The 276,552-nt window shown below is 41.6% G+C and overlaps 7 protein-coding genes and 2 long non-coding RNA genes across 18 annotated transcripts; 5 read left to right on the top strand and 4 right to left on the bottom strand.

The window, feature by feature from the left end:
• Positions 1 to 87,345: 87,345 nt before the first annotated feature.
• kif26ab (kinesin family member 26Ab) lies at positions 87,346 to 160,286 on the bottom strand. 3 transcript variants are annotated; one of them, XM_051950362.1, is made up of 16 exons: positions 159,824 to 160,286; positions 157,625 to 157,843; positions 129,547 to 130,017; positions 122,240 to 122,457; positions 104,265 to 104,448; positions 101,302 to 101,514; positions 100,172 to 100,265; positions 99,294 to 99,556; positions 98,251 to 98,434; positions 97,324 to 97,483; positions 96,805 to 96,967; positions 92,649 to 95,919; positions 91,932 to 92,125; positions 90,998 to 91,021; positions 89,480 to 89,630; positions 87,346 to 89,402 (listed from the first exon to the last, which is right to left on the bottom strand). In XM_051950362.1, exons 1-16 carry the CDS (start codon positions 159,956 to 159,958, stop codon positions 89,221 to 89,223), a joined length of 6,126 nt encoding a protein of 2,041 aa, XP_051806322.1. In that variant the 5' UTR covers positions 159,959 to 160,286; the 3' UTR covers positions 87,346 to 89,220. The 3 variants fall into 3 exon arrangements, with proteins under 3 accessions (XP_051806322.1, XP_022045061.1, XP_022045062.1); XM_022189369.2 differs by lacking the exon at positions 159,824 to 160,286 and adding an exon at positions 158,107 to 158,342; XM_022189370.2 differs by lacking the exons at positions 122,240 to 122,457; positions 129,547 to 130,017; positions 157,625 to 157,843; positions 159,824 to 160,286 and adding an exon at positions 106,924 to 107,854.
• Positions 160,287 to 164,229: 3,943 nt separating this feature from the next.
• Positions 164,230 to 183,705, bottom strand: aspg (asparaginase homolog (S. cerevisiae)). Of its 2 annotated transcripts, XM_022189372.2 has the most exons (17): positions 183,290 to 183,704; positions 181,251 to 181,374; positions 176,078 to 176,192; positions 175,748 to 175,873; positions 175,558 to 175,641; positions 174,402 to 174,528; positions 174,163 to 174,275; positions 172,858 to 173,043; positions 172,654 to 172,767; positions 172,423 to 172,542; positions 172,125 to 172,220; positions 170,386 to 170,549; positions 168,954 to 169,040; positions 168,395 to 168,494; positions 168,248 to 168,313; positions 168,069 to 168,113; positions 164,230 to 165,321 (listed from the first exon to the last, which is right to left on the bottom strand). In XM_022189372.2, exons 1-17 carry the CDS (start codon positions 183,537 to 183,539, stop codon positions 165,280 to 165,282), a joined length of 1,959 nt encoding a protein of 652 aa, XP_022045064.1. In that variant the 5' UTR covers positions 183,540 to 183,704; the 3' UTR covers positions 164,230 to 165,279. The 2 variants fall into 2 exon arrangements, with proteins under 2 accessions (XP_022045064.1, XP_022045065.1); XM_022189373.2 differs by lacking the exon at positions 168,069 to 168,113 and having other exon boundaries at positions 183,290 to 183,705.
• Positions 183,706 to 199,014: 15,309 nt separating this feature from the next.
• On the top strand, positions 199,015 to 201,623 carry arf6b (ADP-ribosylation factor 6b). The gene is made up of 2 exons (XM_022189374.2): positions 199,015 to 199,158; positions 199,380 to 201,623. The coding sequence occupies exon 2, from the start codon at positions 200,040 to 200,042 to the stop codon at positions 200,565 to 200,567; it is 528 nt and encodes a 175-aa protein (XP_022045066.1). The 5' UTR covers positions 199,015 to 199,158; positions 199,380 to 200,039; the 3' UTR covers positions 200,568 to 201,623.
• An 8,084-nt stretch (positions 201,624 to 209,707) lies between these two features.
• Positions 209,708 to 214,286, bottom strand: vcpkmt (valosin containing protein lysine (K) methyltransferase). Of its 2 annotated transcripts, XM_022189375.2 has the most exons (6): positions 213,993 to 214,286; positions 212,436 to 212,462; positions 212,058 to 212,171; positions 210,312 to 210,384; positions 210,054 to 210,173; positions 209,708 to 209,975 (listed from the first exon to the last, which is right to left on the bottom strand). In XM_022189375.2, exons 1-6 carry the CDS (start codon positions 214,268 to 214,270, stop codon positions 209,868 to 209,870), a joined length of 720 nt encoding a protein of 239 aa, XP_022045067.1. In that variant the 5' UTR covers positions 214,271 to 214,286; the 3' UTR covers positions 209,708 to 209,867. The 2 variants fall into 2 exon arrangements, with proteins under 2 accessions (XP_022045067.1, XP_022045068.1); XM_022189376.2 differs by lacking the exon at positions 212,436 to 212,462.
• Positions 214,287 to 217,041: 2,755 nt separating this feature from the next.
• On the top strand, positions 217,042 to 219,079 carry LOC127536788 (uncharacterized). The gene is made up of 2 exons (XR_007945987.1): positions 217,042 to 217,290; positions 218,036 to 219,079. It is a non-coding gene; the product is annotated as an uncharacterized LOC127536788 (long non-coding RNA).
• On the bottom strand, positions 218,517 to 220,268 carry LOC127536790 (uncharacterized). Its single transcript, XR_007945988.1, has 2 exons — positions 219,986 to 220,268; positions 218,517 to 219,217 (listed from the first exon to the last, which is right to left on the bottom strand). It is a non-coding gene; the product is annotated as an uncharacterized LOC127536790 (long non-coding RNA).
• A 690-nt stretch (positions 220,269 to 220,958) lies between these two features.
• msh4 (mutS homolog 4) lies at positions 220,959 to 229,136 on the top strand. Its single transcript, XM_051945578.1, has 20 exons — positions 220,959 to 221,100; positions 222,271 to 222,408; positions 222,518 to 222,681; positions 222,786 to 222,896; positions 223,102 to 223,217; positions 223,304 to 223,477; positions 223,580 to 223,752; positions 223,848 to 223,915; positions 224,091 to 224,165; positions 224,322 to 224,386; positions 224,481 to 224,650; positions 224,742 to 224,878; positions 225,053 to 225,156; positions 225,638 to 225,762; positions 226,412 to 226,612; positions 226,720 to 226,838; positions 226,934 to 227,062; positions 227,285 to 227,459; positions 227,548 to 227,636; positions 227,914 to 229,136. The coding sequence occupies exons 1-20, from the start codon at positions 220,959 to 220,961 to the stop codon at positions 228,109 to 228,111; spliced, it is 2,673 nt and encodes an 890-aa protein (XP_051801538.1). The 3' UTR covers positions 228,112 to 229,136.
• A 453-nt stretch (positions 229,137 to 229,589) lies between these two features.
• On the top strand, positions 229,590 to 250,076 carry ktn1 (kinectin 1). Of its 4 annotated transcripts, none has more exons than XM_022193284.2 (36): positions 229,590 to 229,762; positions 234,549 to 235,264; positions 235,509 to 235,667; positions 235,785 to 235,901; positions 235,990 to 236,120; positions 236,265 to 236,369; positions 236,506 to 236,646; positions 236,789 to 236,895; positions 237,138 to 237,282; positions 237,965 to 238,061; positions 238,175 to 238,359; positions 238,651 to 238,740; positions 238,833 to 238,870; positions 238,973 to 239,063; positions 239,362 to 239,430; positions 239,535 to 239,572; positions 239,684 to 239,774; positions 239,962 to 240,030; positions 240,127 to 240,164; positions 240,577 to 240,667; positions 240,798 to 240,910; positions 240,995 to 241,091; positions 241,353 to 241,393; positions 241,506 to 241,596; positions 244,263 to 244,349; positions 245,871 to 245,960; positions 246,091 to 246,177; positions 246,266 to 246,355; positions 246,440 to 246,532; positions 246,637 to 246,705; positions 246,803 to 246,886; positions 247,338 to 247,421; positions 248,461 to 248,544; positions 248,639 to 248,734; positions 248,822 to 248,932; positions 249,054 to 250,076. In XM_022193284.2, the coding sequence occupies exons 2-36, from the start codon at positions 234,550 to 234,552 to the stop codon at positions 249,081 to 249,083; spliced, it is 3,864 nt and encodes a 1,287-aa protein (XP_022048976.2). In that variant the 5' UTR covers positions 229,590 to 229,762; position 234,549; the 3' UTR covers positions 249,084 to 250,076. The 4 variants fall into 4 exon arrangements, with proteins under 4 accessions (XP_022048976.2, XP_022048975.2, XP_022048978.2 ...); XM_022193283.2 differs by having other exon boundaries at positions 235,506 to 235,667; XM_051948449.1 differs by having other exon boundaries at positions 229,591 to 229,762; positions 234,646 to 235,264; positions 235,506 to 235,667.
• A 3,272-nt stretch (positions 250,077 to 253,348) lies between these two features.
• Positions 253,349 to 267,068, top strand: peli2 (pellino E3 ubiquitin protein ligase family member 2). Of its 3 annotated transcripts, none has more exons than XM_022193282.2 (6): positions 253,349 to 253,650; positions 259,514 to 259,643; positions 261,875 to 261,976; positions 262,930 to 263,127; positions 263,349 to 263,537; positions 264,106 to 267,068. In XM_022193282.2, the coding sequence occupies exons 1-6, from the start codon at positions 253,574 to 253,576 to the stop codon at positions 264,682 to 264,684; spliced, it is 1,275 nt and encodes a 424-aa protein (XP_022048974.1). In that variant the 5' UTR covers positions 253,349 to 253,573; the 3' UTR covers positions 264,685 to 267,068. The 3 variants fall into 3 exon arrangements, with proteins under 3 accessions (XP_022048974.1, XP_051807353.1, XP_051807354.1); XM_051951393.1 differs by lacking the exon at positions 253,349 to 253,650 and adding an exon at positions 254,176 to 254,335; XM_051951394.1 differs by lacking the exon at positions 253,349 to 253,650 and adding an exon at positions 258,463 to 258,623.
• The last annotated feature ends 9,484 nt before the right edge of the window (positions 267,069 to 276,552 follow it).

Raw genomic sequence — 276,552 nt, 5'->3', positions numbered from 1 at the left:
AGAGCTCGAGGAAGCTGTGAAGCAGAGTACAACCCCATCCCATGGTCAATGCAGCAGCTATACGTCCCAGTAGGTGGTGTCTCCCTTTGGAGCTTTCCAGCTGTATTCTCCACAGATATTTGCAGCAGCAGTGTACATAAACAAACGATGCCAAAGCATAAATCTACCAGAACACAGAGGAATGTAAATATATATTCTGATCCCATGGGTGTCCTCTCAAAATGCAGCAAGAACACACAGATTTTGCTCCCCTCCCCTCCCCTCCCCTCCCCTCACGCGCGCACGCACGCACGCACGCACGCACGCACGCACGCACGCACGCACGCACGCACGCACGCACGCACGCACGCACGCATGCACACACGCTTTCAAACTGGGCGGGAGCTGCTGGTCACATCCTACAAGTAAGTTTGCACAACGTATTAGAAAACCAGAACTCATACATATTTGAAATCTGTGCTTTATAGTGAGAAACTTATTTTGCTATTCACACCAGGGGGATAAAAGGCAGCAATCTCATGCATCGAGCTGTTCCCCTCTGCTTCTCAGTTTGTACGCCGGCTTTTGCTTTTGTGATCAGTGGATGGGCTCCAGCGCTGGCCACAAAGCCCCTCAGATAAAAGAGAGAGAAAACAGAGAGGAATAGGGATTACCTCCTTCAGGTGACCTTCCACGGAGACAGAAAGGGGGGGAAAAAGGAAAGACAGGGAAGAGAAATGGACTCTGAAAAGCTAAGACACATAATCCTACTTTCTCTCAAAGTGAGAGGAAGGCCATCCATGCACGGATACGGATGCCGAGGACATAGACAGACTACAGAACCATACCTATTATCGCCACTCAAAGATACTGCAGGATTGGATTCTGCCAGATTCAATCAGAGCAGATTTCAGGATGTCACACTCCTAACATTCCTGGGAGAGCCTCGCAGTTCTCGTGTTCAACATCATGTGTGTGTATTGGGAGTGGTTTTCATCAAGGAGGCCATTATTTGACACTAGCAAATGCACCAACACACACACAAAGACAAAATATATGCAGAATACATTCCTTACTAAACACAAACGGTCTTACAGGCGTCTGTAGAATGTTATTTACAGAATGAACAAAGCATACACAAGCAAGACCATGTAAGTCAAAGTAATTTATTGCATATCTGACCACCAAGACATGTAGTTGGCATCAAGTCAGTTTTACAAGGCATGCATCAGACTATAGCAGGATGAGTATCAGTGGGATGTGTTAAACCTCACAGAGGGATTTGAATCCACGCTGAAGCATTGTCTTCATTATCTGGGCACGGCACTCCTAGCCTCCAACTCTCAGCTCAATAAATATGGATATGAGGGGAGATTTATGGACAAAAGTTGGTGAATAAAGCTGAGGTGTAGGAAATTGGCTATGAAATATTGCTACTTAGAAGAGCCGTGATGCCCTATTGTGAAAGACGTGATGAAATGATTTGCTTTGCCAAAGCAGGACTGTAGCCTAATTAGCCTGCTAATGCTGCTTTTATTACCTGGCTTTGTCTTTGGCCTGCTCCCACCAGGAAACATGCAAACAGCTCTCAGAAAACACGAATGTAATCACTTACAACACTGAGATGACAGCAAGGAGAGTCAAAACAAATTTGGGAGTCTGTTATGGTGACTCGGCTCTGTCGTTCACATTCATTTGCAAGCCTTATTAGTGGAGAGGGACGGCTAATGTAATTGTGCACACTGTCCATGATCGGAGCAGGTGGGTAATCTGAGGAGTGGGACAGGAGCCAGGGCTTCATCCATCCAACCTCGACTCAGTGGAGCAAGTCTCCTCACTTTGTTCATCAGGCAGCATTGCAGGGTTCAAGATTAAAGTCTGGTCATCCCAGCGAGTGACTGGAAGCGGACTTTTAACCTGACTTAAACACATCCATCCATCACAGAGAGCCAGCCACTACTAAAAGGTTAGTTTGAGGTTATAGGGCTGACACAGAGACCAAAGACAACTCCATGCAGCTGTGCCCTATAAATCTTCAATTCCTGACAGCAGCCCAGAGCTTTTTCTCACTGGTTTCACTTGGTATATATACAAACTGCCCAGTGTGGTACCAGACCCAGCATGTTATTCCAATATATTATGTTCTATAACTCAGAGACAAGATAAAACTCACTCACGATTGAATTCCTGCCTACTGCATTTAGCTAAAACAGCTCAAATTAGGCAACAGCAGCTGTCTCTGCATTGAATTTGTGGTGTTAGTGCTGGAATCTACCGCATGTCTTCTCTGTACCGTGCAATCATCTCCGTCTTAAAAGACACTCCTCCATTCCCAGTAATCCTAAGACCAATGCTTCAACTCCAAAGCAGGCTTACTTGACCAGAGCTCCACCATCCTTATATTTGTTGCCTGCTAATCTCATAATGTCTTCCCACTTCAATGGCCGCCCATACCTGGCAGCATGTTATTCTTCTATCCATCCAAGACAGTGAACCCTCTCGCCTCCTGGTTGCCTGAAGCCTCCGTTGAGTCTTTCATTAATGCTACTGTCAGTTGTGTGGTCCATCTTTTCTCTCAACCTTCTCAGGCTGTGAGGGCACTGCCAAATTGTTTAAGGATGGATGATCTGTCAGGAGGGTCCAGAGGAAATAGAAACATCCCTATCCATCACCAGGAACCCTTGACACACACACACACAGACGCACATATAAAGAAGAACAAATGGAAACATACACCCAAAGAGAACACATACATTCAGACATGCATCCTGTCTGCATCTAGCATCGCTGTTCCTGCTGATTTTCTCAGGCTCTGACCAATCCACCAGGACCTACCTCTATATTCCTTGTATTGACTGGCAGAGGCTCCGCCTTGTAGAGTTCTCCATGGGGGTATCTCAGGCCTTTGTTCCAAGGCGCTACCCCCTCTGGTGTAATCATTAGACAAACTATTCACAGCAATAATGAATGAGCCTGTTGAATAAACAGCATTTCTTGTGGAGAAGAAACAGGGATCTGTGTGATAGTCAATGATGAGCTTCTATTCTAAAACTAAGAAATAAATGATTAATAGGCAGTGCTGGAACACACACAAGATCCTGCATGTAATGGAGATTTTATTATTATTATTATTATTTGGCTTATCTTTGTGATCTAAGATGAAATATTATTCCAGCTGTATTAATATTTTTCCTACAAAGAATGATGACAAGTATATTGGCAATTATTTGATGCAGGAACAAAAAAGGGTCTACAAAATTAGCCATCTGTTGCAGGCTGTCCTATGCTAAAAAAAAAAACAAAAACTCCTTGCTTCCTTAACTTTGATCTCTATTTCCTTTTCAAAATCAGCACAACACCACAGCATGTCTCCAGACCATAACTTATCTTTTTTAAACATCACGCAGCAAGTTTCCATCACCCACTGGATCTTTGTTCTGGTGAAGTCCCTTTGGAAAGGGGAAAGAAATCATTCAAACTAATAACATCTGTCTGTGAGGGAATGTCTGGCTTCATAATTTATTGCCATTTTATAAAGTTTTATTAGTTTAGATGGACAACATCCAACAATAAACTATCAGTTACTAGTGTCAAATGCAAAATAGTGGCAGGACATCTAAACTCTACATATGACATGTAGTTACTCAATCTTTTGAGGTGAGGAATGACTGGGCAGGAGACAGGCATGCCTTTCTGTGTTCCCCAAAGAGCACTGTTATGTCTGAGGCCCAATCCATCGTGACAGGTCAGGCATGACCTTTAGACCTACAAGACATTACTGGAGCATCTGAGCATGTCAGCATGGAGGCTAGGCGAATGTTTGGGAGAGAGGAGGGAGGGGACAGTCAACCTGGCCCTGACACTGAGGTGGGGGATGGCTGAAGGAGGTGCTGCCTTTGGGGGACTCACAGAGGTCAACCGGTTCTAGTGGTTATTAAAGAAGACCCTATAAAACGTTGTCCTGGTCCATGATTACACCTGTCATGCTGCAAGAGAGAGGATGCATGGGGGAGGAGATGCAGAGAGACATCTTGGAGATAAAAAAACACATTTTTCTCTGAAGAGGTTCTCTGAATAACAGTAAAGAGAAATTAGTGATTTAAGTTAAGCCCATAACTCACAAAACTGGATGATATTTAAGGTAGTACATGTGCCTATCCAATATCCATTACGTGGGAGCAGTAGTTAGATGGAAAGGATAACTGTAAAAGCAGCTCTGGCCTGCAGACTTTATTTACTGTACGCCTCCATTTGAAACCTGAAACAACATTCTTCTTGTTCACATTGACAGATGAAAGTGTGACACGTTTCCCTCTCCAACATTTGTGAAGGACGTTGATAGGCAACCAAACCCTCAGGCAACAGACTGCCATTTTTTTTCCCGGCGAAATACAAATACATGCAATCTATTCTCCTGTCAAAGGCCCATGATCCACGGAAGGCTGTTTGACACGGTCACTGGGAAAGGGCTTTAGGCAAATAACTAGTGAGAGAAGCCATATGCACAGGGACTTAAGGAGTTGTTTTACATCGTTGCAATGTGTGTGAATGAGAAAAATAATGGAAATAAATTTAAACCTGAAAAAAATCTATTGACAGAAGCATATATCAACAGATAAAAACAGATCGGAAGAAAGAAAGGTTAGTTTTGTGATCTTATCTCTACGACAACCCTGCAAATAAAACCTGTTGGTACAGTACTAACATGGGACTGTTGAGTATTTTTGTAAGATTTCCACGAGTGCCCAAGTGTCAGAGTTCATGAAGAAGAATATGATATATCAGGTCTGCCTGTATGGTGGCACTGTGGGACAGGCTCGTGTTTCTGCAGATGTGAAGGGCAGTTTGAGGACAGCCAGTCCTCCTCTAGTAGAAAACAAACTATAAATACAGAGAGAGCAAACAGAAACCCAGGCCAAGTCCACTGGGAGTGAGACTCAACCTCTATGTGAGTACTTACAGTCGCAGAGACACTGTGTTAAAGCTCTAAAGCCAAAACTGCTACATTGTTTAACTTCAATAGTTTTTCATTCATCTAAGTGCTCAGAAAATACAGAGATGATGTCATATTCTGTATCTTCTACATTATTTAAAAGCTCTGCTGATGCTACTTTGCAGCTGTGGCTTTCTTCTCACACCACATGTTCTGATTTTAAGTAAGAACAGAATTGCATTTGCTGTAAAATCAATTTAACATCACAGTGGTACACCAGAATAGGTTCAGGAACATTTAAAAGAAAATGCATCAACTCTTGTAGGTGTGGCTGTGGGAGACTAATGGCAACAGCTCAGGCACAAGGAGTTTCAAACCACACGACTTAGAAATTACAATGAAGGCCAACCACTGGTAGTATTTTAATGATTGTACATTTTGAACACCCCAGGGAGATGTGCATGTAGGCTTGCGGGCCAGCATGTAAAGGCTGGGGGAAAGAAGGGTTTGAGCGTTGAATTGACTTTTCACAACACGTTCTCCGAGGTAATCAGTCATTTTGACTGGCAGTGTTTGTGTTAATGTTCACGCCTGTTCAGTGGCCTTCTGCCTCACGCATGTTCCACCAGCATGTTCCTTCCTGCCTGGAAATTATGTTGTGATCTCTCACTCCTCTGACTGCCAAAGGAGACGGTGCCACAGAGTGATATGTATTTCCACCTTCGCCGTGGTGGCAGGAGCCTAACTGTAACTGAATCCTGTGCTGCAGAACAGTAAACAAGCAGCCTTTGTCTTTACACACATATATCATTCAATTTCCCCATATTGCATCCCCACTGGCTCGAGATAAGACAGTAATAGCAGAGAGAACGTCAGTCTTTAGGTGAGTGTTCTTCCTTTTTAGGTGAATGAAAATGTCACCTTGCTTCCATCTATAGACCTTATTAAAAAGCCAGTGTGTCTAGATGCAGGGTATCTTACTCCTCCCTAGATTTCTCGGTTGCAGGTCATTTTATCTGAGGTGCTTGTGCACTCTCACCGACTCTTATCACTGCTCACTCCACTCTAAAACAGGATCCATCAACTAACAATCAGACCAGGAGGAGAGGAGGTCACTACTACCACACACTGATGGCAGCCTGTGCTCCTGCCCCAGTAATGATATCCTAAAGAGAGGAATGGCCACACAAAGAAGATAAAGCAGACATATCAGAGTCTTTCTCTGCTGCATCTACAGCACTGCAAAAACAACATTATTTTGGCTCAGCGCAGACATGAGATAGACGGTAAAGAAACAAAATAGGATTGTGGCGCTAAAACAAAGAACAGCCTTAATGGAGTTACTGAATCCTGCAATGTGATTCTTTACTATTCAGTCACTGTCCCAACAACCTCTTTACTTCTACTGTCTAGTGATGCCATTCAGGAGCTGGACACACGATTCAACTGTATGAGATATTAATCCAATATGCATAGATGAGCAGCTCGTGTTACAAGAGCCCACAGTCATGTGAGACAATGCTCTGAGCTACTGTAACTGTTTATGTCAGCACATGAAAATGCTCACAATACTAAGGCTAACATGTTTCTGTTGAGCAGCTTTATGTTCACCATGTACAGACTGCTAGTATGCTCATGTTTATTAATCAGCATTAAACAGACTGCAACATAGAATTATTTTTTAAGGTATTATTTCAAACCATAAAAAGGAAAAAATTATTAGATAAATTAGAATTTTTTTACCTGATGATGGCACTACATGAAAAGTTATGAGCTTGCCAATTTCTACTAAAGAGTAATGGTTATACATCTTGCTAAAAAAAAAAAATCGAAACCATTTTTAGAAACTTGGAATACAAAAAATAATGTGGAAACAAGAATGAATGTTGAATGAAATGTAAAATTCAAATCTCTCTGTTATACAGAAAAGAAAGGAAAATATCCTTTTGTATTATATTGCATCACCACACACAATCAACAACCCATCAACAGCTGAGCCTTTGCCAGTCTTGTAAATGTGTTCTGTCACCTAGAAAATGGTATCGTGACAGGCTATTACAGAAGAGTCACTTTATTCTGACTGCGTCACTGGCTGATCTATCTCAGTCTGGTTGGGTCAAGCCACTTGACTGACGTGGTCGGCACAATGCTGATCTCCAACAGCTCAAATATCAGGCTGAAACAGCTCTCTCTCAGTCTGTCAAGGACAATTACAGGAGTCCACAGCTGCCACCCAGCAAAATGCTGCTACATGTATCCAATACAAACAAGCCAGGCACACAGAGATGGCAAAACTCTAGGAGAGAAAGAAGATGCTGGAACAACGGAGTGTTTTCTGGCACAAGACATGCTGCTGATTGGTGTCTAAATGACCATTTGGAGGAAAAGGCTGTCAGTGTGCAGATAGAGGGAGGAGTTTCATACAGTTTGTAGAGATGATTTGACACTATTGTGGTCACAGTAACTACCACAAATATTACAATGATCCTTGTCTCTAATTTTTCAATAAAATCTTTGCTTCTTTGTATAATTAAAACTTAGCTGATAAATCTGGAATCCCTTCATGTGAGAGATGAAGCAGGAGAATACAGTAACACATGGAGTTAGCAAATTTCCTGGCTCAGTGGCTATGAAGCTTGAATTGATTTTCAATTTGTGTTCCTTCTTGTTTGGCCGCCTCACAATCTGCAGCTGTATACAAACGTTTGAGCAAAATATACACGTTGCTTTTGGAGATGAAAAGAGGTAAATACAACCCCTGGAGAAAATACACATTAAAAATGAGTTTTTCTACAAACATTAATGCACTGAGAAGAAAAAGCAAAGCAAAAGCCTCATATGACTGCAAAGGAGCTTCAGGATACTGCAGCTCACACAGGAGTGGTGTGTAGTGCTGATGCACAAACAGGATCTATGGTACATAGAAGAGGCATCTGAAGCAAACCTTCCCCATGACCTCTTCACAAAAGTCAAAGTGTGAAGTTTGGCAAGAAACATCAGCATAAGTTTGAGTTGTTTTTGGATCATGAGCAAGTTAAAGCTGAAGTTGAGTTCTTTGGCCACAATGACCAAAGAGACTTTGCCAAATGTTCACCACAGGGGTGGAATTATTCTTGTTTTGGTTGTGTAGCAGCCAGTAGCAGAGGAAACACTGGACATCAGATGTACAGTATATCTATATACCATAGAATGGTTTCCACTAAATAAATCTGTGGGTAGAGCTTTTAGATGTAATGGGTGCTGTGATGTCTGTCAAATGGAGGCTGCTATGCTCAGACGAAGCAGGTTGCCTAAACTTTAGCACGTCACAATTATAGTTAACTTATCACCCATTTTTCTTAGTTCATGGAATAAATAACATATACTAACATGCATTAACATTTTTGCTGCATGGAAATGTATTTAAATCGTTTCCAATTAAAATAACCCAATGTGTAATTTGACCAGCTGTGATCAGTTTTTTGTCTGTAAAATATTGTCAGGTCTCACTTTTCTACAACTTTCGGAACATCAGTTTGCTGCTAAGTGTTCGTTCTGCCAGGGACTCATAATCACAGTATTTTTGATAACCACGATACAGAACTATGATGCAGGTATTTCAGTGACAGGTGATGAAAAGGAAGCACTAAATGATGGAAAATGCACATAAAACTATTCAGCCAGTCAAAATCTGAAATAGCATTCATTTATATCCAGTTGCATTTATTCATGATTGTTTTCACACGTTGGTGCATTCTGTCCTTTACTCCTCCTACACTGTACATACATTCACTACATCAGACTCTGCTTACAGTTTTAGAGGTTCATGGATGGTGTAAATGGGATGGAGAGAAACTATCAGAACATAAAGTACATCAAAATAGAGCCTAAATAGAACAAAAAAATATTGCAAAAAGCTTAAGCTATCAACGTTAATCAACAAAATTCACTTTTTTTGCTTCCGGTACAAACACAGGTCAACCAGTTCACTGCAGGAGGATCTATAGTACAGTTTATTCCTCAATGCCCGCGAGGAAGATTTTATCATTTGTAAAAAGTAGGCCATATAAAAATACCTGCTGGGTAGCAGAAAAAGTGTGATGGTTTGGATGAAAAGCAAGCTCATGCAATAAGTAATGATAGTCATGAATGATAATTACAAATGTGCCACCTTGTTAAGTTGTCATTGCCTGTGCAGCTTGTAACCTCAGATCCTGTTCTATCATGCAGTGCCTCTCCCTCCACAATCAGCGGTGTTGGTACCTGTCCGCTATGAGAGGATCCTTTCACACCAAGCTGGCACGTCCCTCGCAACCTGCATTCAACCCAGACCCAGATAGTTCAAACTGAGGCCCTGTAATCACAAAGTCCCCGCAATGTTTATGGCCCAGTGAATCAGGAGCACGGACAGATTTACCCATGGGCCTCTGGGGGGGCTGTTCCCAGCAGCTCTCTGACAAGAACAGACACAACCCCCTGCTAATGACAGCTGAACCAAGCCTGGGTGATGGATGGCTTTTGCTAACAGCACCACCTTGCCTAACCTAATGGAGTGTTGGCAAATTCTCTTACAATTTTATCAATAATTGAGAAAATCTTTAGCCTTGGAGGCAGAGCGCAAGGTTTAACACAGCATCTACTTGGTATTAGAGGCATCCTCAAGCAGCGGAGACCAGACTTCTTGCCACCTGTTATGAGAGCAGTCCCACATGGTGCATTTTGGCCGGTTGATGTTCACACTCGTCACTGGTGAGACTCTCTTCTCAGAAGCAGCAGACACTTTTGCTGATCGATGCTCATTCCTCGCATCACGAGGGAGTTGAAAGCACTTTCCCTGCTCTTCTCTCTTTTCTACCACCTTCCCTTTTCTCTTCCTCCTCTGTCTTTATCTCAGCCTGAAGTCTCCATGGGTTCTTTCCATTAGCCACTCTGCCTGCTTTCCAGTCTGCAGAAGTCTCCTTTTAAATCACACTGTGGAGTGACTATAGCCTGGGGGCCTTGAGGGACTTCATCATCGCCATATCCATCTTCCACCTGGAAAACGGGAATCAAATGGCCTTGGAAGAAACTCATTAATGTAGTATTCCTCTGTGGTTCTAAATTGTGATTGGAAGGTCTGTGAATTTCTTATCAAGTTTTCAAAAGAGCAAAGAGGCATGGAGAGATGCATACCATGTCTACTAGATTAATCTGGGCTCCGCAGATCCCAGCAAGTAACACAGAAGTGAGCCTCTCCAAGCGCTGCAGCTCAGACAGAATACAACGCACGGAGACTCTCAGTGAGCCACAATATTGCAATGTTTACATTTGCTCCAAGCCATGTAATAGAAATCCTGCCCTGCATAATCAGTGCCTTTCTGAAAGTTTAATTTAATTCCCTCCAGTGTGCATCACCTGAGAAAATTAGGATCCAAACAAGCAGAACAAACGATCGCTGAATTTTGCTGCTCTCAGGAAAGAAATGCTAGTTGAATTTAATATCTGCAATGAATAGAATGATTAATAATGTAGACATAGTTTAATAAGTAAATATTACATTTTTTCAGGGAATTGCAAATTAAACATTCACTAAATGTGTAGTATGGGATAGCGAGTCAATTGTTCTAAATTAATTTTAGGTATATCATGTTTTTTATTTATTTATTATGCAGCTGTTTCATCAAAATGTTCGTGCAGGTGATAAGAGTATGTAAATAAATCTAGCACAAATTGTAGATTATGCATCTGTTCAATGTTCTGGGACATGCGGGATAACTATTTCTGTGTACATATAGTATGTGCATGGAACTAGATGCTCAGTTTCTCAGAATGCCCATTAAAGATCACTGAGGTACCGTGTAGTCCAATCAAAAACCCTAATGAGAGCTGGTTCAACCCTGAATTGTATTCACAAGTGTCAATCAGGGCTACAACAGGAGTGCTTCTTGCCTCTTCCTCCATCAGTATCTGATATGGGCGTCCAGCTTGAAGCAATTTAGCCTTCGATGCTTCTCATTTTCTGCAGGGCGCTTGTACGTCTTGGAGGACAGCCAGTCCTCTCCGTTCCTCATTTACCTGACATTATTCAGTAGTTTGCATTTCCTGTTCCCATGACCCCTGAATGTCTTCGGCTGTGTGTCATCTGACATTATAGCTGCAGAATTTAATTTCTAGAGAACAGAGCATCCTGACAGAGGTGCTCACAGATCCCATGAGGTCATATTGTGGAGATAATATATGGTCTTCATACACAGAGACCAACTGAACGTGCTGATCAACTGTCTTCAATTGAACAGAAAAAGAAGTGAAGTCTGTCTAAAGAATTGTTGCATTTTTACTACTGAAAAAATATTTGACACTACAAAAAAGTAAAGCGAAGGAGAAATTGTGCAGATTTGTTTTACAGATTATCAGTCCTTGCACAGACAGCACACAAACTGTGCTACGATGCTCAACTAATAATATTAGCAATCTAATATATATCTTATCTTACTATAGATCTTGAGTAAATAATCTTAAATGAATATATTTTACCTTCTCTTACCAACTGATGTAAAATTAAATTCTTTGGTCCAGTTAGTCTGGATATGCATTTAGTCACATACTGTATCAGATTTCATTAAACACACCGCAGCCAAATAGAATGCATTTAAAATGAAACTCAAATGGCTGAATACCATTATGTTTTCAGTGCAGTCAGTTTACCTCTCTTGGGAAATCAGCTGGTGGAAAACAAGCACAATAATCTGTCAATAATTGAGCATAATTTACAACTAAACTACAGACGTATCCAAACAATAAAACTATTTGCTCCTATCCATTACCAACTATTTGTTATGTGGAGGCCATCTTCTTAATTGGACCTAGCGTCTAATCGATGTGATTTCCGACCAATTGCCCATGAGTCATCATACAACAACAGTGCCAGCAATCACAGATTTACAGGACTGTCAATACACTTTGCTAAAATGATATATTTACTGTATTTCCATACACATCAATTTCAACTCTCTTGATACAGTGTATTGATTGGTGTAAGCCCTGCGGAATATTAAAAGCCTCTTCCAGGTACGTGGATGTCGTCCTTTTGGCCCCGAGCCCAAATGCTGTATGACATCTGCCTGAGGAGAATACTGTGGTTTGAGATTCAGGGAAGTGCTGCTGCCAAACCATTCATCTGAATCGTATTACTGAAGTCCTTCCCACGAGAACCATGTTGCACGCTGTCATTCAGGATGCTCAGGTGTTGCTCCACTATCATTAGTGGTCAGTGTTTCTGGGAAGAACAGCCCAGGCAGTGAGGGAATGCAGGGATGGAGGAGGTGGTGGTGGTGAACTGACGGCCTGCTGTTTGGAATGGCTCATGTTTTCCACCTCTTGGGTAATAGCTATGGATCGCTATGTAATCAACACTCTTTTTTATGTGCAGCGACTTGGCTGCTGTGCTCTGATATGATGGGGGTTGGAGAGCGATAAGGTTGCCAGTACAAACCTGGACCAGAGTCAGGTTGAAGAAAACCCAAAGGAAAATGCAAGAAGTTAAATGCATATCAAAGCATTGGATGAGGCAGGGGAAAAAAACCCATTCATCTGCATTTCAAGGGTTACAGAGCACATTTTCAAGCAGCAGAAATAAATCTGAGTCACAAATGAGTTGTTTTGAGGTGGCTTCTTTGAAAAACAAGTAGAAAAAGCACAGGTGACCTAGAAATCAGAGTGGAATCTAGAGTAAAACATGTAAAAAAAAAAAAACTAACAGTAATATATAAATAATACAGTTGTAAATTCATGTTGAGGCATCTTCCGCTTCTGTGTCAAATATTATGATCATCATCATTAAAGGAAGAAAAAGCAACTCCACGATCGGGCACTGGGTGCAAATACAACAATCTTCCTCCGACAGATTTATTAGAAGGCATGTGCCCATAATGAAACAGAGAAGCTGCTTTTATTTACCTACACTGTGATTTACAGCTTGGCATTCATCTTTTCCCAAACCGCCTGAAACAATTTCTTTTTTTCCCATTTTTTTCCTTGAGACTGGCCAACTAATGACATGACGACTGACAAATGGCCAGGTCATTATGACAAAGACAACAAGTCCTTCCCACATTCATTTGAATATCCAGGTCATTTCTTTGGAAAGAATTCTGCTGTCATGCATTTAGTGACACAGCTGTTCAGAAAACAGAGAAGAAAATACAGGACAGATTGCAAGAGACTGACCTGAAAGTCTCAGAATACAGTAATTTGCATAATCCTTTGTCTGAAAAACAAGGACAAACAAAGCATCTTAAGAAAATGTAAAGAACTAAGAGTGAGATTTTTGATAACTTTGAGGGACTTAAACCTGACCATCCTGATATTATTTATGCACTCAAACTAAAAAAACAAAAAACAAAACTAAGTTGTATCTGATATAAAAATCACATACTCAGTAAACAGCTGAGCAGGAACACAGATAAACATTCTCATGTCACGTTGCTTCTTCTGTCCAAACAAGTCTGTCCATCAATCTATCCGTTATCTATACACTGATTTATCCTGTGGAGAGCTGCAGAGAGGCAGGAGCCGATCCCAGTTGACATATACTTGATAATGGATGGAGTTCAGCGAGCTCAAATTGGACAGAGATTGGAGGACAAAGAGTTTGAAATGTGAGACAAAAGAGCTAAAAATTCCTTAGCTGCATTATTCAGTATGCACCTCATGCATACATACCAAACCCCAGGAGTAATTTCTGCTTTCAATTCTTTTTAATTTGCATTTTATTAAATGAAGACAAAATAACCGACTAATATGGCAGTTAAAATACAGTGAGGGCATGTAAAAGCTAAAACGCCTGCTATTTGCAGTGTAGTGGCCCACAATAAACAGATGAACATAATATGCAGTATGTTATATTTAAAACCAAGCAACATAGTGATGAACCATTTTAAGAATGCCCTTTTCTAGTAAAAATGCCTTGTTTTCAGAGTGCAAAAAGTCAAATGGAATATGTGTAATACTGATTCACTTAAGGGATTAAACTTACTGTACAAGAATATACTTAGTGCAGTTCAAGAAAACGTAACAGTTTGCCCTAATTTTTCAGATGATGATAATTCCTTAAATATCAGTTTCAGCCTAAGTGCAACTCGCTGGCCAGTTGTTGGTGGAAAAGTGGGCAGAAGATCATCGGAACACTACATGTGGTCTGTAATAACTGGAGAGCTCACTGGCTGCAGTGGTCGGTTCTTGCTATTCTGAACTTTGTACTTCTGAACCCTCTGTGTTCTTTCCTCACCTCTGAATCCGAAATTAAATTATAAATTATGCATAGACACATGCAGAAGTATATATTCCAATTGTGGACACAACTATCAGATTTGATACCAATCTAAAACATCCTAATCAGCAGACAACACAAATAAATGAAAGAAAAGTGTTTCTGCTGAAAATAAAAGTCGTACTATGGACAGCACAGTTATAATCAGCATAATCCATATAAGGTAGCAACAGTACACATACTAACATAGCCTTAAAACGAGTAACCACAGAGCACCTAGCGCTATGGCACATCTCACATAAATGTCACAATCAAATAAAGGACCTTCACCATTTCCCTTCGAGGATTATGGGCAAGCCTGTTCAAATATCCAAATGTCAACTGCGTATAAACACTTTCCAATTACACTCTATGCAAGCAGCAGCTGTTGGCCGGGGGTCACACATGCTTTGTCAAGCCAGTAATCCCCACTGGGAGTCGATCACACCACACACATAAAATTTAGAAGCACATTACAAGGAAGAGAAATCTCATCATGCAACAATTAGTGATCAAAATAGAAAATCAAGGGGGAGACTTTAAGATACCAGTATCAGAAGTAAATAAATAAAAAACAGCAACTCTGAGTTGTTTTAAAATGGGAGATATGCTGAAGATAAAAGCCTCATTTGTGACAGCGGCCAACAGAGTTCAACTACTCTATATTCCCGTAATCGTCTTTTGTGCAGTGATGATGATGATGATGACGACGACTGCTGGCTGCCTGTCATCCCCACTTTCACCACCGCACATGTCATTATTGTAACACCAGATGATGGGTCATTTGTGTCTCACTGGTGCAACAGGCATCACTGGACCTTTTTCGACCCGTCTCCTAATTACACCCACAGGACACAACAAGAGCCAATCAGCAGAGAGCAGTTTGGATCAGTGCTGTCCAACAGGAGATCTCCCGTCTAGTTGCCAGTCAGATATGTAGCTGCTGTTGTTTTCCTCCTTAAAAATCTCAGGAAACACAAGAGAAGCTCTCATGCAGCTTAGAGACACACTTGAGACCTTGAAGGAGCTCGTGTAACACGAGTCTCTGGGCTTCTTCAGAGGTCAGCAGTGTGTTTGTGACTCTGTCTGCTGGTGGGGTGTCTGTGGGGTTAATGCAGATGAGGTCGTTTTAGATGTGTTTCCACAGGCTAATTGCCCAGGTCATTAGCATACACAGAAACCTCTACGCTCCGACTGGGAGGATGAAATCCCTGTCCAATTATTACAGCCACTGCTATGGTGGCGGCATGTACTCCCAGCAGCCTGGTTAATACTAGTGCTGGCTAACAGTTCAGCAGTAGCAACAGCTGATGGTCTGTTGTTTGTGCAGACATGTGAAATTGCAGCAACATATTTACAACTGTTACAGGGTGTGAAAGATAGCGGTTTCTATGATATAGGAACAACTGTCATTTAAGAGAGACCCAATATTATACAAATGTCTTGATTAAATGTTAATTTCAGACTGCCTGACTTCAAGAATTGAGATTATGTCCAAAATCTACTGGAGCGATAATGATATTAAATAATACCATAAATAACAACCATATCTGTGATAAAATATCAAGATACAGTAGATATATATGAGAGTAAGATGTTCAAGATGTAGATATATATTTAAGTCTTTCCAGTTTGATAAAGAAGGCCAAATGCATGCAAAATCACACATAGACTGGTCAAATTTATGTTCAGTGCAAGGAACTGTTTTCCACGTTACTTCTGATAAACCTGTCCTCAATTGCAAAACAAAAACTGTAAAGGCCATGGGCTGTCCAACATAGGTGCATTTTCTTTGACATTTCCTGATTCCTGATGTTGCCGGACAAAGTGCTCACTAATATTCAAAACGTGGGTTTGTTCAAAAATATTCCACATTCACTGAAGTAATGGATGACTGACTGAGGGACCACAGAAAAGTGATGTCTTGTTCATTTCTAGCATGACCCTTCCTACTTTAAATCTAATGAGACATTTAATCACAATAACTAAACACTGATGGTGTGTATTTTATGTTGATGTTATAAAAGTTATATACAACACAACATAAAGTTGCAAACAACATATTTACACAATGTAAGCAGATATACTATATCCCAGGTGTAAACCTACAAAATATGTATATATGTGATCAGTTTGGGTAACAGGTCCTCCAAATGTAGAACATTGGCAGTAAACTAGTCACCATACAATTATCAGAGTAAATCTTATTTATTTGCAGCCACACTACAGCTAAGTGTCTAAGCCTGTAGCAGCATGTTATTCTGCTTTTAAAGGCTCTGCAGGGGCAGATATTTCAGGGCTGTGATCCATAGAATAAACACTTTATTCAGTCCTAGCTTCACATGTTCAGCTGGCTGCACAGAGGGAAAAGAGACAGGGGAGATATGGCAGAATGATGCTCCAAGATATTTCATTACACTGTCAGCGGCAAGGTTAAATGAAGGTTGGCTTAAAATTATTTGTTTGTTGAGAAAAGATATCTGACCTGAGGTTAAATGGGGGGTTTCAGGCACACTATCATAATCTGTACGTGAGTATCTGTCCACTTCATGGTTAAATAATAACAAAAGGTCATCTGGGGGGTAACAAGAACGGAATACACAAATTGACAAAAAAACAGTCATTAGAACTGGAAACCGTGATCTAGGGAGAAAACGCTCTGACCTTTTTGCTTCTTACTCTGTTTTTTCCACTCTCTCAGTCCTGCTATCCTACGGCTGTTCAAGGTTCTGGCCTTGTGCCAGATCAGATATGGGCGAGTGTTTCTCATGTTTCTCCTGAAGACATGCTCAACATACAAATTATTCAGCACCCTTGTCCCCCTACCAACCCACCCCAAAGTCCTTTGTCAGAAGGCTCATTGAGCTGAAGGGCACGGGTAATAATAAGAAGTCTGTGTACAAGCACATTCTTGAGAAGCAACATGGGCCAAGAACAACAGGACAGGCTTGCCTGCATGACTGCTGTCATGTAAACAGCGACTGCATTAAGTGCTTTTTCTGTGCAGAGTCCCATTTGACATCTTAATCCATAGTACATAGAAAACGGGACTTATATACTTGATATCACGGTAGTACAGTCATTAAGGCGTTACTGTGAGGTTTAACCTATGTTGTAAGATATGAACAATGTGATGTTGCACACGTACACGGATTCTTTCAGTAGCAGATTTACAATGCATTTGCCCATAATGAGGCTATATACTGAATTTGACCTTTTGGGTTTCTTTAATTCTGATCGGTACAATTGTGTGTCGTGCAAAACACTTCTCATGTGGGCGAAGGTTACGCCTCACTGAAGTAGTTGTTCATTTAATAGCATCACTTGTTTCATTATTTTGCAGCAAAACCAGTTGACTTAAATCTCTTTCACATTTTGACAAGACTGTCATACAGCAGAACCAATGCACCAGATAAGATCAGTCATTCTACAGCATACTGCTAAGTATCACAATCAGTCAAAGGACAATATAGCTCCATGTCTCCTACTGGAATATTGCATTTGTACGCCTGGACTCTGCATCTAAGACAATCTAGAGCCAACACATCTCTCTATCCTTCAGCTCCTTTTCATTTATCTGTTTCAATATCCTGTATCCTGATGAGTCTGGGAACGAGGTGTTGACCTGACGTTTAAATCCTAGGCAAGTCCATTATGGTAAGACGGCACAGAGTGGCGATAGAGGAGACAGATATAGCTTAAAGGACAAAGAACATACATGACCACCTGGCTTTATGATCGAATTGGACTACCTTTGTTATTGTGTGCAACATTCTTGTATAGTGTGTGTATATCTGTGTGTGTGTGTGTGTGTGTTGCTGTGATTGTACCGTGCTGTCTGTGCCACAGGGGTCACCAGAATGTGCCCCACAGAGAGTTATGGTCAGCTCTACTGTGCTGCCTCCATTCCCCGATGCAGCCAAATCTCTCCCAGCGGACCAAATCCTGTCAGATAAGAGCAGACAGCTATCGGTCCATTTCATCCACACAGACATGCCAGCTCCATGGTGGTGGAGATTACGCCAGAGGAGAGAGGATGACAGCGCTATCTCTTGGCTTTGGGGATCTTTGTGCAAAATGTTTGGTTTATCAGAGCTGCTCTGATGTCTCTTTATCTGAATCATCAACAATGGAAACAGACACGTGGAATATAATATTTATATCTGTATGCATTAGTTCTTCTTCATCAACAGCACACAAAAGTAAATTTCATCATTGTGGCCTTATGATACTTACTGAATTCATTTCACATTTGTTTGTGTGACACCAAACCCCTGCATATCATTTCAGAACAATCCGTGATAACATAAACACTATTCTTAAACAATATATATATATAATCTACATGCAGCATAATTAAAAGTCTGCAAAACAGTAAAATGCCAAAAATCAGTGGAGTGATTTTATATGTACTACTATGCATTAGGGGCCTATTATCAGAATGTACTTCATGTCATGTAAGAACTGGGTAAAAGCAGATGTCGGTCCATTTTAAATAATAAATTAAAGCCTTGTATTCACCCTCATTAACGCTGGGGTTGCTGGAGCTCATAAAAAGACATATAGTGCAGAAGCTTTCTACTCTGTTCTGCATATTCATTAATTTACATTTTCAACAATGGATCTGTCCTTGGAGCCACTGACCTATGAGCTTGTAAACATAAAGCAATTTTGAACATGCTCTTAAAATGAATTGCAAATTAGTAGTAAAAGGCATATAAGCCCATGAAAAATATCCACTGAATATTTGGCCTTTAGCAGGGCTATTTAAAGACACTGTTATAAGGCCCTTCCATACATTCTGTCAAGCACTCCATCATCAAGAGAGGAAAACTAAAAGCAATAAATTACATGAAAAGCTCATGTAATCCTGCATATTATTGCCCCATATAGTTCTGCAGTGAACTAAAATTCCACATTCACTTAGTTTATCAGTATATTACATGCACTTCAGCAATTTAATGTAATCCTACACAACAAACTAGCAACAACAAAGCACTAAGGAGAGGATTTGATGAGAAACAATTTCACTTCACTCACTTCACAACGCACAGAGCTGATACAACAAAAACACTGTGTCACTGGCTATATATTTGTGGACTACACTTTATCGTTGTAGAGCTGTGGGAAATTAACATTCCTGGCTGTCGTGCAACTATCTAGATGTATATCCACACCAAAAAATAATCAAAGTGAAAGACAAAATAGAGAAGAAATCACTTTGACACGAGGTGAGACTTCTTGGAGAACAATAAAAGAAGTCTAGTACTGGAGCTCTTACAATTACCAAGACCTAGACGAATATGAATGCACACAGACATTTCTCTAGATTGAATTTCTTATCTCACATCATGTTCCAACAACACAGAAACCTCCCCTGTTATAAAATAGGAAAGGCTCACACTCTGCCCTGCTTGCATAAAACAACTTCAGGCAATTAAGCGAAGGTCTTCAGACCATATTGAAAAGTCAAAACGAAACAGGTTCGCAATTTTCATTGTCACAGCTGAACTGTCAGTTTCTGTGGAATTATTTCTCATTCATTTTCATTCGTTCCACAGTGGATGCACACAATGTTTACAGGAATCTCTATTACTCGACGGTTTAGAGTCAGTCTGGTACAACATTTTTCTGATGTTATACGAGTTAGTTTACTCATCACTCTGCTGGCTCTATAAAATGTGACAGAAAGTTCCATACTTTGAACAAAACCCAGGAGCTCCTTTTTTCAGAAGCTGCAGACCAATGAACACTCACAACTACAGCACAGCCATTCTCAAACACACACACTGTTGTTTCTATCGCCTCAGAGGACTGACTTTCATTTACGGTAAACTGAAGATAAGCCCAACCTTAGCCTGAAATTACACCAACATTAAACAGGAAGTATTCAAACTAAACTTAATGATTTGTATTACAGAGACTTCTACTTTGTCCTGAAAAATGAGGTATAGATAAATAGATTCATGTCCCCACAATATATTGTAACTAGTACAAGTATACACACACAGTTCCATATAGAAGATGACATATTACTTTTCTTCCTCCAGTTGCTTTTGCATTAAAGAGAACTTTCCTTTATATTGATCATTATAAAGCAGGAGAAAAAAACAGGAAGTTTCTTCTTGTGATACGTTGCCTTTTTAAAGCAAGCAACAACAGCAGCAGCATTCAGTAGAGCCTGAGGGGGTTTCAATAAAATACAGCATTTTCCACACTCAAGCTGATTACTGGAATAAATGTACAGTGTCCTGTCAATCATTATCTTGCTCTCCATTGTATATATTCCATTTACAGAGATAACGACATCTCACTGCTCCAAGAAGCACTGTGAAAGTAGGCTTCCCAGATAAAATCTCTGTGCCACACAGGTATAATTGGAAGCTCTAATCCAACATTAAACCACTCAAAATGTATAATGTAATTGGTCCCCTTTCTTTGAGATCCATTTGACAAAAAAGTGTCATAAAAGCACTTTGCTTCAATACTAGAATGCTTTCACAATGTGCACCTGAAAAAACTAAAAAAACTAAAAACTATAACAACACTAGTTAAAAAAAACATGCTGCGGGATCCCAATTCTAGCAATTTGCAGAAAGTGAATGAATGGTTATCCAAAGATGAAAAAAATCATCGGTTTTAAAATGATGAGAAGAAAAGTCAAAAACATCACACTGTGGCGGTTGAACATTCAACATGAAATTAAATGCACTGCTCACAATTACAGCCAATTACATCACTCCTTATTGCTTGTTTGATTCAAGGAAATGCACCACCCTGTGTTGATCTTTAGATCACTACATGGAACATGGCAAACTATTAGAGGTGCTGATGGAGGGTAGAAAACTACAGAGATCTTACTGAAGGGAAGTGCAGCAAGAGGCGAAAGGAAGCACTCCACTCTCTTGTCTCTTCTGGTCTCTCAATTTTCCTCAGAAAGCCTGGAGGGCAGATCCTATCAGCCATCAGGGAACTCTTTCCTCATAGCTGATGTTTTTTCAGAGCAGAGCCCAGGGAATTGGGGAGAGTAATCTCTACAGAGTACTGTGGCACTCTCTTTATCAGCAGGGGAACCAAAGTACAGCAGTGATCAGCAATCCCAACTATTTAGGACATCACTTAAGAGTAAAAATCTCCTGTTAAGGTCAGTATGCTCCCTTTAAGGGCCGTCCTGACTTTGGATCCTGAACAATATATCTACTGGGTGGGATCCCTTCTGCTCTTATGTGCAATAACAAAGTCTAAGCTGTATAACTTCACCAGTGTTGCTCTCTGAGGTGCAAAATGTTGTACAGAAAAGACGGCAGAGATGTGTTGTACAGTCTATATAATATACCAGCAAAGCATGATACATGAAAAACAAAGATCTCCATACTCTCGATATGATCTAGGCAAACAGTTTACATTTCAGACACTAAGCTGACATAGTTCAGAGAAACTATCTTTTCTGATGTGGGCGGTTGCTTTAAACGTGCATACTGCCTTCTCCAGGGCCAAGTCATCACCTCCAGTAAAGGTCATGGGCGACCATGATGGATGGGCACTGCTGTGGATTTAATTTAAAATAAAGAGCAATAAACACAGGGCCCATGCTAGTGGCACAGTGGATGATGAAGGAGCCATTAGTTAAGCAAAGGTCGCAGACTCCTCCCTTGACAGTGGCTGTCACCAGAGCATCACAAACAGTGACATGGGACACGAGGCCAAAGAGGGTCACAGGGCAACATCGTCTCCCCTGTGTCAGAGCCGTCTTGTTTATCAGCCATGTCAGAGAGATTCAAGCATAAACCTATTAGCTGACAATGGCCTCCAGGAATCTCTGAGGTTTCTAAGAATGTCAGACATTGTTGTTAAGATTCAGAAATTGAGATGCATTTTAAATGTCACTTCATTGGCATGCGCTCGGGGTAACCTGTTAGCACTATATGCAGCATAGACCTGTAATCCTCTCTTCTCATTCAAAACAACAAAATGTATTGGCAGGAAGCGTACCTTGTGATTTTTAAGATCCCCTCCAGACATGCTGGAATGGGGGCCAATGCATTCTGAAAAATAATGTGTTTCTGATATGGTTTTTCCACAAATATGTTCAGCTACCTAATGAGAAATTCTGAAAATGGCATCTGCACTGCAATCTTTGAAACATCCATAATCAGATTTTGTAAAGTAAATGTCAAAACGGATACAAAATGATGTTTCCTACATCAGTGACAGCCAATTTACAATGTGTGTACAACGTTGGATAAAAGGTTCCAAATCAGGCTTGTGAAAGCAGTCAATTAGACCAGGACTGCCTCTCAAACGAGGTGTGATGTTAAGTGACGCTGAAGCTGTGCACCTGCTCACAGGGACACACCTTAGATTTTAGGTGAACTCTCTCCTCAAACATCTGAGAACCATGTCAAACGCTTAAATTTATATCATTCTGCTCACTGAAGATCATAAATCAAAGAGAAACAACAGATTTGATTTGAACTGGAATATCAGAATTCTATTTGGATATATGTGCTGTGTTTATCTTGAGCAAATGCAGCAAAAACTAAAGATGTACAGTGCTCATAGTTCACAGTCTGTGTCAAAACAAACATTTTGAAAACACTAATGCAGAAATCTGTGTAGCACATTGGTAATTTGTTGCCTTCAAATGCTCCTCACTAATGGCATTTAATAGGATCCGTGGGCCAAAATTGTGACAGCATGATGTATTTGGCCAACGAGCCAAGCTAATGACTGCCATCAAATGTGATTTCAGTTTTCAGCCATGGTTATCTCAGTGGAGCACAATTTATTTAGTGCCACCTTTTAACTACAGCGTTTGGCATAGACACATGGCCAATGAAAACATGAGTGAAGGCTACCTCCTATTAGCAGCGCTGGTTGGCTGGTGATGGAGACATCTCAGGTCGGTTCCCAGTTTACAGTGTGAAGCAGAATTGTTCTATCTACCAAAGGGGGCCGTGATAAATGGTGTAAGTGAGGGAGACTAGACACAATGTGACATAAACAACGAAAATCAGAGTTTGGCTGATGGCAAAAAGTTCAAATGTGATACTTTGAAATATTTATTAGAAAATGACCCTTTTCACTATCGTCATACTAAATCAAAATTTATACAAGTTTATTCAGTTTTAACTTTACTAAAGCAGAAACTAAACCAAACTGTTAATAGCATTTTACATAAAATCAGACAAATAATAATTACACTAAAAAGCTAAAACCTTTTCATCACATAGCACGCATTAATTTGCAACATGCAAATACTGGGTTTCATAAGATCTGACAAACAGCCACTTCTCTTTCCAAACATATTCAAACAACATCTGAGCAAACATACACTCTTGTTTTAACACATTCCCAGACCACGGCACATTCATTTTGCTCTTTCCCATTTGACTTTCACTTATCAGATGGCTTTTAAAAGCACACCCTTTTTCCGAACACTCGCTCGCCTTTATCAGCTTTCCATTCATTTACATGTATAATTATTACAGGCGCTTCAGGAGCCGTTTGCTAAAAAGCTTTATGCAAATTGTAATTAACGGTAATTAAAACCCAGGCTGCCTTGAATGAGGGCTGCGGTACCCGTGCATCATTTACAAAACCAAATTGAATTTAATGACTTTACTGTGTGAAATCCATGGGAAGGAGGGTTTAAGATGGGGCTAAGAATGTCCTGTCTGACATTAAGACCAAAGAACACAGTGGTGATGGCGCATTGCTATATCTGAACATGAGCCAACTGCTGATGCTAATCTTTAAAGAATTTTAAAGTCCAATAATTACAAATCCATATATGCAATATGTGAAGATATGAAACTAAATGTCATGATTTGGGGAGCTGCTGAGAAAGCCCCATAAATGAAATTGATTAAGGAAATGCATTATCTAGACTTTTGCTTCCTCACTAACATCCAGAAGAACTACACAGATATCAAATGCTCCTTAATGGCATATTAAAAGACAAAAAATGATGTGCAAAGAGAGGAAAAATAGTAATAAACAAATATGTAAACCAATTGATGCAACTGACTGGTGAAGACATTTTTCTCTAAAAGGATACAAAATGTAAACTCTTACAGATCATACAGCACTCACAAGTAGACTTGTGACATTAAAATGAAGAAACAGCGGCTTCACTAACAGTAGCTTGGGGAGAAAGCAACTGCACTGTACAATAAAGTTTACTGTACCTTCTCCCCCATGGGAAGAAAGGAATAAAGCGAGTTACAAAGCCAATAAACTTCAAAAGGAATTCTTTGCAAACACTATGGCCCTCCCGTCGTGCCTGTTAAAGAGGACACACTTTCAAATTAGTTACAGATTTGCTGCAGATCAATTTTTCCCAAACCAAAGCACACACTGTATGCCGTAGCGTGAGGCTCTGTTTTATGAAAGTGTCACACAGACATGACCACCCATAGAAATACCCACACAGCCACACACCTGCAAGTATGCGTGAGGCATGAATATCAGGGCAGGAAGCTGAATGTAAACTAAATGTCTGACTGGCATCATCAAACCACAGCCATCTCTATGATTTGGTGTAGTGTGCACTCCTTATCTTGTGGTGACGTGCACATGCAGCATAACTGAGATTAGACGAATATGTCGGGCTAAAGCCGTCACTCAGCATATATGAGGCCAAAGTGAGATGCTGAGTGAGAATCTTAAACTATGCAAATCCCTGTTAAAACCCTGGATTTCTATTCATTGACAGTTTGCGGCTGCATTTTGTGGCATTAATAGAAAGCATATTACTATTTGAAAAAAATGTCACATCTTTCTTCAACTTCTCAGTTTTTATTGGCACATGTAATGCTCTAAAGAAATATGTTGACCTTTTGGGAAATATGCTTATTTGGTTTCTTTGCTGAAAGTTAGATTGGAAACACACCTGGATAGCTTAGCATAAAGACCGAAGGCAGGGAGAAACAGCTGACTGTGTAAAGGCAACAAAATTGGTACAAGCTCCTTCAAATAGGTTGGACCCTAATTATTCAGAGCTTTGACTGTTGCCAGGGTAATCCTGCATCCACATCAATATTGGAATGCTTTTCTTCATTACATATGTAGCTCCACAAAGATCCCAAACAGCCCCTGAAATGGTAATCCAGCATTATTTTACATTACATATCAGGACAGTTAATCTTAATGCATCAAACATTCTATGAAAATGACTCTCATGTAACATTTGACACCACAATGGTAGCATGTGATAGAGAAAAACCTTACAACTCTGCCAGCAAGATGTTGAAGAAGTCAAGCATCTGGTCTGGAATTACTTTCCAGACCAGATGAATAGAAATCTATGATGATGTAGAAATCATGTTTTCACCTGAAAAATGTCTGGCTATCCCTTTAAGAGAGACATGATAAATAGATGAAGATCCTCCACAAACCACAAAAACAAACATCCCTGACACACTGTAAGGAAGATTGCGTTGTATACATTATATTTTGTTCTCCTCTCTCCGTTCTCGTCTGTGTCCTGTGGTGAACTTGTCTCCAGGCTTACAGAGGACCTCGATGCACCTCACACATTTCAGACACATTATCTCCTATGCTTTTCAATTGCTCATCCGTCAGTCAGCTGGGTATAGATTTCAGCCCTCTCTCTATAGACTCTACACCCACATGTCTTAGGGCCATTAAAGTGTCATCCAGGATTTACTCAAGATGGGCGGAGAGAAAAGCCAAGAAATTATCTACTCGTGCACATGGAAGAGGACAAAGAGTGAAGAAAGGGAGTGACGTGGAGGCATGAGTGTGAAGAAAAACGGTCGAGGGTAAATACTGTGGATAGCAGCACGTGGCAAGTACCTCTTCATGGCCAAGCTCACAGCAGGAGATGATGACTGCACAATGAATTTCAGCTACAAGGAGAGTAAGGGTTTTAGAAGAGAAAATGAGGACTGAGATGATGTCATGCTGTTGCTCTTGTCACAAGCACATATAAATGCAACTTAAATCCTTGCTGTTTTTAAAGTAATTCTGCATCACTTTACACCACATTCTGAAAAATTAATTCATGTCTCCTTAAAATTATCATTAAGTTTTAATTAAACTCACAAAAATAAAACTGTGAAACCAATCAGTGAAGGATCTTGAATGTATTTGATTGTACACAGTTTTAGGTGTTAACATATGCATGCTTGCTATTGGGTATCAAACATCAAATACAACTGCCTCTTGAGGGCTAACATAGTGCCAGTCTGTTCTGATCAAGACAAGACAGGTGGTGTGCAGTAGCTGATGCCTAGGTATCCAATTCCAGCAGAAATGCTCACAGATCTTACTCTGTCAACTGGTTCCTAAACCTCTCTCTCATCACTGTGCAAACACGGTGAAAAAATATGATGGACTGAATGAGGCCAAAGATGTGGATATTGATGTCTTTATCAGGATTTTACTACTACTACTCATAAGGCATCATCTGCTCACTTGTGTGTGTAATACTGACAGCTAGAATAATAATAGCTGTCACACATCAGTGCAGAAACTGTTCACCACACAGAATCTATTATACTTGTTTGCCTTGCATATTCCGTTAAAAATGGTGGGTCAGCAGAGCTAGAGGGATATTCATCACACCTGACCCGCTCAGGAAGGTGCCTATGTAGTGACTGATGCTAATGATTCCACATTTGCACACATTATACGTGACTTTGTGGTGGAAGCTAAACATGGATGCTGGACAGGCTTCATATGATTGGATGACGGGGTGGGAGGGGAGAGAAATCAAGGTTACCACTACAGTCAATTAACCTCATAACACATGGTCACAAGATTTAGATTTAAAAGTCTAATGGCTTGTTACAAATGGGCAATTTTATCAGAGTGAAAAAAAATATTTTTTCACAATATGATAACTATCACTTAAAATGAGTGAAGTGCTAATGAGGGTCACTCAGACCACTTCGGGTTTATATGCACTGGTTAAATTTAATGGAAGTTTGCCTTGAAAACAGAATGTAGCACTGAAATGTAATTTTTTTTAATTGAACCATTTCGAGCATTTATTTCTACTTCAGTGAAACTGAATTAGAACTGGTCTTTAAGGTTCTTGAAGAAGTTCTTCTAAGAGGCTTCTTCAATTCTTGTAAGAGTAGTGAAACATCTTCCAGAACCTACACGAGACGTCCAGCTGCTTTTAACTCAAGTTCCCAGGATTATCGTGACCTGGGTGACTGAGAACCTAAAGAGTCAACCTGTAAATAAAAACCTGCTTTTAGTGAGATTCTTTCGCATAAATAAAGGTTTCAGTTCAAAATACCTTATCTCTACTAAGCATTTTTTGGTTTGATCCTCCTGATAATGCTACATTTTTCTGTCTTTTTACACTCAAGCTGGTCTTGCCTGTCAAACCCCACTCTCCACTGCATGCAAACATATTCAGTAACTCAATCTACTTCCTGGTTACGGAGCTTGAAATAGAACAAACAGATACACCTTTAGGCTCCGGATGCATTAGGTCTTACAGTGCTCAGCTTATCATAGGGATAGGTAAGAACAGATAGGCAGATTTAAGGAGATCAACCACTGAGACGATACATGGAAGGAATTATGAAAATCTGTAATTGTCATTCATGAAAAATACATTCTGACAAAGTAGGAACTTCCCATCCACAATAGGTTTGCCAAGAGGTGGTGCAAGAGAACATGTGCTGCTTTATTGACAGCCCAGGGGAACATGATTCCCTTCAATGAATATCATTTGGCATATCCCCATCCCACGCCTTCAATAATTTACAGTATTGATTTGAAACAAAGTCATACACTGTGAAGTGGATAGAGGAGTACAGTGCTTCCATTTAATGCTTTAGTGATCTGGCTTCTAATTTGGCGCACAACAGCCAGCGACAATGAAACATACATCTGAATTTGGCCTGTAGGGAGCGGTGACAAAGGCATCTGTCAAGGTGAAATAGGGACCGAGAGAAGATGATATTCAGCTGATACTTCAAACGTGAAACCTGATACCTCCATCCAGCATGATGAAATGCATTAAGCGCCAAATAAACACAATATAAAAAGAAATCACTTAATCCACAGTTTTGGAAAATCATCCAATTTATTAATGATATTTCCTCTTTTCTTTGACATTTCCAATCAATTACAGATTGTATCCAGGTGATTTAATTCGATTTCGTGTTGCAGTGAAGCGATTTTGGGATGCATGGCATTAATCAAAGAATTATGCAGAGTAAAACACAGGGGAAGCCGGCTGTCACTGTTACAGCCAAATCAATCAGACTGTGCTGGCCCCCCTCTGAACACAACAGGCCATTTTTATTCTCCTGGTATCTGTGTATCACTGTGCATGTCTGTGAAGCACAATCACCAAACGACTTTTCTGTCTCGCAGGGGGTTTATAAAAGAACAATAGATATTTATTCAAATGCTATGTTTGAATTTAAACCAGTTGAGGTATTTTTAGGTAGAATTTGAGCATTTTAAAGACACTAATCAGTGTCTAACATTAGAGCAACTACTGTATTCTTAAATAAGTACAGAGGACTTCTTGTGTCACGGATAAGTTCAAGAGCAAGCTGCCTCTTGTACCCCCTTTACACCCCTGAATAAAAGGATAATGGCATTTTTTCATATTATAGTGGATATCAACATGCTAAATCCTTTCCCATCAGCCCACTACTGAATTAAAACCATCACTCTCATCCTGATGGCTCTCATTCTTCTTTTTCCAGAGAGATTGATGCTGGTGCTTGCCAGGTGAAAGTCATATTCTACCACCCACTATGTGTGTATAGATCTTATTGTGTGTGTGTGGCTCTCTTCCCAGCAGGCAGGGGTCTTTTTATCCAAAATAAAAAACAATTATTTCCCAAGTCCGACCTCCATGTGCTCAATGTTGCATCAGCGTGTAGGTAGTTAAATGTGAGTATGCTCATAATTCACGTCTGGAGCTTTTCCAGGATGCTTATCTAACCGCAGAGCAATTAGCACAGCGCTTCCAGACTGTTTTCACTGTACAGCTTATCTGATCCCACTGCTAATCTAACCTAACGTATTTGAATAAGAGCAAAACAAAAAGGTCACCAATGGGCAATTTCTTTCAGAACTGCACATGATTACCCAATATAAAAGAGCTCAGCCCTTCCCTTGATTACCAGACAGTAGTATCATATGGTACAAATCAGGTGAAGCGGAGTATTTCTCTGTGCTGTCTGTATCTGCATCATAGCAAATCACACGGAAAGTCTTTATTTTCTGGTCCACCAGTAAAAATCCAACTACAACCCCTCTGAGATCTGACTCCATTCACACCTCAGAGTGACACACACTTCACCCACACTGGGATAAGGAATATAAATGATTAAATCCGAGCGTTGTCTGTCTTCCCCACTTCATGAAATGCTGCACTTGCTTCACGAGGAAACCCAAGTGACAGCTTGATGCATTCAGCGTCTTCAATAAGTATCCTATTGAGAGCGATAACATTCTGACAAACAGTTAGCTAATAACCCAAAGTGATCCTTTTTTAATTTAACTGAATTGTAAGGAGTCCCCCTTATCAACAGTGTCATATGTTCTGTGTGATGCCTCTTCAACAACAGACTCCCAGCAGGAGAGCTGAGGATTAGAAAAGGATTCCTCTGACATCTCTGCAAAGCACAGCCAGCTGTCTCCAGTCAACTGGCAGAGGCTGCAGCCCATTCACATCCAAAGCAGGCCAGACGCAGGCCAGACGCAGGCCAGCTGCCCAGTAATTAGCCTATTAAAATGGAGATCCAGGTACAAGTGGAACTGCAGTATGAAGATCAACCACCTTCATATCTTAAGCTCCCAGCAAAGTCAAGAAGGATTTCTGTTTTTTCTTTATGGATGGAGACTGTAGTCACATAGTCCTGTCTTTGTTTGGCTACAGCAAAACTAACTTCAACACAGACTGAAGCAAACAAAGTTAGGCATACATTTACATTTTGCCTGTAAATACAGACCATCTCATTAGAGTCATACCAGGGTATCATTTAAAAAAAAATGTGTTTAGCTTAACATTATCCAGGAATCTGCACATATTGTTATTTTTTAATTTACTGTTGAATTATTTGGTACACACACACACACACACACACACACACACACACACACACACACACACACACACACACACACACACACACACACACACACACACACACACACACACACACACACACACACACACACACGATATAAAAACAAGACTCTACAGTGTTTTTTTTTTACTATTTGGTAAAATGCAGCCCTCTAACATACAAGCTCACAAGCAATCCAAAGCCCTGAAGACATTTACATAAAAAGAAAAACATTTCTTACATATCTTTAATATAAATGATTCTTTTTTAAAACTTGATTATTAAAACTGTTGAAGACTGATGAATCAACAAATTCATTTGAGCACTACATCTGTAGTGATTAAAGGATAAGAAATGTTGATGACCAAAATTAATTACCTTCTCAATGTAATGACTAATCAACAAATTGTGTGCAGCACTAGTACTGTCATGTACCATCTGAACCAGTTTTACGTTGACAATATTAACCAGGGAAAGTACGAAAAAAGAGCCTGATCAACCACCAGCATGACATCATTAACTCCAGCAGGAGAGACCATTCCTCTCCTTGAGGAATTGCTGCCCGTCTGCACATCAGTTACAGAAGAGACATCAGTCTCTGGTATAACAATGTTGAATCACTGGCTGTATCAGCCGCCTGGAATGACAAAATTAAGCTCTTAAATTTCCCTGTCTGATGAGTGATGAATCTCTCTGGCTCCCGGGCACTCTCATCCTTTACCAAAGGCTCGTTGATTGTCTTTAGATGGGCCTCTGTCTGCCACACAGACTGAGGGACAATGCTGTATGCATGGCTGAAACAGAATGAGAGTCGAAAACTGCAAGACTGAAGTGTTATGCAGGTTCCTCTGACTTAAAAGGGTTTTAAAAGCATATTAAGGCAGTCAGACAGTAGTATGTGTGATCAGAATAAATTGAATCACTTGCTGCTCTGTTCACATTTCTGCAAATTAAACCAGGTAGCTCCCGTTAATGAAGAGTGCATTAGACTGTGAATTGCAAAGCGCAAATGAACAGAACAGATACATTAAGCATTGATTTGCACAGAGATGCATACTAAAAAAGCAGCAACGTATGTCTCGTTGACTGGACAAAGGAGGAATGCAATAAATGTATCAAAACTGACTCAATATTATTCAAATGTACATGCAACAGCACAGAGCGAGAATACAGATCAGTTTAACGAGCATCACGCAAATCTGTGTTGAGAGTTGTGCAACTAAATGATTATAGAGGTTAATTTTCTTCGGCCCTAATCTCCGCATGCTTGGGTTACCAGTTGAGTGAGGAGTTGAAAGTGGAACACTAATGATGTACATTTAACACATGACCTGCACAGACATGCCAGCTATTCTGACTCGAGAACACTGGATGAAAAATTTACATTCTAGATCACCTCGATCAATACTCCCATTAAGCCCTAATCAATTGACCATTAACAAGCTGTTTCTGGAGAGCCGAAGAATTGTCTCTGGTTATGCAGAGCAAACCGCACGAGTGGGAAAACCATGGATTCAATTATATGAGACCCAAAACCGAGCTTAACATATGTTTTAAAAATTGCATTGCATTAACGAATACCAATTCAGTTGGATTGTTGAGGATCATCACATCAATTCTCTCTTTCCGACAAACATGTCAGATATAACATGAATACTTAATGACATAGAGAGGAGGCCGGCAGTGGAGACATCTTGTTTGTACCTCTCAAACACTTTCAAAGTGATGTGCTAAAGTCAAATGTACAAGGACAAACAGAAATGTAGACTGTCTACTTTAAGAAAGTTACATTAAGTAGCTTCCTGACAGTACAGCACCTCCCACCAGCATGAACAGCTTAGGATAACTGACAGATGGAAATTTTCCAGTTATTTTGTTTCTCACAAGCAGTTAAATGGCTTGTGAAGTTTACTTTGAGCCTGTCATGTAACTACAGTTAGGCGCGAGCTTTTACCGTTTCACTTTACTGAATGTGTTAAAGTTATTGTGAGGGGACATGGGGCCAGAAAAGAGGGAGGGCGCTGCAATTTTTTGGAATTTATATTTAAATTATTGCTACATAAACAATTACATCAAGAGGAAGAATATTCTTGTGCAAAATCGTGCATACAGATACATTTTGCCATGTCCAGTTTACAGCTCTGTCCCTGCATAAGGACTTTATTCGTGTGTATATCTGCGGTACACAGAACAAACAAAATGAGGACCCGCTCATAAAAAAATAAAAATAAATCCTCACAGCAATACTAGGTCATAAAAGCCCCCATCACCAACCGAGTCATTTTTGCACAGTCCCTAATCAAAGCCTACAATAACAGAGGTGTTAAGACAGATTGCAGTAAAACACACTCTCCTAGTATGGCATTTAAATGGAATAAGCGGGCTTATGTCATATAAATGGCGACTCTAATCTCCATATTGAAGACAAATACACAAAGTGAACAGTGAGATGGTTTTATCCATGGATTCACTCTTCCACTGTCTGAGCTCCAGAGGTGTGGGTGCAGAGATAAACGGGGTGAAAGAGGGATTAAAATGTCCCAAACATTCAGGCTGTTTAATTGAAACCTCCCCTGGGACAATGCAGAGGGGGCAAGGGGGCAGGAGGGTTGTCTAGGGAGCTACCGCTGGGGACCCCATAGGTGAATCCATTCCCTCATCGCCTCTCAATAGGAGATGATGAATAGTGTGACATCAGTGTCTTGCAGAGGACGGGGGTGTGCCACTGTGGGCTGGAAAAGCGACCAGTATGTGGGCTTTATGTCAGATGGAGCACGGGGGGTGGAGCTCTAGTGTGATCAATAATTAATCTAAACATTAAAAGCATTTTTTTTCTTTTTTGACAGGCCAATTGACGCATCTGTATTCTACAAAAGGAAGGAGAACATTTCTCTCACTATGACCTGACTGGAAACTGCTCGCACGCATCTCGCAATTCATTGTAACACATTGCTTTTGGTAACTGAACAATTTAACACATGAATGGTTTACTTGTCATTAGATGTTCTTTTTCAGTAGAACAGCTGTTTAATCTTCTGTGGCTCTGGAGGAGCTTCCTGAAGTCTGAGCAAATGGAAAAAGTCAATGTTCATCAGTGGTATCCTAGTTTAGACATGAAGATGATTCAGAAAGCCCAAATCTATTGTATAAACCAATTCTGTAATGTACACACTTGGCTTTCTTTGTTTTTTACTGTATACCAGCCCAAAAATGTGTATTATTTTATCCTATGCATTTTTGGTGCTATTTGAGCATCATTCACAATGTAATCATTTTCTAGCCAACTATAGATTGTCATTTTGCAGTGTGAACATATTACATAGAATAAAGCTGCTCAGAATTAGAAATCAAGGTGAATTTGGGACCAACCTATAGACCTTCATGAAGCCAGACATCTTGGACAAAAGATGTGCTCCACTGTTTACTGGGCTTGATAGGAAATACAAGTTCAAGCATTTTGCTGTCTGCTGCAACAGTGTTGATATTTTTTTTATCATCTGCTTCTTCCAAGTCTAAAAATGTTATTGAATATACGAACATAACAGTTATGTCCGTGATATAAACAATGGAAATTCAAAACACAACGTGCGTCTTCAATGATCTGTTATGGACAACAACAGGTCTGTTAGTCACATTTTCAAACATTTGTAAGTACAAAATCAATTATGAGAACAAGATTTTTATATTATTAATCTTTAAATGGCATGTGTGCACAAAATAAGAATGTACAATATAGCCATCCATCTGTTTTCTTCTACTTTTTCAGATTGTAGTTGTGTTGGCAGGAGCAGGGCATTTCAGCTGGATCTCTCCTCAGCAACTTTTTCCAGCTCCTGCAGGGGGATCCCAAGGTGTTTCCAGGCCAGACGAGACATATAATCCCTCCAGCAAATCCTGTGTTTGCCCTGGGGTCTCCTTACAATTCAACACGCCTGGAAAACCTCCAAGGAAAAGGCACCCATGAGGCATGACTCTTTAGATGACAATATTTCACAATTAAAATCAAATTTTCTTAAATAAATGTAATGGTTTGGACAACTGGATTTGAGAGGTGATGATTCAGGGTAATTTTTCATTTTCAAGGGCAGATTTTGTACAGTATTTCTTTTGAAATGTTTTAAGTGTTTTGGACCAATGTGACTTTCATAAGCATTTATGGGGATTTTGGACTGACAGAAATGGTTACAAATTCTCTCACTGAGACCTCTAGAATATCTGATCTTTTGTGCCTCCCCATTCTTCCCATAACAGTGCACTGAACCGTGTGACTGACACAGCTGAGTGATGGCTTTTGTCAAATCAATGAGATGTGAACAAGTGCTGTGATAATGTTGTTAGCCAGCATCATTGTCCCTTGTTCTTGGTTGAGCTGGTGATTGATAGAGGCGGTGTCCATTTTGTCCAAGGTCAATAGCACTGAGAGTGTTGGACATAAACTTGCTGTGCACTATGTGTCCTTGAAAGAGCACAGCAAGAAAACGGCACAAATGGCAATCGAGCTGCTCGCTGACACATCAGTTTGAAAGGGACCCCTGAAACTCTCAGGTTAAATGACAATTTCTCATTTCAGAAAAGAAATACGGCATGATCGGTTAAATTTACCTTTCAGTTAGCGTAAAAGGCTGTAAAAATCAAAGATGTTGCACCGTGAGATATTTCTGTGATATTACTATGTTCACTGACACACAAGAGCCTTTGAATGAACCCAACTCTGACTTGTGAAAAGCCAGAAGATGAATAAAGAAAAGCCTGGAAACAAAGACGTAAAGGGTTCCACCGATTGAAGTTCATTAAATGCTGAGAAAATGACACTTCACAATAGATGCGATGTCCATTAAGATGGGAGTCACAAAGCCTCCATTTGATAAAAAGAAGCTTCCTCTTCTTTAGTTAATGTAATTTCTCTTTCACCGCAAGCTAATGTGGTTATAGTGATCCGAGATACAGGTGTCAAAAGCACATTAAAGTGAAAGGTTTATTCAAATCTCTGCAGCAGTTTTTGTCTGACTTTTGGTAATATCCTTGAGAGGTTATTCTCATGGAAATCCAAAAATAGCTTTAAACACAGGCTTTAAATGACTGGAGCTTTAACATTCATAATATCCCAGCAGTTCTCCTGGTTACTTTCCACATGGCTCTGGGCAGTGTGATTATGTGGGCGCTAAACTCCTGTCAGTCTTCCTTCACACTAAATTCACTAGTGTATAGCCTTGTTTGGATTTTAATTAGCTAAACTGAGAGTATTAATTAGTTCAGAAAATACTATTTATTTTTCTTAAACAGATTAGAGATGCTTACTCGATTCTCAATTAGCTGCTTAAATAGAGCTGTATTCGTTTGTTTGTGTGAAGCCCAGCTTGTTCCAAAGCTAATACCCAGTATGCAAATTTTGTTGAATACAGCAGCACAGGGTAATTCAACAAGAGGGATGGAAAACAAATGAATCAGCCTGGGTTTAGTTCCTTTGATCAACAGAGAAGCAATGCATGGCGGTCATTTTCAAAGAGAAAGTTTGACAAATCGTGGCTGTACAATCAGGGGTGTGTTTTCCATGGGGAGATCCTTGCTAAGCTACTATAACAACAGATTTCATGGAATTCTAGTGAGACGTGATGGGCTGTTACAGTACATCAGACATGGTTTTCTCAAAATTCCTTCCCTGAAAACAGTTGTTTACATTCAAAAGAAAAATGTGTTCTCAGGGTGCAGATAAAGTTGAAAGTAGTCCATCTTCTGAAAAAATGTGGCGCTTAAACTGTTCAATTTGTTTTTATTGTTATACAGATAATTAAACAATGTGTATGCACTATAGGTCATAATTCTAATGCTAAAACTGCCAGAATGAGGCATAGTACATTGTAAAGAATCATTAAAGATGAAGGGTGTAAAATGACATCTTCACTTCTGCTCTTAACCATCTGGTGGCACTCTTCCAGCTTTTCAAGGCCGAGGACTGAGCTACATGAACAGTCCCATAATGAGACCAAAGCTGCTGCACCCACTGAACAAAGGCTTTTGTGCTGGAGATCACATTCACTGTGTCCTTACAGTAACACAGTCAGATAAAACATCTATGTACAGTTCAGATTTACAGCACTGATCCTTCTTTGTTATGCGTTGAATCCTACTCAGTTTGCATTTTGATTCCGAAAAAAACAATTCAGAGGAGCTTGAATGCAAAAATGCACGATCTGTGACATCCACAGAAGATTATGATTAATGAGATGCATCATCTAATGATTATATCAGTGATCAAGAGCCACTCAGTAATAGACACTTCCACATTACAAATCATTAAGCATGTCTCATGAGTGGTTTTATTATTGTCAGATGGTCTAAGATATACAATTATCGTTAATTTCAATCAAATTATAATACCTTTCTTTATAAATCATTTGAATGCTATTTTTTTCCTCAGATGGTTTAAGCTAATTTTCTGGAAACTCACAAATTTTAAAAACAGTGGTGGCCAGAGAGTATTGGCTACCAACAGTAAAAATGCATACAATTACACAATATACGCACAAGATTTGAGATTTAACTCTGAACAAAACTCAGTAAAAGGAGATGTAGAATACAAATCAGCACACTACAAAGGAGGAGCGCTGATGAGGCAATGTTTTGGCATTAAAGTTAATGCAGCCCTTATGGCAGCTGTCCTTTGAGTGACATGATGATTTAGCAGCAGTAAGTCGCACCATGAGCTAATGTCTTGCACAGACTCAGAATGGCCCTTGTTGTGAAAGGACTCTAGCCGAGCCCCTCTTCTCCCTGAGTGGCAGCGACCCCCTCTCTCCACGCCCACTGTTTTGACTGTCAGCAGCCCCTCCTCTCCTTCCCTCTCAGCCCTAATGAGCCATCTCCTGGGGCAGGGCTTTACCCCCGCTAGGGGTAAAGAGGCCATCATGTTGCTCATCTAAAGACGACACATAGCCATGACTTCCCCCTAATTGTGTGCCTGTGTTGGCTCATTTGTTTTCGTCGTTAAAAATTCACCCTCATATTTTCCCCTCCCCACTGATAGACCGGCTGTAAGCAATTTGGGGGAGCAGATCGTTTCTACTGGCTTGGGAGGGCTTTGAGGCCTCTCTCTCTCTCTCTCTATGATGTATGGAAACACCCACAGACACACAAACAAAGACAGACTTGCAAAGTACAATAAAAATACTAAACACATAAACACTCTTCATTTTGCATACACCCAGACAAACACATAGAAGTACACACACACACACACATATGAGTGAAAGCCCCTGGGACTGTTTGCATCTGTGGCAAATTTCAAAGTAGTAAACATCAAACCCAGACCGACTGCGACCTGTAGGAGAGAAGACCTTTAGCTGGGACATTAAATATTGATGTTGTAAAGTTATGCAGATTGTTTATTGACTGGCTTCACAGAAGAAAATGGGGGAAGGGGAAAAAAGTCACATCTGTCCAACCAACTCCATCTCTGGTGTAATTAGTGTGATTTCTGAATACCGTTTAAATGCACTTCCTCTTCACAACAGTTGGGCGGCAATTCCAGAAACAAACAAGCAATTGAGGGAATAATTTAAAAATGTGCTGCCTTGCTTAAGTGCTCCTCTAGAGTAACGCTTCAGTTTGCACAGAATGGATCCCATGAATGTAGACACAATTAGTGTGTAATACCTCAATCACACACTATTACGGCTGATTCAATGTAAACACAGCCCTCCCCTCTGTCATTTGACTTGGCTGTGACATTTGCCAGGCGGTGTTTGCCTTCACCATGTGAGGCTATTATTAGTCTAATGCCCAAGAAGCATCCTGTTTATGTGAGTGGAGGAAATTAGGAGACAAGTACACTATTCAACAGATAGCGAATTTTGTACAGACCTAAATGTTACTGGTTTCAGAAAGTGATGCGAGTATATCAATTGCTCTTCATCTCAAATGTCTAGACCATTTTACATTCAAATTTCTATGAACCTAAAGCAAAAATAAGCAATCAAGAGAAAGGATTATTGTGTCTGATTAACAGTCAAAAACCACCAATTAATCCAATTAGAGAAGCTGGAACCAGAGTTCACAGAATATAAATCCTGTAGTCATAATTTCTTTCTGAAAAATGTCACACAATGTTGACATATTTCTTAATGTTTCCATATTGAAACAAGTTGACATTCAGCACTGCACTCTTTATGTACGCTGACTATTATTATGATCTAATTTTACACCACAGAACACAAAGCACAGAAATGCTAATATTGAATGTAAGATTAAAGTGTGTAAACAGACAATGTGTGTCTTAGATGGCTGCTTACATGGATTTGGATCATTATGTCACTATCTGTACAGTTTTGAAAAGGTTTTCACTGCATCGCTAACTCATGACTATCTGATCTTGAGAAGAGCTATCTTTGGTTTGACTGATTATTGTGGCTTTATCTCTTCTAATGATGGGGTAATTAATTAGCAACTTGTAAATATTAGATTACCCAACATCCCTGAAGCCACAGGCGGAGGGAAATAAAAGATGGTGTTTTGACTCAAAAAAAATGAGAAGATGGAGAAATACAACATTGAAAAGCATGTTGGGGCTGCTCTGTATGTCGATGGTATTTTAATGTTAAATAGTACAGGCTGTTGTTGATTTTGTGATAACTTGAATTACTTTTTGAGTACAGTAAAATGATTCATCTGGGGTAAAGTAATGCCTGATTCCTGTGAAAGACACATTTGTCTGTCAAACAGCACTGAGATGTAAATTAATCTCAGTGTGTCACTGAGGCAGCAAGGCTCTCAAAGTCAATGTACCCACTTCAGAAAACAGGAATGTGAAGGAGAGAAGAAGGGATAGAGAGGTAAAAGGGCAAGCAGAGACATAACTTCGTGACTCCTGTGGTGCACAATGCAAACAGAGCGAGGAGGTGATGCATTTCTGTCACAATTTCCTTAGAAATAATCCATGACTCTGCTTCCTTATCTCATTTTCATGTTAATGCTACATTCCACAATGTAATTTCCAGTCATTGTGAAATCTCACCTCTACCATTAGGCATGCTAGATGATATTACAGATCAAATCCAATTTGCAATAAAGATGCACAGGCTCACTGTGTGATACTTTGATGAATAAAATCTATTTAAAAAAAAAATCACTAAACACACCCAGGTGAGTCACCTAAATCAGACACGAGACTGGTGCCTGGTAAGGTCTCCGTTGGCTGATGCTGTCTGGGTGCTGTCGCCAGCCCAACATTACAGTGTTATGGCATGTCCTGACCTTCTGTTCATGCAGCCAGCCCAGCACGGGTGTATTGCTGGGAATGAGTCCAAACCAGGCGGCACCATGTGGTTAATCCCTTGATGAAACTATACTGCCAAACATACCTACAAGGTTGGCAGTGTGGAGATGCATGACAGAGACGTAGCGCAGGCACCAAAATTCACTACGATGTTCCCACTTTATCCCAGAGAGCTGCAACAATAGATAAATACAATGAGATAAAGAGGGAGACAGTGATACAGTGTTTTTGCCTTAGGTGAGACACCTGTTACTGTCTTGACATGACAGAGAAAACAGATCAGAGGAGATGCTCAAGAGAATGGGCTTGTGCTTTGTGTGTGCATAACCGAGCTCCTATTGCTGACACAGTTGCTCATACCCCCTTTTTTGAGGCTTTTGTTATTTCACATACACAGAGAAGCAGTCACGTAGACGCATGTGAGCATGCTTGTCTGATCGCACATATACACACACTCTCACTCCTCCAACAAGTACAACATCACATGTGGTACCACAGATGATCATAAGCTTGGGCAAAGGTCCTTTTCACATCCCCGCTCGAATGAATCGATAGCTTTAAAAACAAAACACAGAACATTCCTCATTTTCACTCCTTTCCCTTTCAGTGATTTCTATGGAAATCAGGTACTGTAAATAACACAAAAACTAAATCCTGTAAGACACACAGTCTACACTTTGAGAGCGGGTAAATCAATGCTGGCAGCCATGCTAGAATGAGCAGACATTAAATAGCGTCAGTGTCAGTTTATCTCCATGTTTAGGTAAGATGATCCGTCTGACAAAACAACCGATATCTGCTGTGCCGAGTGCAAAGTACACACAGATAAAATTTAATTAGTCCCTGTTTTCAAGCGTTGTCAGTGCATGAATGGCTGTTGTGATGGGCACATGTGTCCATACCTACGGGGGATGTGCTGTGAAAGAGGAGGAGAGCAAGCATTTGTGTGTGAGTGTATGTAGGTGGAGGGGATTAGCCTGACAGCCTGATTGGCATGCAGGTGGAGTACTGCTTCTACTGAATGCAGCAATATTTTGCAGCAACCCTCTGACAAGCAGGTGCCACTCAATCATGTGAGCCCTATTCAAACCCTTTTCCTCAAAGCACAGATGGTGCAGGGTTGAATAATGATTCCACTGCTGTTATCCTTCCAAAGTCCAAACAAACACACACAGGTGAAACCCAATAACCCTTTTAATAAAGAACAGCTCACACAGACTTGGTAAAACAGCAAACTGCTCTGCCGCAATTGATAGTACCACTAAATAGGAAGAAAAGGCAAGTCCACATGACATTGTGCATGTGAGAAAGACCTATCAGCACTTTATGCTAACTTGACGCTGCAATACGCTATGCGCCAGCAGCTGATCTCTATGCTACTGTTGTACGATGCCTTCAGGGGAGGCTTTTGCAAGGTATCTTCCATTCCCACCCTGCACTCACACTCAATAGAGTGACAGAACGTGTCAAAGTCAGACTCTGCTATCAAGCTCTAGATAATTGTGTGGCTTCATGGAGTGCCAGTGCATGGGGTTTAAACTTGCCTTGAGCTGTAAGTACCCCACAGTACTATCACAACCAAAATGACAGAAAAGAAGAGAAAAAGAGTGAAGACACTGTGTGTTGCCTTGAGGGAATAATATAACCTTTCTTAACGGGTCCCTTGTTGAAGAGTATTTGAGGGATTTAATGTGGGATACAGCAGGTAATTCAGTGAATAAAACAACTCTGGTTTGACAATAGAGGATGTTTTTTTGCTGAAGAGGTCTGTAACACATTTCAGTGATACATACACCATTTAACAGTGACTTATGTTCAAGATCTTCACTTTATATTTTAAATGGCTTCATATATGAGTGGAAACCAATTGTGGTGACAACTGCAAGCACAGCAAGCTAGATTGCAAACTGACACCTCTATAGCCGATCTGACAGAAGCGTCCACCTTTAGACATTCTGGCCTCTATCCAGTTTATCATTATCACTCCTCTCTCCTTTCTTTCACTTGTTTCTTCATCGGTGCTCAGCCCATGCAGTGACATCTGGCCTTGTTGGTCTCTGAGGTTAACACAACATTTAATGACAGAAAGTTTATCAACACCTCAGCAACCTGCACTATCACAGCACTTGTGTAACTGAAAAAGCTGTGGTCAAAGACGATACAAAACCAGCTTTCTGCTCCCAAAAAAAACAAAGTATAATGTTTCAATAAAATCATTTTGCATTTACTATTTATAACTGTAGCTTTACTGATACACCCTAATGCACTGTCTACAAAAAGTATTCACTCCCCTTGGAAGGTTGCCCCTTTAATTGATTTTTTTTTTTAACATTCAATCATAAAGCCAAATGTAATTAAACATAGTATAACTAGTGAATGTATAAGTGCCCTTAAGTCAGTATGTAGTTGATGGTATTTAATAGACATGATTTTGTCTACAATTATAGCAGTCAGCCTGTGTGGACAGGTCTCGTTCAGTCTTGGGCACCTGGACACTGCAGTCTTACCCCATTCTTCTTTGTTAAACTGAACATTTATCATTAATAAACAGCTCTTTTGTAGTCAAGAAACAAATTCTTAATTGGACTTTGGGACCAGAATCTGACTCACTCACTCCAGAACATTCACGTTGCTGTCTTTAAACCATTTTTGCTTTGGTTGTATGTTTTGAGCCATTGTCTTGCTGGAGACAAATCCTGTCCCACTTGTCTTGCAGGCTGTATCAGGCTGCACTCCAGGAATTCCCCTATTTTTTGTTGCTTTCATATTACCCTCCACCATTACAAGCCTTCCAGGGTCTGCTGTCGTGAAGCATCCCCACATTATAATGCTGCCCCCATCATGCTTCACGGTGGGGATGGAGAGTTTATGGTGATGTATAGTGTGATGGCCAAAAGCTAAATTTTTATCTTATCAGACCAAACAGACTTCTTCCAGCCGACTTCAGACTCCCACATACTTTCTAGTAAATACTGGCAGAGACTTGATATGAGCTACTTTAACACTGACTTTATGTTTGCCACTCTCCCATAATGCTTTGACAGGTGAAGGACCTGCACAACAGCTGTTGTATGCACAACATGTTACATGTCTCCTCTCTTGTCTCAGCGGTTGAAGCTTGTATTTCCTTTGGAGGAGTTATAGGTGTCTTGCTGGCCTCCCTCACTTGTCTCTTTCTTGCACTCAGTTTTTGAGAACAGTCTGATTGAGGCAGATTTATGCATGTGCCATATTCCTTCCAGTTCCTAATGATGGACTGAACTGTACTCCAAGGAATATTAAGTGAATTTCATGTATCCATCCTCTGACTTATGCTTTTCAATAACATTTTCATGGTATTGCTTGGAGTGTTGTTTTGTCGTCATTGTGTAGTTGTAGCGAGAAGTACTGTTCCACGGCCCCCCCCCCCCTTGTAACTCAGCAGGTTGAGTGGGAAACCCATGAACAGGGGCTGTAGTCCCTATAGTTTGCTACATCTCTTTCCCTCACTCTTCTATACACATTTTGGTAGCACTTTATAATAACTATACACTATTAAGCATTAGTTAAGCATTGGTTAAGCATAATTTCAGCATTAGTTAATCCTTAAATCCTCATGAACTCATCACAAATTCACCATTAGTAATGCATTACAAAGCATGAGTAAAGACAGTTTTAAATGTTCAACCAACACATTATTAAGCATTAGTTAAACATTAGTAAAGTGCTTAATTCATCGTTAACTCATCATTTGTAACTAATTAGTTATACGTGCATAATTAATCATGAATTCATGATCTGTATGACATTTATTATGCATTACTAAGCACTTAATAAATCCGGTTAAAAATGTTTTGTTGCTCATTGATAATCTCAGATGTTAATACTTTATAAAGGGTTAGCAACTGTGTTAGTATATGATTTACAAACACATATTCATACTCAATGAATAACTTATTAATGCGGTTACTACTCATTAGTTAAGTATATTCCGTGAGCCCATCTAAAGTGAGGACTATCTATGCTTTATAAAGCATTTATAAAGGACACAGAAGCAAAGATATACAAAGTGTCAGTTTTATTGGTCCCAAACAATACAAGCTCTTTTAAATACACACTTTAAACAAATACAATCTATAAAATTTCAAGTAAACTTGACAAACATCTTCAAATAACAACAGTCTGTGATCGTATAAAATAGAAAAATAAAATACAAGCTCTTTTAAATACACACTTTGCAATCCTTAACATTTCAAGTAAACTGGTGAACTATCCCTTTAGGACACACACACCAGAGGTAAGTGGCTAACTGATTCTGGGATTCCGCCAGTGCATTTCAATGGTGTGCCCTTGAAGTGCACAAAGTGCTTTACAGTAAAACAAATATACCGTTTTCAAATATTGCAAGATAACACTAGATAATTTCTGCAACCTGTTTGCCTCTACGATCAGCTGCCATCTCCCCAGCGTGATATGGCTCTCTCTCCGACTTCCGCATTTCAGAAAAATTAAAAAAAAAACCCGCGCGGTCTCGCTCTCCAGAACCGCGGAGGAGGCTGGGACTTGTAGGACTCTGGGACGTGTAGGACGCTACTGCGCATGCTCTTACCGTCAAAAATGCTAGTGCGCATGCTCCAAAATCCCAGAGTCCCAGAGTCCTACAAGTCCCAGCCTCCTCCGCGGTTCTGGAGAGCGAGACCGCGCGGGTTTTTTTTTAATTTTTCTGAAATGCGGAAGTCGGAGAGAGAGCCATATCACGCTGGGGAGATGGCAGCTGATCGTAGAGGCAAACAGGTTGCAGAAATTATCTAGTGTTATCTTGCAATATTTGAAAACGGTATATTTGTTTTACTGTAAAGCACTTTGTGCACTTCAAGGGCACACCATTGAAATGCACTGGCGGAATCCCAGAATCAGGCAGCCACTTACCTCTGGTGTGTGTGTGCCCTGAAGAGATAGTTCACCAGTTTACTTGAAATGTTAAGGATTGCAAAGTGTGTATTTAAAAGAGCTTGTATTTTATTTTTCTATTTTATACGATCACAGACTGTTGTTATTTGAAGATGTTTGTCAAGTTTACTTGAAATTTTATAGATTGTATTTGTTTAAAGTGTGTATTTAAAAGAGCTTGTATTGTTTGGGACCAATAAAACTGACACTTTGTATATCTTTGCTTCTGTGTCCTTTATAAATGCTTTATAAAGCATAGATAGTCCTCACTTTAGATGGGCTCACGGAATATACTTAACTAATGAGTAGTAACCGCATTAATAAGTTATTCATTGAGGATGAATATGTGTTTGTAAATCATATACTAACACAGTTGCTAACCCTTTATAAAGTATTAACATCTGAGATTATCAATGAGCAACAAAACATTTTTAACCGGATTTATTAAGTGCTTAGTAATGCATAATAAATGTCATACAGATCATGAATTCATGATTAATTATGCACGTATAACTAATTAGTTACAAATGATGAGTTAACGATGAATTAAGCACTTTACTAATGTTTAACTAATGCTTAATAATGTGTTGGTTGAACATTTAAAACTGTCTTTACTAATGCTTTGTAATGCATTGCTAATGGTGAATTCATGATGAGTTCATGAGGATTTAAGGATTAACTAATGCTGAAATTATGCTTAACCAATGCTTAACTAATGCTTAATAGTGTATAGTTATTATAAAGTGCTACCCACATTTTCTGTCTCTCTCTGTGTACTAGAATAAAGGCAAAAAGGTCAAAAAATGAGTTATAAAAGAAGTACTGTTTCTCCAGGGACTGGGCCTTCCAGATGCTGGTGTCTTTTTACTACAGTCACTGGAGATGCATTCACTGCACTCAGACAATCTCCATTTCACTAATGGTGCAACTTCTAGCACTAATTGAATGCACCTGTGTTGAAGTAGGGCAGTCATTTTAATTATTTGGCATTATTTTGTAGAAATGTTTTCCCTCTGACATGGAGGAGATATTCTGTAAATTCTCATCAACAATGCAAAATTAAACTGACAATGATTCAATGCTGAACAGCAAAAAAAGGAGGAAAACTTCCAAGAAGCATGAATACTTATTTATAGGCACTGTCTGTGTTTCATGATACAAGATTTGATATCTTTTGGGATTTTGTATTAATACCATGATCAGGCTTTAATATGTGTGTTTTTGGTTTTTGAAGCATGTTTTAAAAGCCGAGTGGTAAAATGGTAAATGGTTGTATTTATATAGTGCTTTTATCCAAAGCGCTTTACACGATGATATGTCACATTCACCCATTCACACACACATGGCAGGAGCTGCCATGCAAGGCGCTAACCACAACCCATCAGGAGCAATTAGGGGTTCGGTGTCTTGCTCAGGGACACCTCGACATGAGCACGACGGGCCGAGGATCAAACCGGCAACCTTCCAGTTACAAGACGGCCACTCTACCCACTGAGCCTCTTGTCTGTTTTTTATACACATGCCAATCAGAGATTTGTTTCCTAAATGTTTTTGTGTGTAATTTACTTTTTACTTGTACCAAAAGCTGCTTTTTAAAAGAAAAAAAAATACGGAGTTACTGTGATATGTTACTGACCTGAAAATTCCTACGGTCTAAATAAAATATTTTTGTCAGTGTTTCCCAGCTCTGCTTTATTCTCCTGATATTTTTTCTAATATCTACACTATTTCAAAAGGAAATCTTTCTTGATGGGAAAGGATTCAGTGTCTTGTCGTAGAGTAACTGCTTTAGTTTATAGCCCTGCCAGTATTTTAGATCCTGAGGGGCTCGCAGTAACATGCTGACACCATTTTATCCATTTAGTTGAAAATGAGAGGAGAGTACCTTGCAGTTTTACGATCTTATCCCACTTGGCGAGATTTCTGTCGCTCCTGGTATGTCTTACGCCCAGGGCATGGAAACTAGAAAATATGCTCTTGTGCTCTGCCTCCCTCTCTCTCCGTCTATGCATGTGTGTTACAGCTACAAACACCTACACAAAAATATTTGTCTGCACACTAAAATATTTGTGTGTGGGCGTTGCAACCCCTGAGTGCTTGCTCTTTGCTTTAAAATATAGCAGAATTGCTGTATCTGTCATCTCCAAGCCTCTCAGCAAACGCTGTTTACCTGTTCCTGGTATCTTTCCCTCCTGGACTGAATGGTCCACTATGTGCAGAGTGAGTCAGCAGATCACAGAGGAAGGCAGGCTTCAGGTTGAGTGCTGGCTGTGTTTAGAGACAGAACCAAAGCTTGGCTCTGTGATGAGTGACCTGTAAAGAGGTGGCGACAGTCGGAGCCACATACCTCCTACAGCAGTCGGCTACAGTCAGATGCAGACCAATAGTTTTGTCTTTCATGTACCACCATGACTCCAGTGGCATTAAATACAGAAACAGTTGTGGATAAGTCACTCCTAAAGTTAGTGCATTCTTACTTATATCTATGGCTATATAGCAAAAAAAACTACACTTGCTATAATTAACTAGACATCTATTAAACACGCTTGATAAAGAAAACACAGAAAATATATCAAAGTCTTTAACTTCATTGTAAAATTCAATAATACCTAAATATAATGTAAAAGATGGACAAATGAATAGATGAAGACAAGCCCGTAGGAATAATATTTCCAATATAGAAGACTTAAACACTGACTATACACCACTAGCTTATCGAGATATTTAAATCCAGCAATTATACAGGTTCCATATATTTTACGAGTTTGAAGAAAAAAAAGCTGTGGCCAGGATTGCCAGCTGTTCAAGTCTCACCAGTTAACTAAATGTGCTACCTCTGGGTAGGAGATACATTATATACATACATACAATTGGGATGCAAACGGTAGATAAATCTGTGCAGGTGCAATGTATTCATAGCTCAAAACAAAAGGCCTCCAGAAGTTTCAAATAAACCTATAAACATGGGGTTGGAAGGTGAGAGATGGGGTGTTGTGCTAAGAAAAATGCTGTGAGACAAAGACAGGCGCAACACCAAAAGTCTATGTGTGTACATGTCATGACACACTGAGCTGAGGACAGTGGGTGTTCTGCCAGACTGTAAATCTCTACCTGAGCTCCCTCGGGCTCTCTCAGTGGGTGACAGCTCTAGACCTTGTCTAACCTACTCCACACATCCTCCTCTATGCACACAAGTGGACAAAAAATAAACAGTCATGCATAATAAATGCAGAGGCAGGATGACAGTTACTGTAATCTCATATCCGCGCTGGCAGTTAATCAAAACTTCCTGCATATAATCATCGCAGTAACGGAGAGAAAAGTGTCTGAGGTGAAATTGTTAATTATTTGGTGCCTGTAGTCATAAGACTTTTTCATATGAACAAATTGTGTAATTGTGTTGATGAGAGAAGAGATATTTGAGACTGACATTTAATTAATACAGTGATTATGATCCATGACCTTTAACATTATGCACTACCTGCATTAGAAAGTCTAAGATAAAAATGACAACAAAGCTCTCCAAAAAGATTAACAGAAATAGCAGTATTTCTACCAGTTATTCCTGATAAATTGTATCTTTTGTTGTAATAATCAGGAAGAATTAAAGCTACTGAATGCTCTGGTGCAGAGCAACACTGTGTAACTGCTGGCGAATCCAAGGTTTGATTCAGCCAGACAAAAGGGCACAAAGAATTTCTGCTTTCTGCTGTCAATGGACTAAATCAAAGGCTATGGTGAAGATTTGCTTTTTCCCCAAGCGAAACAGATGTAGAGAACACCATGAAACCCACAAGACAACAGACTCTGATTTTCTTCTTCACCACAAATGCAATAATCATTTACTGCTGCAAGTGACAGGTCGGCTTTGTAACAGAAATGTATGCGCCCGTTTATCCTCCATCTGTGGTGGCATCTGTTTCATATTGTTCTCACTGTCTGTTTGCCAGTGTTTGACATCAACACATTCAAATGTTATTTTTGTCTGAATACACAAGAGTGAGGGAGAGAGCCTGTGTCTGCGTGTAAGGTTTGTTTGGTTGTGCCTACCAATTTTCGATGACATTTTTTAATTACATTTATTGAAATGCCTGTCGAGTAAGTGGCATGTTTTTGTAAGCGCCAAGAAAAAAAATGACCACCCTTTTACTCTCATTATTGTGTTTTTCTCAAAAGAAAGGAAAACGAAAATCTTCATTTGTCAGTGTCAGGTGGAATTGCATTTTTTTTTAAAAATCACTTCTGCTAAAAGCCAGGGTCACTGTGAAACCTTATGTCTTCCATGTTCAATCTTCCGCAAGGTTGGGATCCTGTCAAGTTCAGTGACCCTGGTCAAGAGTCAAGACTATGGTCACAGGACATAGTGTGTTTTGGATGCATCTCCATCTGTGAACTGGGTCTGAGGGTCATGGACAAGACACTTCAAAATTTATTTGATAGCAACAGTGTACTATACTCATTCAACTACTTGCCTTGGATTGCTGTGTGGTAGGTCATGCAGTCATAAATTTCAATCCAAGACATAAAACTGTCCAATCAAGACCACACAGCTACTGTGCAGAGGTGATTTTCCTCTTTTCTGCTTTTAAATGCACCATAATTATATCTTAAAAAGACATAACTAGTTTTTTTTATGATTTATGTTTTTTGTTAGAAGTGCTAAACAACATTTCAGTGAAACCATAAGCACGGCGGCCTGAAACATAATCAAAGTATCATTTTCTCTGATATGCTAGGAGTCCTTCACATACATTTTGCCGTTAAGCATGGTTCAGATTGAAGAGTAATGAAGCCTATGAAATCAAAAGGGGTGCTAGCCACGCCAAAAGAATAAGAAGTGGGATTCACCACACACCATTTCACACATTCTGGACTCGGAGCAGTCGGAGAATGAATGTCAAAGGTATGTGCTGTTGAAGAAACCTATGCATTTATACGGGCTTAACCCTCACTCAATAAAGAGGGGGATGGTGCACTGTGCCAAGCATGAAATTAACTATTTCAGAGACATTTGAGCCTGAAGAAACCCATGCTGCTCCACAAACCTGTAAGGCTACAAATTCCAGCTGAATTAAACCCAATGCAGACATACAGTCATGGCAACAAAAATAGATTCTATGCAGTAGATACAGCAGGGCATTCTAATTTGATTTGCTTTTTATCACTTCTTGACTTCAAAAAAAAAGTGCACCTGCCAAAAATGGCATGACTTTGTACATCTATTTCTCTACTGACAGACTAACTACCCAATATCATGTCTAGACTTTCTGGTAAGACCACCTTTTCATTTTCATGCCCAGAGTTAGGTGAGAAGATTAGGAGTCAGCAGCTGCTTATCTCAGCTTAGTGTAAAGACTGGAAATAGGGAGAAATCATGCGTATGACTGCATTTACATGTAAGAAAATTTTATTTATTAAAACCTCTAAAGCTCACTTCAGAACATGAAATTTCTTGTTTGTTGATAAGTTTCTATTTTACATCGTATGCACCTGAATATTTCTAGGTCAGGACAAGTAACTATCAGTTGTTTCAGACTGTTGTGTGTTAGACACATTTTCCACCATACAGACATGAATGGAATCAATTTCATCTAACTCTAAGAAAGAAAGCAAATATGTACACTCAATTTTCAAATTATTCGTTTATAGAAACATCTAGTACATTTATTTGTGTGCAGCTGTAACCAGTCTTATCTAAAATTTCTCTTTCCTGTAGCCCATGATGTCCCTCACAGTCCTTTGACACTAGAAATTAATTGTGACATGTTGAAAGTCTGGCAAAAGGATTAGAGTAGTTTAAATCTGTGCTGTGGGTCAAACAAAGGCTACATCACTGCAAACTCAGTAACGAATGCTGTGATTTAAAGAGTCATGGCACCAATTAACCAGAAAGTTTTCCTGTAAAACAGAGGAAGTGACAGGAATGAGCTGGGCTTAGTCATATCAGCCAGGCGGAGCTGTTCAGCCTTCCTGTCATCTGTTCTCATCTAGTGCTGGTGTGCATTTTCATTGTAGCACTTGGTGTCATTACGCTGCAGACAGAGTAAAGAGATGTGAAGGGGCCAGTTTTACTATGCAAAGCTGTAAACCTCTTTTATGGCGACTTTCATAAAGCTCTTGCTAGTCTGTCACTCTTTATCCTCTTAGCGGCCAACAGACCTCAGTTCGACCACGACCTCTGATCTCACTCGTACTTGCTATTTGCAGCTTCTGTCTTTGAATTCTTGAGTCCAGCTGGAGTCCAGGAAGTTGAAAGCTCAGCCTTTGAAGCTGGGTGTGATTAACACATAATAACTACTTTCTTTTTAACTAACTATGCTAAAAAATGATCCAGCTCTCCAACAGCATAAAACAATTGTTGTATGGTTATACTCACACAGACCGAGCTGATTTTATGTGACAGCTTTTTGAGGGGTAAAAAAATGCTGCTCATTTATGTGGCTATGCCCCTGTGAATTTATAGACCCTGCTGCAGTGGTGTTATTGCTTACAAAGGTGACTAATGAGCATGAGGTGAGAAGTGAAACTTGTCATTAGAGTGAAGAATATGAGGAACAAGCTGAGAGGGTCAAGCCTTGTGTGAAAGGAAACAGGGATTGTGATTGAAAGTGCCGAGTAAAACTTGAGCTATGGGGTTGTGATTATACTGAAAGGACAGACATTATGGCCCTGCTATCATTTAACACCTTGATTGCATGTCTGTCACTTCCCTGTCAGACTGACTGCTTCATCAGGGGTCTTTGTCTGGCACAAGTGCCCCATTTGGTCGTGGGTCCCTTCCCTGGGGACCACAGAGGACCACAAAAAAACTGGTCAGTCTAAAATGGACAAAAATGTAACATTTTTGTGAGGTCTTACAGATATCTGTAGGAGCTAAACTGACAGAACGAGTGACGAAATTCCTTAGAGCTCCTCTGACCATTACTACTGCATGACTTACTAATGCAGACATTCAACTAGCTATAAACATGATTTCATAAAACTGTAGCTTAAGTATTTAAATAACATTATTCTTTGCAATACACTAAACTACACGGGCTGCATAGTTACCTGGTCTGTCCTTTGTCCAGACTGAACTTTCTAAATATCTGCTGGACAGACATTCATGCCCTTCTCAAAATGAATTAATAACTCCCCTGACTTTTCATCCAGTGTCACCATAAGGTCAAATTTTCAATTTGTTGAACATTTTGCCTTAAGAACAATTACCTGCAAATGTGACATTTCTATCAGCCAGATGTATCTGTGCTATTTATCAAATGACAGCATGCTGACAAGCTAAATTAAGATAGTGGACATGTCAGCTATTACCATTAAGGGCATGTTAGCATGTTGACGTCAGCATTCAATTCAAATCACTGTTTGCAAAACTTTCTAATTGCTGCGGTTGTTTTCACAACAAACTGAATCTTTGTCGTATTAAATGTAGAAAACTGTATCTCTGAGTAACATTTGATATTTGTCACATTCACTGCTCCACACCCCTGTAAAGTATTTGTCAAAATTCAAAGGATTGTGTCACATCTTTTTTTTTTCAGGTAATCAAAGTGTAAATAGACCAAATAGCACATGCCTTGACATAACACTGTTATAGTTTATGAAGAAGTGCTTGTAATTGACACTTTGACCATTGCACACATGAACTGTGATGTCACCACAGTGCAACAACCTATTCTGCTTGCACTGAACCCATATTACCACTCTACAGAGCATGCCATAAAAATGTAGTGTGTCCCAATACATACCATGTCAAATGCAGTATGCCAAAAATAAAAAGGTTGTCCTTCTAAATTCAGTTGGACTTTGCAGTATGCAAGCCAGCATGCTTTTCTGGCCAATATAGCCTACAATCATCTGCACAGTTGTCACTTAGGTCATGATGCCTCAAACGAGTATAAACAAGCATGAGCAACTGACAGAAAGACCCGCTACAGACTGCAATGAATACACGAGAAAGGTGCATTACAATAAGTGGAATATTACATGCCAGTAGCATGCATATGGAATAAAACAGTACTCTGAAACATAGATATATACAAACACTAGATGTCTCAAGACGGAGTCGGCGGCGTCGTCACTTGGCGGCCATCTTAGGACAGGGGACTGCTCTGGCGCACTGTACTGTAGTCAATGGTAAGGTGGATGATTTCCTCACTTTAACACTCATAACTCGCTCAATTCTTGATTGATTTACAAACGGTTTAGTTTATTACAAACCTTATTAACGTGGCTATGATTCAGGCTCAATTCTGAAATCGCAGCTTTTCGTTTTGAAAAATGCGGCATAGTTGTGTGTCTTTTCTGCCTGGCTACTCACATTGAAGATGGTGTTACTCACAATCTGATTTTCAATTATTAGGTTTTCCTGAGACCAACGTTTTTTGAGAACCTAATCTTTAGGCGAAATTACATTCTTTGTGGTTGTGGTTGTATTTATTTGCGTGTTAAGAGACTTTGATTGAGACCTTAGACTTATTGTTTGTATACATCTATGCCTGGATTAGTTAGCCTGCAGCCGAAATGCATTGTGGGTAATGTAGGCACCAGGTTCATGAAAAGAAAAGACATCATCTCTTTTTGTTGTGCATTGATTTTGGTGGAGCTTTGTTTTTATCTGTGCATTAGAAAGCTGAGAGTAATAAAAAAGTGCAATGCTAAATAATAAAATTACATTTACATCCATTTATGCTGAAAAAAGCTGATATCTGTGTTCATTATTATATGAATTCAATGGTTTTAATTATTCTTATGTAAGCAGTAAAAGAATTACATCTCTGACGTTTATAACAAACCAAGCTGTTCTAAAATCGGTTGAAAATTGAGCAATCTACAGTGATTTTAAAATCCATGCTCCATTGACTTTAATGTTATGAGTGATCGAGCAGCCCTGTCCCAAGATGGCCGCCATGTGGCGACGTCGCTCCCCATAGGCTGACAGCGCTCATGAGCCATCTAGTGTTTGTATATATCTATGCTCTGAAAGGGCAACTGTAGAATGCAATAAAAGCAAAAACCCAAACTATGCGATTTAAAATGCAGCTGGTGGGACCCTCTAGTGTGATTTGTAGTTAACGTTAGAGTAGGTTCTACAATTAGTTGATAGGGTTTGGTTGGGTTTCCAGCTGTTGCAGTAATATCCATTCACAAGTTCTGTGTTGGTGAAGAATACTCATGGTACCACATTAACGGACTGTAGAGATGCCTGTAATAACCAACTCACTTTTCCACCTCATCTAGTCTGTATATGCCCCAAGTCTGAAACACAAACCAGGTTACAAAAACTGTCTGGTTTGTAACCAGCACTAACAACACTAAAACGCGCCATTCTGATGGTCCATGGAGAAGAGTGAAAAATGTGAAATTTTTTTTTTTTTTTTTTTTCTTTATTTATTTGATTGGGACAATGCATGTTAATGAACAGACATGAAAAAAAAAAACATGAAAGTAAACATGCCAGATTATAGCCTTCAGGCTAATTTCCATCTGTAGTCCCACGGGACAGGGTCAGGGAAGAAGACCCTGTCTTGTTAACTTCAACTTAACAAGCACACCCGTCTAAAAAGTGCCCTGGTTAGGCAAGTCATTTTTCTAACCGTTACTATTTTCTTGGAAATGTGTTGCATATCCTGCCAGGTGGTCGTATGTCATAGTGGTCATGTTTTCGCTTTCCATGCAGTATGTGCAAATAACCGCTCTGTATCTGGTTTCCTGAAGCCAAAGTGTGCCCACATGACTGACAGCTTCTTTATTCTGAACTAGCTCTTCTTCTGCATTCATGTTTGCTACAGTTTCTCCAACACTGGGCTGATTTCCCCTGTTCTTATTATCACTCACAGTTTAGCTACTTGGTTAGCTAGTAGTAAGCATGACAATGGTATTCATGTATGGCCATGTACCAGTGAACACAGAAACTGCTGGCATACACTGACTGTTTGCTAGAAGCGCACGCTTTGATTTGCTATTAAGGTTACAGGTAAGTAAACAACAGCAGAGCATCAAGATTAAGCTGAGTAAAAGACTGAATTTACTTATATCAACATAAGAACAACTCTGTCAGTTAGAAAGTAGCAGTGAGTTCTTTGATTAACTTACTGCAGTGTTTGAGGCTCATCTAAGAGTGTACATCAATTTTTCTAATCTTGTATTTCGGTACCTTTTAAGTATTCACTCACCTTTAAGAAGTAGAAGTGTTTGTCCACTAGCATTGTAGGCCAGAACAGAACTGGGGGTGAACCGATATAAAAAATACAGTTTTTGGTTAAATCTTTTAATAACATGCAGATTAAAACCCCATTTTGAATTGAGTCACAGAGCAAATCATGTTCAAATCGCTTCTCCTCTTAATGCTTTCAATAAAATGCCTCACAAATTGTTAAAGGGTTATGGGGTGCCACATCAAAATGACAGAACAATTACAGCAAGGGCAATTTCAATGGTATAAAAAAGAAATCTGAATATAGAGGCCAAAAAGTGGACACTCAGTATGATGTAGCAGTTCTTATATTTTACGCTGCAGTCTGATAGCAGATAACGGCTTGCTACAACATTTATTTTTAAATTAGGGCATAATTTATGGTACACTTTTGGTCTGCATCTTCATTCTCTTTATCATTAGTGTTCATAATGCTTAGACACAACATTCTGCTCCCCACCCAGGAGGTCTGGCCCTCCCAGTGACCTCAGTGTACTCTGTGGGACTAAACAATGATGCTGGGTCACCTCCTCATGGCCCAAGACAGATGGCTGGCTCCTCTCGGCAGTCGCCACCATGGCCAAGGTCACCTCCCCTGTGCATGGTGCACCTGCACCCCAATACCATCATCTCCATCTTTATTCCTGCTACACCTAGAACACACCAGTGTGCACACCCCCAGAAGAGAAAATGAATCATTTAGATTCTGCTGGTAGATGTCACACCTACAAATAAGTGTGAAAATACAAAAACCTCTTTGGTTTGAGAAAACTTCATAGTAGATCATTTTGAACAGTTAATAAATGCATTGCTAGTCTTTACTAAAGAGCTGCTTTATTTTCAGTTATGAAGGCTTGGTGCAAGCTTAGCAAAATACAACAGAATGGAAAAGGAATGAAAAAAGGTGAATAATGTGTTAAATTACAACCGATGCCACCCCAGCAATACCTTGAATCAATTGGCACCTGTGTCACTAAGAAATGCTTCACAGCAGACCACTGAAGAGGGGGAGAAGTATTGACGAGAGGCTGTGATCCATGAGACAGACTACCTGTCACCGTCACAGGAGTACCTCCCTCAACCATTCAATACAGCAAACCATCAGATCAATGTCCACAGACACAATCCTCCCCCTGCAAAACTAATTATCTGAACATTTTATACTGCCAAGTCCTCTCCACGCTTTGTTTATGCAGGCTGCAATTAGTGAAATAGTCAATAAAAGCTGGGGGAGGTACCAGTGACGGAGGAACAATGGGCACTAGGTGAGAGGTGGAGTCTTAAGAAGGCTTCCACTGCATAGGCAGCTACAACAGGCAGGATGCACAAAGGCAGGGTTGGATGTGTGGCAGCACAGACTGCACATTGGTAATTTTTCATGACACCAACATCTGAAACGAACTGTTCCTGTGAGTTTCTCACAAGCCATGTCCGAGTGAGGTGCCAAAGTGGTCCGTTCTGTAGCATCAATTCCCCAGAAGTGTGGCACTGGTGGGTCTTTATATCACTTCGGCACGCACAATTAAGTTGCTGTGAATATTTATGACAGGTTTAAAGACGTCTCTCTCTCGGTCCCCCAGGTGTCACAAAGTGGCTGTAATCAGGATTCAGGAGAGCCTCCTGCTTTCTGTCGATAGCCTGCTTGTCACCTGAGAGCCGTAAAATCCTGAGCTTCACTCTGCTTCTAAAGATCTGGTTAAGCAGCTGAAAGCTACAGTACAGCTTCTCCTTCTGCTGTTACCATCATTAATTCTGCATATACATGGATGAAGTGTCTCTCTACAACAGTTTAGTGCAGTTTTCTCAAAATCATGAGCTATTAAACAGATGGCAAGAATATAAAAATGTTGATAGGACGGCATCATTAGCATTTTGACATATTAATTATGAGGCTCTAAAATCTACTGCAGAAAACAATGTAACAAACATCAGTGATTGTAAAACATTCAATACAAATCCTATTATACAGTAAGTTCTGCCTGTGTATTTGTGAATGTGTGTTTAATGCATTTCTGCCTGACTGCAACACAGCAGGAGGGAGAGTGCAAAAAGATTTAAATTAGACGTTTTTTTCCACAGGGATATAATGACTTTCTGTTCACGGCGGGTCTAAGGCTTACCATCTGTCAATGGAGCTATTTTGAGGAAGTCTGACGTTTGTCCATGTGGTTGAAATTCTGGAGGCAGATTAGGAGATTTAGTTCTGTAGCAAATTCACTCCAAATCCTTATTGTGATGTTCATCTGATAATTTAAAGACAGCCAGTTTGTCACTGAGCACTTTAATGGTCGTGAATGGTGACGCTGTGACTGTGGCATAGCCCATAGATCTCCATGTTAACAGAGGAGCAGTCAGTGTTTAATTTTCCTCCAGAGAGCTGCTAAGCCTCAGCCACTAGCTTGTAGAGACCTACTCATCGCAATCCGTGTGCAGTCATATCTTTAATTAAATTAAAACCTTGATTTCCCTCAACTGAGAGTTGATTTCCTCCTGGTATAATTACGCTGGTCTAAAGTGCACGCTGGTGTGTTTGGTCACCAGCAGATGATCTATCCAGAGATCATTGATCCCTGACCATCATGGCCAGGAGCATTTATTACCTTGGTTTACATCCTTCTAAAGGGCGTCCAAGACTCTGCCATGCACAGTCACTCTGAAGCTCAATATGCTAATGATAAGAGCATATTGTTATCTATTACTTTGACAGAGTTTACAAATTACAGTTTCAATCAAATCATGACATTAGATTTAGCACTTGAGATTTAACACTGCCGTGGTTAGTGTTTGCTTTCTGTGAAAATAAATAATCTGGACTTGTAATTGAAGATGATGCTTTTTAATGCTGGTTCTGTAGTAAATTTCTATTAAATAGCTTTTTTCTCTGAACTAACATAGGCTTTAGATTCCCTTCTGAAACTTGCCAGTGTGACATGGATCACATCTCCATCGCTGAGTTTTGTAATGATTAGTCTTTATTCAGACAGAGCCATGCATCTGTCCAAGGAGAACTCGCTGAACTTTTCCGATGTCGGCTCACTTCGTCCCATGAAAAATGGGCTAGCAATTACCAATAACCAATATTGGATTATGGTCTATGGTTCCGTTTTGTCCAGACTGATTACTGGTGGTTTTTAATATTCATTTGGATGGAGACTGAGCTTTTTGCAAGGAAATTTACAAACTCTGGAACTTGCTTTTAATTTGCACCTTAACATTGAATCTTTCTGTGCAATTTTTTTTTTTTTACTTCTGCCTTTGCTGTGTCTTATTTAATCTATACTTTTACCTTATGCTCTCCCATGTTGTTACAGTATTACCAGCTCTTGTTAATCAAATTTCTGCATAGAAATGATCTCCTGCACTTAACTTTGTCTTGACCCCACTTTAAAAGCAGCTAGGCTCTGCATTCAAATTACATTTCTTGGATAAATTACAGTATTTACGATTTTAAACACGAATGGCATAAAGTGGACAGTTTGTGGAAACCAACAGGACGTCACATTCAATTTCTCTGGTCACATCTTATAACATCTCTAAACTCCCCTTTAGTGTAGACATTTAGAAAAGGGAGTTGCTGAGCGCCTAACAAATAACATTCTTAATAATGTTCTGTCTTAGAGTCCATCCTCTATTGACAAAGGTCTTCTCAGGGCTCCAAATGACATTTCTAGGGAAGAGAACATTACTTTTTTTCACCTCTCCGTTCATCTTTTGATGCTGTAAATCACCATACAATGGTTGAGAGGCTCAGCCATGCATTGTTGTTCTATTTATTTCATAAGTATAATTGTTTGTAATCATTTTTTAAAAATGGTCACGAGGATCTCACTGCTAAATAAGCCACCAAATATGCAGGTATAAAGGTTAATAAGGTATAAACATAGATTATGCTAAATAATATATGGACCCTGTTTTATTCCATTGCAGCCTCTATTTTTCTGTCATCATCTGTCACCCTTCTGTTGTATTTTAGGGTTCTGACCTGTGCTTCTATAAATAGATTTTACAACTTTGTGACCAAGTCTGTACACGTCTGTCTAGTGGTGTCATGTTTCTTTTTCAAGGAGCCTTCCCAGAGATTCAGTTGTGTCTTAGCACGCTTTCAAACCATGGATTGGATGAGATTTGGATTAAAAATGCTCAGTGACAGAGAGAAAAAAAGCAGTTGTCTTTCTAAGTGCATTTCAGCTCTGGATGAGATTTTATCAATCTCGAGAGCAGCAAAAAAGGCGAAGTAATATACATTTACAAGCAATGCTTGCTCCTAAATGTGGCTACTTTACAAACACTAGATTAGACCTTTAGGTGTTTGAAAACAGTCAGTATTACAGATTTCAAATTGCAAAGCTGACAGTGTGCATAGTAGGCTACATGCGTTTTAGGCTTAAATTCATTCAATAGATTTTTTTTTCTTTTTTAATTGTTTCCTTTCATGCATAGTGGGTAAACAGTGCATGGCTAGCTGACAAAGTTGCACTGCCCTACAGGTATGCAAACAGTTAGGAAAGCTTCTCTGTTTGGTATTATTCCCTCCAGTCTTTCTGCTGAAGGCAGGAGAGTGGTGGTGCCTTTTATCAGCACCAAAGTAGGAAGCTCCCATGTGTGACCCAAACCCCTCAAGACAATCTAAAATTAGTCAAGAAAAATAAGCGTTAGTCCCTTGCTTTTGCCCACACTTCCTCAAAATCACTTGGCTTTGCTTCTTTTGCTTTCTACCATTGCTCCATGGCATTAGGTTGGCAACTCCAGCTTTAGTGTTATCTCCAGACAGCAGCCTTGGCAGTGACAGTGTGAAAAACAAGATCTATCTGAAATACAACACCAGAATGGAGGTTTATCAAATGCCAGGTATACCTTAGATGTCTCAAACACATTCAAAAACATCAAAAATATTGCCATAGAAGTGCTTTAGATATCTGTGAGCAGCCATCTCTTCATCCATCCATTTTTCCAACGGCTTATTCCATTCAGGATCACTGGGGCTAAAGCCTATTTGAGTACAAACTACACAAAAGGCAGGTAGACAACTTGCAGACAACTCGTCTATTGCAGGGACAACAAAACATTTTATATTCTCAGTGCTGTGTGCTTTGTTGTGTTTTTTTTTTGGTTCAGATCCCCAGAACAAATCACAATAACAGTCAGGAGTTTTTTGTATAATTTGCATGGAATCAAAACAAAGGGTTTCCCGACTCAGACAGTTTCCTGAAATTCTCGGCATAACAGAAGGAAGCGTCCTCCTCCCCTTATCTTAGAGGAAGACGCGCTTTGTTCTGAACACGGTGGTGAGAATCTTTGACAACATCAAAGAGTTACAGAGAATTTCTCCAACCGCAGTGCTAATGAGAGACGACCGTCCTGCACGAGTGTGATTACAGCAGCTTCATTAAGGGGTGAACAGATATTGTCTTTTGCTTTGGAACCGCTGCCTTTGGGAGCTCCTCTTCTGCACATAACTCACATCCACTGAAGATCAGGTCTGTCAGTTTGAGTGACTGGGTTAAAGCACTTCTCTGATGACTTCTGATCTTTTAGAAAAACAATAATGAGGGTCTCGTATTGAAAAATCTTCAGAAGATAAGGCAAGCATTTTGAAAAAGGATGACATGTAAAATCAGCATCCCACTAAGACAGAAAATTTCTATCTGGAAAAAATGTCCTCGGGGTGAAAAGATCCAGTGTATGCAGCTGAGCTGTTTATTAGTGCCTTGAGAGCTTCAGAGCTGTTCGTTCAAAACAGAGAGGAAGGGGAAAAACAAAAGGGACTCAGTTAACATTACATGTCACAAAAACATAAACCCAACAAATCACAGGAAACCAACTGAGAGCAAGAAATGAGAACTTGACCCTGAATTTCATTCCTGCACTGAGACACACCAGTAAGAGTTTATTTGCACTACAGGCTTCAGCAGTCACGCATCACAGCATCTAGTCTCTGTATTTACAGCCTGGTCACCTCTCACTGATATTAATATGGATTATTCTGTAAAATTGGTCTTTGTAATTTATCGTGGTTTATGGTTAGATTAATTGCTTGACCTTTTTGGCCATGTGTGTAGGAATCTGTGTGTGTGTGTGTGTGTGTGTGTGTGTGTGTGTGTGTGTGTGTGTGTGTGTGTGTGTGTGTGTGTGTGTGTGTGTGTGTGTGTGTGTGTGTGTGTGTGTGTGCACTTGTCTGCATGTGTGCAAGAAACAAGAAGATTAAAAGAAAAGCAAATCTATTAATTCTGTGTTTTGCACAATTTCTACAAATCTCATCACAGAGAATTATAAAATAGCATCTGCATAATACACAGTTACAGATAGTTATCAGATGAGTGATCACACACTTACTACAGTACAGGCTTTTAGTAGAAACAATTAGTGTCAACAGATCTGTCTCCACCTTTTGATAGACCCACCACTATCTCCTCCCCCTTCTCTCTCTCTAAATTGGGGTGAATGATTCAATCCACCCTCCACCCTCATCCGATCTTGCCATAATTATTTGAGTTGCATTAAATCTCCCATTAAAGTTAGCAATGTTTTATGGTAATTATTTGAAAAAAAAACAAAACTCTTGCTGTGGGAGATAATTATCTTGATTATTCAAGATCTCATATCCAAGATGCACAGGGCACAGCCGCCAGTGTTCTTGGGGTCGTTCACACCCACAAATGGAAATAATTGAAATGTGGTAGTGAAATGTTTAATTATTGCTATTTTAAACACAACAGAACGTAATGTAGAGTACGTCATTCTAACATTACTGAGCATGATAATCACACATTTCATTCAGGCTGAGAGTAATTATTTCTGTAGTAATTTAAATGTATAACGAGTGAAATGTTTATCAAGAACATGATTCATCACACTGAAGAAACCCTTAATTTAATTCCTGCTTGCTGCAGAGCACACAAAGTGATTCTAGTCTCAGTTTTACAAACACAAATCCAAGAACGAAAAACAACATGAAGCAGGGCCGTATCGAAAATCGGCAAACCTAAATACTGTGGATCTGATGATGTATGATATGTGCAATACCCAGGCAGCATGATGGAACAGTGGCTGGTTTTGAAAAAAGTCTTTCCAGTAGGACACCAAAGGAAACATGCTGGCCTGATATCATCTGGAATTCTCTTAATAACAAGTGTAGGCACAAGGGCACTGGTCTCAAAGGACATCATCTATTATTCATCTGAAGATCTCATGAATTAACAATGAGATAATAGAACCATATATGTTTTACATCAAAAACAGGAAAAACACTATTATCACCAACAGAGTCCTATTTTCTTTAACAATTAGAATTGTAAATGCACAAGTAGGTGTTGCAATTTTTGACTCAAATGAAATTAGGTGGCTAACTAGGCAACATAATCAAGTCAGTCTTCACACTTCAAAAATGATAAATTAATTTGTACAGCTGATTGTAATTGACAGCTGTAAGCCTTTCATACTCCCATGAGACAACCGTTTTCAAATGATCCAAAACCATAACACAACTGTAGCCCTCAGAAGCTGCTTAAGAAGAACCAAAATACATCACACTCATAATTTGTTTCCCCTTGACAAAATAACCCATGAAAGGACCTAAACTACCAATGAATTGATCCCATTAACAAGTACCTCCTATATAGCCAAAGCCTGATAGTCTTGTGCTCTTTCCCAGAGACCTGCATTGAGGTCCAAACATTATCAAAAACACATCACTGAGCAACACCAGTAGACACAGTAGTTTACTTTGACTACATCTACCATCCTGCTGTAAATACGCATTAGTTGTGACCGAAATTTATAACCCGAAGGGCTGATAAATGAAAGCCAGCACTAAAATGCAAATTGTCACTTGAGGCTGGTTCCAAAAGTGAGTCGAACCTCAAAGACCTCCATGTTAATACCACTGACTTTACATCAGAAATAAACCTGTTTACAGCCTTGTACAAAAGACAGTTTTGGTCTCCTTTTCCCTGTTCATGACAACTGTATGAGAGATACACATCTATATAACTCACCTGTTGAATTTGAATTAAGGTTTACATTTCTGCATTATTAATGGTGTTGGTGCCTTGAGTGACAGGTTGGTGCAATTATAGTACAGCCCAAATCCCTGAGATGTTTGCGCGGTTGCCTCAGCTTCACCTCTTCGCTCACTTTTGGATTACTTGTGAGTTAGAAGTAGTCAGGATGCAACAACATTAACCACCACACCGAGCTTCATCCACTTCATGCACCATCCACCTTAACATGTTTCCAGACAAAGCACACCCCACCAGACTGCAACAGCACTCCACAGGGGCAGCACTCTCCCCCAGTATGATGATGCACCTGCTACACCATGAAAACTGCTCAAGAACAGGATAACCTAAGGTGTTTACCCCATCTCCAAACTCCCCAGATCCCAATCCGATAAAGCATCCACAGGACATCCAGGATCGAGCCTGATCCACAGAGACCCCACAAGACCCAGTGGATCTAGTGCCAACATTCCCTCGACAGTCACTTGTCAGACACCACAGGACTTCCATAGAGGTCCCATGTCCATAGACCAAGTCAGGGATGTTTTGGTGGCATGAAGAATACCTACTGAATATTAGGCAGGTGGTTTTAATATTGGAGCTGATCAGTGTGCTGATGCATTGTTGGTTTTGATTTGTTGACAATAACTAAAAGATAGAATATATCCAGGCTTACTGCTTAACATAGACAGGATCTGGTCATCACACACTTTCATACTTGGGGTCAATAATAAAACATTCTCATCTTCATATTCATTAGCATTAAAGGACCCCATGAAGTTATCCATCTGTCTTTGTGCTGGTGAGGGCAGATGTCTCTCACCCTATGGTACACCTCTCACCCTCTGAGCCGCTCTCCTCTGAAGCAGGTCTTTTAATTAAAACATTGTACTATACTGTACCATGTGTCTAACACCTCACTTTCCATTAAAGGAGCAGCTAGAGCCCAGCATCAAATTGAACGGGATGCAAAGGACCTGCCGGGACAGAGATGTGATAAGAGTAGACATGATACAAGCAATTCACTGCAGGGTGGAGTGAGGACATGGAGATAAGGCGCACAGTCCAGCTGTCCGTGCCTTAACGCCAAAGTAAACAACTGAACACAAGCAAACACGAAGGAAATTTATCAAAGATGAAATGAGTGAAGAAAAATAAAGTAATTTAGGTGAAATCTAGATTAAAGAAAGACAATTCACCCGTTTTTCTGAAAACAGATTTCTGTAGACCTTGTTAGTGGGTTTCACTTTGCCAGCCCACAAATAAGCAGAAGAAATACAATAACTAATCAAGTTTTATGTACATTCACAGAGTGATGACCACATGTGGAGTCACTTTGACATGCCCTGCGGTTCTCTGCTTCTCTCTGCTTCTCCTTTAGAGCGAAAACACCCAGAATCAGTCACAGAAACAGATTTAGCAGGCATCTGTTTCTTGGTGTGAAAATGTATAATTAATTGTATCGTGTTGCATAATCTTTTTCAATGAACTGACAATGAATCTTAAATAAAGTCCAAGTTAGTTCTGGAGTCTGGTTCAGTTGAGTGTTGAGAGCTATGGCTACATCCACTCAAATATGTTGCTGCTTTCAGACAGAGAACTTTTGCTACAATAATTACTCGGGTCCAAAATGCTCGACTTTTGGAAACACTGTTGAACCTGTTTTTGGATCGGATTGTGCTTTAGTCTGGATGGGCAGAAGAGACTTCTGAGAGACGGAGACATTTGCTTCCTGATTGGGTCTTATGGTCACTACATAGCCCTCTCCAATTAATCATGTCATGACTCCCAATCTAAGTTTACTGCTACCGTGACTGCCTTATGACCATGTATTACTTTCTTGTGTGGTCTTACTTTTCGCCATTGCTGCTCTTCCTTTTTAGTTTTTCTTACATCTACGCAACCAAACCTCTGGGTCCAGGCTACACCAGCATCCATATTCTAAGTGTACATGAACGGTCACATGTTTGGAATTGAAAGATTATTTCAGAAACAGCATTAAAATGCTAGTCTGGACATTTTTCTTCTACAACACCATTTTATAATGAAATCATACTGGTTTGGACAAACCCTATAGCTTTTATTAGGCCTTCAACTAATCTTTCACTCCAAGGTTGTAACTTAACTAGCAAATGCTGTTAAACAACAGGTTTTGACTCTTAGACAGAACAGACACGTCAGCTAAGGCAAAGCAATGCCTCAGAGTTATTATGGCTTCAGCTAAGCAATCTGGGAAAACACCCAATTACCAAGTTGAATGAAATCATAGTGGTATTAGTGTTGGTTACAGACAGACAGTCACACCTAGCATATCCATAACCTCTGAGCAAACTAAAGTTTAGACATAAGATGTCATGTTGTTGTGTAAAATGAAACTGATTTAAGGAGGTGAGAAAAATGAACAGACATTTACAAGAACTTTCCCAAATGCAAATAACTTGTGCATGTGTGTAGGTGTTACATTGGAAGTGCATATTGGACAAGATTTGCGTGCAGGGTTTTCTCCGGAGAATGCAATTATGGAACAATTTACACCCCCTCATGTTTCTATGCTGCATTTATCTTTAGCAAAGTGCACTTGGGTTGAAATGAGGCATGGTGATGGCCCCTGTTTATGAACACTATCAAAACACAGCTGAATTGTCTGCCATATGCTCCACCGTGCTCAGGTTTCCCATCAAAATGGCTTCAAATTAGAAAGATTTCATCCCTTGTGTTTCTATTTGATTTGGGCTTTCACTCCAAGCCCACTTAGTCTCAACATATTGCTGCTAATTGCTGTTTTTCTTTCTTGCCAGGACGGTTGCCATATAGCTTGAGCATCTCTCATGTCTTATTGTTTGAATGTCTACAAGACGAGCTCCTGTTCAGCTGTTAACTGCATGCACAGTACTACATTTAGCACTGCCGACCAAGTAATTGTTTTCCACTAATGCTTCTTCAGATGAGTGACTGAAGAGCAAGGGTAAATCTCCTGCCGGTAGTGTGTAATATGTCTACAAACGCTATTTAACAATGCCTGATGAATATTCAGAGTTCTCTTGCCCAGGCAGGAAATCCCTATCAGCCATTTTACAAAGTATAACACATAATTATGCCACCTCTAAAATGGAGATCTAACGCCCAGTCTTGTCTGATGCCCCCCAGCTTTTAATTAACAAAATTACTGCATACTTCTCCCTCCATTGATTACTGCTATGGGGACTGATTATTTCTACACACATACACACACAGAATTGCTGCAGGTGGGAAAAGTAGTGTTTAAACTGTAGGAAATCATGGAAGTTTTACTCTGACAAAATGAAAGTACAATATAGACATTGAGTAGTGTTTGGGTTTTATTCTACTGCTTGACCCCATTTGCAAATGAAACATTTCAGTTTTGCCAATGAGGGTGAAAATGTTCTCCAAGCAGAGACAGGAGACGGTTGTCTGGCTACAACTGCAGCCACAGATCACAAAAACACAACCTATCCACAACCACAGACTACCGGTTTCTGATTAAAGCCATGAGGTGGAAACCACAGTCACCCTGCCTATACAAGGTTTGTGTGAGGAGACAGGCAGGGGCTGTTGAAGCTGCATCCACAGCCCTTTATAGAGATGGACATTTTGAACCGGAGAGAAATCACAAGGTCAAATTGACTCAGACTTGATGGAAATGTGCAGGCAGTGTTTTGCCTCTCAGTGCTCAGGGAATGTGCTTGGTAGTGTGTGATGTGAACAAGATCATTCAGCAGCACTTGTGAATGTGGAGCTACTGAACAAACTGGTTCTGATTTCAACCTCACCACACCTCAACTGAAATGGACTGAATAAAGGCAGTTAATAAAATATTCAGACTCTTCTTGATGTTACAGATATAGAAAAGGACTGAAATGTCAAAAGAACACACTTTTTTAAAATAATCTATAACAAAGATACGTAAATAAAAAACTATCATTAGAAGGTGTTAATTCTGAGAATAGATCTACTTCTGTTTACTGCATGGTTTACAAATACTCACATCATCATACAATATGAGACCATGCCTGAGGCTTCCTTTAAGCGAGCTGCAGGGCTCGTGCTTTCAGAATTACTGTAACCTCAGAAGCACAATGAAAGGCTGATTTTTAACCTGTTAAGCTTCAGTGTTCCGCCCGCGGAACACTTTGAGATCTACATAAGCATTTCCTTAAATGTCTGAAGCTGCAAACGCGATTATACAAACACTATACACCGATGGAAAGCTTAGATTCTCATGAATCCACCGGTATAAACCACTTTCAGATGTGATTACCACAGCGGGTAATATAAACACATTTGTCCGACAAACAACGAATATCCATCCGTCCGTTCTCTATTCACGGCTTCAACGCACACAGCGCGACTCACATTTGCGGGTTCATTATTACACACAGATGAAAATATTTCACAAAAAACGGCCATAATCCGACCTTGGACATCCAGACGAAACAAGCCAGTAAAATGTTTTGTCCAGAACATGTCTTGAAGTCGGTATATACTCCACGAATAGGTCGTTTTCGAGGAACTGCACCTCGCGATGCGCGTCCAATATTCCCTGTATTTCTCGTCATATTTTTATTTACAAATAAAATATTAGCAATTTTTTTGTACTGAAAATGGCTGGAATTGACTGCACCTTATAGGGCTATATAAGCCCAAATAACAATTACAAACTTGAAGGCCCATTTAAATACATACTGGTGTGCATACCCATTTATAAAACTGTACGTCTCCTGCTGACTGAACTATAAACTTTGCTTTTCTCTAACATCACAAGACAGATCAGCCGGTGACACATCTGTCCAGAAGCTTACTGTCCAATATTTTCATTCAACAGAGCGTAATTTTGCAGCTGTATGCATATGGCACCTTTTGTGACATTCAGAAGAAAGGGTGATTTGCAGTCTCTCCACCACACTGACATTCAACAACACTGGTTCCATGTTATGATAGGATCTGTTCCCTCCCCCTCTCTCCCTGCCCCGCTCCTCCTCTCCTGGGCTCTCAGAGAGATGGTGCAGGCTGCGGCTGCCACAGCCCTGCTGTCAGACTGCCACGGAGGCATCTCTCTCCCTCTCTCAGCCCATGGGGTACAGCTGACAACACATGATCTTCAGAGCCAGAGAGCCAGCTCGAGCACAGCAAGAGAGCCTTCAGCTAGTGCTGACATATTCCAGGGCCCATTTCAACAGATGGAGTTTTTACAGGTACCGTTTGGGGTAAAATACCTCGCTTGAGGGTACAGCATCTGGTCCATCATAAATTGGATGGTGCACCCCGTCTCCTCTCCTCCACCTCACATCTCCAACCCCTATCACCTCACCCTTTCTTGCCTTTCTCCTCCTCCATTATGTAGTAGACAGGCACTGTCCATCAGAATCCCTGTAAATAAAAAAGCCCTGCTGTGAGCGATACACGGTGCTGGTAAAGCATTGCTACATTGATTCATTTCAGATAAAGTTTCAGTCCATTCCTACCAATATAAAGCATTAAGCATCTCATGCATTGCACCAACAAATACAATTCAGCTCCACTCAGACTTTTTTCTCCTTTTCTCAGTTAACGTCTATGGGATGACACAGTGTTAAATCTCATTTCCGCAGCAACTTGAGCCTCGTGGACCACTCCAAGTCTCCATCACTCACAGAGCGTTCAATAACCTTGGACTCATATTTCTTTGGCAGTGATTTAACGACTTGCAAAATTACACTGCGGTTGGTTGAGCCTGTGTTGATGCTGATATCTCTACTCTTTACTGTCCTGTCAGCCTACTCATGTTATTTATCATGACTTACGCCATGACACATGAGCAACACCCAATCGGCCATTCATCTCCCTGCTAAATAATACGTGCCAGGCTGGGTCCAGATCAGAGGAGCAAGGTGAGCTATGAGGTTTTGAAAACTGCAGCACATGAATTACGGCCATCAAAGAGTTCCTCTGAAGTTGTGCCACTGTGTGTCTTGCTAAGGCCTGACAGGCTGTAAAAATAAATTTACACATGCAAGGCATTTACTGTGGCTAGATGAGTGAGCTGTTTAATCCTGTTAGGTGCAATTTGTGTGTGTTTTAATCACAAAATAGCCATTGTGTTATGCAGGAACTAGTGTAAATCCCGAGCTCAAATATGAGACGAAACTGAGAGAAGACTAGACAGCAAACAGACTTCCCTGTTTTACCCTAACTGTCTTTTCACACTCCTCTGTTTAATAGGTTACAGGAAAGGCTAAATCAGAGGTTCTCTGCATAAAACACTATTGGAGAGAGGAAGAAAATCAATATTTGAAGAGTCTGTGCATCTTAAGCAGTCTATGAGAGAAAAGGCATGCATATTCCACTAAATCTGAATTATTAACAATTCTATGGTTTGTCTCACTATTGGAGCATAATGTCAGAAATATGAGAAGACAAAGGCAACATTAGCTAGTGGCAATAACCTGTATTTAAGGCTTCAGCAAGTAGCATTCATTCGGTAGTATTTCATACGAATGTGTAATGAAAACGTAAATAAATTTTAGAACAACTAGGGGCTGTGATTATGTTCAATATTACTTTAAGTAATTTCACATGAGCTTGCAGGCAAAAAAAAAAAAAAATCACTTAAAATATATCAGAGCTCATGTTTATCTTAGGCCAACACCCCAGTTTACTGTAAATGTCAGCTATTCTAGGAGCATTCCTTCCAGTTGATATCCCCCCCCCCACTCTATTTACACACTGATCATAATTCAGTGCACACCACTCCATGGTAATTACTACATACTGCACATTGCTGAAAATGAATCCACTGAAAATGTGGTGGAGCAGCTAGAGCACATGAACATTTCATAAATACTGTATGCATGCAATGATACACATTTGCACTGCAACATGCATGGGCATTGTAAAGAGCTCAACCTGCTGCAGAGCTGCAAAACTCTTCTGCCAGAATTGTGCTCTGCAGTAGTGAGGCTGTAGGGAACAATGTGGAGGCAAAGAACACATTTGCTTGCCTCCATGATGAAGGCTTCATTAGAACCTGAATATCAAATTCCATGGTTATGTTACAAAAATCTAATTTTACTAATGTGACAGGAGACTCGTAGAAAAAATGTGTTAACAATAACACCAACATCACACAGGAATTTGAAAACTGAATTTTGTTTTCAGTGAACACTGCCGACATAACGGAGTTATGTTATTTGCAGGTTTGTAGGTGTGAATTAAATTCTGTAGACAGAGTGAAAAGATGAAGACTGACATGGTAGGCAGAGAATTCAAGTCCCTTATTGAAGGCCTAAGAAAGTAATGGAGATACTGAGGAATGTAAATATTGTATACGGTAGTATATAGCAGTCTTCAAAAAACATAGTGCTTTTTTTATGTTTTTGTCACATCTCATGAAGACATGATGGACAGTGCCTAAAACAAGATTAACACTGATATGACAGCAAGACAATCATGGCAGACAAATGGCCAGTAATTCAATCACTGGTGCAGGACATGTCATGTCAGTCAGTCTATTGACTCTGACAGGCTGCGCGAGGTGCTGGCAGGCTCATATTGACCCGGGGCACACAAACTGCTGATGCATCATTGTGCAAATTGGGATGTGTCTGGTCTCCTTCACCTTTGACCTGCAGCTGAGGAACAGCTAGCCTAAAACTCCAAAGAGAATAACTGTGTGCTTATTCTTAATCATAACAAGTATTTTTCAAATTACCAGTGCCACAGTAATTTATTCCTTTAAAAAAAAACTACAGAGTATAACTAAAAAAAAAAAAAATTACTAATAGTTAATTGATACCAAGAGGAAAATGGTATAAATTAACACCACTTGTAAGTTTCCTCGACAACCAGTGTCAGTGATCTAAATTACCCAGAACAAAAGCTACAGCTATCACAGATACAGCAGCTGATAACTCCTGATAAATGTGGAGAGAAATATTAGCTCAAAATATGAGGAAGACGGACGGACTAATTGCAAATAACATTCTATGTCCTTTCAGCTCTCATTCCCATCACAGCTCGGATGCATACACAGCCACACCAGGTCCAGATGCCATTCATTAAATAATTAACGTCTGGCTGAGATGAACTTTGATTTAATTGATCTGGGCAAGCCTGGTGGAGAAAAATTGATGGACCACGGTGTTTAGATTTGCTTCCAAACTGGGAGAGAATCACTGTGTCTTGAGGATTTATTGAACACATTACAGCAGGAGGCAGAAACAAGGGTCTCTCAGCAGCATGACTAACACCACAACAAAACCATAGTTTGTATTTAGGTGATTACGGTTCACAATGACGGACACAGTAAACACTGTTGATTAATGCCTACGTTCATCTGCATTGATGTGGATGAGACATACAGCCCCCCCATCATGACATTAATTCTGTGGAATATAAGGCCTTTTGGTAACATGTTTTGTCCATTTTTTTCCTCTTTTCCTGGGGCACTAATATACATAGGTGTCCATAAGGGAAGCTCAGCCAACATCAGAGTGTCTGTATATCAAAGGGAGGTGGGAGGGTGGGGCTCTATAATGAAGGACTCGATCCATTTTCTTTTCTTTGTTGAAAGGCACAAACACAGACTTTATCAGAATGAAGACAGAATTGAAACTAAGGCAGGCATGTACTAGTGACAGACTGCACAATAAGCGAGGGCACATGAGGATGGATGAGGGTAAGTGGCAATACCTGCACAGCTTGCATGAGGCAGGTGTTGCTGGACTGTCTTCCACTCTACCGTACTTATTAGTATTCCAACACCCAATACATGCAGAAAAACACTGTACACATACACAAACATGGGCAAACAAGTGCACACACAAAGAACAGAGGTGGATGGGGGTGGAGACTCAGGCAAGACTAGCAAAAGAGACGGCACAAGAAAAGCTGCTGCTGCTTGTGTAAATTGGCTGCTGCTGCCTCCTCTTTGCCAGATTAACTCCACAGGGCAAGGAAGAGAAGGAGGGAGGGAAGGAGTGTGAGTGGGGGGCTGGGTTCTGTCCTTTCATCAAAGGGCCTTTCTTTCCCCCCTTCTTTTTCTTTTTCTGTGTGAGGGAGTGCCAACTCCAGAGTGGGCAATCCATTCTATGATTGCGTGTCAAAAAGTAAAAGCTACATTGTCTATACTGGAAATCACACCTGACAGAAATAACACGCTTTGCCTGAAGTCTTGCAAAACATTAGGCATCAATCTAACACTTTCACAATTTTGCTTAAATTTAGTGCAACAATAACAGGCTATAAAATCTGTATGGAAGTCAGATCTGTGTGTGTGCCTAAAGTAAAGGCTGAGCGCTGGAATAACAATGTATTCTATGCATCATCCTCATGTCCTATTATTCTAATTTCAGCTCCTTTGCAGAGCGTTTGGGTGTGCTGCTTCCAGCCCTACGGCCAGGATGTTTTAATCTCTTGTGCCTGGCCTAAGGCCATGAGGCCGACCCTCACCCTGGGAGACAGGTCTGCTGACACTCCTCTGCTTTCTATTGTGAGGCTGTCACATCCCTTTGTCAAATCCCCAGCCCACTTCTGCCTCCTTCTCTTCCCTGAGTGGGTGTAATTACATTAAGGAGTCAATCCATGCTCAACCTTCCTTTGCCCACATCTCCACCCCATTGCATATCTTGTTGTTAGCTTTTCCATAATCCTGACCTAAGGCAATAATAATGACCTGTGTCCATGGGCCTATCCCCCCTTTATCCCCAACCTATACCTTCATATCCTCTCAAGGTAATGTTATACACTTGAAAAATGAAATTATTAAATACTTAATTATAAAATACTTGACTTTAGTCTTTTGCTTCTTCACTAAATATGATTCCATCAAGGATTTTTGTCAAGAATTTAAGATCTGATTTGCACAGCTTTGGTGGAAAAGAGGCTAACGTGCCAAATTCAGATGTGAAAAAGAGATGCAACATAATTTTCTAGATTATAAATAACCTGTAAGACAAAGTTATGATTAAGTAGGCTTAAGTGGATGTCAATGACTGATCCTTCAGTAACAATCTTAATGTGAAAGACAAGTCAAAGACAAAGAGAGGTGTAGGGATGTTCTTTGTAGATGAATTATGCCTTATTCAATGTGGAGAGGTTGAAGTTCACCGTTCTAATCTGATCAGGGAATATTCACTCAGCGTGATAATTGCTTTAGCACCCAACCTGTAGTTGTAATTACATCATTTGTTTAAAATCAGCATTTGGCAACTGCTAATCTAATTCGATATGAAGTGGGCGAGCACTGCCGTAAAGTTGTCTTAATTACATTACAGGGTATCATTTTCAGCAAATTTGTTGGGATTTCCGCAGCTGTAAATGGACAATTTTCTAGTGTGCAGTGTCTCTGAGGAAATTAGAGCCCGATCAGACATGAAGATATAGCATTAGTCATTGTGGTCTTACAGCTATGTTACAATGAAATACATGGAATAACAAATGAGCTTTTCATTCTAACGTTGAAATGGGGCACATTTGAAGAAACAACACTATTTCACATGGTTTGCAATAAAGCATTTGATGATATTGAGCTAAAAAGAACATGTCACCACAATTATTACTTCCACAACTAAAAATGTGAGAATGCTGCTGTAATTTCCACTTGTATGAACGAAAGATCTAAGTGTTCAGTCATGTACAATCATAATGAATAATTCTTCATAACCGCTGCATTGATCAGGAAGGAGAGATCAGTACAGTGTATTTGGAGAGTAAGAAAGAGAGAAGAAAGACATTCCAGCATAAAGCTAAGGCACCACTCCTCTCTTACTTCTTATACATATGCTTCAAAAATATTTATCCATCCTTTGTGGGGTGAAAACAATGAATTTTGTATGGCTTCTCTCCAAAGACAAAAGTGCCAGGTCTGTGAAGAAGCTTGGCATTGTGGCACCCCCCAGAACCCACTCCAGACCCCCTGCAAGGAACCTCGTCTGAAGTTACTCTGAGAAGAGAGGAGATGCCTGACTGCCTCATCTAGACCCTGCTACTCCATATTCATGTGTGGATGGGGGGGGGGGACTCACTCATCAAACACAGCAAAAAGTCAAACCCAAAGCACATCCTTTTTCAGATTCGGCAGTCTGATGCTTTCTGGGGCGCATTGTCATGGAAAGAAAAAAACAAACAAACACAACATGCCCACCATTGAGTTTTCTTCTGTGGTGCAGAGAATTAGTCCAGATTCACTACAAACTGAAATATAAACCAAGAAGTTCAGCTCAAAGACTTATCAGACAAAAGAACACCATAGAGTGTAAAAAAATGGATTTTATAGCCACACAACACTTGAGAAACAGAAGACAGGTCAAGTCAGTTTTACAGTTTACTATACATCCCAGAACAATAAACTGAGCATCTCACAGTGTAGTCTGGTGAAAGTTTAGCGAGCAGAAACATTTGATGCACAAGACAATGGTCTTGGGATACATATGGAATGTTATCATATATCGCAATCCAAAGTGCTAAATGTTCATATTCAAGAGCAGTATAGATAGCTAGGAGGTATTGTAAGAGTCAATAATACGCACCAAGCCCCTCGGTGTGCTTCATGACCTTGTCAGACAGAATGAAAGAAGAGTCAAATTACCCTCAGTACAGATTTCAGCTGCTGATTGTGCCATTTAATGTATTCTGCTTTAACCTCTCCACATACATCTTGTCAAAGATTTAAAAAAAAAATAAAATGAACAAGCATTCACCATTTTATCACAACTCAGTGTGAAATTAGCAACATAACATGGATACATTTTTCTACATCAAATCATATTGCACACTCTGACCATCAGAGTAAAACATCTTGGGGCAAACCCTGCAAACCAGGCAGTAAACTAATCTAACAAAAGTGGCTACAGAGGGTTTAAGATGTACACACATTTTTCAGAGTGAAAAGATGCAAGAGCTTTTCTTCAACATGCTGAGAATGGAGGGGCTTCTAAAGTTCATGTCTGTTGCAGCTGTGCACTAGTGCCTGTCATCATCTCAGCAAAGAAACTGTTTGCGTGTAACTGCATCCAGCAGTCACATGAGAAGTCTGAGGCTGTTAACACTACTACACAACTGTAGTGTAATATAAAGGATAATCAAAGCATGGAACAAGACCCGAACCAAGAATCTACAGTGGTTTTCTCAAGAATTATTTGTCTTCTTGACTTCAGCCGGTTGTTATCATGTTACCTCCTCTATCAGAGCATTTGGAGGTTTTATGGTGATGTGATTTATATGGGCTTGTGGCACATTAATGATGCCAGGGAGCCTTGCTTGCCATCCATATTCATGAACAACTGTGTTTGGGGAACTGTGGAGAGGGAAGGAGGAGGAGGGACGCCACACGTCCGCCTGAAGTCTCCCGAGCATAAAGTCTGGATGGTGGAGCTGCTGAGGCCTCCAGTTCACATGCCTGTAGGCACGGACCCACCTGTCCACCCAGACTAGTCACATTCCCAGAGAGAAGATCAGTGATTACAAATGAACAAAGAAACAGGATGCTGAGATCTGGATGCTCAATGTCTAACTGCCCAACTTTAGTTTCACATAGTAGCTGCCTGCATAGGCACTTCAGAATATAGGCGGCTCATTATTTTTTTGTGTTGTATAATCAAAATGGGTGAAAAGCGGCTCTCAAAAAAGGCAACACTGTAATCTTTATATTACTATTAAGAGGAGCCCTGTCACTTAAGCAATTCATTTGCATTTTCACACATACTTCTATTATCAGATGCATTTTACTGCTGTCCTTGTCACAAGAATAAATAAAATGTTTGATAGTTTTTTTTTTTTTTCCCAGAAAACTGAGCCATAAATATATAAAATTGTCAAAACAGGACATGATAAATGTGCTGCTACTCAAAGAGATGCAGTTATATGTCATGTGGTCTTTTCATAAAACACACCTCTAAAATGCAAAACCTCACTGAAAGATAGCATTGTAGTTTGCACTTGGAGCAACAGGTTTTAATAGTAAGACTTCCTTTCTGTAAGCTAACAGGAAGGACATCAACTACATATCATGGCAACAGATTGGGAAACTGCTATATCCACAAACAGCATGATAAGCTGACTGCATGATTCAACAGATTCAGTTTTTTGTTATTTTACTGAAGTGACTTTGTTACAACCACTATTTTACATTATCAACATATAATCAAATAAAAACAATGCACTAAAAATGTTTTTACCTTAAATACTGTTAGGCCACAGCCGTCTTTTCAAGTACCTGATTCAAGCATCCAAGTGCTAAAGTGTTTAGATTGGTGTCAATGTAAAACCTCCATCCATTGTTGTCTATTTCAGTAGAGAAGTCAGTGAGATTTCACGTCCTATTAACAACCATGATCTAATCAATGAGCTGTGCTTTAAAACAGCTGACAGCTAATTGTGTGGGCAGCTCTCTGTGTGCCGTGCCTTTCAGGTAACCAGTAGTAATTAAAGAGGAGGAAGAAATATCTGTTGAAGGTTGCTTATAGCACAACAGAACCAGTGCAGAGTGAATTGCATGGCTACTCCCGGGTGAGGCCTAATTTGTTCTTGAGCAAATCAATAAAACCATTTCATCTCGGTTGCTATGGAACAACATATAGTAAAACACAATGAACATTACCTTGGGGAAATTGGCACCAAAAATAATCTTACGGTTGCCGTTTTGAACAATGTCTTGTTCTTTGGGAAAGAAAGAGACTGGGCATCGTCAAGGACATTATGTTTTGTTCTGTCCTCAGGAGTTTCATTATTGTCAGAGAACCAGAGTCAAATTACTTTCTTGTAGCACAGCGCAGAAGGAAAAAAAAAAAAAGCACTTTGTTGTAAAAGTGATCCTCTTTACATAACACCTAACCACACAAATATATTCTATGATACCAATCATAAAAAAAAAAAATCCCTGCTACTCTGGTTTTAATACCTTTGGGAATTTACATAACTTCCATATGAGGATCCACAGAGAAATAAATCACAAAAAAATAATTAGCAGGATACTCCTGTAGAATAAAAGTAATTCACAGTTTTTCTAAAATCCAGAGATCATGATAAATTATTCATCATTTTAGAACAATACACACATGCTTTTGCAGTTTCACAAATTCAGGTTCTTCATGTTAACTCATAATGTGTCTCTGTCATCCAAAACTGTACGCTGTGCTTCAGCCATCCTCATTACTGCAGTGGTCAGAGGTCCTGCACTCAAGGTACCAGGCAAGTCTATGTTCGCACCAGTGACAGGACAAAGAGGTCATGCTCTAAAGTAGATGAAAGCAGCAGTTGAGTTCAGGCAGCAGAAAGATGTTGTTGACATGTAGTGACTGGTGGCAGCAATACTTTTCAAGGTGTGGACGAAGGTCTCCGTGTTGAAGTGTCAGCACACTGACAGAGGCTGGGAAAGAAAGCCATCTCTCAGTGTGTTTGTGTTCAGCTTCAAAGTCTGTCACTCAAACATGACTGAACCTTGGTGTGTTTCTTCTGTTTTTGGTGTAATGCAACCAGCACACAACATCCACAGGTCAGGAAGCAGAACTGAATGCCTCCTGTATAAAGTACATATGAACACATTTCATAAAAGATGAATCATGTTCATTTTGTCGCTTCTTACTTTAGAATATTGTTACAAGCAACACATTTAGTAAAATGCATAACTTTTTGTTTGGAACCAAATATTTATGTCATAAGGTATGTGGTGAGCACAACGATATGCTTTGTTTTTCCCCAAAGTGCTGGGATTAAAAATGAGTCTCGTACAGCTGTATTGTGTATTTGTAGACAAATGATTTCAATTTTTATGATTGCTCGCCTTTCTGAAGCACAAACCAGACATGAGTAAGAATGATCCAGTCTGTCAGTAATTTAGAGAACACATTTATTTTCCACCTTCTTCTGGCTATGAATGAATAGCAGTAAAAGAGAAGGGGGATTGTACCAGCCTGCCAACCAACTCAAATAGGCAAACAGCAGGACATGCGCACCCTGCCAGACAAGTCGCCATCACAGCAACTGTTGCCACGGCGCAGAGCTGCCAGCCTACGTTTGATTAGTGCGTTTCTTGGACTTGATTGGCTACAGCATGAATGGCGAGGCAAAGAAAGGTCTTAAATTTTGTGTAATTAACCCCTTCACTCTCACATATTCCACTTCAGACACTACAACTACTGACAGCCTCCTGTCAGCAACCTGCACCAATCACACTCTAATGTGGGAGACAGAGAGGGAACACAAAGACGATGTTTGGGCTGTCACCGGTGTGGTGCCTCTGAAACTGTCTGATGAGACAATGCACTGTATCTCAGTGTTGACAATGAAGGGGCCCCTCACTGCCACAATGGAAACGCCTGAAGAAAAAAAAAAAAAAAACACCTTGCAGCTATAATCATCATCATCTACATGTGTAAATGAAAACAGCACACATAATCAAAAGGTGTGAGTGAGGGTAAGAGAAAGCACGATGGATAGAATGAGGCTTTGTCTGATTGGTGGATTAACCTGAAGGTTGGACCGTAACTTTTAATTATAATTTTTCATTCATGGTAAACAAGGACAGAAAAGCTATCACAATGAGTTAAACTACAATAGATTCCAAATACAAAAGCAGTGGGTACATCATATTATGCACACCAGATTTAATTTCTTCCCTTTAAAAAAACATATAGAACTACTAATAAATCCAGACAGAATTGCAGCTGTAGCCTATGAGAAGCTTTCCTGAGTCCTACATCATTTTAAGAATGTAGATACACGACCTTGTTCTTCAAAGATGTAATTTTCAGAAAATTAACAATTTTACAAACACAATAGCAGTTATAGCTGCACTTAGTTATCTGCCAATCTGTTACACACGTCTACTGCTGTGTTTGAGGCGTGCGCACAACACTGCAATTTGGTGTTCCAATTCTCAGTGAACAAACAAATCAAAAGAGTATATTGTGGTAAGATTTCTCACACTTGAAGGTTTGTCGGTGCGCATATATTCAGTCTTCACAGAGGCAGAGAGCTTGATTCGATACATAAGGGTTTCTCAGAAAGCAATCAAAGCTCTGAAAAAAAAAAAAAAATCAAATGCCCCCTTCAACAAGATAGACCACAATATGCTTCTCTCATGTAAAAACAGAAACTCTTATCCAATGAGGACAGAAAACTCAATTTGGTTCAACACTACCTGAGACCACGTTAGCCTTGGCAGTTTATGAGTTACAGCTCATCTAGAATAAGAAGGAGAGTGCAATGTTCTTAAAGCTTAAACATGGGCTGATCTACCTATCACAAAGGAACAGGATATAAGATATGGCTTCCCAATCACAGTGAACAGACAGTGAAATCACCCCGGCGGAAAGAAGATACTTAATCACCTTGTAAAATGTGCCCTGCAATCTACTGATGGAAGGATCTCTCACAACCTTTCAAAATGCACTCTGAGGTAGAAATATCCCTGTAAGCTGTCAAATTACATTAAACATACTTTTTTTTTTTTTACTAATAAAGGAACACTGGAAGGGCTGCATGATGGCTCTGAGGTTAGCACTGTTGCCTCACAGCTAGAAGATCCCTGGTTTGCATACAGGGATCTTTGTGTGTGGAATTCTCCCTGTGCGTGCACGGGTTTTCACTGGGTTCTCCAGCATCAAAAACACATGCTGAGGTTAACTGGCGATTGTAAATTGTCTGTAGGTGTGAATGTGACTGTCTATGTTTAGCCCTGTGATAGACTGGTGACCTGTTCAGGGTGTCCTCTGCCTTCACCTCAGCTAGGATAGACTCCAGCCCCCCACAACTCTAATGAGGATTAAGTGGTATATAGATAATGGATGGAACACTGGAAAACCATTTACATGATGTGATCTGAGCACTTAAAGGTTGATAAAAACTTAAATCACTTCAAAAATTAAATTATACATCCCTACCCTGCAGGGATAGATTCAGTTTATCTATAGTAAGAAATATATGCTACATACTTACTACTGGAGCTGCACAATTATGGCCAAAATAGTAATGATTATTTTAATCGATATTGAGAAAATGATTAATTAAAGATTCTTGGGAAAAATCTTTTTAGGCACACACACTTAAATAGAGTACTTTTTAATTCCATATTATGCTACTGTACGAATTATACATCAATTTTGCAGATATGTTAGAGCATCTATTTTAATTAAATTGTACCAAAGGGTTCATGCAAAGTGCATTTCTTTGTTCTGCAGTTGGTGATGTTCTACAATGTGGTTGAACAAGTTACTGCTGCTTTGTGGCATGGACACAAATGTCATGCACTTTTGCATTTGATTTGTTCTTGCTAAACATCACTTGCCATAAACCATAAGTACTTCTGTACAAAAGATGATTGTACGTTCTGAGGGACTAGCTCTTCATTTTCTGCTCCAGACATCTGACTTCTGATCCGCCAGCCTGCTCTATTAAAAGTCCCTCTTCTACTCTTAACTGCAGCTGCAACATCCAAGAAAATTTTGCACAGACCTTAGCTGCAGGGGTTCATGCACAGCAGCATGATGGCTCCCCAAAAATGAAGCCAAAATATCTTGATTGCTCTCTGATGGCTGGCTGGCTGTTAGTTTAGGAGGCACTTCATTTGATATGCAGCAGTTTTCTATGAGCTAAGCACACATTTTAAACCCCAATATCGCAGTCAGTCATGTTCATTTAATTGTCGGAGGCCAACACCAAGATTAATGATGCATTAAGCACTAGTGAACACATTGTAAACGCAATTCTGTTTAGCCATTATCACACCAACAACCATCACATTCAATCTAAAATATCACTACAAGATTACAAATCTTGGTGCAGTTTGACCCCCGATCCCCCCAGAGAGGTACCAGACTGAACAGAGTACAGACCTTTCAGGATGAGGTTCTCGCTTGTGTCCTTGGGCTATGTGACGGCTCAGTGGAGTGGGGAGCCACCCTATAGCCTGGTTCTGCTGTCCACCAGATGGTTACTGCTGGAAGCCAGCTAAGAGTCTGCCTGGTGGCCGCTGAAACTTAAACGTAGAGGAGGCTATCGGTTATGAAGAAATGTCTTCAGACAGACTAATTAAAAAAGGTCTTTTCATCACGCCTGCCCATCTGTTAAGAGCACAACCTGATGGAATGACTGGCTATTCGGTTTCACTGTTCAATTAACAGCAATATATCAGTGAGCATTTTTTCTGGAATCAAATTATTTCACTTCTTCCATGGGAATAATGATTTTTTTTTTTTTTTTTTTTTTTTTTTTTTTTTTACAGCCAGTGATCTCCTGAGTGCAATTTTATCTTTAAAAGAGCTAAAACCTTAAAAAAAAAAAAAAAAAAAAAAAAACTATCACAGCAAAGCAGCTACCCAAGACCTGATGTAATCAAGGGCTTTACACTGCTTATTTAGTTATTTAGTTATTTTGGCTCAACTGTGCCGTTTGTTTTGTTTTTTTAAATAATGAATATTCATTGCACATTAACTCCTCACATCAGTATTCTGAAAGCATTTTAAAGCAGTGTTTCTAAACAAAGCCTTTATGTAAATCAGCAGTTATCTACAAGCAATCTGGACCGAGAGACTATAAGAGTGCAGATAAAACAAGGTTAGTGCATGTGGTGTAGAAAGTAGCTCTCCTTATCATTGACAAGGTCAGTGCATCATGTACTGACCAATCATGATTACGTCTGTTGCATGAATAATTCAATTCTGATTCGCGTACTGTAGTCAATTCTCTCTTCAGTCTCAGTGTAAGGAAAATTACATAAGCACACAACAAAAAATATACAACTATAATACAACCCTCTCTCTATAACAACATATTCCAATTTGCACTGACATAATGAAGAGTACAACACTGCCAGCTCACTGTCAGACAGCATCAGAGTAGCTGTTTGAGTGTGTGTGACACCTGCATCTCGATCACCTAAACACTCATTAACTTGCCAGCTCACAGGCCGTTTGAACTCATGGCCCACATCCTGCTCCTCATTACTGCCCAAACCAGACCGACTAGATGAGGAATCATTCAGTTCAGTGATGGTAACGCAAGGGGGAGGAATCTCAGTTAATTGTCATATCATCTAACACATTATGACTTATAATGGTAATGTTTGTTCATTCCCCAACTCCTGCTTGGCTAAATTACACACAGTAACAAGTTTGAAGTCGTTTCTAAAAGGATAATTCATTTATTTGTGACAGAATGGATTGTGTTAGTTTAATTTACTGCCTGTAGCTTTATCTCAGCTCAGTGGCATGGAGTTGAAACTGTATGGCCACCCATCCCGAAATAATTTACAGTATGTATGGGGGAGAGCTTTCAGGACTATATCTCTTGTAGGTTTTCCGTCTTAGTGCAAAACTCCTCTCACATGCAATCTGTTTTGGGGATGGAGATGTCAATAGTTACGACCCCCCTGAAGCACGACCACAGACTGTGAGCCTTACATCTTGCCCAGCCTCTGATAATTTAAGGACTTTTCTCCACACCAGCTTGTTTTAATTACTGTGAATAAGTGGCAGCATGTGGTCAGGTTTATGGGGCTTCTTCAAAGCGCAGGCTTGGTTTAGACAGACCAATCTGTGGGACTGCAGTGCTGTAAATCCAAAACTGAGCAACTACCACCACTAGCAATGTCGAGGGCACATGCAGGCAACCTAGCCGGGGTGCAGGAGGGAGTGAGGGGTCAAAAGGCCTGATTTTGTAATAATCATACAGATGAAGCCACAGTCCACATTCTCTCTGCAAACATGAGCTCATCAGTATTTTAACTATCCGAATACAATTTTCTCGGAGTTTTACAGCAACATTTATAGGATTTAAGCTTCTTTAATGTGTCAAACTAGCTAAAAAAGCTGAATTACAAAATCTTCTTATTCAGACTGACAGGACAGACCCCTTTGAATAGTGCAGATGCTGGAATGTAACAAGACGATAATCGAAACAAAGACCTAAGACAGAAAGAAAGGATATCAAACTGACTAAGAATTTGAGTGGATTAGCTTTGTGTTTGGATAAAACCTCCGAAGAGAAAAGTCACTAGGGTTCCAACACAGGGTCAGTGCCGGGTTGGGGTGAACGAGGGGGAACTCTTGACTTCTCAGTGAACTCATTTTTATTCTCACACAACACCTAGCTCCCGACTAATGATGAGAGCCCCGAGGCAAGAGAGCTGGGGATATACCGGGCTGGCTGAGCTCAGCGGCCATCAGACGTCTGCAACAGCCTTGGCCAAGTGTTTCCACTCAGACTACCCAAGAGCAACAAGGTACAGAGCCGACAGGTCCTTGAGTGATTTGTCAAAAGGCTTTTACTGTCTGCCAAATCACTGCTGGCTGAAGATTAACTGGATGTTATTCAGAAAAGAAGAACACAATTTCCTATATTTCATTACTCAGTTATGTGCGACCGAGTACAGTTTCATATAGTTCTTTAACGCAGCAAATCATTGTTGGCAAAGTGTGGAAAAGCACAAAACTCACTGAGCCAGCAAGCAAAAAGCACCCAAACAAGTTGATTTGTATCGCAGTGACCAGCTGGCCCTGCCAGTCAACCAAATTAACCCCTTGTGCTTTTGATCAAAACAGAATTAACTAGGAGGAGGCAAGATGTTATCGCACAGCAGGGTTCGGTTTCTAGCCGAACACATCCACACGGCTACAGTATCTGACTCAACAGGCCTTCAGGTGTCACACTGAGCAGAGAGCCCTCCTGATGCAGGAGTAATTAATCACTCTCAATGTGTGCACTCTTTTTTTTTTTTTTTTTTTTTAAACTCACTCCCTATGTATCAAATTCAACACTTGAGTAGTTCCTTTAATTTGGTGCTGTTAATTCATGTTTGCAGAAAAAAAAAACATATTACTATTCATAATGCTGTTTTGACCTTCAGTCAACATACAACCAAACAGCAAAACACAAAAGTGACGGTGACAGATGGTGCAAAGAAGTCATTCACAAACTTCTTTGAGAATTTAACAATGTGCCTCAAAAAATTTTTAAAAAGCAGAACTGGAGAAGCTTTTAGTGGCAAAACTAATAAGTCAAACTTTCTTTTTTATCCCTTGTCTATTTAAGAAGAGACACTAAACATGCCTTTTTCTTATGCGATTTTTGCTTCTATAACATGTTTTCTGTCAGACTACTAGAAAGAAAACATCCAAAGTAGACACTTAAGTGTTTATTTTACCATACTTTGTCTTATTGTTCAATAGATATTAATTATGTTTCAAGGCTTTTTTGTCAAAACAAGCTTTTTATTATACAATGAGGCAGAATCATCCATTTCAGCAGTCCTTTCATACATCAAACTTATTCCCGTCTACAGTCTGAAGGTTTTGTCTGAGAGTTTTGTTCATACATCATTCAAATCTTGATTTATAGAACAATTAGTTCCTAAAAAATGTTTTGTTGACAGAATTATCTGATTTATGGAGTGATAAAAAGATTATTTAAAATCTGGCTTCATCCAATGTTCAGATTTCTGTTCTTGCAAAAATTGCCAACTGTACTCCTAAACAGGACTTACATGTCTTTACTTGTCCAGACTTTTTCCCCCATTATCTAATACTATGTTTGAGATATACAACAGTTTGCTGTACTGGACACAGCTCACCAATGTTTTAAGATGCACTTTTACTAAAAATACTACAGGTGAATGGAGTAAAATTTGCAGCTAATCTCAATGAAAATTCCTCAGTTGATTACTTACATTAAGAAAATTATTTTTATTAGAGGTTTTGTATGCAACTTAGGTACTGAAAACATTTTGAGAATTTTATATCACTCTATAAATCCGAAAACATTATTGCAAGCGGGGGGGGGGGGGGGGGGGGGGGGGCTGAAATGTTGTATAAATAAATCTGTGAATGATACACGAATAAACGTTTCGGAAAAATTTTCAGAATATAAGCAGGACTAAAACTGTAAAGCTCTGTGTATGTAGACTTATGTCTAGATTATCTAATAAATGTCACTTTATGGCATACATTTGTCTGTTGTGTGGTGTGCACAAAAGATAAAGTGCAGTAAAATACAGTTAAATGTGTATTTCCAAAGTTTTCTTTAAACTGATTGTGGGAGCAAAATATCCTAAAATCTCAAAAGTGCATGAAATCTTTGCCTTATATAAATATACATAGACAAACATACATGTTGTAATTCACAATTCAGGGTTTTTTGTTTTAGATAAAAGATAAATATATCACAATACCAACCATTGTTTTTTCACTAAATTGAAACATTGCCATTGGTGACATCTACTGCCATGGACAGTTACAAGTATTGCCCACGCCACAGTTAATCAGAGAATATTTGTGTACCTGTTTGTTTTTTGTAGAATAAAAAGGTTTTAACATACATTCCACCGCCATACACCATTTTCCATAGAATTATTCAGACCAACAAATATAAAGAATGACAGTCCTAGTATCATCCACTTTGGAGTCATTATGTGGTTTCAGTTGGAGGTTTTATCATCTCATTTGCATATTTAATAATACAATTTAAAACACTTGTACAAAAATAATCAGGTCTTATTACAAGTAATCAGCTGGGGGAATCATCACGGTAACATTTCATTTCTGAATTTTTTGGTAATGTCAAATTGTTGACCCTTAAGTGTCTCCACTTATGTGAGCATTACCTGCACAGGTGTTTTCAATTCTGGCTGATTAGACTTCCACTCATGGTAAGCTATCAAAGGAAGTATCCAAACTGCAGTGTACCAATACTGCAAGCTAGCTACATTACTTATGCATATATTGATAAATTGGCTATATTTGCTCTCCTACCTCTCGTGTAGTTGTACTTCGGCTGTGATGTTGAATTCATAAATCCAGTCCATTTGCTGTGAATTGTTAGCCTAGCCACGCTAGACCCATGTTTCTGACGGCACAAGGGTCTAGGGAAGCTCGACAGGGAGGGAGGCGGGCTAAAAGGTTGTCTATCAAATCCCTCTGCAGCAATTGGGTAGGTATACAACCAATCAGTGCAACGAATAGGCTGACGTAGTTCCTAGAGCACCGGCGGATTGTGGCTAAGTCCCATTAGCTTCCCAACCAGCGGAGCCAACTGGTATATTAAGGATTTGCCATATCCCATCGGCATAAGTCCAAATACGTCTTTCTTCTCAATGAAACACTTCAGTGCCATCCTTTGTTTATCTTTCAAGTTGAATTTTAGCTTCAAATCTTTAAGGGCTGTGACCAAAGCCGAGTCGAAAGATAACTGTTTATTGTGCGCTGGTTGTTTCTGTCAGAATCGTCTTGCCTCTGTCGTCACTTCGTTACACCCGCCTTCTGACTCTACACTTCATGGTGATTCGTCCGGCCAGTTTTAGGAGCATCCAGCCTCAAGCCTTATGGAGGGTAACTAGACCCACCCTGGCAGAGAATTAAATTCGTTGTGTGGGTTGTCTAGGGCGGCTAGGCTAGTGAGTTGTGCTTTCCTGTCCCGTGGGCAAAATTCAGCTGCCGAGCAAATTTCTTTTCTGAAAAACGGTCGCTGTTAGTTTGACTAACCCACAAAAACCGCCGTTCACATTACCTAATTTAGCTTAACGCTGATAACATTGGCCGCCATGTGCGCAGCTGTAACAAGGAGTCAATCACGTGACACACCCACAGTCCTCATCAGGTAAACTGACACACCTGCGTGGATGCGTTTCCTTATATGGGCATTGATGGGGAAAAACCCCGGATTCTATTATGAAAAGCTTAACTGTATTTATATATTCAGAATCAGTTAGAAATATTGCTGTGGATAGTTACACAGCATTTTCGAATATGATGCACCAACTTTATATCCTCAACTATTCCATGACTCAATATACAAGGTAATCAATTAATATATAGAGCCTATGGTTTGTATTATACTCCCCCTAATATGATTATGCGCACTGTAAAAAAAAAACAATGCAAAAAAGAAACCTTGAAAACCTCAAAATAGATCAAATCTGTGAGTAAGTGTTGCAGAAAAATAAAAGCTTTGTTAAAAAATGAACAGAAGCTTTGACAAATATCTGTAAAATATTGTTTTGGTTTGGTTTTTGTCGTTAGTTTTTTAAATTTTATTATATTGTGAAAGAACAAATTACTGTGTGAAAATACAGATGCTTGATTTGAATGTTGTTTGCAGTTTGAGCCTCTTTTATTTCTACAGTCAACATGTAAATAAATACTTTTTCTTTGATTTTACCAAATATCTGTGATTTAACAAACCATGAAAGCTATAAGACAATTATTTGCCATTTTTCAATCCTTAATATACATAATTTTCTTTCAAATAATGACAGATATCTGAAAATAATGAATTTTTTATTGACGTTGCTGTAGAAAGTGCAAGCTTGTAGGCAAATGTAAATGAACAAATTGCCATTTGTAGAAATGCAGAGGTTTGATGTAGGCGATATTTATATTTTTTTAAATACTTTCTCTGTGATTTTACAAGTTATCTGTAATTTAACTAAAGCGGAGGGCACTTTAAACTTAAAAGTTTATAAATCATAAAATAATCACTTCATACTGCTCAGTTCTCATTATCAGGTTGTTGTTTGTGGTTTTAGGAACAGAAAAATCCTAATGAAATAAATACACTGGGCATGTGACTGCATTCTTGTGATCCTATGGCAAAGGTTCACTGTGGGTGAGATGCCGTTTTAAATTTCCACTGCAATAAATCTTTAATTCTCTGTAATGGAATGGAAACAAACATTTTCATGATTGTATGAGCTGCAAGAAAATGATTGAACTTTGAATCACCAGTAAGAAGAAACATTTTATTCACAGGTACTGTAAAAGTAAAACACAAGCTGCCATATAATACATTTATACACAGGGTTTGAAAATCCTATACAAAAACAAAGATATTAGAAAATATGGGGTTTGATATGAAATATGACCTTACATATAATAATTTCTTGGAAAAAGGTCTTGGTTTGGTAATAGTTATTTAATTTATGAACCTAACCCCACCTTAGTGAAAACTGAAATTATTGTAAAAAATTAGAATGGTAAAAATGGAGTACAAATCATCCTTAAAAATGATTAAAAAATCTCATGCAGCATCTTCAGAGAGGGCCTGAGAGAGTCCATCTTTGTAAAAGAAAGAAAACAAAGTCATAATTGTCATAGATATAGAAATCGAACACACCAAGATACATCAAAGCCAGTTTGTTTTCCTTAATCATTTTCACCGATCATCTTTGTTCTCTCTGTGTCAGCCGTTTGATTCATAAGCACATTCTGTAGCTACAAAGAGCTGATATCATGATTGATTCTGCTGAACAATGCCACAATCGTTTGCTCTCATTCACTGCATCCTTTCATGGAAAAACTAACAATTCTGTAGCCTTTCTTTGATACACGAAATCTGTGCCGTTAATTTGCCCATTTAAAAAAAGAGTAGGGGACTAAAGAGGCCAGACTGTGTGCCCTTAAGTCTGTATTGAGGTTTTGCAGTAAATGTAGCGGAATGCATAGAGCCGAGGCTTGGTTGTGCTTGGAAAAAGTACTGTATTTAGAGGCTGGCAGACTTGTGCTGTCTCATCTGCGCCCCTTTGTTTTACAGTATCTGAAAGCCACCAGTCCAAGCACATTTGGAGAAAAACTGGGCTCACTGATGAGCATCGCCATCAGTGTAACCGTTCATCATACTATCATTGTAGGCGAGTGTCGGGGAGGTTAAGTCTCTCAGGGTTGCATGAGCACATACTGAGGCACCAGAGAGAATGGCTGAATCAAGAATAATCGCACACTGTCCATCACAGTGCCCCTCTGATTGATATGTTTTGGCTTAATCTCTCATTTTCAGTGAGATAAACACGGGCGAGCACAGCTTGAATGAGCTCTTCGTCCCCAACATAACTGCTGCTCTACCTTAGTGCATCCACTGAGACCCATTTTGATCAAGGCAACTGGAGGGAAAAAACATTCACTCTACCCTGCAAGCTTTCACAGGCCAGCTGGCAGGAGATGAGTGATAACAGCAAATGCAGTCCTTGATGAAATAACAGAGTCCAGTTTGAAAATCTAGAAAACTACAGAACCAGAGAGTTAACATAAGGCGCAAGAGGCTGAATGAACATGGATAAAATGCTGACTGAGGTTTGAAACAAGAGAAAAGGCAAAGTTTGGGAGCGCAATAACATTAGCTTATTGCTTTTTCTTTTTTCTTTATTTTTTCCCGTAAAAGGATGTTTGTACACACCACATATTCATTTAAATACACTATACAATGCAATATAAAATATTTTTCTTAAAAGCAATATGTTCAGGGTTTGTGTCGGTATGCTTAAGATACCTGCACCATATGAAAAATAATGACTACAAACAAAACAATAAAAAGGCACTTCCAGGTGTTGTTCATTGACTCTTGAGTGAGTGATGGCCACTGCCTTGCCACAGAGGCAACAGAATTTGTGCTCACGTTTCATTTCTCCTCCATGTCCTGGACAACGAGGCACTGTAGCAAGGTGGTCAAAATTCCCTCTGTTCTCATGTAAAGATCCACTCTCATCTCTCCTCTGTCTCGTGTTCTTCATTCCAGTGATATTTCTAGACTGACTGCTACATTTCAACTTCCTTTGTCTTCTCACTTCCTCTGCCTTTTCCGCGCCTACTTTCTTTTGTCCTCAGACTTCGACTTCACGCAGTCCCTCCTGAGTGCCAGACGTCGACATGCTGATGTCAAAGCAGGTCACCATCATGACACGGGACTTGCACAGGTTGACACAGAACTCCAGCTCCTCCGTGGCCTGCGCCAAGGCCTCCAGGTATTCTGGAGACTCTTTATCCAAATTCTGGTCCACCTCAACTGTTGAAATGGGAAAATAATGTTCAGTCATGTGCCTTTAAATGGCTCATAATTAAAGGAAATTAGCAGATACTTACACTCTCCTGTCCACTTGCTGGGGTCCATCATCAGTCGCACCTTGGTGTCTTCCAGCTCCTCCAACAACACTTGGTGCTTTACCCTCAGATCCTTCACTTGCTGTTGCCTTCTCTCCAGCATCTTCAGCTTACTATTGAAATACAGCAGACCCTGAGAGAGAAAAAAGTTTATTAAGCACTGCAACTATTTCGGCTCTCACTGAAATTAACCCTCCTGTTGTCCTCATTCACGGGCACCAAAAAATATTGTTCCCTTGTCTGAAAAAAATCCAAAAAAATCAGCAAAAAATTCCCCAAATTTCTGAAAATTTGCAAAATCTTCTAGAAGAAAACTCCAATAATTCCTTAAAAGTTTCCCTTAAAAGTTTTATTTTAAAAAAAAAATCCCTCAAATTTGACAAGAAAATTCTAGTAAACACTTTCAAAAAATGAGTAAACATCTTTCAAAAAATCCTAAAAATATCTAAAGCGATTACATAAATATCAGTAAAACTTCTAATATTTTCTTTAAGAACATTCACAAAAAAAATCAACCATAATTCAGCAAATTTCACTGGATTTTGGTTGATTTTTTTGTGAATGTTCTTAAAGGGGAACTTCGTTTTTTTTCAACCTGGGGTCTGTTTTCATTTGTCATTTCATACATGTGAGTGATGGAGAAATGAATTTTCGACATAGGTCCAATATTTAGCCAGGCAGGCAGCTTAGCAGCTCAGCAGCTCAGCTAGCGAAAAGCATGGGGCAACTTGCCCCCCCGCGTCAAAGTCCACCCTAACGTGCTTTTTTCCCCACACTGACCGGCTCGGATAGTCTCAATGAGTGTCCCACAACATACTAGAGATGAGAAGTGAACGAAAACCTCCACATTACCTGGTGATCGCTATTTGTTGTGGTCTGTATCCAAATCTCAGGACGCTAATAAGCAAATCTCGTTCCGTAATCGCGCGATAGCTTGCGAAGTCACGCGATAGCTCGTGCCAAAACACCGGTGTTGGCGCGAGCTATCGCGCGATTTCGGAACGAGATTTGCTTTCTAGCGTCCTGAGATTTGGATACAGACCTCAACAAATAGCCTGCCTGGCTAAATACTGGAGCTATGTCGAAAATTCATTTCTCCATCACTCGCATACGAAATGACAAATGAAAACAGACCCCAGGTTGAAAAAACCGAAGTTCCCCTTTAAGAAACATTTTTAACATTTATTTCTTTCCCACCAAAAAATGTTCAAAGATTTTCCAAAAATATTGAACATGTGCACATCAGAAGTTTCACTGTAAAAATTGTTTTTCCCCATATTTTCAAACTTTTCAAATGGGTCAATTCTGACCCGCAGGACAACACAAGGATTAAGCTATCAACAGAGGATTTAAAAAGTGACCACCTGTTAAAGTGAAATGTCAAATACACAACTTGTATGTTATGTTTTATGACCCAGTCTAGTTTAAACTGTTAAGTTAAAATGCTACAATGAAATAGCTATGTATAACTGAATGAAAACAAAAATTTTTGAAACTCACTTTGTCAACGTCTTGGAATGGTTGCTGAAGACAAGATTGGGGGAAAAGAACAGATTGTACAAGTTAACATGCTGAATGACATTAATATATGAACTGCACACATTCACAGTATGTGAATACTACACCAATGCTGTCCACATGTACATCATAATAGCAAAATGCGGTCATGGAAAAGTAATTAATGATCTGTCATTCAGGTAGTGATGGCTTGGGGAGAGAGATTAAAGACAATTTTTTCCTAATTGATAGTAAATAAAACTACCACCTATAGCGGATTTATTATCTTCTCTACAAAAATCCTTTCTGGCTGCACTTAACTTGTGGGAGTATTTAATGATTTGCAGAGGAGGAGCTGGCCATAAAAAGCCATCAGACAGCCAGTGATGAGTGCTAGCGATGAACTGATTTGGGGTGGTGTTTGGTGTCCGTGCATTCATCACACATTCCTTGATCAATCTTTTCATCCCCATATTATTTTTCAATCCTACACCACTCCGTATCAGTACCGCCATCGTCAGCAGTAAGTCGAGTCATCACTCATAGTCAAACCAATTAACCCTCGTCAGTAATTGCCTCCTGAACTCTTGGCATGCACAAGGAGCGCTGTCAAAATACCAAGCTCTGGGAATCTGAACAGAGACGTTTCAACTCTGGGATTTGCCGGTGAGCTGACTGAAGGTCAGATGTCTGGGACATATTATTCCTGTCCCGATCTTTAAAAGAAACTGGGAAGAAGGGAGCTAAGAAATTCCCACAACGTAAGGCGATGTGGCACATCTTGAGCATTCGTGGCATCTATGTTGCACATGAGAAATAGTGCTGAGGCTTAGTAAGTGGGATTCACAAGACCTCGACCCAGACATCACATTATCTAAAACAACTTCAGCAAGATGAACCACCATGTAGAACAGGTCTGGAGTGACTCCCTGCTCACCTCTGTGGTTTCCTCCTGACGCCGCCTTTGGAGCCGTTCCACATCATCGATCTCATACACCTTGATCTCAAAGGGTTCCTTCAGCTGTCCTGACATGGGAGGCAAGTCCACCCACTGGCCTGCTGTGCCCACCTTCTTCCCCAGGGATGAGGTGTCTGGCATGGGTGCTGGGATCAGCCGTCTTCTCTGGAAGCCTAGAAATCCATACATACGGTTAGAAAGGTACCACTTATGTTTCTGGGATACAATATCTGCTGAGATGTATGAAAAAATGTGTAGGATTATCATTCTGAGGTATAAAGTGATTCAAGGCTTTACACAGTATGGCCCAGTTGTGGTGACTGCATATGTATGAGGGTTTTGTGAGTTGCTCCTTTGTATATTCAAAACCCAAATACATTAAAAAAGGTTGGTTTAATACACATGCATTCAAGACAAGAGCATGGATTGGGTACTTGTGTTCAGTTCATCTTATATGATCTTCACACTGTTCCAAATTATATTGTTTGAAACGTTCATTAATATTTTCACATATGTGTATGAATAACGTATGCTGCTTATTCGGGAGGAGGGGAAACTAAATGAAATATCAATTAGTGACTAAAACAGAAATGGATTCACTCGTTAGTTATGGTTAATTTCCTCTGAGAGAGCAGGCATTTCAAAGTGTGTATTTTCATGAGAAAACAATCCCCCAAACCCAACCTAGTTCCTCACCATTTGCTCTCTTCTTGGGGTACTTGGAGCTCCTTGCTCTGCCTGAAGATGAAATGCCGCTCTCACTCATGGAGTCGTGGGCAGAGGAAGCACTGCCTGTGGCTTCACTGTCTCGGATCATGCTTTCATATCCGCTGCTGCCACCGCTGTGGTAGAACAGAGCTGTGCGGCCCATAGCTGGAGGCAGCTCTCCGCTCAGCACACTGCTGTTGTCACTGCCGTGGCCACTGCTGTAGCGTTGAGGCCGCCTGGGCGCTGTGATTTTACTGTACGGAGAAGGCAGCATGGCTATGGGGGATTTGTCATCACTCACGTTCACCCCACTGTCATTCCCGCTGTCTGAATCTCCTGAACCTCTCATGTGTTTGCCTGATATGTTGCCCGTTGCCAGTTCGCTCACACGGCTGTTTGCAGCCCTAATGGCCTGCTTTGTGCCCATTATTGTTCCTCTTCCAGGCTTGTTGGTGATGGCAGCAGTGGACCGAGGGGCAGATGTTCGTCCTGATGGAGGGAGGTTGGCATTGGTGTTTCTGGTCACAGGAGCAGCTAAAGATTTTGTGGAGGAGCTTAGACCCTTGGAGCTGTTGGCTGACAGTGAGCGTGCCTTACTGCCATTAGCTGCTCCTAAAGCTCTGGGATTTACAGAAGCTTTTACCTGGCCAGGTTTGCTAACATTTCCTCCACTTGGGGAAGAGGGACAGGTAGCTATAGGAGAACTGGATGAATTAGGAATACCAAATCTCGGAATGGACTTGCTGGATTTGCTACTGCTGCTCCCCAGACTTGCCCCACTATTCTCCCTGCTAAGCGCTGCTCTGGAACCCGATAAGGACAGACTTTCACACCTTTCCAGTGACATCTGACTGCCGTAGTGCTGCACAGCCTCTCCTCTCGGCCCTTTGGCCTTCAGGCTGGAGGTAACTTTGGCTGTGTTGAGGCTGGAGGTTTTGAAACTGGCAGAGTCTATTCTGTGACGTACCTCAAGCTCATCCTCTGATACCGCTGCCCTTGCTCCAGAGGTCCTCCCTGCCTCCCCATATGCTGACCTTAAGGCACTTTGGGGCAGCAGGGTCTTTGTCTTATGGTCAAGACTGGACTTTCTCACTGGAGGGGGAGGAGGCGAGGTGCAGCCAGGTTTAGGGAGATTGCTCGCCTTCTGTGAGTTAGCCTTGTTGTTTTTCCCCAGAGAGGAGAATTTAAGGCTTGTGGTAGATGCAACAATGTCTTGGGTTCCCTTGTAGTCTGTGGAGGAATGGATGACTGGTACGGTACCCAGCGTAGTGGCACCTCGTCTCAGCTGAGGCATCTTGCTGGGTGGATTCTTACTGGCTGACTTCTCACAGCCATCGACCACCCTCTGGGATGAGGTAGACCCCTGCACCTTGGGTGGGCGAGGTACACTGTTGCAGTTGTTGGATGCTTTGCAGGCAGGAACGCCACTGGGAGGATTTCTGAGAAATTTGCTGGTGCTGCTAGAGTCAAAAAACTGAGGTTCCGAGTTGTTGTCAACACGCTGCCAAGGATCCTCCTGCTTACCTTCTGGCCTTGGTGGTTCTCTGCTGCTGCTGCTGCTGCTACTGCTACTACTATGGGAGATGGATGAGGTAGGTTTAATCTTCCTTGGAAGACTGGAGTGGGCTATGGAGGGGCCTTGTGGAAGTGGGGAGGAGCTGAGTGAGTGAGCTTTAGTTATTTTAGATGTGAATCTGAGGGAACCTTTTGCGGATTCTGGGGATGCGGGGCACTTTGTCAATGATAGTTTGCTTGAGGCAGCACTATCACTGTCTAGCTCAGAAAAACTAAATCCACTGTCATTCAAGGAGTTCTTGGCTTCTCTTGGAGAGGACACACAATGAAACATGTCCAGGGAATCAAAGTAAAAAGTGGCCTCTGGTCCCATGTGTTTGGCCTGTGGAAGGAAGACATCCGTAGAATGAGCCCCTTCACTTTCCAAGGTGCAGACACTAACCTCGCTCAGCCAAGAGCTGATAGATGAACCCCTGCTGTCTATACACTCCATTGCGCCCTCCTGAAGGGGTGTGACCACCGCAATGTTCACCTCTGATCCTCCTACGGCTGATGTGTAGGCATCAAATTCATCATTGATGCTGCTAATGATGCTGACAGGTCGGGAACCAGAAGCCAGGGCCTGAAGGGAGCAGTCACTGTTAAAGCTGATAATGCTTGATGGCCGACCCTTGTCTACAATACTGCCTATAGACAACTCCTCCACCACAGTGAACACCAGCTCATCCTCTCCATTCAACTCCACAGGCTGCTGCAGGGTGACGGTAGCTCGAAGGATGTCTCGATCCAGGCATCTTTCCCTCAAGGTAGAGCGCACCTGACACACTTCTACCGGAGCTCTGAGCAAAGGGGAAGTGCAAGGGTCCCTTCTTTTCACAGCTTGGTGGCTCATTCCCACAGGTGGCATTCTGGTGGTAGACCTTTCTTCATTCTCTGCATTTTCTCTCTGCTGTGAAGGAGGCGGGGCCGGCTTTGGCAAGGCTTTCTTGTTGAAGTAGACCTTCTCTCTCACCACAGGCTCAGAGCTTGACGCTGCAGCAGTTGCCAGTTTGTTTGTACTAGCCTGACTTTCAGAAACCAAAGCCTTCTCACCATCAGCGCTGGTTCTGCATGTATTTTGAACATTCTCTGATGATGCCCTTTCTCCAGGTATGCATTGCCTCTTGGCATTGTCCACTTTAGATTTAGTGTTGGGACTGCAGGATGGTGGTGTGGGGACAGACTTAGGAGATTGTTTGGGTGAGATGCCCTCTTGGTTGTAAGAAATATTTGCTACAGTCTTTGGTGAAACAGAGCCTTGGCTCTCCTTGGATTTGTCGGTCTTGGGGCTAGCCTGGCATCGCTTGCCCTCCCCAACAAAAGCAGTGGGTTCTTCACTGCCATCTATACACTCCAGCCTCTCCTGCAGCTCAGCAAATGTGTTGCATTTAAAGAAGTGGTCTCTGTCCAGGGGGCCCTCTTTTGCAGACTTCTTCTTGTTCAGGGAGGGGATGATTGGAACAAAGGCAGGTGGGCCTTCATTGTCACTAAGCTCCCTGTCTGAGATTGCAGCTCCCCCAGGCCCCACGTAAATGACAGTATCACAAGACTGTTCACTACTGGAGGAGTAGTCTGGGTCACTGAGCAGGGAGGGCAGGTCTGGGTCCAGGGCTACTGTCCGAGGGTGGAATGGCCTGAGGTGGGGCGGCCGGCGGATCCTCCCTTCCTCACAGGAACTTTCCCCTCCAGATGAACTGGATGCATACTGCAAAAGCAGAGTTAAAGCAAGCATTAGACTTCGCATTTGAAAAGGATCTCATTAAGTGATGACAGTAATGTGGTTTTATCCTCTTAAAATATTAATGTAACAATCTTCGCATTTTATAAAACCATTTCAGCCCTCAGAATTTATGATTCATTTAAATCTTCACATTTCATAGTAAAATCAATTTTAGGGCAAATATTAATTTTTATGATATCACGAGTCAATATTTATCTAAAGGTTAAAAGTGCACATCAATAGTCATGCAGAAATTAATGTCAATAATACAAATTGCTGTATGTGGACTGCATTCTAATCATGACTGGGACCAATACCAAATGAATACATGCTGTCATTCCACCCAATTATCTGGGGCATATATTTCCATAATCCAAGAGAAAGCATTACACACTTCCTTAGGCAGTGGTATTGATTACACGATTATGTGTTGAGGAGCTGAGAAAAACTAGCTCTGAGTTACTGTGCTAATAATATTTCATTTGCAGAGGCATTTACACATTCATTTGTTTTAACAGCTGCAAAAATTAGAGGGGGAAGAAAAATTTAGGGATTTAAATCATGGCATGTTCCATGATGAATCTAAGTTGCACATGCACATTAGGAATGTAATTTCTACAACAGCCTCACTCAAATATGATGTTAAAAAAAACAATTACTCTGAATTTATTATTTATAAGCAAATCAACAACATTAAACAGAGCACAATTAGGATTTAGAAAGGTTGTAACAAGTTACCCAATGCCTGTGTTCAGCTGAAAAATGTGCCATTAACAGCTGTCACTGGAATTTCATACATTGCTCATTTTTCAATGTATTGCTGCATATGTTTAACAGCATTCATCAGTCCTAATTGGTGTATCAATGTACCTTAGATTTCTTCTTCCTCATGCGATGGATGCGTGATGCCAGCTGGATAGTGGTGAGTGAATCAGCATAGTTGGCCGGGGAATCAGAGATGTGGGCGATCATCGTGGTTCTACAGTTTATGTTGCCAAGGGACTCCCTCAACAACATTGTAAGCTTGCTGTCCCTATGGAGTGCACATACACTATTATTAGCAAACAGCACAGTAATATTTTAAAGCAACGATAAAGGTAGCAGACGTGTCTCCAGGGGGAGCCGTTTTATATTCTCTAAACTCAAAAAACATTCCCAGATGACAAGTCATTAATCTTTTCATAGCTGAGTGACTATAATATAATCTTGTGCAACACCGGTGAAAGCTGTTATATGAGGCTAACTAAACAAACTAAACAGTCACACGGCAAACCTGCAAGGTTGATGGCACATGCAGTGACTTGCCTGAAACAATTAACATATAGATACAACTTCTCAGAAGCTAAAACACAGTAAAGTCGACAGTAAAACTAATGGCGGTTTTCTTACCTGTAAGGGACATGCTTTGCTCCATTTGCTAAAGCCATTATGACGTTTCCCAGTGCGTTCAGGGAGAGACACAAGCCTCCCCCTCCGTCTCTGCTTTTACTCAGGACCTTCTCACAGCTCCCCAAGTCGATGAGGTGCAGCCTGCTCCGTCCGCCTGACACTGTGCCAACGGCAGAAGAACAACCAGGTGAGCACAGCACAGACACTCCCTCTCTGAAGCTAGTTCCTCGCGCATAGTGCCATGATGACAGGAGTGGCACGGCTCTGTCTTAGCTGTCTGGATTATTTATGAGTAAGATTCCCACACAAGTGATTCAAATTAGGGCCAGACTGGTAAACTCCCACCAGATGTGCAACGCACGAGAACACAGAGACTTGTTTGATTAGACATTTGAAAATGAAAGAATTCACTGACAATCAGAAGCAGAGTCCCCTTCTGATGATTTAAAATTCAGATATAATTGGTTGTCAGAGTAAACAGTGCAGATTGCTCATACATTCTTTGTGGGTGACAGATGTTATTACTGCAGCAGACACAAAACATCTTCTTCTGTCAGTGAAGTTTCAGACCTTCAATTTTATCTTGGCCAAAGCATAGCACATAAATACAAACTAATTTCTGTCTTGCAGAGGCCAGAAACAAGTCATCCATAAACATAGCAAATAAGAGACTATGATTTTCCATTGAAACTTTAAAAACGGTAATTTTCTGCTGTCCTTCTCATAACTATGCCATCAAGCCGCTTAAAGATGTATGTTTAAAGAACTCACACAATCAACCTAATTGGGGGACTTTATAACTGTATCGGATTGAATGGATGATTTTCTAGTACTTTTAGGACTTCCTATCCTGACACATTTGCTTACATATGCTTCACTGTTTATCTCTCCATTATAAATATGTGGTCTGAATGCAACAATACTAACTTCCGCCTTTGCCGCTCTTCTCCATGCGGTACTGGTAAATGTGCAGTGTGAACAGCATGTGTGAGTTGCGCCGCTCGTCTTCATCAGCATTTGGTCTGCTGGTGCTGCGTGCAGCGATGGCTGCATCCAGGAAGAAGGCGGCTTTGTCAGCGGTCGGGGCACGAAGCTCGCTCTGATTCTGGAGCTGCAGGGGGAGGAAGAAACATAGCCCAGGGTTAGGGCGAGCAAAAGAGACCACATAGGGCTTGAAACAGAGGATGGATGCAAAAAGGGCACGGGGAAAAAGAGGGGAGCCAGTTAATTGGACCCTGGCACACATTTCTTGCCCATTAGATTGGGTCTCGGGGGCAATTAAAACACAAGATATGCACACAGAGGGAGGAGGATTAGGAGAGGTAATAGTGGAGCAGGAGGCAGGGGCACTTCCCTCACTACAATGTGATGGTGGTAGTGATGGGATACAGGAAAAAAAAGGAGGAGGTAGAAGAGAGAGAGCGGGTGGGGGGTATCATGAAGGGAGCCCACGCGTGGCTGCTGAGAGGAAGAGCAAGAGGGAGCTTCATAGAAATGCACAGTCTTTGAAGTCAGAGTCCATGCATATCCCCAAAAAACAACATCTGACAACACCACCTGTGAGCGCCTTCAAACCTCCAGTCCTTCACCATCCCCCAATAATACTTCTATTGTGCTATGAGGGGCTGACACCAACACATGGGTAATAGATTCTGATAGATGCTGACACAAGAGTCAATACAAAGGTAAGAAGAAAGCCATCAATACCACAGATGGGTCTGGTGGAAATATAAAGGATTTCAGCAGCAGGCAGAGTTGAGTGAGATGAACTAGGAAGAGATAAAACAGAAACACACTCACACACACACACACTTGTGCTCACTAGAACTTTAAACATCTTTGGGAAAAGAGGAGGGAGCTCATAGACAGAAAAAGATCAATACTCAGGCAGACTAATACTTTAGAACCCGCAGAGAGAATGAAAGGATCAGTGAACAAAGAAAAAAAGAGAGTGATGGAAGACGTCTCACCTGAGTGCCACAGATGGGATCCTCTCTCAGGTGGATTCCCGGGGACTGGCCTTCCTGCAGACTGCCTGTTGACACCTCAGACAGCAAGTCCTTCAGCTCCTCATCTTTTCCAAAAATTTCCACCGCAGACACCCGGACTGAGAAGCGCGTGCCCGTCTTCTCCTTGCGCTCATTGATGAGCTTGAAGAGCCAGGAAATAGCACAGGGCACAATGCCTAGGCTCTGAGTGGAGCTGTCTTTGCCAATCATGGTGTACGTCTTGCCTGGGGATGTGTGAAAAGGAGAGAGGGGGATGGAAATGGAAATATTGCCTTGTATCTGGAAGTCGGCTACACTCACTGTATGTTCAAATTGAAATTACTTCTTTCATCAAGCTGCTTGGAATGGGCAGAAAGTTCACCAAGAAACAGACACTGACACCGGATATTTTCTGAAGGTTATTGTGTTTAACAACTGCTGATGAAAAAAATTAATAATGACTGATGTGGGGGTTCAGAGGTAATATCCAGTACACGCCAAATAAAAATCAAACACTAATCCAAGGACCTATTCCAGGAGCAGACATTCTGTGGAGAATTACAGGTAGTGGAAACGGCAGCATGAAAAAAGTAAGCCCTTCAGCCTCGAAGCACTGGCCAGGCCAATTACTAAGATTTTAATTACAGACTGAGCCCTGAAGCCTGGATGCAGCACTTCACCCCTCACCCCCACCCCAGGCTCACTAGCCATTCCTTTTCTTCCAATCTTCAATTCCTTAACTCACCCCAGTGCACCGCTAAGCCAATTGTGGGCATCAGCTGCAGCTAACAAAGAGCAATGAGACTTTTCTTTGGATAACAGAGGCACTTGACTAATCTGTAGCCAGTGAAGGAGCTTACCGAGCTTGACTTGGCCGAAGCAGAAGATGCAACCGTCTGCACCATTCACCACAGACTGGATGACCTCAGCTACTGTCCCTGAGCACACCTCAGCCTGTGGAAAACACAAAGAGACAGCCCCGCTACAGTCAATTTACAAGTGAGCCACATCTGAGGAGTACTGTAAAACAGGCACACTGAGAACAATGAATCGGAAATGATATCCTATAAACTAAACAGTTATTTGGCATCGGTTACACCAAATCACATGAATGTTTTCGGTATTTTTCATCACTCAGGTGCGTGTGTGTGTTTATTAGTTTGTGTGTGCTGCAGTGTGTGGCTTGTTTTTGCAATCTGTTTCAGCATGGGTCCTCTGGGGCAAGGCTTCTGCAGCAGAGGCCCTTTCCCCATACATCACACAGCAAACAAGACCTCTATCAGCAGAACAGCTTGCTGTTACTGTTAGCCACCAGCAGTGCCATCCCAGCGGCACAATCTAGCAGCTTGGCTTCAGCTCTGCAGCAGAAACATTTAGGCTTCAGCTATCAGCAGCTTACTTAGGAAAATAATTGCTCCAAGTAGAAGATCTGAGCTTTTCACCGCTATGGGAGTGCCATCCTACACTTGTGATGACAATCTTCTCCACTGTCAGAGTTATTTAGAGTTCACTGCACTGTGGGGACATGCATAAAATGCTTGACCTCAGATTTTCAAGGAATTTTGCCACGAGGAACATAGATCCAATTATTCCATTAAAATCTGAGGTGTTTGTCCCAGCCTGTAGAGACCGTAAAACTAGTCCACTCCTAGGTTACAATATAGTAAACATATAGCTGACCTTTGGCTTTGATCTCAGTGGGAATGCCTGCTGTGTGGGCTGAGGTTAGATATAGCTGTTCTATGAAAGGAGAGGTTAGATATAAGTGGAGTGGATTCAAGTCATTCCTCAGAAGGCTTAAAAGGCCCAGCTGTTAGGCCCACACTGGTAAGAATGCCCCCTGACCCAAGACTGGCATTTTTTCTCTAAGCCCCTCGCCACACCCTGCGAGCATAAAGACGTCCCTCTGCCCTTGAGAGGCTGAATTCCCACATGACACCTTAAAAAGTCCCTCATCCAAACACACACAAACACACATTCTGTGCCTTACTTGCGAGGCATCCTGGGTAAAAACAGCATCGAAGGCAAATATCTTTGGGACGGCGACAGTGGCGGATCTCCTGTGCCCCGAACTGGAGTGTGGGCTGGACGCAGGGTCGTAGAGGGTCAGCTGCTTCTTCCTGCTGTCGACTTTCAAGAAGGACTGAGACTCTGAGGAGTCTGCAGCCTCCAGAGACGGACAGATACGCATCATCACTTTCACCTAAACCGCAGAGGGAGACAGATAAGCAAAGACAGACAAAAAATAGAGTGGATTAGAAAGTGGGAGAGCACAAAACAGGGGCAGACAGACTCAGCAGAGAGATTTAAAGAATGCGTTTTTCAGCTTCAGCACAGAGGAGGAAAAAATTACCGGCTACACTCCAGATCTCTTACTTCGAGTGTACTAAGGGAGGAAAGAGGAGACATGTAGGGGACGCACACATTGCAAACTGAGATCATGAAGTCAGTATAATCTAACATTACATCTACCTTGTCATGACGGATGGACATCAAAAGTTACCATGGAAACGCCAAGTCTCACATTCACAAACTCAGTGGGTCAACACACTGCCTAATGGTGTCCGTGAAAGGCACCAAGGTGAATATTGAAAGTCATAGCTGAAAACAGTGGAAATTGATGTGAGCGTGTGTGTGTGTGTGAAGTGCCCTGCTGGGAGATTATCCCACTAGAGGTTGTTTTTCTGAACCAGGAGCTGCTCACCAGCATGGGAGCGCAGGAACATATGCCCCTCCCATCCCTCTCATCCCACCCATACACTCTCCTCCTTCTCTTCTTCCCATTTAATTCCTGGAAAATGCCAGCTCTGCATAAAGAAGCCTGAAACCCACCCTGTTTCATTCTGGGACTTGACATTCATGAAGTGAGCTTACAGCCTTCACACATTCCACAGGTCACAGTGCAGTTCATCGTGCCAGCATGTTACACTAAATAGGATGACAGCTCATATCTGAAGGTGTTCATTCAGCACTGCTCTGACAAGCCCATTCTGCCAGTTGTGTACGGTTGCACCTCATACAAACAATAGCAAAGAAATTCTACCGTTTTCTGCCTCTACACTGCTGAGAGATACACTATGTGGCTTGTGTGCATGTCAGGATATATGATCCCCACATTCAGAGTCACCTCTTAAAATTCAGACAACTTTGTAGTGCTTTACAATCACATCACATGGTCAGTTATATGCCACTTCTATTTATTGAAAGGTGCTCTGAAGACATATCTGTGACTGACATGGGACAGAAACAGCTCCTGGGATATGTTTAGCAGTCTTCCCTGTCAACTCCCAGCGTGTTTAGTGTTACGCCTAGCATTACATCAACTGAACAGTTTCTACATGTGATAGGGAAATCAACCCTGACCCATGTCAAACTTCTTGAAAAAGTACCTGTGATGCCTCTCAGGCATTGAAATAAAATCCCTAAAATGCAGCTAACTCCCTTCCCGTTTTGACACAGCACTGTTTTGCTGAGCCTGGGACTCTCCACCATCTTCATACCTACACAAAAGGTCCATTCTTCGTCAAGTAGTATATAAATATTGCTACAGATCTCGGCTCCAGCGCTCTGAAACAATGTGACTGGAAATCCCTTTCTTTCAGTGAGTGAATTCATCTTGGATTCCAGAGGCCAAGTGCAAACTCTCTTTATACTCCACAGGGAGTTGTTATTGTGACTGACATGTGCATATGTTGAGTAAATTACATTTGCTATGACATTTAAACTGGGCTTCCACATAGGACTGCTGAGTGTCTGTCTACCAGACAGGGGCTTCCAGGCAAGCTAATGTCTCAGTTTTATTTATGTTGGCAGAGATCAGATACTGGAGGCCACAGAGGATTGGCTACAGTATTTTCACACTTTGGACTCCTTGCTAATGGCCCCTGTTTCCCTGTCCCTTGATCCCTCACAAAATCCATTAGTGTGGCTTGGCATTACTCCATCCACTCACCTGTCTATACCTGAAAGAACTGTGTCTGGGTCACAAGTAGAGAAGTGGAGCTGACCCACATACGCGTGAAGGAGACAAGACATTTACCTTAATCTTAGGTTGAATTAATGTGAAGCAGATGCAGGCAAAGTCTAAACCATGTCTGTTTGTGATTCAACAAGCACAAGACAGACGGACAAAGAAAAGGGGAAACCACGTTGATGTGTTTGCTTTACAATAAGATATCATACATCCGGATTTCCCTGTTATCAGCAACCCCTTCAACTGCACAGATGTACAATATACATAAGGTGTGGGCTTGAGGAGGCTTGTTATTGACACAGGTTTTTATATGAAGTGCACATGTCAATGTGAGATTTACAATGTGTGGCAAAATTTCAAGTGTCTGGATACCTGGCAACAGAAGCGAGCACTTCCTATCCAGGTGGGATCTAATCTTGTTAGGGGACTTCTTCTGCTTTATAAATACAGGACGCCAGCTCAGACAAACAATGGCCAATAAACCACAAAGGAAGAGCGATGTGTTTATACAGCTTTGTTTAATGACTGTCCTATTGCTGCCAGCCTGACTTTCATCATCGCACACTGTACCTAAAATGGAATTAGAGAGCCTGCTGTTAACGTGACCACAGATTTGTGAATTACAGTTTTCACTGTGTGCAGCGAGAGGAATGCTGGTCTCACAAACTGAGTGAATTCATGACATTCCAGCCGGCTTATCTGGCTGCATCTGCATGGACTCGACCAGACGGCACGCTGCCTCTGGACCGGTCTGTCGCCACTCTGCATTCACCTCTTCAAACAGGGGTCTGTGTGGATTCATGTATGTGTGTGGACACTGTAGGGGTGTGTGAGGGAAGCAGGGGATGGTGGCTAATATGAGGCGACTTTGTTTATCTGTTGTGCAGTGTGTGTGTGTGTGTGTGTGTGTGTGTGTGTGTGTGTGTGTGTGTGTGTGTGTGTGTGTGTGTGTATATTCAGTGTTTTGTGTTTGTTCTCACCTTTCCCATCCCTGGGTTCTCTTTCACTTTGGACACGGCTCGGAGAAGGCATGGCGGGGCCGGGGGTGGTGAGACCTGCAGGATGCCACTGAAGTTGGTCGGGTAGATGGAGGGCTCCTGCGGGTGGAACAGTGAGGGCTGGTGTTTCTTCCGCTTGGAGGATAAATTCAGCTTCTGAGCTGCCCTGAAAGGCATAAAAAGAAAAAAAAAACATGTTGAAAGTCAAGATACACTTAAAAAACCACCATGACAAAAAGCTCATACTTTCATTAGTTGCTTCGGTGATATTTTCTTCCAACTAAGAGCTTATTGATTTTAAATGTCTACCTTGACGTTTTTAAGTGCGAGTTGTAAAACCTCAAGAAATCGCATGCTGATGCTATAACATAAAGGTCTCCTTTGAGTTTACCACAGTAAACAAAGTCAGCAGGAGAGCTATATTAGGCACTCACTTTCAACCATTCTACACTATAAAACACCTTTTTTCTACCCCCAATACTAAGAAGAATAATGCTCCAGCCTTTAGTTTAGCTGCTTTCAGTGCAGTTTTTTTACTCCTTGATTTTTTTATTAAATGCAGAAACTACAGCAGCGTAAGACAAATGATTACCAGCCAAGTCTCTTTACCTGTCAGAGATCAAAAAGAGGCTGTCATAGCAGGAAGGCACAGTAAACACATACACTTATCTTGATCAAACACTAAAAAAACTGTCACAGACATGACAGGCAAAAACTACTGAAATGCTACCCTCTGGGATACGTGCATGTCCATCTCTGTTAGAAAAGCTAAGCAATCATGACAGAGTATGTTCACCCAACATTTAAGTCAAAGCTGGAGCATGAACTGTTTATACGGAGTTTGATCATTATATACACATTAGCCAACTCAATCAGATGGGGCCGGGCAGGTAAATCAGCTCTGTCCTCTATTTCAGTGACATCTATCCAGACACATGGTAGTTGTGCTGTGCTGGCTCATAATAGAATCCACCGCTGTAACTGAATCCAGCTTTTTGACAGTCCTTTAATTAAAATCCACTATCACCCTGACCTGTTGTCTCCCAGAGTCAGCGTTAAGGAGAGGACAGACTGGAAACTAGGCCAACTGAGGTAGAGAAATGCACTTCTTTCTGTCTAAACTCCTGCAACTCAAAAGGACAGAAGCAATAACTCTGCCCAGCCTGCAGCGAGGGAACCTAGCCAGCTTTTAGAATGATTCCAGGTATGGCATTGCCCTGGATCAGCTAACACGTACACCTCAGCCAGTGATTCAAGGTCAGCGAGGAAAGTGATACCCCAAGGAAATTCAAATGCTATCAAATGCTTTTCACTCAAGCAGACAGATTTCAGAGAAATACGGTGGAAGACAAAGATGTGGTTGTCAACCTGAAGGAAAGAGCAGTGCAGAGAATTAAAGACAATTACAGCGAAAGAATCACAAGTGAGAAATCTGCAGAGCAATGGAATTTTTTTTTTTTTTTTTTTGGGGGGGGGGCAAAGGAGAGCATGTAAAAAAAAAACAAAAAGAGAAAGTGGGAGAGAAAGAAAAGGAACAGATCCATGTGTGTGTCAGCTTCCTAAGAGGCCAGGCTGAGCTCATTAGTCCTGTTCTGGGCTCCTCCGGACAGGACTGGGTGGGCTGCTGCCAAGAACACAACCCCCTCCGCTTCTCCTCTCCCTGCGTCCCGGAGTGACAACCTGCCCCCCCTTCCCTCCTCTCAGCGCTCCCCTTCTCCACTGTACACCCCCTGCAGCGACAGCCCAAGAGCACAATCAGGGAACACACTGCTGGCTGATGGAATAATTATTGCATCCAAGAAGGCTACAGGAGAAGGCTCTCCCCGGGGAGCTGCCTATGTGTGATAGCATGCGAGACGGATCGTGTGACTGAAGAAAAAAATGAGATGGAATAGATGAATGTGGGATGGAGAGAAAGAAAGGGAAAACTACATCAGAGTGCACGTGGCCACGTGCGACTACGCGTATGTGTGTATGCGCATTTATGAGAGGTATCCGCAGCACATTCATTGAAGATAAATCTACCCCGTCTCTGTCTGCGTCTCTCACTCCCTCACCCCATTCTGTCTCTTCTCTTTCAGCAAACACATAAATCAAGCATCACAAGTCACCTTAAGACACCACACAGGGCAAAAAAGAGGGAACTGCACTGATTTGGAATCGTCTTGACCAGTACAGCATGCTGGTAACCTTGAGGTTTAATTCATGTTGCACAATGAGGATCAGGGCTCATGTGTTCTTGAATGGAAAGTGGGAAAGAAAGAATGATCATGCTGGGGTTTTTTCACCACAACCTCAGGTACACAGGGAAATTAATTGCATGCCGCTTTCTCTCTCCCTCTCCTTCTCTCCGCCTTAGCCTTAGATCAGTCTTGGGGAAAAAAGAGAAGGCGTTGAGGAGAGGCTCAGATTTCTCTGCCCACAACAGCTTGTCCACCTGTTCACTCTCAATCTCCACGCTAATGAAGCCGTTTCCCTGCACAACTTGCTCTAAATGCCCAAAGGAGAATCTGTGTGTCTTGTTAAGCAGTCAGTTTTTAAGTTGATGCAAAATATTACCATCTTCAAACTCTATGTGTTTTACACTCAAAAGTCTGCTTCACAATGCACCAGTGAGAACATGCTGCAACAGTGTACTTACAGCTCTTTCCAATCCATTATCTAGTTTGTGCTCATAGTCAAAAAACAGACAACTGATAGAGTTCAACTTTGTAGTGCACGTCTGCGTTGTCACTGCTCTCCATTATCTGTACATTTGATACGGCAGCGCAGTCAGAACAGAGCGAGGCGGGGTTGCTCGGCAGTTGGGGCACAAGGGTCCTCTTTGCTCCGATCGCAATCATCGAGGTTCCACTTGATTTCACAGAGGTTTGTAAGAAGAAGTGGGGGGCGGAGGTAGGATGAGGAGGAGGAGGAGGAGGAGGCGTGGGCGTCAAAGTAGCTAAATGGAACAAGCGCCAGGTGGGGCAGGGTGGAGGTGGGCAGACAGGATGAGTGCCCTGCAGGAAAAAAAGCAGTAGTTGCACAGTGAGGGGGTTGCAGGTAATCCACAGAGTTTCTCAAGAAGAGGCGAGCAGGAAGTCAGGATGAGAAGGAAAACCTCTTCTGTTTAGGCGCCTTGAAAGCATCTCCAACTCCATCCATGTGTCTTTGCCAGAGAAAGTTCAGCGTCAGTTCAGAGATGCAAAAACCCTCCTTCTTGCACGCCCATCTCTTCGCTCATCCCACAGGCTGCAGGATTTTCTCTCATTGACTGAATCCACTGTCTGCTGCGAGTGGCTAAAGATCCTGATGCCCAGGTCCTTCCCAGAGTCTTTGCAGGCAGAAAGCAGAGGAGGGAATCAGCGCTCCTGGATGTGCTGGAAGCTTTCCTCGGGTAGCTGAGAATGAGGAGAATTCCTACTCCTGTTCCGCCTCTTGGTCCACCTCCTGCTTTCGGAGAAATTCTGGCAGCTGTCCTGCCGTGTCTCTCTTTCCTGCCTCTCACTCCCTCCTCTCTCCCTGCCTCAGTCCTCTCCCTCTCTTTCTTTCCTCAGCCCAGCCCCTTTTCCCTCCGACTGCCAGACGAGGTGTCAGCGCTCGATTGCTGGCTGCTTGCGGCGCAATTTGCGAATACTCTCTTTCTCTCTCAACCCACACACACACGCATGCACCCCTCCACACGTCACATGAATACTTAATGCATACAGGAGCCCTCTCTTCTTTTAGGGTCCCACACTTCAAACAGATTTGGTTAGTATGCCTACAGTGCATGCAGGCATGAGCCCGAGTGTGCACGTCTGTGTTTGTGCGGAGTGTACACTTGTGCACATTTGAATTTTCTGTCATTGTTGAAGGATGTAATTAGCCGGAAGAATAAGAGTGTTATTAATCATAAGGAGTGGCACGGCGATAGGGAAGGATACGCTTAAGAGAACAAAGATGGATTGCTTGAATGAGTGATGCTCTGACTCAATTGGAAAGTCGGGAGAGATTAAAAAAAAAGAAGAGTGCGAGCGAGAGAAGAGAGAGAGGGAGAGAGAGGACAGACAATGAACAGATGACATCTTAGAAAGGCAGATTTATGCCGGCCAGTGAGAGAGAGTGCAGTCAGTCAATGGTCAAGGGTAAAAAGGGGAATGAAAGCATGTGAGTGGGTGAGCGCTGGGGTGAGAGTACCCTGTATTCCCAGGGCTGCCAATTTACCAGTAAGCCCTCTCAGCCCCCGACCAGCCAGTCTTGTTTGAAAGGCTGCTGCTTTGGCTGCAGAGTGCCTACTACAACATATCGGCAAACAGAGTGGGTGTGAGACTTGCCAGATGAAAGTACATTCTGCACAAAGCTCTCTCTGCCTCTCTCCTTCTGACACAGTGCCCCTTATATGAACTCTGCTGGATTAAATTTGGAGGTAAAAAAACCCACAGAAAAATAAAACCAACACTGCCTATGTATTTGGAGAGCCGAGTATGGTAACGAAGCAGTTTGATATATCACATAACCTTTACCGACTTCCCTGCCACAGCACGCTTACCTCTGCTTTTCTGCAGCGTGTCCAAATTAATTTGCCAGAGGTGGTCTTATTTTAAAGTGCAAGAACCGTCTCCTGAAGAGTTGCCACACTCTTCCCTGCTGCTGAATCCCTTTGAATCAGGATTGGCAACCGTCGATGAGTGGAAGACAATACTAATGCTGACATTGGTCACCCTGTCAGTGCAACCAGTAATTAGTTTCATGCCCATTCCTGCTACCTTCAGTGTGCTTTCAAGCGTTATACATCAAAATGACATAAAAATAGGGAACAGTCACAGTTGGAACTGTCCTGATAACCTTTCAGCTCCATCACTGTCTTTATGAACAGACCTCAGGGACAAATAATGATTGTAATATATATAAATGAGCCAAAGCAAGACAGATGTAAAATCAAACACCTTTTAAAAGAAAAGGTCTCCTGGTGCCTTTTGTTAGAAAAAGGACATCTAGATTCCATCCTCACATATGGAGGGAATGACATTAAGGGTGGAGGAGAGGAGGTCAATGACTGCAAAGCAGAAAGAGGGGAGGTTGTGTTTGTCTGCTGCTTTCAAAGCTTCACTTTGGTCTGCTGTCAATAATCACACCAGGCTTTTATTTCAGGCTTTGTCAAATTAACAAGAGAAATTCTTCTGGTCCAGAGAATCATTAGCTGGCATACCCATTAGCTTGTTTGTGCAAATTTGTCTCTGTTCTCGCAGCCAGCTATACAGCTCTTCAGGTAGCTCCTGTCTGAGGCTAATTGTCATGTTGGACACATTTACTACTCTTGACATTTCCTTTCAGTGATTCTCCTTTTTTTTACTCCTCTTGCAGACAAGATAAGGCTGTCCTGGCCGTTCATGTAGGGATCAGATCACTGGTTCTGATATCAGGTTGCTTTACCGCCCCATCCACATTGAGTCTCCTGCTGCTGCTGATTAGAAGGCCAGCATAGCTCTTCATGAATGGAGATGGGAATACTGGGCTCCAGCCAGCCTCACCACCATGCAGGGATAATGACTACAGCACAATGAGTCAGGCTCTCTCGCTGCTGGAGACGTTGAGAATTTATCCTGTACCAGTAAAGGCATGTGTGAGGTTTCTTTGGAGAGGTGAATGAAGTCACGTTGTTTTGTGCTGGAGATATTGGCAAGCCCAAAATCTCAACCAGCGTCTCAGCAGATGGTCATGATTGACTGGGCTGGATGTGTGTCGGTCTATCAGGTCAGGTACTGTGGTTTCGTGTCAAAAGATAATCATTAGGAAACCTCCCTAGAGCTAAAATCAGTACACACCGTCTTATTGATGGGCTGCCCTTGACACGATCAAACAGCCTTCTGCCCCAAAGGTGTGGAGGAATAACATAAATCTACCAGCTGTAGGAGGAATACAGACATAGTTCAGCTCTATTCAAGCAAGAACACCAGACTTCTGTTCAGTACAGACACACATTGCTGCATGCTTTTGCCAAATTTGGGGAGGATTAAAGCTAATCGCTATCTCCACACTGGCCTCCCTGGTTGCAGTCCCAGGTCACCCGCAGCCTAACCCCACCATCGCTAAGCTTCAGTGCTGATTAAGCAACCATGACATCAGCCTGTGAGCACACTCACACATTCATATGGTGTACAGACAAGCGGAGATGATGTCATACCCTGCCAACCGGCCCTGGCAGCGAGAAGGCCCACCCAGACCAGATTTACTAGCAAGATCAGGATGCCGATCATTAAATGAGACGAATGCTTCCATGCCATAAATGCCTTCTCGGAGCTCACCCGTGGTAGCTGTATTTCAGAGGGTCAGGGAAGTCTGTTTGCTGTGAGTGTCAGCATCTCCGAGATGTACGGCCTACCGTGTACAAATATATGCATTACCCCAATACTAAAAGCGCAAGGGGTCACATGAGGTAGGCTGTTGAAATAACCAAAGAAATATGCAGAGTTAGGTGGCTTGAGGCCCATCATTAGACATATGGAGATGATAACAGAGGACCAGGCTGTTGAATGCATCACAAAGCTGATCCTAGCCTCCTGTGTGGCACAGAAGTTGCATCTAGTAATGAGCCCATCTCCTTTCTAAAGTCTCCCTGCAATCAAGGGTCCTCTGGTATAAACATTCATTTAGTTTTTCTCACTTCCTCTCACTTATCCTAAGTCACTCAAAACAACTGCCTGAGGCTACAGCTCTGCGAACACTGGGATTAATCTTGGAATGTGGCTCAACAAATGTTAATTGCAGCAAAAATGTGCAATTTTACTTCACAGGGCTGCCGAAAAAGCTCCCACCTCAAGATAGAGAAACAGACATTCCCCTCTGTTCAGAGTGGTTATCTTATTCAGATTCAGATTAGCATCAACCAAAACCAAGATCTTTCCAGTCGTTTTGGAAAATATGTTTTCTCTCTTCTCTCTCTTTCGGCAGTCCAAGATACATTAAAATGGAAGAGAGAACTAACAGGCTTATCTGGCTGTCAGATGAGTCTCATCAATCCAAAGCTCTGAAGCCTTCAGCTGACTGCAAGCGTGCTTTCTCCTGCTTGGCCATTTTAATGGTAGTCTGAGGGCAGGGCTCCTCTCTCCTGTGTCAGTTTACACAGCACCAGTTTGCAGGAAGTGGCCAAACACCTCCGGGTGAGGATTTATAGACTTTCTATAAATCCACAGAAACAGATAAATGAATCGCAGCAAAATCAGACAGCAATGAATGGGGTGTCCAGTTAGCTGAGTAATATCCTGCCTGGCACATAGCAAACACATTGGACCAAGGCCTTTTAGAAAAGCTCTTTGTTCCAACAAGGTGTTCAACAAGCCTTTTGTTCTTGCATAGTGTCTGGCCTTGGATGCAGAATATCAAATGGAGCATTATTTGTGTGCTGACTGCTGACAGCCCAAGGCTGCACACACATCTTCACTGCACCAATCCCCAGCCAATTAGGTAAGGCCAAATGCATTCATGCAACATCTGTGAATACAATGTGTTGTCACAGAAAAGAAAAGATTTCCTACAAAAAGTGATGTCGCCTCATGGTACTGACATGTCATATTCATGTCTTAATGCACATTCAAAAAGCTCCTGCCAGAGAGAAAAAAAAAAAGAAAAATGCATTTCTGTAAATAAAATTCTAAATTCTACCCGCAGGTTGTAAACCTGTTTTGTTACGGTTTCCTCAGAACTCTTTTCAAACGGTCTATGGACTGAGGTGGAAAACAAGGGATTAGGGCATCCTCTGGAGAATAGCTTGAATAACGGGGGATCATTTGAAGCACGGGGGAAGAAAGGGATTCTGAGAGGTAAACGGGAAGGAAAGCATTGCAAAGGTAAGGATGGTGTTGAAAAAAAATAAATTAGGTGGAATAGTGAGTAAAAGAAAGGTGCAGAGGACAGAGAATGAAAGCGACAGTGAAAGGGGGAGCAGCAGGGTGTACAACCAAGTCCTCTCTTCGATCAGGGGGCCTGGCTCTGTGCCAGTGAAGCGCTGTCCATGAGGACGTAAATCATTTTCTGCCTGAGAAAGAAACAGGGAAAAATGATTGGTGGGGCTATGCCACAGCCAGCTTGGAATTGCTTTATTCCCAAAGATGGGAATCCCCAGTCGGCCAAGAATAAATGGAACAGTTGGCACCAAAAAGTGAGAAAACTCATCAATATTCAAGAAAGCCTGATTTGGTGCCGCAGTACATCAGGCTGAACAACAGAATTCTAAGCAATGGTTTGTATGAGCACAAAGGTAAAAGAAGCTTATTTGTTCCTGTTTCTCTGATTTTGTGAAATATCAAGGGGGCTATTTTAAGCAGATCTGTCTCCTGTGCCTTTGGACATCAGATCAAGAAGAAGCAGTTCATGCCAACAGACCTTCACTTCCCCAAGAGCAGCGCAAAGAAGGGGCTCTGTGCCAGTAAGGTTAACCCCTTAATGATGGAGGAGGGAATATTCCTGGCACAGAAACACGCAGGATTTTGCTTTTCTGTTTAATGTCCTGCCCATAAAACACTGCGTCTCCAGACACCCTGCACCCACCATCCCAGTCATACACCCACTAATTCGCCCCATCCCCACACATAAAGGCCACAAAACTCTCTTGCCAAGCTATGGGCTTAAGAGGAAGGCATTTTGTGGGCTATAATTCTATTTACAGTTCACTTAATTGTTCCTTCCAGTATTCAGAATCCCATCTTGCTAATGTGGTCTTAACTAGCTTGAACATTAGGCCATGGAGAGGTGAACAAAGCACAAGGCTGTAGCTCTGCAGGACTTATTTGTCAGTCAATGAGTTAAACGGGTCAATTTAAGGCCCCTCAAGGAATGAATTGGAAATACCTGCAATAAGAGTCAAAAGGTCAGTGAAGGAAAATCTTTTGCAATTTACACTAACTTGTTTACAAGAGGCTCCAGAATGCTGCGACGTTACATGCAAGTGGGGAAAAAAGCTCAGCGATTATGTCAAAATACGCTCAGGCAGCCAAAGTAAAAGTCTTGGAAGAAAATTCACTTTTCAGCTGATGTGTGACAGATGATAATGAAGACATGTTCCTCTCTGCTCCACAGACTGCACCCTTCCCACCTCTGGCACTGCTGACAAGATTAACAGCTGCTTTCATCTCTTCCAGTGCATTTTCACTCTGCTCCTCAGACACGGCTCCAGGTATTCTGTTGCACTCCTCGCCAAGGCTGCAGAGAATCCGGAATAACCTCCCATTCTCAGTGCACATGTTGAACTCCGATTCACCCGCAATCCCACCCACATCTTCCCTTGAAAGCCTCAGGTAGGCTGTTTCTGCTCAGGGCACGCACAGAACTTTTGGCAGTCGCATCAAGCCAGCAGTAAAAGAATGACGTTTCCTGTCTCTAAAATCAGCACACAGTGGAGGCAGGATATTTGATATACCAGAGAAAAATGAGGACTATTATCATCACAAGACAATCCCTTCATCAAATACAATGTCATCTTAGCTCAATACATAAACACCGTATCAGAGAGGAGAATAACTTAAGACTATGATAAGTGTGGGAGAGACGCGCAGAGGGGAAAAGTCAGCATACTTCTGCTCCACTTCTCTGCTTCATTAATCACTTGCTGCCAGGGTGAGACACCTAGCGATTATTTATTTGCACTTCTCCACACAGAGGCTATCACAACAAACAGGCCCGCAGGCTGCTGAGAACATTTGGGGGTGATTAATCAGCGAGCCGTCTAGAGAGAAAGAACGCAGGGAGGGGGAGGGGAGTTCCAACATGTGTTTCTTAATCTTTCATCTATATTCTCGTCAATAGGCAACCCACCAAAAACCAGAGGGGGTCCAAGTCAGGTGGAATGAGCTGCAAGGTCGGATGCGGGAGCAGAGGAAGGCGCAAACGTCTTGAGATAGAAGAAAGAAACAATTATTTGGATCAGATCGATAAACACATCGTAGAGAATAAGAATCCTGATCTAGCAGCAGGGGAAATGTGCTCCACTAAGATGTTAGTGACTACAGCTGTATTGTTCATCCTGTATCGCTCGCTCATAAAGTGAACCGCTGAAACCCACATTCATGAGAGTAGATGGGGACAAAGGAATTCCTAGCACACACCACAGCTGGCTCTCATGTGCTGGGTCGTGAACCGATTACGGTCTATAATCCTCTCCATTCAGGAAGAGGTGCATGCAGAAAGCACAAACACAGAGGAGATAAACGCTTCTTGCAGCTTTTAATTTGATACAGCACTTTCACAAGTCGCTCGCTCGTCTCATACACGACTGGACTTGAAGAGGTGGGGCACAATATCCTGCACAACAGCTCTTAATCACTATAATGCTCCACTAAGAAGTACATTGTGGTGCAAATATGAGATGGAAGATCTACCAGGAGCACTGCTATGTTTCCCCTGGCTCTTAATGTAGCTCATTATGCATTAATTGCACAAGTCTTCAGCGAGGCCAAAAGGTTAATTTTTACATTTGCACATGATAAACTGTCAACAATTAGTTTCAAGAGTCCCTATCTGAGCTATTTCCACCTCACTGCCTCTATACTCCCTATAGATGCAGATTAAAATAAGAAAACAGTGTGGTCATGATGAAACGGTCCAGCTATTGAGGCCATGGGTGATGAGGTAAACATTAAACCACCTGTCCTGACAATAGCTTTATCCTCAGTGGTAATCTGAGGAGGCCATGCTCCACCAATTGACATACAGAAAGATACCATTTCTGAATGTGTGTGCTTCTCAAAAAATAAAGCACTAGCGCTTGGGGAAATCACCCAACTACCAGTGATTACGCAGCTATTAGTTATTCATGTTGAATAGAAAGACGTGGCGTGGCTGAGCATTGAGGAGCAGCGATGCCTGAGAAAGCCCCACCAGGAGCCATCTTTGTTTCTCAGCGTAACAGCAGCTCATGGGAGCTCATGAGGCCACAAGCTCTATTCTACAACCGCACACAATAGGTGATAAAATTCCTCAATGCATATTCCCTGCCACCAGCTATTGCAGTTTACTCTTTTCTTTATTCCATCTAGTCTCCAACTACAACACTGGAGCGACTGCGGTTATAATGGCAAAGATAATAGACTCCATTTGCATGGCACCTTTCACTGAGGGGCACTAAAGAGGTTTAGATGGCATCCCTCAGCTCCCACAGGCGTGATGCATAATATCCATTCAACAGGCTGCTGGTAAGAGAATTTCACAGAGTCTAGTGCGATAACTAAACGCTAATGTACTGATCATGGAGCCCTGTGGGCAGCTATCAGAGCCACTATCGAGTTAAATGGGAAACGTGGGCAGGCAAACAGAGGCGGAAATGGATTGATGCTGAGGGCATGACCACTCCTGCCCACATGCGACTAATCGCGCACAATTCTTCCTTTTTTATGGCTGCTACCACCTTCCTGAGTGACAAAAGCAGCCCAGTGTTAAGCGACAATCCTAGAGGTCTGTGCTCTACATTTATTCATTTCTCTGTGTGTGAAAGGAATCTGTCAGGAGTGATGGCAGCGCTCTTCCCTCTCCCCACAGGGCTTAGTACATGTGGACCCAGGGTGAGCGCATAGGCTTGAGTCAGCACTTCAGCTCTTTGTTTGTCACCCCCTCCCTCCACTGCCCCCCGTAGGCTATGTGAGTGGGCCAGACAGACTTCCTGACTCAGGGCTTTATTTGGGGGGAACAAGGGAAAAGGCATCAGGTTATCCCTCTTGAAGGCTGCGACAAACTCTCTGCTTTTCTTTTCTTTATTCCTCCTCTTTCACTGGAGCTGTTTGTCATTCATAATGACAGGCACAAGTGATTCTATGCTGCCCGTCACAACAGAGCCCATCACCCTGGTGATGCAGAGGGCACAACACCATCACTCCATGTTATCATATCCCAGGAAAGACACAACCCCAATGAAATCAGCAAGAGGGCCCACCCCTACATGATTCTGTGTTGGTTGTGATTCCACACAGAATTCAAATCAAAATCTCTCATGTAATATTCAGCATATACTCCTGTGCAATATATAAGAGTTGCTCTCTGCAGGATACATCTTCTACACACCAATGATTGATACAGCAAAGAATAAATCTGTGTCTTTATATAAAAAACAATATTGTCTGCAACTTGAGAATCATGAAGGATTATGAGTCAGAGTGAAACGGCATTTTGCTGGATGGATGAGAAGGTGCATGGCATGCGGGTAGTGGGATGGATCTACATGGCGTTCATCCCTCAGGCTCCGAGGCCAGTCTGGATCTCCATCAACACCTCAGCCTTGACGCAGCCTGACAGACATGGGGTTGATTCACACCTGGGCTTATCTACAGGCTGCAGCCCTTTCATGGCCTCAGCTGGTGCTGCCACTGAGTCCACCGCTGCACAGAGGCAGCCATTAGTCCCATCAGCCTGATTATGGCACCAAAATACCAGCTGGTGTTTTATCCAACAGTAAACAAAGACAAATACCACTGAGCAGCTCAACCATCCTGGCTACCGCCCACTCGATACTTCTGATGAGCCATTCGCTGCCCTGGGCATGTGTTGCTCAGCTTCAACAGATTGATATGAATCGATTCTCATTTGTCAGGCTCCAGAGGTAGAGGCAATATTAACATTTCAGCTCCACTGTGGCCGTTTCCTCAAAAATTGGAGCCAGGAATTCTATAGTATGTTATACATCCTATACATTCCCCTCACACTCTCGCTTTGCTGGAAGAATCCATCTCGCTGTGGCTTGACAACAAAACCATTAGCCTCTCACCTCCAGGGAGCAGATAGTCCAACTCCGACTGCACAAAACTACACATTCCACAGAGCGGAAAAGAGAGAGTGGTACAGAGAAGAAAGATAAATCGGGAGAGAGAGGAAAGGGAGGAAAAACAAGCACCGCAGCCCACAAAGCAGAATCAAGCACAGACACACAAGCACACATTTGCTAACCATACACACAAACACACACACACACACATGCATCACACATCCAAGTGAGTGGAGTGTTGTCTGTGTGCAACATAACTTACTTGACTCCCATGGCAGAGAATCCAATATTCTTCTCCACAGGAACAGACCTCCTGCTCCTGATGCTTTCAGAAAGGAGCATCAGCACAAGCACGCCTTCTGAATGACAACATTTATAAACACATTCATCGCAGACAGCTACTGCCCAGCTCTGTGTCTTTATCCCTCTGCCATGTGGGCCAGATCCTCTGCGCTCAGCCGACCCCTCTGCTCCACCTAATCTATCCTCCCTCTTTGTCAGTGACAGAGATCCCTGCTGTCAATCACAGCAGAGCCAACCAAACGTAGCACTGTCCTGGTTTGTTCGCCTTGAGCCTCTCTGTATGGATCACCCCTGCTGCTAGCGGTCAGAACAAGTGTTTTCCCCTCCCCAGCAACATGTGATTGCATCTTTTACAAATAAACAGGATGGACGGAGAGGCCAAGTTCCTCATACAAACTTCATAAACAATCAGACAATACAGCTGAATGGACAATGGACTTCAGCAAGTCATCCACCATGTGTTATTCAGAGCAAGAACAAGCACTTGTGATCCTGCAGTGCTTCCACTTTGCAAAATGCAGGACTCATTATTGAAGAGATGCTTGTCCCTCCCTCTGACTAAATTATAGTCCAGTGGTGATGAGGGGGCCATTTTAACTTCCTGATTTCCAATCTCCACTTTTGAAAGAAAAAATCAGTTACATTTTATTCCCACAAGCTAATGACTTGTTTCTATGGTTACTCCGAGCAGCCTGGGGGATGAAGGGCAGCGTGAGTGTTGCTGACACAAAGGTAGGGTCTTGTGTGTGCAGGAGAGCCGAGGCTAAATGGCCCTGCTGCCACAATTACAGGAGGATTCCTTCTGCACAATCACAGTCATTACTGCACAAACACTCACCTGGGCAGCAGCTGCAAGGCAGCGATGGATGACCATAAAACCACTTCCTCCTGACACTCCTCCAGGGCCACATTCCAGCAAACAGCTGTCCTCCCTGCCCCTGCAGCAGCCCGCCTGTGTGCCACCTTTAAAGTCTACTGACTGCTGGGTCTCCGAGGTCTTCTATATTCTTCTATTCATTACCCTCCTGTATGGTTAGAGTGAGTAAATCATCCATCTCCAGGGTATGATAAGTGTGAGGTAGCAAAGTGACAAATGGACTCCCCCCACCTCCAAACAAACACAAGCAAGGACCAACAACAGACCATGGAAACTGTCTCATGCTGCTCTGTAGAAATGAGCCCACTGATCCAAGTAGGCTGCAAACTGAGCAGTCGACTCTTCTCAGCGGTGTGCGCTAAGAAATCCCATCTGCCCCGTGCGTAACAAACACACCGTCACAATCAGCAGGTGTTAATGGAACAGAAAGATGGGCAGAAGGATCTGCGAGGCGGCAGTTAGCCACACCGTCTAGCTCCTGCTGTGAGCTCCGCCTGGTTTCATTACACAACGCTGTGTCAATACACTAATCATATGCTCTGTCACAAGGCAATCAGTGCTTAACGTGCTAGTCAGCTGAACACATGGCTCTAAATTCATTACCCCCACCCCCAGTGACACACTGACGTACCCATACACACATAATGATATTCACACACACACACCGTCCAGTCAGAGTTTGACCCCTGACTCATCCTGTCTCCCTGAGACTGTATAGTCAGGCTAATTGCCAACTGGTCATTACTGACCCTGAGGTCTTTTCATTTTCAGGCTACTTCCTACCATTACCAGGAACAGGAAGCAGGATAAAAGAGCAAGTTTATAGCAGGAATTTCATAGGTAAGAGAAGAGCAAAATCCTGCACACTGTCATTTGACTCGCAATAAACTTGTCATTAGATCGTCATCTGGTAAAACTGTGGGACAAAGAATATGTCAGACAGAAACTCTACTCCTGAAAAAAAACACCCATTCTTATACAACCTTAATGCAATTTTAGCATGAAAAGAGCCACAAAGTCCAAACGAGGCATACATCAGCAACAGTACTTTAACAGAAGAGACTGGGGATCACATCCCAAGAAGGAACACGATGAGTTTCACTTTCACTCAGTTCAGATTTAGGCACAAAAATTACTTGGTTTAAGTTTAGGAAAAGTACCAGAGCCGTTTCACAACAGCTTCTCCTCAATTTTCTGGGCTACTAAGTTGACAAGTCATTGAATGTGTGTCTGGTTGGATGAAAGGGAGGAACAGGAAGGCAATAAAATAAATTACAAAGATATGCTGATTTGAAACATATTTGGAGTAAATCACAGACAAACATAATCCATTAAAAATACGCTCACAACTTAATTGAAATGCAGTTCGGTTGTAACGAAACTTAATTTTTCTGACTAAGATTTGTCAGGTGAGGAGTCCCTCAGGCGCTATACGTTTAATTAAACACACACCCCATCATCAAACAGCAACAGACCAACAATCTACAACTAACAGCAACTACTTCACTATTTATCCTTCAAGCTGAAATTTCACAAGTGCTTTGAATGATGCATTCTTTGTATGATTAACAACATTTCGTATTTACGGAAAACAGAAGCATCACAAGATAATATTCACTGTTGATAGATGTGAATGTGAAAATTCTCCCAGAGGCAAGAACACAGAGACTGAAAGCAGTTTGAGTTTCACATGTGTCTACACAGCCTGGAAGGTTTCCGTGTTAGACATAAGTTCTTGTAAACAAATGAGTTATTTGCTCTCTTAATAACAGTTTTCTCCAAATATTAAAATTAATTCTGTTCTTGAATGTATTAACTTGATGCCAAGAGGCTGAAACAAATGACTCAGTAGTTTGTTGCTCTAAGCATTAACTAACCAAATCTAAAAGTTCAGTTTTTGTCACTTGACACTATGAGACTATTTTAAAAGAATTAAGCAATTTAAAGGCACATTTAAATAATTCAGGGGCTTCAATAATGACTGTAAGGGGACACACTACTGATTCATACACAGCAAGAGTCAAAAATGTGACTCCGACCTGCTGGGCTCCGTAGAAATCAGAGCAACATTTTTACTAAACCTATTTTTCATCTCAGCAGACATATTAAATGAAACAAATTAAATGCTTTTTTAACCAGCTGAATGGTTGACTTACTTTTCCAATGAAAAATTAAACATTGAATCACTTTTGTTCATTGCGCTATTCTTTTCTCTCAGAAGCACATCAGCTAGAGCAGCTCGACTCTAGTTAATTGCATTCTAATTAAAATTTCATCTCTGAGTGGAACGGTGTTAGTGAATGTCAGACAAGTGTCTGAGGAGCCTTCTCCACTCCAGTGGGGTAAAAACTGCTGTTTAGTTATTCTGCTCCTACGTCCTGGGCTCTCAGGCTTACACATCCATCCTTCTAATTGTATCTTTGGAGAACAAAAAAAGAATACTAATCAGATGTGAGTTTTCAATCAAGTCTAAAACGAGAAGGACACTAATTTCATCTGTTGCTTTTCTCCAAATGAAGAACTACTGGAGCAAAAAAGAAAACATCGCTGATTGATTCAATTCTTCCACTGTTTGGGACTTACATTTCAATCAGCGCAGACATACAAAGAGAATAACAATACAATGATGATGATGATGATATCCCTTTAGCAGGCTACAGCTGCAGAGGGTCAGGAAGAGGGTGTGCTTCAAATCACACATGGTGCATCTCTACCACCCTTTCTTTTTCTGAATGCGACGCTGTTAAAGGCTGACCCATCATCATTGTGTTTCTCTGCGCCAAGTTAAACATCACATTCTTGGCAGCAAATTATCTCTGGGATGAAAAGAAAGGTGGGACCCCCTCCTGCTCCACCAGGGCCTGCTACAGGGGAAAAAACAAGCCCACCTTCCCATTCTTTTCCCCGAGTTTAGACCACTCTTTTTGAGTTCAGGTCCAACGAAAACATGAAAAGTAATAAATCAGAGTAGGGAATTAACCCTGTCCAGCAAAGGCCACTCTTCCCTGTTGTTTAGGCCTATACTGCTCTTGTGACGGGAAGCGAGACACTCAGGAAGTTGCATATTTAGTGGAGGATCTGGAACGTCCCCTTTGGTTGAAGGAAAGGCCTTATGGTCCCACTGATATACCCTGACCCTGTGAAAGCTGGCAAGACAAACTCCATTTGGGGTGCTCGAAGAAAAGCTAAGCTCCACACTGATCCCCCCATGGGCTTCCTGTCACACTCCACAAGTCCCTTCACTGGTTTCCTCTCCCTCCTGTGGTGCAGAGCTTCAATGGTCCTATGCATCATTCTTAGCCAGCTTCTCTTTCACCAACATTCATTACAGCATAGTACTCTTTGGAGAGCAGAGGCAGGGAATGTATGCACTGACCAGCCTGCCAGGGAATCTATCACTGACAATATAGCACATTTCACCAGCCATCCACCCGCCCGGAGAGGGTGAAGTATTCTCCAGGGCAACAACACCAGAGCCAAGCGCTGCTGAAAAAGCCTGAGATACACAGGCACCAAATGCTTTCAGCGGATTACAAAATAAAAGCCCAGCACTGTAGCTGCATCTAAAATGTAGCCGTCTGGGGCTAAAAAAAAAAAAAAAAAAATCGGTTATAGGCTGCAGAGGCAAAACAAAGACAAAATAACTAAACATAAAATACCTCAGGACAATACACAGCTTTAACCTAAGCCCCTTTCGTGAGACACTCCCTCTTCATATCAAATTATGTAATTCTATTATCCATTCATGGGCACTGGTGCCTGTCGCTAAAGGTTCATTTAGTTCCATGATGCGTATCCCAAGGCACGCCATAATTCAAGCATGGCAAGAACAACATCTCCATTGAATAGCTGTCCCACATGGAGGTTAACACCATGAACCGCAACCTTCAGCAGAATTTGAAGGCGAGTCTGTGCATATCTCCTCTACAGCTTTCTCTCACCATTGCACACTTGAAGACTGGATGCATGCAGGTGTGTATGCAAACACATTTCACACCACAACAGCTCACTCTAATCTCTCTGCGTTTTGACAGACGCAAACATTTGACAGCACGGGGGGGAGGTGCTTACCTAATGAAGAAGGAGGCTGCTGCAGATGAGGAAGGAGAGGGGGAGGTGGATGTACTGGTGACGGGCGCTGAGAGCCCCGCTTGGCCGGAGCTCCTCAGCCGGCTAGGTGTCAGGGTGGTGCTGCTGCTGCTGCTGCTGCTGGAGGTGTTGGCCATGGTGGTGACGGGGGCCTCCGAGGCTGTGACATCCCTGCCTGTATCCCCCATCAAACCATGGGCCTGTTGACACACAGATACAGAGATAAGACCACAACCACCACTTACAGGTTTTACCGCTCCTGCCCACCTTTCCTTCCACTCCATTTACTCCCCCTCTGCTCTGGTCTGCCACAGATGGACGGGCAGCTGCTGCAGCCAGTACCGGTTAGTGGGAGTCAGCAGTATCCACAGCAGAGGGCTCCCCACAGAACGGCAAAGGATGCTGCACCATTCATTGATTCTGGCAACACTTACGAGGTTGCTCTGGCTGTGGCCTACTGTAATTAAGTGATAACCCACATTTAATTAGTAATTAAATCACTAGCGATTTACCTCACCCTGCTCCCGATTATATCTATACCTCCATGGCTAATTTGGCACTTTGCTCATCAGGAACGAGGGAAGTGGACTGAATAAAATCCTGCAGCTTGAGTACGACTATCTCAGAGTGAGTTTCAAAGAGAGCAAACAATCAATAATTATGTGGCAGGTGAGGTTTGTTCCATGGCGTAAGTGTTTATGAGGCTGCTGAATTGTGTTCACATGGGCACACCCTTCTCTGGAAGCCTGCTAATTGAACAGGAGTAAACTGAGGTGAGCCGCATCTGTTTCAGCCCCGCGGCTCTGGGAACTCATGCCAAAGCTATGATTTATGTACAATAATGATACAAAGCAATACTTGGTATAACATCTGTATGTCTTTATATGTGTGTGGCAACAAGGCATATAAGGAGAGTTACACTAGTTTGATAAGTCACACAGTAGGTTTGGAGCATGAAAAAGTCAAAATTACACCATTTATCAGAGTCAGAAACTGTAAAAACGGAAAGAAACAGCCATTTGCTCGAACAAGATTTTGCAAAAAGCTAAAAAAAAATCTGCTCTTTGGCAAAACAATTAAGCTATATAAATGACAAAGCTATAATCAATAGTCACATGACAATAATTCAGAGACTTTTCAGTCAAACTGGACTGAACTGCAGGCCATGTATATACAGCAAAGATATGAGACAAATATGATAAGAAAGTAGCTGGAGTAGTAAAATATTTATAGTACCGTAAAACGGGGCTATAAGGGACAGCGGGGTAATAAGAGACATTTTTCCGGAAAATGTTTTAAATGTAATTCTGCGGTTTTTATGTTGAGCAGGATGCGGTTTTGTGTTGTTTTTATGAATTATCCATGAATTCTTAAAGAAATCTAGGTAAAAACCGCAGAATTACATTTAAAACATTTTCCGGAAAAGTGTCCCTTATTACCCCGCTGTCCCTTATAGCCCCATTTTACTGTATGAAGAGTCACCATTTTTTCTAATATTGGTAATGCCTCTGTGCACATGGTGATTCCATTCTAATTTACATTTTTTAAAAGAAATAATCAATTAAATTTAATTATAATTATTTAGAATTTATAGAATTATGAGTACCCTATTTCTAGCCATGGTTTTGTCGTTTACACGGCGATGTAGAACTTTGTATTGCAGTGAAAAATGAACCCACAGTGAGTAAAAATGTCACAGGAACAAACATTTCCAGAAAATTCCTATAAATATAATTATTTTTGTGATGATGAGTTTTGGTATTACAGTGAGGAAGTTTAAATTATGAATTTAGCTGAAAAGCTTAAGCAGACAGCTTTAGATGCAAAGCATGACCATAATAGGAAGACATAAAGCCTTCTAACCCTCTGTTTCTGATTAAATTTGAAGCAAATACTGCTGCAGCACAGTGAAGATGAAGCACAGAGAGGGTCAGCTGGAGCTCTGAAGCCTGCACTGGTTCACTGATTGCTCCAGCAGAAGGAGAGCAGAGAGCTAATTATACAAAGCAAAAGCCAGCCCTGAGATGGTACTTCAGCTGGAGTCACCATACTGACAAAAGGTTAATCCCCAGAGGAGCCTCCAGTGTATCCTGCTGGACAGTGATCAATAGCAGCTGATGAGAACCGGTTCTGTGGGTTTTCCAGCATCAGAAATCAAATAAATAAGGGCCAAAGTTTTCCTAAAGACATTTATAACACTGACACCAGAACATTGTGTAATCAGCAACGACCTTGAACAGAACACAACACAGCGCGGCAGCCCTAGTGCCATTTGACAGGATATGTATTATAAACACAGTTTAGGTCCTCTGCATATTTACCACCTTGGTGTTTGCCCTAGATTCATGTTTGGCAACTAAAATAACATCCTTTACAATCTTTTTTATAAAGTGTGTGGCCTTCCACCATCTGCCATTTGTCAACACAGACTGACAGCTGCACTATTTATATGTCAGGGCTGACATGTGAGTGCTATACATCAGGATGCGAGGACATACTTACATTCTCACATTCACACGAGAGGCTTGGCTCTTGCTCTGTGGAGTCCTGTCACTGTTAGCTTTACATGCAGCGCAATGTGTTGCCATATTAGAGCACGGCTGCATTAGCTTTCCCCACAAAAGCTCTACTGGCCATTTGTCAAACAGCAGCCTAGCGGTGCATGCTCTGAAGGAATTCCCACTTTCCCAATTCTCCCTTTTCAGCTTGTTATCAGAGTTAAGAATCACAGCCTTGTTCTACAGATCTGTCTTTGCTCTCTTGAGACTTCATCATGGAGGTTAAGTCTGATAATACGCTGCGATGTGTGAAGTTATGACTTGAGAAGCACACGATGAAAAAACTGGCTGCAAACTGAAATGAGCCAAATACAGATCCCCACACAGCCGGAGCAGAAAGCCTCACACCATGCTGGTGTCGGTGACAGGTTAGGAACTCGGTGCATACCAGGGAAGTAGACCCATTACACTTTGGCACGAAAGACTAGAGCACTTCACACGCAGCCGTACAGGAAGCTGATGTGTATAGCTCATCAAATCCACTGCTGATTGAGTCGATTTAGTGCCGGTTTTAAAATCAAGTGGCAGCGAATTTAAGGAGCATACAGGGACAGCTGGTCACAGGTGGGGCCGGGGTCTGGGCTTGAAATGGAAAAACTACAGACTCACATCACACATGTAGGTCCACACACACACTTGAGCTCATCACAGTGCCTATCAAAGGGTATTCCCCTCGGTATTAGGACCAGGGACTTAAGCTTCACAGCCAAGCTGCTCTCTGTAGCCTTGGACCTGGACTGGCCCTGATTCTGGCTGAAAAGTACAATCTATCCCCCGGTCAGGTAATTAGGCTGTGTCAGTGGAGCCATGTGTGCTCGGCTGTTTGGCACCAAAAGTCAGTAATGAGCTGGCCTTCCACCCTTTAACCCCCAGCCCTCCCTGATCTCTTTGCCTTGGTTTTCCACTGGAAAGAAAAAGCAGTAAGGGAGGAGGTGAAAGAGACAAAGCGAGAGAGATTTAAACATAATGGAAAAAGTTAAGAATCGAACGAGTGAAAGGGGTTCGGCAGAGTGCTTCCTCTGAGGCCTGAAGTGAGCAGGGTATAGGCCAGCACCTTATCAGGAGACCATATTCTCTCCCAAGACTACCAGGACTCCCCTGTGACCTTTGATCCCAGCAGTCAACAGACGATTACTGCTGAGGTGAAATAGGCCTTGTGTTAATCTGGCTGTCGTGCTTGGTTGGCCCCTGTAACCAACAGAAACCAGCTGAAGTGAGAATCGACTAACAATACGGGACTCCTAGCACATGAGAGAGGAGCTAACACGAAACACCATCACGTTAGCTCTCTTGACAGGGGGATGTCTTTAAGTAAACACCACAATTCAACTGTACACATTTTTCAATCGTTTCTCAATTTAGCAAGAGAGTTCATTTTCCTTCCCTTTCCTTCCTGTATCGTCTTCTTCTCTCGTCGTCGCTCTCTGTGGCACGTTGCCATGGGAGCCCAGCTGCACCGAAGCAGCAGCAGCCAAGATCATCTGCTGGGCTTCAAATTGGTGGCAGTGGAGCAGGCCGTGGCAACCAGCAGGCCAATAACGGAAACCCTCACGAGTTAAGAACACTTAGTCTTTGTAGATTAGTGCACATGTGCTTGTGGATTTAATGTAGCAAAGGGTAAATTGCAAATTTGGGTTAATCATTTTCTTGTTTTGAATAGAAGTGCAGCATTGCTTGTAATGTGAATTTCTGGATTAGCTTATCTGCTTGAGTAAGCTTATCTGCTCTCCGCTCAAACAGCCAGTAACACCAGGACCTACCTGAGATATTGTAAACTTGAAGCATGTAAGCTTTGGTTTTGCACCAAGTTCTAGCCCCGCAGCAGACAGTTTGCCCAAGTCGAGGCAGCTTCACTCATGCGAACCAGCGTCTGCCAATTTAAAGATGGAGTCACATAGTTTCAATTCAGCAAGCAACCACAAACATTATAATTCCAGATGTTAGACAGAGGCTTTTCCTAAATGGGAGAGTCAAGGTGCTCTGTAATGGGCAGTGTGTGGGAGCGCCCCAGGCTCCCTGGTTGACACACACACAGTCCATCTCTGTTTCTTCCTCTGAACAACACTGCACACTTTACCCACATAGAAACCAAGAGAGGATCATGAATTAAAGCTCATGCCTTTCGGAGCTGTGCAACTTCCAATCCTCAAGAGCATGTGTGGGTTTTGTCATTCTGAAGGATTCGGATTTAATGAAAGAAACAAGCTGAAGAAAATAACACTGTTTCTGCTGCTTAATGTCCTGAAGGGACATTTCTCTCTGTCCGACAAGCGCCCCAGCCTCCGCTACAGGCACTGAGCACCTCATCCCAGCTCCAAGGGCCACTAATTGCTTTTAGACACATAGATGGAGAACACAAGTCCGCCTCTCCCTTCTGTGCCAGGCCGTTTGATTTGCCCTAGATTGCATACATGCAGTTAAAAGCTTCTGATAGCCTCCCATAAACTATCTCTGCAGGCACTTGTTGACATTAAAGGGAGGAGTGAAAAGCGGTCTTCAATTTTTCAAGCAGGAGGGAGTAACACTGCCAAGACCTGCAACACACTGCAGTTATCAGCACAGCTAAAACCCAAACGGCAGCATGTGCAGTTTATGAATCTGATGGGGAATATTAAAGCGCACAGGCTAGATTATGTTAACACATGCTGATTGGTCTTTACACAGAGTCTATCTGGTATAGAATGTCACAGAGGTTTGTCACTCATGTTGGAGACCAGATGTCCCTCAGTAAAAAAAAAAAAAAAAAAAAAGACACCTTCATATCAGTAGCCAGAAATACACTCTGAGATGCAACACATCCCTGCCAAGAGGTATAACTTTGCTGTAAAACGAGGAGTCGAATGATATGTTTTCTTTCATGGGCGATACTATCCATCCATTCTCTATACACCGCTTTATCCTGGGTGATACTAACTATTACTAATAAAGAAGACTAACTTGATTTTAAAACCGATATACATTTACAGTAAAACTGAAACTGTATTGCTACATTTTGCTGAAAGGCCACTGTTCATTAGGATAGAAGAAATTTTTAAAATGCTTAACATCGGATCAGAAAATCACCCAGGCCGATAACTCAACCCTTTTATCAAACTGCTGAAAAATAAACCAACATTAGTCATAACAAAAGCACAGCAGCTGCCATGACACTCAGGAGCTTTCCAAATCCCTCATCCATCCAACAAGAGCTAGACTAACACCAGAGACAGCATTACAGAAGATATATGTTGAAGCTGTGGGGTGGTCATTTGAAACATAGATATATACAAACACTAGATGGCTCATGAGCGCTGTCAGCCTATGGGGAGCAACGTGGCCACATGGCGTCCATCTTGGGACAGGGCTGCTCGATCACTCATAGCATTAAAGTCAATGGAGCATGGATTTTAAAATCACTGTAGATTGCTCAATTTTCAATCGATTTTACAACAGCTTGGTTTGTTATAAATGTCAGAGATGTACTTGTTTTACTGCTTACATAAGAATAATTAAAACCATTGAATTCATATAATAATGAACACATATCTTTTTTCAGCATAAATGGATGTAAATGTAATTTTATTATTTAGCATTGCACTTCTTTATTACTCTCAGCTTTCTAATGCACAGATAAAAACAAAGCTCCACCAAAATCAATGCACAACAAACAGAGATGTTGTCTTTTCTTTTCATGAACCTGGTGCCTACATTACCCACAATGCATTTCGGCTGCAGGCTAACTAATCCAGGCATAGATGTATACAAACAATAAGTCTAAGGTCTCAATCAAAGTCTCTTAACAAGCAAATAAATACAACCACAACCACAAAGAATGTAATTTCGCCTAAAGATTAGGTTCTCAAAAAACGTTGGTCTCAGGAAAACCTAATAATTGAAAATCAGATTGTGAGTAACACCATCTTCAATGTGAGTAGCCAGGCAGAAAAGACACACAATTATGCCGCATTTTTCAAAACGAAAAGCTGCGATTTCGGAATTGAGCCCGAATCATAGCCACGTTAATAAGGTTTGTAATAAACTAAACCGTTTGTAAATCAATCAAGAATTGAGCGAGTTATGAGTGTTAAAGTGAGGAAATCATCCACCTTACCATTGACTACAGTACAGTGCGCCAGAGCAGTCCCCTGTCCTAAGATGGCCGCCAAGTGACGACGCCGCCGACTCCGTCTTGAGACATCTAGTGTTTGTATATATCTATGATCTGAAATGCCCTTGAGGAGGATGTCAGCAGATTAGTGCAGAGATGACCTCTGACCTCACTCAGGCTCCTTGACTACTGAGGAATGAGAGGTCAGCGCTCCTGCAGAGCTCTGACTCACAGACTCTCTCCAGGGCTTCATCTCGTCTAAAGGTCTGAAATGCAACATTTGTATCAACACGACTTGACCTGACGAGCACGACTGCATGGTGTTGATAAATTGAAGAAAACAACACTTACTCAAGGTTTAGACAGTTAATTTTGGTTCATTTAGGTTGATGAGCAATTGTGCTATCACACTGTCATTACCTCTAACTCTCCATGAAAATACTTCTTCAGCTCTCATTTCCATACAGTTAGTGCTCATATGATGCCAAAAACCTCAAAAGGGCATTTCAGAAATCAAACTTTTACATTTTCAAGTATTGTTCGCCAGCTTACCTCTAAGAATTTGAACTCACTCCACTACTTCAAGGTTTCTTCCTAAAATAAAACTGCACTTCGATGAAATAAAAGAGAAAATAGACATATACCGGTTTAGGCTGAGGGAGGAAGTTGTTGACTCTGGAGATGCTCCACATGCCCTCGAGGTACTGCTGCGCCTGGATGGTGACAGTACTCAGGGATCCAGTGAGTTGCCCTCCTGCCACGGTCACCTGGACGCTGGTCTTGGGCCCTGATGAGGCGGAGGAGCTCTGAGACCAGCCTGGTACTCTGTGTCTCTCCCCTAACGGCAGCACAGAGCGGGTAGCAGCCTGGCTCTTTGACAGCTGTTTGTCATGGACGCTGGAGGACGACACGGTGAATCTAGAAGGCTGTGGTATAAAGGATGTCGTGGGCAGAGCTGCCATGCCTGAGCTGAAGGTGACGACGGGAGTATGAAGTTTCTGCAAGGCCTCCTGCCTCAGTTGGTGAAGAGGCGTGGAGCAAACCTGACAGCAGCCGGGTTCATGGTTCCCAGGTGTTTGGAGCTGCTCGAACAGGAAGGTTGCATATCCGGGGTCCTGCAGAGAAAACAGACAAAAGCAAAGTGTTTTAACTCACATGCACAATATGTCAAACTCAGATACTATGCAAGTAACATCTGAACCAAGTCTGTTGTTTAGCAAGAATCTCCTGCATGTTGTTCCCATTTTCCAGGCGTGTCAGTGATCTGCTAGCAGTGTGGTCTCTAACTGCCCCCCAGAGACCTCACCCTCTGCTTTAACCACTTTCTCTTTATCTGGCTGTTTGTTTGAGATGCAACTTAAGACCACTGATCAGGTTCACTAGGTGTCATTTCACAGTGTCTGCCGGGGATCTGAGACCAAACAAACCAGACGAGGGGAGACATCTTGAACATAAAGCTCACAGGGATTACCTGAGGATCCCACAGAGACATTCCCCACAGAAAAGAGCAAGTGAGATGCAGCTTTTATTTATTTATTTTGTGAAACTTTCGAAAGAAGGAGGGAGGGTCGGGCAGATTTCAGCTTATTACTGCTTTTAGGGATGGTGTCCAGTAGGGTTTTGTCCTTTTGCTTCGTCTCTAAGAAGGCTCCCTGGGGTTGTCCATCTCTGCTTGGGAGGAATGACAAAAGCAAAACAACAGCTGAGGGGACATCCATAGCTATAAAATTTACATACGATAAGTGTCCCGCTGTGGAAACATACGATAAGGCACCGAATGTGAAAATAACTAACTCCTCCAGGAAGCCGGAGGCATACAGAGCGCTGCACTATTCAAATCATAAGAGAGGGAGGAACATAACTTTCTGTCTGCTTTCGAGAAACAAACACTTACAAACACACAGAGACAAGACGGTCTCTTAAGAGGCGTAAAGGGGCACTGTGGGCTTCTGCCCAGTGGAGTCGTGGACTAAGACAGGAGCTCACAGGCCGTACATAAATGTTTATGAGACCTTTGCTCCATGGAACCTCTGAGGTGATCAGGAGGAGTGAAGCAGCGGGGAAACAACAATCCACTGCTCTAATGCAGTGTCACTTAATACAGCTAACCCGACAGGCCAGGAGACCAGAGAGGCAGGCCCAGGGACTCTAAATCTCCTTCATATGAAAGCAGCTCAATACACAGACTTTTAGATTACCTTTCTCTGCCAACACCCACAGCCCTGATAGTATAAACACACAGCCTCACATTTCAGCCTCACATTTCCCCTTAATCTCAAAAAAGGGCCAGAAAGTGATATTATTGCTTACAAATAAGCACAATCTCCATACCATCACTTTACTTAAAGGACAATCATGCGTGGGACTGTGTCTGCTCTGGCCTCATGTTAGCTGAGTGGTTGTGGTTAATGACTTACTAAAGTGGCTACTGGGCAGTCATGGGCAGCACAACTAAGGAAAACGGTCAGGATATAGAAAACCCTATAAATCTTCCTGCGATTGAGAACCCTGATGGGCTTTCTAATGGTTGAAAAGGTATGCTAAGTGAATGTTGACGCTACAGTACATCCAGGCAAGGATTCAAAATGTAAGAAGCTTACAGTGGAAATATGCTAAAGCTTTCAGAAATGATATGTTATGCTGCTTGATCCCGACACGTGAACAATCTCTACTGCTACGCTCACACAGGATATTTATGACAGGAAATAAGATGAAACAGTCTATGACAAATTGGAGTGAAGCGCGAAACAGAGCCGGGGTTCTTTTCACCGTCTAGTCTGGCTTCATGTAAATGCCTTCCTAGACAGGAAATTGAAGCAAAGTCATAACCAGTCAACTCCACCTCTTCACCCTTTACCCTCGGACCACTCCTTACCCACCTCGGGGCACTGGTAGATGGAAGAAATCAATTCCTCTCTCTCTCTCTGTCTCTCCCTCTATGCATTGTTAGGTGTTGATTTAGGGGAGCTAATAAAAGGACACACAAAGCTGAGCCCATCTGCTATTCAGTTCAGATTCTGGAGGTTAGAGAGTGGGCTTCTCCTGTAAAGCTGTCTGTAAGCTTTATGCCCGGTGGAGTGAATGAAGGGTCAGGGCCACAGGGCTTAAGGGGATGATGGCACCGATGATGAGGATGATGATGGTGCCGAGGATGTGGAAGGGAATGATAGGGGTGTGATGAAATTGAAGGCCGCTGAGTCCATATTTATATAAGAGGCTTCAAGATTGATACATAACTCACATATCAGCGTAGGTACGAATTTAAAAAAGCATCTCAAGTAAACACAATAAAAACCAGCTGAAAAGTCACTGAGCAGTTGCAACTTTAAACAGCTTACCTGTGTGTTTGCGCTTTAGCATTCATGCTAACTGCTTGAGAGCTTGTGGATGAGCATAAAGTGGAAAACATGAAACGCGCGACGCATGAGTGCACCCGTCCCTGCAGCCATATTGTTTCTTTTATTATCCATTTGATCCATTACTGACAGGTGCAAGTGGGTGTAAAGAGTGGCACTGTTTCAGAGAAGTATGTAATGCACGGCATCAACACGATCCAAACGTTCAAAGCGGTCTCGTTGGCAGAGAAGCGTGGAACTACTTCAGGGTTCTGACTCCTCAGCCATTGTTCAAGTGGGAGATGGTTTCAGTTTCAAGCTGAGGTTTATCCACGGAGAGAATTAAAGTGTACAAGTGAGCATGAGAGGACAGAGAGAGGGAGAAGTGGGAGGAGGTAGGCTGGGGTTGTGGCCCTTTGCCTGAAGGCTTGTGGGTGGTTGTGTTGGTTTACTGCCTGTCAGCACTGATCTTTATTAAACTCTGGGGACAAATGTAGTCAGATGCTATGGCCTTATTATGGAAAGGAGGATCACACTGGAGAGAGGAAGCCCTGCCTGTGGAATGAACCCTTCACAGCCGTTCGAGTTTGCTTTTGTCCCTCTCAGTAAGTGTGATGAAAACCAGGACAGCAGGAGTGAGAGCTGCCCAGCCGACTGTCTCTGTGGGTTGACGGAGTGTCATTGCAGACAGACCATGGCCAGAGGCTGATGGAAACAAACTCAGCCGTAACTACTGCTACTACTGGGGGTATGGGAGGAGGAGAGATGTGCATGATTTCTCTCCTGTGCCTCCTTTGGGTGCAAACAGAAACTAGCAAAATCACTCGTGTATTTTTTCGTCCTTAAATCACATCTTATTTACTTTGTCTATTTTGTGCACCTTCTCTCTAACCAGACAAGCCAAACTACCATAAAACTGTTACCACATTCAGCGTCTGATGTGGGGAGCCAGGCCAGACATAGCAAACCGACTGAAATCAAGGGAAGGTCACAGCAATTTGAAATGCATGAGGCCCCTCACTAGCCGAGACACTTTTAGGCACGCTCCATTGAAAGTAAAATACTCTGGGAAACCATATTTTCTATTCCAGTTGAGCCCAACAGATATTTCTCAGGCATAAAAGCTCCCTACATCCCTCAGCAGCAGTGTCAGGAAAAAGAAATGAAGTTGAATTGGATCAACGTGCATCCGTGATGAGAAAAATAAAGCGAAAAGTTTTGGCGTACTGTCGTCAGCAGCTTGTCCACTCATATCTGAACTACTATAGAGTTACCATCGCTCTGTGGCAGACTGCTGTTTGTGATTTAACTTTCATATTTCTAATATCAATCACAGCGCAATTTGTCTGGAATCAGTCCTGAGCTGGCAGTAAGGAATTCACTATTTCTTATGAGGTCATTAAACTGAAACACAAGCCAGGATAAATCCTGAGAGCTGACTTTAAGACTAATGTGCTCAGTCCTCCTTGATTTCCTTCCTTCCCCTTTCAGGTTTCTATTTTATTATTCTACCTGCATGGAAACATTCCTCAAAACGAGTCAGTATCACACCATGCTGCTTTATATCTGTCCTCTCAACAGCACCAGTCCTGTTTACAGATCACAACTCCTAAGTACTTCCCACTGTCTGCATTTCTTGTAAAATCAAGACCACACAGCAGCTGCCAAATCTAAGACCCTTTCAACTCCTGATTTTCCCTTCCTCTGCTTCCCTGTGAGGATGTGGCAGAGACCATCTCTGTTTACATGGCCTGAGACAGTGTTGACCCTAACCACACACCGCCTCCATAAGTCTCACAGAGATTGGCCCCAATAAACCGCAGGAGCCCAGTTCGGATCTCAGGGAGAGCACGAGAGCTTCCAGCGGGCCTCCTTTCCCACAGGTAGCCTGGTTCACTCTGACAGCCAAGTCGGAGAAAAACGAGCACAGCTGCTGGCCTTGCCCTGAGTGAGCACAGGGCATTAAGGCAGATTACATTCCCAGGATAAAAGCAACACATCCAGCGGTGTAATCCCTCTCTGCCCCCTGCTCTTTCTCAACTATCCCACCACCTCCACATCTCTGACCTGCTCTCCAAACCGGCCGACTCTGCTCGGATCGCCCGGAGGAGTGGAGGGGCTGGAAGGCCTGTGACTGATTAGATATCAGGTAGAGCTTTTAGTGGGGCAGCAGATCTGGGATACAGACCATTAAATTTAACCACTGCCTGCTCGGAGGCAGAGAAGACAATGACTCAGGATGTCACACGAGCAAGCTATTTAACTCTGTGGGAACGCCTTTGGTAGAACACAAAATGGGATGGTTCAACAAATCACATCAAACAGATGTCTGCCCCTGTCTGCTGACTTGACAGGATTAAACAAACCTGTAATAAGACTTTCCCCAAACAAGGCAACGGTATCTTCAGCAACACAAGTACACTGTCATTACCTGGCTGATAATACTCCCTCAGACAAAAAGCACACACACACATACTGCAGCCATGAATTTGCTCATCCTCTGTGTCTCCCTGAAAAAAACTCTTTTTTTTCATTTTTCTGTCATTCCTTGGGTTTTTTTTCCCCTTTAATCGGAGCACAATAAGATTCCATCAAATAATGATGAAATATCTCAGCTGCATCTCCTGCATTTCTAATGTGAACTCCCCCTTTTGTCTAAGTGTGGCTACATTTAGACTCTTATCCCATTATCTGAGCTTAAGCTTTTGTGAGAGATACGGTTGCAAAATCGATTCTGCTGCTGCCTTTTAGAGGCTGTGGTCTCACTCCTCCTCACTGTCTCCGACTCTCCTGTGATTTCAAGTATTTTAAAGTGAGCAACTTCTGTAAATTGCAAGAAGAATGCGTGCTTAAATAAAGGTCAAACACCAAAAAAGCTATTGAGCTTTTGATGTTACTTGTGTTCAAAAGCACAATCTTCTCAACTCTGATTTTGCAAAATGTTAATTCTGCAACTCTCTTGCAGACAAACTGCCAAACAGCATATTAAATGAACACAATTATCGAGATCAAACAGATTACCTTGTTTGGGAGATTTTTGCATCAGTCTTCTGTTAAACGAACAGCCAAAACTCTCAGTGTCAGGCATCTGTTCAAGAGGAGCTCACTGAGACCGATGTCAATCTGTCTGCAGTGTGTGTCTTTTCCTCCCTTTAAACAGTCAGTGAACTGCTGACAGAAAATGCAAATAGGCTCTACCCCTTAAGTGACACTTTCAACACACGATAGCACCACCTGTCCACAATATCACAGCGACAAATCCTTTGATGAAGGATTACCAGGTGGAGAGAATCTGCCGCTCAAATGGGATTTTCCACAGAATACAGTGGTGACCTTTTTGTGGGTATCTTGATAACGTCTGGTGTGACATGTTGCTTCGTTTTTGCTTGAGTTGTAATGCAGCTCACTGTACAGCAGCTCCTCCAAAAAAAAAAAAAAAAAAAAAAAAGAACATATGTCACTGCGTATAATTAATTCTAAATAAAAACGGCTATGAATGCTGTTGACCTGTGGCTAAACATAGGTGGAATCAGATGTAATCTCTCATGACTGTTTACCAATCCACCCTGCAAACATTAATGACCTCCTATAATGACGTGTCACTGCTCCACATGGTCAGCCCATTTATCAGTGTGCGAGTGCTGTTAGCTCCTCTTACTGACAGCAAAATTAAAGCCACGTACATGCTTTTCTAAAAGTGGAATTGCATAAAAGGTTCACCAAACCACCTAAGCAGCAGAAATTGGATGAAAGCTGTGTGTATGTTTGCTGCCCCTTGCGTGGCTTTACACCACACCCATCCATCACTCCTGCCTTTCGCCACTTGGCCAGTTAATTACCTTTTCCTGTTCACTCACGCACAAAAAGAAAACAAGCCCCTTTCAGACTGTTTGGACAGACTTCATTCTCTCTCTGCCCCCTTCACAACATCTCTCTCTCTCTCCTCTCTGTGGACGCAAGGCAGCCTTCACTGTCTTCAGCCCGAGATCAGTCAAGCTTTCATCAGCTTTGGCCGAGGTCAGAGCCTTGGGAGGTTCAGGATTCCCCAGCAGTGGAGATTTTAACACGTGCCAAAAAGATGTCTTTCTCAGACATCTGGCTGTGAATGATCATTCTTCAAATCATAAGAAATTGATTTGAGAGATGAAACAGTGCTTTGCACAGAGAGAACATGAACTATCCATCCAAAGTTTTCTCATTTGTGGAAAGTGTAACACTCAAACTGTCTTGATAAGCCAGACAGATAAAACTATTTATTCTCCTCTTCAAATATTTTCCACTTCCCTGCCCATTGCTGGCAGTACAGCAGAGCTGCTTGCTATGCTGTCCACACCAGAGACACGGTGAATTGTGCTGTGTATGTATACTTGCACCAACGATTGTGCACTTCTAATTAAACTGGCTGATTTTTGGCTCACAGACGCTCTCAGGGTAGTTTCTCTTCCTTTTTTTCCTCCCCAAACGGGCTCGCCTGTGGAAACCAAACCAAAATGAGTACATAATGAAAAATTCAACAGGCAAGCTGGAGAGGCAGGAGCCAGGTGTTGCTGTAAACTGCAGGTGAAAGCAAGGACAGAAGGGGAGGAAGAAAAAAGGTTGGGGTGAGGGGAGGGAGGTTAGAGAGGGGGAGGGTTAAAATCGTCTGGCACATTCACAGAGCACAGAGGTGGTGGAAAAAGGAGATTAATATTTGGTGATTTTTCCTTTTAAAACAGACTAATGAAATACAATCACATGCATTGAAAAGAGAAAACAGAGCATTTGAGGCCTGAATTTGTTTTTCCTCGGTGGTGTGCAGTGTGAAATTGCAAAAGTAATCCCAGCTATCCACTGGAGCTTGTTGAGAGATCTATTTTTGTCCAAGTACCTACTTTAAAACTCCCAGCACAGCACACATGAGCCTGATACAATAGTTCTTTTCCAACAGTCCAAACTGCTACTTCACTTGTGTTTTGCAGTCTGTGTGCGGTGATGACAGCCACCTGCTCCTCCTCTGTCTGAGCTGTCACACCGAGAGAGCTGCAGTTTGTTCTACAGGAGATCATTTTAGGTTCTGACTGCGAGCATTCCCATTTTCCCTGCAGTTTATTTTAGAACGGAAAAACAAACTCCTGCTAAAAGCTTGTGGCATCTAATCTCCATCGCGAGACTCCCCGAGCCGCACGGAGGGCAACAGCCGCGAACAGCCAAAGATGGTGTGTGCATGTGAGTGGTTAATTATCAAAGAAAAATGCAAAGGGGGTTACTCATGCTCAAACAGAAGTAATTGCATACAGTACTTCATCAACATCCTCCAGATCCCACGATGGGGGGGGGAAAAGTCTGCACATCAACAACATGATTAGAATTAATCATTTTCAGATCAACATTTAAATCGTTATTCATGCAATAGCAGCACAATGAAGGAACACATGGCGTTACATAAGGATCTCCAAGGTCCATATGCACTTAATGGAATGTCACTCATGAGAAAACGCAAAGCTTTACATGCTCCTAGTCATGAAAATAAAGTGCTATGACAGCAGTGACAAGGTGAAATGTTGAACAACTATTCTGTCCACTTTTCCCTCAGAATGGAAGGTGCAGTAATTACACTGGCAAGCTGCCATTTGAATAAATATTCAAGTTTTCTGTTGCTGAGTGTTTCCGAGTCTCCCTCCCACACTCCCTCTCTGTCTCTCTCCCCACTTGGATAGACTCTGTAGATCCAGTATAATGAGGCTCGGTAAGTGGTTATTGTCGAGCATGCCACGTTTTTTTTTTTTTTCCCTCCATTTGGCAGATATCTCAATTTTCACTTATCGACCTGTGTAAAGGCACGGGTGTGTGAGCAACAGGCTAACGCTGCACAGGCGGGGGGAGGATTGTGGAGCGAGCCCAAAGGTTAGACCCACATTTCAGCTCCTTTATCTGCACGCTAAAGCACAAATCCCGAGCCAAGGTGAGCGTCCCTGTCCCGTCCGCTCTCAGTCTGTGGAGCATTATCTCAGAGAGTGACACGCTTTGTGTCTCACAAAGCGGCTGCGTGTCGGGGGAACAATGGAGCGGCAGAGTTGCGAGGAGCGGAATCAGGCTGGTCCAACAGAACAGTGTAGGTATGGCAGAGAGAGAGAGGAGAGAAGGGAGGGGGGAATGCTAATTTATCATGAAAGATGTCATTACCATGCCAATGATTTCTCAGAGAACACAATCATTGCTAATAATAGAAATTTAAACATCAGCCCTGGGCTTTCAGCCAGGAAGAGCTGCATTAATGGGAAACTGTTGTCTGTTTATGAGAACTAGACATTGAGGGCTGGTGATATAGAAAAACACACTAAGATAAGCGCTAACCAGAATCTGTTTTTGGTTTTTTTTTCCCCCTCGTCTTGCTAATTGAGATGTCTAGACACATTCAGTTGAATCTGAGCGAGATAAGGAAGTAGGCTGAACTATCTCGGTGGAGAACGGCGCACACTAATCCACTTATTGAGTCTGAAGGATTTTCATTCACTATCCTCGAAAAATGCTTAGCTTATCAAAATTTTTTCACATGCACATTTACCACTTTGTCTTTCCGGAACAATAGCATCCTGCAAATGGCCTTGTGGCCCACAACAAAGCTACTCCAACAGTTTCACTTAGTATTCAAATGAGCCCTGGAGGACTGGTTGGGCTTAAAGGCAGCTTTTTATTTTTTATTTGACTGTTTTCCACTTTTAGATTTTATTAATTTGCATCATAAACATAGGTTTAGCTGTATTCTGTGATATCTGAACTTGCAATGAAGTTAAATGAAACACATTCCTGTTACAGAACATATCGAGCTCCTGCATGACTTAGAGGCTGAATAAAACATCGTCTGAGAGTGTGGGTGACTGCCAATCCAGCCTTTTCTCCCCGCAACCAATCACACGGCAGGAAATAAGTTACAAAACTGTCTCCATTCTCATGTCAGGGATGCCAACGTAGGCGGACAAGGACATTGCTGCTGTCATTTTACATCGTGAAAAGAGCGGATAGTCTTTGAGTTGGCAGCTTCGTTCAATTCTGAGTTTTCGTCTTGGAATTGTGCTCTTCGTATTCTGTAGGGGCTTTCTGCCTCCTCCGATGAAATGTCACAACACTGCAGATCTCAGGGAGAGTTCAGGAATTCAGCACGATGTAGTAACACACACATCCTGAGAGAAACAGACGGGAAGGGCCGGGTTCGCTGCTGAATTTCATGTTCAGAGCTGAGACAAGGACAGAAGATGTCAAACAAAGTGAAAATAGAGAGATTGAGTTTGCGATGGGATGGGCTCAAGGGCACGACGGCGCTCATCTGAGTCTGTCTGTCTCCATAAGCCTTGAGTGATGCGCTTTAACTGTATTTAAGAGCACGCAGTTACTCATGGAGTGAAACACATTAGTCATTCAAGGAGGAGCTGAAGCAGACAGATACAGACTAATGGGTCTTTGGGATTTATCATTAAGTTCAGGGTATGATTTTTTTTACGTGTGGCTCCGATTGCTTTTTGTGAAGTAGGACTTCAGAGCTATTACGCCATGCAAGACTGAATCAAACGCGACATCAGAGCCTTTTTGAGCAACAAATGCACACAGTGGTATGTAAAGTGGGTTTGGAGATGCAGAAGCATGCCTGGGCCAGGATCAGGGTTTGATTGTGAGACCGAGGGGTCAAAGGGTAACTAATTGCGTGAGTCACGGAGGTCAGCGTCAGTGTGGCCTTCTGCCACAGCGCTGGAACACCACCTTAAGGTCTGTCGAGAAAGACAAATGAACTCCGACCTCCCTGCTGATGACATCGACCTCAGTCAGCAAGCACACGCCACATCTTAATCTGGGTCACGGAGAAAGCAGCAGACAGCTCCAGCCGATCCAGATGCTACGTGCTGGAGGAGCTATTGCTGATGTTTACCTGTGTGCTCTCATGAGCCAGTTGCTCATCAAAACACATGAACCCCAGTTTCACTAAGGTCACACTTGGTTTCTGAAGCGCTTTTACAGCTTCTTGTATAACACAAATAATAGCTGTGGACACTCGAGCCTCAGTGTCCGCAAGAATCGTTGGGAAAACGAAAAACAGAGAAGTCTGCTTGGTGCAATCTGGCCAGTACAACAATAGCAGTCTTGTCCAAGAAGCTTTTTCGTTTTTTTAGGGACCCCATAAAGAGCTAAACTTAGCTCTGCCTTCAAACTCTTGGAATTCCACGGGAGCAACTCTCAGTTTTACACAGTGACTCGACGAGCGGCGCAGAACAGGAGGTGGTTATCATTTTTCACCAGTCAATAATTAGTCGACTCCCTAATCAGCTGTTTGTGTGCTGCGCCTGTCCGTGCCTTCTCATTTAGCACCCATCACGGCAGACGCTGGAGCTTTTACCTGCCATGCCATCAGCAATAATCCTCCGCCTGAACAGCACTGATAGCTAACTCTAGTGTCTGGAATGCACTCACAGTTGCAACCCCTGAAAGAGCATTCAGTAGGTCGTGTGTGTGTGTCTCTGTGCGTGGATGCCATCCCATTGTAAAGACTTAAATACAAGTGATGGATGGATAAAATGCCTTGACAACTTCAGCCTGACGGAAAAGGTATTGTGATTGAGGTCTAGGGATCATCCAAAGAAAAGGAGTGTCTCGCTTTCATGATTAACAAAATGTCAAAAAGGATTTCCCTTCCTAAACAGTGACTACAATCATGCGAGGCTGCCAGCCAAAGGGACGGGACCAGATGGGACGTCTCCCTCTCTCCTCTGCTGTTCTGTTTTGGAGACAAAAATGACCCAGACCTGTGTCAACAGCTGGGAAAAGCATCCCTTGCTGTGCTTTGTAAAAGTGATAAAAATAACACCATGAAGTATCCCACTGCGGGTTACGCCCAGAACGGGTCTGTTTTTCCTGGCCGGGAGGGTCACTGTCAGCCAGAAGTGGACCTCCAGCCAACACACATCAAGGCAGCACTTTCCTAGCCTCCATTTTCGCCCCTGACTTTTCCTGTTTTGACAGGAAACAGGAGATGATAACATAGTCACACAAACAAGAAGAGATTGCCTCCGACCTGCTGCCGCGCTGTGCTCGTGTGGCAGTGGATGTCTGTTTTCTTTAGAGGGCCTCGTGGCCAAACATGCAAAAAATAACACGCTCACAGTCTAGTACAAACACGGACGCCAGGCCACCGTGACGCACATGCGAGCACACCGACGCACAAATCACACACACACACCTGTCTTCATGACAAGCTCCAATAACCTTTCCAGAGCCTGGCACGGTCTCCTCTGCTTCCTCACAGGCTCCCAGCAGCATGCCAGCACAGCGTCGCACAAAGGAACGCAATAAAACAGACCACCAAAGTCACGGACACAGGGCTGAAAGAGGAAAGATGAAAGCTGCGCTGGTCGCCACGGGGAACCAAAAGTACACCGAGGAGGTGAGCCAAGGAGCAACGTCAGTATCTGGCAGGCAGAGGAAGGGTGGAATGGGGAGTGGCACCGGCGTCAGGAGGGGAGCTTTGAAAGCAGGAGGAGGTGTGGATGGTTAGCGTCTCTTGTCCAAGGCTCTTTTGGGAATGTGTGCCTTTTATGTTGTCAGGAAGCACACCGCAGTGAGACACAACAAGTGGAGTGACGGGGCCATTAGAGGAGGCTTTGTTGGTGGTGAGAGAAGCTCAAAGGGATGGGACACTTTGATTGCCCTTTCTGATCCCCCACTAGCCTTTGTTTATGAGCTAATTAAGCATTGTTCAGAGGCTTCAGGAGCCTCGAGCCCTCCATCCCCATTGCACCGCCATGACTTTCAATGGCTACTGTAGGGCTTTTACAGCACCCTCTATAACTTAACAACAAGCAAGAAACACTTTCCAAACCGCAATCTAGTGTGGGAACCAAAAAAGTGATGTTGTGTGAATGGAAACTTGTCAGTGTGTTCAGGAGACAGGGAAAATGGATTAAAGACATGGAAACACACGCGCATCGGGTAAAGTCTGACAGGTCAAATTCAGTTCAAATGTGGTCTCCAGTGACCGCTTCTGTGCGAGTTCAAGTGTGCCCTGGTTTCACCTCTCCATTGGAGGCTGCAGCCAAAACAGCTCCTCGCTCACAAAGAGATGAAGACATAAACGCCCAGCGTGGGACGAGGGGAGGACGAGGGGTCAGCCGATGGACAGAGCGGGGAGGAGGGGAGGCAAGGTCTCGCTACGTGGATGTGGTAATGACCGTGTGATGGCGGTGAATACATGTCAGTGGAGGGCTGTTCACAATGAAAGGAGGACCAAAATACTGAGTCCATGTGTGCGAAAATGCATTAACAGGCTCACAGTGAGAGGGGTCAGAGGCAGCATGTGAAAAGGAAAAAAGGAGGGAAGACGGTTTGTTTATGCACGAGTTCAAGCTAATGCTGCAACCTGAAAGAAATATAGAGCAAGAGATTGATTTAAGATGTTGATGGATTATTTCTGTGCAGCATTTCAGGAACTCAGGCCAAAGATCAGCATTGCTTTGTATGTATGGTCTCCCACTGAAAACTAACACACTGGTTTTACATCAATGCAGTAGTGCACTGTAAAAAATATGTTTATTTTTGGACTGTACTTTTCGGAACAATTTGCTATTATTTTATAGATTTTCCCCATTTTATTAAATTAGAGATAATACCTAATATCATAGGAAAAGGGGTATTCATTTTTTTAAAAAGTCTAATACTGTAATTAATGTCTGTATTATTCATAAATGGTAAATTGTTTGTAACGTTTGAGTGAAATCTGTTTTTACTGTAATTAAAACAGCAAAACAACTGTTATTTTGCAGATTTTTTTGCCATTATTTGTATATTAGAAATTAGAAAATGGCAAATCATGTTTTATACTGTAATTTTGTTAAACTACTGATAGTATCTCGCAAAAATCACAGGAAAATGCATTTATTAACATGTTGACTGTAGAAAAAAAAGGTAACTAATGCACACATCCAAATCTGTGTTTTTACAAACACTAATTTGTTGTTTAACAATATGCTATTCTAAAACTACACAGTTTTGTTGAAGTTAAATCAGCAAAAATTATGTTATTTTACAAATATCTGCCATTATTTTTCCTTTTTTAAAACATAGTTTGGGGTTGTCACGGTACTCCATAATTTCTGAAAAATATTTTTTCTGATTCACTTGCTGCCAGATTGCCCCCATTTACAGGACTGTTTTTTGCAGTGTAAAGCTGGCAGAACTTGAAAAATAATGTTTAACTAAAACCACACACTTGTGTTTGATAACATAATCGGCCTGCTGGCTGTTAAGACTTGGAGTGGACATAAGAAGGACCCGCATTTCTAAGTTTTGTCTCCTTTGAGCTGCTGAGTTGCAGGAAACTTTGCAGGAATCCACCAAGGCCATGAACACAGGCATGCTCCCCGAGAGCTTCCCTCCTCATCACTGGGTATCGGAGGTGGAACTGCATTTCCTTGTTGCACAGACTTGTTCAAAGGCATTCCAGCAATGTTTTTGTTTGATGCATAAATTTAGGGCAGTAAACAACAGGCTAGAATCTCTTGGTCAGATTTGAAAGAGAAGCACCAGGGGTGAAGCGTTGCCAAACAGCCCGATTACCCGAAACATACCACATTCATGATGACAATTTGAGAAAGATGCGTGTAGGAACAAAATACCAACTGAAAGCAGCAGCAGCTGAAAGTGAAACGGTGAGGTAATCTAACCGCACAAAATTAGGCCACGTAGCAGAAATAAGAGGGAGAGGCTGCTGTCAACATCTCATAAAAAGTTTAACTGAGAACACAACAAAGAGCCAAAGCAAGGGATAAACTTGTGCATGCACACGAGTCCACAGATGCTGTGTCGGAAGCTTGTTCGCACACTCAGCATGGGAGTCCCGCACTTAGCTGGGGGTCCGCACCATGAGGCCCGGCAGAGAGCTCCAAGAACAAGCGAGGACGGCTCGGCTTTTATAGGTGATGCTCAACTGATACTGAGCAGCAAATGCAGAGGATGGAGAGGCAGTTTGGGACTCGTAAACAGAGAGGTTTAAGTTTAAGTGCCCGACACACATGAAGGAGATAAAACAGCCCCGAGCTCTTCAGCAAAGAGAGTGACATCATAAAATAGAGCGGCAGTAACAAGAGGGGAAGCATAAAGGACGGATCTATTAATGGGAGTCGGTTCATGGGAGGGAGGCAGGGGAAGGTTTTACTCTGTGAGCATCTAGTGGGAGTAATGCTAAGCTCAGGATGGCACAAAACAGTAAATATCTGATGATCTGAGCATAAATCTAATTATCCTCGTGGTGCTTTTGCTCAGAGTTCATCACTATATTATGAGGATGAATTTTCTTATTGTACTGCCAGAAAGTAATGGGCTTTAAAAGCATTGATTGTTGCATAAAACTTCTTGTGTTATTTAACTGGAAAAATCATGAAAGAGATACAAAAATAAAAATAAAAAAAGGCTTTAGAGGATCAGCTATGACAATACATCCCTTTCTTACACTTTCTTACAATGTTGTTGGCTCAAGCGGTGCATTTTATTTCAGCCTCAGTGGCTTCCAAAGACGCTCAAACATTTTTCCAAAGTGTACCAGTCTGAGGAAAAAGACTTCACCTGCCAATCACAGACAAACAGCACAGCTACTGTATCCTGATTGACTTTTTCTGCTGAAAATCCATTATAAAAATCCATACTGCTCCGGTTGACCTTTTCAGTGTTCCGCCTGTCGAGAAATTCAGCGACACACAGTTTTCTATGGGAATAAAAGCAGCTTTACTGCCATTTTGCAGAATGCAGGGCTATGTCATTTTCTTTCAAATGTCAGCAGACAATTTGGCAAGTCAAGTCATTTAATAATGAAAGAAAAATGCAGCTTCCACTTCTGGCTTCTGGCTTCTTTTGTCTACAAACCACTAGTTGGTAAAAACACAGAGCAGGGCTAAAGTAAAAGCTACAGAAACGTTGTGCTCCCATCACATTCCCCCTAAAGCCAAGCCCAGTAAGTACCAGAGTAATGGCACTGGCCGGTCACCTTCTCCATTAACCAGACCACCACCAGGCCTGTGTGTTGGAAAGAGGATAAAACACTGACTGTAATAATGCAACCATAAATTGGTAGCAGTTAAGATCAGAAAGATGGATGAGTTCTGCGGCAAAGTGGAAAGGATGGAGGGACTCTGAACGTGCTTCATCTCTTTCTTTTTTCCCTGGCACTTACGCACACATCATCAATACACACACTCACCGAGCTGGACACTCAAGCATGAAATGAACATGAGCGGCGTGAACTTTGACTGGCGTTTTCACACCGCGCCAGGATTTATGGAGCACTATATACGCATCCGAATGAGCTCCTGACAATAAAAAATAGCCCAAAGCACAGCTGGGGAGTCCAGTAAGATGAGTTAACGCAAGCCATCTACCAATCACAACGCGAGCCATCACAATCCATCTGCTACTACACAAACACAAATAGAATTGCGGGGAGATGCGTGCATACTGTCACCGAGACACATATAGAGAAATATGACATGAAAGCACGCTGGCGCACTTACACGGCAGCTGTGATACCACAACCACAGTTTACTACTGTTGGTCATTAACAGGCTCCTCTGGGAATGAATAGAAAGAAATATCAAATTGCACCCAGTTGTAACGGACAAAAACATAGCTGTCAGGAAATCTTAAGTGGTTACAGAAAGGGTAGTGAGAAAAAAAAAAAAGGCTGGTAAAAGGCAGACAGCCGAGTTCAAACCCGCTTCTTTCTCTGCTTTTAGATCCATTTGGATTCCTGTCGCCTGGAATGAGTCGACTGTGCAACAAAATAAGTTAAACTGCTCTCAAAAAAATAACCGTGGGTCACAGATGAAAGACAGAAATGTTAAAAATGTTTCTTAAGAACATTCACAAAAAAAAAAAAAAAATCAACAAAAATCCAGTGAATTTCGCTGGATTTTGGTTGATTTTTTGTGAATGTTCTTAAAGAAAATTATATGTATGTATCATTTTAGATATTTTTGGGATTTTCTTGAAGATTTTTACTCATGTTTTGAAGATGTTTACAAAAATTTTCTTGCGGCATTTGGGTGATTTTTTTTAAATAAAACCTTTAAGGGAAGAAGGTTATGCAAATTTTCAAAAATTTTCAGAAATTTTTTTGCTGAATTTTTGGATTTTTTTGCAGACAAGGAAACAATATTTTGTGGTGGCCGTAAATGAGGACAACAGGAGGGACAAACGTTAGTGAATGAGGGGAGTCTTAGTCTAAAACTTTTAATTGAAAAAAATATTCACAGAAAGCGTCAGTCACTCTTATATTGATACAGTCCTCAACTAAGCTGATCCCTGTGGTCATTAGATAATAGTGGAGGCTCAATGATGGAGGTGTTTTCGATGCTGTGCTTTGAGTTCAACTGGAAAATGCAACAAGAGAATTGTTGTAGTGCATTTGTGACAAAATAGACGGCTTCTTTTAATGTTAGGCAGGACATTCAAAGTGTAAAGTACAACTCTTAAGAAGCTGGAATGCAAACACAGGGGTTTTGCCAGAAAAACTGTAAGATCCAGTGGATGGTCCAAATGCAAAACCCAACAAGTTATGGTGGCAGTTAAAGAAATGGGCAGGGAAGGAAAATACTTATCAGGTTTTTTGATTGTCTGTCGAATCACTAAGGCAGCAGCTCAGTCTGTTTTAGGACAAGAGAACAATAAAGACCAAACTAAAAGCAGCATTAAGGCAGGCTCTATAGTTTCTATGATAACTGCTGAAGAGGCTTTGGCTCACTGTGTTTATTAATTTGTAATATTGATATTTTAAAGTCTCATTATTGGCTGAGGTTTTGTGCTGTATTTTTTAAGAACTGTAGCACAGTGGCAGTGTTTCAATTTAACAGTCAAGTGAATCTGTAGCCAACTTTTGAAATGTCACATTTTTTTAAATACCAGGCCTGATTCCAATGACTGCTTTGGAGAGAAAAACTAGACAGCGTAGTGCTGTCAGGAGGTCACGGTATAGGATCCGTTACGCATGAGTCTAATAAAGAGGGAAGGAGAAGCAGGAAACAAAACCAGCTGTTTGCTGAACGATAAAAAAAACTGAGTTGTAATTATTCATTCATGGGCTATCATGCTGTGGAGAAAAAGAAGCAGTTGATCATTCATCTGATTTAAATGTTTGCTAGCCCAGGACTAATTCAGAAAAGGTTTCCCATCTCCTAATATGTGTACTAACTCCTACTAGAAAAAGTAAAGAACACCTCAAGCAAGCAAATTCTGAGGGATGATTTTTCATGTTTTGCCATTAACTTTTTCTATTGCAATACTTCAAGATGTGCTTTAAAATGCTAATAAGATTCTTTTGCAGATGCAATCTAAATAATATACATTTAAATTACTAAATTAATACCACAAATGTGCCACTACTTGTTGACCAATGGCTTTAATTCACAACTTACTACTCAAGTGGAAAATCATGAGTACTGTCAAGTAATATGAAAAATGACACGCACAAATTAACGGGCAGAAAGCAAATCTCTGCAGTTTTATAAACTTGCTTCTCTGTGAGGGTAAATATTACCAAAGAGGCCAAACTCTGGCAACCTCCTGCACTGGCAGGTGAGAAGTAGACGCTCCATTAACATCGAGCAAAGAAGAAAACAAACAAGGCAACGTCAAGTCCAGCTCAGGCACCAAACTCAAACTGATCCACTGTTTGCTGTGAGCGAGGGAGCCACGCCTAGACAGCCTGGAGTTTGCTGTCTGCATATCCATCTTGGCAAGGATACACAGCGCTGGCATTCTCTTTCAGCACATTGCTATAAGCCAGGCGATTTGTCTGCTACCACAAGGCCTGCTGTCAATTGAGAGCGTTTTATGGAGCCAGCAGGAGATTACCTCCAGCTCAGTGCTCCGCGGTGTCTGTGTACCATGTTGAAAATTTATCTCAACAACTATGTTTTTCCAATACCCTGAATCAGACTCAATAATGGACTCCAGTCTGCCCGGATTGTGCACGTCTCACTTCAACATGACATATGGAGCCGAGCGCCTGGAGCCCCCATGAGTGCATGAAACCAGCATACGCACACACATTCATGGCTCACCCTAAAGTACCAAGCTGATTAATTCCCACTGGTTATGCTTCTTGTTGCGTTTGCCTTCTTTGTTCGTTGACATTTCTGCCTTTTGTTGTTCCGTTCTCAGGCTCCGCAGACCTGTGCTGTGCTGTAACACATCGCCCTGTCAGAACACACTGCACGGCCATTGTTTCGTTTCAGTCTGGCTCATTGTAGCACATGATCCCTCACCAAACAGCAGCAAACCCATTCACACAAGTGTTATTATGTACGACAGTCAGTCAACAAACACACCGAGAATGAGAGAATACAGGTGTTGTCAGAATCGCACCATTACAAGGCGATTTAATTCAACGAATCCTGTAAAGATGATCGTTAATAAGAACAAGTGAGATGCGCTGAGTCACGTCAGAATAAAGAGAAGCAAAGTAAGCACGTGTGATCAGGTATTAAGTTTAAATGCTACTGCATTAGCTCAGATGTTGCTACATTTTCAGATTCCGGCTCCACAAGTAACAGAATCTTCTACATTGTTTCAAAGAACAGTCATTTAGGAAAATACGTTTGTTGAATTTCTAACGGAGAGAAAAGCATAGATAGATATGAAGTTAAGACAAAATTAAAGACAAAGTTTTAAGCACCTCAAAGTTCATCCAAAAGAACTACAGCTTGACATTTAAGCTTTTGTTTAAAAAATTGTTCCCTTGTCTGAAAAAAATCCCCCCTCCAAAAAAATCAGTAAACTATTGTCCAAATTTATACAAATTTGCAAAATCTTCAGGAAGAAAATTCTAAAAAATTCCTTAAAAGTTTTATTTTTTGAAAAAAGATAAAACATTTGAGTTTTTATAATATTTTTTAAAAAATGTAAATTAAAAAAAAGAAATAAAAATCTTGAAAAAAAGCCTAAAAATATCTAAAGTGATTCCATATATGTCAGTAAATGTTCTAATATTTTGTTTAAGAACATTCACAAAAAAAAAAAATCAACCAAAATCCAGCAACATTAGTTGGATTTTGGTTGATTTTTTTAATGTTCTTAAAGAAATATTTTTTAGCATTTTTTTGCACCAAAAAATGTTCAAAAATTTCCCAAAAATGTAGAAGTTTTCACTGTGAAATTTTTTTTCCTCCCACATTTTTAAATTTTAAAATGTGTCAATTTGACCCGCAGGACAACACGAAGGTTAAACTAAACAAATGAAATACAAGTTAATTCTTGAGTTTTAGCTTTCGATAGACCTTGGCAAGCTGTTTGTGTCTGCTTTTTTGAGTCAGTATGTTATAAAAAGGGTTAAAAAAAAAAAAAGGTGTCATTGCAAACTCAAAGTTCTAACTCTCTCCAAAGTCAAATCAAGTCATTATCACTTACATGGCACCTTAAAAAAACAGGCTGAAAGTGCTTTTCAATAGAGGAATAAGATTAACATTACTAATTTACCTGACAAATTTAAAAATAAGGTGAAGAACTTACAGCACTGCAGAAAGAAACCCAACAAATTCAACCATTCCCAGTCCTGTTCAGCCCATCCTGCTCCACTGCTCCACCTGTTTCTACAACGTGATCTCTGTCACAAACTGGGCCAAACTCTCACACATATCCAACAATGCTGCCAAGATAATAGGCTTCCTCACACCCAACCTCTCAGAGCACAATTCTAAGGCCATCACACGTATTGCAAACATCACAGCACCAAACATCTCACACCCACTCCATTGTCATTTCACTGTGCTGCCCTTTGGGTGCAGGTATACAGAACCCTGAGGTGAAGAAAGGCTCGCTTCGGTAACACATATTTTGTCTTCTTGCTGTTCTGCCTGTCATTGTTGTGCGGCATTGTGTTGTACCTCATGAATAGCTGCCATTTCTAGATGATGACATGTCTAAAGGTGATGAGAGCCACAGTGAAAAAGAATTTCCCACAGAGACAATGAAACGAAGTAAGTAACCACATCCTGCCTGGAGCTTCATATTTAACATGCCACACAGGAGAGCGGCATCAATCTTCTGTTCTTTGGCAAGAAAATATGAAACACTGTTTCCCGAAATATCACAGAAAGTAAGATTTATAGCTATGTGAAAGCAGAACTTATTACACGTTTAAATTCTTTATCAATCAGGATACATCTCACGCTAAATTCAACAGAAAAAAGCCAAGACGCTCTCGCAAGCACAAAGTTTTATGGTCTTCAGTAACTTGTTGCTTAATCATGCAGCTGCTCTCCGATGCAGCACACTTTGATTGAAAGTCGTTGCCTAATAGCTGCTATTTAGGATAATGGGCTGACTTTACATATTTGACTTGAGTGAAGGAGAGAGGCAGTGAAAGCTTTACAATAACTAGAGGTGGCGGGGAAAATTCCCAAGCCGAAGCCGCTCTAAATAGCTCGGCTCACCTTGACAGGTAACGTTGGGAACATCTGGACAGCCTCTGTAGACATTAAAGTGGCATGCAGCCGCAGCAGAAAGGGCCAGATGGTCAGAAGAGGACACATTCAGCTGACGGTGTTTGTAAGACTATATGTGTGCAAGTGGGCATCTGCTGGAGAGCCTTAGTCAACTCAGGAGAGCAGCGCAGACGTAAGGAATGGCAGCTATTCCAGGTGGAGAATTCCTACACTCTCCTCCCGATGACAGATGATGAGCATCGGCCTTAACCGCGAGCTTATTTCTCCCATCCAGGCCCATCGTCTCTTGCATCTGCCCGAAGCCATTCCACCCACACTCTGCCTTGCAGCAATTTACTCCAGCAATTGCGATAAGTAGTCGGACCGGCTGGCAACAATTGGGGTCAATTCACTTTCGGCTCACCAAATTAAAGATGTAAAATGAAACTGCGGCAGACACAGCGGAGACGTGGCCTCCATTCCTGAGTCGCCTGCAGGTTAGAAAATAAGGCTTGTGGCGAGTGAAAGTGCTTTGGGAGCAGGACCAGCTGTGAAAATGTGGAAGCAGGGAAGTGAAAAAGAAAGTCTTTACACTCTGTTAACTACTGACAGGGTTGTTCCACTGTCCGAATTTTAGAGTGCTGGTTGCACCGGGCAGCTCAGAGGGACACATGAAGTACAGGCTGAAAAATAAAGGAGATTAGGGATCTTTTTCCAAGGCAATTAACTCTGTGCAGTACTTAAACTAAACAGTGAACTCACCAGTAAAAGTAACCAAGATCATTTACTACATTCACACCTACGGACAATTTAGAATCAGCAGTTAACCTCAGCATGTCTTTGGACTGTGGGAGGAAGCCAGAGAATAGACACAAATGTAGTACTTTTTACTTTACTACATTTAGTTGATATATTAGGTTACTGCAGATTTAATTTGCGACACAAAATATAGTCAGCAAATAAACGATTATGTCCTATTGGACAGAAATAATACTTTATTGATCCCTGAGGAAAGGGAAATTCTCAAGCTACCCAGCAGAGAAAGTAATGAATCAAATTTATCCACTTCAACATTAAAGTTATGGTTACTATTATTACAATCCAATAACATGATATATATTTTTGTTTTTAAATGACACTTTGTATTATAGGCTCCAGCACCCCCTGTGACCCTCGTGAGGATAAAGCGGTGTATAGAGAATGGATGGATGGATGGACTTTGTATTATTCTTTTGGTACTTTCAATATATTTTGATGCTCGTACTTTTGTGCACAAGCTCTAAGTACCTCTTGCACCTCTGGAACTAACTTTGCTCTTCATTTCACTGCCATCTACACACTGGTAAGTTGGCGATGTTTGGAAATTTTAGAACCAAGTGGCAATAGGACAACTGACTTTTATGCCAAATTAAATTTCTTGATATTTTACTTGGAGAAATACGAAAAGATAAAGGAAAGACAGTCAGTTCCTGAAGCTGTCGTTACATTTTGATCTATACCAAAAACAATACTGCACTTTCCTCAAGACTCAGCCCTTAAGAGTGAATGAATGAAGCTACAGGGATGAAGGTAACGTGACAGTGAACAACTGCAAACTGCTGAGGCTCCCATACAATTCAGAATGGTAGCACCATGACTGATGTCTGTGGTCTCTGCACCACTTGACACCAGATTATTGCTCTACAGTTTAATACAGCCACATGCCATAAAGCAGGAGTCACTGTGCAGGCGGGGAGCACAGCTCAGCCTGGAGTCGCCTCTGTTCTCCCGTCTTCGTCTCTCATCTCCTCTGCAGAGCAACGCACTGCTGAGCAGACACACAGGAAGCGCACACGCACACGCACACGCACACACACACGGCCTCAGGGGCTCAGGTGCTTAGAGGTGAATAGAATAATATGGTCATGCTCTGTTTTAACTCTAAGTCAGCTCAAGTTTCACAACCGGAGGGTTTTTTTACAGACCTTTTTTTCCTTGCCTTGCCTCCATCAGTCTGCCAGTCACTCCCGTCCTGTCGTCTGGCCTCCTGCAGCGAACCTGGCAGAGTACACCTGTTCCAGCCCTGACTGGCCCGCTGAAACTCTAACCCACCACAAAGGCTGACAGAACTGACAGAAAGGTCAGAGGTCAGTCGACAAAGGGGTGGTAACACCTCCCTCAACTCAGCTGAGAAACAGTAGCCAGGTAGCCCACTAACCCATGCCTAATTCTTCTCTCCTGGACTTACCCTATTTCTCTTACGCTCACTTGTAAACACACAGTCAGCTATACTATTATCAACAAAGCAATATTCTATACTCTTTGGCCATAGCAACAGAACACACTGCCCCACTTCTCCCTAGTGAGGTATACAAGCTCATAAGTGGGCAAACGAGACGAAAAGCAGCCAACATAGAGTTAACATGTGACATTCATGTGTTTACTTCACACAAAACAAAGACAAACACACTCAGGTCACACGATGCCAGTGAATATTCACTCCGGAAACATTTGTTGGATGACATAGAGTTGATTAATTTCCTTTCTCCAGTGTTTCAGGAAACAAAAGCCGATTTGAAACACTTGCGTGGATTCACCAACAAGTCTGCGCTCTGAGAGGATCGAGGGTCAAATGTGGAACAAAGCAGAAACAAATCAAACATGAATCCCAATGAGTCATTTGTGAGAATTACTGTTTCCATAATTTATGAATTTAACATGAAAAAAAGCTGGCGAACGGCCTCATGGCACAGATTCATTCGTGCTGCCACATTCATCGTCACACTCATGCACACCATCCATAATAGGCTCAGACACGTTGTGCATACATCAGCAGCGCATGATATTCATGATTAGCTGCTGGTTTGCTCGCTCTCTATCAACAAGACATGACTTGATTCACCACTCATACCTTGATCTCTACAGTGACCCGGTAGCTGGTGGGGGTCTCTGTTTCTACAGGGCAGAGGTCAACAGGAAGGTGAGATCTGCCTGCAACTGACCTCACCCTCCAACAACTCAACTTAATCCAGATCTCCAACCACTCACAGGCCTGCAGGACATTCTCTGTTAATCAGTCAGCGCCCTAATAGAGCTCACAAGGTCCTGTACTGCTTTTATATTCATAGGCCTCAGTATTTATGAGCGGGCGTTAGCACTGCTGACCTTATTACTGACCCGCAGTCTCTGCAATATACCAAACCTCAGTGCAACGCTAGCTTGGAAAATGAAAATAGTGGAAATACTTTCATGTCGTATAATTTATTTTTATCTGTAAAACCACACAAAGTATAATTTTTTTTAGCAGAAAATGCTAAAGGAAACGGTCTGTTAGAGAGTTAGATAAAGATTGACACCACTCTCGAGTCTGTTTAGTAAATATGAAGCTACAACAGACAGATGGCTAACTTAGCTTAGCATAAAGACTGGAAACATGGGGGAACAAAAAGCCTTGCACAAGTGACTGTCAGACCAAGAAACAGACAAAACCACATGGAACACATCATTTTTATATGTCAGTTTTGTATTGACTAACTATTTACTCACTGTGGGTTCATTTTTTATTGCAATATAAAGTCTTGTAATCCTTTGGAAACAGCATAACCATGGCTAGAATCAGAGAGAACTGAAAATGACTGTTGTGTAGTATGACACAGCTACAATGTCCTCAGTCATTAAAAAAGAAAAGTTTAATTTCTTTGATGCAATGTTGATCTGGAATCAACATGTACAGCATTTTCTCCAAGTGTCAACAGGTGTTACTAATACTAGGGGTAAAACAATTGAACCCTTCATACTATAAGTATTTTAATACTTAGATGTTTATGTTGTTTTTCTCTTCTTGTCTCATGTCTGCTTTATATTAATGTATCCTGCAGTTCAGCTCAGTTCAGTCAAAAAGTGTCAGAGTTTATGTCTTGGACTGTTGGTCGCAGTTGAGTCTGTGATGACATGTTTGTGACAAGGAATGCAGATTTTTCTTTTTTTTTTTTTTTTTTTACAAAATTTGACCGATGCAATTGGTATATTTTTTGGCAAATCTTTAAATGAGATGTCAAATAAAGATAGTTTATTAAATATTAAATTTTTAAGCATCAGAAAGTTGAAAATCTGATGATTCTCTTTTTCCCGGCTCTAAAAAAAATTGTGCAATTTTGGAGATTTTTTAAAGGATTACATGACCTGTAAACCTGCCAGGCGATTTTGGGGGTTTAGAGGATTAAACAAACAAGCTATAATTAGTTACATTTTTGTGTTTTAGTGGTTCTACAAGTATTTTTGCCTTAGCCGGGCTACCTGTAGCCAATAATGACCCTCCTTAATTATTTAGAAAGAATCCAGTCTTTTTGGCTTCCATATCTGCTACTGAGTGGCCCGATCTGTTCCAGCCTGAGGAATTATAACCTCCACAGGTCACAACTCCACGCTGATGCCTCTGTGAGCCTTATCATCTAACGCGGCCACTGAATGCTTCTTCAGGAGACGTTTGATGGCACAGGTACAAAAACCACTTGTTTGATCTTATCAGCACGCACCAACGAAATTCTGAAGTGTCCCTTTTCAGGTCAGGGACTTTCACAAATTGGAGAACCGTTAGCATTTATGAGCTTACGTTGGATCTGATCCAGCTTCACAGTCCCTTCTGTTTGTGCTGACTGTCGAGAGATTCTCTAATTACAGTAAGAAGCTAATTGGTTTCTTTGAAGTGGAGATTTGAGCGATCATCTTTCTTTATATCATGCTTTACCTAGCCGCTGTGTCCAGCCACAATAAGCACACTCTACAATTATTGAATCCAGACTGTCTGCTGTTCACTATTGAAGTCACTCATTATTGTAGGTTTTAATTATGCAAATTAAGTAGGTGAATTCCCTTGATTATATCAAGTCTGGAGGTGGTCGGTGTCTCACTGTTTCTACCTGTCCTTGCAGCAAAGGGCATTTTTTATTCATCATCTGCTCTCTGAGTAACATAAAATATGTAAAGACAGCTAAAACATAGGGGTGGTAGCTCAAGGACATAATTTCAGCAAAGTTAATTTGGGGTTGAGCCCTTCTGTATGATGTCATAAAATACTTATAATTAGAAAAATGCTGCAAATTGAGTGCATAAACTGGGCAAAATAGTAAAAAGTGCAGTTTATGTATGTTTTACAAGTTGTCCAACACTATTGTTGCTTTTGAAAGGCCGGTGGGTGTGGATGCATGCAGAAAAATGTTCTCATCTAAAATAGTTTTTTAATGCTGACCTAGTGGTTTGTGCATGAGAACTTCCCTGCATTGCTTTCACTTTTCCAAGTTTCTTGTCTGACACACTGTAAGCAGGTTCCTTTAGACCCAAACAGGAAAATACAAACGCTGTCTGGGAGGCTTTGCTGTGTGTGTGAAAAGTCAACTTTCCCTCTAGTAGGCTTCATGTCTGAAAGCACATTCACTCTACACAACCACTCTTCCTTGAATTTTTATCTACTCACTACTACTACTGTATTCAAACAATAAGTCTACAGGCTGGGAGTGGAGGAGGGGGGTAAGAGGGATGTCTGGGGAACCGAGCCGACTTCCTCTTTACAAAAACGGGACGGCAGGCGGATGGGGAGGGAGGGGAAGTGTGACCTCGGGTAAACAGTCTCCGCTCTCGTTTTTTTTCCCATGACAACCACAGACACAACACTGGCAGAACCTCAGCAGGTAGCTGGATGCCAGACGCTCCAGTGGGCCACCTGAGTGACCCTGTTGACCTTATTCCCTCTGTGGAGGAAGTAATTTGGAAGCGATCATCCATAACCGCGTCCATCCCATGAGGCCAAACAGGTGAGCAGCTCAAACTCGCAGAGACAATGGCTTTATTATCCCTCAGTCAGGAGCCCATACCATAACCCTGGTACAATAACAGCACCCTGCCATCAACGTTTGCCACCCTAAAATTAAGGTCCAATTTAGCCATCAACAAATGCAAAATGGGGGGCCAAAGGGGAAGTTTTCTGTCACAGAGAGCACCTGGTGAAGGCCGCAAAGTACTGCTGGAGGGTCCCACACTAAAAAGGGGAGGTCAGTTCCCATGGTAGCTAATAGCAGTTAATGTGTTTACGGGGTGGGCTTACCTGATACCTCAATATGGATCTGATCACAAAGATCGGACCACACATACACGTCTCAACCTTCAGAGCCCAGGTGCTGCAGAAATGCCGCCCTTGTTCCCATCCTATGCCAGTATGAACATCAGGGGCTGTGGGATTCGGGGTGAACCTTGAAGCACTGTAATCCAATCCCACTTTGAGACTCTCCCTCTAAAATGGGACAACAAAGGAGAAGCAACCCGAGGGCAAACCCAGCCCCGCCACAACAACAGTGGTCTCAGGGCCTATATTTAACAGTGGTGGGAATTGTGGGAGCAGCCGTACAGGAACACTTTCAATGCACCAGCAAAGGTCGACTGGGACTTAACTTCCTCCTCGGTCTCCAACGTGAGCAGCTTGCTCATTTCGGCCCCCTCGACCCCCCACACCCAGCAGCAAAATAAAAAGATAAGCATTGTTTGGCCAAACAATGGGCCACTTTCAAAGTCTCAAAAGCTTCCATTTTCACATCCAAGGCCAGCATTTGAAGTCAAGTGTAGCAATAAACAACTTTACAAGAGGTCTGTGAGAGCTTTCTTGGTGCAGTTCATCAAATGTATGATTCCATTGTCCTTATATCAGAGTGAAGAGCAGGTGCAGGTAGGCAAGAAAACCAGCACACACATGCAACTATAAAAAATGCTGCAGCAGCTCACAGGGGGAGTTTTTATTACCACTCTGTGCTCACAATAGTGACTATAACTTGCTCACTTGTTGACTTTTTGGGAGCAATGTGACGATTTTACAAGAAATACTGTAAAATAGTAACTTAGGTGGCATAGTTTCCAAACTTTAAGGTGACAGTAAAAGCAAACTAGGTTGGAATGCTGAACTAAAAGAGTCTAAGAAAGGAGACACCAACCTTCAGTGAGTTCTGGTCAGCCAGAGCCAGGGCCTGCTTCTTCAACTCGGAGACTTTCTTCTGGCATTGTTGGCAAAAGCCTCCCTTCTCCTCCGACTCGGAGATGGAAACGGACCCGGCGCCCTCAGGAGGAGGCCGGCTGCTGCATCGCGCCTCCTCCGCAGAGTGAAGTCTTTTCCTGGGGGTTGCCGGAGACTCTCCACTCGGACATCCCTCCACCTTCAGCACGAGGGAAGGAAAGTTTGGTTAACATTTTGCTTGCAAGAAAAGGAGCATTTCGCGATTCAAATGTGCGCAAAAGTGATACTGAAACTGTTGCACCTAATCATTTGCACCTTGGCAATCAGAATACAGAACACCTGTCCAAATGCGCAATAAAGAGATGCAGATTATGCGTCTTTACGCGTAAAACTGAAACGGCACCACCTGCATGAGTAAAAGCAAAACACCATTTTCTAACACTTAACCAGCGAGGGACTTACAGTGAACATGCGGTTGTTAGGGTCCCCTCCATCAGAAGCTGAGCTGCCCCCAAAAGAGCTCATTCTCCCGGATCAAAGTTACACCTTCAGACTTCGTAAAACTCAAAGGTTTTGCCAGAGAAAAACGCGCGGCAGAGCCATGAGCTGCACTCAAGATTACCGGTCATCTGTCACACCGCACAGGACCAGTAGTTGGTGAGAAGGCAACGAGTGAGTGTGTCCAAGAAGTTTAGAAGTTGCGGAGGAGTTTTGGTACAGGAGGGTGCTGAGCGGTGCGCAGGAGGCGGTAACACTCCTGGAATGGGAGGGCTAAAGAAACTTTCCTGAACAGAGTGAGGGGGACTAGTAAAGTGCTCCGAGCTGTTTCTGTGAGATGAAACACTCTGAATTGTGTATGTGGTGAACAATGACACATTAGTCTTCCTGTCCAGCTAGATAAGATAGTTCCCCCTTATTTTCACACTCATTTAAGGCATCTTATTTTGTGCAGTTTGATATCATCACATAAATCACCCTATCAGCTTGCTTCAGCCCTTTAGTACAACCATATGATGCTTACATTTGTAAAGCTTCACCAAACGGAAACATTTAGGTGCTTTATGCATCAATTTGTGCACAATTTTATTAACTTACAGTCAGATTTATGTTATCTTTGGAAACTTAAGGTTCTTATTCATGCAGCATGGTTAAAATCTGGCAGTACACATGATTGTAAACTGGGCATTAGTGGGTTAAAGCAGATACGTCTCTTGGAAAACTTCTTTTTACGCACATTCCAGAAAAATCATAAAAGTGCCAAAATAGTGCTCCAATCCACTTATCCCAGCCAATAATGGACAAGACAGATCAGATCATGCGTTTTTATAATAATTTTCCTTTTAGTTTTTTTTCTCCTACGATTAGTCTTAGGACACACCAGCAACTGTTGCCTCTCCCTCCAGGCGCAGCACTGTGCCTCGTCGGTGTTACTCTGGCGCCATCCTCCGTCAGAAAGGAGGAGCAGCATCACTCGAACCGGAGGCGTGTGCGCACTGAGGTTAAATATTTAATTGGTAAACTTTAAATATTTTATGCGGGTGATGTAAGCGACAGTGGCCACATGCGCTTCTGAAACCGTTTGTCTTTTTAGTTGCCCTCAGATGACGTATTCTATTTAGGGAGCCATGCAGTCTGGAGTCTTCTGGTTGAACAATTAACCCATAACTCGTTTGGATGGGGTCAAGCACATTTTCTGTTGTAGACTACAGAATTTCTGAGGCTGAAAATGGATTATCTCAGGATAATCAGAGACGTTTAGTTATAAAATTAAGAATTGCATTAATAATCCCTCCATATACACGTCCCTGTAGTCCACAAACCTTTCATGAACAGTTATATTTAAATCCGATGCTGGTTTCTAAATTAATCCATTAATGTCAGTCAAGCCTCTAAGAAGTGCTTTTCCATCAGCTGTAGAAATAGTTTAAGAGGATAAAAGTTAAGACACTTTTATTCGCTGCAAAATGTTTTAAAAGTGTTCAATAAGCCAGCTTCTGATGCTTGAAATCAAAGGATGGAAGAAGATGCTGCGAGGTGCTGTTCTCGATCCTGACTACAGGACAGCAGCCGTCAGACTCTCATCATTTGTCTGACTCGTCACTGTTCATCACTTATTTTACGCACCAACAGAATTCAAGGATGAGATCATGCCTCCTGCTTTTCTTGAGGACACTCTTACCTTTGTTTTTCTCTTCAGCAGGTGACTTGTAAACCCAAATATGATGTCGGAGTCAACGAAGATTGTCCCCAGGTCTATCACGCTGGGATTGGGCTTCCCAGCTCCGGGAGACCCCGGTGAGTTTGGTAAAGCCATGCGGGCTGCAAGTGTAGCCTAGAAAATATTCCACTCCCAGGGAAGCCTATTTGACTCGTAGATCCATCTAATTCATGTGCCTCGTACCCCCTGAAAAGATCCACAAGGTTTTTTAATCCGGACATTCAGTGATTCGCGATGAGCGCTCGCACGTGTGCGTAAAATAGCCTCTCAGATTTCCAGCTGGAGAAGAAAGCAGTACAATCCACCCGGCAGGCTCTGCAGAAAGGTTTATATCCACTGAGATACTTTTGGAGCCATCCTGAGGCTGGTCATGTGTGGTCTGTGAGAGCTGCTGCAGGTCTGAAGGAGCACCTTGTGCATCTGCTGCGCTCTGATCTCCAGCCTCTCTCTCTCTCTCTCTCTCCCCCTCTCTCTCTCCCTCTCTCTCTCTCTCTCTCTCTCTCTCTCTGTCTCCCCCCTCTCACTCAGCCATCCTCCCTCTCTCTCTCCCTCTCAGCTCCCTGACAGACAGTGATGACCTGCTCTCCCACCCGATTTGCTGGTGCGTCGTTGTCATCCCCCGTACAAAGATGTAAAACACGATGACAATCCTGGCCATAACCTCTAACGACACACTCCCTGTAATATTCCTGGATTATTCATGTAGGGACTTACAGTGTGTCTGTGCACACAGTAATGACCTCATCACTGCTTCTATGTTATTTCTTTCTTTTATTTAATGTTCCTGCAGCATGCAGCATAATGCTTGTGATTGTTGTGCTGCTGCAGAATCACATATGAGACACTTGGTTTCTTATTTACTCACAACGACGACCATCATCAACAGGGACAGCTTTTTTTATTCAACTGAAACTGATCAGATTTTGATTGATTTTAATATACTTTGTTGCAGACCATATCAAAACCAAATAAAATAAAATGCGTTTTTAAAATAATCAACCCTGAATAGATGTTATAGGTGACCTCTGAGTAACTTGATAATTTAAGACGTTTGGAGCTATTGCTGCTAAATAATGCATCTGATGTCTGAAATTCAGTAAGATCGCATGATTGCTAATCGATATTCAATGAATAGCCTTCACCTTTTCAGGCAGGCTGAGGCTGGTGAGCCGATAAATTGAGAATGAGGGTTTTGGGTGGTTTCACAGGAGTCATTATGGGCTGAGTAAGCAGTAAAGAACATGTACATAGAAGGCTTAGCTTGTATTTTTTTAGTGAGAAAACTCATTTTGAAACTGAATCCTCCAAGTATTTTGTCAGCTCAGTTTTAATTCATGAATCTGAACCAGTTTCTAAACTGTAGTGATGATGTCATCCACATGGAGCCTCAGAGAGTGTGGCAGCACCCATGGAGCTTTGACTAAAACATGGGCTTGTTTTCTAATTAATAGCTGGAAGTCTGTTTTTAACTGTGGCAACTCAAACTGTTCTTAGAATTGAAGGTATGTCCCTGCACTGCTCTTTTAATAGTCAGATTCTAAGCTGTAAAGGCTGAGATTGGCAGACTTTTAGTCCCTGTACTGCCCTTGATCCTACATTTCCCATGATGCAACAGGATAATAGCTTTTATTAGCCCTCACCTGCCTGGTAAGTTCTCACAATTTGTAGCACTAACCTTTTGTTGGAATAACCCTGATTGCATCACTGTGTCATCATAGATTACTTTCATCAGACCTTAAACAGCTTTATTCAAAACTACAAGAAACAACTGAACAGCTGAGGATGAACTTCCGCTTTAATTATTCCATTCTTCCTACTTGGCTCACACTGATAAAAAAAAAAAAAGTTTAATCTCAGCTTTAATTCATGGTTGCAGTAGCAGTATAAATATATGTGATCAGGCTGCTTTCACTAAACTTCTCTAAAGTTGCAAGGTCACTGGAACAGAGAACCAAAGTTAGTGTTTTCCAGCAGCACAGAGATGGTCAACATTGACGCTCTCATGCAACAATGGTGCTCTGACAGCTCAGCAGAGGGGGGTAAATAATAAATATTCTGGGGGGTGCATAAATTATTTTTGATCCCTAACACCTCGCAACTCATCGCTCCTTTACGCACACGGATTACGCACACACTTTTTTTGTGTGTGTCACGGGGGGCAGGTCAGGGTTGTCAGTAGAGCGATAATTGCAATCCATAGTAAAGATGATTTACCACGTCTGTCACCCAGCTCTCCCCCGCTGGAGGACGTCTGGGCTGGGCTGGTCTGGGCTGGGTCTCTCTCAGCCGCTGATGAAATTCCGAGGACGGGATCCCCTGGGACTGCGTGTGCTGCTACATCTGCTGCCCTTCGCGCACGTACAGGGAAATCGCTCTGGGCATCTCATTAATGCCTCTCCTATGTCTTATCCCTGCCTGTGAGACCTCTGCAGCTTCTCCCGGTGCACGGACAGGCTCTGTGAGAAACGTTTAGCAAATATTGATAGTTCTCGGCGCATGGAGGAGATCAAAGAGGAGAAAGGAGAAAGGGGGCTGTCTAAGAAGGAGAGGGGGAATAAATGGTGCACAGTGCGTTCATGAATGATTTATGCAATATAAAGTAGCCTGTTCCTTGGGAAGCAGCATTTGGATTCTCTTGTGTCAGATTGGGAGTCTTTAGTTCTGGGGTTCCCATCAAACTTGTCCAGAAAATAAAAGATCTGAATGCAAACCTGAGTGTTTAGAATTTAATGAAGGCATTTACAGTCTAACTGACTGAAGGCATGCATGGATTAAGCCTAATTGAGTCCAGATTTGGACTAATAAGTAGTTTATTAATGTAATGTAGAAGAAAAATCAAGGAAATGTGTCTTAAACCAAGTTAAAGCAGAAATAGATGAGACATGTGTAATTATTTAGCAGCACTGGTTTTTTAATAATAATCATAATAATGTCCTTCCGGTTGTAATGTTTCTCTGTTTTGCTAGATTAGATGAAAAATGACAAAAGACGTGAGAACCATATTCACCACTGCAGCAATTTTCAGTACTTTGGACAGCGACCGCCCCTGCAGACTCCAGATCCTTCATCCCACACAGACTCATCAGAGACAAATGGTTCTTTATTGACTTGTTTTAATCAGTACCTCTGAATAGCAGCAACAGTAAAGCAGTGAAAGACGGGTGTTACTGCAGCAGCAGAGCTGTTAAAAATTTGTACGTGTGCCAGCAGAATGAAATTACTGAACGCTGATGATTTTTACAACCCCCCACAGCTCCTGCACTGCAGTTGTGATTGTAACACAAGGGGGCACAATGAGAGAGGAGACATGGAGAGACATTAAGGAGGCAGAAAAGCTGAGTAAGTCACACAGTTGTTCCAAAATTGCGAGCGAGAGAGAGAAAAAAAGCCAGACCTTCTGAGATGTTTCCCTTTTCAAAGAGCCATTCAACAGTATTTTCCACAGTTAGCAGCATTTGTCTGACTGGTCAAGTGGTCCTAAACATTTCACAATTTTGTCAAAGAACTGTTGAACTGTTGAGAACCACTTAATCAGAGGGACTACACACTTCTTCTGAGCAACGTCCGTCCTCTAAACCGTAGATTCCAACACTAGTGAAAAGAAAACAGGAGCTAGAATTAGATTCTGAGACAAGCTGTTGGTAAAAGCACAAGCAAACGCATCACAGCAGATTTCAGAAGCTGAAATCTACAAAAATCCACAATCCACAAAAACAAACGGGCAGCTTCAGTCGAAGTGGTCTGTGTCGATAGGCTTACCTGGAGAAAGTGATCTGTTTCCTTGCGGTGGTGTTTCCTGGTGTCATCCCTGCTCAGACTGTGTGACTGCAGAGTTACGAGCTCTTTATATAGCGTTTTGGGGTTAGGTTTATACAAGTCTCTCATTCAGGCAGGAATGAGGCCCATGCTGGTTCAACCGGATGAGCTGGGTTCCACCAGCAAGGAGCACGACGGGGCAGCAACCCTTGAGACAAAGATAGCAAATACCAGCAACTTCAGGCTGAGAAGTCACCTGTGCAGATGAGATTTTAAATCATTTTACCCATTTAGTTTGTCTAAGTTCTGATTATACTCTGATTTAAGTCACAGTCAGACACAAAAAGCTCACACTGAAGGCAGTTTTCTACGCTTCATGCTTGGGTTTCATGTAGAATTTCTACTAAAGGCCTACTGCAACCGCTAATAATCCAGTTTTTATTCAGAGCACATTTCTGCAGAGAATATAAAGAAACTTGTAATAGAAATTACCTCCGACAGCAGTGCAACTTCAGACAGAAAACCATGTGAAATTGGAATTTGCGTCAGAGTCTTCGACCAGCAGCTTCAGGGGTTTCATTCAACATAGTAACAATCACAGGAGACATCCATTTGAAACAAGAGATTTATTTCCGCTATTTTATCCACAAAAGAAACACATTTCTCACACTTATTTGGGGGAATACAACAGTGAGACAACAGCAGCACTGGAAACAGCAGCTGATTTCAAGTAATTAAAATGTATTTTCACTCACACAATCACACATGGTGATACAGTTAAAGGGTGAGATACTTTACCCTGCATTGGTTTAAAAAAATAAATTAAAACAAACAAGAGTGTTTAACACCATTTATTTTAACACAAAGATGATGAAAACACAAGTTGTTTGTGAATGCAAAGAATATAAGAAGACATTCAAAACACACAAACAGAAACTGTCAGTTTTAGGCCTTTCAGTGGCTCACACAATAGTCTGGATTTCCCCTTTCCATTTCAAAGTCAGAGATATGCGACGCTTCCAGCTCGACAATCAGTACAACAAACAGGCTGGATGAGTCTCAAAGGTAACTGAGGGTTTTTGAAAGACCTGTTGGAGTAGAAGGAAATGAGAATCTTTGCTTCTGGACCAGAAGGTACGCTCTGACCAAAGTGGACACGTGCTAAAGTTGGGGAACATCCCAGGTGATAAAAATACCTTATTTTTATTGGTTTACGCTTTCCAGCATCGCTCTATAAAAATAAGCATAAAAATACAATCTGTGAATGCACCCTGTACTTCCACATATCATGAATGTATTGCTAAAGGAAGAGAAAACACTACTTTATCAAGTAATGCTACAGTATTGAGTTACTGAAAATGAAGTTCACCCTGAAATCCCTGATTAAACATCACATTAACAGAGTGTCCTGCTCATACATGATAATCAAATCATGTGATTAAAACATTCAACACAGTAACAGGTTTCCTCACACATGCATTAAGAAGTAACAAAACACACGTGTGCTTATCTTTTTGGAGGGAGAGACTGAAGCAGCTTTTAACAATATACAGACATTCTAAAAGCAACTGTGCAAAAGCAAACAGGACGGTGTCTGTAGAGGACGGCTGCAGAGGAAATGGACACAGAGGATGGTTCCTGTCAGTTGAGGTAGCGTCAGCTCACGGTCCTGTTGGGGTGGACGTGAACTCGACCACTCCGCTCTGCCCCGGTGACAAACACAGACAGGATTAAGATTGAGCCCCAGGGAGGTCACATGTGTTCCAGCAACTTTTCACCAACACTGGTCACACACAAGCACAGTGACGCCCACACGGGTTGGCAGAGTGTGCACAGGTTCAGGATTCACAGGCATGCAAAAGGTGATCGGCTTATCTGATGCAGCTTTGATGGAAGACAAGTCTGAGTCATGTGAAGCGTCGATTCCAATGCAAAAGCTGCGTCTCAAAGCAAGATTTCCTTATCAATGCATCTGTTGGCTGCTTCTTTTTCAAAGAATGGGTTATCGTTTTAATCTGTGAATCCTCCCTGTCACAGTTTCCCTGAGCACAAAGGGAAGTCTTCAAAGAGCTGCTTTTTTCCACTCCAATCTGACAACCACAGTTTTTAAATGCCAGAAAACAAAAGAAAGCAGCAAATCCTCACTTTAGAGAAGCTGGAATCTGTGAATAATAAGCAGTTTTGCTTGAATAATTATATAAGGCAATAAACAATTATCAGGATTGTTTCTCGCTAGTTTTCTGCCAGTTGACTAATCATTCTAGGTCCACTCACAACACGCTTTTAAATCAACTTTTAAGTGGTTTTACTGTGAGCTCCATTTTAATACAACAATGAATTGAATTTCCCTCAGGATTAATAAAGAATCTGTCTATCTACAGTGGGTACGGAAAGTATTCAGACCCCTTGAAATTTTTCACTCTGTCATTGCAGCCATTCACCAAAATCAAAAAAGTTCATTTTATTTCTCATTAATGTACACTCAGCACCACATCTTGACAGAAAAAACAGAAATGTAGAAATTTTTGCAAATTTATTAAAAAAGAAAAACTGAAATATCACATTGTCAGAAGTATTCAGACCCTGTGCTCAGTATTGAGTAGAAGCACCCTTTTCAGCTAGTACAGCCATGAGTCTTCTTGGGAATGATGCAACAAGTTTTTCACACCTGGATTTGGGGATCCTCTGCCATTCTTCCTTGCAGATCCTCTCCAGTTCTGTCAGGTTGGATGGTGAACGTTGGTGGACAGTCATTTTGAGGTCTCTCCAGAGATGCTCAATTGGGTTCAGGTCAGGGCTCTGGCTGGGCCAGTCAAGAACGGTCACAGAGTTGTTCTGAAGCCACTCCTTTGTTATTTTAGCTGTGTGCTTAGGGTCATTGTCCTGTTGAAAGGTGAACCTTCGGCCCAGTCTGAGGTCCTGAGCACTCTGGAAGAGGTTTTCCTCCAGGATATCTCTGTACTTGGTCGCACTCATCCTTCCTTCAGTTGCAACCAGTCGTCCTGTCCCTGCAGCTGAAAAACACCCCCACAACATGATGCTCCCACCACGTTTCACTGTAGGGATTGTATTGGGCAGGCGATGAGCAGTGCCTGCTTTTCTCCACACATACCGCTTAGAATTAACACCAAAAAGTTCAATCTTGGTCTCATCAGACCAGAGAATCTTATTTCTCATAGTCTGGGAGTCCTTCATGTGTTTTTTGGCAAACTCTATGCGGGCTTTCATGTGTCTTGCACTGAGGAGAGGTTTCCGTCGGGCCACTCTGCCATAAAGCCCCGACTGGTGGAGGGCTGCAGTGATAGTTGACTTTGTGGAACTTTCTCCTATCTCCTGACTGCATCTCTGGAGCTCAGCCACAGTGATCTTTGGGTTCTTCTTTACCTTTCTCACCAAGGCTCTTCTCCCACCATTGCTCAGTTTGGCTGGACGGCCAGGTCTAGGAAGAGTTGTGGTCGTCCCAAACTTCTTCCCTTTGAGGATTATGGAGGCCACTGTGCTCTGAGGAACCTTGAGTGCTGCACAAATTCTTTTGTAACCTTGGCCAGATCTGTGCCACAATTCTGTCTCTGAGCTCCTTGGGCAGTTCCTTCCACCTCATGATTCTCATTTGCTCTGACATGCACTGTGAGCTGTAAGGTCTTATATAGACAGGTGTGTGCCTTTCCTAATCAAGTCCAATCAGTTTAATTAAACACAGCTGGACTCCAATAAAGAAGCAGAACCATCTCGAGGAGGATCAGAAGAAATGGACAGCATGTGAGTTAAATATGAATGTCGCTGCAAAGAGTCTGAATACTTCTGACCATGTGATATTTCCGTTTTTCTTTTTAATAAATTTGCAAAAATTTCTACATTTGTTTTTTTTCTGTCAAGATGGGTGCTGAGTGTACATTAATGAGAAATAAAATGAACTTTTTTGATTTTGGCAAATGGCTGAAATGACAGAGTGAAAAATTTCAAGGGGTCTGAATACTTTCTGTACACACTGTATCCATCCATCTATATACAGATTATTATTTTCTATTCCTCGCTTTTGCCCTTTGGGAATCTCTTATAAAATTCTTACTATGTACAGTACATTTTTATGTAAAATCTAATATATTCCCGAGAAAACTAAACTAGATTGAACCCTTTCATTTTGGAATTTAAATCTTCTCAGAGCTTTCTTTTTCTGAATCCTGGATGAATTGGTAGCTCCACAGTGCTTGTAGGTGTGAATATGTTTGTCTACGTGCTTCGCAACCACTAAAGTGTATTTTATTTTGCCTCTCCTCCAATTCATGCTGAGACACACAACCCACTGCTCTGAGCAAGGCATGCTTATGAAATAAAAGGATGAACGAATAGTAAGCACAAGACACAAAGAAAAGAAGGGAGCCAAAGCAGACATGCTAAGAGGGATCTCATTCTCAGTGTGGGAAATACACATTCACTTCATCTCATTTACCTCATCATCATCATCATCATACTCATTGAATTCACCAAACACTGTCTGAAATTGAACAAGACAATTGAGTGTTATTAATTATGATAATTACAGCACTGTTCCATGTATATTATTTTAAAGCTGCTGGGGTGTTGCAGAAGGGAAAGATATAAAGCAGCGAAATGGAAAGCAGTGGTTACCTTGGGTGTACTGCTCATACGGTGGACTAAAAATGCCACCACTTCCTTTTTGCCGACAGCCTGGGCCTGTGACAGGTGAAGAGTGACACGTCTTACTTTGTTTATTTAAAAGTGCTATTAAATCAGAGCATGTGTCCCTAAACCCACCACTTGAATGGCTGTCTGTCCATCATATCCTGGTTTATTCAGATCTGCTCCAGCAATGCTCCAGATTTTCAGACCATCCAGGTCGCCGCTGGCTGCCAGACTGAAATACACACACACACAAGGATTGACAGCCTTAATAAGGCAAATCAGTATTAATCAAAATTTTAAGAGACTGGGAAGATTCGTCAATGAAACGGATGAATGCTTTTGGGCTCAGATTCTCAGACGATGGCGACACAAGCCATCCTTATCGCACCTCACAAAAGGTGTGTTCACGAAACCGTAAATCGGAACCTTCTTGGCGAAACCTGTTGAGTGTCTCGGGTAGTTAAATAAAGGGGCCAGCCAGTGTGTTGTACGCTTGCCGACACTGGAGATGCAAAACAGATCCAAAGCTATGCTGTCAGGGAGCATTCCTACTGTTTGAGTAACAGCGGGACAACTGGTTGTACCTGTGTCAGCTATGTAGGATAGGTCAACGTGGAGGGCTGAGCAACTGTGAAATTTGCCACTGTATGTGCACAATTGTTTGAAGGCATGCTTTGTGTGTGTGTGTCACCTGCACAGCTCGGTCCCTGCTTCCTCCAACTCTTCTCTAGAGAAGTGTGCTCCAGTCTTTCTGAGCAGCTTCACAACTTCCTTGTGTCTAAGTTAGAGAGAGAACAATAATACTGCATGTTTAATACATAAACACTATTAGCATACCACTCAGGTAAAAGCAGCCTACAACTGAAATCCTCCCCCGAATCGTGTAAGTAACAGATGTGATGTTCGTTTGTGATTTTCAACTTCTAAATTCCGACATGCATTGATAGAGTCAGGGTGGCTGCAGTTGTCGTTTGGCAAGTCAGAACAAGTTCCTCCATCCCACACAATCTTCCGCCCACACAAGCGTCACCCACAATGACATTCACAGTGACAGCAGATAAACAGTAAAACAAAAAAGGCCTGAAACTGTTTACCACTGGCAGCAGCGATCATACACAAGAACTGTGGAACTGTGCAAAAGGCTATCATTAAGTAGGAGTTTAATTTGGCATGTAAGTGTTTAGAGGGTACAGCCAAAGAAGCTATTAAAGACACAGATTTCCTGCAGAGATTTAAGACGCTAGTATCTTTAATCTGTGAAACTGGGAGCAAGCTGGTAGGACTGGTTCAGAGGACACTCCCCACAGTTGTTCTTTAACCTCTCTTTCTCTCGGCTCCCCGTTTCTCCTTATATGGGCATAAGGCTGAGGTGCAATGTTGGCAGCAAAGTGCATCAGACGTCCCGACAGCGAGTCAAAAACTACAGTTCGAGTGCTTACTGTCGTTTCATTGAATACATTAAAGAAAGGCACAGCTTCCCAAGCTGCGCAGCATACTGTAGGATGTGTGACGACAGGTGTTTGCGCTCCAGTGCATCCCTTCACTGCCACAAAGGAAACATGTCCACACTTGCAGTGCCAACCGTTAAAAAGAGGACAACAGCCATTTGGCGCAGCTCTGACACATACAACGTTTTCACCCTGAGGCTCCACATGGCACTAACGCAGAAATATTAAGCTTGGCTATTCCCTGATAGACGTTTAGAGCAAAGAAAAAAAAAAAAACACACTGAAAAAACAGCTTTGGTAAAAATAAACACTGACTAAATTGTTAGATGACAATTAGCCTAATTAGTTTATAATTATTGTCTGGCCTCTAAACTCCATTACGAGCTGCTCCCCTGGTTTCAACCCCCCTCTGACAGCCGCTGCTTCCTTTTTGTCATTTAAGCAGAGCCAGATTCCTTACTTTGCAGGAGCTCGTTTAATGAAGTCCCCTCTATAGCAGCTATTAACAACATATTTTCAGGAAACTCTCAGACGGTGTCGAGGAATAACAATGGTTGCTAAAGGCCCAGAAGGGGGATTTTAAATGTTATTGACATAAATGTCGATATTACTGTCATAGCCAGATAAAAGCAAACACATCAGCTCTTAGTGTGTGTGAAATAAAGCAGGTCTTACTTGAAGCGAACAGCGTTGCACAGGGGTGTGTCTCCGTAACGATCTTTAGCATAGACTGAAGCACCATGACTCAGTAGATACTGCACCAGTTTGAGATGGCCCTCACAGGCAGCAATATGCAGCGGCGTACGTCCATCATAGTCCCCCAGACACAAGTTACTGCCCTGTGACAAGAGAAAATCAGCGCTCTAATTTACTGGTGGCCGTCAAACCTCATGAAAAGACCAAATCTAACAATGCTTTGACCTTACTAACAAGTTTGATCTTTGTAGCTAAAGCCTGTTTGACAGAGCTCCATTACTGTCAAGAAACTATTAAAAACACATCAATGAGGCATTGCACTGGGTGACATTCATTAGGAAGAACATGGGCACTGCAGTTTATAATGGGTCCATCACGTTAATGTGCCAAATCTGGGGCTGAACATATTCCTTTCTTCTGTTCAAGAAGCGATAGCGCCCGGCTATTTAAGGAAATTGGTCTTTTAAAAACTGAAACCCTTTGTTATCACCCTGTCTTCCTCAGTAGAGTGTCACAGACAGGGCAGGTGAGTCAGAAAGTACTGAGACTGATGGGCGTGCTACTGGTTTTGGTCTTTTGTTGGGAAAAAAAAACCTGAATACTGCCAGTCTTCTCCTCAAATAAAGACACATTTCTGTAACCTTTATAGAGAGGCTGGGGATAAATAAACATTAACTGAACTGAAACTGTGTTAAAATTTCACAAATGTGCTTTTATGTTAGTGCAAAAATATACAGACTTAAATTGTTTAACCAGCTGTTGCATACGAGTCAAGCCACATACAAACAGGTGCATGTGAGTCCTGCAACAACACCCTTACCTTACTGACCCTCAGTTTGGTTTGGCTACGAGCCTGTCTGTTTCCTACGATATGTGTGTCTATGACGGGAATAGTGACCCTGGAAATCTGTTGTTGTGGTACAGGTTCACTAGAGAACACTGACCCTACAAACCAAACATGACGAAGATAAGATGCTGCTCTGCTGCCATAAAAGTTTAGTTCAAAGCTGTGAGCGTCCGCCAAAATACACCATGTACAGTTTGGAAGGTTTATGCCAGTCATGGGAAAATATGTTAAACATACAGCATTTTCCTTTTGATGCAAATGTATATTTTCACTTCAGTACATCTTTGCAACAGCTTTAGTTACTAGTTATGTGTGATACAATGATTTTTCACAATGGATAACAGAACACACTTTAAAAACAACAACAAAATGAGGTCACATTTAACAGGAATCTCAAAGTTTTTAACAGCTCTGCCAAATGTGACCTCAGATTTGTGTATAAGAACTTAGTTTTTTGATCTTTCCTGTCTCACTAATCATCTGACAGCCTCCAGGATTTATTATCTACAACAGAAACATGCTGCTGACACACCGATGTTTCAGCATTAATGATCTAATGAGGTCATACACAGTAATACATTAGTCAGAGGGAGTAAACCGCTGCTTCTACTCTGATGCTTCATCTCCATTTTGCTGATAAAGTTTAGGTACTTTGACTTGAGTAGGATTTTTTCATGCTGGCCTTTTACTTGTAATGCAGTACTTCTGCACTTACTGGATAGTTCCTGATTAAAATACACAAAGATCACAAAGCATAATAATCCCAGACAGTGTGAATTAAAAGGTTATTATATTCAAGACAAATAATAATAATAATCAAAATCAGGTGCTAATTAATTGCTGTATGTGTGGTGATCAGAGGGCGGCTTACCATTTCTTTCAGAGCTTCTAAGGCCTCTATGTCTCCGATCTTAGCAGCAGCACAAGTCAGTGGGGGAGTCAGAGCATCACGGATGGCTTCCAGCTCCTGAAAACACAGACTTCAACAATTTAAAAAAACTGCAATTTGGACTAAACATTATATGCTTGGGTCTAATCGTGACAATCTGGACTTGTAGTGAGCTAAATGCTTTGTCATCTGATAAAGATAAGAACTGGTGCACTATAATACAAATAAGTGATAGGTGGTTGCAGTGCTGAGGTCTGTGTAAAGGTGCTGATGTCCTCACCTCCTTGCAGCTGATGCTCAGAGACTTGGCAATGACCTGGATGAAGCGGCTGTCGCTCAGACACAGTTTGGCTCCGGCCAAGTCGGCGTTCATTTCACCTCGAAGGTTCTGAGCCATCATCTAGTCACAAACAACACATTTTTGCATTACAGCTTCCTCTGTGAATATTTTGTGGCGCTAAAACCTTCATCTCTTTAGAAAAAAAAAAAACACGTGAATAAAGACACCAACCTTTTTCTTAGCATCTAGTTTAAGGTCCTTCTTGGCCAACACGTAGGACAGCTTTGACAGAGCGGCTTCTGGAGTCATGTCCCCACCAGCTATCAGACCTGCATCCATCAACACCTGAAAATTATAATTACAGGAATTTAACGGATTCATTCTCTCTAATTAAACATATGGATCAAGGTCACAATTAACAACCTGATATACTACCTTGCCAGTGGCATAGGAGGGGGAGACGGTTCCTCTGAGACACTGGGTGCAGTTGATGATGATGACACCAGAGTCTGTGGCCTTCTTCAACTCTTCCAGCAGGTCAGGACGGTTATCGGGGGCATTTCCACTGCCGTACGTCTCCAGGACCACACCCTGCATGGGCGGCTGCAGGAAAGCCCTCACCTGCGCACAGATGTGATTTTTGGATTATAAACGCCCCAGATTTACAACCGACTGAACTGGCTGCTCAACTGTGGAGAATCAAATTGAGAAATTAGTATTCCATGTTATTTTTCCTGCAGCCCCTTTCACTCCAACGCGTGAGACCATCCACTCTCCTAAAAGCCCATCTGGTGCCATCTCTGCAACCAGGATCTCAATCGCTGGTTGGCTGGCTGGCACTGGGAGGCCCTATACCACATCATTAGCCATGGCATATGACTAGAATGGCAGATGACTGAAATGGCAGGAAGGAGAGCAATTAATCTGAAGGTGTTAGCGAGCATAAAGTCACTTGGCAAGTCCTCTGCAGTTACCATAAAACGTGAGAAGAAGGTGACACTAAAAGTGCTAGGTTCAGTCAGTATTTTTTGATGCGATAAGCAGTTTGACAAGAAAGGTCTGACGCAGATTACCAATGAGGCTCTCGTGCAGCAGAGACTGTGGACACACGAGAGCCTGGTGCCTAATCAAAACGGCGCCTCGTAAAGGCAGTTAAAGGCTGTAAGAAAGCCTTGATAGCGGAGTTGGGCAGTGGGAGCAGATTGAGACAGTAAAGTCACTCTCCCAGCAGCCTCTGCAGGGGGAGGTGCAGCTAAATGTTACAGTAGCTATGCCAATCCTCCCTCTTTACAGGGTGATTGGACATGGCCCATAACTCTGTCTCATCTTTCTCCAGCCTGAGCTTTGACGGCAGTTTACATGACCGGGGGAGTAACAGAAGACGGGTAATAGTGCAATTCAATTAAAGTTAACTATATTTTATTGCAGTTAGACAAAACAACACTCTGTTAACTTTGACAAACATACAGCTTTAAGTACATTTTAATATGACAAGAAGGAAAACTAGGCCATAATGAAATTCTTGGCTAAAAGATTTATCATCATGCTTGCTATATTTTTTTAAACTTAGCCCTGTCATCATTTGACTAAATGTGACTTGTTTATGATTTATAATGAGGTCTAAATAATGGAATTACTTCAGACTAAGGACTTCAAGTATCCTCTGGTGGCAGAAAAAACATCTCTGGTCTAAGTCAGACGTTGTACCACCAGAGTAACATATTTCCTCGATAGACTTACAGTAGAAGCGGTGATTCCTGGGAAGAGCCGGAGCAGGCCCACGTTGCGGTTCAGCTCAGTGCTGACTTGAAACTTTGCTGTCGTGTTCGCCCTCCACACTGTATCCCAGCTGACTAGAGGAAAGATGGAGAAGACGATTTAAAAAAACAAACAAACAAAAAAAACATTTAAAATTTCCCTGGACCAAAAAAGTGCTTTATTTTCTACACACAGATGGAGGCGTCTCCCCTGTGACTTACTTGTAATGTCTACTTCAGCAGTGGCCAGGGGAGCCAAGTTAGGAGAAGAGAATGCATTGTAACTCCCAGTGTCCACCTTGGTCACACGATTCCCTCTGAAGAGTTTGTTGTAGAAATACAGGCACACCTGCATACAGAGGAAGATACGTGGGCTGTAACATGGGGATGTTCTATCAAAACTTGCCACAGAATCAGTGAAAACAATAACTGGTTTGTTTTTAGTGCTAAACTTCAGCACAGCAAAACCAATGGAGTGCAAGAGACACAACAATGCACTTCAGTCCCACATAGGTCTAATTGTGACAGTTAAGTGTTCTTCCTGTTCTGGCATTCGTTCAGCATTGCGAAACAATTCTTCTCATCAGACAAGTCAGCTAAGTGACCGTTTATTGCCTTTTGCATGCCAACTGTGCTCACACCTGTATTTGTAGCGACTCACAATGCCATCGCGATGTTATGCCCACAAGAACAACAATGTATCAAGACATTAACATAATCATCTACGATACATATTAATATGTGTTACTGAAGACAAAACACACCTAAAAAAAAAAAAAAGGCAAAAAGGAGGAATTTTGTGTTTATTCACTGCATTGTGGTGCCGGTGTGTTTATTCATTATCACTATTTTAATCATATGTAAGACCAATTATTGTTTCTGTGTGGTTGGTCCATTTCCCAGGGGTGAGTCTCTTCTTCTTCCCCGGAAGTTAAATAACTTTTCTTCACTTTATCCTCATTCATTTGATTAGTGCCACCACATGTAGTCATGCAAGTTAAACTGGCAAGAGAATCCATTTGGAGTGCCTGCATGTTGTAATTAAAATACAGATATTTGGCACCAATGCCTTAATAATTTAGGGCAAGAACTCATACAATATCCTATTGTACAACACTATTGTCTCGAAATATTACACATATATGCGCTGTTTATTTACAGGATTCCCTTAATTCATCAGTACATTTAGAGATCTTTGACAAGAAAGTAACACCAAGTCATCACTAAGAGTCACACATTTAGGAGGTTTCTCTCTCACAATCAAAGAAACAGCAGCTCTAAGCATTCCTTCTTTGGGGCTAATAAATCATGCACAAATATCTAATAATTTAATGGCATGTACAAAGATATCATTTAGACATTATCTCCTTCTACTCACCTCAGGAATGACAAATTGGCCAGCAATTAGCAGCGCTCCTAGCAAGTTGCCTCTGCCATCATTCCTCATCTCATAAATAGGCACCTGAAGATAAAGAACGTCTCATCATAAGGAAGCAGCAAATACTTAAAATTCTGCAGATGTAATTCATTTATTTGTTGTTTTGTCTCTTGAGGACAGCAGCTCTTACCTGGGAGCCTGTGAGGACGATCGGTTTGCCCAAATGTTCACACATGAAGGACAAGGCAGAAGCTGTGTAAGCCATAGTGTCTGTGCCGTGGAGAATCACAAAACCATCATAGTTTTCATAGTTTTTCTGAGGTCACATGTGAAAAAAAAGAAGATAATGTGGATCATTTTGGATGGCAACATGGTTACAACGCTATTATTTCCCCACCATGTTATATGCTGTCCTGGAGGAGCGATATGAGGAGTGCATGATTAAATGTCTCGCGTTAAAAAATAGGAAAAAATAGGCAAATCAAAAACTTAACAATGAATCGAATCCTTCAGCAAGTACCTCAATATCCTTTCCAATTCTACCCCAGTCATCTGTGGTCATATTGGAAGAGTCCAGCAAAGGGCTGTATTCTAAGATGGTGTAGAGAATCCTCTTACTGTTTCCGTTGCTTGGTCTGCAAGAGAAAGCAGTTGATGAGTTTCAGTCACTGTACACACAAATTCAACCATCATATTTGCAAAAAAGCTCAATGTGACACAACAAACACATCACAGTAAATCAGTAGCTTTAGTCATTTCAAGTGCAGACATTCACTCCAAAGTACATCAAGTACACACAGTTAAACAAATGGTTATAATTTTCACTGTGACAAATGATTATTTGTTTACATTGTGCTTCTCTAACAAAGTTGGATCAAGTTCTGATTACAGTGGAGAAGTAGAGCTCAAAGAAGAGTGGGGGAATGCTAAAAACGCTGACTTTATGGAGTGTGGCAAAGTCTATTTAGCTAGGCCTTCTGTCTCTGCAGCAGGGTGCCAAAACCTGTTTCAGACACACAGAAAGAATTTTGCAAGCGTAAAAGGGAGAGGCATAGTCATACGGTTAGACAGAAAAGCACTTCAAATTGGGCCTTTTCTGTGTACCACAGTAGAGCCATACTGTTCTGTGTATGATATATTGTAAATACAGACAAAACTGAGGGATACAAATTGGTTCACCTAATATGATGGTGCCTTGTTTCAGGTTTGGGTGAAAGCTGGTGCTTTCTCAACGGTAACAGGGAGGGTGTCTTGAATGCATAAACATTAATGCAGCCTTTAAGTGGAGTTTAACTCGGGCGGCCCAGAGCCCCACCTGCGACTCACCACGGAAGGCAGCGTGACTGGCTAAACAGCCATGGAAAGATTTTCTTTTTAATCTCCCTTTTAAAGAAACATTGTGGGACACCCCCCACATTACCATAGGGCAGCCCTATAAGATGGAGATAGGAGCTGAATGGAACAGCAGGGGGACGAGCAGGCGAGCCCCAGTCCATCCAACCAGGGGTCCTACAGACACTCTTCTAATTAGCCCTAAGTCCACACTCGACCCTCTAACATATGTTGTTGATAATCTTTTAGCCACAAGAAAACAGTATTCAAATCACCAATTATTCATCTATCTGACAGTTTACCCTAAGGTATACAGCAAAGCTACACATTAGCATACCCATGCTAAGATGCCTCATAGCTTACGAATATTAAGTATGTGTGTGTGTGTGTGTCTGTGCAATGGAGGGTGAAGAAGGAGGGAGGTGGGGCGAAAACGGCCTTGCAGCATTGCCTTTCAACATAAAGCTTTTCAATAAATCAATAAACTAATTCCCTCTTCAGGAGTAAGTATTTGACATAGGCTAAGCAACTGCATATGATCAACAGTATGCGCATTAAAACTGCGTATGAGCCTGCTTCACTTGATATGAACACTGTATAAACTCATGAATCTCCATATATTAGGACTTCCTGAGCACCTAGAAAATAAGAAATGCAATAGAATATTAGTCAAAAATGTTTACGAAGCAAATATTACAATTTCATGGAGCTTCTGGGCCGAACAAAGAGATCATGAATGGCTCACACAGCTGCAACTTAAATGTTTTTATTTAACGTTTACCACTGTGTAGTGCATAGACACCTTATCTTTGCTATACATGCTACTCCATCGCTGCTCAGCCCACCTTAACAGCAGCAGCAGCCCACATGAAGAGGCTGTGGAGATTAGGGAGTACACTACTCACAATAAGTTAGAATTATTGTGAGATCCTCGGTGGATTTCACACATAAGGTGTTTGTTTCATTTCAGTGATTTTGGGGATAGGGAGGCTATTGTATTAGGGTGCTAGACACACCTCATTTTGTGTTTTCCAAGTAATGATCTTACTGTGTACAGTGCACCTTACATATTGGGGCTAATACCAAAAAAATACAAAAAGACAACCCTTTTCAATGTGGCATCAATTTCAACATTCTGGGGGTATAAAAAGCTTACATTATAAGTCATTCCTGGTTCATCATTCAAGCAGCCATGAACACATGACGCCACTTAAAGCTCGTGTCCGGAGTTTCCGTTTGTTTTCAATTTATGCATCATTGTTTAACAAAGCTCAAATGTGTTAGTCTAGTTCGATACTATAATATAATGTTAGTATGACGTGATATGAAAATTTATTCCTGAGCTCCGCCTTCCTCTCATAGACCCCCATGTTATTCCAAAAAGCGCCGGTCACTGCCGACCAATCAAGTTCGAGCTTCAGCTTTGTCATGCTGTCAATCAACGGTTACCCGCACAGTAAGCAAGCCCATACAGAGGTGGGCGAGCTACGCACTACGCAACCGCGCGCACATTTGTTTTGCTTGTGGAGGAGAGAGCATCAGGGATCAGCAACTTCCAGAAAAGTTACCAATCCCACGGCTTGTCAGGCCAAGAGACTGCGGGACGTTTTTTGGCTCGGGGTGCTCGCGTCACTCCCCGACCACGGCCTCCATAGCCCAGCTGACGGCTTCGTTTAGATGCCCGACCTCTGGAGGAAGATGTTGGGGCGTCTGGGACATACTCTTCGTCAGAGGAGTCATGCAATTCTGAACTCTAGATAGAAATAAATAAACAATGTAACACATATACACGCGTAAATGCACTAAGTTTGACAAACAACGTCATCGAGAGGGATACACGAGTGTAATCACATATTGAAACTTTACTCGTTCGTCCTAGCAGAGTCATGTTATTTTGGTATTAGGACAAGTTAGACTCAATACAGAATTCTAACGCAATTCCTTTATCATTTACTAAATGTACGAAATGTAGAAGAGTGGAAAACAGCAAAACAGGCGAGATGCTGCAGCACTCCGGGCACTCCTCTCCGGTACTGCGCGCATGCACAAATAAAGGGGCGAAATCAGAGGGAGGGTGGGACCAACAGTGTTTTGGGAGACGCTGCGATTCAAACTCCGGACACGAGCTTTAAGCAGCACCACCTGGTCGTAGCGCCTCAGGTCGGTAGCAAGCAGTCAGATGCTGCTCGTGAACTTAGTGTGTCTCAAAGTGTCATCAGCAGACTTGCAGCAAGACACAGAACTACTGGGAGTGTTGGTGACAGACCCAGGAGTGGAGCCCCACGAGTGATGGACCACAATGATGATCAGCACCTAAGGACCTATGCACTCAGACACTGTTACGCAACTGCAGGCCTGTTTACGAGAAGTGAGGGATACTGGGGTTTCCAGACAAACCATTTGCAACCGACTCCACCGCATTGGCTTGAATGCCAGATGACCATTGCAGGTGACTCCACTGACACCAAGACACCGCCGTGACCGTTTGCAGAGGGCACAAGATCATGTGACCTGGACAATGCAGCAGTGGTCTACCGTCCTGTTCACTGATGAGTGTCAGGTCACCTTGCACAGAAATGATGGTCGTCATCATTGCTGGAGAAGGCAGGGTGAGCGATACGCCAAGGTCAACATAGTCCCCAGCGTTTTGGTGGAAGAGGTGCAACAGTCTGGGCTGGCATCACCAGTCAGCGCAAAACAGATTTGGTGATTGTAGATGACTCAGCACTGCATGTTCTTACTTCAGAGACATCATAGAACCCATCACCATCCCCCAATTCCATCGGCACATCACCAACTTTCTGTTCATGGACAATAATGTTCCACCGCATGGTGCCACAATTGTCACAGTTGGACTTCAGGAAGTCGGAGTGCCTCATATGGTATGGCCAGCAATGTCCCCTGACCTGAACCCCATAGAGCACATCTGGGACCAGCTGAAGCAGTGAATGGATGCTCGTACTCCACCCCCACGTGACCTGGCAGAACTGCGTGTAGCACTTGTGGAGGAGTGGAATGCATTGCCTCAGAACAACATCATCAGAATAGTGATGTTTGTCGTGTACCAATGACGTATAGGTCAGATAAATGTGACCTGGCCGTTCAGACTGAAGTAGCATGGCAAAAGATCCGATACCTATCGGAATTAGGACCACATATCCAAGTGGCCTGGGTCGCATTTGAAAAAAATTGGATCTGTGTCGTTTAGACTTTCATGAAAAGATCAGATGCAGGTCGCATAGGGGCCCCAAAAAAAAAAAAAAAAAAAAAAAAATCGGATTTGGTTCACTTTAGCCTGCAGTGTGAACGTCGCCTAAGACAACATACTAGCAAACATGCAAAATAGTTGCCGATCCTTGGCTTCTACTAGCAGGGCGACAACATGCTTTTTAAACACTCAAAGACACATGAGATTATCTCAGCTAGACTACATGTCTGTCTCACATTAAAGCAGCTGGCTCACTGGTGACACAGTACACATTACCAAGCAGAGACTAGGAGACAGAAATACTTCAGGCAATATTTTCTCTAAATGCCAAAGACCACATCAACATGAATTTCCGGGCAGGAACTGTAACATTTGGGGTTAAGGACAGTGGAGACATCAAACCACTCTAAACACAGTGAAGGAACATGCAACCAGTACTACAGGACCAGAGAGACAGCAGGTCAGCATGGGCTGCTGGTTTCCTGTTAAAGTGACAAAAGCAGTGTGAGGCAGTTAAAACCACTGCTATTCTTAGGAGGAAAGAGAGCAGGTACCATTCAGTCTCTGCTTTGTCAGAGAGCCATTGTATCTTGTACTTTATGAGGGCAATAATACCACTCCTGGGTTTAAACAATTAGGATTCTAACGTTCATCAATTCAAATATGATTTAGCCAACAGCGAACTTATCTTGGAAAAAGATCTGACATATATACCCTGCCAGTCTCTTGAAGAAGGTCTGCATATACTGTAGCGACACTAGGATTTACGGTCTTGAAGCTCTTCTCATTTAACTTTTAATGATAATAACTTTGCATTAGATAACGTGTCACATTCATCTTATTATGAAGACGGATGGTCTTATAAGTCAAACAGATTACAAAAATGTAGTGTACAGGAAATGAAGACGACACTGGATGATGACAAATCTTTCACTTCAAAACATGCAACATGTGAAAATTGTGTTAATGTTTTTTTCTGCGTGAAAATTCATCTACAATTGTTTTAAAATTGAAAAGAAAATATAGACTTAAAGTAAAAGCATTACACATATAGTGAAAGAAATTAGGTCCAAAACAGATTTTTTTTTTTTTTTTTAAGTAACATTATAGCTCTTTGCTGACAGGGGTGAGAAGATTTCTGGGTAAAACTTACGGCAGGACCAGGGTGTTCTCTCCATAGTAGTCATACAGGCCGGTCTGCTGGGCATACACCTCATCATGGAGGATGGGCAGCTTACGCAGGCCCTCCACAAAAGCATTGGCTTTTGGGGCAAGAACTGTGGATTCCAAAAATAGAAAAGAGGGGCAGGGGTTGTGATTTTCATTGCTTGCTTTCTGTAGGATTACAGCTATTAAGTAGAAGGAGAACACAAGGGATTTATCGTCATGTCAACACCACAACATCAGTCTCACACTGAACCCTAGTGGTGCTTGTTAGAAATGGCATTGTGGCAGGTGCTGCAAATCCATTTAGGAGGCTGAATGAATGACTGACATAGTCATTGCTGGCTACACATAAGTGTGACGGAGTCCGTAAGTGTATCTAAGCATGTGTGCATATATTAAGGCTAAAGGACCTTCGGTGTAGGGATGAACATTTAATCAATTTAAAAATCACAATTTCAAATAATGCAATTAGCAAATCACAAAGGCTGCAATTTAGGATTTATACTATGCAGCATGTATGACCCAAGGTTTAGACTAGCATGTCAATGGTTTTACAAATTGATGTTGTCCTTCTTGTGTAGCTTTGTGGCTATGCTCCATCTCACGGTTCAAATCTATTTCACAGTGAACTGTGAATTGAAGTGTGACTTCAGATATATCGCAAAACAAAATGCAATGTCTGTCAGAAAAATAGCAGGTGTTCACCCCTACTCCAGATCCACATTTAGGAATATTACTGTATGTCAGCTTCTATCGCTAAACCAGATGTAGATGAGCTATAGTAACGAGAACATTTAAACTGAACAAAAATATGATTACAGCATGTTTATTATAATTTATATATGCATTTAATTAATCCTATCTATTCTTTAGAACATACGGGAATAAGGATTTGTTGTTCCAACAAACTGTATCTCTACAACAGAATGGATGTGAAACAACAAAACATGCATTATAATACAAATGAAAGTTGGGTTCACAGACCAGAAACCACAAGTCAGAGCATCTACTATTTGCATTACTTCACATCTGCAATACATAGCGTCAGTAAGGTTGTTGATGCTACTTGAGCAAGAGTTGTCCAGAGCAATTAGATGACAAATGGTGGAGTTGTGGACCTTGAAGCGCCTGGTTGCAGTTCTGCTTGACATGCCAACAACCTATTTTCATCTTTCTCTTGTCATCTGAATCTGCATTTCTGGGTGACTTTCTATAGTCACTGGTCAAAAAGAGTCTGTGCACTTTATGTGATCACTGTCGGACGAGGGTGCCAACTTCCTCTGTTGTGTAAAATCTGGCGCCAGAAGAATACACTGGAAACTTTCAATGCATAGTTGGTTCTTTTCTAATTAACTGAGTCAGAAAAGAACACCATGTGCTTGTTTCAGTCATATCTTAGAAGTCAGACCAGGGATGCCTCAGGACGGGAGTAAATGTAAAGGGAAATGACAAAATGACCTTAAACAAAGAATGTGAAACAGACAGGAAAAAACTTCCTTTCGGAGTCTTGTTTCAGCTTGTGTCTGACTCTGGTGGCACCACTGATTTAATATTTTGCCTCAGAAGTTGCCCAATACCTCATGTCAACATCTAGTTACTTATTGAGAGGGTCTGTGATTTTGCCCAAACTGCACCATGAGGGGCAACCGTGCACTTAGCATTGCCTTCCTCATAGAATTGCTAACTTTAGTTCACTTTAGAAGCAGTTTCAACTAATAATACTGCTTCACTTCACACTCAGAAGACGTGCAGTTTGCCCATGTGTACACCAGTGTAGTTTCAATTAGCCTACTATCTGCTATCACCTTTAGCTGCGTAGTTAAGCTGTTTGCAGGACTATTTTAGGATGCATGTGCGTGAGACTGTCACGCAGGATTTACCCCAAGCCTCGTGTTTACAGACACGAGACAAACAAGCCCCCAGCCTGCTAGCAGCAAGCAACCTGTTTGGCTAGCTACCTGCCCCACTGCAGCTGAGGCTCAGGGCAGTAAAGTAACAGTACAGGGCTCAGCTAGCCGCGGCTACCGTTATCATGAAGCGTCATCCCGATGGTTCCTCCGGTGTTGATGACCAGAACTCGCGCCTCTGCGGACCTAGGTGAAGTCACCGGGTCGGTGGTTTCTATCGAGGTGCAGCTCGACAGCTTTCTCCTGCGAGACGGCTGCCGCTGAACAGTTCGTGTGGTGAAAACTTCATTTGCTTCTATTAAGTCCAGTGTTGGTTGAGACAGAGCCCTGGCAAGGGATGTCAGGTTGTCTGAGCCGGAGTCCGCCATGACGACTTCTAGGAAGCCCCTCTGGTAGCGCTGCTCCTTTAAAAGAGGATCAAAACACGGTGGTCCTCCAGTGCTGTCGGTCCGCCCTTATATTCAGAACACAAGGGCGGGGTGATGTATTATGGGACTTCATAGGCAGATTGTCTGCAGGGCAGGCGCCTGCATCTCTTCCTCTGCACTATTTAAAGGATCTGTCACCACTGGTAACAAATCTCACAATAGAAACAAACTCGATGGAAACAAGCCCAACAAATGAACTGGCACATCTTGTAATACCAGTATAAATATATATCTGTTTTCGTATGCACTAAATTGACAGTAAATTGTCAATATACTGTCCATAAGCCTCATGGACGAGAAAAGTGCAGAGGCTTTTTGTGCTTTTCCATGCCACCATGTTGTAATTAAGTGCTAAAACTGCACTGTGAGCCTGTATCTCACATTTGCAAAATCAAGGATTGCCACAGAAATGACAATAAAGGACGCCCACCATGGTTCCTCAGGGCCACCACCACCCAAGGAGTGATGTATTGTATTTTGAAAAAGCATTTCAGTTCGGAATACTGTACAAATAAATTCTCTGCAAACGCTTTTTTCTAAATCTTATTTTAGCACAATGTGTTAACACATTTATGTGTGTAAGCATATATTTATTTAGTAATTTTAACATAGAGTTCTAAGTGTTTTTCTTTAGATAGGGAAAGTTCATTACATATAGGTATATAGGATTACATATAGGCTGATGTGGCCGTAGGCTCTACAGTATTTTAGTGACTCAATAAATGTCTAAGTTGCTTTTTTAAAATGCTTTGAAGTTTTTAATAGCCATTTATTAAATAGCCTATATTATTTCTACAGGATTCTGTATTGAAATGCTTTTTCAAAATACAACATATCACTCCTTGAGTGGTGGTGGTCCTGAGGAGCCATGGTGGGCGTCCTTTGTCATTTCTGAAAGGTGGCAATCCTAGATTTTGCAAATATGAGATACAGGCTCACCATGTAGTTTTAGCACTTAATACAAGCTGGAACGGAAAAGCACAAAAACAACAACAAAAAAAAACCTCTGCACCTTTCTCGTCCATGAGGCTTACGGACATTGGTTCCACCACTACAAAACGAGACAAGACAAACCAACGCGCTAAAGATCACCACTTACAGCCTGTCTCACACTTCCATCAGTGCTGTGGATCATCTTGGCAAATTAGTTTTTCTCAATTGCTAAGACACATTCCTGGAAAGCTGCTCTCCTTTTCCCTAAACGGTGAACACAAAACCTCTGACTTCTTGCAAAACCAAACTTTCACCCCAAAACAGTTCAATCTGTGCTCAAAACTGAACTATGCTGTCAAATAAGTCAATCTAAATTAAATACTTTGAGTAGTCACTAAACACTACATAGAAAAATGCATGTTGCAAAACAAAATACCTGGGCATTTTAAACACTTGTACATAGAAAAAAGAATTTGCAAAAAAAAAAAAAAACTGAAATCCTGTGCATTTACATGTAGCACTTGTACATAAAAATAAAGCACAAAAATATACAAATGAAGTGCAAAGAAAAGAAGTGCATTACTCTGTCACAGCATAATTTCTCCGTACTGGGTCAGGCCACAGGACTTCATCGACGGGCGGGGGCAACAAAAACCCTGGCATGCCTATCCAGGCTTGACATGCCTCCACACCCATGTCCCCACAGCCCAGTTCTATGGCTTGCAGGAGAATTACCCTGGTGTAAGGTTGGCATTCGTATACCTTCCACCACCATGAGGAGAAGAATTCTTCAATGGGGTTCAGGAAAGGTGAATACGGTGGAAGGCAAAGATTGATTAAACCTTGGTTCATATTGAACCACTCTCTAACCTGGAGGCCTCTGTGAAAACTCACATTGTCCCAAACAACAACATAGATGGGCTGCTCATCCTGCTGCCCTAACAGAGCATCTCGCATGCAATTGAGGAAAATGTGGAATTGGTGAGTGTTGTAGGGCCCGAGGTTGGCATGATGGTAGACAAAACCATGGTTGCTGATGGCAGCACACAATGTGACATTGCCACCATGCTGCCCAGGGACACCAACAATGGCCCGTTGGCCAATCACATTACGGCCTCTCCTTCTGGCAAGATTAAACCCAGCTTCATCCATGTAGATGTATTCATGGGGTCTTTCCATCGCATCCAGTTCAAAAACTCTCTGTAGAAATAGATATACATTTTTGTAAGTGATACAGAAAAAGTGATGTAGGCCAACTAGAGTAAATCACTATTTACGGTAACCAACATTTATGTGTCTGGATATATACCAACCTGTACATACTGGAATCTTTGCTCTTTGAGTCTATCAGAGTTGCATTCAAAGGGCACTCTGTACAGCTGTTTCATGCGCAGTCTGTTGCGCTTGAGGACACGATCTACAGTAGAGAGGCTGACACTGTCGATACCCTCAAAATGCACATGGTCCTCAATGATCCTCTGCCGAATTTCACGCAGTTTAATGGTGTCTCACGGACCATGTCGACAATTAGGGTCTCTTGGGGTGGGGAGAACATAGATGTCCTACCACCCCCATGTGGCAGTCTTTCAATTCTACAAAAAGAACATGCACTTCCAAAAATACATACATGGAATAGGCCTACAAACAGTCAGACTAACCCTCCATTACAATACTACAGTACACTGGCACAGTGATGTACTGAAACATGTTTACTGTGGTACAGTATATAGTACAGTCATTGTACATATAATAATAATAATAACTAGAAAAGCACTCGGAGAGCGCATACCTCTGCCAGGCCATCTGTCTGTCTGTCTGTCTGTCTGTCTGTTAACAGCATAACTCAAAAAGTCATGGACGGATTTTCACCAAATTTTTACAGAATGTCCGGAAGAGCAAAAGTAACAATCGATTAGATTTTGGAGGTGATCCGGATCACCGTCAGGATCCAGGATTTTTTTGAAGGACTCTGTCTGGACTCAAAAAAAATCCTGGATCCAGACGGTGATCCGGATCACCTCCAAAATCTAATCGATTGTTACTTTTGCTCTTCCGGACATTCTGTAAAATTTTGGTGAAAATCCGTCCATGACTTTTTGAGTTATGCTGTTAACAGACAAACAGACAGACAGAGACAAACAGATGGCCTGGCGGAGGTCTGCGCTCTCCGAGTGCTTTTCTAGTTTCAACATACAACAACTTTTTTTGGAAGCTTTGAAAACACAACAGTGACAAATCATCACTTTTTAAGTTCATATTATGAGATTTTTAACCAACGGCTGCTTATTTCTACATTCCCCAATTATAGAAATGTTAGGATCTGCCCCAGCTGTTGCCCTTTTGTCATTTCCCACTTTTCCTCCCTTCTCCTTCCCTTCCTCATTATTGCCCTTCTGTGTGTCTTTTGGCTTGTGGGTCTCTGTCTCCCTCTGTCTGTTGTCCTTCCCTCTTGTCTCTCTCTCCTGATCTGCCAGCTGATTGCCCTCATTTGGCTTCAGCTGCAGTTCATCAGTCAATTTCACTCACCTGTTCCCTCAGCCATTTAAGCCCTCTGTTTCCCTCTGCATTTGCTGGTTGATTGTTTGCCATCACATGCTGCCATGGCTTCTGTTCCCCACCTGGACTTTGCATGTTTTTGGACCCTTGCTGCTTTTTCCCCATTCATGGATTTTCCCCCTTGGACTCTGCCCTTGGATTACCTTAGTTTATGTTTGCTCCTTTGTTTGAGTTCTTCTATAGTGAGTGTTTCCCCTCTGCTTTGTGGTATTGAGTCTTGTAGAGCCAAGGCACTAGTTAATTTGTTTTTTGCCCTGCTGTCCCAGTTCTAGTCGCTGTAGTTGTGTTTTTTGAGTTTTGTCAAATAAACCCTTTTTCATTACCACCACCTTTTGCCTGTCTGTTTGCCTGCGTTTGGGTTCTCTACCCCCATCCCCCCCCCCCCCCCCCCCACCACCACCACCAAAAAAAAATAAAAAATCCTAACAAAAACAGAATTATCGTTCATTTGGACTAATTTTTTCCTCACCACCTGGCAAATGTAAGTCCAAGATTCACTGTTTCTAGCTGTGTTGTTGGTCTCTACTAACTCTGTTATGTTCACCGGCTACTTTCTGTCTTGCATGTGTCATTTGGTGCTGAACAGTAGGTGTATAATGGGTTTTTGTCTTTTTTTTTTTTTTTAAATCAACACCGCAGAACCTTTCTGACTGTAAACAGCACTTTAGAGTACACACCTAGTAGTTTAGTTGGAGTGAGAAGCTCATTTTCTTTGCTTCCTTTTCTCGTGTTTTTAGGAGAGGACAGAAACCGGTCATTATCCTTTGTTTTGTTGTCAGGAAAGTTTCGAGTTGATGGAGAACTTCTGCTTGTTGTTTTGGCTATTGCTCAGCTCCAAAGTTGAATAAACTGCTTTACTGAACATTGCTTCATGCTGTGCAGCTGACGTTTCTTAGAATTGGAAACAGACTAAGGCAAAACAGCATATTTCTGTCCAAGTTTCACAATGAAGTAGCACTTGTAGCTTATACTTCTACATTCTAACAACTTGTAATCCTGAATTATCAAAATGTACGTTTGAGTTTTTACTGTTACATCATGGGAAAAAATGTTACACTGCTGCCAAAATGAAGACCTAATTGATTAGTCAATGGTCATGGCCTCACTGAGAAGAATTTAACTTTTCCAACCCAAAAGTTACAAGAAATACAGCTACTTCAACTACTCCAGCTTTTTCAATCACACTTTTCAGGGCAAGCAGTAAAAATAAATAAATAATATATATATATATATATATATATATATATAGATATATGAATCACCTGCTGGCAATTTTAATAGTGATGCCATTAATGAGGTAAAGCATGACAAATCTCACACATTGCTACACCCTAAAAAAAAGTTGGCAAAAATAAAGATGTCAACATGCACAAACAAGAGACATAACTCACTTTCTTAACTGTGGTGCCAAAATGTTAGTGTTACATTTTAAACAGTCAATGGACAAATGTGTTTGCTGCTATTAATACAAGAAATATTATACAGTACTAGCAGAACAATGCTATAACACATTGGCTAGTATAATATAGTGGCTGCAGATTTTCATGATTAAATACATACAACATATAAGGGTCCCTCTAGAATTGGAAGACATTTGAGGTTTAATTTTTTTTTTTTAATTTCTTTTATAGTTTTCTGCTACATATTCATCATAGGTAATGAAGTATCAAAGGCTTGATTGGCTCAACTCACACATCAATGGTAACATTTTTATTAAATGTTTTAAATTTGTTTTTTATTTCATTCATTTGTAAAATTAAAAACATACATACATGCACACCTATACATACATGTACCTATAATACAATAAAATAAAATAGCTGCTGGCCAACACAGAAAATGACATACCATTTAGTTCTCCAATTACAATTAAATTAGTGCTTTTCACAACAAAAAAATGACAATGAAATGACAATCAAATGTAACTAATATATTTCTTTAACAAACTGGCTTTAATTAATCTTTTAAATGTGGTGCTTGACTTAGATTCTTTGATTTCTTTCCTCAGATTGGTCCATAAACGGATTCCTTTTACAGACACACAACGTTCCATCATTTTAGTCCTAAACCTTGGTTTTTCAAAGATCTCTGTTCCTTTTAAGTTATACTTGCTTTCTCTTTTTCCAAATCTTTTCTGGATGTGAACTGGCAACACATTTGTGTGAGCTTTCAGCATAATTTGCAGAATACTATAATCTACTAATTCTTGGAATTTCAGCAATTTTAATTGAAGGAATAATGGATTAGCATGATCTGTATATTGTTTTCTGCTGATTATTCTTATGGCTCTTTGCTGCAATATGAAAATTGACTGAGTATAGGTTTTGCAGGCATTTCCCCATACTTCAATGCAGTAGGTCAGATGTGGAACAATCATGGTGTTATATAAAATGTACAATGCTTTGTTATCCAGTGAATCCTTTACTTTGTGTAACATAGCTATTGTTTTCAATATTTTTGCCTTTGTATACTGGATATGTGATTTCCAACACAAATTCTCATCCAAAATAACACCAAGAAACTTGGTTTCCCTTACTCTATTGATTTCAATACTATCTACAGTAATTGAAGCACCATTGTCTCTCCCTCTGTTACTAAATATCAAAGTTTGTTTTTTCAAGATTCAATGATAATTTCTTTACATCAAACCGTGTTTTTATTCTTTTAAATTCTTGTTTAACCACATTTAACACCTGTGCTAAGTCTTCCCCACAATAAAATAATGTTGTATCGTCTGCAAACAGAATACATTTGAGCAATTTGGATACATAAACACAATCATTGATGTACAAAGTAAAGAGTTTTGGCCCAAGGACCGATCCCTGAGGTACTCCACACGTAATGCAATTTGGATTTAGAATTATATATCTGCACAAACTGCTTTCTACTGTCTAAGTAACCTGAAATCCATTTATGCGCCACCCCTCTAATACCGTATTTCCTCAGTTTTTTAAGAAGTATGGTGTGATCAATGGTATCAAAAGCCTTTTTGAGGTCAACAAAAACACTTACAAAAAATTGTTTATCTATTGCGGTGGATATTTCTTCAGTTAATTCCATAAGTGCCAATGATGTGGAGTGATTGGTTCTAAGTCCATATTGACTATCGCTCAAAATATTGTATCTTCTATGAATTTGTCTAACCTGATTACAAACAATTTCTCTAGTATTTTTGAAAATTGTGGAAGTAAGGAGTATGTACACACGTGGACAAAATTGTTGGTACCCCTCAGTTAAAGAAGGAAAAACCCACAATTCTCACTGAAATCACTTGAAACTCACAAAAGTAACAATAAATACAAATTTATTGAAAATTAAATAATCAAAAACAGCCATTACTTTTGAATTGTTGATTAACATAATTATTTAAAAAAACAAACTCATGAAACAGGCCTGGACAAAAATGATGGTACCTCTATAAAAGATTGAAAACTATTTGACCAGAGTGACATGATTAACTCAGGTGTGTCATTTAATTGACATCACAGGTGTTTCCAAACTCATAATCAGTCAGTCTGCCTATTTAAAGGGAGACAAGTAGTCACCCTGCTGTTTGGTGAAAAGGTGTGTACCACACTGAACATGGACAACAGAAAGCGAAGGAGAGAATTGTCCCAGGACATCCGAAAAAAAATGATAGACAAACATCTTAAAGGTAAAGGCTATAAGACCATCTCTAAACAGCTTGAAGTTTCTGTGACAACAGTGGCTCATATTATTCAGAAGTTCAAGACCCACGGGACAGTAGCCAAACTCCCTGGACGTGGCCGCAAGAGGAAAATTGATGACAAATTGAAGAGACGGATCGTTCGAATTGTATCCAAAGAGCCCAGAGCAACAGCCAAAGAAATTAAAGGTGAACTCCAAGGCCAAGGTACATCAGTGTCAGATCGCACCATTCGTCGTCGTTTGAGCCAAAGTGGACTTCATGGGAGACGACCAAGGAGGACACCACTGCTGAAAAAACTCATAAAAAAGCCAGACTGGAATTTGCAAAAATGCATGTTGACAAGCCACAAAGCTTCTCGGAGAATGTCCTTTGGACAGATGAGACCAAACTGGAGCTTTTTGGTAAGGCACATCAACTCTATGTTCATAGACTCAAAAACCAAGCATACGAAGAAAAGAACACTGTCCCTACGGTGAAACATGGAGGAGGCTCAGTAATGTTTTGGGGCTGCTTTGCTGCATCTGGCACAGGGTGTCTTGAAAGTGTGCAAGGTACGATGAAATCTGAAGACTATCAAGGCATTCTGGAGAGAAATGTGCTGCCTAGTGTCAGAAAGCTTGGTCTCAGTCGCAGGTCATGGGTCTTCCAACAGGACAACGATCCAAAACACACAGCCAAAAACACCCAAGAATGGCTGAGAGAAAAGCGTTGGACTATTCTAAAGTGGCCTTCTATGAGCCCAGATCTGAATCCCATTGAACATATGTGGAAGGAGCTGAAACATGCCATTTGGAGAAGACACCCATCAAACCTGAGACAACTGGAGCTGTTTGCTCATGAGGAGTGGGCCAAAATACCTGTTGACAGCTGCAGAACGCTCATTGACAAATACAGAAATCGTTTAATTGCAGTGATTGCCTCAAAAGGTTGTGCAACAAAATGTTAAGTTATGGGTACCATCATTTTTGTCCAGCCCTATTTCATTAGTTTGTTTTTTTAAATAATTATGTTAATCAACAATTCAAAAGTGATGGCTGATTTTGATTATTTAATTTTCAATAAATTTGTATTTATTGTTACTTTTGTGAGTTTCAAGTGATTTCAGTGAGAATTGTGGGTTTTTGAATGTTGAATGAATGTTTTGCCAGGCGATAAAAGTTTGCCGCTTGGTGTCGATGAGCTGTTGGATCTCGCTGTCATTCTCGTCAAACCAGTCTTGATGTCTCCGCTTTTTGTGATCGAGGATGTTTTTGCAGGAGTCCACGATAGCAGTGGAAAGTGTGCTCCAATGTTTTTGGTACCCTCTGGGTACTGTTTGGGCAAGGCTGCCCTAAGAGTATCCTGCAGCTGTTTTTGATAAACGATATCATCCAATAGTGCGATGTTAAGCTTTGGCCGGCTCTGTCCTTTCTGTGACCTTCTTTTCCGCATTAAGCGGATAGACATGATGGAGCAAATGAGGCGGTGGTCAGTCCAGCAGTCATCTGCACTGGTCATTGCTCTGGTGTTAAGGACATCACGGCAGTCCTTTGAGCGGACTATGATGTAATCAATGAGATGCCATAGCTTGGAGCGGGGATGCATCCATGATGTTTTAAACTTGGTTTTCTGACGAAAAAGTGTGTTCTTGATGACCAGGTTGTGCTCTAAGCACTTGGTTAGCAGTAATATGCCGTTGGAGTTTGTGTTTCCAACCCCTTCTCTCCCTAGTGTGCCGCTCCATAGGTGATGGTTTTGTCCCACTCTGGCATTGAAGTCTCCAAGCAGGATTAGCTTGTCCTCCTTCGGGACTTCAGATAGCATTTTGTCCAGGTCAGCATAAAAGGCCTCCTTTACTTCAACCTGTGCATCAAGCATTGGAACATAGGCACTAATAATAGTGGCCACCTGACTGCTGGTAAGTCTCAGACGAATGGCCATTAGGCGCTCGTTGATGCCCACAGGGAGTTCATGGAGGTGGTTGGTGAGGCAGTTCTTAATAGCAAAACCCACACCATGGATTCGTGGCTCATTTGCGGGCTTTCCCTTCCAAAAGAAAGTATACCCTGCTTTTTCTTCCTTCCACTGCTCTTCATCAGCCAGTCGGGTCTCCGAGAGTGCTGCGATGTCAATCCGGAACTTCCTTAGCTCTCTGGAGATGATGGCAGTTTGCCTTTCAGGTCTATCACTGGCTTGGTTGTCCGCGAGGGTTCGCACATGCCAGGTCCCAATATGTAGTTTTGTGTGTTTCTGACCACGTGGTGGTGATCCCTCTGGATGCGGTATTCCAGACAGGATTTTGTGAGGCAGGCTATGTTTGGGGTACCTTTTCTAACCCCCTCCCCTACTGGGGCGAGCAGAGTGGATCCTGAATAGGGCTGCTCAGTCATGGGTGCAGCTGCCGAGAAGCTCTTTCAGCCTCAGTCCAAGAACTTAACGACTGAATCAAACACCCATCGCCTGTGTGCCAGGTTGTGGCTAAGGACTCCCAGACTTCACTGTCCTGTCCCCGTTACCACTTCCTGATCACCACAGGACTTTGTCTTGTCCAGGATGTAAAATGGATGGGTTCCCTTTTGGGAGAACGCCTGCACGTGACGTCTTTTATCGTGGGGAGACTGATGCGCCTGCAGCCACCACACGGTGCTTGGTAGAGAAGGGCCTGAATCCAGTGGCATGGAAACCATGACGACTGGAGACCACTCTCTGTTGCAGCCTTCATCCGCCTTCAGTGCCGTTGTGACACACGGTGTCATCCTACGCCACTCCCGCCGTTGAGGTCTTTGGATCGCTCTTGGTCTGGAACCTCCCCCTCGACCTTACCGCCATGGGTGACCCTACCAGGAGCTAAAAGCCCCCGATGGCATCGCTCTCAGGTTCACTGGAACACACAAGGTTCTCCACCGCGATAAGGTGGCGATCCATGGAGAACAAAGTATAAAGTATACAGGATGCAACAGACCACAACATGGAAGGCCACAGCAAAGGGTCTGCATTTTCTGTAAAGGAGAGATTTCAGCTTTGAATTCACTCAAACTTGCCAAAAATTGTAAAAATAATCTAAAAACAGGTTTCATTGTGTCGATGTTGGCTGAAAATTTCATGTATTAAGAGGTGCATCTAGTACACAGTAAAATGTGCAAAAACTGAGAGTCTCTGAAGCAACTGTAAATAATAGTCTATAAATCCCATGTGAGTTCTCTTAGATTGACTCAACTTTACTACTCACTCTTCACTCCTGAGTTTGCAAAGAGGGGGAAAAAAAGAACCACATACATTTCCTAAGAAATGTCTTGGGTATAGTTTCTAGTTTTACTCATCTGCCCTCAGTGGAAAATGAAAGGTTTTGTTTACACCAAACACTTTGTCTGACTACTTGCTGGCCCCTTAAGCCATGAAATACAAAACAATTTGCTGTCAGTGTAGTCACAATACACTGCAGGACAATAAAATGAATGCTTAATAAACAGCTCTGCTCTTTTATTCAGTCACCACTGAAGTTTATGTTTACTACTGTTTTGGTAAAAATGGAGACAGATGCATAACCAACCACACAGTCAACCTAGAAAACATCAAAACCAAATGCTACATAAAACCATTTCTGAAGAGTCAAACATGTTTTTGTTTCAAATGTAATTTTTCTTCAGTGATTTAATTTTAGAAAGTCCATAGCATTTGGAATCGAAATGAGTATAAATTATGTACAGAATGACACTGCAAAGGATTTTTTTTAAGTTCAAATGTTGTCTGGGGCTGCACAGTCGTGTAGTGGTTAGCACTTTCGCCTTGCAGCAAGAAGATCCACGGTTTGAATCTCGGGGTGGGCCTGGGATCTTTCTGCATGGAGTTTGCATGTTCTCCCTGTGCATGCGAGGGTTTTCTCCGGGTACTCCGGCTTCCTCCCACTGTCCAAAAATATGCTGCGGTTAATTGGTTACTCTAAATTGCCCGTAGGTGTGAGTGTGAGTGTGACTGTGTGTCTGTATATGTAGCCCTGCGACAGACTGGCGACCTGTCCAGGGTGTCCCCTGCCTTCGCCCGAGTCAGCTGAGATAGGCTCCAGCACCCCCCGTGACCCTAGTGAGGATAAAGCGGTGTATAGACCCTTTATTTGTTTACTAACATCGTGACGTTTTTGTGGGCGGGGCTTATGCTGGAGGCAAAAGCGGAGCGAGAAGTCAAGCGGGACTGGGAGTATGGGAGACGCCAGCGTGTCGTCATTTGCTATGGTCACGTGGTACAAGACGGCTACTGGTTGGCAAGAACCGGCAGTAACATAACAGCTTGCTACGAGAACTGTATCGGGTTTGAAACAAATACGTAAAGTTATCGCTTTTCATGAATGAAATTGCACATGTATTTACCACAATGGTAATAGCGTGTGTAGTTGTTGGTTGTACGAAGCGTTTTGAGAAGGGATCAGGCTTGAAATTTCACCAAATACCGATGTCAGGAGAGAGAAGATGGCGGTGGCTTCAGCCATCAACAGGAAAAATTGTACCCCAGTAAGCAGCAGAGATCGTGTTTGTGGCTCCCACTTTTCTTCAGGTAAACTATTCAACAGTATAGCATGTTTAGTATGTCCAACTTTGAGCTTATTTACCAAAAGATATTGATTTAGTGTCGCATCCTTCGCGTGAAGCGATCTCTACACTTTCGGTTTGGTTCAGTGTTATCATGTGTTACCGATCGCTTTTTAGGCGATGAAAGTATACTAAAGTCGAATGAAGCATATTCAATAACATCTCCTTAAGCCAGCAGCCTCCTATTTGTAACCATATTTGTTTCTGTATGCGTCTCGCGATCGTTTTTTAGAATTGTCCTATTTTCGATCACCAATGCTGTGGGTCTGTTACTGTTACATAGAAGCCATACTGCAGACAAAAATACAGCAACTTCTTGACGTTTCTTTGACATCTTGTTGAAGATTAAAAGAAGATATTTTATTTTTAATTCATAATTATATATTTTTGGGTGGGTGAACTGCCCAGCAGTGTCAATCAATTAAAAATAAATGCTGGTGAAGGAAATGTCCGGTCACAATGAAGGATCGTCAACCCACCCAGTCTTCAAATTGTAGGGATCTGGCAAGGTTTTACCGTTTCCCTGATATCTCAGCTTACTCACGCATATTTGTCGGGCCTCAGGTGATAAGGATTGAGCATAATCGGACAATTTCACGGAAGGATAGTTAGCATCAGTCATTGTTCCTCTGGTTCCTCTTGCCAACCAGCGCGGTAATCACGTGACTTCGTGACGTCACTGTTTGTAAACACTGGCGTCTCCCATATAGTTTGCGCTGGGAGTTTGCGCTGCAAACTCGAGCATTTTTAACCCGATAAACTTCAGTGTACCATCGGCGGTACACTTACTAATTTGCATAGGAATTTAAAGAATGTCCGAAGGCAAACGCGATTATATAAACACTATACGCCGATGGAAAGCTTAGATTCTCATGAATCCGCCGGTATAAACCACTTTCAGATGTGATTACCACAGCGGGTAATATAAACACATTTGTCCGACAAACAACCAATATCCATCCATCCTTTCTCTGTACACGGCTTTAACGTACACAGCGCGACTCACATTTCCGGGTTCATTATTACACACAGATGAAAATATTCCACAAAAAAACGGCCATAATCCAACCTTGGACATCCAGACGACACAAGCCAGTAAACTATTTTGTCCAAAACATGTCTTGAAGTCGGTATATAATCCACGAATCGGTCGTTTTCAAGGAAATGCACCTCGCGATGCGCGTCCCTGTATTTCTCGTCATATTTAACTGGTTATTGTTTTTGATTGTATTTTTTTCTGTGTCTTCTTGTGTCCTTGTTCTTATAGTGTGTGTATTTGGACCCAGTGTCTGGAATAAAGCTGAACTGAATTGAATTGAATTCAATATTTTTTATTTACAAATAGAATATTAGCGATTTTTTGTACTGAAAATGGCTGGAATTGGCTGCAGCTCATCGTCTCTGTCCAGTCTTTTCGCCTCAGTGCATTTAACCACAACTTCGTTCCCTCTGAGCACGAGTGTTCGGTGGAATCCTATAAAACTTTAATTTGCGTTCGCCAATGTCATTCCTCCTATTATGGCATCCAAAAACACAGCAGGACGACATTTTAGAAAAGTTAATAGAGCCTAGTCCCTCAGTCTTTCGCCTTTCGGTCACGGCCGCGGGCTCCTTTTTTTTTTTTTTTTTTCTTTTTTTTCTTTTTTTCGGCCGCGGGCTCCTCTTTTGCCTGCAGCTAAAGCTGTGACGTCATTCGTGACGTGGGTCATTAAAGGGTCTATAGAGAATCGATGGATGGATGTTGTCTGTATGTCACGTGTCCTCTGCATGTTTAGTGGGGATTTTCTGATTGTTTTTAAAGGGGTTGCAAATCTTATATCCACAATAAAAACTTTCCAGTCAAATGCAACATTTACTCATTTGCAAACACTAAACTCGTTCCTACAGTGCTGTACACTAAAGGTCTGGGTGAAGTGAAACATAAACAGGAGTGTGCTCTGAATAATTACCTTTAGCCGATTACGTTTTAACCAGCTGCGCCAATCAAAATTCCGCAGAAAGGCGCACCAGATGGACAGGGGATGGAGATAATAATCCAAGGATGTTATTTCATTCCATTTATTAATTTGTCTTTTATACACGGAGAGTTGTACAGTTTGGCTACTGCAATTTGTTCTGCAAATTAAGAAAAAAAAATATTTTCAGGTGTGCGGTGTAACTTGTCTATAACTGTTTCCTGTTGCTTTTCAGTGGTGTCGGGACCACGAAGACTCCAGATAATACTGTAGCATACTGTTGACTGTTTTGATGTGTGAACACAGACATTTATGTGGTTATTTTGCAGCAGCCTGATGTTGATTCTGTGTTATTTAATCAGTACAACCTCGTGGGTCATCATGCGTAATGTCGCGCTTCAAATTACGCACGTGGAACACATCTACACTAGGTTTTGTGGCATCAATTTATGCCAGTAGTTTAATCTGCTGAAAGTAACTGATGTGTATAACACAATTAGAACCACCTATAGTGAACATTCAGCTCAGTCTGTATTCCTGAAATCGTTGCTATCTGTCGATCAGTGTCTCCGACATATACTTGGTCTAAGATAGGTAAAATGAAAAGATTTGTGCATAATATATATGATGTGAAAGTAATATGATTATTTCAGCTGGTGAAACTATGCAACACAAACATGTGACAGAATTAAAATACTAATTATGATTCATAAATATTTGGCAACCAAATCTAGCACATTTATTTTTGACTGGAGGTTAATTTTTACTAATAAAAAGTATACAGTCTCATTTTAAATTCACTTTTTAAAATCCTTTTATATGTGTGTACTTTTCGGTTGTACTTTATACTAATACTTTTGGAAACTTATGAATATTTAGGACACATATTAGAACCTTTGTTGAATCCATTGAGTCAAACTCTGCCTCTTCTTTGTCCAGCTTAATATAAGAAAAAAGTATGTTATGAGACCAAACGGGGGTATCTGAGGACACAGTTAACTCTTTTTTTCTCTACAAAACACTGCTATTAATATTTTTTTGTTGTTGCTAAATAATTTTTCCTCCTGAAAAACTGTTACAGAAAATGCAAAGCGTTCAGGTTCAACTCAGCATTTACTAAATGTGTCGTAGTTTGATTGAAATATGTCTTTAAATGTATCACTGAATTTGTCAATTCACTGCCAGTAAATGTGTCAGAGACAGGCACCAGTGGGGTACTGTGGAGGAATGCTAAGTGTCACTGATTAAATGCAGGGGTTTGTTTAACAAGAAGAGTCTAACAAAACGCCAACAACAGAGGGTTGTCAAGGCAGAAGCTCAAAACGAGGAGTCACATTTGGGACTAAATAACTTCAGTTAACCACAAGGGGGCGATGTTACCCTTCACATAGGTAACTGAAAAGTCACTAGACTAATCTTATCTAAACATTTCAAACTGAAATGAAAATATAACCCATAATACACATAAGTGTATATGAATAAATGTATTTTTATATGTAATGTGGCAACAGCGTCCTTAATGGCTACAAGTGATAATAAAGAATACGGTACGTTTAAACGTTAATTGCTGCTATGTGTTAAGGAAACTACTAACTTTAAAGCGTGAAAAAGGTACAGTTTATGGTGAAAACAAGTAGCATAACACTAAATTTTATTTCATGACAGTGTGTGTGTGTGTGTGTGTGTGTGTGTGTGTGTGTGTGTGTTTTATTGTTTGTCCTGTTGGCCCAGACAGACAGAGCGGCTGAATGAAGTAGACGGGAGGAAGTGGCTGTTAATGCAGCTCCACACCTTTCCGGGGTAGCAGCACTGCGACCAGCTCCACTCAAAGGAGAAAGACGAGAGCAGGGTGTATTTATCAACACAGGAGGGGTAGATAGGAGGTAAATCGCTTATATTTCAATTACCAGTTCAACTCGTAAATATTGCTGCCAGACATTTAGTCATTGTCGCAAGTATTTTATGTCCAGATCTGATTAGTTTGCTGCAGCTAACTACCGTTAGCTAGCTAGCTCGAGGCTAGCTCGCTAGGCTAAGCTAGCTAATGTTAGCTTACTAGCTTGGTAATTTTTAACGTCTGACCCTCCTTTTTATCTGTTTTCAGGGGGACAGGAGTTTCGCGAGTGGATACGTGTGTTGTTGAGTCACCGAGGGCTTTTTTTCGAAGTCTTCCCATCCACGGTGAAGTCACCCGGCGCGACGCTTGATGGAGTAGCCGCAGAAAGCTGCTTTTCTCTGGTAGCGGTGAAGAGAACAAGGGCGCACCCGGTGAGGAGCACCGCCACACACAAACCACCAGAAGGAATTCACAAGTACCGCGGCTTTTTTAGGGGGCCTTAAATACACGCCGTGTCTGCTCTCTGCAGTTCCCAATCGCCACGGCCCTCATTTGTCACACCGCTTTCTGCTGATTTGGGCAATACAATGAACGTCCTGCAACAGCTGCTGCCAAGTTCTTAGTGTGACCGTGCCATGTTGTGTGCAGGCCCTGACAACAGTGTGCTACTCTGAACATAAATGTCCCTGCACTTAACAGGATCCTGACAGACTTTCAAGTCCCAAAGAAGTACTGTTTGTTATATCTTAACATGTGCGTGCATTTTTGACTTTTTTCCCCCTCAGATATGCTCTTCACCGAGTCATGTTTTCACCAGTAAGCCCATAATAAAGCTGAAGCTGTATTGTAAGTGAGTAATCATCAGCAACGGTATCAGAAACTTTTTTTTCTCGTTAGGAGCAAAGTATTTATGCACAAGAGTTCAAAATGGGGAAAATGCTCTCAAAAATTTTTGGCAACAAGGAGATGAGAATATTGATGCTTGGACTTGATGCTGCTGGAAAGACAACAATCCTTTACAAACTGAAACTCGGACAGTCTGTGACCACAATCCCCACAGTCGGCTTCAATGTGGAAACTGTCACCTACAAAAATGTCAAGTTCAACGTGTGGGATGTTGGAGGCCAGGATAAGATTCGTCCCCTGTGGCGACACTACTACACAGGCACCCAGGGGTTAATTTTTGTGGTGGATTGCGCGGACAGGGATCGGATCGACGAGGCACGGCAGGAACTCCACCGCATCATTAATGACCGGGAGATGAGGGATGCCATCATCTTGATATTCGCCAATAAGCAAGACCTTCCGGATGCCATGAAGCCACATGAAATCCAAGAGAAGCTCGGATTGACCCGCATCAGAGATAGGAATTGGTATGTTCAGCCCTCCTGTGCGACCACAGGTGATGGACTGTATGAGGGCTTGACATGGCTAACCTCAAATTACAAATCTTAATGATTGAGTGCTGACTGTTTTAGGTCAAAACTGTAATAAAGTTGCAAGTAACAAATAACTTCTCGAAATGAGTATGGTTAAGAAATTTGATTATCTCCCATTTATTTTTAATACTACGTTTACCCCATGACTAATTTATCTTTAACTGGGTTTGCCGGCTTAAAGTTTGCTTGTACTCTGTAGCAGGCCTATATCACATTCATTATATTGGGGCTTCCTTGATGAATATTGAATTAATTGATTCTAAGGTTAAAGCCACAGAGATCACCGCCTTTGCCTGTTCTTTTTCCTGTTTTATATAATTTTTCTAATGAAGCTGAAGTTTTTATCTTCATTCTTGGACTGAAGCTTGTTTCAAGGTTCTTCTGTCTCTGTTGCGTTGAGCTTGGATCTTTTTTTCTTCTGAGGAGAGCTCTTCAATGTCATGTAGCCCACTTGAAGGACTTTGACATTTGTTTTAACACAGTACTGTGATGAAAAGTATTCATTCTCAATGGTGTTGAGAAAGGGGAGGAAAAAAAGCAAGGAAAAAATATCACCAATGCTTACATTTCATTGTCACCAGTCTGGGCATCAGCTAAAAGATTACTTCAGACATGTTTTGTTACCCCACCCAGTACCCTTATGTGGGCTATATAGTTAACTGATTGACCTTTTGTGTCATGTCTTGATACCTGATTGTGCTGAATATTCAACAAATAGGCCTCCAGTAACTCTTAAACATGCTTGTCGGGATGCATTTTTAATTTTGGGTAATACGTAGTCAGTTGACTCAATCTTTCCAAAGGAATGTCATTCAGCTCTGTGCTCTCAATCTGATACCACAGTTGATTAGTCTCAGTATTGGGACATTATATGATAGCCTATATCTGTAGCATGAGTACGAAAGTACATTAACCCTACATCAGAGTCCATCTGTCGTGCAGTCAGAGGGAGCTGTTTACAGGTGAAATGTTGAACGACACCCTGTGGTGCAGCTCTTACTCCTATTTTGACTGGGGGAACCATGTACAGAACAATGTCATTGTAATGTCTTATTAAAAAAGTGATTTTAAATCTTTTATGTCTCTGTTTTTTCAAGGGTTACCGGCAGTTTGCGTGTGTGTGGGTGATGAAACCATTTCAAGTTCTGCGAAAGAAAATCTTTTTTTTTGTTAGTGGTGGAGCTTAACATATATACAGTGATTTTAAAAAAAGAAACATGGGGGAAAAAAACTCAAACTCAGAGTTCAAAGTAGAAGGCTGCAGTGTTAAAATTCTCCTGGGGTTTGAGCGCTATTGGCCAGCTTCTTTATGAAGGGTTGTATGTCCACCCTCAGTTGCTGGCCTCAGTTCCCTTGCCAGTAAATGGGAAAATGTACAAAACAGGAAGTCCAACTGCTGGTCTTTTTGGAACAACAGCAGAGCCACATGATAGTTTGCATGAGAGTCGGAGGGGCAGCGGAGATATACAGCTGAACTGTGAATTCTTTTTGAATGTTGCATGTTGGTTGTGAGCCATAGTTGAGTAGATGCTGAGCTGTCAGCTGTGACTTCCTGAGTTTGCTTTTGCTTGGGACTAGCATGAAAATGTGAGCCTGAGTTGCTTTTATTCAGTGAGAATGAAGTCTGTGTAATCAGTGGAAGGCTGTTTTTGAGAAGCAGAGAATGTTATACCACACTGCTGATGTTCTGTGATTAAGTTAAACTGTAGTTTGCCTGTAGGAAGCAGGGATTACCTGAGAAGATCACACTTTTCTGACCTTTTTTCTCATGACTGTGTTAAGGTAATTGCTGTATCCTTTTAAAATAATGTCTAAAACAAATTTACTGTAATAACTAGTGTGAATTGAATGTAGTTTTTCTAAAGTGAATGTGATCTCAGTCCAAAACACTATAATGTCAGCACCTCGAGCAGAGAAGACACATCATTTAGTTTCTATATTAGTCCCCTTTATTAATCTGCTGAAATAGTGACTTCATTCACTTCTGGCTGCAGTTGAACAGTCATTTCTTCCTAGTTTGGTGTTACACAGGGACATTTTAGTTACGTGCTCCTTTAGAAATTCAACTAAATTTGTCAGTTGAACCTTGAGGCACTGGAGGAATGTTTTAATTTCAATTAAAGCTGATTACCAAGAGGGGTTTTACTCCCGACAAAGACAGGATTGATGGTCACAAATGGTCTGACTAATGGGTTTAAGGCTACTAAAGATTAGGGAGTATTATACCTCAGATTTCCTCAAATTTTTCCACACAGCATAATGAAGGACACTGGGTTTTTTTTTTGCACTTGGTTCACACATCCATGAAAACACTGGTGCAGGAAGCTGTTCAAAAAGTTCAAAATTTGCATTTCCAGCAATGTGATGCTGTCTGTCTCTCAAGCAGCGCTCAGCTCGTTTAGGCGTTTCATCGCGGTGGCATCGGTTCTGTGGAAAGTCTGGTGCTTTAGCAAGTTGCTGAAGAGGCCTCAGGATGTTTGCTTTAGCACCACAGAGGTTTCCGTCAAACAGGTCAGGTGACAGAAACAGATATGACTGCTGCTGCTGCTGGAGAAGATGTTTCACACAACCCACATACATAATGTAGCAGTGATTTAAAGGCTCCATTAAAAGAGGCATTCATTTATCTGCTGCTAGTCAAGAAAGCACAAAAGCTTCAGAGGGTATTTGTAAATACTTGCTTTCAGTAAGAGCTTGATCAAGGGCCTCCATTAGACTCCGATGGCAGCTTAATTGGGCTGTAATGGCCACTTTGGTTCCCACCACTTCATTACAACCATATGATGCTCACAGCTTTATTGGTAACACTGGTTCCTCTGGGGCAAGGACAGAGACTGTAAGCAAGTTTTAATGACCTCTCCTCTGAAAAGATGAGACCTCCTGGACCTTGTGTCAACTCCCTCTGCGCTCAGCTGGAATTCCTTACACTTCCTGAGAGGAAAGGTTAGAATTGGGTTTCAGATCACAGAAGGAAGCTCAGTAATAGGTGCTTTGTGTAATGAACCTCAGTCCTCTTGTTTATGAAGTGTTGGGCTGGCCAGATTTTGCAAAGTTTGACCGAATATGATTGTGTTCTATCAGCATCTCGCCAATGAAAAACGAGGGTAACGAGCACTTGTTTCGCATAGCTCACTGGTGTCATAATTCGCAAAATAAGACGGGCTTAAACTCTTCCACTGGTTTGCACAAGAATGCGTATGACAGATTTGTCTTAGGCGGCCAGAATGCCTGTTTGTTGAGGCCGTTTCTATGACAGCGGCCTGATGAGATCTCAGCCAGCGAGGACTGGTGTTTTTGGTATCACATAGGTGGCTGAGTGAGCTGCTAGTTTCCAGTCAGTTCCTCTATTCTGCATGGAAAGAGGAAGAGTGGGGAGAAATTGAAAGAGACCCCACTCTCTGTTCTGCAATACTGGAACGCGTATTTGTCACGTTGTCGCCGTGACAGCCAGCCCTTCTCAGTCACAAAAATTTAAAACGGCTCAGGAATAGCTGTAGTGGGTGGTATTCTAGCTGTACTCCTCCCATGCCTACAAACCTACCCCAAATTATGTTTGTGGTTTTCAGGGGTGTGGTTTGTCTTCCTCACATGTCTCCACTTCCTCTTAACTCCAGCTGCAGAGTAGCATTTGTGCAGGTAGTGCTAATATAATACTCACTTCTGACTGTGGGCCTTGAATTGCTGGCTTAAAGTTGGCCAACAGTTCTTCAGCCACACCCGGCGAGATAATCTCAGTAGGATTTGCAATGCATGCGGATACAGATATACTTGAGCACCGTTATTAAAGCAGTTTATTTATCTGCCAAATGGTAGGAGGGAACACCTACTTTAAGCCACAATTCACACAGCTGGCTCAGTGGCTGCTTCTCCTCAAGGACAGTAAAACAGCCTCTTTGGTTACGAAACCTCTCGCTCTCTGTGTGTCCCCTAGTAAATAGTTGTGTCTTCTGTACTAAAGAGTGCTGTTAATAATGAACTGACAGAGAGCTCAGTATAAAAACAGGTCCGGAAGTGGCTGAAAGTTGTTGTAGGTTTCCTGCTGCGGTTAACATCGTTGAATACCACGGTAGATGTTACCGTTACATCGCTGCACTCTTTTCTTTCAATACCAAAAGGGTGTAACCTGAGTTTGTTGTGACTGCAGGTGTTTAAGAGCAAGGTTTTAGTCATAAACAATCTTCTAAAAAAGCGTTTAACAGGGGCTATGCTGTGGTATAGTCCAGCTAAATGAGGTTGAAAATATGAGGCTGTGAAGTCCAAGGTGCACTCTGGGCTTTGGTCCAAAACACATTCCCTTCATATCTGCAACTGAAGGTTACTTGCTGTGGTGAAATTGCAAATTCAGAGAAGCAGAAAATTATGATTAAGTGTTGGAAGTCCACCTGACATAACCAATTTGTTTGTTAATAGATTGTCAAAGCGCTCATACAAGCATTAACTACAGAATTTAAGCCACAAAGCGTACAGTTTCACTGCCCTAAAATAATCATGTTTGCTTTTCCGCCATCCAATCTAATTCCCATTACATTTGTAAGCCTCAGGGCTCATATGTATATTCCATTATGTGAAAATCTGAAATGTGTCCACACAGTCTGCTCAAGAATTGACAGATGTTAAACGCAGCTGTGTGAGAGTGGGAGCTGACATTGTGTTTTGCTGCTTGAATTCAGGTGTGAGCAATGTTACAGTGTGAGAAAAAGAGGGTAGGTATTATAAATGGTGCTGCAGCTTGAGGTCTCCTGAGTCTTTTGACTGCAAGAAACAGTAATCCAAGTGCATGTGTTTCTGAGGCAAAATAAAATCAATTGGATGTTTTTGAGATAACGTCTTTGCTCAGTGTGTTTGCTCAAGGCCTGTTCATACAGTACACAGAGCACTGACCTTTGTCTTTTGTTATTCAACTTTACACAACCTCCACAACCCTCACAGAAACACTAAAGGATGACTTTAACCTCACAGTGTACAGTAATGTAGACAGGACTCATTTGCAGCCTCTACTCTGACTGACAGGATGATGAAGATCCATGCAAAGCAACCTCAAAGGCTTCCTTCAGTTGCTTTCCACCACGCTGTCACACTTCATGACTGACTACATCTGTGTATCTGACAAGATCGCTGTAATTACAGCAGAGTCAGTGTTTCGAGTGACAGTGCATCTGGATTAAACAACAGTTTGGGCTTGGAGGGAACTCTCAGATGTGTGGCAAATCAGACACTGCTGCTGCTGCTGCTCACTCACACACACAGTCCAGATTCAGACTACTGAGAGGTAATGACTCAGGGAAACGTTACATACACGATCACACACTGCTCCCCTCCCCTGTGTGCTGGGCCACCACACATCCTAATAATGTCAAATCCATCATTGCACTAGAATGCTACAAGGACAGGAGTCACAGGAACGGAAGTCTCCTCAGAACCTGTGGTATTTCAAGCAAGGGGTCAACAAACTTACATTAGAATGATGCAACAGAGGAGTCAGTCCCTTATTGAGCAACACTGTGGCTTCTCTATATCATCACTATTTCCCACAAAGACTCACAAGAGTACATAATGTTTGTGTTTTTGTGACTGTCAAAGCAGTTAGAAGAAAAATGCTGATATTGTTACACTAAAGGGAATGGACGGAGAGGAAAGTCTGCACAGTATTCTCACAGAGCTGGATTTGTGTCCCCTCTCAACTGCAGCACAGCTGTCTTAACAGCACCCCCGCCCTCCTCCTGTTCCCCTGCAGGGGTGGGGTAGCGGGGGAGTCAGCATTGTGTTTCTATAAGCGAGTTGTCCCGTCGGGCTTTGCTTTGCTGGCACAGTACCACCTCTTGCCCTCAAATGCACTGAGCGAGAGTGCCGCAAATTATTAGCATTGTTGCGTCTCGTCATTCCAGATGGGGACAGAGAGCGAGAGAGAGGAAAGATAACGCGAGTCACATGCTCTGCTTTGGAAGGGAGGCCTGGCCTGTTGTGTCTTTGTGGAGCATAAAGTTCAGCGGGCTCACTTTACCAGAGAGAAGGGAGGCTCTGTGCGAGTGGGTGCAGAGTGAGCTGGGGTGGGGTGGGCTTTGCAGAATCAGAAGAGTCACACATTCTTTTGCAGCCTTTCTTCTATTTATAATCAGCCCAGTTTAATGTCTATTCTTGAGCCACTCCCTAATAGTTAGCGAGAAAATGAGTCTTCCTTTCTGGAGCAGTGTCTCTTGGCCCCAGGCAGTGTGATGATGGTGACACAAAGGATCCTCTGTGTCACTTGGCTGTGATGCAGCAGAGTGGAGCGCACCACACAGGCCGCTGGAGTCAGACTCTCCTCCACCCATCTGGTTTGGAGGGGCGCTGCACTGCTAACTCACGTTACGTTCTTTTAAAAGAACCTTGGGGCTGCGTGTGGAGTCCATACAGATGTTGCTGAATCACACGTGATCGTATACACAGCAGTAATCACATAAAAGAGACTATTTAATGTCATTTAACAACTAATAAATAGACTGTTGCAGCAGTGCATCATACACATATATTCAGTTAACCCTGAGGAATTTAACTGTGTGTTAATGCAGGTTTTCCACTCAGATAAGAGTTCCTACTAATAGCACCATCTGTTGGCAGAAAATGCCCCCATTCTGTCTTGCAGCATGCACTACACAAGCACATGTTGACGGTTACTATAATCAAGTGTAATGTGTATATGATAACAGATTACAGAGACGCCGCTGCTTCACTGTGGGCTGTCCTCATTTGCTGTGAGCCTCCCTGTATTCCCCTGTAGTGCTAGCCTAATTAGGCAACCACAAGACGACTGCGCTGTTTTAATTATTTTTGGTTAACATTTAAGGAGAAGAGCGCACCAGAGAGACAGGACAATATATTGTAAGTTAGTTTACTGGGAGAGCTATGGGTGGGCTGGGGAGGAATTGTTGACACAGAACAGTGGAGCTCCCTTCTACTCCTCTAATCTCCTCTGTAAAGCCTCTGGGTGCTGTCCCCGCCACACTGGGGGACACGGATTTAATACCAGCTATGAGCCATATTAATTAGCTGAACATGTCCTGGTCAAAGCCAAAGAGGACCTCAACAGTGGGCTAATTCTGACTGTAACAGTCCAGCTGCTCCAGGCACAAGTGAGGGCAGAGGAGGGCCACAGGGAGTGATTATCTTAAATGATCCGATGTTATTTATAGTAACTGTAAAAAAAAAAAAAAATAAAAAAAAGGCAATTAATCTCACTGTGTTCCACTTGTTACAATAATTGTCACTGACCAAGATGTACTGTACAGCTGTAAGGCTTGAGATTGCTAAACTGACTCAACTCAACCACACCTATTTCTCCATTATATTTAAACATTTCACAATCACAGCTGGGATATTGGTTAATAGTCAGTCTGTCACTTGGGATAGACTGTATTTGTACATGTATGTGTTTCCAGATTGCTTGATTTAGTGCTAATGCTATGAGCAAAGCTGAAGCCTCTGCTAAAACGTTAATTATGATGAGATCCCTAAACAAAAGCTAACCATTAAATTCAGGAACATTAAAGATCCCAGATGAAAATCCTTTTTATTGTGTTTTGTGGTTGGTATAAACTTTGTGAGGTAACAAAAAAAATCTGTTAAGATTTAAAGATGTTTACTTCTGCTGTTTCTCCAAGTCAAATTCTTATTGGTCGCTTTGCAGACCATAAGAATTTGACCATAGTGCTCTGTAACACCTCACTGATTAACTCTTAGCAACTTAAACTGTGTTACAGTCAACCACAGATACAGACAGCTGTTAGTTCTGAACGGGGTGGCAACTTCAGCAGCTCATTGGTTTTCAGAGCAAACCTGTTTAAAACCTCCCTAAAACCAGGGGCTGTGCAGTCATAGAGGCATAATATGGGACCTTTAATATTCTGAGAAGCTGTGACTTCCTGACACATTCAAAATGCAACAGATTATAGGTTAACTTTACTCCCTGGACCCCGACAGAGCATTACTAGTATGATAACGAGAATCACTTGAGTAATCCATAATCAATCTTACTTCCTATTCTTCTATAAAGTGATTTGTGACCTTCAGCGTAAACCCCACCATTAATATTTTCATTTGGTCAACGTGTTAGAGGCCACCCTGCTCATTACACTACAGCTTTACTGTGTAAACAGAGAGCAGCATGAAAGGCCGTGAGGGGCCCCTGCATGCCTGTGGGAGTATGGGGCGTACTTCATGGTTTTATGCTTGAAAAAGAGCCGTAATCTTCCACCTAATCTGGGGCTTTGAGTGGAATTCCCCTCACATGGACGGCAAGAGCGGGCATACACCGTGTTGGCTCTAGTTTTAAAAACGGTAAATTATATAAACATATATATTGAAAATTTTAGTCATGATTTATTTTCTCACCTCACTTGATGTAGGAAGTTAACAACATTGTCTACACAGCTTAAGTCACAATTTAGTTGTGGAATAAGTGGCTCGGCCCTCAAATGATATTCTAATTGCAGTTTTATTGCACAGACTAAATGTTTACACACTTAAAATACTTTTTGGGTTTTTGGAGTTTAGGAAAGTGTTGCCCCCTTGTGTTCCGAATGGGTAATGTCTGAATTTACATCACATTTAGAAGAAAAGTTAAGAGGAAACCGCTTAGAAACTACTTAGCACTGTCAGCAGGTGCTCACTTGTGCAGGAGGTTCTCTTGGGATGACAAAAAAAATAATTTAAAAAAACGTTTAAAAACAATTCCTTTGTATGTATTGGCATAATTCAGTAAGAAGCCATTAAACACTGTATATTAAATAATGAACAGCAGGAAAAATTCAGTTCTTAAGAGCAGAGACATAGTTGGTTTCATGTCTGCAGCTTCTTGCGGATCACTGAGGTATAACTCTGGACTTTCACATCTGCCTAATGTAACTTTGCATAAACGTTAGAAAACACTTTCAATACTAATTCTCAGCTTCAACATCTAAATGAAAACCAAGAGACTGCACGTAAGCCCTTTCTGCCTTACTGTTTGTGAGCTCTTAAGCTTAAACAACTACTTTCATTAAAGACAAGCCAGTCATGTCTGTGTTTGCACATGTCTGCCATCTAGCTTCACAGCTTTACAACTGCACAGACCACTGAAACAGCTGACAGTATGAAAGATTTTCACAACTAACTATAATTTAAAAATATGCTTACTCTGAGTAGTATCAGTGATATATTTATTTCCACATTATAAAATACTTCCCTTTAAAAAAAATACAACTGATGATGAATACTTTACACAGGCTTTCAGCTTTCTATTTCACAACCTGATTTTCATGTGGTACTGGGATGCACAGTGAAAAGAAATGTTCACCACAAACTATAACGCTTTTCTTCTGATGTGCAGAATGTGGATGTCTGGACTGCTAAACTCCGGGTCCTGTTTGTCTGAAGGGATCTTCTCACAGTTGAAGTTTTGTTGCAGCAACTAAAAAGATAAAGCAAAAGTGAGTCAGATCATTCCAGTTTCATAATTACAAAGACAACAAAGTGATTGAATTCTAACCTCAAAAAAACGCCTTTCCACCTCTGGGTTGACACCCTCAGTGCGCTGCTCATAGCAGCAGATAATGCAGGTTTCTGGTCCACAAAGCAGCTTCAAGCTCTCCACCAGTGGAACAATTGACTGTGTGGAAAAAAGAGATGACTCACAGTGAGAAATACGGCTCAACAGGCAGCGTTTGTTCTGTTTTATAATGACGGTTATATTTCAATCTTGCAAAGGGTAACACTGGATTGAAAAGAGAGAAGTAAAGCAAAATACCTGCTCATAATAGATGCAGTCTGCCATGAGGACATAACGTGGGGGAGGCAAGAACTCAGACACATCCTCACCCCTTTAGCGAGAGTGGAAATCACACAGTTAGCATGTGGTTAAGATGCGCTAGTGCATAAATTTAGCAATCAGGTCCATGTGTAGCTGCATTAGACACTGCATCAAGCTTAGCTGCAAAATTCTTTGATAGTTTCATAGAAATGCATTGGATCCAAACTGCCATTAAAGTATCCAACAAGACACAGTTTAATTGCATGAACAAATCCAAAGCATTCTCCCTCCAGGGCTTAGAAATAGTCTATCATATACTTTTCCTTATTTAATGTGTCTCAAGGTGAGATAATTCTTTTATTCCTAGTTAGTTTTACTTGTGTGTGTACATTTATTTATTTGTATGTATTTTTCATTGCTCTGTTGACATTAAAAATATTCACTGTAAACCTTAAAGCTCGTGTCCGGAGTTTGAATCGCAGCGTCTCCCAAAACACTGTTGGTCCCACCCTCCCTCTGATTTCGCCCCTTTATTTGTGCACGCGCGCAGTACCTTACAGCAGTGGTTCTCAACCCTGTTCCTCAGGACCCTATGTCCTGCATGTTTTAGATGCTTCCCTGCTCCAACACACCTGACTCAAATGATCAGCTCGTTATCAAGCCTAGAAGCCTGATGACGAGCTGATCATTTGAGTCAGGTGTGTTGGAGCAGGGAAGCATCTAAAACATGCAGGACATGGGGTCCTGAGGAACAGGGTTGAGAACCACTGCCTGAGAGAAGTGCCCGGAGTGCTGCAGCATCTCGCCTGTTTTGCTGTTTTCCACTCTTCTACATTTAGTACATTTAGTAAATAATAAAGGAATTACGTTAGAATGCTGTATTGAGTCTAACTTGTCCTAATACCAAAATAACATGAATCTGCTAGGACGAACGAGTAAAGTTTCAATATGTGATTATACTCGTGTATCCCTCTCGATGACGTTGTTTGTCAAACTTAGTGCATTTACGCGTGTATATGTGTTACATTGTTTATTTATTTCTATCTAGAGTTCAGAATTGCATGACTCCTCTGACGAAGAGCATGTCCCAGACGCCCCAACATCTTCCTCCAGAGATCGGGCATCTAAACGAAGCCGTCAGGCGGGCTATGGAGGCCGTGGTCGGGGAGCGACGCGAGCACCCCGAGCCAAAAAACGTCCTGCAGTCTCTTGGCCTGACAAGCCGTGGGATTGGTAACTTTTCTGGAAGTTGCTGATCCCCGATGCTCTCTCAGCTCCTCCACAAGCAAAACAAATGTGCGCGCGGTTGCGTAGTTCGCCCACTTCTGCATGGGCTTGCTTGCTGTGCGCGTAACCGTTGATTGACAGCATGACAAAGCTGAAGCTCGAACTTGATTGGTCGGCAGCGACCGGCGCTTTTTGGAATAACATGGGGGTCTATGAGAGGAAGGCAGAGCTCATGAATAAATTTTCATATCGCGTCACACTAACATTATATTATAGTATCGAACTAGACTAACACATTTAAGCTTTGTTAAACAATGATACATAAATTGAAAACAAACGGAAACTCCGGACACGAGCTTTAATGGACGTAGGCTAAAGTAGTTAAATTAAAAATAATAAGATTTTTTTTTCTGGCTGATAATTCATTACAATCTATCAATAATTACGACCTGACATTAAATAATTTGCCATCCTGCCATATCAGCAATAAATAAAATAGGAAATATAAGTACAAACCATTTCAGTACCTTGGCAGTTATGGATCCATGGTCGATAAGTTCCTGGTTATCTTGGATGTTCACCCTCAGAAGGCTCTGCAAGTCTTCCAGGTCTGTCACTGTAACTTGTGCTCTGTAGAAATAGATTTTAAAAAGTACAGATTTACATGTTTTGATGATTCACACTGGTGTCGTGCTACAAAGTGCAAGTTAAAGCTGTATTACCCAGTTTATATACAATTGACAGCTGCTTTTATCTGGATCAAAAGTCATAACGGACAAAACCAAATAATTTTATGTCCATGGTAAGAGCAAAGTTTTGTATTTACTTTCTGGTTACTAGTGCTGCAAGCAAGGATTACTTTCATTGTTGGAATGTTAATCTGAAAATTATTACCTGGAGCCATCGCTTAGTTTTTTTGGCCTATAAATGTTGGGAAACAGTAAAAGAAAAAATGTTAGTCAGTGTGTCCCAATACCCAGGATGACAAATGTCTTGTTTTGTCCACAGCCAAACACATTCAAGAAATGGAGAATTTAGACTTTAAAAAAACAAAACTCAAATCAAGTAAGTTGATTACCAAAATAGTGGGAGATTCATGTCTTGTTAAACAACTTGCTGATTAATCATTGGGCTCTAACTGTAACCAAATAATTATGAGCAAAGAAGCATTTGCATAACCAGGCATGCCATTTACTTGTTATACTCAATATTCTAGTATTGTTTATAATCTGTGGGCTGTGTGTGTTTGACTTGTTTGTATTCATGGTTACATTTGTAAACTAGACTGCAATTAAAAGTGCTTATACATGATCCAGGACGTAAAGTCAGGGCTAAAAAAACTTTTTGTAAGTTATTTAAGGTCATTGTAGTCTTATGAAACTGTTATTTCTGCTTATTTAAAGTATTTTTGGCAATCCTACTGCAAAACTGATTGTGTGTTTTATATGAAAGCAGTTTACAAACATCTATAGCGGCTTTAATGTGCATTGAACAGTCATAACATACAAACATACAAAACTTTAGGTCTGTGGTGAGAGAAAGTGTATATATGAATATCCAAGACCACAGAAATGTTTGCAGTTTAGAATGTAATCAGGTGTGACACTAAGGATGATTATAGCCAATACTACAGTATTGTTTGTTATGTTTAGGCAGGTCCCTGGTTTGTGTCCTGGGCTTGGGATCTTTCTGCATGGAGTTTGCATGTTCTCCCTGTGCATGCGTCGGTTTTCTCCGGGCACTCCGGCTTCCTCCCACAGTCCAAAAACATGCTGAGGTTAATAGGTGATTCTAAATTGTCTGTAGGTGTGAATGTGAGTGGAGTTCTGTGATAGACTGGCGACTGGTCCAGGGTGTCGCCTGCCTTCACCTTAAGTCAGCTGGGATAGATTCCAGTCTCCAAGCAACTCTAATGAGGGTGAAGCAGTGTATGGATAATGGACTGATGGATGTTTAGGCAGGTCCCTGGTTCGCGTCCTGGACCTCTCTATATGGATGGATGTTTGGACAGTATGTGCTTGGTATTTCTAAAATTCTGTAATTAGCATGATTTATGGATGGGTTTAATATGTATAAAAAATAGATGATCTCTTTTGCATTTTTTCTATGAGCTATAATGTTTAAAATGTGACCCTCGTGAATGAAGTCAAGTCTTTCAAATGCTTTAATAATCAGTCGACCCTTAAAAGCTAGTTTTACTGCTATAAACAACAGGGTTGGCTGTAATTCAGAGAATGTAAAATAATACAGAGAAATATTCCCTAAAGATAGATAAAGAGATGGGGTTTTTTGTGATTATTTGACCCAGATGAAAGCAGTTGTATGCAGACGAGGTAATTTAGACGCCCAAACACAGAAACAGCAGTGCTATGTGTGCAAAATACAAGAATATTAATAGTAGAAAGTAAGAATAACATAATGTAGACTCTGTAATTTAACCAGTCATCTCACCCCAGTGTTGCAGCCATCAGACCCACTGCTCCTGTCCCAGCTCCCAACTCCAGCACCGAGCTGCCCGACCAGACGTTCACTCCTGAAGACGGCTCATAAAACTGACTCGTCTCTAAATATTTCGCCAGAACTATAGCCGCATCCCAAACCACACAGCCAACATCTCCTAAGTAGCACTGCTTCACTTTCAAGGCACAACCGTCGTTTCTCTCAATTTCTCTCACAAAATATTGACTCTCATCTGCATCAGCCGCCATGTTTGACTCAACAGGAAACATAAGAGGACCTCGAGTTTTCATAATAAAAGCATCACCGCGTTTCACTAACTGGACACATCGCAACAATAAATTCCGCTACAATCATCTATGTGATGTTTTTCTTCTTGTCATAACTTTATTTTATGGAAAATAATATTAGAAACCAATGATATTGTTGAGACCTTAACAAGAAAGCTGTAAAATCTGTAAATTTATGGAAAGTGTTCATTGTGTTTTACTTTTTTTTAACAGTGACACTTTTTGTGGCACCGCCGCCGTGCCACGGTTAATGCCACTGTTTGGGCGAGATGCCACAGCAGGGGCAAGACCGATTTGTGGCACTGGCAGCTAGCAGTGACACTTTTTGTGGCACCGCAGCGGTGCCACAGTTAATGCCACTGTTTGGGCGAGATGCCACTGCCGCAGCGGCATTTCCAGTGGCCTCTGGAGATGCCAGCAAAGATGCCACGGTTAATGCCACTGTTTAAGGAACATGCCACGGTTAATACCAGTACTTTTACCGCTGTTTAGGGGAGATGCCATGGTTTATTCCGCTGTCTGAGGGAGATGCCACGGTTCATGCCACGGTGCATTGGGATCTTTAAGTTTTTTTTTTGTTTTTTTTTGACCAGCACTCCAGCAACTCTGTTATGAATGGCAATCAGCGTTTAGCCCCCTCCCTCGTCTCCATGCTGTTCTGAAGAATTTTCATCAGAGCCTCGCACAGAAATAAAGTTGTGCAATTACAAGCAGATGAAATTTAAACTGATTAAATTGAAAGTAAATATTAGTTACTATCAAAATTTAAATACAATACAGAATACAAAAAAGTAGATTAGTAAATACAGTAATAAAATACAAAATATAAGGTTTGTGTATCATATTTGTCTTGAACAACTCAACCATTTTAATACACTATAAATACAATACAGAATACAAAATAAAGTAAAATAGTAAATACAACATATATGGTGTGTGTGTGTGTGTGTGTGTGTGTGTGTGTGTGTGTGTGTGTGTGTGTGTGTGTGTGTGTGTGTGTGTGTGTGTGTGTGTGTGTGTGTGTGAGTGAGTGAGTGGGTGGGTGTGTGTGTGGGTGGGTGGGTGGGAGGGGGTGTTTTCCTGGATTAATTTATTTACTCAGGTTCATAACCTCCTCAAACCTGGCAAATATTTTCAGGGTTTTTTTGTTGACTATTTCTTTAATGAAGTTCTCATAGTCATCATGGTTTCAAAAACAAATGACATCATTTCCATTGGAGAGGACTCATCAAATTCACCCTCCCAGCTCTGCAGTTCTTTGAGGACTTCCATTTGTTCCCCTTTGTCCATTGAAATGACAGCTGGCAGCTTCAAGGCTCCCCCAAATTTGGAATTTTTGCACCAGTCAGCTGCAGCTATGGCATGCATTAGAAGCACTGTTCCCTGCAGTAAAGAGAAAAACCTCATCGAGGTATTTTGCGTATACATCATTCACAACTAGTTTTTAAAGTTACAGAGTATTTACTATACACTCTTAAAGAGATCACACTTGGTACATATTAAAACTGTCTATAATATTTGTCCCAGTTAATGCATACTGGCAGCAAATAAAATCTGCCTCATGCCACGTAATTAAGCTGTATTTCATTATTATGCAACATATATCTAATGTGAAAAACTTTATGGGATTAATTAGGTTAATGTTAAAGTTTTTGTATTTTCTATTTTTTTATGTATTTACAGGATCCATTAGGAGAAGCAGAATGGTGTTGCTTAGGTGAAGGATGTCTGTGTCTGTTTAAAAATCTGTTTACAGACAAGCAGCAGAACACTGACAAACTTCATCTCCCAGGTTTTTATTCAGCTGCAATGTTATGCCATTATAAGAACATAAAACACAAAAAGTGTCACTGCGGCAGTGGCATTAACCGTGGCATCCGGCGCGGTGCCACAAAAAGTATCACTTCGGCAGTGGCATTAACCGTGGCACCGCAGCAGTGCCACAAAAAGTGTCACTCCGGCAGTGGCATTAACCGTGGCATCCGGCGCGGTGCCACAAAAAGTGTCACTGTGGCAGTGGCATTAACCGTGGCACTGCAGCAGTGCCACAAAAAGTGTCACTCTGGCAGTGGCATTAACCGTGGCATCCGGCGCGGTGCCACAAAAAGTGTCACTGCTCGCTGCCAGTGCCACAAATCGGACCTGCTGTCTCTCACGAAAGTTGTATATGAAGTGCATTAAAAGCGGTACCGATAGGAAAATAAACATTTAGCCTACTTACCGAAGTTTCAGTGTCTGCTGGTAGAATCCGCCGAAGGGAGCAAAATGGTTAAAACAAGCCAACAGGCAGGAAAAGTGTCTGTGGAAAAGGTTCTGCTTCTTCACCGATAAACCACCAGTGACCATATCAGAAGTAATCCAATCCAGGAGAGCAGAGTCTCGGCTACATCCTCCAGACTGTCAGTCATTCCAGACAAACTGTCAATCAGGTTACCACGCCCCCTTGCGTCGCAAAACTGAATAAATAAAAAAATCGATATTGATTTATTTTAAGATCGGCCACTTGATCTTTCATTTTGACCATGAAAACTAACAAAAAAACCCATTTATTTACAGTCTATGCACCGTACTCTGTTTGGCTCCACCCTTGCTGATGACCACTTCCGGTCTCAGAAAACGAAAAAACGCACCTTTTTTCGTTTCTGTCTCTTACTTATTTTATTTTTTGTTATCATAAATAAAAAATGAAAATCAAAGCATTTTTAAAAATTCGTATATCCCTTTTTCGTATATCAAAAATGGATATACGAATTTTAAAAAATGCTTTGATTTTCATTTTTTATTTACAAAAACAAAAAATAAAATAAGTCAGAGACAGAAACGAAATAAGAACCGTTTTTCATTTTCTGAGACCGGAAGTGGTCATCAGCAAGGGTGGTCAGATTGAATCAGAGCCGAGGACTCTCTGTCCCGCCCACATTTACCGGCTTCTGCTGTTTATGGACGCTGCTACCGCTGCTGCTAACAACGTTAGCTTCCAAAAGTGGAGATAAACTCTACAGGTAAGTGTTAAAGTCAACTTTGTAACTAGTTGCACTCTTCTCTACTTCTGGACAATATCACATATAAAGCAGTGAAGTTACTGTAAGTTACCATCAGACTGTAACCTCTGATATAAACTTGTTCTAACATCGTGTTTTAAAGTCGTTCTATAAATCTCAATTTATGTTTCCTAACTTTGTATTTACAATGAGGCTAATCCCGGTTAGTCAGTGTTATCTATTAGGTGTAGCTAAGTGTTCTGAAGGTCACAGCTGATCAATCATAATAGATCAGTCATAGGGAAACTGCTGTTTCGAGGTACAGTTCATTAATGATCAGCAGATAGAAATTAATCTATGTTAACGTTCCTCCACAGAACTCTGATGAATGTTAATCTCTCAGTTCAATGAATGAAGAACAGTTCAGTTCTGAGTTAATATCTCTGTTCTTTGCTTCAGACTCTATTTAACAGCTTCTGTTCATACAACAGTGTACGGTCAGATAACTGTGAAGCTCATGTTAATGCTAATGCTACATTAGAATAAAAATAATAAACTTTATTGTCCATCTAAGGCAGTAAAATACTCTTTGGCCTCAACCAGGAAAACAAACATTTCTATAAGATTAGAAAGTAGGACAAAATACAACACTCTGTTGTGTTTCATTCGTACCCTGATGTGTTCATTCTGATATTTAAAGTTCCAGCAGTTGGACTGAAAGAACCTTGGAGATCTTCTTCTCACTGTTCGTGTCTTTTCCTTCCAGCCTTGGTCTGGATCATTGGGAACATCTGATCTGATGGACTGAGAGCTACAGAGAACGTGAACATCCAGCTGTGGTTGTCTGAACAGTCTTCTCTCCATCGCTGTGAGGAAGAGCAGCACTGATGTCCTCCTCCTCATCCTTCCATTAAGAACAATGATGCTGCAGATTAAGCTCCTCTCTTCTTAATACAACTTGTCTTGTGACTGTTCAGTTTTTACACTTCACTGTCAGCAACACATTATTTATTTCATCCATTTATTACGTGTTTACACATCTTTACAGTTCACAATTGTTAAATAATGCAGTTTTTAAATGTGCAATGAAGGAAATAATGAAGCTCTTGAGCTGAATGTGTTGATGTTTTAATGCTGCATATCTGCTATAAATAACATTGTACAGGGTTTCTGCAGATATCAACCAGTCAAATTTAATGCTTTTTAATGCCATTTTTATGCTATACTGTAAAAAAATTTAATGCCACGACCATGAACTCAAATTACACGGGTTTGTTATTTTTTTTTTGTAAAAGATGATTTTTATATGAAAACCCTACATTTGACTATTTCTGAATCTGGGAACCACCCCTGAACACCAACGGGCTGCAGTCATTCTCTGAAATCCACGTTTTTCAGCCATTTTTGCTAGAATTTGTGTTTCCCCATTTCCCAGCCTGGTCCAGCCTGCCAGCCACTTTAAAAACATGCAGTTTTTAGAAATTGTACCCACCCGGCTGGAACAATTATCTCAATGCTTTGGCATGTTTACGCAGATGGACATATCTGACAAATCGCAGTCTATAAATATATATTATTGTCAATTATTTTCTTGAAAACTGCAGAAAGAAATTTTAATGCCACCGAGAATCAAATTTAATGATTTTTAATGTCATTTAAGGCCTTAATTTCTGCAAAATCAACTTAATGACTATTAATGTTCTGCAGAAACCTTGTTGTATTTCTGCTACAGCAGCAGAGATGAAGTTAAAGGTGATAAATAGAATCTGTGAATACTAAGAACAGAGAATAATAAACTGCTGAAAGAGTTGGTCTGTCCTTCTGTCAGTGAAAGTTAAACAGGAAGTGGTTCACTGAGGATGTCGTCCATTCAGTCTCCTTCACAACCAGATGAGGTTTTCCTTCTGTTGGCTTCACTCAGAAGATCCTCACAGTGAACATGAGACACCTAAGATGAAGAGAGATGTCACAGTATCAGCATCAACAGCAGAGGTTCATTTTAAAGTGACCCTGGAAAGATTTCCTATTTCATATAGTTTTCCAAGCACTGAACGACAGAAAGACCTGGAGTCACTTTAGCTTTAGGAGAGGATTTTATTATCCAGCTTATCTGTGCTGCAGTTTAAATGTATTAACTGTAGTGTTCATCATTATTTTGGACATATTCTGGGAGGTTATTTTTCTAATCTAATCTATTCTAAGACGTACTACAACATGTGAATCAGTCATTAAACAATGTTACCGACTAGAGAGTAAATTTACTGCTTTCTCCAGTTTAATTTCAGAGACTCAGCAGATATTTAGGACTACTGACAACACAGAACCTTAACCTTACTGTTTTAATCACATTTAGGTTTTCTAAACGTTACATTAATGTGAACCAGCGTCTCCACACAGTTTTATTAACTAAATGTACCACATTACACTAACACGACACACTTCAGCCTTTTCCATGAAACACAATGCAAACATCGTTAGCTTAATGCTACACTAGGTTTAATCAGGCTACGACTGAGCAGCTCGCTCGGTTAGCATCACTAATTTATATTAAAGCTAATATTTACTGGATGCTAACTCTCTTCTCTTGTCAATACACAAAGAAATAAACTCCACCAACATCTGGACTGCATGGCACACATTATATCTGACACGAAAGTTGCATATGAAGTGCATTAAAAGCGGCACTGATAAGAAAATAAACATTTAGCCTACTTACCGAAGTTTCAGTGTCTGCTGGTAGAATCAGCCGAAGGTAGCAAAATGGTTAAAACAAGCCAACAGGCAGGAAAAGTGTCTGTGGAAAAGGTTCTGCTTCTTCACCGATAAACCACCAGTGACCATATCAGAATTAATCCTCCAGACTGTCAGTCATTCCAGACGAACTGTCAATCAGGTAACCACGCCCCCTTGCGTCGCAAAACTTAATAAATAAAAAAATCGATATTGATTTATTTTAAGATCGGCCACTTGATCTTTCATTTTGATCATGAAAACAAACAAAAAAACCCCACTTATTTACAGTCTATGCACCGTACTCTGTTTAGCTCCACCCTTGCTGATGACCACTTCCGGTCTCAGAAAACGATAAAACGGACCTTTTTCGTTTCTGTCTCTTACTTATTTTATTTTTTGTTATCGTAAATAAAAAATGAAAATCAAAGCATTTTTTAAAATTCGTATATCCCTTTTTGATCGTGAAAAGGAAAAACGCCTTGTATTTCAATTTTGATTTTTGCCTTTGAAAACGAAAATCAAATAACCACTCGTTTTTTGTTTTTCAATACCTGCTTTAGAACGGAAAATCCAATTACCAAAATATACACGGACCTTTACCGTTTTCCATTTACAGTGTACTCTCATCACAGACACAGGTAAGATTGGAGGCCTCCAGTCAAGATTAGATTAGTAAATCAACAACTGTTTCGTTTTCCTGCTTTGAGCTAAAGTTATTTCAATGATTATTATTTAATTTACGTAACAGACATGCGCAGATGTTCGATGCTAACGCAGGGAGTACATGACCTCGCGCAGTTGATTGGTAGTAGCTATTGCTATCTACCTGTGTAGCTTAATTATATTTCACAAATGCCCATATTTGCTGTTTATAGAATTGTAAAAACTTAATTTTACAGATGTAGAAATTATTTTACCACTTTATGCCCATTATCTTGCTTTTGCGAGGTTTTAAAATGTTTAGCAGCAGCACGGAGGAGGTGTCCGGCGGGGACGCCTCAGAATGCGGACAGACGTGGGGTTTGACCCCGGTGGACAGAAACGGACTGGACGAAACAACCTCATATGGTCCCGCATCAGCTTCATCCTCTCAACAAAGTTTAAATAGGGACAGTTCGAACTCTGGTCACGGTCCATCTCTACCGAGAATAGCTTCAGGTGATGTTTAGATAGCAGAGCGTAGCAGTTTAAGCTAACACTAGCAACTTTGATTTGTGAAAAAATGATGTGAGGGTCTCGACACGTTCATGTAACAGCTGCTCAGTTTTCAGATTTAAACCTGATCGTTGCCATAATTTAAAATTATTCTAAAGAAAAACACATAGAAAATGTGAGACACTGTTCTAGACAAAGTTAGGTCATCCCACACTGTGCTTTCTCTGCTCAATGTACAAAAAAAGTGGATGAGAGATACACTTGATAAAAAGCACTTGGAATGTGTTTCTTCATTCAATCATATTTAGATGTAGTGCCTCTACTGTGGATTAACTTAAGTAAATAGTACAGCTTTATGCCTACTTAAGGCTTAAAATGCTGATTAACATCTTGATCCAGAGATTCAAATGAAGCACCAGCAGTTTTGTGATGATGAAACAGCTACATTAGTGTGTACACAGCATTTATCCAGTTACACATGTATATCCCAGTCAGTGCAGGCTAATTAGAATAGTGGTTCTCACTATTTGCTTTGGAATTAGTCTTATTTATGATGATTTGCAGAGCTGTTATCATATGTAAAGATGGCCCTTGAAAATACTTGTTGTTTTGGTGACTGACCTTTTAAATCATCTAGGAGAAGAGATGCAGTATTGTGGGGATACAAAGTTCATCCATAAATTCTGTTTTACAAAACCCCAAAATAAATAGCTATGAATCAGATGTCTGTGTTGCAGACAAAGCCTACTAAAAATGTTGTCTGTATCAGCTTACAATTAAACAAGAAAATGCTTCTTGGGTGCCTGCATGAGTAGAAAGGCCATGCTCTATATGTAGTTATAGGGGAAGCATCCTTACACATAATGATAACACAGCTGCAAGTATCCCACCGTGAGACTGTAAAATGAAAGAATCTCCTGACCACACCACTGGTAAAGACCACAAAACTGAGGCTACTAACAGTGTATTTTCTGAAAATCTCAAATCTCTGAATTTTCTTTGATAGTGGCTCATAGAACAGCAGCAAGACCCCAAGAATACATTCAGTCCCTCTGCAGGATATTAACATTGTAATATATGACACCTCATGTTATATTTTGTCTTGACATACAGAAGTTCAGTTTCACAACAGCTTCAGGATAGGGAGGACAACTTCATCGCTCGTTGCCTCGACTTCAGACAGCTCCTCTTTCCTCAACCGTGGAGGAACACCTGGACTCCGAAGGACCCCAGGGTCTGCTGGGGCAACAGGTTCACACCCTGCATGCAGTGAACACTGAGTGGCCATGCTGGTATTTTAACTCTCTCTATATAATCCTCTAAGTAAGATGTTCTTCATTCACATTGATCTGATTTTCAGGCACAAGTTGCTCATCTGGATCCACAACCACGAGTGCCTCTGTGATTGTGGCAGTGGTTGAGGGCCGTGGTTTGGCCAGGGGAGAAATAGGCATGGCCAGTGTGAACCTGAAATGTCCAGAGCTCGTACTCTCTCAGTTTGCAGATACAGGGACGTATGCCAAGGTAACCCATCTATGACCTACTGACCAACAAAAATTGCTCGGCAATCAGCGGAGACTGTGAAATACAGGAACTTTGTGTATCAGTCATATATTACTCTCTTAAAGGTCATAACCAAGATTCACATCTTGGTCCCAGTGGAAATATTGATGCCAGACACAGCCAGTGAGAAAGGAAAAGGGACAAAACTGTTCAAACTTATCACTGAGAATTTCCCGGTACGAATGCAGAATAGGTGTTATAAGAAAAACACAAAATGCTTTCAAATAAATAACCTTTTTTAAATCTGAGAGAAGCTTACTCATGCCCATTCATTCACTCTCTCATTTGTGGTTAGCACCAGTGTAAACTGCTGTTATGTCCCACCTATAAACATATGTTAGAATGAGGTAATAATTGCATTTTATCATGTTTTTTTTTCAGTGTGTAACTTTCACTGCAATCCAACGCAAGTATTTTAATGAGAGGAAAGGACTGGAGTACATTCAGCAGCTGTGCGCCCCAGAATTTGGCACTGTCCTCATGGAAGTGCAGGCTAAGTACGCCACTGAGTACAATAATATATAGATACAGATACACTGGAGCACTGCACTTTTTTCATTATCGGATGTCATGATTTGTGCAGGTATTATTGCCTAGCAGCTGCAGCTGCTTTGCTGAAATACTTGGAGTTCCTCCAGAACTCTGTCTACGCTGCCAAGTCTCTTAAAGTGAGCTTTAAAGGGAGTGAGCAGACAGCCATGATTGACTCAGCATCTGCCACTAACTTAGAGTTGGTGGTCAATAATAGAGACCACAGGTAAGAGGGAAAGCAGTGTCAGAAACATTGTGTTTTAAAGTAGTGCTTGTGGTGTCACAGATTAATTCAGCCTTTCATTTATTCTTGCTTTTCTTCATATAGAAGTGAGCATACCCTTTTAGGGGTACTCAACCACACAAAAACACCTGGTGGTGCCAGAAGGTTGCGCTCCAATATTCTGGAGCCTCTGATTGATGTGGACACCATCAACATACGCTTGGACTCCATACAAGAGCTGCTGCAGGATGAGGAGCTCTTCTATGGCCTGAAGAATGGTTAGGAACAAGCACAAAGCAGTTTTTAATAAGAGTTTTGCATACTGAGATGAGATGACACAGCATTTGACTATTTGCGCTTTTGCCCTCATCAGCCATAGGTCATTTCCTTGACATAGACCAGCTGCTGTCTGTTCTTGTCCAAATCCCAAAGCAGGAAACGGTGCGTACAGTACTTTCAGTGCTCATGCCTTCATAAGATGAAATCATTGTGATGGAATGTCTTGATATTAATTGAATTCATGTGTGTGTGTTTTAAAATGCTATTTTAAAATATGTTTGGGGGGACATTGTTGTGCCTTTTTTGTGCACATTTCAGTAATGTTATTATGTTATAGGTTCAAGTTGCTGAAGCAAAGATTACGCATGTCATTCAGCTGAAACACACTCTGGACCTTGTGCCACGTTTAAGGGTCTGTATGTTGGTATACTGAGATAAGTTCAAAATAATCCAACAGCCATGGATAAAATAATAAGAACACCACTTCATTAAAAAGCATTGCGCTAACTGATACTTAGTTGTAAAATAAATACTATGCCCTTAGTAAAGCATTGCACTTTGTGGACAGATGGCACTGAAGAACTGCAACACAGCTCTTCTCAAGGCATACAGCACCGCACTGGAAGATAACAGGTGCTGAGTGTTGTGACAATGTCAACTGAAGCAAATTTACTGCTGTGTGCTGTCTACAAACTTAATCCACTGTATACATTTGTGTCCAACCCAGGTTTGACATGATCCTTGAGCAGATCAAGACGGTGATAAATTATGACACCACGTACCTGAAAGGAAGCCTAAACATGCGCACCCAGAAGTGTTACGCTGTGCGCCCTAACATCAATGAGTTTCTCGACATTGCCCGGAGAGCTTACACTGAGATAGTGGACGACATTGCAGGTGTTTGTTCTAGATATTTAGGAAATGTCTTGCAGTGTTTGCACAGTGTATTCATACCTGAAGGTGGATTGTGCGTTATTGTGCTACACAGGGCTTGTCAACCAGTTGGGGGAGAAATACGTCTTGCCATTGCGTACTAGCTTCAGCACGGCCCGTGGTTTCTTTATCCAGATGAAGCTAGAAGGAGTGGTCTTACATGAAGGGAAACTCCCCCCAGAATTCATCAAGGTAAGGACAACTAAAGACAAATAAACAACTGAAAACAATTAGACTAATTAGAGACAGAAAAAGGATAACTCAGCATCACCTGTTAGTGATGGAAGCTTAATTGCCCTCAATGGGACACGAAAGGTGACAGTAAATGAGCGAAAAAAAACAGTGTTTCAACATCTGCTTCCTCAGGTAACCAAGCAAAAGAACAACTATGGCTTCACCACTGCAGACCTGATGAAGATGAATGGCCGCTGTGATGAGGCCCTGAGGGAGATCTTTCACATGTCCTATGTGTGAGGAATCCATGATCTTGTGACGTACTAGACACACACAGTCATGTATTTGTTTACAGATGACAGAGTTCCTTGATAAATGGATTAGGTGATTTGTTGCATTTCCATGTGATTTATTATTTATGTATTGCCATTCTCCCTCCACAGATAAATGTGATCATGCAGAAGTCTTAAAATCTGAAGCCTGTTAATATTTAAAGCAGATGTTTGAACTTGTTTTGTTGATAGAGAGAATGACATTTCCCTGTAGTGTTGCTCTCACACACGAAAACATTAAGTTGACAAAGACCTTAACTACCAATTATTCAAGTCGTGCATCAGAAGTGGGTTTGTACATTTCTGCATCTTGGCAAATTTTCCTCTGACAGTTGATTTAGATAAATTGATTTTGGTGTTGTGTCTCCACTAGAGGGCACTGTTTGCTAGATTTAACTTGTACTTGGTGCTTTGCTTCTGCATCATTTTACCTGTCTCTGTGCAGGGTGATATGTCAACTGCTTAGCACCATCCATGAGCACATTCACTGCCTGTATAAGCTCTCTGATGCTGTATCCATGCTGGACATGTTGCTGTCACTGGCCAATGCATGCACCATCTCAGACTACGGTGAGTATGAATCGCTGCTGATTACTGATCTCAAGTCTGTCAGACTTTCAAATTAACCTTGGAGAAGTGTGATGTGTTGTCTGAGGGAGTGCTGTGTGTGCACACAAGGCAGCTCCCAGGCACCGTCACACATGACAGAAAGAAAGTGATCCACTGAGCTGGCAGCTCTGCTGGCCTCAGTTCTTTTTTCTGTGGGTTGTGGGCGGCACCAGCCTCATCAGCCACGTGGTGGGTGGTGAGCGCTGGCCCTCAGCTGTCTGAAACTGTCTCTCCGTAGACACGTGCTGACTGCCTGCCCCCTTCTATCCCAGCCAGCTTGTACTCAGATTACCCTTCTTACATAAGTGTGCGCTGGTGTGCTGTATTTACCAAGAGAAATCTCCCCAGCAGAGGAGCTAACTGCCTTTAACCACTGCACACCTTTCTCAGAAATCTGTCTTTATGATATAGTGACACACTTTTCAACCAACCTGCAGTTTTGTGCATATGAATTAAATAATGTAAAGAGATCCTATGCTGAATTAATTATAGAAATTTTACATAGCAGTTATTATCAGTGAACCACAGTTATTTAGCGTTACACTGCAAATGTGTTTTAATGCTTTAGCACAAACCAGCTTATTATGTTTTTGTCTGCTTTGTCTGCCAGTGCGCCCAGAGTTTACAGACACACTGGCCATGAAGCAGGGTCGTCACCCCATTCTGGAGCGAATAGCTGGACAGCAGCCTGTGTCAAACAATAGCTACATCTCTGAGGGCAGCAACTTTGTCATCATAACAGGACCCAACATGAGTGGCAAATCCACTTACCTCAAACAGGTGGCGCTGTGTCAGATCATGGCTCAGATAGGTCAGCAGCAAGTCTTCCCATCTAATGTGAATGTTAAATGCAAAGCCATATACCAATACATTGATTCCCCTTGATTTTTGAGTAAAGCCTCGACTTTATCATTCCAGGCTCTTTTGTCCCTGCTGAGTACGCTTCTATTCGTGTGGCCGATCAGATTTTCACCAGAATTGGAGTAGATGATGATTTTGAAACTAACTCGTCCACCTTCATGTTGGAAATGAAGGAGGTTTGTCATCTTTTTTACATTTGGGGGGAGGGGGGCTGCTCACATTCCTAAAATAACTATTGATCTGTAATTGACTGCATATTTCTTCTCCAAAGATTTCATACATAATCCACAACGCAAGTGACAGGTCCCTGATCATCATTGACGAATTGGGACGTGGTACCAGTGCTGAGGAGGGCATCGGCATTTGTCACTCAGTTAGTGAGTTCCTCCTTAGCCTGAAGGTAGAACATGCACTGCAATAGTTCTGCACTGCCATGCCTCTCTCTAAAGTAAAAACCAGACAAATTAGATTCCTATGACTGATATTTATACTTTAACTATTAGTAATCTGCTGTAATACACCTGTTAGGTCAACACTGAAGCAGGACAATAAATACGGGAATCATGCATACTCACTAGTGCATTAATCTTGAAGGTGTGTCCGGTTTCTTTGCTGTTTGCAGGCGTTCACTCTCTTTGCGACACACTATCTTGAACTGTGTCAGCTTGAGTCTCTCTATCCTAACGTGGAGAACCAGCACATGGAGGTTCAGCACACACGCAGCAGTGACACTGGTGCTGAAAAAGTGGTGTACACGTATTTGCTAAACCGAGGATGCTCCGAAGAAAGGCACTATGGTACAGAATTAGTGAATTCCAACTGCAAATCTATTGACATTTGTCAGAAAATGGAAAATGGTAACAGAGCTTGTGTTTGCTTTTCTAGGTTTGAGAGCAGCAGAATTGACTACCCTTCCCTCAAGTTTAATCCAAGACGCCAAGGCACTTGCCTGCAAAGTTAGCAAGCAGCTATTGGTACGGTTCTTAGGTGTCAGATTGTGACTTTTTGTCCTCCTGTCGTGCCTCAACCTTTTTTTTGACAATATATTTTACCTGTTGCCTATCCAGCACTTCCCACTTTTCGTGCAACAAAAACTAATTCTTATTCCCACAAAGTCATTCCTAGATCTAGAGAGAATCAGATATCATGCTCTGCCCCCCAAGGACAGATAGCACAACTAGTCACTATGGTTCACAGGAGAAATGCTGCATACAGAGACATGGAGGCCTAGCATGCATTTTATTTTTACAGGCCAAACATCACAGAGATCCAGAAACTCAGAGGCAGAGAGCTGTGTACCACCTGGCCACCCGCCTCCTGCAGACCGCCAGAAACTCCAGACTGGACCCCGACAGCCTGCGTATGTATCTGAAGGGACTGAAGAAGCAGTATGAGGCTGAGCTGCAGGCTGCAGGGCCATCAGTGTCCATTGATGCAGTGGAGGAATGACTAACGCAGTCTTACAGCTTGAGGAGCTGTGATAGACTATGAAAAATGAAACATTGTTGTCTAGTAATCAGTACAGGCCTCACCTATTTCATGAATTGGCTTATTTGATATGAAATTGATTCATTAGAATTACAATAGTAATGTTAGTTGGCTGTTTTTACAATATAACACCATCCCAGTTAATTTCTGTAATCTGTGCAGTTGCTGGAGAAATATAGTTCTGATATCTTAAATAATTAAAAATGATTGATGATTAAGAGTTGCTGTCTGCCACAATGCATAGACTACAGGAAGTTCTATAGTTTCTATATTACAGTGCTCATGCGGTTACTTGGCATAATTGATGAACTTGATGTATTTTATTTGATGCATGTATTTTATTTATTAATGTTTTACCTCAGTTTATCATAAATGTTATCCTTCTTTATCATTCTGCAGTCATTACATCCCTGATGTTTTTGGCTGCAGTCAATGCTATACTGAACTGTGTTGAATGTAAACGTTTCCAAAGGCCCACAACCCAAAAAAAAATATATATATATTTATATATAGAGGGTTACTTCAAAATATTGCACAGCATAAAGGTGGTTTGTACACTGTGTGCCGTTGGGATGACTTACCACAGCAGCACCATGCAATGTTCAAGCAGCTGAAAGCAAACACTATTTTATGTGGAGGCAGTTTCCATCTGTTTGCTTCTCTCCTACTCTCTATGCTCACATAAACTGTATTTTATTACAGCTGAATTCCCAATACAACTGTTCACGTTCCCATATTTTTCTCACTCTGTTGTCGGGTAATGAAACAATAAACAATAGTGATGGAAATGTGGCTTTTTGAGGCTACATGTTAACCAAACGACTGCACTGCACCTCTAAAAACCTGATTTTATGACTGCCGTGTTTTCTGATGACAACTGTGAATTCAAAGGTATTTTCATAAAATTCAAAGCTATGACCCAAGTCAAAACAATTCCACATAAAGGCTAAAATGAATTGCTCTAGTTTCTCGATGCCTCTGAAATATCTGCAATGTCCACATTCCACTTTAATATGTCCTGTCAAACGTTTACTGTTACTGACTCAACAAATAAGCCCTTGCTTTTATTTCATTTATGTTGGGATTTTTGACTTTAAACCTGCATTTTCGGTTATTGCGTATTTACACAGTGATATAGTTTGTTAAAATCGAACGAACCTTAAGTTAAATTTTGCATGTTTTGAAAGAAAAAAAATATAATTTAGGTTAACGGATTCATCGTCAAAATATTAAATGTAAAGTCAGTCAATGTCTTCTTCGTACACATGTGCCTCTGGACTTTGGGGAAGTGTATTGACCACTCCCCTCATTTCTTTAGACTGTCGTGAGATTTACTAACCCATGATGCGTGGGGAAGGCGGGTCTTCGTGTCGTTATGTGATACGTGTTGACCGGAGCGCTCGGCGTGGCACGAGTCTCAAAACGAGCGCTCCTCAGCAGGCCGACTATGACCCGCCCCCGCGAACCAGAAACAGCCGACAGTCTGCTTGTGACGGATAGCGCTGGAGAAAGCCAGGCTGGAGCTGCCCTGGGAAGTCAGGAGTCTGCCAGAGTCAACGCAGAACAACGCCATTTCACCACCAGCTGAAGGAACAGCACACTGAAGCTACAGGTACTCCGTGAGCAGCTGTTTTCGCACATTTCGTGTTTGTTTCTGGTCAGAAAGCGGCTCAGGCCGGTCTTAGCACAGCTTAGCTCCTCGCGCAGGCCTGGGAACGGCCCTGAGGACTTTAACGGCAGAATGGAGCAGCAGACCGGGTCAGAGATTTCAGGAGAGAGGGAGGTTGGGGCAACAGCAAGACGAGGCCCGTGAGGTTAGATGTCCACGCCTCCAGAGAGTCTGAGTGTTTGTGAGGGGCAGAAAAGTGCTCCTGTTAATATTCTCGCTGGTCAGTTTTTATCGCTGAAGACCTTCTCTGTACTAATTGGATTGGTCGGCTAACGTTAGTGCCTGGCTCACGTTAGTTAGCTAGTTAGCGTGTGTTATGTTAGCTAGCTCATTCATAGTGCTGAGCTGTAGCTACTCGCACACCAACTTACCAAGTGGTGACGAGCCTTTTTCCTCTATGGACTTAAGGACCAATATAACAACTACTTATAGCCAGGTCACTTCGGAGCCTCCGCAGTTAAACACTGTTTGCTAGTCATTTTAAGGAAGTTGTCTTGTCGACATGTGTCCCTCTTCTTTCGCTTTCTTGCCTCTCTTGATTATATCGTTGTGACATATGACCTAGCTGGGCTAACTTAGCAAGGAGATTAGATAACTCGTGCTTATTCAGTGATTACAGGCTGTATTCATAGACAGCATTTGTCTTGGTGGAAGAACAGCTGCCATTACGTATCTGGTTCAGTAGACTGCACAAGGCCGACAATTTACGTTAGGCATGACCTAGCATGCTGGGACATTAAGTACTCTACATGTGAACTGGCCTCGTTGAATGATGAGGTGGCTGGAGGGACCTCACCCTATCTCGAAGACAAGTTAGGATATTGTGACTTAATTTTGGTATTTAAAATGAGCCACAGTTACGATGGAAAGCCACCTATATCTGCAGCAAAGATATGACTGTGTCTAAATGTCAAAGTACTTCCTGATGACCTCAACATCTATCAAGTTTATTTTGTTAATCTGGCTTTAATGCTAAGTGAATTAAACACGTTACTGGAGGTCCATGGAAATTTATAGACCCCATTGGTGTCAATTTAATACACTTTGAGAGGCCAGAAGGAGACCCACAAGACATGGGCTCAGCTTTGTCTTGCTGCCAATTTCTTTGAGGTCTATTTGTAGATAAGCTCTTATCAAGGATGTTATATTTGTTTTCATTTGTACTATGCTTTTAAATTTCTTTGTTACTGCCGGTCAAGGGGCAGCAGACCATTTCAAAGGGCCATTACCAATTTGTTAATGTTTTCCAATTTAAACAGATAGTTATTGTGTACTTTGATACTCTCTGTTTAGTTTATTACTGGAATACTGATAGCGGAGAATTATCAGTTTGGTATCCTTACAGCTTTACTGTTTTGACATTTCCAATTCCTCTGTCAATTATGTGAAACTAAATTGCGTTTAATTAGCTGCGGTCACTAAACTCACTAGATTAAATGTACTGCTTTAGAATAGTAAAGGTTATTTTAATAATAGATATAAGCAAATCTCACTTCTTTTTCCACAAATATTACCATTTAGAATGACAGTAAGATTTTCATTTGCACAACTTTAGCACAGGGGAAACACTGGTTGTGTGAGACTTTCATACTATACGCCACCGTACAAAAGTTTGGGGTCACCCAGGCAATTTAATGTTTTCCATGAAAACTCCCACTTTTATTCATGTGCTAGCATAACAGCACGAAGGTTTTCTAATCATCAGTTAGCCTTTCAACACCATTAGCTGACACAATGTAGCATTAGAACACAGGAGTGATGGTTGCTGGAAATGTTCCTCTGTACCCCTATGGAGATATTCCATTAGAAATCAGCCAATTCCAGCTAGAATAGTCATTTACCACATTAACAATGTCTAGACTGCATTTCTGATTAAGGTAATGTTATCTTCGTTGCAAACAAATGCTTTTCTTTCAAAAATAAGGACATTTCTAAGTGACCCAAAACTTTTGAATGTTAGTGTATATTCCAATTTTAGGCTTTGTATAATGTATGCTAGAAAACAATGTACTCTCAACTCAAGTAGCTCTAGTTTTGTGGACTGTCGTGGACTATTGATGTGCTTTTAAGTGACTTGTCGCCAGCTTAAAGACATTAAGTGTAGTGTTGAATGGCCTGATTTTCAAGTACTGTCTGTGCTGTGTTTTGGACTGGATAGTTATCAGGAGTTGCCTCTGCGTCCATGCCTGCCAAATCAGGAGGCCTGGCCAGCCAAGTGGGTAGATTCCGGGGAGCCAACAGCCCGAGAGGGCTTTGTCCTCCGGGCTCATTTTGATGCTGGGACAAGGTTCAGGCTGCACAAGGAAGCTCATGCACCTTTCACTCTGAGGCCTGAAACTGAAAGAAAGCAAGCAAGCTTCAAACTTTTACACTACTCACTCCACCCATACTTCACATGCCAAGAAGTGTTGTTGCTTTAGGAGTTATTTTACGGCTTGGTCTGGTCTGACATGGGAGTTTCCTGGAGTATACAATGACTGTAGCTTTTAAACGTTTACTGATTTGGTAACCCCCGAAAGTTAGCAGCTGTATTTATGTCAAAACCTTCTTGTATATGAAGGGCATACTACAGTATAGCATCTATATGTTTTGGCTTTATTTTGTAGAACTTGGAGCATGGCCAAACTCGTTCATGTCCAGTTTTAAGAGAATCATATCATTCTATGCTGCTTTGATAGAAGGTTTCTATACTGATATTTACCATTGTAAATGACACACCTTTGAATGAGGTTACAGATAGCAATAGTAGGATATCTAATTTTGTAAAAGGCATGTGAAGACTAAGGTTATGATATCATGGTATGTGAATTTGCGTAGTGCGGTCTAAACCAACACCTGCTCATTTGCTCATGATTAACATATTTTTTATGAGCTTGCCCCCAGCTAGTTTGCTGAGGGTGGATGGATTTATACCACTTGTCACAGATGGAATGCCATCTTGTCAAAGGAATTGAAATGAATGGATTAAATGTAAAGACATTGAATCTCAACCAGCTATTAAAAATGAGATGTTCAGATGTATTTGTTTGAGCCAAAGCTCTTCATAAAATGTTACATAATGAAAAGTGAAAAAAAAATAGTTTCAAAAATGTTACATAATAAGGAGCTTTTAGTTTATGCTCAGAGGAAAGGTCTGGTACTAGAAAGGCAACATAATTTTTCCAAGTTAGATAGGTCAAATATTAAACATTGTAACAGGGCTGGTACGTTTTTTGTGTGTCTTGGAAGGTGTAATGATGTTACAGTGAAACTGTACGAATATTATACTATAGGACTAAGCCTGTCAGTCCTCAGGAAGCCCTGCTGTAGAAAGTTATTCTTAATTGTATTATCATTGGTAATCTGCTTAATCCAAATTACTAAAGAGGTCTGCTCTACGACACTGACTCCTACGCTGTATTGCTGCCACACATCTTGGGTGTAGGAGTACTTCAGGTCATTCAGCGTTTGTGCTACTCTGCATTGTTGGTAATACAATGCTGCTGTCGTCACCCGAGGCTTAACTTCTGCCCATTTTCAAACGCGGTGGTTATATTTTTGTATTATGCTTAAGAAATTTGCACAAGTTGTTGTCAGTTTGCAGGACATGTATAAGTCTTTAAAACGGGATGTGTTAATCCTATTCTACATTCTTGCAGTATCATTGACACTGCCTCTCACAAATCGGCAATGCTAAGATTTTCAGATCAAACATGTAATCCAGTTGATCAAACAGAAAAACATGTATCCTGCAGAAATATGGTAGTAAGAGTTATAACTGAGAAAATTTGGAGAAAAAATGTTTGGTCCCTTTATCTGCGCTGATTCTACCTCAGTTCATTATGACTGTGTCGCCTTGAGGAGCGATAGAAGTAGTTCATATTTCTTAACAATATGTTTGGCATTTGCTAAGCTTATGACGTCTCAGGGCCTCTTGACTCTTAAAATGTTGCCTGCAATAGAAGAACCTCTTTCCCCTTGGCTTTTATGAGGCAAGCTGTAGGTAAAGCAGACCTCAGCCTGTGACACTTGCATGTGGGTATATTTTTGCCCCTTGCAAATCCATCCTGATTTGAGTTTGGAATGCCACAAGTCGTCCTTGTGGGGGCTGATAGAGGGAAGGGACTACATGAAACAGTGAGCTACCTTCTTTTAAGCCTTTATGCCTTTCTTATGACCTATTCTGTCTCCTTTTAAACCAATGGAAGTGAAGTTGATTGCTTTTATTCTCATCCAAGACCTGTTTTTCCTTTCTGACCCTGTCCGTGTTTCAAGTAAAGGTACCTCCCTCCATGTGGACGTATATGAACATAAAAAGGATGTTAAGCTGTGTAGCTGGGGTAGTGTTGTCTAATTGGATCATATCACTAAGAGGACAGAGTGTCATTGAGAGTCCCCACTTGCACTCTCTCAGCACTATTGATGTACTCACACCTCCCCAACCTCACACCTACCATGCACACATCTCTTCATCACACCAGTTTACACATCACAGACTGGCTCTTCTAGCTGGTAGCAGTGGTTGACCTGCAAATTAATATTCTTCCAGAGCCCAGGCAGCTAACAGCATGACTGTTATTAGATGAAAATGAGCATCAAGCTGAATGCTCAGCTCAAATTTGCTGTTGTTGTAGAAATCTGTTAAAATGTCAAACATGCAATAAGCAAACCGTGTACAGATGCATACCACAACATGAATTAAACAGACGAAATGGCTTAAGCGAAACATTGTTTTCCACCTTTTCTTCAGAATGGCAGTGGATATCTACGACTCTCAGTACCTGCTCATCCTGGCCCCTTCCCTGGTCATTGCCCTGATGTTCCTCTTCTTCTGGCTCTTCATGAAGGAAACATCCTACGATGAGGTGCTGGCCAGGCAGAAACGTGACCTCAAACTGCCACCAACCAAACCAGACCCCCGTAAGAAGAACGAAAAGAAGAAGAGCAAGAAGAAGGAGAGTGCCAGTGGAGGAAGCGGCGGCGGTGGTGGTGGCGGTGGAGGAGAGTCGGAGGAGGATCTGCGGGATTTTGATGTGGCTGATGTAGCCAACAGCTCCTCTATGGAAGTAGAAGAGGAACCTGTACCAGCTCCTACACCAGATCCTGCTCCACCGACACCCACTCCCTATGTGCCTGTTTCAGTGTCACCAGAGGCACCTACCGGTCTGAGGGAAAGAAAGAAGAAGGAGAAGAAGGCTGCCAAGGCTGCTGCTGCCGCCGCTGCTGCTGCTGCTGCTGCTGCAGCGGCAGCAAGTTCCCCTTCTGAGGAGCCAGAAGTGAATGGCTCCAAGCCAGTGAGCCGCAAGACAGAGCCACCTCTGGCTGCGAGCAAACAGTCCAGTGTATCGTCTCTGCAGCTTGAGACTCCTGTCCAGGTTCAGGCTGTTCAGGCTCCTGTTCAGGCTCAGACGCCTCCCCAAATCTCTGGGAAGAAGAAGGAGAAAAAGAAACAGAAAGTAGAGCCTGGTCAGTAACAAAGAGTAAAACTGAAAGTGTGTGTTGCTGTATGTGTGGGTTTTTTTTTTGAGAAAACACTAATTATCTGTTGTTTTCAATTAATACTTAATTTGATTTACACTACATTTTGCTTGAAAAAAGCAGAGGACAAATAAAGCCAGTAAATGTAAAATATCATTGAATTGCATGATAATTACATATTCTCTTGCAGACTGAGACTGACTGTTCTCCTCTTGCTTTTGTTTTCCAGCAGCAGATGACCAGCAGTCAGAAGTTAAAGCAGAGCAGGCCCCAGCACCAGTAAAGAAGGAAGCTCCTGTTGTGGCTGAAACCAAAGTTTTGGATGGTGCAACTCCAAGTACCACCAGCGGAAAAAAGAAGAACTCCGCAAAGAAGCAGAAGACCGAGCATGGTAATAATGATATTACTACAGATGCTAAATTATATCTCAATTTTCTTTATACCCCCAGGACAATGGCTTAAGCTACAACTTGCATTTCTAATGAGCCTTTTCCCCCCTCAAACCCAGTGGATGAAACCCAGATTTTGGCAGACTCAGCAGCTTCTGCCAACCACCAGGCAGCCCATAATGATGAGTTACCATCCAAAGCATCTGGCAAGAAACAAAAGAATGAGACTGATAAAGGTAAGAGGTAAAGCAAGGTGTTGGAACCTATCTGTGTTGCTATTTAGCCCTGCCTAAGTTCAGTCTTCTATTTTGTGCGATTTAACAGAGAACACAGAGGTGAAGCTGAAGGAGCTGCTCTCTGGTCTGTCCAGTCTGGCTCTGTCAGAAGCAGAGGCTGTCAGTGTGATAGCTCTCCTCAGAGAAAAGAACCCCAATGCCTTGGATGCCTGGCACAAAGTGAGAGACTAATGTGATACATTTGAATTAGGTGTTATGACAAATGGCAGTTCACACTATTTGCAGATACTATTGGCAGAGGACATGGCATTTGTAGTTTGACTTGCTGGGCTTACTTTTTAAATTCCTTGTCTTTCACCACAGTCTGCTGTGAGGCCTGATCCTGCTGCCCAGGAACGGGAGAAGCTTCTTACAACTCTGCAGGAGGAGGCCTCCATTGCCAAAGACAAAGTGAAGCAGCTCAGTCAGGTCTGAATTCCAACATTTTATCGAATGAAGTACAAAATGATGGTTGGTTTATTCCCAGCTAAATCGTTCCATTGCAGGAACATATCCAGTTGTTTCAATGAAGAGTTTTATATGCCCTCTTGTTCCCACATTTTAGGAGCTTCAGGTTGAGAAGCAGAAGACGGGTCGGGTGGAAGCTATGATGAGAGAGCAACGTGCAGCCATGGAGAAAGAGCTGGGAAGCATGCAAGCCAAAGCACAAGGCAGCTGTCTGGAGCTTCAGGCCATCCAGATAAAGGTAAAGTCTTTGATTTTAATGTATTATTTGTACAGTTACTACAAACTGTGCTGTATTAGACAATCCCTATATTACTCATTGTACTTAATATGGTGGGAAAAAAAGGAAATTAAAAAAAAAAATGTGTATCATGTGCATATAGTTTCAGCAGGTGAGGGAGCAGCTGGAAAGCCAGATCACTCGACTGCAGCAGGAGAACGGTATCCTGAGGGACGCAGTCAGCTCTGCCACCAACCAGATGGAGAACAAGTCAGTGCTGCACTACTCCTCATGCTCTAGAGCTGCCTGCATGTTTCATGCTCAGCTTGGTGAAACATTGATCCTGATCCAATTCATATTAGAATTTAATTTAATTGATTATTTAGCTTTACATTATCCTCTATTACACAGTATTAAATGCCTTGTGCAAGCTATTTGCAGTTTGCTTTTTCCATCAACTTCTCACATTAATGCACTATCAAACATGTTCATATTATGTGTGTGCTTGATAGGAATTCAGCGGAGCTGAACAAGCTGCGTTCTGAATATGCCGGTCTGATGAAAGAGCTGGCAGACAACAACAGCAAGCTGCAGCAGGAGGAGCACCAGAGGAAGTCACTGGAGGTCAGCTACAAGCAGAATGTGTCCCAGCTGGAGGTACGCTAATCCAGATGCGCAATGTGTTTATTTAGCCTGTGCTTCAGTTTCCCCAGCCGTGACAAAAAGGAACTGGGCTGTACAGAACCTGGGCATGTAGCGCAGCTTCAGATGTGGGTGGTGGGTGTGGCAGCCCTACCAGGGAAATGGGAGGAGGGTTGTAGTGGAAGTCCTGGGGAGGGTTATGGGAAACAGAACCTGAGCTGGGAGGATTTTGTTGGCTTTAGAGGATGGAATGTTTGAGGCTTTGTGCTGTGTATAAACAACACTTTTCCTGCTAGACGCTCAGATCAGCCTTTCCTGGTTTTTCATGGACCGTGATCATAAGATGGAAATGTTGCTGGCTTGACAGAGACAAGTCTTGGCAAAGAACTAAAGCACAATGCCAGGAGCTGAGAGTTGCACAGTTTAGAAAAATCAATAAAGCAGCCCACATGATGTCTTGTAATTTAGGCCTACCATTCATTTCTTAAGACAGACCCTTAACTGTATTGGATTTTTTAATTTAAAAAAGTGACTTTTATTACTTTGTAAAAAATCTGACTTTATGCAGATCTTTTTCAACAAAGCTTAAGGTTTTAATGCCCACTCCAATCACCGAAATTTTATAAGCACTTGTCTCCTAGTGCAATGTGTGGGAGAAAGGTGTTGACCGACTTGCATGTATTTCTCAATCCCCCAGGCCCAACTGCAGGATGCCAAGCGTCGCTGGGAAGAACTGCAAAACTTCCTCCACAATGTCAATGCTGAAAGAGAAAATCTTCAGGCTTCTAAGCAGGGTGATAAAACCTCACATCTCACCTTTAAGTTATAAATTCTACCAAATTAAGCTGACTCATTGGGTTACCTTCAGCGACTGAATGGTTGTGTGTGTGTGTGTGTGTGCTTACAGAGCTCCACAGTCAGCTGCTGGGAGTGGAGACGGAGATGAACAATAAGAACAAGGAGATCCAAAACCTCCACAACAGCCTAACTGAAGCCATGGTATCCAAGGAGCGGCTGGAGCAGAGAGTGATGGAGCTTATGGACATGTCTCAGCACAGTATGCCAGACGACTCACTGCAGGCCAGGGTTCAGGTGAGGAATGCACTGTCACACACAAAGAATAAGTATTTGGCATGAATCAAGCCAAAAAAATGACTTCCAATCAAAATTATAGCAAGAAAATTTGAATTCATTGCTGTATTTATATAGAGCATCACCACATTAATGTGGATTGGATTGAGATACTCCTGCATCAAACTATATTATTGATTACTTCTTAAAATTTCCTCTGAAATTCTGAGTTTATATTGAGATGCGTTGTAAATTTGTCTCTGCCAACAAACAGTACACTCCTAATGCTCAGTAATGCAATCTGTTTAACAGGAACTTATGAATGAAAACAAAGGCTTTCAGGTCCAGAACGAAACGTTGCAAGCCCAGAATGAGAGCCTGCAGGCCCAGATCTCTTCACAGGTAAATGGGTCAACTTCACTTACATAAGTCAGTATAAGATGCATAGCTGTGTTTGTATGTAGGCTAATGAGATTTCTCGGTTTCACATTTAGGCCACTCACGTCTCCCACATTGAGGAGCTACAAAAGCTGTAAGCAAGACTTTATCTTTTCAGCCACTGTGATTGCATTACAAACAATATCATTGAGCTTTATTTAATGTATCCTCCAATCTCTTCCCCTGTTCTGCCTAGGCTGGCTGAAAAGGAGTTGCAGCGGAAAAGTCTGGAGGATTCTCTAAATGCTGAGAGGAGCAGTGGGGCTAGTAGAGAAACTGACATGCAGGTAAAGGCAGGAGATCGCTTCATCTACTGCCTCTTATACCAACATGACTTTGGCTCATTAGTCTGCAGGAATTTGTTGCTGTGTTGAGAATGAATATGGATTGAAAAGCATATACATTGCCAGAAAGAGGACGTTGTCGCATTTGCAGATATTTTGGGTTCAGGTGTCAAATGGATAGAACAAATGTTTTGGCTTTGTAAACCTAAGACTGAATTATGAGCGGTATTTAATTTTTAAATGATTGTACAACCTGTCAGACTCAGTATTGTGTTGGATAAACTTGTATTTTCATCTACAGGCCTTGCACAATGATAACATGTCACTGAAGGCAGACATTCAGAATCTGCAGGCACAGATCTCTGACCAGGTTAGCGGAGTACTTTGACTGTTCTTCCAAATTAGAAACCCTCTCTGTTTGTGTGCTTTTGTTTGACACACCCTCTCTTTCTGCCTTTGGCTTTTTCCATGCAGACTGCGTCCCAGCTGGCTCTGGACCAGTTCCAGAAGAGGTGTGTTTGAAAACTGGAACGTACTGTGAATACATAAGCTGGTTAGGCTTTTCAACTAAAGATCCATAATTAATAACTGAATGACCTTATAAAACATTGCTTTGTACTCAGTGTCCGGGAGAAGGAGGAGAACATGAAGACTGTAGAGGGTCTGTTGGAGAAGGGGCTGATAGAGGTGGCCAACAAGGAAGAGGAGCTCAAGGTGATTATTTTCTCTCATTTGGGAAGGAACAACCAACAGTAGCAAGTCTTTGTAATATGCTGCCTCATTCAGACACCCACGTTAGACTGACATCAGCATTCTTGAAGTGACTTTGCATTTCTGTTCCAGCCTTGTAATCACAATCTGTAATGGTCAAAAGTTAAGTAGTTTGTTTCCCCTAACACAGGCAGTAAGAGAAGAGAATGAGGCGCTGAAGCAGCAAATCGAGGACTTTAAGAAAAAGACAGCAGAGCAGGTGAGTTCAAAATCACTATTAGGAATTATTTCTAGTGTTTGATTCATATTATGTGTTCATTTTACTCTTTTTTTTTTTTTTTTCCTCTAATCAAAGGCATCATCAGAGTCAACAGTGGAAGATCTTCAGAGCAAGTAAGAGCATTTAGATATTTATGAAGCTCAATAATACCATAGAGCAAAGCCTTATTTCTGCGAACCTCATGTTCATGACAGACGAAGTTACACAGATAGATATAAATATCTAATTGTAGTTTCGGTAGCTCTAAGCAGTCAGCTTTGAACACATGCTGAGATGAAGAGAAGCTGATGCAAGTCATAATTACATGTTGGGAAATCAAAGGCTACTACTTCACTTTACTGTGAGCACATCAAAAGTAATTCCTTCTGGCACTCAGGAACACTCCCCAGACACACCCCTCATAGTAATTCTTTAAACATCCCACTTCCACTGGTATTATATCCTGTCTGTTGTTAAAGGTCCTATTGTAGTGGGTGTTGTGTTTGAGATGTAAATGCATTCAATTATTTTTTCTGTACTTCACAGGATCCAAGAGAGGGATGTGAAGCTAAAATCAATGGAAGAGAGTCTACAGGCAGCACAAGACAGCAGCTCTGCCAGAGAGAAGACAGTTGAGGTGCGGACTTTTCTGTATCAACGAATATTTGGTTTGATGAATTCAAAAGACCACAAATTCTAACTCTCATATTGTTCATCTGGCAGTGTCTTCTGTTGAGCTCGTGTCTGAATCAGTTTTTGTCTCTCAGGCTCTGGAGCAGCAGTTGGCTGCCCTGCAGGCAGAAATGGAGCAGCTGAGACAGAAGGAGACACCAGAAGAGCCGAACAGCTCTGCTACCCAGCTCCAAGAACTCCAGGCTCAGTATGTTAACCACACACTTGACCATGTAGTTTTCTAGCACACCGCTTTTAAATCAGACGATTGACGAGAACATCTGACCCACAGAATGGCGGCAAAGGACCAGGAGATTCAGACGCTGCAGACTGAGCTGGAGACAAGGACAAATCAGCTGAGTGAGAAGATGGAGCAGGTACACCAACAGGTGAGGAAGGACTTCAGAAAGGAACAGTGTGCAGAGGTTACACATTTCCTGGCTTGAACCAGGAAGATTTATTCAACCATGAAAGATGTTTTTGTTGCCAAAGTAAATACTGGAGAACAAGTGACATTTGAGCAGAGGGGTCTCTTGAGGGAGGTAAAGGGTTTTTACAGTCAGGAGAGTTCATGTTTTGTTCTAAGTGTCATGAAATATTTAGTTCTCATTCAATTGCAGTTTTGTCTTTTCTCTCCCCTGCTCACATAGCAGTCGCACACAGGAGTGCCAAGCCCAGAGCTTCTTACAGCGTAAGTAATCTTGCATTGCTTCCATCTATGTTTTCATTTTGAGGATCTTTTATCATACATTTCATGATGTCTGATAATTTTCATAATGAGGGGTTATGCTGTTCTCCTTCAGGTTGTCGGAGAAGGACAGTCAGGTTACCAGTCTGCAGGGAGAGCTGGCTGAGCTGAGGGACTCCCTGGAGCTTCACAGGAAGAAGAACAACGTAGGTTTTCCACAGTGACGACCTGAACTATAACACCACTGGCAGTTCTGGTCTAGAAATCACCTCCCGCCCCTTATGTGTTACCACAAAACACTCCCCTCACACAGTTGCACACTGCATATATCCATACCCCCTGTTGTCCACTGCCACTTGTTTTGCTTTTTGTTCTTTTCAAACTTTTTAAAACCCAAATAGAAAGCTTTCTTTAGCTAAGGTTGTGTATTCACCATGATTGCACACATCAGTACCGATGTGTGTTTTGATTTGACTTGCTTAAGCTGAGCATTGCATAAGAGGGTTTCCAACCTACTCTTGTTTTGCCTGTTTCAGCGAGCTTGTTTGTGCTTGTGGGTGATTCAGAGCATTAGAAACTTGCCTATGTTTTATTTTTAAGAGCGAGATATTTGATTTGAGAAACATCTAAACATATTTATGTATTTATTGTTGTATGCACTATGTATTTTTAGATATTATTGCCCTAATGTGAGGAGAAAGTAGTGGAAAAATGTTGTTACTGTATTACACTTGAGCTCAAAATTATTCCAAATTTTGATTAATAGTGAATTTTTATTTGACAAATGTCTTTCCTCTAGTTGGAAATGACAAACACTGCAGCAAGAGGCCAGGTTTTTCTGTAAACTGTCCAATGTTTTCATCCATAATCTTAATGTAGTCCAGTCTCTCATTTTACATTTTACTTTAACAAGGTTAGCAATCCCATTGACTGAAAAACACCCTCAAAGCATTACATTCCCACCACCATGCTTGACTGTGAGGATCGTGTTCTTCCCTGCGTCTCAACAACTTAACTTTTATCTTATCTGACAACAGAAGTAATGAGCAAAAGATTTTTGTCCAGGTGAGCTTTCATGCGTCTGTCTTAGGGGAGTCCTCTTTTGTCAGTGTCCATTGAGACCAGCATTGTGCAGTACACTGGAAAAAAATGCCCCTCTCAAAACAAGAAAAAAAACTTATTTCAAGGAACTTGTACCTTGAAATAAGTGAAAAATCTGCCAATAGAACTAGTGAAGAAATGGCTTGATAAGATTTCTTGAAATAAGATGTGATATTGAAATCTTAAAATTAGCTGGGAAAACTTATTTTAAGCTGTAGTTTACCAGGATTGTCAAGCTTAGGTTCCTTTACCCTCCTGTTGTCTTCATTTATAGCACCAAAAAATATTGTTGCCTTGTCTGAAAAAAATCCAAAAATTCAGCAAAAAAATCCCCAAATTTATAATTTTTTTTTAAATTTTCAGGAAGAAAATTCCTTTAAAGTTTCCCCTAAAAGTTTTATTTAAAAAAAAAAATCCCCAAATTTGGCAAGAAATAAACATTTATAAAAAATAAAACAAAATTTTTAATATTTTCAAAAAATGAACAAAAAGCTTCCAAAAAATACAAAATATCTAAAGTGATTACATATTTATCAGTAAAACTTCTAATATTTTCTTAAAGAACATTCAGGGGAAAAAATCTGAAGGTTCTTAAAGAAACATTTTCTTCAACATTTCTTTTTTCCATCAAAAAAAAATATTCAAATATTTCCCAAAAAATGTTGAAAGTGTAGAAGTTTTAACTGTGAAAATATTTTGTTCCACATTTTTAAACTTTAAAACAGGTCAATTTGACCGGCAGGACAACACGAGGGTTAAGACGAGATTGTTTGACTTAACAAGATATTTAAGAAGCATTGTCTTAAAACAAATCCCTCCATCTTGCTGAAATGCCACTTGTTAAGTGAATTTATCTTAAATCCATTGGGATGAGACATTTTGACTGAAAATAAGGCAAATAGACTTAGTAAGATTTTGAGTTTTTGCAGTGTGTCCCCTGGAGTTTCTGCCTTGTTGGTACCAGAACTGTACCAATTTTTCAAGAGGGTTTGGTGGTGATCCTTTTATTTTTCTTTGCCCCTTGCACTACCTTTCTTACCACAGCTGTCATTTTTTGCTTCCTTCCACAGCCTTTGAGATTTTTCAGTGTGGAACTCTTTGTACTTTTTTCACTTTGCTTTGCACTGTGGCACTTGAAAGCACCTGGATATGATTTGATAGCCTTTCTCCTTCTTGTGAGCAACCCAATGTCAACTCTAAATCAGTGACTGACCCAAATAGCAAGCTCACTTCTCTCTTTGGTTTTTGCCATGACTTACAGTTGACTAGTAGAAAAACTGCATCAGCTGTTCTCAGATTCTAGCATATTATATCGCTTTAGGTGCTTTTGATAGAAATTACCAGGAGCATTTTATATGGTATTGAATTTTAATTTTCTCAAACACTTGGGTGAAATAGATAAAATTTTATCATTAGCAGTTCCAATTTTAACATATTTTGTCATATCCAGCCAGGAGAAAGCTATTAATCAAAAAGAATCATATCAAACTTCGGCAGGGGTGTGAATAGTTTTGAGCTTAACTGTATCTTGCAGACGGTGCATGTTGCTTTGACCCACACGTGGTGCGAGACTGGGAGTCTCGAGGCTATTTTTTTTCATACTTATTTTTAGCGGTTGGAGCACGGGTGAAAAGCAGAGTGTGGTAATTTTAAAATGAGAAATGCGTCCGGTTTGTTCTGTTACTCTACCAGTCTGTATTTGAGGGTCACTGAATGCATTTCCCCTGAGGCTCAACTGAAACTAGTATCTCTCTGGAACTGACCAAAACAGGAGCTTCGGGAGAAAAACTGGAGTGCAATGGAAGCTCTGTCAGCCACCGAGTCCATGCTTCAAGGAAAACTCAGCAAAACTGTCAAGGTTCGACATCTCACCTCAGTCTGCTTCACTCTAGTTCCAATCTGATGCATCCCCCCCAAAATGCTGTGTTTTTGCCATAATTGACCCAGTGAGGTTTCTTTCTCACCATCATCCATAACACCGCTGCATACTCATTTACCTTACTTTTGCTCCTCTCCAATCAATGTCGTTTGGCCTTAACTTTTTAATTGGCTGTGTGTCGAGCTATGCTACTCCTCTCAGGCATATCAGACTTGATTATTTCAACAAATATTGGTTTCGTCAGTGTATGCATTTTTTGGGTAAAGTTTTGAAATATAAAAGATATCTCCTTGGCCAAAGCCCGGGCTGATGCTTGGAAATGAGTGTGCAGTGACTTAGAAATTCACTAGATGTCATTAGATTGAGATTCATGGCAATGATTTTTCAGCTTTCTGTCTTCTTGTCGTGGCATGGCATGTTTTTTCCCCCCTCATTCTGCTTTTGTGACTTCATACCGTCAACATCACCAGTTAATTGAAGAAAATGTGTTCAAATCGGTTTTAATGCATTTTATTTAATGAAATGTGATCATTTAAAATGGGATGGATGTGCAACACTGCTGTTTTGTTTCTCAAAGCTCTGTACTCACAGCTGAAACATCTTTGTTCTCCATTAGGAAGAACAAGTGCAACTAAATGTAAAGCAAAATCCTCTGTGGATTTCATGCGGTTGAGTTGCAGGTCTCTTGGTGTAGCCACTGAGCTGGCTACCCGATAGCTGTTCTATTAAGAGTTCAAGTGATGTGTGTATATTTTTGCTGTCCCTCCCCTGCATGAGGTAAGAGGACATGCTGAACCATCAGCACAGCAGCTGCTCATCTGCCATTTGAGTACAGTAGAAAGCACCTTCTCAGAGCTGAGCCAGGGAGTTCCTTGGCAGCTGTTGTGTACTGTCAGTGAATGCTGGTTGGTTATATTCAACTCCGCACTTGTCTCAAAGCTCCCTTGTGACAGTGTGTTAATGTGAACGGTGGTTGGAGTGCCAGCTGGCTAATGTTTGGCATACATTCTCCCTTCAGGCCTCAGAGTGACAGTGCATGATGCTGGCCTATTGTGGGAGAACTGATAGCTACCTTTTTTATTTATTGAAGAGTTTCAAGGTACTTTTTACAATTTCATAAAAGCAGATTGATGTATTTGTGGTTCCAGGAGGACTGGAGCATGTGAGATGCTCTGAATGTGAGGTTGCTGACACTTGGTGTGGTCTGTTGAAAGACGCTGATGCTTTCTCAGAGTAAACTGAAGTGGGAGTGAGACAGCATTTATCCTAATGCCCTAAAGTTGTAATACATCATGACGCTAAATGAATCAGTCTCATCACTTTGATTGGAGCAGCCTGATGAATGAACTGATGCCCGATAAAATAAGAAAAATTCTGTGATGATTTCTACTTGGATGACCACCGCACCCTGTCATCGAAGTGTCTGAACTGTTTCAACAGTCAAGTCTCAATCTCTTCTTCTCTTTTTTTTGTCCGTGTACACTTCCTATCACCCTGTAGGAAAACCAGACAGTGCTGGCAGCGTGTCAGGCTGAATGCCGAGATGTTCTGCACAGACTTCTACCCCTTGTGCCTCTGCCCTCTGAACAGGTATGGATTTTTACCTCCATACTTACTATGTTTGAAAAGTCTTTTTACTCCTTCCGAATTTCTCGTATCATGTAATGTCATGTTGTCTGACTGATGTTTGACTTCACTTGTCACCGTTTTTGTCCACTAGAGCCATCAGGAGTGGCTACACAGATTTGAGAAGGCAGTAGCTGAAAACTCAACTGCACAATCCAGTCCTGCATCAGGGGACTCTGAGGTAAACGGAAAGTAGAAATGGGAAGTTGAATGTCATTCTTTTTTTTTTTAAAGAATATGGGTACCAGTAAATACTGTCTTCCTTTTAGGGACTGGCAGAGAAACTGAAAGAAGCTGAGGAAACCCAAAGGATTCTGCAGAAAGACTGTGAGACGTACAAAAAGGTTTTGGCAGAGACGGTGAGATAAGATTCTAAACTTGCCATCTCGTCTGCATGGTGGTTTCTCTTCCAAACTGAGCTGTCATTCTCACTCCATTCACAGGAGGGCATCCTGCAGCGCCTTCAGAGCAGCGTGGAGCAGGAGGAGTCTCGCTGGAGGGTGAAGCTGGAGGTATCACAGGGGGAGCTCAAAGAGGTATGCGTTCAGGTTTAACAGGAAACAGCTCCCAGATTGAATACCAGATCACTGTTGCATCTTGTGCTCTCTTCATTGCATCATTCTTCTTTCTTTCACTGTAGACGAGTCAGAAAGTCACAGCTCTGGAGCAAGAGATTGAGAGACTAACTGATGGGGCAGAGTTGGAAAATGTCAGTCTACTTCAAACACACTTGCAAATGTGCACTGCCACATTTCCTGTAAGACCTGTTGACATTTTTATCTCTGCACTTTTGTTGTGCTCTGCAGCTGAGAAGAGAAAAGCAGCACTTGGAGTCCGAGTTGGAGAGGGCAGAGCGTGAGAGTGCCACCTATGTGACAGAAGTCAGAGAGGTGAGCAGAAAGTGGACTGCTTGACGTTGTGCTACTTATTATCCTTCATCATATCATAGTGTCCAACCTCCCGTCGCAAAAGCATGAGCTCTGTAGTGAGTCAGTTATGTGTTTGTTTATGTTTCAGTGGTTTTGCGACATCCTGCAGGCTGTTTATTCAGGGCATATGAAATTCACACAACACTGACATTAAATACTGTTAAATTACACATCCTTCACATTGCCACCTCTTGTGATAGCTGGGTTGCACCACTTACTGCTCTGGTAATTATGGTCATGCACAGCAAGATCCCGTGCTGCATTCATCACTACATGGCTCTGCAGTCCGTCTTTGTAGATGCCCTGTGGCCTGATCAACTTGTATTACTGCATAGACTGTGTACTAGTAGTGCTGTCCTGGGTCAACTCCCACAGACCCCCATTAAACACATCATCTCAAACTTAATTTCAGCTCAAAGATCTGTTGACTGAATTGCAGACCAGGCTTGATGGCTCATATACAGAGGCTATCAGACAGAATGAGGAGCTGACATTGGTAAGCGTTGCTCATCCTGTAGCTAGAGCTCCTTTAATGCCTATCCCTCATTGCAATGGCTCTAAACTGACTGCCGCTGCCTCAGGACGGGGTCCTCCAACGTCTGCAAAACTGTGGGTCATCATTCATAACCTTTTCTAAACTTGAAGTCACATGGAGGAGCCATGAATGTGACTCTGCAAACTATCACAAATCACATTATGAATGATGATTCACTTTCAATGATACTCACAAGACTAACTCTTCCTTTTCTACACCTGCACTTCACCCTTTTCATCTGCCTAACAAATGTCTTACTAGCCAACCTTTGGTCTCTTTGCAGAGGACAAAAATGTGTCCCATTTTGTCCATCATCTATATTTTAACTCTGTTGTTCAATCTTCAGCCTTTAAACAAGCCTTGTCAGTCTGTCCTGTGTCAGTGTTTGTGTTGCATTATTGGCACTGGTGGTTTTTTCAGCGGTCACCATGAAATGCCAGTAGTTTTAAACAATAGTTTGGTAGTGTTCAGACCAACAATAGCGCCATCAAAAATGTTGCCTCGTCACAGATAACGGTGAGGACTGTTAAACTTTCGATTCACCACCTTCAGTTACTTTATACGGTAAATAATTGGTGAGTTTCTCTGGTAGTCATGGAGACACAGGAAGAACTGATTGCTGTAGTAGTAACTTTCCAGGATTGTAAAATCTTCCATCATTGTACCATAAAGCACTATACAGCTTTACGGTATCTGATAAGCCTGACTGAATTCATGTATTACTCAGACTGGACTTCCCGGACTGGGATTCTCATTGATGCCTGTAGCAACATGCCCACAGCAGCACAATGCTATTTTCGGTTTGAACATTGCCTTAGTGGGACAATTGCTGTGAAATGTATACAAATGTTAAACTCTTTAACAAAAGCAATGCTGGTAGGATGATTTAAATAAATACCCCATATGTAGATGAAATAATGAACTAGTAGTGGGATTTCCAGCTTTCATTAGGAGGCTATTAAATGCTTTAAAGTGTGCTGAGTTTCTGTTTTGATTCCAGCTGAAAACCCAGCTCACTGAGACGCTGTCCAAGCTGGAGGCAGAGGAGAATGAGAGGCAAAAAGTGGCTGGTGACCTGTACAAGGTAAAATTATATTGTGTATTTCATTGCAGTGCTGATAAAGATTGAGCTTATGGCCACATTGTTAACAAGTGGAACTTTGTGGTCCTTGACACAGGCGCAGCAGTCTCTTGATCTGATTCAGGGGGAACTCTCTAATGTGACGGACAACGCTGATGACCTGATAGAGAACAGCAGTCTGTCGTCACAGAGAGTAAGTGTCTGCGTCAGTTTTGAGTGTCGATTTCTTCTTAAGAAATGTGTTTAGGTAGTAATATTTGGTGCTTTGTGTTTCTGACAGGAGGAGATTGACAGAAAGGAGAAAATGACTGCAGGACTTAATCAAACAGTCAAGGAACTGCAGCAGCTGCTACAAGCCGTCAGCCGGCAACTCGCTAAGGGACAGGAAGGGGTAAAGGCCTTCTATTGTGTTCCCATTATTTGCTATAAGACAACATTGTTGTATGATAGTCCTGTCTTTCCTGATGCAACTATACATTTGAATGTCTAAATTTTGTGCGTTTTTTCCCCAGGAGGCTGACAAAGATCTGCCCAAGGTATAGTGAGAGGAGGATAGAGCCTCATGCAGCCACCCTGACTGTACTACAGAGACCACCTTTGACTTTCGGTCTTATCACTACCACATCACATCATACTGTCACACCCAGCCACCTCATCCCTCCCAATCTTGATCGCCTCACCTGTACTGTAGAAAGCCTCCAACTGACTCTGGCAAAGGCACTGGTAAATCACTCCAGACTCACTGATGGCAACAAGGGAGCAGGTGGAGGCTACTGTTAATTCCAGACACTCCAGGCACTATACCAAAACCCACACTATGCCACTCCCACCACATTCCTCTTCTTTAGCAGTATCACCAGTTAATTTTTATTCTAATCTTAATGATGACATCCAGCATAATTTAAATTGTGTGGCAACCATTCCTCTGTTTTAAAACGCCTGTATTTTTCAATGAAATCCTTTTGAATACTGCAGTAGTTTTTGTTGTTATTTGTCTTGAGGGCAGTGATACAAATTTCCAACTTGACTAAGCAAACTTTGGGTTTTCAGTCCTTTTTTTCTTAACTTAAAGATATGTATTGTTTAAATGTTCCAGTTAGGACCTGCTGAAATACACTATGTTGTTGATCTGTTTGCCTCTTGACCAGAAAACTATCACAAACTGTGCATCACCGTGCATTCATAGCTCCATGCATAACTTGGCTCAGTACTGAGTGGGAGAAGGGAGATCAGAAGAGGTCTCAGCATATCAGAAGGGTCACTACGTGACTGTAACTATGGAGATGCATGGACAAATTGTACTCAAGTCTGTACTGCAGCTCCAAAGAGAATGGAGTCCGTGACCCTGGCTGTGCAAAGAGAAGGCCAGGTCAGCAGTGTAGAGGTTTTTAATCCTTCTGCAACTACTCTAGGAATAAGCGTCCCATATCATCTGTAATCAACACTCGCTATATTGTTGCTAAATTCATTAACACTGAAGATTTTGTTCTTTTTGTAACGGGTGATGTTAATAAAAGGGATGCTTGATAAATCTGTCAGGGGTCTTGTATTCCTTCTTTTTCTTTCACTGCACTTCTTATTCCTCACCACTGAGGGGCAGCACACAACCTTAGTTGAAATTTCAAACGGATATGATTCATAGCCTTGAAAAACCTGAATGTGTACATGGAAATTACAAAGCTTCTGCTCATGTTGCTTTTGCTGGGAGGAAAAATCAGTTTGGCAATACACAATAAACATGTTTGTCATGCAGCGGTGTTATTTTAGGTAAGTGTTTTGTATGACAGTTAAGAAGCTTGACACTCTGCAGCTTCGATTATGGAACACTTGGGGTGTGACCAGTTTCGTGTGATGGTAACATGCTGTATAATCCCTCAGAACAGGATGCGCTTTTTTTCAGCTTCTGCATGAGGTTTTACAAAATATTTCCCATTGGTAAGAAGATGTGAAAGGAAATGAGAATGCAATTGATGGCTCAAATAATCCAAAGCTTACCAAGGACAAACTCCTGTGTTGGTGGTAATGTAGGAAAATATCACTCTGGTATGGCCACTTGACACTGAGGGATGTCATAGGAAGGAATATTATAAGCCTTTAAAGAACATGAATATGAGGGCAAAGATGCACATATTTTTAATGTTTTAGATTATCAGCACCAGCTTCCTGTTTTATAGAAAAGATAAATACAGCTTCTGTGTGTCTGGACCTGACTTGACTTCTGCACAGAAAGCTCCTGCTCTCATCTTTTGCATGTTAAAAGGCCTTTTAAACAACAGGACTGTTGTGTTTGCTGGGAGCAGGGGGGTGTTCAGGTCAGGAGCACGAGCAACATGGGATCAGCACATTCCTCACATTCTCCCACACTGTCATGCTGCAGTCAGCTGATTGGAGATCTGGCTTTTACCTTCATGGAAACCTCGCGACAAAACAAGCTCCACAGCATCTTCAATCTACTTCCTAACTGGATCACACTGGGAGTGTCTGTCACAGCTTGCTGTTGGAGGCTGCTGTGCCATATGTGCACAGTCTACTGTAAAATAGCTGCTTCCTAAGATACTGTTATTATTGTACATGCCCTGGCTTCTCTAAATAAAACACCAGGTGTTTGAAATGCATTTTATTGTATGACAATTCCTAAAGATAAAATTTGTAATGAGGAAAATTGTTCTCATTGTTGGGAAAACCTGACATGTCATCCTTTGTGGGGAAATTATGGATTTTGAAATGTGGGAAAATCCAGCCATAAATCTACCTGAGGTTACACGCTTCAGCATTCTCCAGTGACTTGCAGAGAGAGTGTGACGTGTAAAGCCTGCCAAAGAGCAGTGGAGAAGTTAATAGGGGCTTTGTCTCTCCTTTGTCATCATTGCTCACACTCTGAGTCTCAAATGTGCAATTTAGCTTGTTGCAGTAGGCCTCTGCTCTGCATGCTTCTTGTCTGGCAACATTTGACTCCTCCTCCTAAACATAGATTTGCACTCATGCTACGCCGGCACAACTTCAGCAAAGCAGCCCACTCCCTGCATCTGCTCTCCATCAGTGTGGTATGTGCTAGAGAGCCTTTGATCCCCACCCCCCCAGCTCTACTCTGTGTGTGTGTGTGCGTGTGCGTGCAGAAGGGTGAGTCAGACAGACGTAGAAAAGACTGTAGTGCTCTTTTACACAGACAATGCCCAGTGGATGAAAGCAAAGCGGAAAGAGACAGTGACACAAAAGAGCAGTAAACATTCATTACACCCACAGCATTAAGGCCAGCCCCTGACCCTGTAGTTATAGCCCTAATGCAGCCTGATCCTCACGCGCCACTGCTGAAGAAGCTGAAGTTCCCTCATCTGTGCTATTAATGGACAAGTATGTGCAGCTATGAACAGAATCAACAAATGCCAACTATTTGAGAGTACAAATGGAAATTACATCAGCGTCTGTATCTTACTGAACTGAAGAGTTTGAAGTTGTAGCACATACGGGTGGGGAGGCAAATATCTTGGTGGACCCCAGTGACCCCCTGCTACCTTTTGTTTTTGTGTCAAGTGTTATTGCACTTTGAAACTGAACACCAGTTCAAACAGAGGGCCATAATTGCAGAGGCAACAGGGCCGCTGAAGGGGCCTGAAACAGTGAGAGCACCTCCAGCCATGCAGCTTCTTGTGAAAACAAGACAGAGGCAGTAAAGTGTTGATGAGGCTGCCAGACAAAAATGGAGAAGTGGCACATTCATCAGAAAGGCGTGAAAACAACTGGACCTGTGGAATATGGGAAGAGGTAACACTGGAGGCAGAGAGGCTCTTGACATCCTCACATTAGGTGTGGACATTTGGTTACATTAGTATGTCTGAGAGTCAGTCTCAGAAGAAGCAATTAAGCAAATTACTGGGCCTTGGTGTTATTATTAGACTGATTTGCATCTTCTCACATGGCCAGACAGCCGGGCGAGTGATAAGATATTACAGAATGAAATAAGCATGTACCCTTAAGGCCCGCAACCTGCAAAAGGAAAGATGAAAATAAGAAGCTAGACAACAAAATGAAATGATCAAAATGAGCAACGTTAATCTGAAAATTAAACTTCCAGGCATGCAGATAAATAGTGATGTCGTTAGGTTGCATAATCGATCACAGAGCCAACTGCAATAAAGTCATAATGAAATAAACCACATTGAAGAGCCCACAGGGCCACCAACAAAATGAGCAAATCTGATTTCACCGTCTTTTCACTGTCTGCGTGTTATCTCAGTCAGGAATTGTAGCAGGAGGTTTTTTTTTTCCTGCATGTGTTTCCCAGTATTAAGCTCCATCTTCAAAAACCTCACTCACAACTGAGTAAGTTTAGATATTTTTATACGAATAAAACCATGTGACCCATAGGACATTTTACTGAAGCAGAAGGGGCTCCTGTAATGTGCTTATTGGGAAGATTGTATCACGACAAGAATTTTAATAGTGTTATTCTTGTGATATGTATGAAATTGGAAACTTTGCAAACCTGTCAGAAAAAGTATGATCCCTTTAAGAATTCCCAGATTGTACTCTTTGTTTACATAACACAAGGTGCGAACCATGAAGACTGTGAGGTGGTACAAATACGGACTGTTTTAGTTTTGGGTCCACTACTGCTTTTTATCATAAATCAGTTAAACGGAAATGTGTTTATGTGGTAATTTTAACAACTTTGAATAAGTGTATATAACAGATTTTAGCTAGATATATTAGTTTGAACACAGCGTGGGTAAAGAGCTCCCCCTACACAAAGTAAAGAAGTAGCGAGTGGTACGTTCCGGCCCTGCTCCTCGCTGTTTTTGTATCTGCTTTAGAGCGGATTCAACCGCCAAGTAAGTTACGTTTTGCTATGTCACGCTGAGGAAGTTTGAGACCAGTTTATTTATAGAAAACTGGAGTCGTGTGGGCACAGACACGCACAAGCTGCTGCGTATGTGATCTGAAATGAGCGCAGGTCGTTGTTTTTGACGGGAACTCTCGTTATTTTTCGTGCGCCGTTGGTATTACTGTACAGCTAAGTGAAGCCAGAAGCCTCATGTTTTCGTCAAGCCAAGAGGAGCACTGCGCCCCGTCCAAAGACCCTGTCAAGTACGGAGAGCTGGTGGTACTGGGGTGAGTTCAGACTTATTTTCGACTCATTTTTCCTTCAAAAGTGAACGCGAAGGAGAGTATTTATATTCAGGCTTCAGGAGAGGACACTCACGCAGCTAACTCAGCAGTTTCTGGAAGTTTCCTTAAAATAAGCTTGAAGTTAACGGTTGAATTCACTCTTATGTAAGGCTAGCTTGTACTTGTACACAAGCGACATTAGATGTATTCAGGGAAAGAGCCCAGTTTAGAAACCGAGGAGCTCACGTTACTCCACAAATTTAGACACGTGCGCAGTCACAAATGTGTACATTGTCGTTTTGCACATTTTGGTGGCGACGTTTCACTCCCAGATAACTGGGGGATAAACCCGCAATCACCACATCTGGACACATCAGCCCCCATCCAATGGATTCGTCCGGGACAACCTTAGTAAAGAAATGAATCTCACACTCAGCAGCTCTGGCCAAAGAGCTCCTGTCCACCTTAAAGTTGGATTCATGGGGTTTTAGGAATTCGGAAGTAGTGACGGTCCCCTCCCCCAGCCCCCAGGGTTCTTCCCTTTTTTCAGTGCTATCAGTGACTCAGGCTGCTCATGTTATGTTTTTTAGGATCCAAATACTATCCCGAAGTTTATTGTTGCAGTAAACAGTCCAAAATCACACACTGTGCCCATCCCAGCACAAGAAGTTCACTTCCTAATGATCAGGTAGGGCACTTTAATTGTTAGTAGCATCTGCTTAGGAGTCAGGAGTATGAATTATATCCTCTGTTTTGATATATGGAGTGTATACTGTGTTATAATGCATTCTCTGGGAAAAGGGAGAAACTTTTTTAAAGATACAGTTACCAAACAGTTTGTTCTTTTCAGTCAAAATCATATTATCTGTATCCTTGCCTACAAAGTCGCACTAAAAGTCAGGAAACAGACTATATGGAAATTCTTAAGACATATTTATATGATCTTTAAATCAGAGCAGCAGTGATTCATTGGTTAGTTATCACTATTTAAGTAATTTCCAACTATTGTCAACAATCTTTTTTGAAGGAGAACATAGAAATTTTATGATTCCAGCTTTTAAAATGTTAAAATTGTCTCCTGTCTTTACTCCTCTATGCCAGTAAACTAAATATCTCTGGATATAAAATGAGACATTTGAAGACATTATCTTTGGCTTTGGGAAACATCAATTTACATTTTTCACCATTTTATGACATTTTACAGACAAACCAATGGATTGATGGATCAAGAGAATTATCAATACATTTCTTCTTAAGAAAAACGATCATTAGTTGTCGCCCTACTCTGGTATACTGTATTTTGTCGCATTGCCGTATAGCAGTCATTTCCAAACATTTCCAGACTTTTTCTTGTCTCTTTGCTCAACTATCAAAGTAAACTGAATATCTTTGGATTGTGGACAAAGTAAGACATTATTTAAGGATGTCATCTTGAGCTTTCCGAAACACTGATCAGCATTTGTCACCATTGTCTGACATTTTACAGAACAAACAGCAAATAATTGAAAGAGGAAATAATCAGCATATTAATTCTCAAAAAAAAAAATTGTTGGTTGCTACATATTGTCACATTACCTATAGTAGTCACTTCCAACATCTTTGTGGATACAGTTTTCTTTAATAGGCTGTTTGGTCAAGATAGCTTCTTTTCAAAGATAGTGATTGCAATGTGAACACTTAGATATTTCTGTCTCTGTATTTCTTTGGTTATATCAGTAAATTTGGCAATACTTGTTGCAGATTTTTAATATTTTATGATAAAATACCGTTTGAATGCTAATGTGTAAACTGATGCCAGTAATTTTTTAACTGGATTGGTATAAAAGCCACAGGAGCCAAACAAAATGCATCAGTGGCACAGAGTATTGGAAACGGAACAGCTTGATTATTCACGTGGTTAATAAACTGGTCAAAATGGCCGTTCCAATTTTATGAAAACCAGAATGACATCTTCAGGTTACTCTTTTGCTCAACCAATACTCAAATATTCACTCATTTTACGGTTATATAAAACATGGAGAAAGAGAAAATCATAACTGAGAAGCAATGATTATTTGGCATTTTTGCAGGAAATGTGGCTTAAATTATGAATCACAGTGGTTGTTGGAGTAGATGCAGATTCATTTTTTACATGGATCTTGATCACAGCTTCTCAAACTTTAATTTCTCAACCCTCGTGTCGTCCTGCGGGTCAAAATTGACACGGTTTCAAGTTTGAAAATGTGGGAAAACAATACTTTCACAGTGAAACTTCTGATGTCCACATTTTCAACATTTTTTAAAAATATAAATCAGCCAAAATCCAGCAAATTGGTTTTTGGTTAATTTTTATGTGAATGTTCTTAAAGAAAATATTAGAAATTTTACCAATATATATGTAACCACTTTAGATAATTTTAGTTGGGTTTTTTTTTGGATGATTTTTACTCATTTTTGGAAAGTATTTTCAAGAATTTCCTTGCCACATTTGTTTTTTTTTTTTTAAATAGAACTTTTATGGGAAACTTTGAAGGAATTATAGTAATTTTCTTCCTGAAGGTTTTGCAAATTTTCAGAAATTTGGGGAATTATTTTCTGAATTTTTGGATTTTTTTCAGACAAGGAAAAAATGTTTTTGGTGCCTGTAAATGAAGACAACAGGAGGGTTAAAGCAAAGTTCTTGTATTGTATTTATATAGCACTTAGTGTATGTTTTAAATTATTTTGTGGTAAAAAAAATTCTTGTTGAGACCTGTTGTTCTTGATGAGATTTCAAACATTTAGAGGCTAATGCTCAAACTATCAAATTTTCTCACATGTATTGCTAAATTTCAAACACTACCCATGTGTAATGTGATTTAAAAAAAATGGAGCAGTTATTGTGGCAGTAGTGTATACATGTCTCATCTTGTCACAGACTAAATCTGGTGTGGCTTTTTCCATGTTTATGTCAGACACTATTTCAAAACCGCTGCAGTGTTTTTCCAGGATTCGTTCAGCAGAAATTGCATCATTCTAAACAATTGTTATTTACATTGAGCTGTCCTAGTTTACGTCTGCCTCAGATGGTGGAAAACACCTGCTGTTATCAGTGACTGGACTTTGGCCAGTACTTCAACACACTTGAAAGTTAGTAAAACTCATAACCCACATTTATGGGGTTTTGTGCTGTGTGAATTCCATTTCTACAGCTTTTGTTTAAAGCACGTAAAACGAGATGCTAATGAAGAGTATACGCAGAGAGTCGAGTGTAGTTTTGTCTTCTGCTCTCCACCCATACACTCCGTCATACTGCTTTTTGTAAAGGACAAAAAGTGCTGACTGCTTATTACCCCAGGCTGAGCATGTGGCATGTTTGAAGCTGAAACTTTTGTTCTCGCCCCTGACATAAAGACACATATGTGAATCAGATGTGACGGGTGTATAATCGCTGCCATGACATCACATCCCATTGATAAAACCGATGGTAGACAAGATAGCTGACAGCATGGAACAAAGCTTGTTTGAGCAGCAGTTCCCTCAGTGGTTTGTTGCCATGACCGTGGTGGCTCTTATTACTTGCATGGCTGCCCCATCTCTGCCGGGGCGGATTGACTTGGTGCTGGTCACTGAAAGGAGGAAGGGTGAGGGGGGCTGCATGGGTATCCTGGAACTGAAAGGATGGATTGATCAGGACTCAGCATTTGCCTCTCCTCAGCTTCCTCTGTCCATTGTGACTTGGAGACTAGGGCTATTGATTGAACTTTTCACATCTCACCATAAAGAACTGCTCGGGAAAGGAAGCGTACAAATCAACGTCAGGACATCTTTGGTACAGCCTGTTAAGATGTGATGCCTTTTTTTTAGAAATACCATTCATGTAAGAAGAAGGGCTTTCCTTATCTGTCTAGTGATGATGTGCTACTGCTGTACAGTTTAGATTGACTAGTCTGAAGCACGTTAAGGCTATAGCAGTATCATCTGATCTCTGTGCCATCTTCTGTGACCCCTACAGACCACCCTTTCTCCCTGTCATGTTCATGAGTGCTACAACTACTCAGCATATCTCCTCCTCATTCTGTGAACACTAGCCTTTCATGTTAGCATAAGAGGTAGGAGGTGCTGTTGGCTCCTTACTGCAACCCTGGAGGATAGGTGATATGCCAGTCTTCTAATCCCTGCTCCTAAGTATTGGAAGGTAAATCCGCTGTCTGTCTGGCACAGGTCAAAAGGGAAAGTGATCACAATTAGCTGGAGCACAGCTTTAAAGAGCCTGTCCTAGCTAATGTGACGGTGGCAGTTCCTGGATGACAGAATATTGTTTCTTAGCGTAATGATGAATAATTGAAAGCCTGCGCAGCATTTCTTACAGAGCTAGGGTTATATTCTGCAGCTACAATTCATCAAGGGGAAAAGGCTAAGCTGCATGTCATCTGATTGTGTGCTTTATGTGAGACATTCAGGCGCAGGTAGCCGGCTGATAGGCCCCCTCAGCTGAATAGATCTCTGAACAATATGTAGGCCTCTCTGGTCTTTATTTAGGTGGGGAGTTTCTAGGACATGTCTAGTGAAACTGGAGTATAGAGTAGTCACACTGTTAAATTAGCTTGGAAAGTGTGTTCAAAAATATCTCTCTTACATGTGGATTTTCTTAGGAATTTAAACAACCTCATCAGTACATTTATAATATCCGATTTATAAACACACCGTAGGAACAAACTGTGCTTTTCTGTTCTTTATTTTAGTCTGCCTTCCAGCTAAAGGCTTTACAGGATACTTGAAACATTTTTCAGCACTAACACAGTTCCCTGCCTGCAATCATTTTGTTATTTTGCTCTTCATTTCTGTCAGTGCATGAGTTACAGTTTGTCCACACAATCATCCAGTGCCTCTCTAGCTCTCTGTGGGTGGCTTGTCCACCAGGCCAGCTTTGTGCACTGTGCTGACTGGGACCATGTGTTTCCTTGCCTGACCAGCCGTGTGGAGACATGAGACAGGTGGACTAGCTTGGGAGGGAGGTAAGGAGGAGCAGAAGGAGGCTCTGTTGCTTTTGTGTTGAAACAAAGAGCAGAAATGTCAGATTAGGTAGTGGTTGGTAGAATCTGTTCCCTCAGGTGCTCTGGTATGCAAACTTGAGGCTTTAAATATGAATATTTCTGTGGTTCAAAGTGTGTCTTCAGCGCTCTGTGGTTACATGTGAGGGTGTGACAGAAGGTCTGTGTGTTGGATGGGAGTAGAGCATGGGGTGTCCCAGCTGTAGGAACCAGCTGGTGGATAGAGAGAGGACCAGTCCTACCGGAAGGGACTTCTCCATTCACAAGGAGCAGCCCAGGCTAGGTGCCTCACAGCAGACTGGAGGGCAGAAATGGGGTCTGGTTTTAAGTGATTTGGAGAATGTATGCTTCTCTGGTTGTGCAGAGGCTTTAAAATTCAGACCTTACAGCTTTCTGTATCGGTATATAAAATTCTGCTGTTAGAAGAAGTGCTTCAGTCATGTGAGCCAGTTCTCCACCCAGGCTGTGTTCCCAAAGTGGTAGCAGACCTGACGCGCATCTTAAAATGTGCTCCTGCCTGGGACACAGAACAAAAGAACAGCTGTAGTTTACACAGAGCTAGCTCACTAAAATCACCAGCTCCAGAGAGCGTTATGTAATAAGAGACATTATCCAAGGTAACGCTTAGATTACTAATAGCGTGTATTAGATTGCCAGTGATGTAATGCGTGGCAAAGCTCCTTTTCAAAACACATGAATGTTTCTAATTCTCCATGTTTACTTGTTACATGATTACAAGAATTTTGCCTGTAGATCTCATTAGACATATCTTTGTGCAGCTACGAAAACTGTTTGCAGAAAAATTAACTGTGAATTTGCTGTCCTTCTCTCCACCTCACCCCCTTCTGTGACAGGTACAATGGCTCTCTGCCCAATGGAGATCGGGGTAGACGGAAAAGCAGATTTGCGCTATACAGGAGGACCAAAGCCAATGGTGTGAAGCCAAGCACTGTGCACATCCTCAACACACCCCAGGCCAGCAAGGTACAGAACAAAGGATGAATTAGCGATTTAATGAACAGACTCTCTCTGGGACTGAAAAACAGCCTGCTCGTCTTTTGATGTGTATTTTAGACAAATGTGTATAGAAGCATGCTGAGACAGAGGGAAATGAACATTTGTTTCTATGTACATAGGTAGCTGATCTGCGTTAGACTCATATTATTCACAGAAGAATGAAGGGAGTGGAATCATAGCTAAAGGAAGAAAAAAGTGAGGAAGAGCTCACTTTTTTCAGAGCAGCAGAATGGTCTTAGTGATTTCAGTAGCTTGTGGAGCGTGCAGTATAACACTTTACATTATTGTTGGCAGACCTTAATGTTGACATTTCCACTACAATGACTGTAGTTCCTCGCTGGGCCTCATCGCCTCTCTTTGCTCCAGAGCGCCTGCCAGAAAATGCCATATCCAGTATAACATGTTTGCCTTCCCGCATTCCTGCCTCTGGGTCCCAGGCAAAACTGCTAAACAAGACAGAGGAGCTGCTTACCTCTGCACCATTTAGAGGCCAATATTTCAGACATTTGTTGGGAGTTTAGCTCCCTGGCTGAAGGCCCTCCGGTTCAGGTTACTATCACCTTGTGGAACTTGACTCCAGATATCTGCTGGGAGGTTTTTTTCTGTGACAGAGGCCTTTTCATGGCGGAGAGTGTGCATTCCTAGTTTGAACTGCAGTGGTCAATGAAATAAATGTTTGTGCTGCTTCACACAGCAAGTTGTTTGTCAGACAGTTTGAAAAAAAAATCGTTGGACATGGCTGTTTTTTTACTGCACAGCGCAACAAAGCAACCAGTGCCATTGAAAGAATTAGTCACAGGCTGTTTCAGCGATGGGAACTGTTGTGACCTTTTTTCCCCTTTCACCACCGTGTCCCTCTCTGCCACCCTGTTACCAGGCCTGGGATCAGGGGGGTGAGCTCAGGAGGAAGCTGTCACAGTAGGCCAACCCTCCACTCCCAGTTGCACACGGTCAAAAATAGCCGTTCCTTAAGAGACAAGCAGGCTGGTGGACTTGATTTGAAGAACGAGGAAGATTGAATATTTAAATCCCCAAAATGAAATGAGCCATCTCCTCCTTTTTTTTTACAGCAGTCCCCAACCCTCTCTTGCTCCCTCACAGCACACCATACAAATGAGCTGAGAATGCTCCGTGGCTAGCAGGGAAAGCTCACGTGTCTGTGCACACGCTGGTGTTCATGACAGATAATGAGGAGCTCCCGTGACGCCACTGCCAGCTATTCCGATTCCAAACATTTTAATATCGACTCCTTCAACTCAAGGAGGTGGGGGGGGGATATTTTGGGGGTGTGGTGTTTATAGAAAATATTTTTCTGTTAGGCGTGTGTGTGAACTTCTTTTAGCCGTTGAACAGGTGGGGCACCATTTGTTTGTAGCAGCGCTGTCGAGACAAGACTGCATGTGATGATGACATTTGTCCCCGTCTGTCTCTGATGTTACAGCAGAGCGTGGCAGCTCCGATGACCCACTTTCTCTCTCCCACTTTCCCTCTTGCACGTGACGAAGAGGAGGGGGATGTTTGGGAAATGGAATTTGCAGATTAGAGCAGGATGATAGTGGCATGTGGTAAAGCGTTGATGAGAGCCGGGCCTGGGCTTTAACACAGCCTTCCTCTCTGCTCTGACTGAGGCTGTTCAGCTGGTAGATGAGGCTGGTGGGCAGTTTATGGTCACTGTCATGGGAGTGTGACTTTACACGCTCTGCTCTGTTCCTCTTCCAGAAATTCCTACCGCAGATCTTTGGTTTTAGGTAACATGATGAAGAAATTATGCAATAAGCCAGATTAGTTATGTGTGAGCTGTTAAAAAAAACAGCAACAATCCTGTTCAGTTATTTTAGTTGTAAATAACAGGACCAAAATCAGTACAAACATATTTTTTTCCCGTATGACTCATGAATTGAGTACCATGTATTTTAATAATAGGGTTTATTTGACACCAGTCTTTAATTTAACCTCACCAACAAGACAGCCACTTTTTTAATGTAGTTCCTGTTTGTGAACCTTTGGCACTCTCAGATCCGGTGTTAAAACCACAAACCAAGACATGAAAGCTTTTCTCCTGGCTTTGCTAAAATAATAAAACGCTGCTTTGTTGTTGCGTGCCTGTACTTTAACCGTTAAAGATATGCTTTTGTTGTGTTCAATCATGGGCTCATAACATTCGGTATGTTATTAATAAGCTGTTTGTTGCGTTTCAGGCCGTGAACTGTAAAGGCCAACACAGCATCTCCTACACACTATCCAGAAACCAGACGGTAGTGGTGGAGTACAGCCATGATAAAGACACAGACATGTTTCAGGTAAAGAAAACTATTCACTGCCAGCTGTTTGAATGACCTGTTGGATCCTTTACATTTGATTAAGACTGCTACAGCCAGTAACATTCATCACTGATCCAGGGGATGCTTGTTTCAGTGCACTTTATAGTCAAAACAGCAAAGGGAAACAAAATGATTACAACCTCATATTTGAGAAGCTTTAACTGGTAAACCTTTGGATTTTTGCTTGGAATAATAACTGAAAAATGGGGAGATAATCAAGATAGTTGCTGTTTTATTCTCTGTTGATTTACTAATGCTTTTGATTTAACTTTAGCTGTTAATAAAGAATACTAGCAGCTAATGTCTTCAAAGTGTGTGCGCATTGCTTTCTCCTCCTAAACCTTACAATAGACCAGGGAGTGCATGTGCCCCTGTGTGCACTGTCAACTGTTCTGTCTGTAGCATTAATCTGAATGCTCAGCAGGGTGATGATGACGGTGGGGGAAGTTAGCAGTGCAGACACGTGCTTCACATTCAGCCCAGTATTGTGTCCATGTGTGTTTAAACAACACTGGAATAACAGAGACAGCAGAGATGAGGAAACCATTCAAAAACGGTCTTCAGGGCAAGAATCTGGGAAAAAAATGAGGAAATGAAAGAGGAAATGCTTATTTTTACCTCTGTTTGTTCAGCTTGAGAACTGTCTTTTAATGTTGGAGTTTGTGGTCTTCTTAAAACAAAGCTTATTAATACATATACATGTTAAAGGTGTACTAACTGCTAACTAAAATGTGTGAAGTCTCTGCATTTTTGACCACACACAGAGCAGCTTGATTTAAAATGTCAAGCTGCCACATACTGGTGAAAGCTCAAGTTCACATGTCTGCAAGGAATTAAGAAGAAGTCTCTTCATCTGTACCAGTGTGTTGACAAGAGATTCCAAGAAACTGATTAACAATATTCTATTGATTAATTCCTACATTGTTTTGTAGATTGGGCGTTCCACTGAGAGTCCCATCGACTTTGTGGTCACTGACACAATAGCGGGAGGCCAAGAAGGAGAGGAGACTCCAATCACACAGAGCACCATTTCTCGCTTTGCCTGCCGAGTTGTCTGTGAGCGTAACCCGCCCTTCACCGCTCGCATCTATGCAGCTGGGTTTGACTCTTCCAAAAACATCTTCCTTGGGGTAATTACTAGTTAGTGTACCATGGTGGTTAAACAGTATCTCTTTTTACACTGCTTTCTGAAATGTAAGATTATATGTCTAGGTTCTAATGCTTTTATCTGTAATTTGTAACCAGATAAAGGAACAAACTTGTTTTTTTTCATATGCACTGTTATGTAAAAAGTGGAATGCCACACAGAACATCGGTTTGCGTCATCATCTGTGCTCTATCTCCCCTTCAGGAAAAAGCTGCTAAATGGAAAAACCCTGATGGTCACATGGACGGCCTGACAACCAATGGTGTGCTGGTGATGCACCCTAAGGGTGGGTTCATGGAAGAGTCGAAGCCCGGCGTGTGGAGAGAGATCTCAGTTTGTGGGGATGTTTACACACTGAGAGAGACTCGCTCTGCACAGACCCCCGGCAAACTGGTCAGTATCTTCAAGTATCACTGTGGCCTGACAGAAGCACAATCAACCAGACGTTTCAGTGACAAATAGAATGTGGCAATGTTTTATTACCTCCACCAAGGAGGTTATGTGACACCCGGCGTTTGTGTGTCTGTCTGTCTGTCTGTCTGTTAGCAAGATAACTCAAAAACGCCTGGGCAGATTCACATGAAATTTTGAGGGGATGTAGACTATGGTAAGAGGAAGAGCTGATTCAATTTTGGTGGCAATCTGGAAAGGATCCTGGATTCTGGATGACTTTGAATTTTTTAGTATGTTTTAGTATGTGGTCCAAAATATGACAAAAACATCATAGGTTAGTATGTCGTCCAACAAATTGGAGCAAAGTGTCCAGATAGCTCAACTGGTTAAGAAGGTGATTTGTAAACAGAACTGTGTCAGAGATGCGGGTTCAATTCCAGCTCGTGATCCTTTACTGCATGGGTTTCCTGTTTTCCTCTCTATCCTTGGCGGAGGGCTGCACTCTCTGAGTGCTTTTCTTAGTCTTGGATATGTTGAGCTAAGTCTGCGTCTATATCACCCTCCTCAGGTGGAGAATGAGAGTAATATCCTGCAGGACGGCTCCCTGGTGGATCTGTGTGGAGCCACTCTGCTGTGGCGCACTGCAGAAGGCCTCTTCCACACTCCCACCCAAAAGCACCTAGAGGCTCTCAGGCAGGAGATCAACGCAGCCCGGCCCCAGTGCCCCGTCGGTCTCAACACCCTCGCCTTCCCCAGCATGCAACGCAGCCGCGCCCTCTCATCCCTGGAGGACAAGCAGCCGTGGGTCTACTTGGCGTGTGGCCATGTACACGGATACCACAACTGGGGCCACCGGTCGGAACATGAGCCCAACACTCAGCGAGAGTGTCCCATGTGCCGGGTGGTGGGGCCCTACGTTCCACTGTGGCTAGGCTGTGAGCCGGCCTTCTACGTGGACACAGGTGCGCCCACACATGCCTTTGTGCCATGTGGACACGTGTGCTCAGAGAAGTCGGTCAAGTACTGGGCAGAGATCCCTTTGCCCCACGGCACCCACGCCTTCCACGCCGCCTGCCCCTTCTGTGCCACCCAGCTCAGCCTCACTCAGGGCTGTTCCAAGCTAATCTTCCAGGGCCCGGTGGACTGAGCTGGAGGGTCCTGCTCCTTCAGAGGAGATTAAACAGGAAGGCCAACATGCTGTGAAACTGTTCAGATTATTTTGTGCTTTCTTTTGTTCATGTAAGCCAGCTGTGGAAAGGAGCAAGTCTTTTCTCTTTTCTTCTGGTCATATACTGTGGATTCTGCACAACAGAGAGCCATTACAGATTGTTTGTGGCTGTTTGAATGGCCGCTGTGGGATACAGAGATGTGGAACACATTGGACCACAAATGCATGGCTCCTCCAGAATGAAATACTGTTTTAGCTGTCCTGCCAACTGACCACTTTAGACAAGGCTCCAGCGCTGGGCTGTTTAAACTACAATGCCTGCTGTTTTTCCATCAGATGGCTGTAAAAATAAGGTCGCAGAAGGAATGGACTGATTTTACTCATGAATCAGACTGAACCAAACAACTGTGAGCAGGTGTAGCCGGGTCTGTTGGGAAACAAAGAAGGGGGCAGGGTTTATAGTTGAATGCCTGGTGGGGCTGAGACAAAGTTTTTACGGAGCCAGACAGCTGGACTGTTGGCCGGGAGAAAAGCCAGGAGAAACTTGGGGTTTAATGACTAACTAGTTAAATGGTCCCCAGTGGCCTCTTGGCCCTTAACCTACAATGGCATCCAAATCATGTAGCTCTCTGGAGGTGGCTTCCATTTACAGAACAAACTTTGAGGGAGGGGAAAAAGACTTTTTATGTACAGAAATCTAATCCAGTGCCTCAAATCCCGTAGAATTGTGGGAATATTTTTCATAGATGACAGAAGATATTTTGCTGAAGGTAAAGAAAGAGATAGTTTTGCATACAGAAGACACAAGGAGATGACAACCCCCGTGGATTTAGACTCAAGAGGTATTTTACTACACTGAGGCCCTTGTACTGTTTTGTAATGCAAATGTTAATATATTTTTCTCCTGCATATATAATGTGTGTGTGCGAATGCTTGAGTGTATGCGTGCATGAGTGATCGCGTGTGTGTGGGTTGGACTGTGTGGGTGCCCTTGGGCTGTTTAAATCGCCCTGCATCATTTCACCCCCAATCCCCTTTCTATGATCTCGCCCACCACCCAAAACGCTACCAGAGAGAACACAGGAATTCAAACAAGGTCGCAGGGTTTTACAATGAATGTACTGAAACACATTGACTCTCCTCGCTTGGTGGTGCTCCACTTTGACAGCTCGCTTTCTCAATGGCTGCGCTGCTGCGGGTGAGGCCTGTTTGCAGTTAAAAAGCAGCATTGAAGCTGTAAAAACCACATGCATCAGCCACACCTGCTCGCTAGCTAGCTGCGTCCCTGCCCCACACACACGTACTGTATTCAATCTACACTGTTGTTAGCTTTATCCCGTGCTGGGTCTGATCCAATGATTTGTACGCTGTCAAACCTGGGCACAGTCTCAGCAGCATCCAGAGATTATACCAAATATACGGAGGAGCCGTTTTCTCGCCACATGCAAGATGTAACGGCCACTCTTTCTCCAATCCAAAGTGTTTCTGTAAACAGTCCTAAACCCAAACTGCTGCTATGGTGGAATGTTGACAGCTCTGGATTACAGTCGGGGCTGTTCAGTAGCTCCACGAGAACAATGATATTATCGCACTCCATGCCAAATTTGGTAAGTTCTATTGTGTGTGGATGAGTCAAGTTGTCCAAAACAAAGTAGCAGATGAATTGAAACTGAAGAATCTGGGACGAATCTGTGCATTCTTCTGTGATGTTCGCTCACCAGACTGTGCCCATATGTAGAGTATAGTCAGAGGCTTCAGTTCTGCCTCGAACTTGTCGAATATAATAGTGAGGATTAAAATTATGAGATGTTGAGGGTGACGTTCCTTTTATAGCGTTTAAATGTTCTCCCAGGCTGTATTGTGATTTATAAAACTCAAAACGCAAAATCCACCTTGATTAAGGGCTCCCAGACTCCACTGAAATACGATGTGGTTTTAACAGCAGCGGTGGACTCCTGGGATATTTTTCTTTTTCGGTTCCTTCCTAAGAGAAACATACTTAGCATTCTTAAAAATGTCAGCAGCATTACACTCCTCTCCTACCACAGAGCGTTTCTAAATCGCTGGACTTGTGCACATTTTATGTAACTGCCATGCAGGGTTGAGCCACATACTGTAGAGTAGCATTCCCTCCTAACACTTTCTGCTCAAACACTGTGCCCGTTGCTTAAGACCGTGTTCTGTAACAGCTGCAGAGTAGCTGCCTCAAACATTCCTCCTCGGTAAACATGGGTGGGGCCCGCAGTTCACCCAAGGGCTTGTTCTATGATTTTGTCTCCTACAGGAACTCTGTGCACAAGCCATAGAACGCACTGATGCTCCCAATGCCTCCTTTGCAAAGAATAAAATGTTTTTTAAAAATACGCTACACCGAGTTGGATTTCTCTCTATTTGACCGTCCGTTCATATCTCATACTTGTGGGTAATGTTCAGGGACTCTAGGCCATTTTGAAATGATCCACTGACTTAGAGTGTGTGCACTTGATGAGGATTTGTTGGCTTTTCTTCCTTTGAACTCCAGATGTCTCAGCTGTGTTCACACAACCAACACAGCAGCAATGTTTAATCACAGTTACATATGTGTTTCATCATTCCTCTGTATGAGCATTTCCCTGCTATCTTGGTTGCCAAAATGGCTCTGAGTTTTGATAGCTCTATCAGGTTTTTTTTTTAGATAAGGGAAACAATTTTCTTGAAGTCTGTTTTACTCACATTTTCTGTTCTATCTTATCAGACTCATCTTAATATTTACCATAGAGAATGACTGCATAAGAAACACCCCTTGTCTTCAGTGTAGTTTCCCTCTGAAGCCACAGGAGGGCACTATTTCCTCAACAATGGAGCAGTTGGCACTCTGCCCATCAAGCCACTGAGCCTGCGGCATCCAATGGCTTAAAAAGGGGGCCAAAGAAATGAAAGTTTGATGTTTATTATGAAAAAGACTCAATATAAATACATCACAACTACACATGAAACAGGAAAAATTGAATTATCTTAATTGGCACGCCTATAGATGACTGGAAATCCCTTGTATGTGCAATTAGGCATCCAGAGGAGATGTATGTAGTTTGTATATTTAACATTTTTACTGATTAATCTTTTACATTACATATGTCTTTGTGTTTACAGTCAAATTAATTACAGTGTTCTTTTATTTCCTATCTAAATCCTGCCATGGTGCATACAAATTTCCTGGAAGATATGCACAGTTGTGAGCAATTTTTAGCTTTTATTTTTATGTGCATGCAATATATATATATATATATATATTGTATGACGATGACATTTTCCATCATTCGCATGTGACTTCATCTTCTCTATAATAAGGGCGCATGAAAGGGGTTTAAATACATAACATGTCAGTTAGGCACTGGGAGAGGAATGGAGCTGTGGGATGCCATGCTTCCTAATTAACATTTCTGCAGTAGATGTGAAATGGGTTCATATGTCTGCACACTTGCCTGTTTTTCTGAATGACAGAAGAGACACTGAAGGTGACAGCATGCTAATTTTGAGATCACTTGGTGGCTCCCCTGCCTTAAGCAGGGCAGGGTTATGCAAATAAAGTGGAATGATACTTTTTTTCTCTCTCTCTTGAACCAGTTTCCTGGATGAGAACGTAAGGTTCATGTACAGCACTGATGCTGCTCTTTGTAATGAATTTACAGAAAGCGTATTTCTCCCATCATCACCTTTAGAATCCTAATTAACTTCTAACAGCCACAACCGCAGAACGTAATCATATTTGAGCTGCACTATGATTGTAATAAAAACTTCCTGTTTGAATACGGTAAATAACAAACATAATGGCTGACCAACACAAATCTCATTTTACAGGATAAAATTCTCTTCAGTTCATCAGAATATATCAGGTAAGTGGTGTATGAGACACACATATGCTACCATTCAAAAGTTTGGGGTCACTTAGAAAAGCAGATTATTTTCAATGAAGCTAACATTAAATGAATCAGAAATACAGTCTAGACATTGTTAATGTGCTAAATGATTATTCTAACTGGAAACAGCTGATTTTTTAATGGAATTTCTAAAAATCTACATGGTCGTACAGAGGCCCATTTCCAGCAACCATCACTCCTGTGTTCTAATGCTACATTGTGTTAGTAGCTAATTGATGATTAGAAAACCCTTGTGCTGTGATGTTAGCACATGAATAAAAGTGTGAAACTGTCTGGGTGACCTCAAACTTTAGAACAATAGTGTAGGTGAGACCTTAGGCCTGAGTATTCACTTGTAGAAAAAGTGATGTATTGAGAAATGATTACTCGATTACTATATACTAAATTAACTTTTTAATCCAGGACTTCATTCAAAGTGGACATCAAAAAGAGCTAACGTAACCAAAAAATAAGCAGGAAAGACAGAAATATTTTGTCTTTCAGTTTCTGCAGACTCAATCAAAAATGCTGTAGCGTCGTTTTTATAGATATTCTTTGTAAACTTTGGAAACCTCACTCCAGAATGATAATATTTTTAAAATAGTTTTTGAAAGGCTGAACCGTACATTGTTTGAATCAGAATCAGCTTTAATGGCCAAGTACGTACACGACATACACGGAATCTGGTTTTGGCTGTTGGTGTCGCCCTAGAAATATGGAAGAGAATAATAAAAAATAAAGAAACTATATAAACAGGGACAGGCAGGCAAATAAAAAATAATAAAATTATATGTAACACAATATATACAGAAATTTACAGCGGGAAAGGAACACAGTAATTGTTTGACGCATGAAATTAGTGGAGTGTCCCTTTAAGGAGAAATGTTTTGCAAAATCAGCAGCATAAGAGGAGGAAACTGTTACCTGCATAGTTATAGTAGTGAAACAGCTGTTGTTAGAAATGTTAGTGGTGCATTAGTCAAACCAAGGCACAGGTATTTATACAGCACAAAAACAACAGACACAGAACCAAAGTGCTTTCCAACAGAGGAATGGGATTAACTTTACAAATTTAGCGGACTAATTTAAATAGCAACCCTAAAATAATAAACATTATACAAAATTACCCATTACTCATTATACCAGTTGGACGACTGCAACCATTTCAACACAAAATGGAAAACAGTGACAGGTTTGAATGAAACGAGCACCGGCTGTCTGCCACCCAGCTGTCAAATAGCAGCACATTCCCTCCATCTAGCTGAACTCAGAGGCTCCAGCCTGAGTTTTATGTGTTTTCTTTGTGGCCCGTCTGCCCTGAGACCTAACATGTGAAATGCCACAGGTGGCTGCAGGCTGTACGCCAAGCCACCAGCAGGACACCTTAGCTGGCAAGTTGAAGGCTGTGATATTTACCTCAATTACCCAGCATGCAACTGAAGCAAATTGTATGCAGATCATCATCTGTAAGTAAGAGATAGTGCTCTTCCCCTCATGTAAATTAAGTAACAGCACATACGGCCCTCAGAAGCAAACACAAGACACAATTTTTCTCCCTGTTTTTTTAATAGTAAACTTGGCAGTTGTTTTAGCTGTTTTTTTAATCTGCTGGCAAATTGGACTACCACAGCACGGCGGCACATTTTGGACGCTGTGGTTAATTCTTCACTATTTCTGTCTTGTGCAGTTAATTGCTCTTTGTTAAGGAGACTGATGTGTGGCTTTATCCAGGCCCAAGGTCAAACACCTCACACTGGACCCTCACTTCTGATTCCTGCAATTTGAATTTGTCTAACAAAATCATCACATTTCTGTTTTTTTTTTTTTGTGTTTTCCTGCTTTAGCTTGCAGCCAGCTCTGTAGCAGCACACAATTCAAAGCTGTATGCAGTGCAGTTTGAAGAGGATTATGATTATATCGGGCCTATTTACTATTTCATGTGGCTCTTGATGATACTTTGTACTCAGCCTACTCAGCTTATTACTTTCTCAATGAATAACAAATGAGTTGTCAAATAAAAGGCAAATAAACATGGGCTAAAGAGAAGCTGGTGCAAATATTTTATTACAACATATGCGTCGAAAATAGGTTTGGAAAATCAAGCATTAAATTCAAACATTAAACTGGGGCAGAGTTTGCCCCTTTGAGCACCTCTCGCCCCTTTTTTCTCTCTTTCTTACGGAGGCACATGTGGCTTCTTGCCTACTCATCCAAACAAGAGGACAAATTACTTTAATTATGGAGTAATTGCAGAGTCTTGTGTTAATTAAATCTTTATCAGTTCAAGTAAGTGGATTGCTCCCACATGGAAACCATGCAGTGACGTGCTGTCTTGCTCCCCCCCTCCTGCTCTGTCTAAATTTTCAGTCTGAGGCCATCTTTTATTCACAGTCTCACCCGACTCTCCATCTCCCTCACCCCTGGGTCTCACACTGAAATGATTGGGATTAGCATGATTTGGGGAAGGGGGCCGTTTTACCAACTCTGTCAGTAGCCAGCTGTTTCTTTAAAATACCATAACAAACATGATAGCGGCGACGTGAGGGAGTGTCCTCCGCTGGAAAATGAGATACAAGATTTATCTTAGGTTCCTGGTGTTTGACAAAATTGAATCCTCTCATTTTAATTGCTCTCGACTAGGTGTGCTGCTGCAGGCGATGGAAACAGGAGCTCTGTATGCTGTCCCTTGTTCTCTACAGACTATTATGCTCCATTGTGCAAAATGCCGATTATGATTTGCTTTATCCTTGTCATCTATCTTATTTAGGATCATTTAGGTAGCCACATGTTACAAAGGAACAGCAGTCCGCCCTGTTATTATGTGCGTTTGAGTCCCCTGCTTCTTGTAATGAGAACAGGATCACAGAGGAGAATTAATCTTTGAAGACTTCCTCTCTGGTTCAAGGCCTCACTACATGTACGTTTTAGAGAAAATGGTGTTGTTATGTTCGCTTCTATCGACCCAACATTTGAGGAATATTAACGCTTGGCATGTCTTGCAGCTTCATGATTTTCTGAGGAGAGGGTGATAGTTTATCATAATATGAAGTCGAGAACTAAGTGAGGCAGTAAATAATACCTCATTACCACGGTATTTCTGTAACCATACTACAATATTCATTCATGTGTTAGTGCTGCATTTTTTTTCCACAGCCTTCTATAGCCTGACTGATACTGGATTTCTGAAGATTATACTGACACTGATCATTTTTACTCCACCAAGGAGGTGAAGTGACTATCGGCATTGGTTTGTTTGTCTGTCTGTCTGTTAGCAAAATTAATCAAAAACAGAACAACAGATTTGGATGAAATTTTCAAGGAAGGTAAGAAATGACACAAGGATCAAGTGATTAGATTTTGCCAGTGATGTGGCTTACAGTCTGGATCCACGGATGTGTTGAAGTTTTCTGTATCGTTGTGAGATAGCAGCGCAGCATGAGTGTGACTATGACAAGTGAACACTACATCAGCTGCCTGCTGACGATCACATCTTTGGATCCTACTACAAATTGACAGCTGCAGATTTATCCGGACTTATCCATCGGAAATGACACAAGGAACAATTGATTGAACTGTGGAGATGTTTCCGAGTCCCGTCAATTCCCACGGCCCCCTACATATGTAGGTAATATGATTCGGTATCCGTACATAACGTACACATGCATAACACACGCCTGTGCTCAGCGCAGAGACATTTTGTTTGTGGGTACATCTATATTAAACGGCCACATTCTATACTGCCGTGATTTCTGTCACAAATTTTTTTCAAGATTTCAGCCATCGGAAATGATACAACGACTGAGCTGCCTTGGTTAAGTACTGTGCTCTCTGAGTGCTTTTCTTGTTGGATATGCTGTCTGATAGTAATGATTTGAAAGACTCCTTCCAGATGGTGAAAATCTTTTCTTTTTTAAAAAATATCTTGTTAATGTTTTTAATTTGCTAGAAGAGATGTTATAAGCAAAATAAGCAGTCAATGCCATGATTGTTTCATCCCTGAAACTGCAGTGCACCAAATCTTTGACAGTCACAAACACACTTTGATACATGACAAATCTAAAGAACCAATCCTGTCAACTTGCAGACTGGAGCTTTCTGTGTCACTATCCTTCTTCAGAATCTGTTATGATCCCTATTTCAGCATTTGCCCTTCCTCCTTTTCCCTCTTTTTCCTTATTTTTCCTATTGTTGCTGATCTGTTTCTGTTCTGACCTGTCTCTTTTTGGCTCCCTCTGTCTGTCATCACTTGCTCCCTTGTTCTCCTGCCTGCACTCTGCTACCTGCTGATTACTGCAATGAGGGTCAGCTGCAGTAATCAGCTAACTCAGCTCACCTGCTCAGTACCTCACCTCCAGGTACTTTCGCCTTGGTCATTCACTCACACTCTGCTGGATCATAAACTCACATCCTATCATGACTCTGCACTTTCTTTGGATTTGCTTCCCCACTTTTTGGACTCCACCCCCCCCCCCTCCTGGATTTCCCACACATGGACTCAGTTCTCCTCACGGATTCTCGTTGGCCCTGCTTGGGCCAACGAGAATGGTTTATAGAGTTTAGAGTAGTTTAGTTTTGTTCTGCCCCCTTAGTTCAGTTCTTCATTTATGTATTGGTTTAGCTATTTAGTTTTAATAAAAGTCTTTCATTTATTCACTTGTCTGCCAGTTATGTGTGTCTGCTCTTGGGTTCTCCAGCTCCCCCCTGTAACAGAATCAGCTCCTGGCTCAGAGATCATGACTGAATTTCAGAATACCATTATGTGGTGTAGAGTAGTTTTACACTGTTTGAGTCATAGCTGGTCTGGTGTGATTGACCTGCAGCGAGTGGGGAGAGGGAAATGTAGAGAGGCACGGTCTTCATAAAGCCCTATCTTTAAGTGAAAGCAATGGTATCGAGTTGGATTTTAGTTTACAAAACATGCCAGCGGTTTTTAAAGGTACGCCATCTTTGTACAAATCTGCAAAATTACAAAATTTGTTTTACCAGAAACTGTAAAACAAAAACATTTGAATTTCCAACAGTTATTTCAGCTTGAAATCATTATACTTCATCAAAATCTTTGTTCTACATGTTTCATTTTGAACATTTGTTAAATGTGAACAGTTTGTGACAAACTCTGTAAAAAAACAAACAAACAAAAAACTGCAGGCTGTTTACATTAAGCAGATATGAGACAAATATGGAATTAAATTATTGAGATTTGGAAGAAAATTGAACATACTTGATCGATAAGATAAATGCAGAATGTCCTAAAAATGGTTAACAAGTTGGGCATGGTAAAATGTATTTTTAGACTTGAAGTACAGAGTAGTGTGAAAGAATGCAGAGTTTGCAAAAATGTAAGTGTCAATGGCATGTGTTGCTGCCAGTTCCCCTAGTATTAGTAACACCTGTGGGGGAAAAATTGGTAAATTTTAATCTACTGCAATAGGAAGAAGGCAGAATTTGTTTAGTCTCTTACTGAAAGAAAAGGACAAGAGTGACAGTATATTTATAGCAAAACAATGAACATAAAACTTCCTTTCAATTGACTTGTTTCTAATGATTAATCTACGAGTTTCTTCTTGATCACATAAAAAAACTGTAATTCTGGATCTGATATGTTGACACTGGAGTTTCTTCATACCTGAACCCCAACACACATAAGGGCCTGAAGCCTCTATTTTTGACCCCACTGATGAAACACACACGTGTAAGCAATAGTCACCTTAACCTTAGAAGGCATAAGCATTTTGTTTGACTAAAAATATGTAAAAATAGAAGTTATTTATTATAAGAATATTAATAAATGATAACCTTTGAGCTCAGTTTGTCTCCCATTGTCTATTGCTTATGGATTTAAACTGTTTATAACCAAGAGAAAGTCAGCTCAACATGGCTGCTCTTTTTGCAAGTCCAAAGGCTGCCCTGTTTTAATCTTTTAGTGTCCACAGTATGTATGTTTTGGCTTGTGGACACTGTCAGTGTGCAACTGTTTAGCAAAGAGAATGTTTATGGGGTGATGAATGGGTATAATATGGCTGTGAAGCAGATTCAAAAGGGCTTAACTGGATTACACCTCATTTCAAGGATGCTTAAGGTAAGATTAAAACAGATATGTGGTAAGAGAGGAAAATACAAAATCAAATAGATGGAATTTCACTCAGTGGTCTCGTAAGCCACTTGCTCATGCATGGCTGTCCTGTTTCTGTTTGTAAGGCACTGAGTTAAAAAAAATCAGCAACAAAAATGTGAGACATTGCGTAGATTGTTTTTGTAAAAAAAGGGACTCAGCAAAGGAGAAACGCACACATTTCAAACAACCGTTTTGCTCCGCTGGACTGTCACAATTCACCATTAATGCCCTTTCTTATCTTATACTACAAATCCCTAGAGCTGGAACATTAGAACTCTCTAATCACACACACTGGCACACGCTGACTGTGTGTACAGGCACTCTAGCTGCACTCGCACACAAACACATATGAAATCACACACCTCGCATACAATCTGAAAAGATAATGAATTTAATACCACTGCTATTACAGTCAACTAATGTTTGCTAATAGCCTGGTGCCATATGGAACGAGGGCTTCAACCATGTGGGTAATTCCTCTCTTTGGACAAGCTGTCAATAAAAATGGATGCATGGGTTGGAGGAGGGAGGATGTGCCTAATCCAGCAGACTCTCTAATGATTCCTCTGTGCTTTGAATGGGAGCTCCAGGCCTCGATGAATGTGCTTACAGCTGTTTTATCTTTCCCATCAGAGCTCGAATATGTGTCCACATTAGCTCTCCACTGGGCGTTTGTGCACATGCTGAACGGTGTGTCGGGGCCCGGGACTGGTTTTCTGTGTGGCGGAGGGTAATGGAAGCGGTGGTTTTAGAGAGAAGACTTTATGACGTGCCTGATTACCTTCCCCTCCACCCATCCACCTCCCCAAATTCACTCCATCTCCTCCCCACATCCCTCTGCCAGCGCTGCAGCCCAGCGGATAACCGAGCTTGGATTAGCAGTGACATCACACTGAAGAGATGGCTGAGCCCCAGTGTGAGGAAGGGTGAGTACTTTGGTTTGTGTGTGTCAGATTGGTGTGAGTGTTGTGTGTGTGTGTGTGTGTGTGTTCAAGACTGATTAGACGGCGAGGGTGGTGGTGAGAGGGAAGGGAGGATTAGCGAGCCATCTGAGAGTTGGTTAGGTGCTGACACCACTCCACCTCACCAAGGGCTCAATTTACTGAGGGATCAGACTCATTTATGGTGGGCTGGGATTATTATCAGTTCAATAGGGCAATTTCTTTATTACGGTCACCCCTCAACCTGTGAAATATGGACACTTGTGAGACATTTACGGGTTCATGAATCTTGTTTCAGGTATAATCCAGTACTTTTCTGTACAGCTAATTGTGTAGTAGCAGCAGCCATAGTAGCAGCTCTACTCTGTTTTAATGAAGTAGTGTAAGTAATCAGAGGGGGGATTAAAGAAGGCTACAATGACTATACCATGAAGCTTTTCTAAGGCTCCAAATTGGATAAGACAGACTGTGTTTGAGTTTGGATTTACCTGGAATGTCAACACTCCGCTGGCCCTCGGTATTGAACCCCTTGTAATGCATTGACCACAGAGTCCACTGAGAAAACATCAACAACAGCAGAGCAATACTGAAAAGGATAAAGCATAAACTGCAAAGAAGGTGAGGGCTGTGCCAGTGAATCAGGTTTGATAAGTTCAGTGAAACTACTGTGCTGCACAACAAGACTATTTCAAAATATATTTTGCAGGTAAATATACATAAATACACTTTGAACCTTGGAAACAGCGCTTGGCACAAATAATCTCACAAAAAGGTCCATTATGTAGCTGTTCTGGGACTTTTGATTAGATCATATGATCTTTCTCAGCAGATGAAGTAACATTTTTCCCATTTAGGAGAATGTGGACATTGAGGATTTGTGAAAAGAAAGTCAGAT

Source organism: Acanthochromis polyacanthus, chromosome 1 (genome assembly GCF_021347895.1).
Source record: "Acanthochromis polyacanthus isolate Apoly-LR-REF ecotype Palm Island chromosome 1, KAUST_Apoly_ChrSc, whole genome shotgun sequence".
NCBI classification, from domain to species: domain Eukaryota; kingdom Metazoa; phylum Chordata; class Actinopteri; family Pomacentridae; genus Acanthochromis; species Acanthochromis polyacanthus.
This window is presented reverse-complemented; position numbering and strand designations above follow the sequence as displayed.

What these genes read in the sequence shown, in the direction of transcription:
- kif26ab (XM_051950362.1), bottom strand. Translation starts at nt 159,958, where the DNA reads ATGGCTTTACCAAACTCACCGGGGTCTCCCGGAGCTGGGAAGCCCAAT. An exon ending in TGAGGAAGAAGAAATCTAAG is followed by an intron (nt 95,920 to 96,804) that starts GTACATTGATAC and finishes CTGCTTTTGCAG; the next exon opens with TATGCATCCAGTTCATCTGG. An exon ending in CCCCAAGAAGAGAGCAAATG is followed by an intron (nt 92,126 to 92,648) that starts GTGAGGAACTAG and finishes ATGGATTTCTAG; the next exon opens with GCTTCCAGAGAAGACGGCTG.
- aspg (XM_022189372.2), bottom strand. Translation starts at nt 183,539, where the DNA reads ATGGCGGACTCCGGCTCAGACAACCTGACATCCCTTGCCAGGGCTCTG. An exon ending in TGCAACGCTGTTCGCTTCAA is followed by an intron (nt 169,041 to 170,385) that starts GTAAGACCTGCT and finishes TCTCTAACTTAG; the next exon opens with ACACAAGGAAGTTGTGAAGC. An exon ending in GCAGGGACCGAGCTGTGCAG is followed by an intron (nt 168,495 to 168,953) that starts GTGACACACACA and finishes TGTGTATTTCAG; the next exon opens with TCTGGCAGCCAGCGGCGACC.
- arf6b (XM_022189374.2), top strand. Translation starts at nt 200,040, where the DNA reads ATGGGGAAAATGCTCTCAAAAATTTTTGGCAACAAGGAGATGAGAATA.
- vcpkmt (XM_022189375.2), bottom strand. Translation starts at nt 214,270, where the DNA reads ATGTTTCCTGTTGAGTCAAACATGGCGGCTGATGCAGATGAGAGTCAA. An exon ending in AAACTAAGCGATGGCTCCAG is followed by an intron (nt 212,172 to 212,435) that starts GTAATAATTTTC and finishes CTATTTCTACAG; the next exon opens with AGCACAAGTTACAGTGACAG. An exon ending in TGGAAAGGCGTTTTTTTGAG is followed by an intron (nt 209,976 to 210,053) that starts GTTAGAATTCAA and finishes TTATCTTTTTAG; the next exon opens with TTGCTGCAACAAAACTTCAA.
- msh4 (XM_051945578.1), top strand. Translation starts at nt 220,959, where the DNA reads ATGTTTAGCAGCAGCACGGAGGAGGTGTCCGGCGGGGACGCCTCAGAA. An exon ending in GTCAATAATAGAGACCACAG is followed by an intron (nt 223,478 to 223,579) that starts GTAAGAGGGAAA and finishes TTCTTCATATAG; the next exon opens with AAGTGAGCATACCCTTTTAG. An exon ending in AAATCCCAAAGCAGGAAACG is followed by an intron (nt 223,916 to 224,090) that starts GTGCGTACAGTA and finishes ATTATGTTATAG; the next exon opens with GTTCAAGTTGCTGAAGCAAA.
- ktn1 (XM_022193283.2), top strand. Translation starts at nt 234,550, where the DNA reads ATGGCAGTGGATATCTACGACTCTCAGTACCTGCTCATCCTGGCCCCT. An exon ending in GAAGCAGAAGACCGAGCATG is followed by an intron (nt 235,668 to 235,784) that starts GTAATAATGATA and finishes CCTCAAACCCAG; the next exon opens with TGGATGAAACCCAGATTTTG. An exon ending in TGCCTCTGCCCTCTGAACAG is followed by an intron (nt 245,961 to 246,090) that starts GTATGGATTTTT and finishes TTTGTCCACTAG; the next exon opens with AGCCATCAGGAGTGGCTACA.
- peli2 (XM_022193282.2), top strand. Translation starts at nt 253,574, where the DNA reads ATGTTTTCGTCAAGCCAAGAGGAGCACTGCGCCCCGTCCAAAGACCCT. An exon ending in GGAGAGCTGGTGGTACTGGG is followed by an intron (nt 253,651 to 259,513) that starts GTGAGTTCAGAC and finishes CTTCTGTGACAG; the next exon opens with GTACAATGGCTCTCTGCCCA. An exon ending in AAGACACAGACATGTTTCAG is followed by an intron (nt 261,977 to 262,929) that starts GTAAAGAAAACT and finishes ATTGTTTTGTAG; the next exon opens with ATTGGGCGTTCCACTGAGAG.